This window comes from Canis lupus, chromosome 32 (assembly GCF_048164855.1).
Source record: "Canis lupus baileyi chromosome 32, mCanLup2.hap1, whole genome shotgun sequence".
NCBI lineage: Eukaryota > Metazoa > Chordata > Mammalia > Carnivora > Canidae > Canis > Canis lupus.
Genome location: NC_132869.1, coordinates 30,024,072 through 30,242,396, shown reverse-complemented (window position 1 = coordinate 30,242,396; position 218,325 = coordinate 30,024,072). Strand labels below are relative to the sequence as shown.

The 218,325-nt window shown below is 35.5% G+C and overlaps 2 protein-coding genes across 7 annotated transcripts; one reads left to right on the top strand and one right to left on the bottom strand.

The window, feature by feature from the left end:
* Positions 1 to 27,802: 27,802 nt before the first annotated feature.
* C2CD4A (C2 calcium dependent domain containing 4A) lies at positions 27,803 to 36,945 on the bottom strand. 2 transcript variants are annotated; one of them, XR_012022722.1, is made up of 2 exons: positions 34,808 to 36,940; positions 27,803 to 28,165 (listed from the first exon to the last, which is right to left on the bottom strand). XR_012022722.1 is itself a non-coding variant. In XM_072808966.1 (2 exons), the coding sequence occupies exon 2, from the start codon at positions 36,277 to 36,279 to the stop codon at positions 35,125 to 35,127; it is 1,155 nt and encodes a 384-aa protein (XP_072665067.1). In that variant the 5' UTR covers positions 36,280 to 36,651; positions 36,741 to 36,945; the 3' UTR covers positions 33,556 to 35,124. The 2 variants fall into 2 exon arrangements, 1 of the variants encoding a protein (XP_072665067.1); XM_072808966.1 differs by lacking the exon at positions 27,803 to 28,165 and having other exon boundaries at positions 33,556 to 36,651; positions 36,741 to 36,945.
* A 7,200-nt stretch (positions 36,946 to 44,145) lies between these two features.
* VPS13C (vacuolar protein sorting 13 homolog C) lies at positions 44,146 to 212,973 on the top strand. 5 transcript variants are annotated; one of them, XR_012022719.1, is made up of 85 exons: positions 44,146 to 44,354; positions 55,719 to 55,762; positions 59,152 to 59,194; positions 62,605 to 62,700; positions 64,056 to 64,157; positions 69,441 to 69,503; positions 74,368 to 74,433; positions 74,712 to 74,821; positions 77,236 to 77,295; positions 79,872 to 79,931; positions 80,754 to 80,834; positions 82,402 to 82,459; positions 83,936 to 84,063; positions 86,052 to 86,158; positions 86,710 to 86,881; positions 88,144 to 88,206; positions 93,292 to 93,421; positions 94,169 to 94,263; positions 96,554 to 96,696; positions 97,526 to 97,718; positions 98,414 to 98,528; positions 99,211 to 99,347; positions 100,281 to 100,404; positions 101,587 to 101,704; positions 104,774 to 104,903; positions 105,698 to 105,776; positions 106,745 to 106,884; positions 110,680 to 110,833; positions 112,704 to 112,783; positions 114,215 to 114,274; positions 115,464 to 115,623; positions 116,394 to 116,510; positions 117,405 to 117,508; positions 117,719 to 117,886; positions 118,347 to 118,651; positions 120,541 to 120,688; positions 127,251 to 127,359; positions 130,891 to 131,027; positions 133,218 to 133,374; positions 133,928 to 134,007; positions 134,551 to 134,610; positions 135,233 to 135,398; positions 136,931 to 137,047; positions 138,351 to 138,454; positions 139,489 to 139,656; positions 140,247 to 140,551; positions 141,691 to 141,838; positions 145,445 to 145,595; positions 147,623 to 147,732; positions 150,160 to 150,329; positions 151,630 to 151,877; positions 153,028 to 153,257; positions 154,701 to 154,793; positions 157,058 to 157,423; positions 157,799 to 157,885; positions 159,511 to 159,666; positions 159,838 to 160,102; positions 161,895 to 162,055; positions 163,053 to 163,174; positions 163,667 to 163,961; positions 165,219 to 165,608; positions 167,132 to 167,236; positions 167,941 to 168,105; positions 169,611 to 169,739; positions 170,016 to 170,149; positions 171,997 to 172,123; positions 175,184 to 175,419; positions 181,483 to 181,624; positions 182,681 to 182,821; positions 184,036 to 184,117; positions 184,248 to 184,317; positions 184,923 to 185,034; positions 185,145 to 185,258; positions 187,224 to 187,363; positions 188,986 to 189,067; positions 189,957 to 190,070; positions 190,820 to 190,895; positions 192,751 to 192,914; positions 194,143 to 194,188; positions 196,002 to 196,125; positions 196,682 to 196,796; positions 197,523 to 197,599; positions 199,078 to 199,193; positions 201,901 to 201,989; positions 208,794 to 208,839. XR_012022719.1 is itself a non-coding variant. In XM_072808963.1 (85 exons), exons 1-85 carry the CDS (start codon positions 44,255 to 44,257, stop codon positions 211,007 to 211,009), a joined length of 11,262 nt encoding a protein of 3,753 aa, XP_072665064.1. In that variant the 5' UTR covers positions 44,146 to 44,254; the 3' UTR covers positions 211,010 to 212,973. The 5 variants fall into 5 exon arrangements, 3 of the variants coding, with proteins under 3 accessions (XP_072665064.1, XP_072665065.1, XP_072665066.1); XM_072808963.1 differs by lacking the exons at positions 197,523 to 197,599; positions 199,078 to 199,193 and adding exons at positions 210,518 to 210,598; positions 210,908 to 212,973 and having other exon boundaries at positions 208,794 to 208,917; XR_012022721.1 differs by lacking the exons at positions 199,078 to 199,193; positions 201,901 to 201,989; positions 208,794 to 208,839 and adding an exon at positions 198,364 to 198,461.
* The last annotated feature ends 5,352 nt before the right edge of the window (positions 212,974 to 218,325 follow it).

The following is a 218,325-nucleotide window of genomic DNA, read 5'->3' as shown; positions in this document are numbered from 1 at the left end:
AAAGGAGGGAAGACACCAAAAGGGAACTGAGGAGGATGAATAAAAAACAGAATTTGATTTTCTTAGACAAGAGAGACATTCATCCCATTGATATATTTTTTAAAGATTTTATTTATTCATGAGAGACAGAGAGAGGCAGAGACACAGGCAAAGGGAGAAGCAGGCTCCATGCAGGGAGCCTGACGCGGGACTCAATCCTGGGTCTCCAGGATCAAGCCCTGGGCCAAAGGTGGCGCTAAACCACTGAGCCACCCAGGCTGTCCCCCATTGACATTTTTAAAAAAATATTTTCTCACAAGAGACACACAGAGAGAGGCAGAGACATAGACAGAGGGAGAAGCAGGCTCCCTGTGGGGAGCCTGATGCTGGACTCAATCCCAGGACCCCAGGATCATGTCCTGAACCAAAGGCAGATGCTCAACTGCTGAGCCAACCAGGCATCCCATCCCCTTGACTCTTATGAGTAAATGATGGGCCCAACCAAGGACAAAACAATCCAATCTCTCTATAGCCAAAAAGGTTTATAAACATTAACCAATCAATGACCCATGTATTTATTCAAGTCACTCTTAATGCCTGGAATGTTTGAGTTGGAAGGGCTCTTCTTAAAAGACAAGCTTTGGAAATAGTGGGATTTTATTACTAAAAATAAATTTCATATTCAAGGGAGTCTGATTTGTGATTTTTGGTAATCTTTCTTCTCAAAGCAAGACACTGGGAATCCCCATCTCTACATAGGGATCATGAAAGTGAAAGACACATTTCGATCGTGATATGTGTATCACGATCAGTCTATGTAGGTATGCTTATGGATTTATTTTCCCCACAAGATTTTAGCTCCTTCCAAAGATCTTGCTTATATGACATTTTCCCCCAACAAAGCCTGGCATAGAATGGACACGCAAAACAAGCTAGGCAGGCTGAGGTTTGGAATCTCAGTTCTTTCACTGGCTGACTAGATAGATGTCCTTAAATAAAGTATTTTAACCTTTCTGAAAACTCTCAGCACATGCGTGGTACAGAATATATGCTCTTCCCTCTGAATAAATAAAACTGAGGAAAAAATTGATTTCCCAGCAAATTATTAAAAACAGATATGTCAAGAATCCATGACTTTTGGATCCTGGGCCCAAGAGTCTTATGTCCCAATCTCTCTTTGGTCAAGAGGAAGCCATTTCTGGAACTCCTCTCCCAAATCCAGCTTTCTCATATTTGACAGGAAAGCCGTCACCATAGCAACTCCTAGCCCTGGTAGATAGAATGCTCTACAGAAGGAACCGTGTGGCTGGGCTTGTGCACAGCTGATTAAATATTTGAGCAACTCATTTTATAATGTGATTTCACTAAGTGCCTACCTATTGCACCAAACCCATTGGCAATTAGAGGGCATAGAAATTGCCTCAGAATGCAAAGGCACATCTTTCACTCACTGCTTAAAATAGAAAAATCACTAACGCTCTCCTGGAGGACGTAAATAGAGATTTTGGGACATATGCCATTTTTAATGACTCAGGCAGAGAGACAAGTCCATGTCAATGGGACTCCTCCATGTTTAGCCAAATGTTACATGACAAGTGGTTGTAAAGCATGATTTAGAACTCGTTTCTGGTGGCCAAATCCAAGGAGTGTGCTAAGGTTGGGGTTTATATACACGTTAACCTCCTGGAGAGCAATCACTTCTTTTTGAGCTGTCTATGCTGCCTGGCTTCCTCTGACGTCAATGAACTAGCCAGACTTCCTTCCAAACACATTTAAAAAAGAGAATCTAATGAGTTAGAATTTTCCACTCATGTGCAGCAGAGAAAACAGCAGGATCCATCACATGTAATAAAAAAGATGTTCCACACAACATTTGTTTTAGTTTCATACATGAAATGCATTACGATATAAGGGTACTACTTATTGTGGATCAATTTAAGAAAAAAAAACCCAGAAATCTGCTGGGTTTGAGGACTTCTGTTGTAAAGGTGGTTTTACCAAATGTTTGTCTTCATCTGTTGCCACAAATTTCAGTGAAAATCAAATACAGTCACAGCTTATTTTGGTAATAATACTTGGTATTTGTCATATATCCACTACACCCCTGCTAGTAGGGAAGGTGACTCTTAATTTAATTTCAAGGTAAGGTAAAAAATTCCCCATTTTAGCATTGAGGAGTCCAAGGTTTAGAATTATTTGTTGGTATATCTAACATCATGCCAGTTGCACATATCTTCTGCTAGGCCTGCCTTCTTTTCCTTATGCACAATATTTTAGTGAAAAAAATTAGTGCAGCATTTAATGAAAGAATAAGTAAGGAGCTCTTAAAATCTGTTGATTTGGGTTTGGAAAAGATTTGAACTGTTGGGCTTTGGTTGTTTGGGAATTTGCACCCCCCTCCCCGCCACACACACAAAACAAGGTCTAGATCTACTGGGAGAGGGAGAACACTGAGAAAGACAGAGGTAAAGAATGGATGCATAGCTGCCCACACTTTCTAGAAACTGACTCAGATGATCTAAGGAAGATGAAAATAGGAGGCATCTGCATCAACTCTGAAACCAGAAAAAAAGTGTCCTCTCTATTGCAGACTTGGTGAGACTTCTGTTATATATAATTATCCAGGGCCAATTCACAGCTCTTTGTCATGGAAAGTCCTAGCAGTTTCTCCCTCCCTGGCTCATGCATTCCTCAATTTAGAGGGTGGGTAACCTGCCCTCTCTAGCTCTAATCTCTTCTCTTTCCAGATGCTTTTCAAGACATGCAAAGAGATACTAGGGTGGGTTTGCCTATCCTGGGCTTGCTTGCTCTTAGGAGACTTTCTTGCTCTGTCCCCACTGAGAAGGAGGGTCCTAAGGAGCAGAGCAGGGGATCTAGGAAAGGTAGCTGACTCCTGCAGTTTCTGTATTTCGAGCTCTTACATCAGCTGGCTGCTACCAATGGGAGGTGCTAGTAGACGAAGATTGGCAAGTGGGAGGGAGAAGCTGGAGTATTTTATTTACCTTCCTCTAATTTCGGGGGACATCTCCAGCAACTTTCTATTTTCTCTGTGGCTCCAGGTCCAGTTGGACGGGCCCACCATCATTCCAGTTTCTCCTGTTTGTCCCTGGTCTAGAGGTCATAGCATAGTGGTTGCCTGCTTTGGACTTGGTTGTTTGGGAATGTTCACCCCTTGCCCTACCACACACACAAAGGTCTCAGAGCTGCCTCATGATATTCTCTTGGCTCCTTGCTTTTCCAATGCCTGTGTAATTTGTTCCCTGCATTAAAATCCCATAGTTTTAAATACTCAGGGTTGTTTCTATTTTCCTGGTTGCACGCTGACTGATAGGGTGGGGTGGGTGGGACACTGGCCCAGAGCCATTCTCTGAACCCCAGTTAGGTTCAGCTGGAACTCCTTGCTACTTATTTACCTGAAGACAAATAACTATGGCTGCGTGAGTGGGTAAATAATCAGTCAAGTATCTGACACTCCACTGACATGTGGATTATGTGGCAGATGCTGGCTCTGGATCTTGGGTGACGGATTTCTGTGAGCAGCATCCAGACTGCCCCCCATGTCCAACTCCATGCAGTGGACTTGCATCACTATTGGAGCCAGCACTAGCTAGATCTTGCTAAGGATGGGGAAAGAAGGAAAGAGGGAAGGGAGGGAGGGAGAGAGGGAGGAAGGAAGAAAGGAAGGGAGGGAAGGAGGGAGGGAGGGAGGAAGGAAGGAAGGAAGAAAGGAAGGAAGGAAGGAAGGAGGGAGGGAAGGGAAGGAGGAAGGGCTCCATCACCACCTCCCCTGCCCCATACTTAATCCTCTCCAGTGACTGTGAGCCAAATAAAGGTCTTGCCTGGTTGTGAGAAGGACGAGAACCAGGATATCCTGGGGTTTCCAGCCAAGGTGTATTCTTCCTGGCCTTGACTGTTTGTTTGTTTCTTTTGCTTTTATAACAAATGAAGTATATCCTGAAACAAAATTTATAGATAGTAAAACATACCTACACTTAGACACTTTAACAAAAAGCAGTATAATACAACTATAATATAATGGAGAAATAAAATAAATGTAATAATTTTAAAATTTATTTCATATAAATGGTGAAGTCTGATTTCATAAGACATGAATTGGTTGCATAATATATGAGTTGAACTTTAAGAAAAGGAAGCAGATAAGATGCAAGGGAGAGCAAAAGGGCAGTGGTCCTGGGGAGGACACTGAAGTAGGAACTGGTGTTAGGATACCTAGTAGCAGACCAGAGTTATTTAGCTGTGATAAGAAAAAGCAGGAAGTAGCCTTAATTGAAGTAAGGATAACATGCCAAGACGAATGACATACTGACATAGTGGAGAAAATGAGGAAGTGTGACACAATTTCATTAATGAGCTCAGACTCATAAGTGTAGTAATAATTATTGCCTTTATTATGAGATGGGTCTGAGTGACAGTTTCATGGAAAACACACTTCCTATATTGAAATCCTGCCACGTTGACAGTTTTTTTATTTCATCTCTGGCACATTAAAGACACTCCGGAAAAGCGAATACTTCAGTAGGTGATGGAGAATAAAGAGTGGGCTGGCCAAAGAACAGTCATTCAGGGGTAGAGTTGAGGGTCACTATTAGAATAAGACAAAAAAAAAAGGCAACCCTAAAATAAATGTTTAACATGATTACTAGATTTCTTATCTGTGTTCTAAAAATTGTAAATAAATAATGCTAAGATTATGAATATTAAAATTGTATTAATGAAATGCCACAAGATTCTTGCATTTAATGTATATCCATACTTTAATAATATTTGGATCTAAATCTGCTGAGGAATCTGCTAAAGGGAGTTTCAGATTTCTTTTGTTACATTTTCACATGGAATATGCTATAAGTACAGACTAACAGAGAGGTGTACGGTGCTAAGCAAGCATGTGACGTGATTCTCTGCAATGATGAACAACTTCTGGAATAGTTCCAAACGAAACAAAGTACAAACTTCCCCTGATTTGCATAGAATTTCATTCTTCGAAAATCAGTATGTATATATATTAAAAACAAAGCCCAAACTGGTTCATGTTATATGTAAGAGAGGTAGGTTCCAGGTTCATGTAATTATCAAAAGGGTTTTCTACTATGTGGATACCTGCTGGAGCATTCAAAAGTCATGCCAGACTTGGGAAAAGTCTTCATGGTATGGGACTGTCCTGCCCATTGCAGGTCATTTAGCATCCCAGTCTAGCCACCAAATGCAGATAGTGTTCTTATAATCACTGTGCTGACCAAAAGCTCCTCTTAAAATTATAAAAATGCCCCCTGAGATGTGATATCACTCCCTCTTTGGGAACCACTGTGTTAAGTCATGAGATGATCCGATATACCTGTTCCCCAGCTGCTCCATCCAAAGCTCACCTTCACTCTACTGCTTCCTGCCAGGGGGACCCCAGGGACAGAGCTGATGGCTATTGGCCAGTGCCTGGCTGATGTGACTTTCCTGGGTCATGACCAAGCTGCTGTGGTCCTGCACCACATTAACAGGAGACTCCCCGACCCCTTCCCTCTAGGAGCAAGCAGCAGAGAGTCCACTGACTGGAATGTGACCTAAGAAGAGGGAAGACACGGGCAACATCCTTTTTGAACTTGGCCCCAGCAACTTCTTGCAACATACATCCATAAAGGGAAGAGAAACAAAAGCAAAAATGAATTATTGGGACTTCATCAAGATAAAAAGCTTCTGCACAGCAAAAGAAAAAGTCAACAAAACTCAAAGACAACCTACAGGATGGGAGAAGATATTTGCAAATGACCTATCAGATAAAGGGCTAGTTTCCAAGATCTGTAAAGAACTTATTAAACTCAACAGCAAAGAAACAAACAATCCCATCATGAAATGGGCAAAAGACATGAACAGAAATTTCACAGAGGAAGACATAGACATGGCCAACAAGCTCATGAGAAAATGTTCCGCATCACTGGCCATCAGGGAAATACAAATCAAAACCACAATGAGATCCCACCTCACACCAGTGAGAATGGGGCAAATTAACAAGACAGGAAACAAATGTTGGAGAGGATGTGGAGAAAGGGGAACCCTCTTGCACTGTTGGTGGGAATGTGAACTGGTGCAGCCACTCTGTAAACTGTGTGGAGGTTCCTCAAAGAGTTTTTTTAAAAAAATAGACCTGCCCTACGACCCAGCAATTGCACTGTTGGGGATTTACCCCAAAGATACAGATGCAGTGAAATGCCGGGACACCTGCACCCCGATGTTTCTAGCAGCAATGTCCACAACAGCCAAACTGTGGAAGGAGCCGCGGTGTCCATCGAAAGATGAGTGGATAAAGAAGATGTGGTTTATGTATATGATGGAACATTCCTCAGCCATTGGAAACGACAAATACCCACCATTTGCTTCGACGTGGATGGAACTGGGGGGTATTATGCTGAGTGAAATAAGTCAATCGGAAAAGGACAAACATTATGTGGTCTAATTCATTTGGGGAATATAAAAATTAGTGAAAGGGAATAAAGGGAAAGGAGAGAAAATGAGTGAAAATATCAGTGAAGGTGACAAAACATGAGAGGCTCCTAACTCTAGGAAATGAACAACAGGTGGTGGAAGGGGAGGTGAGTGGGGGGGTTGGGGTGGCTGGGTGACGGGCACTGAGGGGGGCACTTGGGTGGGATGAGCACTGGGTGTTATGCTATATGTTGGCAAATTGAGCTCCAATAAAAAAATGTTTAAAAAAATAAGGAGAGGGAGGAGCAGCGTGTCCCATGCACCTTACTGGGGTGAGACAATATATTGGCTCCTAGACTTTTGACCACCAGTGTAAAAACTGCTTAGTCAGTAGGATTCCTCTCACCGCCCCTCCCCTTTTCCGGGGATTTCAAGACCCCTTTAAAGTTGAATGTCCGTCCTTCAATTCCCCCACCCAGGCACTGCCCAGGCTGTTGGTAGTCCATATGCTGGTCATGATGGTGCCTTCCTATGGATTCCTGAGAGGCACCCATTTTAGACACTTCTGTAGTAAAATGCTTTAATACACAGATTTTGTCATAATAAATCTATAGATCTGCATACAATATGAATGTTCTCCTTCCTCCATTCAATCTACCCAACCCTTTTCTTCTGTACGGTTCAGGCCACTGCTACCTCCTAGCTTTGCTCACACTACTGTTTTTAATCATTCTGATTCTGAATTAAATTAGCAAGTACCTATTGATCACCTACTGTGTGTAAGGCTCTGTGCTCAACACTGAAAGGGAAAGATAAAAGGCATCAAGACATAGCTCCCTGAGAAACTTATCATTTGAGTTTGTGAAAAGATAGTGTGCTGTACCTTGCTCTGGCTGCTGCTTTTGCTCAGCAACTTCATGCTAGATAATTTGATTCACATTACTGCAGATGGTTTTACAACAGAGATTCTCCTACCAAAGTCAGAGCCAGTGTTTGAGACAGGACGATTTGGGAAAAAATTCAGGCAACTTAGACATTTTTAAAGTAGGGGCTTCCAGGATTTCCTTCTGCATAAACACAGCTACTTTGGAATCTGAGTCTTGTTAGAAAAGTGTAAACTCTTGCCTTTTAAGAGACTCATTTTTAAGGGCTCCTGGGAGGCTCAGTCGGTTAAGCATCTGCCTTCTGCTTGAGTCATGGTCCCGGGGTCTTGGGATTAAGCCCCACATTGTCTCCCTCTTCCTATGCTGGTCCCTGTGCTCATGCTCTCTGGTATGTGCTCTCTCTTTCTCTCTCTGTCAAATAAATAAATAAAATCGTTAATAAAAAAAAAAGAGAGAGACTTAATTTTATCTTGAGGCGAATTGGAAGATACATCACTTTTTAGAGTGTCCACTGAGAATTTTCTTATAGTGATTTCCTGGTGAGGTCCTTTGGTTTTTTTTAGCTGATAATGCACATAGGATGTGCCTTTCTCAGGGAAAACTACAAATTTGTAATAAGAAAAAAATTGATGGTTTTAAATTAGTCTTTTGACATAAAGCAAAAATGCAACGATCATATTTTCCTTTAGGAGCTCTTCAGCACCTTCAACATGATTTAAGTGCACTAATAAAGTTGTCCCCATTATAGAAAGACAAGGAAACCATGCACAAGTCCTTAGGAACAGTGGCATGAGATGCTTCATTGTGCTAGTCAGGTCCTTGGTTGCAAGCAACTGAAACCGACTCTAGTCCTTTAAGCAGGAAAAGAATTTATTAACTGAATATTTTTATGGGGATTTTTATGGGCTTAGGAATGCTAGAGAACCAGACTTGGAAAATGGGGTGCTGGGGAGTGGAGGAGAGGATCTATATAGTCAGGACAAGAGCCGAGGGCCCATCTGCCATTTGGTCAGTCCCATAAAGAGTCTGATGCTGCCACTGGCCCCCACTGTCACAGAGAGCAGGTGCTGTGGCCACCCTTGGCCCTGCTTCTTTGAGTGCCTATCTGGAGGCATCTGATTGGTCATACCCAGGTTATGGGCTCCTGCTCTAGTTACAAAGGAGGCTGGGAAAATGAGTCTGGCCTTTTCAGCTTCTGTGGCGATAGTTGGGCTCTGTATCCTACCAAACCACAAACTCAAGGGAATTCTGAAACATAGGAAGACGGTTCAGATGTTAGGCCATAAAGTCAGACAAACATTCCTATCTCTCATGGAATGACTAAAGAGAATAATGGGGACATGAATGTATTTTATCTTATTCAACTGATTATATTCATCACTTTTTAAATCATTATACCTTCTTTTCTAAAATTAAAAAAAAAGAAAAAATCCAAAGTGGTACTTTGGCTATGTTAATCCAAGAGCTTATGTTTGGAAATAAATGACTTTTTCCTTGCTTAAGAAGCCAAAAGCCTGGGGATATAAATTGGTGTAGCCACTATGGAAAATAGGAGGAGGGTTTTTAAAAAAATTAATAACAGAACTAATTATAAGATCTAGTAATTCCACTTCTTGGTATATATGTGAAGGAAACTAAAACATTACATTGAAGCGATACCTGCACTCACAGCATTATTTACAATAGCCAAGACATGGGAACAACCTCTGTGTCCACTGATGGATTGATGGAGAATGAAAATGTGAGATATCTATATGATGGAATATTATTCACCCATAAAAGAAAGGAAATCCTGGCATTTGTGACAACAGAAATGAAATTTGAGGGCATCATGCTAAGTGAACCAAGTCAGACAGAGAAAGACAAATAATGTATGGCCTCATTTATATGTGGAATATGGAAAGAAAAATAAACTCATAGAAACAGAATAGATTGGTGGATTGTTAGAGGAGAGGGAGAGGCAGTGGGCAGTGGGGGAGTGAACTTAGAGTTATGAGATAAATAAGTCAGTAAGTCCTTGGGATGTAAGATGACTATAGTTAATAATACATACAACTGTGTTGTCTGTTTGAAAGTTGCTAAGAGACTAGATCTTAGAAATTTTATTTCACAAGAAATAAAAAATTTGTATCATATGTGGTGATGGATGTTAACTAAACTTATTGTGTTAATCATTTTGCAATACATACATAAATCATTATTTTTGTACACCTAAAATTAATGCAGTCTTAGAGTTCTATATCTTAATTCAAAAAGCTAAGACAGTACTCGAGGTACTGGATTTCCTATCACCATCCTATGTTTTTGATCATTTCATTCCCTGGTCAAGAACCTAAAGTGATTCTCCATTGTTCACCAACAGTGAGTCCCCACCCTCATTTCTTTGCAGTGAGCACTCAGTTCCTAGTAAACGGTCCCCACATGAATGGAAACTTGTTGAGCAATCTGTCAGTGACTCTTGCCCCATTAAATTAGTTTTCAGATGCTAAAGAGCTGACTCCTTCGTGGTGTGGAACTCTCTGGCAGCTTTGGTCTGTGTATCACCCATAGAAAATTGGCTACAGAAGTGCCTGCAAGCTAATGCAGACAATGTGTAGACTTCAATCTGTGGGCCAAGGAAGGTCAGTGTGATATGAATGTTTCAATTATATAAATCGTAGCCATCAAATTGGTTATTGCACATTAAAATGAGTACATAATTAATTATATTAGTTCTGAAACAAAACTGTACTTGAATGGATAACAACTTTAGCTAGATTTTCTTTCATATCTGGCCACAGTCTTATGATCCTGTTGTACACATTTTGATTTGGCTTTGTTCTTTCATGAAAACAGAGGGAGAAAACAGCTAAGTAGGCACATCTATTCTCTACTATAATGGCCTAGGGTTAATGAATTATCCAGTTAGTTGTACAAGAACCTAAAATCCTTCCTTCCTTCTTTTTTTTTTTTTTTTTTTTTTTTAAGATTTTACTTATTTATGAGAGAGAGAGACAGAGACACAAGCAGAGGGAGAAGCAGGCTCCATGCAGGGAGCCTGACGTGGGACTCGATCCCGGGTCTCCAGGATCAGGCCCTGGGCCAAAGGCGGCGCTAAACCGCTGAGCCACCTGGGCTGCCCAAATCCTTCCTTCCTAATTCCTAATTGGCCTAACAGTTTAAGGCCAAATTATATAGCACTAACTAACAAGTTGATATGGATGTGGATCACTGAGTTACCCTGTGTAATTCAGATTTCTTCTATTTCTGCCAAAAGCTGCTCCTTAAGTTATCAGAATATAGTCCACTTGGGTTATTATAATGCTCAAAGAGATCATGCATCCATTTCATGTATAAGTCCAGAGCATCTGTGAAAGAGCTTTGAACTTGGTCAGCCTTTCAGGTAGAGGCCTCAGAATCTTTAGTCATAATCAGCAAAGATAAAGAAAGCAAAGATAAAGAACTGTCACAGTAAAACCTTTTTTTAGTCAAGAGAACGTGCAGGTCTTTGTTAGAATCATATAATGTTATAAATGTACAGGCCAAATGGGCATTTATTTCTCAATCATTTCCTCCAACAGAAAATTTCCCTTCTCTGTTTAAAGCCTCTTTACTGTAAAATATAACATCAAAGAGAAATGAGCAAGGGAACAAAAAGGTACAGATCAAGGGTTAGTCACAAAGCAAGTACTTGTGAACCTACCACCCAGGTAGAGAAATGAAATATGCTTACATGAAAACCTGTACACAAATATTTATTGAAATTCTTTTTGTAATCACCAAAAATTGGAAGTAACAAAAATGTCCTTCATTGGGTGAATGAATTAGCAAACTGTGGTATAGCCATACAATGGAATACTATTCAGTAATAAAACAGAACTATTACTACATGCAGTAGCTTGGATGAATCTCAAAGGCATTATGAGAAGTAAAAGAATTGAGTCACAAAAGGTTATTATCTGCTGTATAATTCAATCTATACAATAATCTTGAAAAGACAAAACTGCAGTGATGGAGAAAAGACCAATGATTGCCAGGGGTAAAGGGGTTGCAGATGAGGTAACTAACCGTAAAAGGCTAGCATGAAGGTGTTTTTTAGGTGATAGAACCCCCAAATCCTGGCTTTGGTGATGGTTACACGAATTTACACATATGTTAAAATTAGCAGAACTGTACAACAAAAGAAAAATAGTCATTTTAACTGTAAGATTATTTCAAATATTAAAAGAAAAGAAATGGAACAGAGTAAGCACCCTAGAGCCCTTCTGGTTTCCCCTCCCAGGATTACCCTTCCTTCCTCTGAAGAGATAAGATTATATTATATATTTTTTAAAAGATTTATTTATTTATTTTAGAGAGAGAGAGCACAAGAGGGAGAAAGTTCAGAGGGAGAGAGAGAGAATTTCAAGCCAACACCCTGCTTAATGGAAAGCCCAACACAGGGCTGGATCCCAAGACCCAAGATCACAGCTTGAGCTGAAACCAAGAGGAAGACTCTCAACTGCTTGAGCCACCCAGGTGTCCCAAGATTATATATAGATTTTTAAGATTTTATTTATTTGAGAGAGAGAGAGAGCATGGGCCGGGGCGGGGGGGGGGGGGGAGGAGCAGACTCCTGCTGAGTACAGAGCCTGATATAGTGGGACTTGATTCTAGGATCCTGAGGTCATGACCTGAGCCAAAGGCAGATGCTTAACCAACTGAGCCATGCAGGAGGCTCCCAATATTATATTTTAAATAATTGCTTTGGCTTATCAATATGCTTAAATCCATTCTGCTGCCAAGTGTCTAGCAGTGTTTTAAGTCAAGGGGCTACTCAGCAAATCATAGGAGTTCAGGGCTACAAGTGTTGGCTTGTTAGCATTTCCTACTCCAACATATTTCATTCAAATTGAAAATAACATAATACAACTTCAAGAAATACCTAGGGAATCAATAAATAAAGACTTAACAAAAGGTGTAAGAGATTTTCAAATCACTTGCAAATCATTCTCAGTTCCACTGTCACTTTACCCAAAATCATCAAAAAGAGAAATTGAAATTATCTGCAATGTGGGCAAGTTGTTTTTTTTTTTAAGCATGTTCTTTACAAATTTTATTTTTGACAACTTGCATTACTGTATCTATAGCAGAGTGTTTTCTCTCTTCCCAAATAAAAACTACTTAAGGAGCTCTGCAGGACAAGAAAATTCAAGTTATCGTAACTGAATACAAACCTAGGCAGCTGGGGGGAAAAAAAGGAAGTTATCAAATTAACCATGATCTGATTAATATGTCAAAATTGTTTTTTTTAAGATTTTATTTATTTATTCATGAGAGACACAGAGACACAGGCAAAGGGGGAAGCAGGCTCCCTGGGGGGAACTGGGTGGGGGACTCGATCCCAGGACCCGAGGATCACCCCCGAGCTGCAGGCAGATGCTCAACCGTGAGCCATCCAGGCGTCCCCAAAATTTTTTTATTGAGAGAATATCTTCTTTGCTTTTTGTTGCTTTGGTTTTAAGCTTCTAAGTTGATACACATGGTAATTTTTCTTCCATTATAAAGAATGCTATTTGGTTATTAATAAAGTTATGTACCCCGTGTGACACAGTAAACTTATTTTTATTTACTAAGGGCAGGTGTTGGAGGACTAACATCTGTGGTTTTTGTTGAGCATCCCTATGCTCCCTCTCTCCTGGGACAGCACCTGCTTGCAAGGAGGAGCTGCCCCTCCACTGCATTAAGAATCTTGGCCTGGGGCACCTGGGTGGTGGCTCAGTGGTTGAGCATCTACCTTCAGCTCAGGGCGAGATCCCCAGGTTCTGGGATCAAGTCCTCTGCTGGGCTTCCCCATGGGAAGCCTGCTTCTTCTGCCTGTGTCTCTGTCTGTCTTTCATGAATAAATAAAATCTTAAAAAAAAAACCAACTTGGCACTGCCTCAGTGGTGTTACCTTCCTGGCGCTGATTGGCTCAGGGAGGGTCACATGACTAATCCCCGGCCCATCAGAAGCTTCCCCAGGGATTGTGTTGCCCTTCTTTCTTCTGGCATCACTAGGCTAGTTTGACACATGGCTACAAATGTTGGGAGCCACTGCCTCCATACACTTTTCTCTCCACTCCACGGAAGAAGCCTAATCACAGTAGGAGAGGGAGAGATGGAGGGAGAAACCAAACGATAGACTGGTTGCTGGGACCAGGCATTGTTGAAGGCCCAACGTCCTGGCGCTGCCTGACAATTCACTGTGCATGCTCCTTGCCAGCGTCAGGTGCCAGTTATACATGCCTTGTACTCAGTTGTAAACAATAGGACTAATAAACAGTCATGACAATCACTCACTGAGCTTGTATGATGTGTTAAGCTGCACCAAGTTCTTTGCACACACACACACCCCTCCAGTGTCATGTTTTATTTTCACAACCACTCTAGACTCTTTTTTATAGGTTCAATGATTACCCCTACTTACCAGTTGAGGAAGCAGGCACAGAGAGGTTAAGAAATGTGTCCAAGGTCAGAAAGCTAGTAAGAAGTGGAGGTGGGATTTAAGCTGAGGAAGTCAAACCTCAGAGCCTCAGTCAAGTTTCTAGGCTTCTGATGTGAAAGAGGTGCAGACGCAGGAATTCATGCCTTCTCTTTGAAGCCTTCCTGCATTATACAGGCTACACTGAACTCCCTAGGTCCCAGCTTTATTTTTGCTTATAGCCACATCACCAAGTGGTTTACATGAGAGGAGGTACAGAGTTGTGGTTAAGAGTCTGGGTTCCTATTCTAGTTTGGCCTCTTACGAGCAGTGTGACCCCAGCCTCAGTTTACTCATTATAAAATGGGAATAAAAACAGTACTTAGCGGGGTGCCCGGGTGGCTTAGTCGGTTATGTGTCTTCAGCTGGGGTCATGATCTCAGGGTCCTCCAATCAATTCCCATGTTGGGCTCCCTGCTCAGCAGGGAGTCTGCTTCTCTCTCCCCCTCTTTCCTGCTGGTACTCTGTCTCTCCCTCTCTCTCTCTCTCAAATAAATAAATACAATCTTAAAAAACAACAACAACAGCCCAATACTTGGCTCCTGATGTTGTTTCAAGTACTAAACGTGTTGATTTATGGAAGGCATTTAGAGCAGGATCTGACCTGTGAAAAATTGCTATGTGTTAGCTGTTATCAACCCACTGTTCTCCAAATGTTTTTGGTGTCCACATTGCCTCCCCAGGTAGAGTTTGAGCTCCATGAATCTGGGTCCCTTGGTTCTTCTGGCATCCTCTAGAGATGCAGGTGTGGTAGGGCTCGCGCAGTAGGCATTTATGGGTTGAGCACTTGTCGGTGAAACATGCCGTGTTTTGACTCTGTGTCCCCTCCTATAAGCATTATTAAAGATGCACAAGGCATAAATGCTCATTTGGAATTTTGCTTTTTATGCCTTATATTCATATTATCTGTGTCAGTGGAGGCCTTCAATGAAATGTGGCTGCCCTACACAAATCAGAATGTAGACCTGTGAGTTAGGCACACTTTCTGGGAAATTTCCCACTCATGGCTCAGCATCAGGAAACCTGATGTTTCCCAGCAACTGTCCCAACAGGAGGCCACCTGGAGAGGAGTGAGCGAGGGAGGAGACTAGAAAGGAAATGTGAGCTCTGAGAAAACAGTCATCTCTTTCAAAATATCACCAGCTGAATGAGGCACGTCACATCTAGCTGACATTTCCATTTTATTGAAGAGATGTAAACAAATGATTTGGTAAGGGTTGCAGTCTTTATTGAATCAGTGTTAATTGCCCTCAGGGCTTTACTTAGTGAAATCACAAAGATCACCAGGCTTAAGCTACTGGAATCATCTTGGGGGAAGAAGAGCTTCATCCTTTGTCAGCTGGAGCTATCCATTAGTAGGTAATTTTCTTCTGTGTGAGGTTGTGCATGAGCTCACAGGCCGATTCCAAATTTTTAAGAGAAAGAAAGAGCAGAGTGTTGCAGGTGGGCAGAACTGGGTTCAGAACCTCGATTTGCCATCCCTAGCTATGTGACATTCCAGAGTCTTCCATGTAAAAAGGAACTAAATCACACCTGCTCTGCTGGAGTGTGGTGAGAATTTGAGATGATAAATGGAAACACCTCAATTGTGCCTTGCAAGTACTGGGTGCTCAAAAGTAATGTTCATGAAAGAGATGATGGCAACCGCTGGGTTGAAATGTTACCAGGTTTCCATATAACAACTATTACCTAACCAAGCGGATTTGAGCCAGGACATATTCAATTTAAGAATTAAAATGCATATTGAGACATGGAGCTTACCCCTCACAACACAGGTAACATTCGAATGGGTATTCAGCTGACTTCATTAGTGATAACGTTTTCTGTTCGTGTTTGTATTTTAACTGGTATCTTTGAATATAGGGCCTTTTCATGTAAAAGAAAGGCTTAAAACAGGGATAAAATATGTGGCAATACCTCTTTCCCATGTGCCCATGACAGACATTACTTACCAATTACAGTTCTTGTTGCTGAACCTAGATGTGGCTTCTCTATTCTCAACACCGCTCCAGACAGCCTTTACTAATTGAGCACATTTGGTATTTCAGATCAATCCTGGCTTATTATTATTTAGTGTCCTGGCTTACCTTTGAATAATTCCAGAAATAACAGAAACCTATAATTTTGCCATGTAGGCCTTCTGTGCCCTTTATTTTTTTTCTTCTGTGCCCTTTAGATCATATCATAAGAAGCTGCCAATAAAATCTAACTAAAATGAACAAAAACATCCATTTGCCTGCAACTCTTTGAAATTTTGCAGCTTATAATATTATTTTTATGTGGAGCTATCAACATGAACCTAAACCAACACAACCTATTTCCTTTGAGAATTTGCTATATGTAAGCCACAGAGTTATCACAAATACGATGAAGCCGAAAGCACAGAGGCAGTCTATGGAGGGGTCTGAGACTTGAGATGCCAAGTGGTTGCTGGTTCCTTTCTGTCATGCCAAGGAGGAGGGATGGAACATGCCTACCAGGGACCACTCTATGTTTGAGGCCCTCACAGGAGTTCTTCCCTTAGTGAGGGCCAAGAGGCTGCGGTTGGAACCGGAATTGCTGGTGTGGAGGTTGGCTTGGATCAGACTCTGGTAATGACTAGCAAGCCTAAATATTTCTCATGTCCAAAATTTAAATGTTTGGGCTGGAAAAAAAATTAGGTTCAGCAGGTCACACCAACCCCGAGGCAGCTCCCTAAATGCCAGAGCACTAGATGTCCTGGAGATGGGGACCAGTAGGGAGCCAGGAGGGAGACTTGCAGGTCAAAATGCCCATGGATTGGGATCCCTGGGTGGCGCAGCGGTTTGGCGCCTGCCTTTGGCCCAGGGCGCGATCCTGGAGACCCGGGATCGGATTCCACGTCGGGCTCCCGGTGCCTGGAGCCTGCTTCTCCCTCTGCCTGTGTCTCTGCCTCTCTCTCTCTCTCTCTCTCTCTCTCTCTCTGTGACTATCATAAATAAATAAAAATTAAAAAAAAAATGCCCATGGATTTGCAAACTGTGCTCTCAGAAGACCAAAGGATTCCAGGAGGCACTCTGGGAGCAGCTAGGGGAGTGAGTAGAAGGCTGAGGGATGGGGCTTTGAAACTATGTCCAGACCCTAGACATATTTCTCATCCCTCTGCTGCTGCTGCCCTAGCCTGAGCCGCCTCATTTCTGGTGTGATTGAGGCAATAGCCCCCTACTCTCTTCACTTTCATCCTCCTCACCATCTAGTCTATTCTCAAGGCAGCAGCCAGAGAGAGCCTGGTAAAACAGAAGTTACATCAGGCTACTCCTTGGCTCAAAATCCTGCAGTGGCTCCCCATTTCCCCCAGCATGAAAGACACATTCCTGCGACCAGAATCAGACTGTGGCTTGCACAACCCAGCCCCATTATCTCTGCAGTCTCCTCTCCCACTCCTCTCCTCCTTGTTCACACACGCCTGCTGCCCTGGTGTCTTTGCATGTCTGACATGCAAGTGTGTCTCCACATAGGGCCTTTGCTCAGGGGGCTCCCTGCCTGAGATGCTCTTCTCCCAGACATCTACTTGGCAGTTTCCTCCTTTTTGAAATCTTTGCTGAAACCTCAGTTTCTCCATGAGGCTTTTCCCTAATTTCCTTCTCTCTTAGTTTTCCCCACAACAATCCCCATCCTCTGGCTTACTTTACTTCTTTCAGTTATATGTATCACCTTCTAACATATAATTTGCTGATTACTATGTATCTTATTTATTGTCTGCCTCTCCTTGCTAGAAAATTAAATTGTATTAATTTTATTAATAAAGGCAGAGATATTTGTCTGTTTTGTTCACTAATGTTTGCCAGGCAGTTAGAACACTGCCTGGCTCATAATAGGATTTCAAAAATAGGATTTCAGGGCACCTAGGTGGCTCAGTTGAAAAGTGTCCAACTCTTGATTTCAGCACAGGTCATGATCTCAGGGTCATGAGATCAAGTCCCATGTTGGGCTCTGCCCTGGGCATAGAGCCAGCTTAAAATTCTCTCTCTCTCTCTCTCTCCCTCTCCCTCTGCCTCTCCTCCCACCTCTCTCTAAATAAATAAAATTTCAAAAATAAAATCTCAATTAGTGTATAAATTAATGAGTGAGAGAGCAAGCGAATAAATAAATGAGTTCTTTGATCCATCACCTCTTCATCAACCGTAGCAATTTCATCTTTAAAATTTGCTTTGATGTTAGGCTTCTGCATAAGATTCCATTTGAAGAAAAGATTCAGCAGCTAAAAAGTCCATTTAGAAACCACCAGTCTGGGGGCAGCTGGGTGGCTCAGTAGTTAAGCGTCTGCCTTTGGCTCAGGTCCTGATCCTGGGGTCTTGGGATCGAGTCCCACATCAGGCAGGTAGGGAGCCTGCTTCTCCCTCTGCCTGTGTCTCTCATGAATAAACAAATAAAATCTTTAAAAAAAAGAAAAAGAAAGAAAGAAAGAAATCACCACTCTGATCCAATACTCCCTTTCTAAAGATGGAAAGAGGAGACTGGCCCTATAGGAATCACACACCTGGTTAGAGCAGAACCAGAGGATGACCAGCCTCTCCTGATTTATAATCTCAGCCTCTTTGGTCTAGTTCACTCATCATTCCCATCTAAATGTCCTCCCTGCTCCTTCTTTAAAATCCTTACATGTGCTTTTAAATGAGAGCATTTCCCGGGGCACCTGGATGTCACCATTGGTTGAGCACCAATTCTTGGTTTGGGCTCAGGTCTGGTGTCAGGGTCATGAGATCCAGCACCAAGTTGGGCTAAACTCAGCCTGTGTCTGCATGAGTTTCTCTCCACCTCTCCTCTTCCCCTCCCCATCCCCTCACTTGCTTTCTCTCTCATATCAATCAATCAATCAATCAATCAATTAATCAAAAAAGAATAAAGAAGCAGCATTTCCCAATTAGTCTAGTCAAGTTTGGCCACTAAGAAATAGTAGCAGGAACCTTGCTCTGAACAGTCCCCCTTCCTTTTTCAAGCTCTGATTACTGCAAGTGACAGGTTTGTAAGCATGTGATAAGCTGGCTTTTCTATTTCAGCTCAACCACCCCAGGTGTGATTAGGCTTATTGATGCTGTTATTGCTAGTAATTAGCTTTTAGATATATTTTTGCTTTGGGCAACGCCCAGTTCCTAGAAATTTCGTAAGCATTTCTCACACAAACAAAGGTGAATGAAATAATCACCATCTGTCCTGTATTTTCCTCCACAGAAGGTGTTTTCCCCTGTCTTTTTTCCTTTATGGTATCTTAGCAGGGCAATAGTTGACCAATCATCTACCCAGAGCCATAGATACATTTTATGAACTTTGTCTTGTTTCCAACTTTATTATTTATTTTTATTTTTGAGAGAGAGAGAGAGAGAAAGCAAGTGAGCTGAGGGGTGGGCAGAGGGAGAGGCAGGGAGAGTCTTAAGAAGGTTCTGCAACCAGCACAGAGCCCAGCTCAGGGCTCCATCTCAGGACCCTGAGCTGAAATCAAGAGTCAGATGCTTAACCAACTGAGCCAACCAGGTGCCTCTTGTTTCCAACTTTGAAGAAAAAAAAAAGAAGCAAATTCCCAAAAATATTAGTTAGGGGAATATGCTAATACTAAAATATGCTAGGAACACAGCATTGTAATGGTGGTCATTCTAGGACAAGTGGTCAAGGCCTCTAGCAGTGGCTGTTCCCTCTGCCTGGGATGCTTTGCCCGCCAGGCCCGGCTGGATTGGCCTGAGCTGCCTCAGCATCTTCACCATCACCTATGACAGACTTTCCCAATCTATTACATCTCTGTTGTATCATCTTCATGTTAGTTCCCTTCCTGTACCTGGTTTATCTATTGCTTTAAACTCGTTTACTGTCCATCTCCAGCCCCATCTAGAATGTAGATCCCATGGAAGCTGGGATCTCATCTGTGTTGTTCCTCGCTGCATCCCAGGGCCTGGAAAGGGGCTTGTCATGAGTTAAGTACATACTTCCACATAGCCAATAGTTCAGAAGCTTTACCTCATCTAGAGTTACTCTGGCCTGCTTCCCCATTCCTTTTTTGTTTTCATAGTCCTTCCCACCCTGCGTAAGCAATTCCCTGTATTGGTACCTTTTTGTGAAGTACCCAGAGACATTTCTGCTTTCATGACTGGGCTTGTCAGTGGGTGATATGACCACCAGTCAATATCTAAAGTGAAAAAAACAAAGCTGATTTTATTGCATCCTCTAGTAAAGGAAGACATATAATGTCAGGCAGGCACATTCTGGTTAAGCAGACAAATCTACTAATATCATGTAGGGGTTTGAGGAAGCATGGAGTTCAGGAATAGGAGGACTTTCAGAGGCAAAACTCTTGTTGACATAGTCTGTAGGTTTCGTTACTTGGCTGGGACTGTTGCTGATTGGCTAACCCAGAGTCATGTTTATCAAAATGAGTCTATCTCTGACTGGCTGACCTTTAGAAGTGAGGGTGGACACTAATTAGTTAGCTTGCAGAAGCCTGTTCAATGAGGCAAGCTGTTGATCAATTAAACGGGTTTGAAACCAGTTTTGGTGCTTTCTTGTTACCAGGCCACAGAACAATCAATCCTTTCTCAAGTTTGTGGAAATATTTTAATTTAAAAATTTTCTATACGATTATTTTTTAATTCCAGTATAATTAACATACGGTGTTATATTGTTTCAGGTGTATAAGACAATGATTTAGGAATTCTATATGTTATTCAGTGCTCATCATGATAAGTATACTCTTAATCCCTTTCACCTATCTCACCCATTGCGCCCACCTCCCCTCTGGCAACCACCAGCTTGTTCTCTAAGAGTCTATTTTCTTGTTTTTCTCTTCTGTATTTTGTCTTAAATTCCACATATGAGTGAAATCATATGGTATTTGTATTTCTCTGGCTGACTTATTCCACTTAGCATTATACACGCTAGAGCCATCCATGTTGCAAACGGCAAGATTCCATTCTTTTTTGTGGCTGAGTAATAGTCTCTTTATATGCATATACCACATATATATACTACATCTTCTTTATCCATTCATTATCAGTGGACACTTGAGTTGCTTCCACACCTTGGCTATTGCAAATAATGCTGCAATAAACATTAGGGCGCATATATCTTTTTGAATTAGTGTTTTCATATTCTTTGGGTAAATACCCAGTAGTGGAATTACTGGATCATAGGGTAATTCTATTTTTAATTTCTTGAGGAACCTCTCTGCTGTTTGCCACAATGGATGCACCAATTTGCATTCTCACCAACAGTGCATGAAGGCTCATTTTTTCCCACATCCTTACCAACACTTGTTGTTTCTTGTGTTTTTGATTTTAGCCATTATGACAGATGTAAGATGATATTTCATTGTGGTTTTGATTTATATCTCCATAATGATGAGTGATGTTGGGCATCTTCTCATGTGTTTTTTGGCCATCTGGATGTCTTCTTTGAAGAAATGTCTGTTCATGTCTTCTACTCATTTTTTAATTGGATTACTTGTTTTTTTGGTGTTGAGTTGCATAAGTTCTTTTTATGTTTTGGATATTAACTCCTTATCATATATATATATATATATATATATATATATATATATATATATATATATCATGTGCAGCTATCTTCTCCGATTCTGTAAATCGCCTTTCCATCTTGTTGATGGGTTCTTTCACAGTGCAAAGCCTTTTTATTTTGGCATGGTACCAATAGTTTTTTTTGCTTTTATTTCCCTTGTCCAAGGACACATATCTAGAAAAATATTGCCATGACCAATGTCAGGGAAATTACTGCCTGTGCTGACTTCTAGGATTTTTTTTAAATTTTTATTTATTTATGATAGTCACACACACACACACACACACACACACACACAGAGAGAGAGAGAGAGAGAGAGGCAGAGACAGAGGCAGAGGGAGAAGCAGGCTCCATGCACCGGGAGCCCGACGCGGGACTCGATTCCGGGACTCCAGGATCGCGCCCTGGGCCAAAGGCAGGCGCTAAACCGCTGCGCCACCCAGGGATCCCCTGACTTCTAGGATTTTATGGTTTCCTGTCTTACATTTAGGTCTTTAATTATAGAAATATTTTTATTCTCTGTTTCTCTCTTTTGGTCCTCATTTAGCCAAAGCTACAAAAAATCATCAAGGTATGTCCAGATCTTTGCCACCATCACTGATTTTCCTAAAAGGTGTGGTTTCATTTGTAGACTTTCTGGTTTTCAGGTTACACATTGATCTGTTTTCTTTATAAAATGACTTATTGAATGAGCTGTCAATACAATGGCTTCTCAGTAGCATTTAAGACTCTAGAAAATAAAACACTGAATAACTGTAAGACAAATGAGTATAATTAGAATTATGATATAAAATGGAATGAGAAGACAATACAGAACCACGACCAGGATTTTCTAGGCCCAAGTAGGAAAGCAAGCCCAACTATCTCTGTGTCTATTTCAGATACTCATGTGTAATTACTTCTTTTAGGTCTGACATAGATTGCTGTATTCACCCATAGCATAATCCAGGTACAACATGAAGTGCTAGCAGTGGTGTGGGGCTACCACTCAGTTGGGGGAAAAAATTCAAGTGCAAAATTTTTTTTTTCTGGAAACAAACACTTCTGGAATTATAGAAACATAATCACGAGACTCCCCTTTATTGACTATAGAATATAGTGTTGCGGGCAGCCCGGGTGGCTCAGCGGTTAAGCGCTGCCTTCAGCCCAGGGCATGATCCTGGAGACCCAGGATCGAGTCCCACGTCAGGCTCCCTGCATGGAGCCTGCTTGTGTCTCTGCCTCTCTGTCTCTCCCTGTGTGTCTCTTGAGTAAATAAATTAAAAAATCTTAAAAAAAAAAGAATGTAGTGTTGCTAGGTTACGAATATTACACCAGTGGATGCTAATATAAGAAGGAGAAAATAATAGTATTTCATAATTAGCTAATCACTTAGAAAAACAGGGGATCATTGTTATTGAAACTGACTTATCTGGCAACAGATTTTAAAAGACAAGGTACATGATGAGATGAGCATTGAGTGTTATACTGTATGTTGGCAAATTGAATTTAAATTAAATAAAAATAAATAAATAAAAGATGAGTGGAGTTTGAGTACAGGATGCCCAGTGAGCACAAGTGTTGGTCTAATAGTTCCCTGGAATACTGCCAAACCAGTCTTCAATCCTGGTGAAAACTCCAAAAGTGTTAAGGGATCATAAGAGCTCCCACTCAGTATGTTAAAAAAAAAAGTTTAATTTGTTGCTTACTATAGTAAGGAGCTACATTGATCAGCACAGTCTCTCTGAATAGAGAAGTCTGCTATTATTATACAGGGGTTTTGGGAAGCATGGAATTTAGGGTTTGGGGGATCTTCAGAGGGAAAATGTGTTGACCTTATCTGTAGATGCTTGGTTACTTATCTGAAATTGTTTTTGGCTGGCTGTCATACAAAGGCATGGTTATGGAAGTGGGTCCATCCCCAACTGGCCTGCCTTTGGAAGTGAGGGTTGACACTGATCGGTTGGCTTGCCAAAGCATGTTCACTGGAGCAAGTTACTGACCGATTAAACAGGTTTAAAACCAGTTTGGTGCCTTCTCATTTCCATGGTTATGTAACAATCAGTCTTTTCTGAAATTAATGGGAACTTTCTTTTTATGTTCAACCCTAACTGATAAACCTCCCTTAGTTTAGGTCTGGACTCTTGGTCTACTTCCCACTATACCCTTTATAAACTTTGTGATATTTCTTGAAATAGTTACTTTATTCAGCTTTAGACTCCTCATTTGTAAGACATGGCTGATGATACCTACCTTTAGGATTATTGTGAAAATAAATGTTATGATGATCATGAAAGTTGTAAATTACAAAACATCCTGAAAATATAAAACACTTGAAATCCTTTCCAATTGTGATGACATATGCCAAAGTGGTGTTTAAATTCTAAAGCACTTTATAATCATAAAATACTTAGATAATCCTTTTTAGTATTTAAATTATTATCAGGGGCACATGGGTGGCTCAGTCAGTTAAGCATCTGACTCTTGATTTCGGGTCAGGTCATGATCTCAGGGTTATGAGATTGAGCTCTACATTGGGCTCGACGCTGGGCATGGAGCCTGTTTAGGATTCTCTCCCTTCTTCTCCCTCTGCTCTTAACTTCTGCACATGCATGCATGCATGTGCACAGACATGTGCACTCTCTCTCTCTCAAAAAAGTAAAATATGAAAAAAATAATTATTATCACTCTCTGTTCTTCAAGACCCAGCTCAAGTGTCCTTTTTTTTTTTTTTTTTTTTTTCAAGAATATAGTTTTGACTATCCAAGTCTCCACTGATCTTCCTCTTCTCTGGATTTTCACATTTATCATCTATACCATACAAATTGTACCATCTTGATTCATGCACTATAATTTCCGATTATAGATCTTTTTTTTGTTTTTGTTTTTGTTTTTGTTTTTTCGATTATAGGTCTTAATACTCCAAACAGATTTTAAGTTACTGAAGGCAAGAATCTTGTCTTCATTAACATTGAAGGATATCATGTGTTGTCTTAGAATTCTTCTCACCATACCACTCAGGGCAACCTCTCTAAGTTCAGGATCATATGCCTGAGATAATGCTTACTTGCTAGTCTGGATCTACCCCAACCCTCTCACTTTTCCAAATGGTGAAATGAAGGCCCAGAGAAGGAGTGCGCATAGAATACAGAGCCAGAATGAGAACTTGTGTCCTCTAGTACTTGTCATCATTCTTTCTTCAGTATCACTACAATGCTGCATTGTTAATATCCTCAGCGGTGCCTGATACAGTTGCTGGGTGCTCAGCAAACACCTATAACCACCTTTCCCATGGCTGAGTTTACTCAGGTATTTGGAAAGCAGGGCATTTCTACAATTACTGTTGACACTATAATTTAATACTATTAAGTCTTCCTGGGGTGGCAGCTTAATTCATGATTGTGAATCATCTGACATTTCAGTTCAGATTTGTAGTTTTCATACTCTTTTCCTTCTATAAGAAGTTCCACAAAGGATAGCCCAAATCTCTTAAAGCACATACCCCCCTTCACCACTTGCCAAAGTCTACACCAGTAATACAAATGGAAATTAGTAATTGCACAAAACCTTCCTGGTTAAACATGGCAATGGAAAAATACATCAATCATTAATAGTGAAAATTAGATTTAAAAAGCATAAGTCTAAAAATATATTTGCATGAAATTAATTTACTCTCATTCAATTATTTAAGACTGAGTTTGATACTTCTGAGCTAATTGTTCTTTCCGGTTCTATCTCCAGGTACTTAAATGGGCACTTAGCAAAACACTAATTAAAGGCAGTCGGTTCTTATTAAGTCCAATGTACAAATGGCATTTTTGCTTTTTGGAGCCTGCTATTGTAAATTAGACTCTGACATGGAAGAGAAGAATGGATACGAAGGGGGTCTTAGCTCAGGAAAAGCTCAAATCAGCAAACCCTTTCAGAGAGACTCCCAAATTTCCAATAATAATAGTTGCATTTACCATAGAAGCAAGCTATCCTCATGGCTTTTCATCTGCTATTGTTATCTCTGGGAACACTGTGCCTTCTACAGACAGGTTTAGCTCTATAGTTGCAACTCTATTTAATTTAGGATTTTTTTCTCTCTCCCAAGAGTACTTTCTTTCCCTCAGTAAAAGAAAATATAACTAACAAGAAAGGGCAATTTATCAATATGCATTAGCAGCCATAACAATGTTCATATCTTTGATCTTGAAATCTCTTCACTTAGAATTTATTCTAAGAAAAAAATCAAATGAAGAAAAATAATGGGGTGCCTGGGTGGCTTAGTTGGTTGAACATCTGCCTTCAGGTTAGGATCCCAGGGTCCTGGGTGCCTCATGTCAGGCTCCTTACTCAGCAGGGAGTCTGCTTCTCCCTCTCCCTCTACCCCTCCCCCTGTCTGTGCTCTCTCTCACTTACTCTCTCTCAAATAAACAAAATCTTTTAAAAAGAATATAATAAGTTGGGAAAAGTGCAAAATGTTTAACAATAGTGAAATAGTTATATTGCTTATCTCATATCAACTTCAAGGGTTATAATACCAAAGACTAACAGCAACATAAACAACTCTCAATTATGATCATAAATTAAGAAGAGAAAAAAATTGATATGTTTATATAGAGACTGTTCTTGGAACCATATAATTCTAGGTATACTTATGAACAAAGAATGGAAAGTAGCAGACAAAGGCAAAAATAGTTTAGATCAGAGTGGCAGAAGAATTGTGTTTTGATGGTGATAATTTTTCAAAATGTTTTTAAATAATACACACAAAACTCATAGTTCATCAGTGTAATTAGTCTCATGGCATTTGAAAACAGAAAGCACTCTAGTTTGGGAGTCAGAAAATGCTACTAACTGGCAATATGACCCAGGAAAATCTTTTCACTCCTTGATCTTCCTTTTATCATCTATACAATTAGGACACTGAACAACCTTTTTCTAAGTTGACTTGTATTTTAAAATTCTATTATCTTTCATGGACTTATTTTCTTCTTTATTTAATGTTCAAAAGTGTTTTAAATGTTTAAGAATGGAGGGATGCCTGGCTTGCTTGGGGGAGCATGCTACTCTTGATCTCAAGGTTGTAAGTTAGAGGCCCATGTTGGGTATAGAAATTACTTAAAAATAAAATCTAAATAATGCATACTTACCTACTTACATACATACATGTTTCAGGATGGTAAGCACTTGCCAAATTTCAGGGCCTTAATGTAGTGAAGAAACTTAAGCCTCAATCTCAAGCTTAGAGAGATGGGTTACATAAAATAAAAAGTAATCTGTCTTGGCTCAAAAGTAGTCATTTTTCTTAAGTCAAAAGCTTGGATTTACTCACTTTTCAGAACAGCTCATACTTTCAACTTGCTGATGATTACATAGTTAATCATGCAGTAAAATGTCTTTAAAAGATGGATAAATAGATTTATCCAAGTGCAATGTGATATTATGAGTGAATAAACCATGACTGCTGCTCTTTTCTAATTGTTTCAAGGCACAGTGATATCCATATTTTACTTTCATGTGCTAAGGTGCCAGCAAGTCAAAATTCTCAGGAGGTGGCAATATGATCACCAAAGCTTCCCCCCAGGGACTGTTGGGGACCTAAGAAGCAGTTTCCAGAACTCATTTTACTTCTCTTGACCTCAAACATAGTTCCTTTTCCAAGGCTTCTTTTCTCCTTAGACCCCAATTCAGCTTCTCTTGGGTAAGGCCTCACAGAAATTTTGTGGTCATATGCACATAGCTCTAGATCACTGGTCTTCCCCTTTACCAGCTGTATAGCCATACATCTTCTCTGAGTATCAGGATCTAGTTATCATGTCCTTCTTCACACATCTGGGGCACAAAAGATCTAATACTTGCTGTGTCTCTAGTACATTGTCTGGTGTGATGAGTGTTAAATAAATGTCAGAACCCTTCTTATTTCTCAGTTTCCTCCAGTAAGATTTCTTGTCTATTGCACTATTGTTTGTCTACAGCACTTTATTTTTTATTTTATTTTTTTAGCATTTTTAAAAAATTCATTTATTCAGAGAGAGAGAGAGAGACTGAGAGGCGGAGACACAGGCAGAGGGAGAAGCAGGCCCCATGCAGGGAGCCCGACGTGGGACTCGATCCTGGGTCTCCAGGATCAGACCCCGGGCTGCAGGTGGCGCTAAACCACTGTGCCACCGGGGATGCCCAGTCTATAGCACTTTAATTTGGCACTTTGAATTGTTTCTCAAATGACTCATATGGGTATAATTTATCTATTCAATTTCTTAGATGGAAGAGTCTCAGTTACAGGACAAGCATTTATGGAACATGATAGAAGTTTGAGGAAAGTCCAGTAACATCATCCACTATGAAGAAACCAAAAATAGAACTAATATATATTAGGTGGTTCTACATACCAGGTGTTGCGCTGTGGACTTTGAATTGAAATTACTTAAAAATAAAAGTACTTAATAAATAAAATTTATTTTATTTTAAAATAAAATTTATTTTTATTTTTTTATTAAAAAAATTTAAAAAGTACTTAATAAAATAAAAGTACTTAAAAATAAAATAAATTAGCTCCTTTAATTCTTAAAAAAAGAATCCCATGAGGCAGATAATTTTATTGCCTCTCTACTAATGAAAACATGACATTTAAAAAAGCTGATGGTGTGACCAAGACATACACAGATAAGGATCAACAGTTGAGATCTGGAACCCACATCTTTCCAATTTTGAATATAAATTCTTCTTTAAAAATGAATTTACTATCAACAACTGGTACTTGTAGAGTTGCTACAGAGTGCCCAGCACCCATCACCCAACTGTAGATGGTGTAGATGGTGCTTCTGAGGGACCGTTGGAAATTGGCTCCACAGCAGTGTTCTTGCTCTGATGTCACTAGAAAGCTCATATTTCTGCTCTTCCAGCTGTAGGGTGATACAGAAAGGAGAGGAGAGATTGTCAATTCCTCAGCAAAGGTGATCTCTATTAACCTGCCTACAATGAAAGCAAGAGTGTCTCTAAACCCTATTATTATTCAGACTTTCCTTCCTTCCTTCCTTCCTTCCTTCCTTCCTTCCTTCCTTCCTTCCTTTCTTTCTTTCTCTTTCTTTCTTTCTTTCTTTCTTTCTTTCTTTCTTTCTTTCTTTCTTTCTTTCTTTCTTCTTTCTCTCTCTCTTTTTTCTTTCTTTTTAAAATTTATTTATTTTAGAAAGATAGAGAGAAAGAATTGGTGAGGGGGCTGGGCTGGGGGTGCAGAGGGAAAGAGAATCATAGTGGACTTCCCACTGAGCCTGAAGCCTGACACCTGCAGCCTCCTTCTCACCACCCTGAGATCAGGACCCTGAGATCACAACCTGAGCTGAAATCATGAGTCAGATAAACCAACTGTGCCACCCAGGCACCCCTATTCAGACTCTTCTTTAATAATATAATTGTTATTTCCTTTCTTTCACAGTTGACTGTGATCTATGATAGCTCTCTGTGTTGGGGCTTTATTTATTTGAGAGAGAGCATGCGTGCACACAAGCAGAGGGAGGAGCAAAGGGAGAGGGAGAAACAGACTCCCCACTCAGCAGAGAGCCCATGGATCCCAGGGCCCCACCTGATATCATGACCTGAGCCAAAGGCACCCACTTAATCAACTGAGCCACCCAGGTGCCCCTATCTGTACTGGTTTTAAATGACTAAATTCATAGCTTTGGGGGGAAAACTCAATAATTGTCACTGAAGTTTAAAGCTTTTGTTTTTTTTGTTTTGTTTTGTTTTGTTTTTTGTTTTGTTTTTAGTTTAAAGCTTTTGAATCACCACTGAATATTTAAACATTCTGCTGTTCTAGGATTTTAAATGGATCCCAACATTATATGGACATTTTACCCCAAGGTAATAATGATTACATTCCTTTACAGAATTGTTGAATTACTGTATTGGACACCTGAAACTAATATAACACCATATGTTAACTATATTGAAATTAAAATTAAAAAAATAATTTTAGAATAAAATTAAACACTTTCCTCACCAAAAAAAAAAAAATGATTACATTCCTTTGAACTTCTGTCTTTTTTTTTTTTTTTTTTGAACTTCTGTCTTAAATATGGCCTTGGCCTAATTGTTATTGCTACTTTTTAATTATTAAAACAAAACTGTACTCAAAATGTTGTCAAAAACCAACCTCTGTACCTAGAAACCAAAATATATAAGGTGAAGACAGAGCTTGGTTATAAAGAAGGAGGACAGTTTATTACTTAGCCAGTTGAGGAAGCTGCTGTGGGCTAATGCCTCCAAGGTTGCAAGCCTGCCCCAGGGCATTTATAGAAAAACACAGGATCTGGGGCGTTTCCATAGGAATCTGGTACATGTAGCCAGCCCAATTCATCATGTCTTCAATTCATCGTGATTAGTACTGGCCTGGCCAGCTGAGTCTTGTTACTAAATATATATTGAGGTCAGTGAGATATTAATATCGATACCAAGTTCCTGGAACAAAGGATTCTAGAAGAAAACAAGTGAAAAGGAGAAGGCTTCAAGAATGGGGAAGAGACAAATTTGTTCAGTTTAAAGTCAAGACTTGCCGAAGCTCTAGTGTGTCCCTCTTAATTTCCATCTGTCTTTATGTTCGTGTTGTGGTTTCAAAAATTCTCCGGGGACCAAGGTACATGGTTGTAACAACATACAGGTAACAAAAAATAGAAACTTTGAATATATGCTTCCTTCAAAACATCCTTATATGTGCAAGTGTTGGCAAGGATGCAGAGCAAAAAGAATTCTCATATGTTGTTGGTTGGAAAGTAAGATAATGACTGGGAAAAAAGTTGTCAGTTTCTTAAAAAGCTAAATCTACACCTATCACATGATGATTTATTCATTCCACTCTAGTTATTTACCTAAGAGAAATGAATGCATACACCTACACAAAGTGTCATACATGTAAATTCATAAGAGTAAAAAACCAGAAACAATCTAAGTGTCTATCAAGAGGTGAATGGATACAAATCTAGCTTCCTGAATGGGATTAGCTTCTTTTCGTTAGCTTAGTTAGAATGGGTTCCAATATGTAAAGAGCTTGGAAGTTGTCACTCATTCTTACAAGAAAAAAGCTGAACTGAAAATTATTGGCTTAATGTGAAAGCCATAAAGTACAAACATGAAAAATCATGTTGTTAAGTGCTTCCTAAATGCCCCCAGAAGACCTAATCTGACCAGAGTTTGTCATCCTCTCCAATTAATGCAAGTGCCATTATAATGCCATAACAAAATTCTTAGCTAATGGGATCTTGCCATGCTAATATGCAAAATAGCGGGTCGCCTGTGTGGCTCAGTCAGTTAAGTGTCTTCAGCTCAGGTCATGATCCCCGGGTCCTGGGATAGAGCCCTGCTTTGTGCTCCCTGCTCAACAGAAAGCCTGCTTCTCCCTCGCCTGCTCCCCCTGCTTGTGCTGTCAAATAAATAAATAAATTTCTTAAAAAAAAATAAGTAAATTCCTTAAAAAGAAACAAACAAATAAATAAGTGAAAGCATACATTTCAAAATAGTAAAAATTGTGGTTGTAAACTCCATGGGCTGCTTCAGGTTTATTCCTTTGGTTAAACTCATAAGCCTGGAGGCAAAAGAGCTTTATATACTAGAGCTGAACCACACAGGACATACTTTCCACTGGTGATAAGATATTAGCAGAACTTCTAGGAAAGCACTTGTCAGGTCACTTTGGGAGGCCACAGCAGCAAACTGGATTGAACTACAATAATCATATATATGTGAACCTAGAGGAAAGGCTCAGGGCTCAGTATCAGGTCTTCACACAGGCCTTTCTTAACTACCCAATATGAGGTGCCTTTTTTTTTTTTTTTTTATCATAGTCGTGCTTTTGTTCATGATCACATTTTACTTTCTGAAGTGCTACTGAAATTATTTATTTTCTGTCTCCTTCCCCAACTTTGAAAACTAAATTCCATAAAAGAGCAAGGACATTTTTGTATCTGATTCACAGGTATAAATCTAGATTTTTGCAAAGTATTCGCCCCATGATAGTTATTCTAAATGAATCTTTTAATTTTTATTTTTTAAATATTTTATTCATGTATTTGAGAGAGAGAACATGAGCAGGGATGGGACAGGGTGAGGGAAAAAAGGAGGGGAGCAGAGGGAGAGGCAAAAGGAGAGGGGGGCAGAGGGAAAGGGAGAAGCAGGCTCCCCACTGATCAGGGAGCCCAATCTGGGGCTCAACCACAGAACCCCAGGATCATGACCTGAGCTGAAGGCAGATGCTTAACGGACTGAACCAACCAGGTGCTCCTCTAAATAAGCTTTTTGAAGCCTTTTATCTACTTTTATCCACTTGTTATATTTATTGCTCCCTCCGTCTAGTTCATTAACTTTCATGACTTCACAAATTTTTCTTCTCCTTCTTTGTGAGAATATTTAAGTTCTACACTCTGTAAATATTGTTATATAATACAGTGTTATCCCCTATTATCATCATGTTACACATTAGATCCTTAAACCTTATCCATCATATAGCTTAAAGTTTGTACCCTTTTACCATATATTATACCATATATTGTTGCTCTAATGTCATAGATTTCACATGGTACCCACTTTTTGCTCTTTTAAATATATTTACCAAAGATTGTATTCTGACCTAAGTCCTGGGAATGGATATGGGAGAAAGTTTTGTGAATTGTTAAAGTGTGTGTAAAAGAAAATTAGATGCAAAGAAATAATCTCCTAAACATGTTCGAGCCATATTAAAGCTAGTATTTTGGTATAGATTATATTACCTTTGTAAAATCAAGTAACCAAGCTATTGATTTGATGGATTTAAAGCTTTTTAAACCGGCACGTTGTGCTCTGTTGCGTGGGATTTGTCTTTGAACGTGTTCATATATTTAAACCACAAAGAGGCAAGGTTGTACTATGTCATATGTGCAAAGATGCGCATACTTGAACCTAGTTGAGAAATATGAGAACTCTAAAAACCGTTTTCTGTGACCAACATGCCAATGACATATACTCCCAGCTTCATAATTACTGGGAAGTTTTTCTTTTCATTTTTAATCTGAAAATTTTGGCATCTTCTACATTCAGATAGCTGGATTTCGTTATTTGGCCATGTGAATCTTCGCTAATAATCTGATATTAGTACACATCTTCAGGGTCATTGGGTTCTGACATTAGGTTGGTCTTTAGTATTTAATTGAGATGGTCTAATGGCAAGGAGTAAAAATACTGACAAAACTTATCAGGGATCCACTAGAGGGCAGTAAAGTGCAAACCAAATGTAAATTTCCCCAAGGAAAGGGTTGGTGCTTTCCTGAAAAAAATCTGTACTGCAAGCAAGATTTCTTAAATGCAAAACATTCAAATTAGTTTAATAATGAAAAAGAATTTACATACACATGTTTCACTTTCTTGGAAGTAGAGCTCCAAAGATTCATTAGGTTGAAGAGCAAAATGAGAATAGAATTGGTCCTCGTTACACCTCTTACACTAATTGTGGGATTTGGGGCAATCTACAGTTTGTCTTTCTGGTTCTCTTCTATGATACATGGGTTTGCACAAGATAATCCTTAAAGTTTTTTTTGCCTCTAAAATCCCAAAGTTTAATGATTATATTTGAGTCATAAAAGACTTGCTGATTAGGCTCTTACATTGTTTGATCAACCATAACTTGATATTAGTGGAGATTGTTTGGAAATATCCATCATTATTTCATGGAAAATTTAGGTCCCTGAAATACGTTGGTTACCTTAATAAAATGATACCTCTGCCCCTAAACTATTACTTGTATATAATCTAGTGACAATAGTGATTGCAATGTTTCCTGGAATAGGTTTTGCTATTTAAACCATCAGTGTAGTCATTTTTATTAAAAAAAAAAAAAAAGTGGGGCCCCTCTGTGGCTCAGTTTGTGAACTTCTGCCTTTGGCTCAGGTCAACATCCCAGGGTTCTGAGATTGAGTCCCGTGTTATGCTCCTTGCTCAGTGAGGAGTCTACTTCTCCCTATGGCCCTCTCTCTGCTCATGCTCTCTCTCTCAAATAGATAAAAGCTTTTTAAAAAGTTAAAATTTAAATTTAAAAAATTTACAAAGCAGCGAAATAAAATCCCAACATGGAGCAGCCCTGCCGGCTCAGCAGTTTAGTGCCGCCTTCAGCCCGGGGTGTGATCCTGGAGACCTGGGATCGAGTCCCACATCAGGCTTCCTGCATGGAGCCTGCTTCTCCCTCTGCCTTTGTCTCTGCCTCTCTCTCTCTCTCTGTGTCTCTCGTGAATAAATAAATAAAATCTTAAAAATAAAATAAAATCCCAGCATGATATATTGTATGTAGCCAAGTTGTTTTCACTTTCCATTTATTTTCCTTTTAAAGTACTAGATATGTGAACTCAGTTACTCTACCAAAATTCTGACATCTTGAAGCAAGTTATACATTTTTTAAAAAGTTGTTGGTTTGAAGGCCAGGGATGTGGTGACTTAGGGTAAGTAGACTGAAGTGCGCATGAAAGGTCTGAACTACTGTTGTGTCATCATTCACTGGAGTAACCACATGGGGCTTCTGGTTGGGGCTGATTTGGACAGAGCCAAGGGAGTTCACAGTTATTCTTCACATTTGTTCAGTGATGGTCATTGTGGATATCTATCTACCACAGTAACCCATTTTCAGTTTATGCCTGGGTTGTGACTAACACGGAAACCCTGTTTTAAACAGCATTTTTTCATGAGCACCAGTTGATGAAACTCAACAGTTTAGTGCAGAGAGTTTCTGAACCCAGACTGCAAATGTAGTCATATTTAATACCACACCACATATTCACATATTTTCAACCCTCATTTAAGGACACATTTTCCTCCTGTATGCGTAGCAAAGGAAGAAATAAGCTTGTTTGGCAGTGAGTGTGAGCAAGGGAGGACAATCATCCCTTAAAACAATACATTTATTGTTAATATCAGAAGCCAGAGGTAGAACAGTATTATAGGTACATTCTAGACTACCTGCCCTGGCACATTAGCTCAGCTGGGGGCAATTAGGCTAGCACTCTTTTTTTCTATGACTCTGAGGCTAGTTAGCATCTTCTCAGATGGAATCTTAGACATTTGCATGAGAATATAAATTACTCATTTCAACCGATTTGCTTTTCTGCTAGGGTCTGAGGATGTGAAGAGACTCCTAACTCAGAATCCATAGTTTCAGATATAAGTTGCAGTCCCACAACAGTAATGAGACGAACCCTCCAGATGCTTGGTATTACTTCTAGAAGGTAGTGAGTAAAATACTGATTGACTACGTACAAATCCTGACTCAGCTCTGTATTCAGTGTCTCAATATCCTCATCTGCAAAATGGGGACAACCGTGCCTGCCTTTTAGGTTTCTTTAAAAAAAAAAAATCAAACAAGTTAATATTTGTAAAACTATTATTATTTTAGCTTAGACTATTAGGATGGCTTCAATTTTTTCCAGTGCTTCCCGCAGGATGTGGCTAAAAGCATCAATCGGGTTGGCAGTTTCTATTAATAATTTACTGCTGGTCTTGAAAAAGTCACTTCAGCCCTGTTAGCTTCATTTTTTCACCTGAGGTCTTAAATGATGCTTCCAAAGTAATACACGCTCTAAGTTGGTCTCCGCGGATGTCGTGGAATAAACACACTTCAATGGAGGAGGTTGGGGCAAATAGGTCACCAGGCCCGTCTCGTTTTAACCCCTCGTGGGAACCATCGTCCGTCCGTACTAGGACCCCGGCTGCAGAACACCGTGTCCCTTGCTGGAACGAATGTGGGAGGTACCCACGCAGGATATTCCGTCCTTTATTGTGATAATGACCCCAGCGACCTATGTGCCATGTTGGACTGAACAAAGGCCTGAGTCGAAGAGGCGATAAATGGCAGTTATTAGGCGCGCAGCGGCGGTCGGAGGCCGGGCCCCGCGGGGAGCAGCAGGGCGCCCAGCAGCAGCTCGCCCTGGCCCCGCAGGCGGCCCCGCTCCTCGGCCTGGACGCGCACGGCCAGGCGGCGCAGCTGCTCCTCCGACAGCCCGTCCAGCCACACGTCCTGCTCCGAGGCGGCCGCGCGGCTCGGCCGGACCACGGCGCTGCGCCGCGGGCGCGTCTGGCCCGGCGGCCGCAGCACGAAGCTCACGCGGCAGCCGACGGCGCGGGGCTCGGCGGCCCCCGCGGCCCCCCCGGCCCCCCCGGCCCCCGCGGCCCGGCCCTCGGCGCCGAGCAGCCGCACGCGGAGCCGCCCGCTGGCCCGACTGTACTCGGCGGCCAGGCGCAGGGCGCCCCCGGCGCGGCCCAGGGCCACGGTGCCCTCGGCCTCCAGGCGCTCGGGCCGCGGGTCGGGGCCAGGCGGCGGCGGCGGGGAGGGCGGCGGGGACGGGGACGGGGACGGGGAGGCGGAGGCGGAGGGGGCCCCGGCCCGGGAGGGCGGCTCGTCCCGGTCCCCGCCGCACGCGGAGCGGGCGCGGGCCAGGCCGCGGCTCCCCCGGGCTCGCAGCGCGCGGCTCAGCAGCCCTTCGGGGGCGCGCAGGAGGCGGCGGGCGCGGGCCGGCGGGGCGGGCGCGCGCGGCGCCGGGCGGGGGCGGGGGCGGGGGCGGGCGGGGAGCGCGGGGGCGGCGGCGGCGGCCGGGGCTGCGCCCGGGGGCGGGGGCGGGGGCGGGGGCGGGGCGGCGCCGGGGCCGCCGAGGAAGAGCGACTCCTTGCGGCGCGTGTGCGGACTCTCGAGCAGCGCGCAGAAGCCGTAGGCGGTGCGGCCGCGGGGCAGGTGCGGCAGCGAGAGCGCGGCCTGCGAGCGCGGGTCCCAGTCCGTGTGTCCGGCCGCAGCGTCTAGCGCGGCCGCGTGGCTCCAGGAAACCCGGAGTGCGGCCACGCCGGTGCAGGGCGCGAGGCGCGGGGGGATGCAGAACTCGGGGATGCGGTCGGGGGTGAGCACGTTTTCCCAGGCGGCGGGCGTGAGCGTCGGGAGCCGGTGGGCCCGGCCCTGGGGAGCCCCGTTCCTGCCCCTCCGCAGGCGCTCGGGGCCCAAGCGGAGCCTGTCCAGGCACCACATGAGGCGGGCGCGGGGCCCAGGTGACCCCCGCGGTGCTGGCCGGCTCGCACTGCACGCGGCGCACCAGCCGTCCGTGTCTTGCCTTCTGTTAGGGCTCCTGCCCCCCGCCTCGCCCGGGACGCTGCGGGCCAGCCCCCGCGCTGCTGTTGCAAGCCGTATTGCAAGTTTCAGGCGCTGCCAGTCGTCCTCGGTCGTCTCCAGGAGTCATGTACCCTTCGGGGCTTGTTGATTTAATCTCGGTCCTCCTTCGCTGGCCGAAGGCGGAGATTCTCAAAACGTTGCCTTCTAACCTCGGTCGTGCCGTCCTCAGTGCCAAGAGGCGCTTTGTCTGTGCAATCGTTTCCCGAATCCTTGGGTTACTGCGCTCTAGTCCTTGGCGAGAATTACAGTAAGGATCCCCGCTAGGACTCACGGCTGCCCCCAGGGCAGTTAGACAAGGATGGGAGTCCCTCTTGGCGTACCTGGGGTCCGGTGTCAGGTGGGTGCCTGCACGGTCCGCCCGGGGCACCGAGCCAGAGGCGCGCCGCCCGCAGCAAGTTCAAAGCGCGCGCGGCAGGAGTCAGCAGCGCTGCCCCAGGACTCCGGGCCTGCGCCTTTATACCTGCGGCCCCACCGCGGGCCACGGGGCGGGCGCGACGGGCGCCGCTGGGTAACCTGACGCCGGGCCTTCCGCTCTGCCACGTGGCTGGGTCGACTGCGCAAATCCAAGACGTCCAGTACTTTCTCTCTCCTGCGGCAGGTGGGTCTGTTATTCTCAGAAACCCTAAACAAGGTTCTATGTCACGTGCAAAAGGGTTAAATCTTGACTCTATCGAGTGTCTTACCTGCTTTCTCGTTTTCAGTCCTGATTTTAAATGTGTTCTCTTGGTTGATTTTAAGTCACCCCACTTAAGCCATGTATGCTGATTTTTTAAAAAGGTTTTATTTATTTATTCATGATAGACACACAGAGAGGCAGAGGGAGAGGCAGGCCCCATGCAGGGAGCCTGATGTGGGACTCGATCCGGGGACTCCAGGATCATGCCTGGACCGAAGGCAGGCGCCAAACCGCTGAGCCACCTAGGGATCCCCCCATGTGCTGATTTTTGATTGGGAAAATACGTTCCTGCATACAACTGTGCTGTTGAAACCATCCTTTGAAGCCACCCCCGGCCACCTCTGGTCTTTCTAGGCTGTACCCACCTGGGAGACCCCTTTTCTTCCTTTTGAAAACTGACCTATTCTGTAAGAGAATTGCTTTCAGCTAGCTCAGATTAAGAGAGATTTGAGGCATTTTGTTCAGCATTTGGGTGTATACTGTTTCTTTTTAAGATACTGCCTTGTAGGGGGATCCCTGGGTGGCTCAGCGGTTTAGCGCCTGCCTTTGGCCGGGGGCGTGATCCTGGGGTCCTGGGATCAAGTCCCACATCAGGCTTTCTGCTTCTCCCTCTGCCTGTGTTTCTGCCTCTCTCTCTCTCTGTCTCTCTCTCTCTCTCTCTCATTAATAAATAAATAAAATCTTAAAAAAAAAGATACTGCCTTGTAAGTTAATTGCTTTTCCAAATAATGTTCAGTGATTATATAAAATAATGTTCAGTGAAATCAAATTCATCCAAAGGTGGTTTTAGGATTGGACATATGCATTTTGTTTTCAGGATATACATACACAAACATTGTGCTCCATGATTTATATATAGTCTCTAGAATTGTCCCATAAATCTGCAAATTATGATTATTCCTAGTAACTTACCGAGTTCACATAGTGATGGAAAATGGAGGAAATAATACACATTAGCAATAAATGAGTTATTTTGGGAACTAAATGAATCTAATAATGTAAAATACTTAGCATTGTGCCTGGAACTTGGTTAGTGCTAAATACATAGAAGTAATGATTATTATTAATAATAATAAAAATAAAAGAGGCAATCGTGAGTGCTGTGGTTAAGAAAACTGGGCCTGGGCATGCGGCATGCCTAAGTGGCTCAATCACTTAAGCGTCTCCCTTCCACTCAGGTCTTGATCTCAGGGTCCTGGGATTGGGCCCCACGTTGCGCTCCCTGCTTAGTGGGGTATCTGCTTCTCCCTAGCTCTCTGTCTCTCCTCCCACTCCTGTTTGCTCTCTCCCTCTCTTCACTCAAATAAATGAAATCTTAGAAAAAAAAAAAAAAAAGGAAACTGGGTCTGAAATCAGACCTGGTTTTGATTGTAGAATGGCTTCTTATTATGTCACTTGAGCAAGTTATTTAACCTTTCTAAGCCACAGTATCAAATGTACAATAGTAGGTGGGACCTTTGACAGGTAATGAAATTAATGATAGTATAAAAGAGATCCTGGAGAGCTCCCTCACTACTTCTGATAATAATATGTACTTACAGGGTTGTCATAAAAATATAATAAGATAATCCATATTAAGAGTCTAGCATACAGCGTAAGATACACAATGTCTGATATGATGTGTTGTTATTATAGAAGAGAACAAATTCTCATTTATTCATTCATTCAAAGCAGTTATTTACTGAATGCTCCAGGGTTTCAGCCACCATGTTAGACAAGTGGACCCAGGATGTATAAGATCACATCAGCTATATACATCCATCAAAGGAGCAATGATGGGGATGAAATATTTTATTTTGTTTAGCTGAGGCAGGAATGAGAACTATCGAACAGAATTTATATATGTAGTCTTGGTAGGGAGGTAGGGTTGACATTCCCTACGTTTCCCATGCCCTTAACTAGATATATCATTTTCATGCCTGGCCAAAACTCTTGGGGCTGTGCTAAATCTATGGGAGAATAATTGCTGAATCATATACTTGTGGGTCATGTTCATGTGTTTTGACTCACTTTTTGTTAGGAGACAAGAGGCTGTTAGCGCTCCAAGTGACAGCTCAGAGGGCCCTTGATTAAAATGTTGAGGCTCACAATTTGAGAAGCAAAGCTATATTGTGGTAAGAGAAGGGGAAAAAGTGCCAGAGCATGAGAAATGATTTATGGGTGAAGAAATACAGACTTTGGAGTAAATTTGTCCCAGGTTGAATCTGTTTGTGCAACTTTTTAGCTATGGAACTGTAGGGAAGTTAATTAAGCTCTTTGAGTCTGTGTTATAAAACGGGGGTAATAATACCTACCACCCAAAACTGTTGTGTTAAAAATACATGAAACGCCTGGTACACAGCAAGTGCTGGTGGACTGCTAGCTGTTATTATTATACAGGTTTACGTAGGGATTAGGTGATTCACACAAGGAGTCCTTTAAAAACATTTTTCTTTGTGGTCAAATAAGACAGATTTGCTTTGTTTTTATTAACAATTCATCTTCTTCAGTAACACTTTAGCAGCATTTCCTGTATAAGGTTTCTTGAAAACAGCAGGCCTGTCTTTGCATGGCTAGTTTCCTGTAACCACATTAAGCCTTATGTTTTACTTACCTCAGAAGCATGAGCCATGGAATACTTGGGAGGACAGTGTAACAGGGTCAAGCCCTGTGCCTGGAACACACAGATCTACTCAGAAGAAGGCTGTGGCCCTTCATGGGAACATCCATTAATGGAACTATAAAATAATTTGGTGAAGTAAGTATGAATAAATTACATACCATCCAGGCCAGAGGTGTTAGGAGGAAACTGAACAATGTAAAGTGGACTTAAAAAAAAATAAATTGGAGGTTGGGTGTTGCAGAAAGCAAGAAAAAGAGAGTTGACAACCGAATAAAAAATACCAGTGTTCTGGCTCATTCTTCTTTCTCATTTAAGGAGGTAGAGTATGGAGATGGAAAAAACACAGATCAGGGAGTCAGGACATTGGGTTTTAGCTCTGACAGTCACTAACTTGTGGAATATTAGCAAGTCCCTTAATTCTCTTTCATACTCGTCTCCACCTGTCAGATGAGGAGGTTGACTTAGCCAGATTTGTTTTCCTCTGACTCTCAAATTCTGCAATCTGCTCCAGTGCTTCCTGCCAGCCAATCTTCCTAACTTTTCTGACAGTCCACAGTGTTAGGCTTATTCTCTAGCTTTCTCCTTCATTTCCTTCCTTTCCCCCAAATGCCTTTTGCTTCTCTCAACAAAAGGTAAGGAAATAGCATGTGCGTATGAGGTAGTACAAAGTTAGAATTTCTTATATTTCAATTTTTAAACAAGAATTGATTTTTTTGAGAGGGAGAGAGTGTATGCATGTAATTTGGGGGAGAGGGACCATGGGAGAGGGAGAAAGAGAACCTTAAGCAGACTCTGCAACAACACAGAGCCCAATATGGGGCTCCATCTCAGGACCCTGAGATCAAGACCTGAGCTGAAATCAAGAGTTAGACGCTTAATTGACTGAGCCACCCTCCCCCCCCCCAAGAGTTGTTAACTTTTAACAAGTATTCCTAATTTTGACTTTCATTTTTAAAATGGAAATTATATTTTGCTCACCTGTTTTTATTGCTCAATCCCACATTGTGATTTACTTTTGTGATTGTCTTTGTTGTCTGCCCGATTGTTGAGCCAGATTGTATATAAGAAATGTAATTGCTACAATGTTCACTTTCTTTAAACCTTCATATCCTCATTCCTTTGGGTATACTGCTCTACATCAGAATGCTAATGGTGTTCCTTTACATTAGTTTGTTTTGGATTAGGACTGTAAATATCTGATTTCTTCAAGAAGTATGTAGGATTTGGAGCATTACAGTATGCACATTAGCAAACCCTCAAAACATACTTAAACTGGAAAATATTAAAATTTATAGGCTTTTTATATTATATGGTAATAGCATTATTTATACTGCCAATTTTGAGCTGAATTTTCCACTCCAAAATTTTCTGTTCTTTCATTAACTTTCCAAAGTAAGATATTTGAGAATTACTACTAGCCTACCACTGATTTAATTATAATTATTGAAAGAGAAAAGGGTAGCAATGTTCAGGAAGCTAAAGGAAATTAATACCTGCTGCATAATTCTGGGTTAATTGCTTAATATTCCTGACTTATTTTCCTGTAAAAAATGGTGCTAATACTACCTGCATTACTTATCTCACAGATTTCTTTTGTAGGATTACATGAAAATGTATATACCTTGGCTCATAAATTATGACTGAATATTAATAAAATGGAATAATCCATATAAAAGCACACACATTATTCTTTCAACAGTGTAAAGTACCATAGAAGTGCAAGGAGTTATTATTATACGAGGATTAGTATTGACCACTTCGCCCAGCGGATTGTGCCTTCTGTTTCATTTGTTTGATCATGTTATCCTGCCTATGGCAGCTTCCATATTATCTTGCACTGTTATTCATATATCCTTGCATTATTTGCTTAACTGTTTTATGGTGCATGCTTATCCCAACCAGAACATAATATTTTGTTTTATTTTCCCCTCAGTGCATCATTGGTGTGAGTGTACAATGGGAGAGGGATTGCTGGAGGAGGATGGGCAGACTAGAAACACCTTGGGGACAGATTGAGGAGGGTGTTCTGAACACTGGAATGTTAGTGGGTGTTTTTGAGCAGTTGCTTTAGAAACTAGCTTCTGTGGCAATGTGCAGATGGATGGAGAAGGGAAAAGCTGGAGGCCATTTAGAAGGTGATTGTATGCTCCAGGTGAGATAGAAGAATTAGGAAAAGTGGCAAAAACACAATAGACAGGTTTGGCTTTTAATTGGTTGCAGATGGTGAAGTGCAAACAAAGTGCCTCCGAGGTATTTTGTCAGGGTGACTGAGCAAGGAAAAACAAATGGTTAAGGATTTATTTTCTGTGTGTGGCAGTAGAGGGTGGAGGTTGATCTTGATAGTACTGATTTGTATTCTTTCTTTTACATCCATTTTACATAACACCCATTGCAGACTTTTTGATATTTTTTTCTTCTCCAGTGGATGTTGAACTTGTGATTTTTCTTTTTGATCCTTAGTCCATTCAGCCTATTGTAATAAAATACTACAGACTGTGTGGTTTAAAAACAATGCAAATTCATTTCTCACAATTCTGAAGACTGGAAGTCCAATATCAAGGTGCCAGGCAATTCAGAATCTGGTGTGGATCCACTTCCTGGCTCATAAGATTACTGTTTTCTTGTGTTCTGACATGGAAAAAGTAATGAGGGAGCTGTCTGAGTCCTTTTTGGGTTTTTTTGGGGGGGGGTGTCATTTTTATTTTATTTTATTTTATTTTTTTTAAATTTTTATTTATTTATGATAGTCACAGAGAGAGAGAGAGAGAGAGAGAGAGAGAGAGGCAGAGACACAGGCAGAGGGAGAAGCAGGCTCCATGCACCGGGAGCCCGACGTGGGATTCGATCCCGGGTCTCCAGGATCACGCCCTGGGCCAAAGGCAGGCTCCAAACCGCTGCGCCACCCAGGGATCCCGGGTGTCATTTTTTTTTTTTTAATTTTTATTTATTTATGATAGTGAGAGAGAGAGAGAGAGAGAGGCAGAGACACAGGCAGAGGGAGAAGCAGGCTCCATGCAGGGAGCCCGACGTGGGATTCGATCCGGGGTCTCCAGGATCGCGCCCTGGGCCAAAGGCAGGCGCCAAACCACTGCGCCACCCAGGGATCCCCCGGGTGTCATTTTTAAAAGGGTACTAAATCCACTCATGAGGACTTTGCTTAATTACCTAATGACTTAAGTACCACCTTAAGGCCCCACCTCCTAATACCGTTACCATTAGGGATTAGGATTTCAATGCTTGAATTTTGGGGAGACACAAATATTTGGTCGATAGCAGTTGTTTAGGAGCACTTCATAGTTTTTCAGACATGATATGTAGCAAAGCCATTAATAAATACTTGTGATTACAAATAATTTTGGCATTTAGGTTTCTGTCCACCATACCCCAACAGCTTTTTGAAATATTAGAAAAAAGTCCAGTTCTCTGAAGAGAATTGGTCAGTGGGTGGTTAGATCTTATGAAGGTAGAGAGGCCTTGCATCATAAAAACCCCCACTCTCAAGGTCTTGCCGCACTGGGAACAGTTCAACTATAATATGGAAGAAAGTGATCTCTAAATAACAGCGAACCCAGACTTAAAGGAAGTACTTGGTTGGTTCTTCATTTTCTCAAGGAGGTAACGGAGAAGTGGTTCCCGAGTAAAAGTGAATCAAGCTCAGGGAAAGGGCAGGAACAAAATGCATATTCAGTTGCCATCTTAATCTTTCATTTCTTTGATGCCATTCTGTTCCCTCTTTTACTTTTAAATAAAGTTTTCAAGAAGCAAAAAGAAACGGAGATGTGTGGCGTTAACTGCAGCAGGACAAGGGCACAGCGGCTCCTTCCCCCCGCCTGACCCAGGGGTGAAAGAGGCTGGTTGCGTAGGAGGCGCTGAGGATGGACTTGGGCCTGGGAGGCGCGGGTCCGCTCGGGGCCAGGCGGGGCACCGGGGGATCTGCTTCTGCCCAGGACGGTGGGCTCGCGGGGACTGGAGGCGACGGTAGGCGCACGGAGCGGCCGCAGAGATGTCGCTGCGCTCAGTAACGCCTGCCCTTCCTTTTCTTTTATGAATTTTTATTTATTTTTTAAATTTATTCATTCATGATAGGCAGAGACGGAGGCAGAGGGAGAAGCAGGCTCCATGCAGGGAGCCCGACGTGGGACTCGATCCTGGGTCTCCAGGATCACGCCCCGGGCCAAAGGGCTGAGCCACCCAGGGATCCCCGCCCTTCCTTTTCCTTAACATCCCGGTCCTCTGGTGCCTCGGGCTGCGAGGGCAGGCGCAAAGCCGGCCTCCGCGTTGCTCCTCCGCCCGCCCTCGCGTGGCCGGGGCCGCAGCTGCAGAGAGGAGCCGAGCTTCCCGCACCGCGCGCGCATCCTGGGGTCCCCGGCGGCGGGGGCGGCGGCGCCTGCGCGTGCGCGTGCGCGGCCGCGCGCCTGCGCAGAGCCTGGGTCACGCGCGCGGCGTGGGGGCGTGGCGGCGCCCTCGGGGCTGTCCTTCGCGGCGCGCCTCGCCGCCCTCAGCTGCGCCGGGCGGTTCCGGCTCCTCCCTCTGCCGGTCGGTTCCTCAGTCCCACCATGGTGCTGGAGTCGGTGGTCGCGGACCTGCTGAACCGCTTCCTGGGGGACTATGTGGAGAACCTGAACAAGTCCCAGCTGAAGCTGGGGATCTGGGGCGGTAAGCGAGAGGGCGCGGCGGGCGGCCTGTCCGTGCAGGCTGCGGGGGCCCCGCCGCGGCCCCTCCCGCGCGGCTCCAGCCCGGGCCCAGCTCCCTCTGCCGCCCGAGACTCCGCCTCCGGGGAGGGCGCTCGGCGGGGCCCCCTCCCCAGGCGGCAGGTGCGCGGGTGCCGGGAGGCCCGGGGTGCCCGCCCGGCGGGGGGAGACGCGGCCGGGGTCGCGCTCGCGCTGCGGGAGCTCCCACCTTCCGGCCCCGGGGGCGGACCCCGCGCCCCGCCGGGACCCCCCCCCCCCCCCCGGCCTCACCTGGCCCCGGGGGCTCCGCGGCCTGCGGAGAGAGGTTCCTCCTCCCGCACCGCGTGCAGCCGGCATGGCTGTGCGCTCACACACTCTGATAAGTGGCGCCAAGGAAAGGAAGAAAAAGGAAATCGCCTTTCCCAGTCCCCTTCTCTGGGCATTTTATGGCGAGCAGGAACTGCTTTCCTTCTCTATAGAGCGGCAGAATTTGAGAAGGGACCGATTGGCCCTGGAAGATCGTTACTGAAGGCCTGTTTAGCATGGCTTCTTACACTACTTTTAGCATCCGAGAAAACGATTTTCTTCCCTTAACGTTTCCCTGGCTCCAGTAGACTTTTTTTTTCAGTTCTGTTTCGGATGACAGATAATTCAAGCCACGACGGGCATCATCCTCAGCTCGGTGCATGCCCCAAACGCACACTGCCCCCCACACCGAGTATGTACAAGGAGGCAGGAAGTAGTATGCTTGCACGCTCTTCAGGAGGATTATTTGTGCTGATGATGCATATTAAGCTTCGGGGATCTTGAGGATACTTGTTTCATTCTGTAAAGGACTTTTGGGAATTTTGTCAGCTTTGGAAGGAAACCCAAAGAACTGCTCAAGCGCGTGGAGCTGCTTTTACTTTAGTCTAAAAGTTAAAGACCTGCACTGCCTGATAGGGTAGCCAGCAGCCACTGCGTCTATTAGGCACTCGGAATGCAGTTAGTTCACATTGAGGTTTGCTCTAAGTGTCCAAGAAGGTGTTGTTTTGAAAATACTCAGTAGGAGAAAGTGTAGTATCTCAATCTTTTATGTTGATTATGTGTTGAAATAATATTTGGGCACATTGGGTTAAACACAACATATCATTAGAAGTTCATTCCCCCGTTTCTTTTTTCCTTTTTTTTTTTAAAACCTGGCCCCTGAAATTTATAACTACAGACGTGAACCATGTATTTATATTGAGCGATGTTGTCCTAGAACCATGAGCACTGCCCTAGATTGTGGATGAGCCTTCTTTGAAGAGGTGGCTAGTCATTTGATTGGTTCTGTGTGGTTTGGCCAACACTGCATTCTTTGTTTACATGCCCTCCCTCACGGCTAATACAATGCAAAAAAAGAGAAGTTAAGATGAGACTTTTAAGGAGTCAAACATGCGCTGCCTTCTGCAGCAATCAACCCTAGCAATCAACTAGGCTAGCATTGATGAAACGTGGGCTCTAGGTTGTTGTGTTGGACAAGCCACTAACCTTCCTTGGCCTTCGTTTTTTTCATCTTAATTTAAACTTTAAAAGAAAAAAAAATCATACCAGATAATGGAATATTCCTACGTGGTCACTACTCAAAATCACCTAAAGTTAAAGTAAGGTTAAGTTCAAACACTGTATCCTATTTACATCAGATGGATTTTTTTTAAAAAAGAAAGTTTATGGATATATTCAAAGGTTTCTTCTCTACCAATTCGTACTTTCCTTTTTCTTTAAAATTGGAAGTTGTAATAGGTAACATCTGAGGTTCCTTCCAGTGCCAATACTTTCATGTTAGTTGTACATGTTTTTATTTATTTTTATTTTTATTTATTTTTTATTTTATTTATTTATTTTTTTTGTACATGTTTTTAGTATGAAATTGTGAAGTATGCTGCCTGGGGATTTTGAACTTTTACACATCTGAAATTAAAAATGCCACAGTATTATGTCATTTAAAATTCGTCCCTTTTTTAGGTGGTATGTAGGAAAAGAAACTTTCTTCTTCTTTTTTTTTTTTTTTTTTGTATTGTTTTAGAATGAGGTATGCTGTTGGTGGCAAACATCGGTTTTAATATAGGGCTGAGAAAATAAACTCCTTTCAGGAACTAACTGTATCTACTGCAGGTCCACATAGGGATTCCCTCCGCTTTATCAGCCCACATCTCTGCTTCTATAAAGTTTTGCCACCCTTTGTTTTGGTGGTAAACAAGTGGGTGTATTAATGAAATAGCTGATAATTTAGGACATCCATTACATTGGCAAGTTTTATAAAGAACTGGAAATTTTATATAATCTTATTTGAAAACTTTTAATAAATAAGGGTTATGTGTAGTAGAGTTTGGCTGTTTCCATTTTTTTCTTGTTAAATTTTTAAGTTGTGATAAAAGAATTCAACCTCTATAAACATTTCACAGGGCTGATGTTACTATTCTTTAGAAACAAATGGAAAACTAAATTGATACTTAAAAAAAAAAGATTTTATTTGTTTATTTGACAGAGTGAGCACAAGCAGAGGGAACAGCAGGCAGAGGGAGAGGGAGAAGCAGGCTCCCTGTGGAGCATGGAGCCCAATGTGAGACTCAATCCCAGGACCCTGGAATCATGACCTGAGTGGAAGGGAGACACTTACCTGACTGAACCACCCAGGCACCCCCTAAATTGATACTACTTACCTGGAATGTTTGACTAGGCTAAAGCAATGATTTTCGACTGGAAATGACTTTGCCCCAAAGGAATATTTGGCAATGTCTGAGACATTTTTGGTTGTCACATTGAGTAACAGGGGTATGCTGCTGGGATCTAGTGGGTAGACCCTAGGCATACTGCTACATCCTGCAATGCACAGGACAGCTCCCTACAACAAGGAATTAGCCAGCCGAAAATGTTTGTTGAGAAACTCAGGTTGAAGGAGAATATTGAGTTTGTCTTTTGCATTTTTAAGAGACCTTCTGGGTGCTGAACAAGTTGTAATAAGAAGTGGAAAAGGACTTAGATGTATATTCCTCATGAAATTTGTAACTTAAGAGAGAAACATATCTTAAGTGATTGAAAGGTATGTTGGTAGAAATGCAAAATCTTTGGATGATATCAGGAAGTAGTTTTAAAAGTAAACAACTTGAAAAGGATTGTGGTGTATGTATATTCATACATATATAGACATTTACAGTGAAATTCATAATAAAAAGTTGTAGAGTAAGAAGGAAAGGGAAATTTTATTTGAAAGTCTTGAATCAGGAAGAGTACTAAGAATATTACCTTTAAATTGGAGAAGCAAAAAAAAAAAAAGCTATCTTTTGTTTTGTTTTTATTCTTTTAAAGATTTTTTTTAATGCCAAACAGTTCATGTTTGTTTTTACAGTGATTTAAGCAGAATGATCTTTTAAAAAATCTTGCTTGTTGTAGGAAAATGAAGCCCTGATTATTTACTAACTGTGGGATCCATAGGCAAAATATTTTAATTCTTTAAACCTCAGTTTCCTTATCTGTAAAATGGGGAAATAGCACTGTGTTTGTGACACAGTCCGAAAATCCTCTGTAATTATAATTGTTAAATTGTTAACACTGATAGTAATAGTGATGATAAACAAACATAGCTGAGTTAATGGAAAACAGGCTGCTTTGTTTTATTTTCATGAGTATATTTCTTCTAGGCTTCAAACTTTGTAATTTTCATGTTCTGAAATGTTACAGTTTGGTTTAGAGCAAACACAACACATCTAAACATTTCTTATTTTCCAAACGTTTTAAAAGGAAAAAAACTCATTTGCATTTGAATTTGCACTTAAAATACTTACATTTACACTTATATACTTAGATGCCAGCTAGTTTGTAAGTAAGGCTTTCAGACCCAGAAGAGTGTGTGGTGGGCATGTTGCTTGCCTATGCAGGTAGGAAGGTTTTTGTTCTCCACAACCTGATACCTAAAGATAAATTGCACAGCCTTTAGCTATTTGAGCTGTGTCCAGGATATAATTGTTTTAAGAGTAACATGTATTGAAAAGGTATGTTGAAACACCCTATCTTTTGCAACTTGGCTTAAGTAAGTATTGTGGCAATCTAGAACCTTTGTGGATTTGATTTTTCAAAGTGATTAACTGTGGAAAGTCAGCAGGAAAATCCTTCAATCCGAATTCTCTCTTTGATTAAACAGAATATACCTAGAGGCTGTGATGTGTTGGTTGCAAGGAGTGGCTACAGTGATCAGGAGTAGAAGCCAAGTGGAGTGCCTGCAGAGTTTGTATTTTTGCAAACCAGGCTGAACCTATGCTGATTACTGTACTGTTCTTCACCTCAGGCCTGATGCTATTCTGTCAGCTGCCAGATACTTTTGGGCAGAGCAGCATAAGGAAGGAAGGATCTAATTCCATCTCTGATGGTGCCCAAATTGTGGGGCTTTTGGCAAGTCATTGACCAGTGACCACTAGTTTCTTATCTGTAGGTGAGAGGGTTGACAAGGTCATCTCTTCAGGCTTTTAATCTTTGTGATTGAACAAGGCCAGAGTAGAGTGATCTCCTTCATTGGATACGTCTTTGTGCCACTTGCTTTGCCTACGTAGTGGGAAGTCGTAATCACTGCATCTTTCTTCTTTTTCTTCACTCAGAATGGTGAGCAAAGAGTCACAGACGTGAAATATAACATTAAGATAAATGAAGTTCCAGCCTCATACTGATATATTTGTGAATCTAAATCTAATATTTTACATTATCTTAACAGGTAGCCGTAGAGTATCTTGAGAATACAAGAAAAAGCTGGCCTCTTTGCTTCTTTTTAACCTTAACAAAACAGCAGTATCTAGATATTTCTAAAGTTTTAGAGGGATCTTTTTTTTAGTCTTTTCCTCCTCCTGGCCAACCCTTGGTATAGTGAAGGCCATGCTTGTTAGTAGTTTGTCCTGTAGCATGTAAAATAAATAACAGTTCAATATTGAAATATATATTTAGGCTCGGTTATTATCAAAGCAATGCTTAAAAACTTCAATTGAAAATACCTTACCATATTTTGAAATAGCATCATAAATGAAAAATCCCTTTTCCAGAAATAAAACTGGAAGTTGGTAGTTTGATAACCATTCTGCTAGGAAGCTCTGCTACACTACTCACTATTACAAGATCCCTGAAAGGGAGAAAGTTTGCTGGTAATCTGGCAGTTTTTCATCTTTCTTTGCCAAGACTTCCTGTTTCAACAGGGAAATGGAAAGAGTAAGAGTCGATTGTTTCCTTTCCTTTTTTTCTGCCAAGACAGAGTCTGTGAACTCCTAGTAAGAGGAGTTTGCGGGAGGCACCTACCTGGCTCAGTGGGAGGAGGGAGAGGCGGAGGAGCTTGTGTGCCTCTTGATCTTGGGTTTGTGTAGGGGTTACTTAGATAAATAAAACTTAAAAAAAAAAAAAGTCTGTTAACTAGTTAATTTGGGTTGAATGGAAAGATTCAATTGAAATGAATTGCTACAATAGTTTCTTCAATATTCCTTACTAAACCAATGATTATTGAAAATAATTTGATTTATGTTTTAAAAAACTGCTCAGTCATTACTTTAACTCACTTTATTGGAGAATGAATGTCTGAATATTTTATATAATTTCAAATGAATAATGAGTCTGTGATAGATATGTAAAGGTAACAAATATATAGCATTACCTATTTATTATTTTATAGTATGCAAAGCTAGTTTCATGGAGTAACGCATGGCATCTTTGTTTGTTGGAGTTTTTTGTTTTGTTTTTAAACACAGTTTTGAATTAGTTTGTTTTACATTAAGAACATTGACCAGGATTAGGTTTATCCAGTTTATCTCCAATTATCATTAGGTTCTATTAGCACTGCTACACGTTAATTGTCTGATCTTAGATAAATTGCCTGATCTCTTTAGGCTTCATTTTTTTTTTTGGTTGTTATATGTAAAGTGAGAGGGAATTAGGTTTAAAGATATTTATGGTTCTGAATAACTTAGGAATTTCTGTCTTTTGTTTCTAGAAAAACGTAGATTTTTGAAAAGTCCTAAAATGGTTATTTTGCAATGCTTTCTCCTGCTTCTGTATTTTCCACTGTGGCACTATCCTTTTTTCTGATAATCCTCCTAACATACACCTGGACTCTGTCTTTCTTACTGGTTTTGTCCTTGTTAGTTGTATTGATTTTAGTTTTCCTTTGTGTTTGGATTTTTTTTCACAGTCTTAAAATGCAAAGACCAAAAGTGGATCCAGGCCTCTCCGTGTATGGCATTTTTTCCCCTCAAGGGAGATAGAATTATTTTCAGAATTAAAATTCTTTACCCATTCTTCTCTGCTCTTTGGAAGACAGTGTGATACTCTGAACAAAACACTGGGCATCAGAGAATTTGATCTCTGGTCTACCACTCACTAGGTTGACATAGTAACCTTAGGCCAGTCATTAGCCTCCCTAAGCCTCGGTTTCTTTTGCTTGATGTCTATGTCCTGTCTCCTTCATTAGAAGGCTGTGAGGATCAAGAAAGGTTGTAGCTCAGAGGGTCTAAAATAGAACGATTTTATGTTCTTACTGTAGTCATCCTACCTCAGTAAAATATGCATTCTAAATCAATTATGTCTGTTTATTGAGCACCTACTATGAGGAGACTCAGTAAGAAGTTTATAATCAGATTAGGGATTTATGTAGTTAAGTGCCACTAGAAAGATATAGCTAAACTTCTGTGAAAGTCTAGATAATTTCTAATTGAAGGTATTTAACATCAGTATCACCTTTCTTTATTTATTTTGTAGACTATTATGTTTTAGAAGCCATTCTTAGACTTAAGCTTGTTACATATTATGCCAGTACCATTTCATTTGTATTCACAAATCTGCTAATTTGGTTGTTTTCTGTAATTTGGCAACCATTTCTTTTTCTGTTTTTTTTTAATTTTTATTTAAAGATTTTATTTATTTATTCATGAGAGACACATAGAGAGGGTGGGGGGGGGCAGAGACACAGGCAGAGGGAGAAGCAGGCTCCACGCAGGAAGCCTGACGTGGGACTTGATCCCGGAACTCCAGGATCATGCCCTGGGCTGAAGGCAGGCGCTAAACCGCTGAGCCACCCAGGGATCCCCTCTATTGTATTTTTTGAGATGACTCCAACTCTATTTACGTTGGTGTCCTTTGCTAATTTAATAGATTTTTGTCATCATTTTCATCTTCTGGTTCATTAGTAAAGATTATTAAATTTTGATCCAGAATTTACCCTTTAAACTAGTTCTGAAAATACCCTTTACAATTAATTTGGAAACTGTGTGTGACTCCCTAGCTATATATGCTCGTCAAAATGTTTCTAGTTTATTTTATTTTATTTTATTTTTTAAATTTTATTTTATTTTATTTTTTATTTATGATAGTCACAGAGAGAGAGAGAGAGAGAGAGAGAGGCAGAGACACAGGCAGAGGGAGAAGCAGGCTCCATGCACCGGGAGCCTGACGTGGGATTTGATCCCGGGTCTCCAGGATCGTGCCCTGGGCCAAAGGCAGGCGCTAAACCGCTGCGCCACCCAGGGATCCCTGTTTCTAGTTTATTACTGAGAATCATATAAGGTGAGAATGAGAAGTCTTCTCTTTTGAAACACTGACTTCACTTACTACTTACTCTTATCCTTTAGACCTGTCAGTCCATCATAAAAGGAAATCACTTCATAGAACTTCCTTACTTGTGTATCACCACCGTCTTCTTGGAACTTCTCTATGGGAGTAGAGACACCTGATTGTGGGATTGGCTTTAGTGCCCTCCTTGCTGGAAGAGTTAGGTTTATCTAGTTTATCTCCAATTATCATTCGTTTTTTTTCTTTTTAAAGATTTTAATTATTTATTCATGAGAGACACACACACACAGAGAGAGAGGTAGACACATAGGCAGAGGGAGAAGCAGGCTTCCTGCAAGGGGCCTGATTTGGGACTAGATCCCAGGACCTCGGGATCACAACCTGAGCCAAAGGCAGATGCTCAACCACTGAGCCACCCAGGCGCCCCTCTAATTATCATTCATTCTTTTTCTTGTTTGTTTGTTTTTTAAAGTCTTGACACAAATATTTATCCTTCCTCTAGGTTTTCAGGAACTTTCTATGGCCTCTGTTCTTAGCCTTGTGATCTGGCTGTAGCACTAAAGTTATTTGCTTATATATGGAATTATTATGTTATCTTGAAGTAGAAGCAGGAAATTAAATCTAACTTTTCCCTCAGTATTCATTTAAAAATAAAATGGTTGATATTTAGGAGGGAGTCTGCTTTAGTCTTAGTCTTATAAATTATTTTTTATGTAAACAAAATTTCTAATATTCTGAGGATATAGATAATTAAACTCCTGCAGATATGCCTGCAGAAAAGCATGCAGGTTAGTGGAAGGGTACATGTTAGCACAGTGCCTTACATAGATAAAGCACTCATCTACTGGTCGAATGAATGAATGCACTTTTACCCTGGTGTTAATCTGTAATATGCTGCTATCCCTCCCCTTTTCTTTGTGGTAGGGCTAGTGGCTCCACCTTCAGTGCAGATAATTTATAGAATGTGTCATTCTTATTTCATTGTTATATTTACTGTTAGATAGTATCACATTTTGCAGAGAGGAAGTTTGCATTTGCTTGCTAGACTCTACATAGCAGAAATAAGATACTTTTTAATGTGTCTTGTAAGGTAGATATTAGATGTAGGAGGAATGTATATAAATATATTGAGGTCCTACTGACATTAGAATTTACCTTTGTTTTGTTTTCCATTATCACAGTTTGTATAATTTTAGCAATCATATTTGATTATTAAAAAAGCTAGAAAATACTGAAAAACATTAATTAAAAAATCTTTAATCCTGTTAGCAATAATCAGTTACCTCTTTTGTCTGACTTTCTAAGTATACTTGTTCAACTGTGTTAATCGTATTGGTAGTTTTCAGTATTTCACATTTAAATATCATCTATTTGGAATGCCTGGATGGCTCAGCAGTTGAGCATCTGCCTTTGGCTCCTGGAGTCCCAGGATCAAGTCCCGCATCGGGCTCCCCATTGGAAGCTTGCTTCTTCCCTCTGTCTATGTCTCTGCCTCTCTCTCTGTCTCTCATGAGTAAATAAATAAAATCTAAATAAATAAATACCGTCTATTCATTAAAGATGAAAGACTGATTAAAAATAGCCCACTTTTTATAAACGCATTTATATTTTTACCTACATTGTGTTAGTGTCTTAATAATTGTTAAAAAAATACTTTATATCTAATGTAGATTATTTGTGAGCACCCCTAATGACATTTGACCCACTAGTGAGGATCACTGAGTAGAGCTATCCAAATTCATGAGTAAGTTTGCATGTCTCTTTATGGGCCTTAGATCTTGTTAAACTAGTTTGGATTGCTTCAAATGTGTACTAGCATCTGTGCAGCTCAGTTCTTTTGACTTGAGTAGAGTTTCCAATTGTGATTATTTATAATCCATCATTGATCAAATTAAATCCAGCAATATTTTTCCTTTTTATGTAATTTTTACATGTAATACTTCTTTTTTTCTTAAAGATTTTATTTATTTATTCATGAGAGACATACACACACACACACACACAGAGAAAGAGAGGCAGAGACACGGGCAGAGGGAGAAGCAGGCACCATGCAGGGAGCCCGATGTGGGACTTGATCCCGGGACTCCAGGATCACGCCCTGAGTTGAACGCAGGTGCCAAATTGCTGAGCCACCCAGGGATCTCCTCTTTTTTTTCTTTTTTTTTTTTAAGATTTTATTTATTCATTCAGAAGAGATACAGAGAGAGAGAGAGGCAGAGACACAGGCAGAGGGGAAAAGCAGGCTCCCTGTGGGGAGCCCTATGTGGGATTCTATCCCAGGACCCTGGGATCATGCCCTGAACTGAAGGCAGGCACTCAACCACCGAGCCACCCAGACCTCCCTACGTATAATACTTAAGGATTTTTTTTTTTCCCAATTCCAGAACATGTGTCTTTTTTCCACCACTACTTTATTATTCCTGAATTTGGTCTGTGATGTCATCTTGTCAGTTCTACCTATAAAATAACTTTTTACCCTGACTCTACCTCTTTGACTTTGAAGTTACTATTTCAGGTTTTAATTTCTCTTTAGCGTGTTTTTTTTTTTTTTTTTTTTTTAGAGAGAGAGAGAGAGAGAGTGCTTGTGAGTAGGGACAGGGACAGAGACAGAAGGAGAGGGAGGAAGAATCTTAAGTAGACTCCTGGGTAAGATGGGGCAGCACAGGACGACGGGATGATATGGATTCATCTCATGACCCTGACATCATGATGAGAACAGAAATCAGAAGTCAAATGCTTACTGCACTGAGCCACCCAGATCCCCTTCTTTTTAGTGTATTGTGGAAGCTGCTCCACTGCCTGTACTCTTTCCCGTTTGTCCTATTATAATGCTGATAAGGCTTGTAAGGCTTCTTACCTCCTTCTCCTTTTTTTGCGGCTTTCAGCAGTTTATTTTAGAAAATTAAAATAAATGTATAACAAATGAACTTTATTATAGAAATAACCACTCTGATCATTACTCTGATCTTGGTGTTGTGAGTTTGAGTGTCACATGGGAGGTATAGGGTTTACTTAAAAAAATAAAAGTAACTTTAATTTTAAAATTTTTTAAAAGATTTTTTTTATATATATTTATTCATGAGAGACACAGTAAGAGAGAGGCAGAGACCTGGGCAGAGAGAGAAGCAAGCTCCATGCAGGGAGCCTGATGTGGGACTCGATCCTGGGACTCCTGGATCATGCCCTGAGCTGAGGGCAGGTGCTCAACTGCTGAGCCACCCAGGCGTCCCAAACAGTAACTTTAGAACCATAAACAATAATCATTGGGAAGTTAGCATGTTTGGAGTTTTAAAAGACCAACATTATATTCCTGTAGAAAATGTTCATTAACACCATAATTAAGGAGAGAATCCTGGGTTACAATATAATTGATCTGTTCTAATAGTGATCTCTTTATGTCCTTTATGTGAGGGGGTGCTTTGGCTTAATCATACAAAATGATAGGTACTTTCTTAGGTTCTAGAATTCTTCAGTCTGAAAGTCTCCAAATTCTTTCACATTGTCTATTTGAATGTTAGCCAGTTTAAATATTTTATAATTTCTTTTGTGTTGGGCTAGCCTATAGTATACACACACACACACACACACACACATATCAGTGTATGTATGTATCCATGTGTCATATATATATATATATATCTCAAGTGTTATTAGCTGCTTAAGTTCTTGAAGTTTCCTTTGCTTATTGTCTTTTTATCACTTAGCATAGTATCATAGTGTTTGGTACTGCATTATGAGGTTACATTAATTGATATTTTAACTTCATATTTTTCCTTTTTTTTTTTTTTTTAAGGTAATGTGGCCTTAGATAACCTACAGATAAAAGAAAATGCTCTGGTAAGTTTTCAAGCTATGTTGATTATTCAGTTAATTTGGTAAGCTCCCAGAAATTCTTGGTTACCTGGTACCAGATAATGTGAGTCGTTCAGGGAAGGATTACTTGTTTAATGGTTTGCTATAGGAAAATCTGAGATTAAAAATTTGGATTTTTTTCCCCCTGATGATCAAAATGGTATCTTTTGGGAAATGGAATGTTTTTCCTTGACTTGACTGAATAGCTTTATAGTAGACATTTGTCTTCCTTGAAATAATTTTCTCCAAAATTGTCTTTACATATTTTTTTGGTAAATAAGAATTTGATTTTAGCAATTTGTCAAATGAATAATTATATCTTTGGAAATACATTGACAGTCCAGCTTTATAATATTATGGTACTATTAATAAGTCAGGTAGCTTTTTTGGATTCTGGCTCTCCATCCCTTACTTCCCATCCCCTTCCCTGTTAGGCTTTAGCCTATTAGACTTAATTTGATTCTATGAAGTCACTTAAGAATGAGTTTATTCTTTTTTTTTTTTTTTAGACTTTTTAAAAAAATGTATTTGTTTTAAAGAGAGAGCGCGCACATGCAGGTGAGGGGAGGGGCAGAGGGAGAAGGGAGAAAGTGAATCCCAAGCAGACTCTGCTGAGCATGGAACCTGATGTGGGGCTATCTCAACGCTGACATCATGACCTGAGCCAAAATCAGCAGTCATACTCTTAACCCACTGAGCCACCCAGGTGCCCCAGAATGAGTAATTATTCTTTAATAATTGATCAAATTTCTAACAAACTATAGTATGTTTATAATCCTAGTGTTGACTTCTGGTTGGATTTCTACATATTAAACTGTGTATCTAAGGAGAGTCTTATACTCAAAGTGTTCACATGACTGGTGTCAGGGAAGCCAGTTTTGGATACTAAAGATCCTAGAGATGGAACTTTGTCACGAGAAGTAACAATTAATTTTGTTCTCCTGAAAACAACTTGGCAGGCATGGTGGAAAGGGCATGGACCTTGTAGTCTAGCAGACCTGGGTTTCAGAGCTAGCTCTGCCCTTTCACCAGCTATGAGACTTTTGGCAAGTTTCTCAGTTTCCGTGAGCATTAGTTTAATCATCTTTTTTTTTTTAATTTATTATTTTTAAAGATTTTATTTATTCATGAGACAGAGACAGAGGCAGAGACAAAGGCAGAGGGAGCCTGATACAGAACTCAATACCAGGACCCCAGGATCATGCCCTAAGCCAAAGGCAGATGCTCAACCACTGAGACACCCCCAGTTTAATCATCTTTAAATTGAAGTTAATAATACAAAATGATATAATATCTCTGTTCCTTTGTGGCTTGAATAAGATTAAAAGTAGAGCCTGGCAAGTAGTGGGCACTCAAAATATTTAAATTTTCTTTTCCTTTATATAGGATGCTACAACTTTTTAAACTTTACCCCAAAATTTAGAGCTTAAGACTCTTTTGCTGGAGACTGGAATAAAGGTTATTTTTTTCTTTTTTAGGAAAATATTTTAGAAGGAAAGAAGTGTAAATAGAATTGCAGGGAGAGGATATGTATCTAACATGCTTAAGAGACAAATTGAAATCTCTCTTAGTCTAGTTTGAATTTGGGTTATAATTAAATATAATAAATTATTTTGTAATTAACATTCTCCATTAATTCAAGCTAGCTTCCTAAATTAAATTGGATTGGTGAGAATTTACTTTGAATATGGCTGTTTACGTTTATTTTTTGTGAAAAATTATTTCATGAGAGTCAAAAGTGAGCATGAGACCAAACTTTTAGAAGTGTTTACAGTTATAGTTTACAGTTTGTATCCTGTATAACTTAAAGTATAAGATGAATGCCCTTGAATGCATCCCCCTCTCCCTGCACTTGCCTCTTCTATCTTGGGTGTAGAGCAGTTCTCTTACCATCAGAGAAGAATTTTGCTTTTTGGTTTAGAAGAAGATCAGTATTGCATTCAATTCCTGTTCACCTAGAATGCTTGAGTAATCAGATGATTGGGTAAAATGATTATTTTAGTTAATTGTTACCTAAGGTATTTCAATCATCAGGTTGATAGTATGTACTAAGGTACATCTAACAAAAAGGCTATTCTGATTGGTTTAGTTTTTAAAAATTATAAAGATTTGGGGATCCCTGGGTGGCTCAGCGGTTTGGCGCCTGCCTTCGGCCCAGAGCATGATCCTGGAGACCCAGGATTGAGTCCCACATCCGGCTCCCGGCATGGAGCCTGCTTCTCCCTCTGCCTGTGTCTCTGCCTCTCTCTCTCTCTCTCTCTCTCTATCATGAATAAATAAATAAAATCTTAAAAAAAATTATAAAGATTCAAGTGATCGTTGTGAATATCAGTTATTGTTTAGTACTCTGTGACTATAAAAGTTATTTGTGCTTTCCAATCCAGATAAGTGCAAGTTTATTTTTATTAATGATTGGTACCTGTCAGTAACTTATCTAAAGTAAATGCTAATTTGGTTAGTAATAAGTAGGGAAGCTCTCTTTCCTTTTAGGATTGTTTTATTTATTTACCAAATGTTTTATTTGAGAGAAAATAGTTGTTATTATTTTCAACTAATTTTTGTGAAAGGACTCTTCCTTTTCCTATTCTAGTATTTCAGTTAAGCAGTGTCCATCTATTATTTTAAAAGCTCCTGGCATTTCCATTGGTCTTGGTGTGGTTTATTAAAACAAGTAACCAGTTTACCCAATTACTTTAACTACAAACTCTTTTTTTTTTTAAGATTTTATTATTTATTAGAGAGAGAGTGCAGAAGTGGAGGGTGGGAGGGCAGAGAGAGAAGCCAACTTCCTGCTGAGCAGAGAACCTGACATGGAACTTAGGCCCAGGACCCTGGGATCATGACCTAAGCTGAAGGCAGACGCTTAACTGACTGAGCCACCCAGGCATTCCTAACCATAAACACTTTTTCTGTTGCCTCTATTTATAGTTGTGTTCCTCTTGTGAATCTTTCCTCAGAGTCCAATTTAAGTCACTAGAAATTCTCTTTTTTCAGGATGTCCTTTCTGAGTTACTCAGATACAGAAAATTTATTTCATATTTTTCCTTCGAGATGATTGTATATTTTTTGGGGGGGGGGATTTTATTTATTTGAGAAAGAGAGCGAAAGAGCATGAGGGGGGTGAGGGAAATGGGGGGAGGGGGGTGGCAGGGCAGAGGGAGAGGGAGAAGCACACGCTCTCCTGAGCAGGGAGCCCAACGTGGGGCTTGATCCCAGGACCTTGGGTTCATAACCTGAGCAGAAGGCAGACGCTTAACCAACTGAGCCACCCAGGCACCCCAAGGTGATTGTGTATTTAAATGATGATACGAAGGTGATTTTGTGGGAGCTTAATAATTTAAGATGTCTTTAAAATTTTTTTCTTCCTTTCTAAGAGTGAATTGGATGTTCCTTTTAAAGTCAAAGCTGGCCAAATTGGTAAGTACTCTTCACTTGAGTTATTCTTAGTCCTTTTAGTTTTTTATTTTTCCTGTGTTATTTAATCTAAAACATTTTTTAGCTTGGACAAAAATGTGAGAGGTTTTGGAGTTCTGGGCCTAATATATGCTATTGTAATACATAAATACTTTAAGATTTTGACAAAAGGGTAGAAAATTACCCTCTAAAAAAAAAAGACATTTGAAGGGCAATGATACTTATTAGGCTTTGATTCTACTGCACGAAACATATCTTGATATTCAACATTGATATTTAAGTTTTGTATGCTTTTTCTTTATATGTGAAAGGGATATAATTTGCAAAACTCTAGTAAATACAATTCAAGTATAGCTTATTTCCCTCATATTTTGTTCAACCATCTGGATATATTATGCAGCAACGTAGTATAGAGGATATGTCTTGGTAAGTAGAAAGTCTTTGCAGCTAAACTTTTTTTTTTTAAAGATTTTATTTATTTATTCATGAGAGACACATTGAGAGAGAGAGAGAGAGGCAGAGATGCAGGCAGAGGGAGAAGCAGGCTCCATGGAGGGAGCCTGACGTGGGACTCGATCCCGGGGGTCTCCAGGATCACGCCTTGGGCTGAAGGTGGCACTAAACCACTGAGCCATCGGGGCTGCCCTCAGCTAAACTCTTAACACTGAGATCATCCATAACTAAACATTCATCTTTGTTGAAGAAATTTTTTAGTAGAACAATAACCTGTGAAGTCCTCTCAACTGTTCCATACTTACCTGATTTTTACTTTTTTAAAATGTAATTTATAGCTCTAGACAACTTGCTGTTACTTTAGAATTTTCATTTATGCCACCATCATTCCTTCCACTTCCATCACCCTGCTATTTCACCATGTGGCTTTCCTTCTTCACTTATTTTATATTCAAGAAAGGTATTGTCTCACTATTCTAGCATCTCTTAGCAATTACTTGAATACTTCTGTTTGAGTCTACTTATATTACCTATACATGTTCCTTTTTTTTTTTTTTAAGATTTTATTTATTTGACAGAGAGACTGAGAGAGAGAGAGAGAGCACAAGCAGGGGGAGTAGTAGGCAGAGGGAGAGGGAGAAGAAGCTGGCTCCCTGCTAAGTAGGACATGGGCTCAATCCCAGGACCCTGGGATCATGACCTGAGTTGAAGGCAGATGCTTAACTGACTGAGCCACCCAGGCACCCCCATATGTGTTCCTTTTCATTTAAAATAACACTTTTGTGTTTCTGTCCCTTGAAACAGGAGATACTCCCTTAAATTGAAAGCTTCAGGCCATGCATTATCTTTTTTGTTTGTCTGTTACACAGAGCCTTATGCTGTGTGAAGTGTTGATATTTAGCTATGGTGGTATCTAGTATTGCCACTCTGCATGCTGAATTGAAATACTAGAGTAAAGTTAAAGTCATTCTTTCATTTTTTTTTACCTTTGAGATATTTATGCACACATTGCTATGTGCAAGATTATGTAGGTAGCTGTGGGAGAGGCAAGGATGAATAGATATTTGTCTTTAAGGAAGTTTCAAATTTAGAACATAGTATTGAAATTGCATTTGCAGAGTATTAGATGAGTTATATTTGTTTAAAAACTATTACATTATTTATTATGTTATTAGAACTGGGTTTATATTTTAGAAGAGGTTTGCTAATGTTTCAGAATTTGTTCTTTTTTCTTTTCAATTATTAAAAGAATTAAATGACATTCTTTAGGATTACTCACTGACCGTCTACATATAAGGATGCAAAGCATACTTTTAAAAAAATTTATCTCTTTTTTTGGTTTATGGAGCATTTATATTAGTTATTAAACTTTTATTAGGTTAAAATATTATACCTAACCTGTGAAGTTAGTGTGGCTAAGTTAAGCTCAAGTATGTTTTGGTTTGGGACGCCTGGGTGGCTTAGTGGTTGAGTGTCTGCCTTCTGCTCAGGGCCTGATCCCAGGGTCATAGGATTGAGTCCCATATTGGGGTTCCTGCATGAAGCCTGCTTCTCCCTCTGCCTATGTCTCTGACTCTCTCTCTCTCTCAGTGTTTCTCATGAGTGAACAAATAAAATCTTAAAAAGAAAAAAAAGAAAAGAATGATTTGGTTTTCTAATAGCTAAACTGTAAGTTGGTTATCTTTTTACTTAAAAATAAAAAATTAAAAAATAAATAAAAAATAAAAAATTTCCTGTTCTATAAATGGGAAGCAATGATATAACTCAATTCCAGTGGAATTCAGGCTAATGAAGGATAGGAGGAAAAATGCATTAGGGTAAATGGAGAGAAGAAAAGGTAGAGGGAACAGACAATCCCTTTTCCTTAAGCTATAGGGCTAAAGGGGCATTTTCAACTTTTTCAGTCTCATGCTCACCACAAAGGCAATCAAATCAGCTTTATTTTTTTTTCTAAGATTTTATTTAATTTTAGAGAGAGAGTGTATGGGCACACATGAGCAGGGAGAGGGGCAGAGGCAGAGGGAGAAGGAGAGGGAGAATCTTGAGCAGACTCTGAGCTAAGTAATCATGGGGCCTGACAGAGGGCTCCATTCTGTTACCCTGAGATTATGACCAGGGCAGAAATCAAGAGTTGGATGCTATCCACTGAGCTACCCAGGTGCCCCTCAAATCAACTTTTTAGGAGTTTATGAGTTAACTACATATGTAGCAATATTTGTTATAAATACAAGTGATTTTCACTGTAAAGTTATCAGACTTAGAAATGGACCAGGAGTATACTGGCATTACCTCTAGACTCCCCTGACATGGGAGCTGTTTAGGAAACTCAACAGGTTTATAAACTGAAGAAAAATAAAATTTAGATGGAGAAATAATTTGATATTTTAACCCTGGGAATAGATTCCCAGGTAAAACTGTCTTACCTGCATAAGCCATGCAGGTGCATCAAAATATGCTCCCTTAAGTTGCATTATTTTATTTCCTCTTCAGCTTATTATCCGGTTAAACAGTTCCTTGAACTTTGGGCATCTTTATTTAAAGATGCCAGTGATTCTGGTGGTATAAGTAGTTGAGTCACTCTGACATCCACACTGATGACTTGGGTAGACTTATGTCATTTATTTAACTTCTCTGGGAATGAATTTCTTGTTTTCAAAATTGAAATAATAGCTGTCTCATCCCTTCTTACAGGTTGGGAATATTAAATGAAATGATATCAGAAAGTTTGGAAAGCATAAAGCACAATATACATAGTTACTTCTAATAGTAATTAATATGGAAGAAATCTTTGCAAACTTCAGTATTGGGGTTTTTTTCTTTTTTTTTTTTTTCCCTGAGTTAATATACATACTATATGTGTGAAGGGTTTTGTTTACTTTTTCTCTAGATGGAGAGTGGGAAATGTGTATTTTCTGGAGCAGCCCAAATAAGAATTTAAGTTTGAAATTATATTTCTTTAGATAAATTAACTTTGAAGATTCCTTGGAAGAACCTTTATGGAGAAGCAGTTATTGCAACCTTGGAGGGACTATACCTGCTTGTTGTCCCTGGAGCAAGTATGTTGTATTAGGTTATATCCATTCAGTAACAGCATAGTGAAATTAAATTGTTAACCTTGGTTAAGTATTTTAATATGTTTAATAAAATAGATAATTTAAATAAACTAATCAATACGTATATACATGTATTTTACATATATGCACATATATATTGCCACATTTGTATACAAAATAATTTATGTTGGAAGGAATTATTCCTTTTTTTAACCATTTGTTAAATTCTCTGTGAATAATTATTTTGCAGCTAAGTCTTCATTTTGAGTTGAAATGCATTAAATAATTTACTTTTGAAGAATGAGTGAATTAAGTTTTTAAAAATGTACTGATGTGTTATACAGATTTAAAGAATGGAGATTTTTTTCTCTATTTTTTTGCTTCTGATTTTGAGGAATGTTAAAAAATGTGTGTGAAATAGGTCATTTTTTCATCGTAAATGAATGCATTTTAATTTTTAATGAATGTTGTAAAGCAGTAGTGTTTAAGCAATATGTTTATTTAAGCAATGTATTTTCAGTTATAAGAATAATTTAATGTTAAGAAAAGTTTGGATATTTTAGGGAAAAATTACTTGTTCTCCCAATCATAAAGCAAACACAATTTTTATTTTTATATTTTGCTTTCCGTTCTTTACCATATACATATTTGAGTTGATATATATCACATATAGACAACATGAATCTGATTTTTTTACTTATTGTATATATTTTTGATATGTGATAGTGGTAATTTTGAAAGGCTGTATGATATTTCATTGTGAGATGCCTACTGTTTTGGGCTGTTACATTGAACATTATAAACACCTTATTCTTAGAGATATCATTTTTGTTCTTTTGTGTTATTTCCTTAGAACACAGTATCAGAAATGGGATTTCTAGATAAAAAGGAAATTTTTTTTTTCTGATTGTTGATATATATTCTTGAGTTACTTTCTGAAAGTCTTTAATCTATATTGATACCAGCTAGTATTGGATTACATGTTTTTTATACTTACTCAAAATTTTACCCCTCAGACAAAATAACTGGAAATTTTCTGATAAATTTTCTGCCTGCCTTTTGTTTCTCCCTTTTACCTTTCTACTCACTCTTTCCTGCTTAACCTTTTTTCCTTTTTCCTTTCTCCCTTTAATTCCGTTCTTTCTTCCTTTCTATTTTGATAAAAGCTTTGAAAATAAATAGGAATTATTTATGTTTAAACTTTCTGTAAAACTAATTTAAAGAATGCAACTCTTGAGTTACAAAAAAAATGGCTTACAAGACTTACAGTACAAGTACACAATCATAATGAGGTTGAACTTTTCCTCTTTATTTAATAATTGCATTTCCTAGTGTATGAACTAATTATATATTTTTAGGTATTAAATATGACGCTGAAAAAGAAGAAAAATCTTTGCAAGATATTAAACAGAAAGAGCTATCCCGAATTGAAGAAGCCCTTCAAAAAGCGGCAGAGAAAGGTATGTTTATGTTTTAGATAAATTTATATATATCCGTATTTTAGATAATGCACTGTAGAGAGGATGCTTTCTTTTTTTTTTTTTTTTTTTTTTTTTTGAGAGGATGCTTTCGTAAGACTCCATAAGTTGTCATTCCAAAGAAAGAATATTCTTTTAAGATCATATCTCAAAATACCGATTACAAATATTATAATGACTCACATTTAGGAATCATTGCCATGTGATTGTTTTATCTGCCAGTTTAATTTTCCCACTTTTCTCAACCAGTTGTTTTTATTGTGACTTTTCTGTGAGTTTTTGCAGGCCTGTTTATTTTTGCCAAATGTTAATAGATTATTATACTTCTACATTTTTAGGTATATCCATGGATATATCTATGAGGATAATGAGGTTCAGCGTATCAATATAGTGAAATAATGTTTAGAAGAAATGGTGCTATAATTCTGTTGTTAGCTGTATCTCTTTATTATTATATAGGATATTTTTAAAAACTTGATTCTTCAGATTTCAACATTTTAACATCTTGCCTTAAGTTTTAATTTTTTATTTTTATCTAAAAATAAATCTGATGACTATTTTGATTTGGTTTATGGAGCAAGAATAAGGATAAGGATAAGATAAGATGAAAAAGCAGTCTATAAGGCAAATACGTTTAAGGACTTTTCCAAACCTCAAGTTTTTCTCTTTCAAGTCAAATCACTCTCTGGTTGCTCATTCTCTAACTCACTCTCTGTGTGAGAGTTATTAGCATTTTATATCGTTTTTGTATCATTTGGTTGGCATGTTTATGTATTTCTGTGATGAAAGAGGATGATACCACAAATGCTAATGCATTTCTCTTTGGTCTCTCTTAAAAGATATGGCAAACCTAATTAGAAATGACAGAAATTATATTCAGATATACTAAGATTTTGTTTTCTAGCTTAAGCTACTGATGTTTAATTGAATCAATAAGAAATCTCTCTTAAAAATAGCTTACTCAGGGATGCTGGGGTGGCTCAGTGGTTGAGCATCTGCCTTCGGCACAAGGCATGATCCCAGAGTCCCTGGATCAAGTCCCTCATCGGGCTCCTTGCATGGAGCCTGCTTCTCCTCCTTCTGCCTGTGTCTCTGCCTCTCTCTCTACCTCTCTCTGTTTCTCATGAATAAATAAAGTCTTAAAAAATAGCTTGTTCATTAAAATTCTTTATCAGTGATTCTAATTCTTTTTGCCCTGAGTGGTTTTTCTTTTCCTTTTTTTTTTTTAGATTTATTCATTTATTTGAGAGAGAGAGAGAGAGGGAGGGAGAGAGAGAGAGCACACAGAGGGAGAGGGAGAAGCAGTCTGCCCTAGGAGCAGGGATCCAGATGCAGGGCTTGATCCTAGGACCCTGGGATCATGACCTGAGCCAAAGGCCGACTTCTGACTGACTGAGTTAGTTACCCAGGCACCTGCCTGCCAATTGCTTGCTTGCTTTCTTTTCTTTTCTTTTCTTTTCTTTTCTTTTCTTTTCTTTTCTTTTCTTTTCTTTTTTCTTTTCTTTCTTTTCTTTCTTTCTTCTTTCTTTTCTTTCTTTCTTCTTTCTTTTCTTTCATTTTCTTTTTTTGCCAATTGCTTTTTCTTATGCAAAGTGATGGATTCTTTTACAAAAAAATATGAAAATACTTAAAATACAGAGAAGGTTGTCCTAATGGAAGAGATTTTGAAAAGCTTAGTATTTTTTCTTTCTCTTTTCATAGTTGAGCACATCTTATTTTCTGAAGCTTGAAAGTCTGTATTTTTATGAAAACAGTATCCTTCATTTCTATTACTTAGTGTGCCAAATAAAACAAGATGAGAATGGTTTTGTTTATTACAATTTAGTGTGATTATTTACTTTTACTCAGTTTTGGTTAATTAGTATGTGTGGAAATAGTACATAAATTGAGGAGAAAGACTTGGAGAGCACTAGAATTTAATTAATTTCTTGATACAGTTCAGATTAAGTATATTTTTTAACACACTGTATTTAATGATACATATTCATCAGTAGGCGTATTGATATATATTTAGATAAATTGATACACATAAGAAAATATCAAAATATATGTATTATATGTAATACAGCATAATTGTACACTCATATAATTTATTATGTATATACAAGATTATGTTATACTTTTCCTTTCAGAAACAAACCCCAAATTCCTTTCTTTTTTATTTTTGGATGGAAATAATTGTGATTATATAAAAAATATTTTCATGTTTCCAGTGGGCTGTAAGAAAAAGCATATGTAGTCTCTCCTTTTGTAGTAGTTGACAGCTTAATTGGTAAATGATAACCTGCTATACATATTGTATTGAGTACCTATGAGATTTTGACTTCTGGGTCTTAATGTTTAGGAAATTTATATGTTTAGGCCTGGCAGAGAGGTTAAGGATAATTTGATATGTTTATAGGAGCAAAAGAGATGATATATTTATAGGGGTAAAAGATGAATTCTTGGTGCCTCGCTGCCTCAATTGGTAGAACATATGACTTTTGATCTTGGGGTTGTGTATTTAAGCCCCATGTTGGGTTTAGAGATTACTTAAAAAATAAAATCTTAAAAAAAAAAAGAGATGGGATAATTGGAATATATGTTAATATTTTTTTAAGTTGCAATAAGTACATTTAATTATCTTGACAGCATATAATTTTTTTCTAGCTTCTATGAATATGGATCACCATAATGTTATTATTCATAGAAATGATAAAAAGACCCTAGTCATTGGATGCTCTGCATTTCACCATTATTAATAGTTCTTACTTAATACCATACTTTATTTTTGAGACTTATAATTTTTTCACTTATTTCTTGGTTTTAAAAGCACAAAAGCACTATGGCATAGATATAGAGACTCCGAGAGATAAGGAGAAAAAGTGATTCAACTCTGAGCAGCAGATAATATAATTGAGAACAAAGTCATCTAGCTAATCTGCTTTTAAAAAGTATTTCTACTTAATTTGTTTCATTTGGTAAAATACAGTGCTGCCCACAATCATGTGGAAAAAAATAAAACGAAAATATCAGTTAGTTCATTCCTAAACAATTTCCTCAACTGTAAAAATAAACTTCTTGATATTTATCTCCTTTTATTTTATTGTGGTGAGTTTTATTTTCCTGAGAAAGCTATTATAAAGTAAAGGGAAAGATGAAATTCTTAGTGAGGCCAAAGATTCCCAAATGCTATATATTTTGTATTTAAAATGTTAATTTTGTCTAAGTAATATATACACACACATTAAAATCAAAGTTTTGCCATAAAGACTTCTGATAAAAAATGTCAGTCCCCTCTTCCACTCTTTTCTACCCTTTAGACCCATTCCTTAAAGGGAACCACAGTTTTAGAAATACTAATGTTCTGTCATTATCTAGTCTATTAATGTAAGGTATTATCTGGGATTTCCTCTTATGATACTTAAGGATTTTACTTCTCTTACCATCTCCTTTCACTCTAAATTTCCCTCCCTGTCCTCTTAATGTGGTTATATCATAATTTTTGGCCAATTAGTAGTCAAAATTTACACTACTGTGAAGTGTAATTGTTCACTGTAGGTCAAATATTGTACTATGATTATGTTTCCTTTCTTACGCTTATTTTTCTGGAATTTGTAAATGCTTTTTTATTTGCTTTCTTTGTAAATTTACCTTTAATTCTTTTCACTTACTTCTTGAAATCTGTTACATGACTATCAGTATTACTTTCTAATTGCCCATACCCACCATTGGTCCCCACCCCAGACCCATTTCCCTTTATAATGATTGTTTTTCAGGCCTGCTGCACAGTTGACCTCCTGAAATTGGTCTTTTGTGTTTAATTCACTGTTTTTCTGGGTCCTTTGCCTTTCATTCTTTGTTAGTTTGTTACTTTGCTAAAATGTATCTAGTAGCTTTTAAGAAAGGATACATTGTATATAATTGTTAAAATCCTTTCAAGTCTGAAAGTCTTTGTTTACTTATAAACTTGTTTTATTTGGCTGGGAATAGAATGCTCGGTTTTAAATGAGAATTCTGAAAATATCATTTACTAAATGATATTACTAGGTTCTTTTGAGAAGTTTGATGCCAGTCTGCTCAACACATTGTTGGAAACATAAAAATCAGAAAATCTGTGAATCTTGCTGTCAATAACCTTACATTTTAGTTGAAAAAATAAGAAATATGCATAGTCATAAATAGGAAAAAGTGTTGAGTCACATCAAAGAGGTATAGGATAAGAGTGGTAGGGGAGTTCAGAATGAACATATTATCTTAAGCCAAAGAGATCAGGGCAGACACTATGAAGATAAATATTTCAGCTATGTCTAAAAGATGAGTTTGCAGAAAAGGAGAGAGGGTCTTCTGGTAGAGGGGACAGTAAAGAGAGGGAAGTATAGAATAGGAGGAATAGGTAAGAATTTGGGAGTTTGATGGAATAGCAGCTAACATTTATTGAGCGTTTACTGTTTGTCATTCTTCAAAATGCTTCATATGTATTAACTCATTTAATAGTCATAATTCTATGATATAATGCTATCATTGTTCCCAATTTACAGTTGAGACAGCTAAGTTAAATAACTTGTCCAAGTCACACAGCTGGAAAATGATAGAGCTATAATTTGAACATACTCTGGCTCTATATAGATCCTGTATTTTTAGTTTTGTGCTATAATGGACTTTCATTTGTGACCAGTGGGAGAATCCGTAGGAAGTTTTCCTTTTTCTTTCTTGAAAAATCCAGGGATTGATGTCATCAAAGCTGTGTTTAGGAAGGTTAAACTTGCTGTTGTGTCTGGGCCGTATGTGAGGAGGGAAATGGAGGATGATGCTATGTCACCATCACTAACAAGAATGGATAGAAAGGATTCAGACAATATATCTAAAGGGAACAGGTCAGACTAAAAGTAACTCTGAAGTTAATATTTCATTCTGCAGATGGGCAATACAGTGGGCAAAAAGGGAACCAAAATAGCAGGCTTTTGCTGTTTGAAAATTTCCAATAATGCAATGAGTTGTTAGCCATAATAGATATTTGTCTGCCTTGCTTAATTTAAATTATTGTTATAATTTTAATTATTAGGAAATTTTGTTATAGTGTTATAATAATAAAGTTTGTATGTTGAAATAATGGAGGTGGTTTCACTGTTTCCTTAGAAATATATTGTTTTGGTGTCACCACATTATACTTGTCTGTTACGTGATTTCTGATTCTTTTAATTAAGTTTAGACATGTTTTACATGTGAAATTAAGGTGTCTCTCAAATGCTTTGCGTTCTGGTTATTGCTGCCATGCGGATGCAGGCGCACATTCAGGGGAATTCATATATGGCTTGGAAAGCTTTGTTTACAAGGACATCAAGCCTGGTGGGTATGCATGGTTCATTATATTTAGTTATTAAAAGATTATATTCTTATCCACTCTTGAGCTTTTAATGGAGTCCATTTGATATACCATTTTTTTAAAGAAAATATGGAAATGTAATTCATGTTTTTCACCTTTGCCATCATTTCCATTTCCCAGCCTTCTGTAGCCATTTGTTCATTCACTAAATATTTAGTGTCTTCTAGGGCAAACACTGTGCTGGATGCTTAGTGTTCATGGGGTGAATCAAACATGACCTACTGCCTCTTGTGAAGCTTACAGTTTGATCTATGGATAACTTTGAAATCCAGACTGACTGCCTTTCTGACTGGTTCTGTAGTGTAGTAGTTTCTCAATTAGGAAATTCCTCTCAATAGCAGTGGCTTTCACACTTGTAAAAAGCAATAATATGGAACCTTTCTTAGTGAGTGAGACTTTATTTAGAGCCTTGATAAGAGGTGTTCCTCTGGGATTCTTGATAGCTTTCCTGATTGGCTTTTTCTCTGTAGGAGCTCTATAAGCACATGGAGACTGTTGTCTTCTACAGCATATTAAACTTTGAGGCTTCACAGAAGGCAAATTAGAAGGCTCACTGCTTGAGGATTTATAATAGGCCTTTTTTATATGATAGGGAATTAAATACTACAAGTACATTAAAATAATAATTCCAGTATTTTATAAAAGTATTTTATATATTTGTATTTTCTGTAACTTTGCTGGGGTTTATGATATTAGTCACACTTAAAATTTGTTTTGATTAATTGGCAAGTGGGGTCTGTACTCAAAATGTAAACAGTAAGCATTATGTTAGAATTACCTCTGTAGCTAGGAGCTTCATTAATATTTAGGTTCATTTGACAAATGGAAGAAGAATTTACGTGGCAAATTTCATAGCACTGAGTGAAATTACCCCAAAAGGTGTTTCTCTTTTAATAAAAACTGTCCCTTTAGCAAGTATAACTATGTTAATTTGTCTTACAGTTATTTTATTTAATTCAGAATATAGTCTAGAAATGCTCATGGCTCACTGTTTAATTTTGTTATAATTGGACCAGATTTCTGCAGTCTGCCAGAGCGGTGTTTTCTGATCCTTCTAGGAGTAATCTGCCTCCAAGATCCAGATGAATTGCAGTGGCCCATTTAAGTCATAACAAAAATCATTGGGCAACATTGGTGGTAAAAATAAACAATTCCCCTCCCCCTTCTGCAAAACCAGAGTGGTCACTATGAAGGAAAACCTAATTGATTCAGAGTTTACTCTGAACACTGCATTAACCTGAATAAAAAACTTGGCCTAGAATATTAGTGATTCTGAAACAAGAATAGTTAATTTGTTGATGATATCTTCATTTGGCTAGGACATAATATATACTCTGATCTTTTAATTTTTTACTTTCTGAGTGCACATTCCTTCCTTATTTCATGTCATTTAAAAAAATTATTCCAGGGCACGTTTCTCAAAACGTTAATACTGTTTTTCATAGTAATACTGAAATAATATATGATTTTTCACTGTGCTAACACTGGTGCTGATGGTGCAAAAGCATCATTGTGTAAAATTGTGGCTGCCTTAGCATGCATGAATTGGCAGTGGCACCAAACTTTATATTTTCTTTTATATTTTACATTTTATTTTTATTTTATTTTATTATTTTATTTTTTTAATTTTAATTTTTTCAACATGTCCAAGCACCAAACTTTAATAGCAGCCATTGTATTCTTCACTACCATGTACTCACAGTAAAAAATAAGATGAAAAAAAAAAAAGAAAAAGAGCACCAATTTTACTTAAGAATATTCTTGATGGAATAGGAAAAATTCAATTTTAATAAACTTAAGCTCTTGAGTATGTGTCTTTAATATTTTGTGTGACAAAGCAGGAAATATGTATCCTTAAGTAGAATAATTGTCTCAAGGACAAATACCAGTGCATTGTTTGAATTGTCAGCTGAACTAGTTGCTTTTTTCCTGGAAAACCATTTTAAATGGAAGAGTGATTGACAGACTATTATTATTCAGATTTGGGTAATTCATACATACCCAACAATACAAAACTACTTCAGCAAAACAACTTCAAGAAAAAACACTGATGATGTTTGTTGCCAATGATAAGATTTTACAACTTTTAAGCAAAAGTTAGAATTTTGGAAAACTTGTGTTTGCCACCTGGAGTTTGGCAGCTTCCCAGTACTTAAAAGACTTTGCTGATATGATTGGTGGCCTTTAAAAAGATATGATACTAACAATTAGGATATGATACTAACAATTGTGATTTTTGATGTTAATGAAATCACTCAACATTGAGGTCTGTATAATTGAATGAAGCAATATTTCCATATTACCAATGCATGATGATCAGGTATGTGCCAAAGGTCCATCTAAAGTGTAAGGTAGACCAATTGATTTTAATTCAGATGAAGAATTTATTGATAGAGTTTCAGATTCCAAAATACAACTAATCTTCAAGAAACTACCACTTGTTGAGTTGGGGTATAATATTCATGATTACATGAAAAGATCATGAGGATGTTCCTCCCTTTTTTATTACATATCTATAGTTAGATCAGATTTTCTTCAAATGCTTCAATCTAAACATTATTTCAACAGAACTAAGGCAGAAGGAGATAGGTGTATCTAGCTCTCTTTTGTCAACCCAGACATTAAAGAGATTTGTAAGAATGTAAAACAATGCTACTCTTTTTACTATAACTTTTTGTTTGGATAATATTATATTCATAAATATGTATTATCAGTGCTATCATGTAATGTTTTTTATTTTTTTACATAATGTTTTTAAAAATATGAATTAATAAATATTTTAAAATTTTCTGTTTTGATTTCCAATATGGTAAATACCCATAATTGTAACCCACACAAATAAAAAACTCTTTAGGGTTCTCAAGTAAGTGTGTTAAAGGTATCAGGAGACCAAAATATTTGAGGACTGATTTAGATACAAAATATCATTTTTTAATATTCATCAGATTAAATAGAAACTTTCACTAAAGAACTGTATAGCAGTCAGATTAGATTCTGAAATTATTTGGAGAGTTTTAAACACAGTACATATAACATTGAGATCAAAGATAGAACAAGGGGCTAAAACAGTTGTGAAGCCAGAAAGATAGTAGAAGGTCTTATAAGAAGAGTAAGTTGTGATAGAATCTAAATCCAGGCAGCTGAGCCTATTTCTGAAAGCTATTCTAGACCAGTGGGATGGTTTTCAGGGATACTTTGGCTTTCTTGTTTCTTTTCAAATGATATTTCTTTGAAAAATCCATCTTTCTCTAAATGTTTAATTTGTGAATGAAAAAGACTCAAGAACCATCATTATGGCAAGAAATATTGGCAATAGCAAAGTCCAGATTCTTTATGTATTTATTAAACTTCTTGGAGCTCAGGGTTTTATTCTTGAAATCCAGTATTTGGTTCTTAGTTTTTAAAATGACAGGACAATATGCTTTAAAATATAAAAGAATAATTTTAAAATTTCAAGCTAAATTTCATATATATCCTATAAATATATACATATATATGTATATAGCATGAATTGGATTTATATATTTTACCATAATGTTCAGATGTGGATTTTTTTTAATTCATTTGAACAGATGCTAGATGATTCTTGTCCTAATGAAGAGTCCTGCCTGGTGACAAGACAGTTGTGCAAACATTTGTCATGGTATAATTACTGCTTAGTAGGAAGTCTTTATAAAGTGAGGAGGTAGCTGGCCCTAATGTTGCTTGAAATAGTTGAAGAAGGCTGCAGACAGGCCTTAGTGGACCTGAGATTTAGGAGCCTCTTAGGATTTTGCCTGGTGAGGAACTTCAGGGAGGGCAACTGAGGTTCAAAGAATGATCTATATATAGAGAGAGAAGCATTAGCCACTAGAAAATTAGGCTTGTTTAGTAAATTAATAGTAGTTTCTGACGTATCCAGTGCAAGTATGAGTAGCGGAGGTAGAACACCACCACAGGGAGTTAGGGGCTAGATCATGAAAGGACCTTTGTGTCTTGCAGACACTTTCTCATTTATCTGCCAGGCTGCAGAGAGCCCTTGAAAGAGTTTTGAGCAGGGGATTGACAGGCTGTGAATGGTATTTTGGAAACGATCAGTCTGGTGGCACTGTAGAAGGATGTTTAGGAGGCAGAGTGGAGACTAGAGGCAGAGGAGACCATACAGAGACCACCTTGGGTGCAGACTGGAGATAATGTCTAGCAGGAAGTGGAATGTAAAGATTTGTAACTTGGTTAAGATGGGTGTTGGTTAATGCCATGAAAGCGAGGCAGTGCCAAATAAAAGATGAAGTTTTAAAGGAATTAATTAGTAAGCCAATTTCAAAGACAGTTCTGTGTACAGTTTTTGCCCTTTTGGTGTTCTTTGTATCTTTAAGTCATTAAAGGATTTTGCTTTTGAGGTATATCATGCCGAGGAAGTCATCTGTCAGCAACCTACCTTCCCATTCATTTCATTTGTGGTCCTCTGTCCCTTCCATATATTTATGAAAACTTTTCCCTGAAAATTTTATATTCTGTCATTATTACATTTCCAATATTTTGATAACACTGAAGTTAAAATTAAACTTTGTATCATGAAAAGTTATAAGTATTATAAAAGGCTTTGTGTATGGATATTTTGCTCAATTCTTATATGATTGTACTTGCCAAGTTATTTGCTAGATATTTGGAGGTCATTCTAGACTAAAGGTTTGTGAATTTCTGTTTGTATTGAAATAGGTCAGTTTAGAATAAAGTGATTTGTACCAAAATTTGCTGTCAGGAAGAATTCTCTTGTTTTCTTTTCTGTCCTCTAGTCTGCTAACTTGAATTTTATCCTTTTCTCACTAAAATGCTTCCAATGAGAAGGACGTAAACGTAAAAAGCACAAAAAACATTTTAAGAAACCTTTTAAAAGTCTTGATCGTTCGAAAGGTAGGTAAACGTAGTTTTTATGCCATGTGTTATTTATACACATCGCCACTTGATTTCTGTCTCCAGAGGTAAAATGAATGTTAGATACCATGTAACTTCAAAAATAAGTTTTAAGTTGGAAGTGCATATTAAAATCTAAAATAAATCTAAAATAAAACAAGGACACCAGAATAGGCTGTCCTTTCTATTGAGTAGTGCTTTAGATATCCTTTGATCATTTGATTATGAAATATGTGAGAATTTCAACTCTTGACATTGTGTTTTTCTACTTTTTATAGATAAACCAAAAGAAGCCAAAAAGGATACATTTTTGGAAAAGTTGGCAACCCAAGTAATTAAAAATGTACAAGTAAAAATCACAGACATTCACATTAAATATGAAGATGATGTAAGTAATTTCAATTTAGTTTAAGTTAGTAGTTAAATGTGTATTTTATAATAAGAGTTATTGATTTGTCTAGATAAGGGTGACCTGTACTGGATTTTAAATCCAAGATTGTTGGTTTTTTGTTTTTTGTTTTTTGTTATTTTTTCTGCTGAATATGTTACTGTATCTTCTTTCCTATGTTACACTTTTTTTTCAGTTAGGCATTTAAGTGTATAAATAAAAAACCACCATATGCTCCTTTCTAAAGGTAGTATGACAGATTTCCCTGTTGTCCTCTATTATTTATTTTGAATTTTAATGCATTAAGATTTACACTATTATAACTTTAAAGATTTATATCAACAAAAAAATTAATTCCAAGTGGTGATGGAAATGGTCAATATATAATGGTAGTTTGTAGAGAGGGGACTAAACCTCAAGTCATTAGTCTACTATGAAGTTGTCCATCCAAAGTCCCATCCTCTTTATATTCTTTCAAATGGGATTGAACATGCATGCACACCTACTCACATACATGTGCAAAAGTGTGTTTAGAAACCAATTTCACTTATAACCAGAGTTTAACATTAGCTGATTAAAAACTGCTGATTAATTTATTTTTTTCTTAAAGATTTTATTTATTTATTCATGGGAGACACAGAGAGAGAGAGGGGGCGGGGGGCAGAGACACAGGCAGAGGGAGAAGCAGGCTCCATGCTGGAGCCTGATGTGGGACTCGATCCTGGGTCTACCAGGATCAGGCCCTGGGCTGAAGGCGGTGCTAAACTGCTGAGCCACATGGGCTGCCCCACTGCTGATTAATTTTAAACTAAATATACATTGATTTGTTTTAAAATTTGAAAAATATATAAAATAACCTTGAATTTTTTCATTTACCTAAGATGATGGAAATATTATTCCATCTCTTCTAAATTTGGGGTTTAATCAAAGCAGTGCTGACATTTTTAGAATTTTCTTTTTCTGATAAGTTACTTATAGAACTTAAATTTAAGTAAGATACATTTGTAGTTTTTCAAGATATACTATTACCATAAATTGATTTTACCTTTTAGTTTTATGTAGCCATTAAACTAAATTTTGTAAATAAACAACTCATCAATGCCCTTTCCTAAACTTAGGAAAATAAATCAACACATCATGGAAGTAAAAATTATTCTTAAAACTAATGATTTATTGATGAATGAGAACTTCAGTTTGAATTTAAATTAAGCTTTTTTACTGAGCAAGTACAATTAGGTACATCATTTCTCTCTTTAATACAAAATATAGAGAGGCACAGGAGTGGGATAGGTATATCAATTATGTTTAAGTTGGCATCAGTGACAAAATATATTAAAATCTAAAAGAAAAAGAATTAAAAGTGCAGAGGGATCTTTCTTGTATCTTTCAATGTGATTATCTTAATTATTGTATATAGGATAATGAAAAATAGAGTTTAGGATGTAGGGAATAGGGAAAGTATAATAATTTATCATAAAGATGCTCATTGGGTGATAGGTGTAGTTTGTGGGTAGTGTCATAGCAAGTGAGGAGTTGGTAAAGTTCCTTCTGAAATAGGTGCAAGTTATTTTGAACTAGTTGTGTGTAGGTATAAAAAGATGAGTGTGAGAATAAAGGAAGATATTAAAAACTGAGCTCACAATGCTATTTGTGCCTTTCAGTTATTTCAGAGCTTGCATTTTCCCTGCATTTTAGAAGATTCTATGTGACTATGGTCTGGAGTCCTTGTTGGTTGATTTAGAACATGATGTTTTTTTCTTCTCTTGAGTTTACCTGGTTTCTATCATAGCTAAAAAACTCTATATGACTTTTGGGCATCCTTATGATGTCTAAGACAATGATATTGTACACATTGTGGTAAAGTGTAAGCAGGGAGTATCAATATAACTTATAAATTGAGGATTAGGAATAGAACAAAAGTTTCATAGGTTAAGAGACTGAGGAAATTAAATGTTAAGAATCTTGGACATTCCTGTCAAAGCATTTTTGAAAAGCTAATGATCTTAGAGACTTAAAGACAGTTCATATTTCTAAGTGTGAAAATCGTTAATATTTGAAAAGTAATTTAATGGCAGTATTATTATCTGTGACATCTTGTGTTGTCTTTGAAGAATATCTTTAATGATACACATAAAGAACCTGTCTCTTCTTTATTTGGGTAAGAATCTAGTTACTGAGAAAAGTGTTCACTTCATTAGGAAAGAGTTCTGTTGGGAAAGTGTCATATTAGTGTCCTGCCTACAAAATGTGGATATTCCTAGCCATGTTATTGCCTTTTCTTTTTTTCTCACAGATCCATTTGGGTTGTGTGACTTACTTGTAAACTAATTTCTCTATGTTGCCCATTTACAGAGTGGAACATGGTTTCCCTCTCACCATCAGTGTATTTTAATGTCACTTTTCTTTTTTGATAGGTTACTGATCCACAGCAGCCTCTTTCATTTGGAGTCACACTGGGAGAACTTAGTCTGTTGGTAATGTTGACCTTATTTATTTACAATTTTTGTGGAACCTGTAAAATATTCCCAAGTCACAGGATGAATTGCCTAAAATCAACTATTGATATAAATAGCTATTTTATTTTTATATGTAATATTTTTAGTTTTTGTAGAAGTTCAGAATTTATAGTGATGCTGTTATTACATTCTCTAATTATTTTGATTTGTCTTTGACCTTAACAAATACCAATATACCATTATCAAGCAGTTTTAAATAATTAAAAACTATATCCTAAACGTGTGGGGAAATAGAAAGGTAAATCATGTTCTCATTCTTTGTATAGGCAGATAGAATTTCCAAATAGCTTATAAATGTGTACATGTATGTGTGTTTGTGTGTGTATTATATTGAGATACAGTTTATTTTGGTCATATATTTTATAATGCAGTTTGGTTTTTCTCCTAAAGATCTTTAAGGATAGATAGTATGTACATTCAGGTTGGACATTTTTCCCTCTTATTTTCTATGGGTAACTAAGTGGTAGGAAAAATGTTTTAAAGTTAAAGATAGGGAACAGTAAATCATGCTGGGTATATGTTTGTCCTATGATAGTTATATGGAGAGGGCCTTGGTAGGGAAAGAAGAGGAAGAAAGCTGAAAGAGACTGGAATTCTAGAGAAAGGGAAAAAGGAAATGGTTTCATAGAGGCCTTCAGAATTATATTTTCATAGGGAAGAAGTAGAGAAATTGAAGACCAAAGCAGAAACATTGAAAAAAAGAAAAAATCTGGAGAAACAAAATCAAGGGAGTCAGAGAAGCTAGGATTTGTTATATTGTTTATCCTCTGTTTCTTTCCAAAACTAATTTTAAGTAGCTTTTAAATTTTTTTAAAGATTTTATCTATTTATTTGACAGAGAGAGAGAGAGAGAGAGCGAGCACAAGGAGGGGGAGTGGCAGGCAGAGGGAGAAGCAGAAGCAGGCTCCCTCCTGAGCAGGTGCCCTGGTGTGGGGCTTGATCCCAGGACCCTGCGATCATGACCTGAGCCGAAGGCAGATGCTTAATCAACTGCCTGCCTTAAGGGGCAGGTGCCCCTTAAGTAGCTTTTGATAAAAAAAGAAATAATAAAATAACAGAGACTAGAGATAATGCTCCAGAAAAACCAGACTGGCAATATTAGGCATAAATGAACATAATATTTTATGTTGAGCTTCTAGCTGACAAAAAATTATAAAATAGTCACGTACCTCTCATTGACTAATAAAAAGGTATACTAACACATAAGAATGATGTGTAGTTTCCTTAGTGTGTATTGTTGTTTGATTCTCTATATCTTTTCTCAGACTCTTCATACTGTGTTCTTTGCCTGTATTACTTTTTTCCCTTTGTCTCCTTGGTGATCCTATTCAGGTTTTAGTTCTTATGTTAGATATTACTCTTTCTCATTCCCTTGTATTTTCCTCTTAGAATTTATCACTCTTTTATGTTCCCCATTATATTTTATTATAGCACCAATATCATATTATTGTACTAGTTAGCATGGTGATCTTCTGTCTAACCCTCATTCATTCACTGACAAAATAGGACCTCTATTTTAGAATTTTGTAATGATTAACTGAGATAGTTAATGTAAAGCATTTGACACATGTGTGGCTCGGCTATTTCCTGCTTCAACTATTACAATGACTGTAATAACAATAACCCTAAACTTACCTCTTTCTTTATCCACACCATTCCTTTTTCCCATTTTACAGTTAGAGTCTCTTAGACCTAAGGTAATCTTTCCACCTCTGATCTGAATCTCATCCTTCCCATGTCCTTGGGAGCCTTTTTCCCTCCCTTTTTCTCTGCCTCCTTTCCTCCCTTCTTTCTTCCTTTCTGTTAGTTTTCTTCTCTTTCCTAAATCTTCAAACCCTCCCCCTTCCGCTTTTCCCTTCTCCCATTCCTTCTGTAAGCATTTAAACACATTCAGGTCTGTCTTTTATAGCAAAATTAAGAAGGCCCTCCTGAACCTTCTCTCACTCCTAGGCCCCATCTACCTTGACTATCTTTGTTTCCCCATCTCCTGCTGACTCCTTTCCCACTGTACTCTGACTCTGCTACTCCTCTGAAATTTTTCTTGACAAGTTCATTAGTAATGACCTGGCTGCTCAATAAATTAATTTTAGTTTATCTCATGGCAGTATTTGGTATTGTTGATCATGCTGGCTTTCTAGAACCATGGTCATGCTGTGATTTCCATATTCTTGTGGTTTTCTTTGCAATAATTATTTACTTGATTTTTAAAAAGGATGTGGACCTTCTTCACTATTTTATAGGCTAGCTCTTTCTTTTCTTTTTTTTTTTTTTTAATTCATGCCCAGTTCCTTCCACACAGACACATAGTGGCTCAGTAGTTATTTTCTGGATGAATAAACTCAGTTAAATTATAACCTCAATTCTATTTTCACTGTTCCTTTGATTTTGTCATATAGATATGTCGGGAAACAGCTTCCAGTAGCCATAATTAGCTAGATGTCTTTTTTAAAAATCTAAGTAATTTTGTTACAGTTTATTAGAGTACTGTATTATGATATATATACTTTGTTTCACTGTTATTTATTTTCTTTTAGACTGCAAATGAACACTGGACTCCATGTATATTAAATGAAGCAGAAAAAATTATATACAAGGTATTAGACTGGATTAAGAATTTCTTGTTATTTTTCTAGGTACAAACACTTATTGTAGTTTTTTGAAACTTTGATGGGGCCCAATGTGTCATTGGAGTGTGAGTTAAAAGTAGAAGCTCCAGTTTTGGCTTTGCCACTTACTATGTGACCTTCTGTAATCACTTACCTTTTCTGAGGTTTAGGTTCTTCACCTAGCAAAAGAAATCAGATAAAATTAATATTTCCTAAATTGTGTTTTATGGAACATTAGGTAATTGGGATATGAGATTTGTAGAAAAAATATTTTCTGGTCAAGATGACTGACTAAAGTATTAAGCTGTACATAGTTAAACAGTGTGTTTCATTTTGTTTTAAACCACAGGACTGGACAGTACTCTAAATATGCTAATAAACATTGAGAATTTTCAAGAGGAGTGTTTATGTTTAGTATATTGCTTTCCCCACCTTACTGTTGTAGAATCCCCTCCCCTCCCCTCTCCTTCTAAGCAGTCATTCATATCCACTGGAGGAATTGTGTCTTTCTTCTTATTCTGCAAAACATGTACAAGTCTGTTAAATAGTAAATTCTCAATTAATATTTGATAACTGAATGAAGGAATTTCCTCAGAAATAGTGATGCTGGAAGAAAAATTTACCAAATGCTAAGATTAGTGGTAAAGTCTGTGAATAACATGCATGTATTTTTCCCATTTTTGCTTTATTTTTTTCCTTTAAAAGTTCAAAATGGCAATTGGATGATCCTAGGGTGATATGAGAATTATCTTTTAATACTGATTCATAATTTTCATGTGTTGCTTGACCTCTTTTATTTTTCTTTTATAGCTTATACGACTTGATAGTCTTAGTGCCTACTGGAATGTAAACTGCAACATGTCTTATCAGGAGTCAAAGGAACAGATCTTGGTAATTTCAGTTTATAACTGGAAGAGCTAACTCCACTCTCTAAATTTTTTTAACTTAAGTGGTCTTTAATGAGGATAGGGTATATAGTCTTTTGTTTAAGTTGTATTTAACTAAATCAGAATTGTGAAACACAGTTTTTGGAATCTACTCTTTTTTATTAAAAAAATTTTTTTTAAGATATTTTATTTATTCATTTAAGAGAGAAAGTGTGAGAACACTAGCACAAGCAGGGGGAAGGGTCAGGGAGAAGGAGAAGCAAGCTCCCTGATGAGCAGGGAGCCCAACATGGGGCTTGATCCCAGGACCCTGAGATCATGACCTGAGCGGAAAGAAGGCAGATGCTTAACTGTCTGGGCTGACCAGGTGCCCCAGAATCCACTTTTTAAAAAAGCATTTTGTTTTTGAAGATCTTTGTGAGATCATTCACTACACAGTGAGATAATAACTTATACTACTAAATTAAAACTGCATTTATGGTTTTTTGCACTCTTATTTTGATGACATTACATTGTGTTTCGTATAAGAATGATTATGTAGAGCATTGTAAGGAATGATGATATCTTTCAGATCTGAAGAATATATGTTTAGCGAATTTTCTTTTAAATTGAAGTATAATTGACCTTAGCAAATGTTTTAAGCATTTGTGATAATGATTTCATCAACAGTGAAAGGTTAACTCAAAACTTCACTGTGCTCAGTTAGTCTCAGTCCTTTTTATTTACTTAGAGGAAAAAGGAAGAAAAGTTGAATTTTCTGAACTTGAATTAATTCCAAGATTCTAGCTCTTATTTCTCAGAAAGATACTGTAATAAATAATTTGCCTTTGTCTAGAGAGTGTTTGAGATCCCAATTCATGGATGTTTTATTGTTTTTTTTAAAGATTTTTTTTAAAATTTATTTAAGAGAGAGACATAGAGAACACAAGTGAGTGGGGGGAGGGACAAAGGAAGGGAGTGAGAGAATCTCAAGAAGACACCCTGCTGAGGGGATCCCTGGGTTGCTCAGTGGTTTGGCGCCTGCCTTTGGCCCAGGGTGTGATCCTGGAGTCCGGGGATCGAGTCCCACGTTGGGCTCCTGGCATGGAGCCTGCTTCTCCTTCCTCCTTCCTGTGTCTCTGCTCCTCTCTCTCTCTCTCTCTCTCTCTCTCTCTCTCTCGGTCTATCATAAATAAATAAATAAATCTTAAAAAAAAAAAAAAAGACACCCTGCTGAGTGTGGAGCCTGACATGGGGCATGATCTCACACCTCTGAGATCATGACCTGAGCCGAAATCAAGGGTTCGGATGCTTAACCGACTGAGCCACCCAGGAACCTCAGTTGTTTTTTCTTTTTTTAAGTCAGAGGGGAACGCAATGCTATAACACTTTTAAATATTTAGAATTTTAAAAAATTATCTACTTCTGTATTTTAGTCTAAAGAAATATAAATAATGCTTAGTGTATTTTTCTTATGGACTACTAATTATAAAGAAGAGAATAAAGATATTGATTTAAGAACCACATTCTTTCCCCCCCATGTGTAGTTGAATATGTATGAATTTTTTTTCATTCTCCAAATTTTTGTTTAGGATCAGCTGAAAAGTGGAATTCTTACAAGTAGCAACATACCTGTAAACCATCAATATAGTAAGTAGTGGTAAAAGTTTATTTCATGTTATAGGAAACATAGGATTAAATACTCTGGCTTACTGTACTTTCTTCTGATAAAGGTACTTTGATAAAGAGAAAGTATTTTATATTTTAGTTTTATCACAGTGTATTTGGATTATAGCAAATTATTTAGGATAGATTATGACACATACAACCCTGGAGAGTAAGAGGAGGGCAGTACGACTGTAGTTCGTTCACTCCTAGCATCTCAACACCCTTGACCTCTGTTTTCTTCTTGTTAGCACCTTTGTTTTAGGAATTAGGTTTTCTTTTATTTAATCTCTTTAATCAAAATCTCTGAGATTTTGGTATTCAGGTCAACCTTGCCATGTCACTATTGCAGTGTTATGACAAACCAACCACTCTAGAGACTTTCCTAAGTGGCTTTTCTAATTCTTGGCAGCCTTGCCTTTACTTATTTTTAAGTAACCCTCTAACAAAGCAGCCTGTTTATTAACGCCATCTGTTTTCTCCTTTTTAGTTTCATTCGAAAGAGACTATTGTTGGATTTTTTTTAATTGAGTATACTCCTTTATGTTTGTCTTCAGCTTTCATGCTCATCATCCATATTCCATGTTACTCTGGTTCATTGTTGTTTTCTTCATATTCTTTTGTAGCTGATTGCTATTATGGAAGAGTTGACACTTTCTCTTTATGTTCATAGATCTGTTTAGTGGTGGTGTTTTCAGATCAAAGTGTTTAGTTTCATTCATGAAAGAACTAGTTCAGAAAAATCTACAACTTCATTTATAAATGGTATCTTCCACTTATAAAAACCTCTAAATAAGTTAAAATTTTATATAATCTTATGCAAATGTAAATACTGTAATATATCATAATTTATGTAATCTTAATATTGTTCACTGTTAAAAATTTATTATATTACTTTGTCATTTTCCTTAATACATCTTTTCATGCTAGTTCTTCAAGAATATTTTCTTATTTGATTCTAAGATGATATAGATAATGATCATTCTGAAAATTATAAAGTGGTAAGCATTTTTTTCTTGGTAGTATGAATTTAATTCATGATTCTGTTCCTAAATTCTACCAATGATTAAGACAAATTTTAAACAAATTAAATTTTGTCTCCTACCTTGTGTTAATATTTTTAGTGAATAATAAAATCATTAAATGTCTTGTAGTAAGGAAGAGAAGTCTAATTTTACCCAGACTGAATAGCCAAGAGTAGATTGTCTATTACTTTTGTACATTTTTACTTAGAAGCATAGGACTCCAGTTTCCTCCTTGGAGATTCCACTTTGACTTGCATTTGGTATTATGCAGATAAGTAGATGCTTAAATATTTTTGGGTAGTGAATTTTTACATTTTTTATATATTTTTAATTATTTTTCTCTACTTTCAGAGTAATAGTGTTCTTATAATTATTTACAGTTGTTCATATATAAGGGTATATAAACATAATCTTGTGTCTTCCCATGTGACTTAAGTTTTCCAGCCAATATCAGCTTCTGCAAAGCTCTACATGAATCCTTATGCAGAAACAGAGCTCAAAACACCCAAACTTGACTGGAACATAGAAGTACAGAATATTGCCATTGAAATGACCAAACCTCAGGTAAGACTCGGGTGGCTATTTCTAGCTTTTATTAGCCTTGAATCTCAACTGCTTTTGTCCTTTGTGATTATTCTTTCTCCAGTGCTCTAGTGATTCTTTTATACATTTATATTTGTATTTTTATATATATATAAATTTTTTTTTTGGGGGGAAAATAATTTCCTTCTTTTTATCTGGTCTTTTCCTTATTGGTGGAAAATCTTACCAAATTATAGCAAATGATGTTTTCCTATGTAATTTCCAATTGTTGATGGAAGATTTTAATGTGTTTTTTCTTCCTCATATTTTAATAGACACCTTTATAGTAAGTACTGTCTACTTAATTTTTAGACCTGCTATGTTGGTGCTTTTTTCCTTTGTCATTTGGTTATATACCCTGGGTTCGAATAACAGACCTGGAGAACTGGAAGTGAAAGAAGGACAAAAGGTTTAGCTAAATGAGCTTTTAGCTCAGTGTCGTCCAGTAAAAATATACAGTAGTTCCCCTTCTTCATAGTTTCTGTGGTTTTGGTTACATGGGTCAACTGTGTTCTAGAAGCAGATGATCTTTCTGATGTATGGTCAGAAGGTCAGTAGTGCCCTGACACTGTGTCACAGTGCCTACATCATTTACCTCATTTCATCTCACTATTAGGCATTTTATCACAGAAGAAGGGTGAATGCAGTCAATAGGATATTTTGAGAGAGAAACACATACCACATAGCTTTTATTACAGTATATTTTTACGGTAGTTCTATTTTATTATTATTGCTTTTTATTTTTTTATTATTATTTTTTTTATTCATTCATGATAGAGAGAGAGAGAGACAGAGACACGGGCAGAGGGAGGAGCAGGCTCTATGCCGGGAGCCTGACGCGGGACTCAATCCCGGGACTCGATCCCAGGACTCCAGGATCGCGCCCTGGGCCAAAGGCAGGCGCCAAACCGCTGAGCCACCCAGGGATTCCCCTATTTTATTATTATTGTTATTCATCTCTTACTGTGCCTAATTTATAAATTAAACTTTATTCTAAGTGTATATGTATAGGAAAAACATAACAAATGTAGGTTCAGTACTATCCATGGTTTCAGGCATCTGTTGGGGGGGTCTTAGAACATATTTCCTCAGGATAAGGGGAGGATTACTGTAATGCAGGTTGTCTATGTAATTTAAAATTTTCTAGTAGTTGCATTAGAAAAGTAAAAAGAAAGGTAAAATTAATAACATTTTATGTAAGCCAGTGTATCCAAAATATTATCATTTCAGCATGTAATCAATATAAAAAATTATATCCTTTCCTTTTTTCTAAGTCTTTAAAACCTTGGGTATATTTTAAACTTAAAATACATTTAAGTTCAGACTACCTATATTTTAAGTGGTGAATAGCCTCATGGTAACCAGTAGGTAGAAATCATTAAGAAAAACTGAAAGGAGAAAACTAGATTTGCCGCTTTCTTTATCTTATCTACAGTCATGTTGTGTGTGTGTTTCCCTCCATTTGAGCTCTTTACCAGGTATATGCAGAGTTGTATTAGTGGTAAGATGGGCAATTATATTGGTTTATCTTCCTTTAGTTATGTAATGATTTTCTGGAGAGACTTGCAATTCAGCTTATAGAAAGTCAATGCTGAAATGATGGTCCAGAGGCAAATATGTAGTTTTAGGAACAACCATGTTCCAGTCACTAGTTACAGATAGTGTATTTTATTATTTCTAGGATGTGCATTTATTTCATTGTGTAACATATTTGAAAATAGGATGTATAATATTATTGATGGTATGATACTTTGTTAGCACTGTTTTTTTTCTTTTTGTAGTGGAACTTAAAAATTATATTACAACTTATAATTGGCGGTGTTTTAAATTTGAGAAAATATGATACTAATAGGTAACCATGATATTCATTGTTCCAGGAAGTTGGAGTCTTACTAGACTGAAAATATAATAAAATTTGGTGTTATCCATATGTGCAATTAATAAATATAACTGTATTTTTGTTTTAATAGTACTTAAGTATGATTGACTTTTTGGAGTCAGTGGATTATATGGTTAGAAATGCCCCTTACAGGAAATATAAGCCCTATTTACCACTTCATACCAATGGTCGACAATGGTAAGTTAGAATTTTTTTTTTTTTAAATGAGAAATATATAAGTAGAAACTTCCAGATTTAAGAGACCTTTAAAGCCATGTAATGAAGCCACTTTTTTTTTTTAAATCTTTGTAGACATGAAAGGGATATCTTTTGTATTATGTCGTTGTTACTTTTTTCATAAACACATTCTCTTATACTCTTGCTTTTAGATTATTCCCAAATTCTCAACTTAGCATTAAGACTTTAATCCTTTTTTGGTTTTAGTGCCCTTGAGTCACCACATGTAATGAATGTTATAACCATATTGGGATAGTATTAATTTTGTATGTCATTTTGTGTCTTATTGATTTTGCTTTGACATACCCTCTTACTGGAGTAATTTGCTCATTTTATAATCAATTTAAATCAGAGAATTTTACTGAGGAATTGAAATGCTAATTAATGGGATCTTATAAGGAGAACAGTTAATAAGAACAAAAAATGTAACTGTGGATTTAAAAAATCTAAGCCATTTTCTTGCTTTTTCTTAAACCTTTGTATTCAAATGTACATTAAAATTTGATTTGCAGGTGGAAATATGCAATTGATTCTGTTCTTGAAGTTCATATAAGAAGGTATACGCAGATGTGGTCTTGGAGTAACATAAAAAAACACAGGCAGTTGCTCAAGAGTTATAAAAGTGCCTATAAGATCAAGTTAACCCAACCTAAAGTCCCAGAAGAAATACAGAAACAAATTCAGGTATATCTCACATATATTGATGAAAGCTAGTCTTTGTTAAATTATCCTTTAGAGGGATCCCCGGGTGGCGCAGCGGTTTGGCGCCTGCCTTTGGCCCAGGGTGCGATCCTGGAGACCCGGGATTGAATCCCACATCAGGCTCCCGGTGCATGGAGCCTGCAAAAAAAAAAAAAAAAAAAAATTTTCCTTTAGATTTTCCTAAATTTAATTTGAATTAAAATATTATTTTAGAAAGAATAAAACTGACCTCTTTTTGAGATAATTTTATGGGAAAATGTAGAGTATTTTTTCTTCAGTTCTTTCTTCTTTAAACAAATCTTTTCCTCCTATCCTAATATCAGATTAAGTACTAGAATACTAGAAAGTATTTGGAGAAATGTACTTGGTTTTTATATAATATTTAGAAAATCAGTATCAGAGCTATTCAAATATATGTTTATTAGCTACATGTATGTTATTAGTTTTGTTAGTGTTTTTTTTTAAAGAGCTCAAAGTATTATATAAAAAACAGCTCTTATTGCTCAAAATAGGAACCCCTTTTGAAATAAGGAAAAATACCATGCTGAATATATAATATGCCTAATATCATGTGGTCTTGATTATATAACCATTTCTGCCACAAATTCATAATGTAAAGAATTAATTGAATTCCTATTATTCTGAAATATGTGAGAGACACTGATACTATATATTGGAAAAAGCATCAAGTTTCTCAGCATCTTAGGTCTGGTGTTCTCCTGTATAAAATGGAAACAGTATTTGTTTTGCAGAGTTGTGAGAACATAGATTATCTCTTACACAGATTACCCAATACCTGTTAGATTCTTACATACTTTTATATAAATTCCCCAAATTAGCTTCTACTTTAACTTAGTTGTTGATTTGTAGAATTTTGCATTCTTAAATTTTGTGTTTTATAATGGTGCCTTTAGTACAATGGTTATAAAATATTATGGAAAAGAGTGAGTCAGTATGAACCATAAGGATTAACAGGTCCCCCTCCTACAAATTCTTGTTTCTATAATGGTCTCATTAAAATTCTTATTTTTATATTTTTTGAGGATTTGCTTTCTTGGATAACTTATTTCCCTTATTGCAAAAACTAAAAGTACAAAAGCCAAATGTACATTCAGATTTATACTTATCCTTTCATTAGATCACAGTTGGTTTGTTCATGGACTGGATAAGCCTAGAAATCCTAGAATAAAATTTTTTAATCTAATGTCATTTTTCTTGTTTACAAGTGTCTCTTTGTTTTATAGGATTTGGAGAAGACTCTAGATGTTTTTAATATAATTTTAGCAAGGCAACAAGCACAAGTTGAGGTAATCATTTTATGAGCTTTTTTTATTTTATGTTTTAAACATGTTCATACTATTCCTTTAAACTTGAGATCAAGAAATCTTAAGTTTCATGGCAGTTGTTCAAGTAAGAATAAAGGTTGAGTTTCCGTTCCTCATTTGATCTTGGGAGAAAAAAATAGGAACAGTGGAAAAAATCCACTAACATGGAAGGAAAAAATTTTGTAATCTTACAACAAAATATTTGAACCCCGCCTAAAAAGAAAGTAAATCAAAGTTATCTGTAATTCTAGCAATGTAGAATACTGCTGTTAACATTTTGATATACAGTCTTCCAGGTTTTCCCCCATGCATATGTATCTACTTACATATGCTTTTTATCCCCCATCCTTTCACTTTATCTTTGCTTTGTTTCCTTTTCCCTCCCTTTCTTCTTCTTTCCTTTCCTCTCTTCTCATCTCTCTTCTATTCTTTTTTCCTGTAATTGGAATCAGCCTGTTTATATTTCATAATATATGGTGATTGATCCCACTTGGCATATCCTACCTTGTCCCTATTGTTCCATGTCAATCCTTTTATTCTGTAGCATGACTTTGTTGGTAAATCAATTGCAAGTGCAGTGCAACTCACAATACAAAAAGTTAGGAAATATAGATATACAAAGAAAAAATAGAAACATCTATCTCACACTAAAGATACATTCTGTTAATATGTTTTTTTGTATATTCCTTTAGTCTTTTTTTTATTTATAGATCTCCATACACATACTTATGTTTTTAAGTGGGATTAAAGCATGCACGGGTTCATTCATTTACTTAGTAAGTACTCATTGAGTGCCTATTTTACTAGAATCATGGTGAAGACTGTGGACTCTGGAGTCAGCTTTGCCTACTTGTGTGATCTTGGACTGGCTACTTAACCTCTCTGTGCTTCAGTTTCCTCATCTGTTAAATAAGAGTAATTCATAGTACCTACATCAGAGGGTTACTATGAGGAGCAGTGATGATCCATGTACAAAGCACTTAGACTATTGAGTACCTGGCACATAATAATTATTGAATAAGTGATTTTTTCCTTCATCATCATCATCATCTGCATCATTCTGCATACAGAAGTGAACAAAAATCCCTTATTTACATTCCAGTAGAAAGGATAATAAAAACATAAATAAAAATAGAGTAGAAAGATAACCCCATTCTCTGACTCTGTTTCTCTTGTATTTCCCTCATCCCCTCTGGTTTTCGTGGACTCCATTTTCTCATTCCTTGGCCAGACTGTGGAATTTCTCTCAGGGGTTCAGCTGCTTATGCCTATGCAAAGCTCCATGACTGAGGACCTGCTTCGGTACACTCATGTGAAGTAGTTTTCTATGGCTGCGTAATAAACATAGGGGCTTAAAGCAATACACGTTTATTGTCTCAGAGTTTCTGTGGGTTAGGAGTCCAGGTTTGGTTTACCTGAGTTCTCTGCTTAAGGTCTCAAAAATATTGCCATCAAGCTGTTGGCTGGGACTGTGGTTTCATCTGGGGGGTGTCAGTGATGAAGGATCTGCTTTTGTTGGCAGATTTTAGCTCCTTGTGCCTGTGGGATGGAAAACTTCAGTTTCTTGCTGGCTGTTGACCAGAGGCTGTGCTTAGTTCTTAAATTTCATTTCATTTCCTTGCCAGAAGGGCCTCCTGACATAGCCCATAACACGGCAGCTTGCTTTTTCAAAGAGAAAGAGACACTCCAGTAAGACAGCTGGTACAGTTTCATGCACATAATCACATACATCTTATCACCTTTGCCATGTTCTGTTGGTTAGAAACAGGCCACGAAAAAGGATTTATTATTGGATGCTATGGACAAAGGGATGGATATAGATGAAGAAAAGGCAGTTAAATTCATCCAAGACTGAAATTTTTTTATTGTATAGGAAAATCCACAGAGTCACAGAATTTAAAATATAGGCAGGAATTATCGACATAATTATAATATTAAAACCAAGGATTAGACACTGGTATATTGTGTGTGTATAGTTCTAGGTCAGCTCTGATTTTTAAATGTATTTTTAAGTGATAATTGTCAACATATAGGAAAGTTTCTTTTCCAGTACTTTTTGTTGTTTTATTTTCTTCATGGTCATTAACACTGAAATATTTTTGTGTGCTTTCTAATTAATTCACTTCTGTCTTTTCTCTTCATTAAATTTTTCTAGATTTTTGAATTTATTTTGAAATTCCTCAAAATCTGTGCCATCCTCATCACAGCTTTACAAAAATATCAGTGCTAATAGTGGCTTTATCCTTTTTTTAAATTTTTTTTCTAAGTTTTTTTTTTTTTTTTTCTTTAGGGATTTAAATAGAGATCTGGGAGGGGGAAAGTTGAATGTTGGGTTGGTCATTACATTATCTTAATGTCTCTTATTAACATATTTTTAAAAATTCCTTAATGATTAAAAGTTTATTAGTTTATAAATTTACAAACTTTATAAATTTAGTTTAAAATATTTTTAAAACATTTTAAAATTCTTTTTTCTTTTTTTTTTTTTAAAGATTTATTTATTTATTCATGAGAGATAGAGAAAGAGGAGGGAGAGGCAGAGACATAGGCACAAGCAGAAGCAGGCTCCCTGCTGGGAGCCGCTTGGGGGACTTGATCCCAAACCCTAGGATCATGCCCTGAGCCAAAGGCAGACTCAACTGCTGAGCCACCCAGGCATCCCAAAATTTTTATTTTTCAAGTAGACTCCATACTCAGTGTGGAGCACAGCATGGGGCTTAAACTCACAACTCTGAGATCAAGGCCTGAGCTGATAATCAAGATTGGATGCTTAACTGACTGACCCAGCCAGGTGCCCCAACATTTTTTGTTTTAAGTAATCTCTATGCCCAGTGTGGGGCTTAAACTCATGACTCCAAGATCAAGAATTGCACATTCTATAGACTGAGCCAGCCAGGTGCCCCGATTTGGTTAAAAGGACTTTAATAAAATATCAAATACTGTACAGCTGTTCCTGTATTTAGATTTACAGGGAACTGCTCATAAATCCACCTTTTTATTAAGTCCAATATGTAAGACAAGTTTAACTTGCAGGCTCTGGTTGCATTTTCCTTAAAACCATTGCTGATAGACTCTTTAAAGCTTAAAAACCCAGATGATATACATTTGAGTGCCTTTTCTGAATTAGCCATTTCATCTACTCCCTGCTTGATGATTTCTCCTGTTGTTGAGAAAATCTTGTCTAGTTATCTCACTGGTTCTGAATCCTGCTGCACATTAGAATCCCTAGGGAATTTTTTAAATGATACCTGGAGTCCACTTCCTGGTATGTGGTGGAGCTTGGGCATTGTTGTTTTTTGCTTTTGTTAAAGCTTCCTAATGATTCTTAAGTGCATCAAGGATTGAATACCAGTGAGCTATGATATCCACAGTAGCTGCTTTGTCATTCACTTTTAATTTGTAAATTCTAACAGGTCCTGAATATATGCACTTATCTCTGGCTTGTGACAAAAATGTCACATTTTCCCATGCTTATTCTTTACATTCTCAGGCACTACTCTTGTCTTCTCCTGAATTATCAATGGTGTAGTGCTCTTTCATCACTACTTTTTTTTAAATTCTTTTTTATAGGTTGCATGATTTCTTTATCCTAAGGTTTCATACCTGCTGATGAATTATGTAATCGGTATCTAGCTGCATAAGAAACTTTATTTCTTATTTTGTTTAGTTTGAATGTCTCTTCTCATTAGCTTTTCAACCCTTTTTTAACTTCTCTTGTTATAAACACAATGGGGTTAGTTCCATTCAAAAAATATCTCAATGCAAAAGACACAGTAAGTACTTGGATTAACAATGTTGTGCCTAAATCTGACATGAATTCAGGATATTGGTGGCTGAGAATTGATTTGCTTTCGCTGAATCTTTGTGTTCCTGAGAATTTTAAAGTAGAAAGTTTGGTAACAGGAATGAAAATGGTAGCTAACATTTTCTTGATGTAATTTGCTGAGTACCATCAATTCTGAGGAAAGTACTATTATCTTCAATTTATATTAGTAAATTAAGACAGAGAGAGGTTAAATAAATTCTCTAAGTTCTAGTTATCATGAAAAATATAAAAAAGCACACTAATCTTCTATTCCAAGAGAATAAAGAAGTTAAATATTTTTTCATATAGAACATAAAGTAAACAGATACATATTTTTTATTTACTACATTTCTGACTAGTGAAATTGGATTGGTAAGCTTGCCAAAAGGTAGTTATGGCTGAGGTATAAGTGCTAAAAAACTTTTATAGTTTTGTGCACAGATGTGGACCTATTTCTTTATATCTTTAATGTTTAAATGTTAAAGAGAACTTCTTTAACTTATTTAAACTTCTCTTTACTAATTCAACTCTTTTTTTCAACTTCTCTTTTGGAGTGTTTCACCTTTTGTTACACAGGGAGGCATGCAATATGTTACCTATTACTCTCAATTTAAAATATAAATTTTAAGTGGGAAAATTATTAACGTTTACTTATTCAGGGAATGAGAAGATAGATTACTTATCCCCTTTATTTATCCTTATGTTTTCTGCTTTTTAGTGATTTCATCTCTTTTTTTACTGTTTCAAGGAGTTACAGAAAATCAAGCTAGGATTTATTGAGAAGAGGATGAAATGAGATTCAGTGATTATTTTTATTTATATTCGACCCTTCTCCCATGTCTGTAGTTGGCAGGCCAGCAATGTATATGAATTCTGAAACATTGTTTTAAACTAATATTTCTGAGTGTGGAAGTATCTTCTTTTTAGAGAACTTTTCATTTTGCAAATCTGCAGTCTTAGTGGTTTATTAACTTAAACATTTGTAAGACACATTGCTCAAAAAAATTCCCTTGAAACCTTAACTGTATTTCTGACAAAATGCATCCTCATCAAAATTTGATCAGTAGGTGTGGAAAGTAAATGAAATTAATAGTGGAACTATATTGACCAAATTATGTTGAATACCATTTCAGAAGGCTTTCTTGACTGTTTTTTAACCTAACATAGTGTTGAAAAAATTAACCATTGTTCTTACCTGGCTATACCTGGAAATGAAGAGGGCAGTTCCTCTTTAATTAAGTTTAAAAATTTTTACTTTTTAGGTGATTCGATCTGGGCAAAAATTAAGGAAAAAGTCTACTGACACAGGCGAGAAACGTGGAGGCTGGTTTAGTGGGTTTTGGGGTAAGAAGGAGTCTAAGAAAAAAGATGAAGAATCTTTGATTCCTGAAAGTAAGTTCCAACTCAGATAATTTGTTGTACACTGTTAAGAAAAAAATATATATGTTTTATTTTAGCCAGTTAGTGGAGTTTTATGATGTTTATTATTAGTAAACATACAACCAAATATGTCAGGCTGGAACATTTCTGAGTTTAACTAAATTAAAACTTTGATTTTTTTTTTAAAGATTTTATTTATTTGAGAAAGAGAGAGAGAGAGAGAGAGAGAGCGCACAAGCAGGGGGAGGGGCAAATGGAGAGGGAGAAGCAGACTCCCCTCTGAGCAGGGAGCCTGACACAGGGCTCCACCCTAGGACCCTGAGATCATGGCCTGAGCTGAAGGCAGATGCTTAACTGACTGAGCCACTCAGGTGCCTCAAAACTTTGATATTTTTGAGGAAGTTATTTCTGTGAAACTTTATAAGGTGAAATTCAGAAGTGTTAACTGACATTTCTTATTGTTAACTTTTTGCATGGATATTAGAAGTTTCACTTAATTTTTAACATATTTAGGGAATTCTAAAATCCTTATATGAGACCAGAATTTCTTTCATGGTGTCTCTTTGCCTTTTCTTGACATAAGCAAGCAAATACATGTTGGCTGTTTTGACTAGGCAAAGTAGTATATTAGAGGAAATTATCTGGCTGATGTTGCTTTAGCATTGATTTTAGGGCACTTGTTACTTTGGTTTGATATTTTTTATTGCATCTGTAATACTGAAGCAATTGATTTCTTAAAATACTGTCCTTTCTTTGTAGCTATTGATGACATTATGACTGCAGAGGAGAAAGATAAGCTCTTCACTGCTATTGGCTATAGTGAGAGCACCCACAACTTAGCCTTACCGAAGCAGGTGATTATTTTAGGTGCTTAAAGAGACATTTTGTTTCATGTTACTGTATTATCTTGAATTGGGCTAAACGAGTTACTGATCTCTTATAAAAATTGTATTTGTTTCTTTTCACAAGAATGTATGAGAAGAATTGGAGTAAATTCTTATTTATTTATTTATTTATTTATTTATTTATTTATTTATTTATTTATTTATTTATAAAGATTTATTTATTTATTCATGAGAGACAGAGAGAGAGGCAGAGACACAAGCAGAGGGAGAAGCAGGCTCCCTGTGGGGAGCCTGATGTGGGACTTGATCCCAGGACTCCAGGATCACGACCTGAGCCAAAGGCAGACGCTCAACCACTGAGCTACCCAGGCGCCCTGTAAATTCTTTTTTAAATGTTTGATAGGATTTACCAGTGATTTTATCTGGTCCTGAGGTTTTCTTTGGTGGGAGGTTTCTGATTACTGACTCAGACTCCTTACTCATTATTGGTCTTTTGAGTTTCTGTTTCTTCATGAATCATGATGCAGTCTTGGTAGATTACACATTTCTAGAAATTTATCCTTTTTTTCTAGGTTGTCTCATTTGTTGGTATATAGTTGTTCTTAGTAGTCTCCTGTGATCCTTTGTGTATCTGTGATATCTGCCTTATTATTATCTCCTCTTTTATTTATAATTTTACTCATATGTGTTGTCTCTCTTTTTTTCTTGCTTAGTCTAGCTAATGGTTTGTCAGTTTTATTTGTTCTCAAAGAACCAACTTGGTTTTGTAATCTTTTCTATTTTTTAATCTGTTTCATTTATTTCTTCTCTAATTTTTATTATTTCCTTTCTTCTAACTTTGGGTTTAGTTCTTCATTTTCTAGTTCCTTGAGGTGTAAAGTTAGGTTGTTTATTTGAGATCTTTCTTTTTTCTTGTTATATGAATTGATCACTATAAACTTCCTTTCTAGAAAGAAGATGCTTCTGCTGCATCCCATAAGTTTTGTTGTGTTATATTTCTGTTTTTGTTTGTCTTATGCTTCTTTTTTTTAATTTTCCTTTTGATCCAGTGGTTGTTCAAGAGTGTGTTGTTTAATTTCCACATATTGGTGAATTTTGTAGCTTTTTTCTTATTGAGATCTTATTCCATGTTTGAGAAAGATACTTGGTATAACTTATATCTTCTTAAATTTGGGGGACTTGTTTCATTGCCTATTGTATGATTTCTCCTGGGAAATGTTCCTGTGGGCTTGAAAAGAATGTTTATTCTGCTGCTGTTTTGAGTAAGTTTGTTTGGTCTCTTTGGGTTATAGTGTTTTAAATCCATTGTTTATTGATTCTCTGTCAGGATGATCTATCTGTGGTTGAGAGTGAGTTATTGAAGTCCCCAACTGTTGATATATTGACATTTATTTCTTTTTTTATTTCTTTTTTTTTAGTTCAAATTTCTTTTTTAAGGATTTGTTTTATGTATTTAGGTACTGCGTTATTGGGTGCATAAGTATTTACAACTCTTACATTTTCTAGATTGACTGATCTCTTTATCATTATGTAATGACCTTTTTATCTCTTTTGACAACATTTAACTTAAAATTTATTTTCTTCTGATATAAATATAGCTCTCCTTTTTTGGGGGAGTTACTATTTGCTTGAAATATCTTTTTCCATTCTTTCACTTTTAGTCTATATGGGTCCTTAAGGCTAAAGTGAGTTGTCTTTTTGTAAGCAGCCTAATCATTGGGTATATTTTTTAAATCCATTCTGCTGTTCTTTATCTTTTTATTGGAAAATTTAATCTATTCACTTTTAAAGTAAGTATTGAGGTAAGGACTTGCTGTTGCCATTTTGTTAATTGTTTTCTGTTTTGTGGATCTTTTGTTCCTTGCTTCCTGTCTTAATGTCTTCCTTTGTGGTTTGATGAGAATCATCTCCCTGGTTCTCTGTCCTGCTTTGTTTTGACCTATCAATTTTTCTCAATAGTTTTTTAACCATCTAAAGACATCAAGCAGATGCTCTTTATATCTTGTCCAGTTTTTGAGCCAGAGGATTGTTCTGAATTAGTTTGCTTTAGTGAAAGTTGGTGAATTGAGTCTTTATGTGACAAAATATTTTATCTAGTTTCATTTCTACTATCTTTAAAATTAGGAGAAATGAATTTTGGATCTCTTGTAATTGTGTTATTTGGACAATTTTGTATTTAAGTTTCTGATCTTTTTTGAACATTGTATTTGGATCACTTTATAATACAGCAAATTTAAATAAACTATTAAAGTAATAATTACTTAAACTATAATAATTTTCATTCATTTCGTTTGTCTAGTATGTTGCCCATATAATGACACTGAAGCTAGTAAGCACCTCTGTTACAATAAGAGAAAACCAAAATATTCCAGAAATACTGAAAATTCAGATAATTGGCTTGGGCACTCAAGTATCTCAGCGACCAGGAGCACAAGCACTTAAGTAAGTTTTAAAAAGCTTATAATTTCAATTTTTATTTCTAGTTATGACTTAGCCAAAAAATAGTGTATTTAGCATTAAATGACTGATTAATAATAGTTCTTTAGTTTCTTTTCCTTTTGTGTGTCAGATGGTCTTTTTACTTTTACATTTGTTTTGTTATGAAGCTATATGTGGAGTTCATCATTTATTCTACCCTCTGTTCTTTCCCTCACAAATACTTAATATTGCTACATTTATCAGTTTGATACTATGAAAGCTAGCATAGGAATAATAAATTTGTTTCTAATAAGTTTACCCTGTAGGTGTTAAGAGTGAATAACCAAAAAGTTAATAATGTAATAACTATGTAACATATTAGAGAGCTCATAGCTGAGAAGATGCTGTAAAGTGAAATCCTTGAGGTTAATGCTACACAAGTTCAGTTGCAGAGGAGAACTTGGGCTAGAAGAATTGGGACTTAAGGTAGCTGAGTAGAAAGGACTAGGAGAAAACAGGATAAGGTTGTTTTCAGGTGACATGAGAGATGAATTCCTTAAGTGAAGTGTAGCTTGTATTCATGTAACAGTGATCAGAACTTCTGTAATCTTTGGAAGTTGGCCAGAGTGAGTTTCTCATGTGGATGAGGAGTTAAGAGCCAAAACCAAAACAAAACTCCAGATTGTAGGGTAATTAAATGTCAGGCTGAGAAGTTTAGACTTTACCTCTGGGTAATAGGTATAGTACTGGCTCTCAAAGTAGTTTTTTTTTTTTTTAAAGGAGAATCTGTATTTTAATCCATTATATTACTCAGCATTTTATTTATATTATTTTTTTATTCACCGGATTGTAGGGTGGAAGCAAAATTAGAACATTGGTATATAACAGGTCTGAAACAGGAGGGTATTGTACCATCACTTGTGGCTTCCATTGGTGATACTACCTCATCCTTGCTTAAAATCGAGTTTGAAACCAATCCAGAGAATAGCACTGCTGACCAGACTCTGATTGTTCAGTCTCAGCCTGTGGAGGTCATCTATGATGCTGTAAGTGCAAGGAAAAAGTCCATCTTTATTAAACCCATCGTACACTTCTGACGTATGATTTTCTTCTTTTTCCTCTTTCATACTTTTATTAAATATTGTTCACATGAAAAAAAAACATTAACATTTAGATGTTATTGAAAATGGTAGCTCAGGTTCTGTATCTATGGTTCCATCTTTTATTGTGATGCTCTTAATTCAGTCTAGCCATCAGGATCACTAATCGTTGTATTCCCTTGTAAGTTGGCCCTACTGTGTTGTTGAGATCCATGATTTTTCCAATTTTCCAGTTTAGGAGTTTCACAGTCAGGGTGAGAGGCATTTTATAAAGACTCTAGAGTAATTGTATTCTCTGATTTTTAAAAAATTTAAATTGTAAAATATATTTAACTTACCATCTCGGCATTTAAGTGTATAGTTTAGTAGTAATGTCCATTGCTATATCAACATGACACCTTAGAATGTACTTAAAGTAACCTTAGTGATCTGCACACATTTTTTGCCTCTCTAGTAAGCTTACTTGGGCTATTTTTTTTTTTTTTTTTTTTAAACCAGAGAGAGATATAGTAGGGTAGAGTATCTTTGGAGGTATCTCCTAAGTTTAGAGCCACCGTTGTTTAGAATTAAACTGAAGTTTTAAAATTTATAATATGGAAAGTACTATGTATGGCTTGCTTATATTTTAAATTATTTTACAGAAAACTATCAATGCAGTTGTTGAATTCTTTCAATCAAATAAAGGATTAGATCTTGAGCAAATAACATCAGCTACATTAATGAAGCTGGAAGAAATTAAAGAGAGAACAGCTACAGGTAAAGAATTTATCTGCATGAACAGCAATGAAATTAAAAATTTTGTTGTCTATTTTAATGTAAATAGTGTATTTAAAATAGTGTATGTTGCTCTTTTTTTAATGACATTACATTTAATTAAAATATTTAAATTATTAAATTAAATTACATTGAAATTACATTAAACACATACAAATTGTGTTTTGTGTACATGGGTTACCTGAAGTCAAATATACCTGTCAGACTGAATGAAAAAGGGAATAATACTAGGCACAGATGATTCTGTCTGCCATTACCTTTAAGAACCTGTGCCCCAGAGTGAGCTCGAGATGAAGAGCATCCCTCCATCTCAGTTCTTAAGAAATGGTTCATCATATTGTGTGTGAATCTGATTCTAAAGATACCTGCTTTTGTACAACATGGTCTCCGAACTCAAGCCAGCTTACTTTATATGGTTGCTTAAATAAAGAAATGATGGATTATCTTCTTCTGGATAAAATACTATGTTGGATTTACTGTACAGTATAATGATATGATTGCTTCCCAATGACCATATGCAGTTTCATCTTAGATGCTTAATTTTGAAACTCTAGCTTGTGGGAACTGATGATCCTCCATAATACAAGTGATATTGTATTCTCATTGTTAATAATATAATTACATATATCAATTTGACCATCTAATCTTTTGTTCTTTCTCTTAGGACTTACACATATTATTGAAACTCGAAAAGTCCTTGATTTAAGGATAAATCTGAAACCTTCTTATCTAATACTTCCACAGACAGGTTTCCACCATGAAAAGTCAGATCTTCTCATTTTAGATTTTGGTACATTTCAGGTAGGTGTATACCCATTTCTTCTGCCCGTTTTGCTCAGGTTGGAAGTTAGTTATCTGACACTTTGCTATTTTTTCCCCCAGAGTTTACTTAGACTTAGACTTATTTCTTCTTAGTATTTTGCCAAGCCTAGCTTAGATTTTATATAAATCTTATGGCTATTAAAAAGAACCATGGAAATCCGTAAAATTTTCTGTAATGGTAGATGATTTGATATTGAGGACTGGATTACTGCTGTATTTTTTTAATTGGAGAGAAGTTTTCAAGTACTCCTAAATGTCCAGAGTTTAATTACACAGTGTTATTTGTTAATTTACATATTCTGACAATAGGAAATTATACACATATTAATATATGTTTGTTATACCACTGCCAGCAATTAAATAGTAGAACTCTAAGGTTTTGGGTGTCAAACCCATTAGAAATCCAAGCTTCTGAGAAAAAGTGAAGATTTCAAAAAATAAAGTCCCAAATTCATCCTTGCTTCCTTTGGGAAGAGGGAAAAGGAAGTAGAAATTGGAGCTGAATTCTAATAGCCTGTTTATTCTGGTGATGCAATGGGAAGAAGAAAGAACAAAACCTGCGATTTCAGGGTGAAGGGATTAGAATAGGTAGTAGGGGTGCTGAGCCTGAGTGGAAGTAACTGCTGAGAGCCAGGAAGAGTTGCATGTCTAGACAGGTTATTTGAGGTAGACAGCTGTCTAACCGATCTTCTAATTAGTACAACTATGCTGAGCACCTATTACCCAAGCATATTAAAGAGATATACTGAAATATTATACTCTTAATAAAATATTTGCAAATAATTGTCAGAAAATTAAGCAGAATATGAACTCATTAAGGGCAGTGTTTTCATTTCAGTTTTTAAGAAAACACAACAAAAGTATCAATATATTTTTCCGTTTAGAAAATTGGAGTTTTTTTGTCCATTTTAGCTTAACAGTAAAGATCAAGGTTTGCAGAAGACTAATAATTCATCTTTGGAAGAATTAATGGATAAAGCCTATGACAAGTTTGATGTTGAAATAAAAAGTGTGCAATTACTCTTTGCAAGAGCAGGTAAACTGTTGCTCAATTTTTAGAATCTTGAAATTACGTTGAGTAGCTAAGGTAAATATGTGTGTATATATGCATGTATATCAACCCTGACAATATTTTGAACACATATCTATTGGTCACTTAAAACCAAATTGGAGCCCAATAGTGCAAATCATTGCCACGGTTAGTAATGAGATAAAAATTTCCCCGTTTATCTTTAGATACTTAGCGCTGTTTGAATCTAGGTCTAGTCATTGCCTCTTTTGTTGAGATATGACTATGAAACTGTCTAGAACACAAAAATAGAAGCTGCCCTCAACTTACATTTTTCTCAGTGCTTTTGGGATGTCTCAGTGTTGTCTTCCCTTGTTGCTTCATTTTAAAATATTTTGAGTATATTAGGCTAGTTATTATTTCAGTAGTGTTATGGTCTTCTGCTTTTGTAGATAACTGGCAAGTATGAGTCTTAAAACCCTAAAGGCAGTAAATTATTTTCCAAAAGCTTTGGTGTTTTCTACTGCTTAAGTAAAGCCTAGACATAATCTAGGATGAAGATAAAAGATGTCAAATGGAGTTAGAGTGGACATGTGAAAGAATAAACACTGAAATTCCTTGGCATTAAGAATCCTCAATTTTAGTGCCTGGGTGAATTTTAATTTTTTTCTTTGACGGGAATTGTGTAATTTATTACAGAAAATTATTTTAGTATTCCTACAGGAGTAATAATCAATTCTATGAGAATTATTTAGTAATTAAGTGGGGAAAAATACCCACTTATTATAAACTGTTACTACTACCTAGAAAGCTTTATTTATTTATTTATTTATTTATTTATTTATTTATTTATGATTTTTATTTATTTATTCATGAGAGACAGAGGCAGAGACACAGGCAGAGGCACAGGCAGAGGGAGAAGCAGGCTCCATGCAGGGAGCCTGACATGGGACTTGATCCCGGGTCTCCAGGATCAGGCCCTGGGCTGAGGTGGCGCTAAACTGCTGAGCCACCCGAGCTGCCCAAAAACATTTTAAAATAAGCAGTTACATTATTAACTGTCAATCTTATTTTTAAAAATATAGATCATTTAACTTCTATATTGAAAGAACTAAGCATTAGTATTTATGAATATGTTTGCTCTTTTTTATAAAGTTATAGTAATTTTCCAAGGTAATTAGTTGTTTAATTTAAAATTTTTTTTTTAAGAGGAAAACTGGAAAAGATGTCGATTTCAGCATCCATCAACTATGCATATATTGCAACCCATGGATATTCATGTTGAGTTGGCCAAGGCAATGGTAGAAAAAGACATTAGAATGGCCAGGTAATGTATGAGTTTCTCTTATATTATAAAATTAACAAGTTGAAATTATCTATATTCCTGGATTTTAAGAAAGCAAAACTAGATTTGTGAAGGACAGAAAAAATGATTATCTTATAGCAAAAACACATTTTTAAGAAATTGTTTATTTAAATTATGGTGTATCACCTCTCTTAGAAGTATTTTGACTTTCAGATTGTGTAAAAGTTAGTTATCTGTGTTTTTTAAAATTTTTTTTATCTGTGTTTTTGAATGGATCAAATCCATGATTCAATATCAATAAAATAAAATCTTCAAAAATTAGCAGTGTGAATGGAGCTAGAGAGTATTATGCTAAGCAGAATAAGTCAGAGAAGGACAAATACCATATTATTTTATTCATATGTAGAATTTAAGAAACCAAACATTTGAACATAGAGGAAGAAAAAGGCAAAGCAGAAAAGACTTTTAACTATAGAGAACTGAGATCCTGGAGTGGAGGTGGGTGGGATGTGGGTTAAATGGGTGATGATATTAATAAGGAGGGCACTTGTGATGAGCCCTGAATGTTGTAAGTGATGAATCACTAAATTCTACTCCTGAAACTAATATTACTACACTGTATGTCAACTAGAATTTAAATAAAAACTTGAAACTAAAAAAAAAAAAAAAAATAGAGGCTCTTTTGATTATGAAACCATGTAAAATCTTGAGAATAATTCAAGGGAATGAAAAGTAGAAGCTGAATTTTGAATTTAAGGAGATAATTATGAAACATTTGTGTTGCCTTAGTAGCCTTATTGAAATATTATTGACATTCAGTAAGCTACATCTGTTTAAGCATATAATTTGATAAGTTTTGACATATATATAACCTATGAAACCATCACTACAGTCAAGATAATGAACACATCCATCATCCCTCTTTTTTTTTTTTACAGTTGACCCTTCAGCAATGCAAGGCTTAGAGACACTAGCCCCCATTCTATTCTATTCCCACATCTGCTCACTTGAAAATCCATATATTTTTAATTTCTCCTAAACTTAACTACTAAAAGCCTACCTTCTGGAAGCCTTACAATAATACAAACAGTTGACTAACACATATTTTGTATATAGTTATATATATACTATGTTGTTATATAGTCTGTTTTTACACTAAAGCTAGGGAAAAGGAAATGTTATTAAGAAAATCATTAGGGAGAAAAAATAGTTACAGTACTGCATGGTATTTATTGAAAAAACCACATATAAGTAGACCTATGAAGTTCAAACTCCTATTGTTCAAGGGTCATCATCTTTATAAGGGATATTTGTGCTTTTATTATTTTCGTATCAGAGTATCAGGATAATGTTGGTCTCATGGAGTGATTTTTTTGGAGGAAGTAGTGTAGAATTATTTCTTCTTTATATGTTTGATAGAATTTATTAGTGAAGCCTTCTAGACTTGAGTTTTGTTTTTGAGGGGAGAATTTTTAACTGCAAATTCAATATATTTCATAAAGGGCTATTCAGATTTTTTTCTTTTTTTTCAGATTTTTTTATTAATGTTTGGTAGTTTGTCTTTACAGAAGAAATCTGTCCATCTTAGTTTTATTGTCGTAAGATTGTTTATATATTATTGTATTGCCTTTTTAACACATAGAGAATTTGTAGTGATGCTATATCCCTCTCCTTGCTGATGTTAGTAGTTTGTGCCTTTTCTCTTTTTTTTTTTTTTGTGATTGGCTTATCAGTTTTGTTGATCATCTTCTGAAAGAATTAGCTTTTGGTTTCAATTATTTTCTCTATTGTCCTTCTGTTTTTTATTTCATTAATTTCCACTTATGTTTATTATTTCTTTTTTTCCCCTTCTGCTTCTCTTTGGTTCCTTTTGCTTTACTTTCTTAGTTCTTTAAGGTAGAAGTTGAAAACACTCATTTAAGACCTTTCTTCTTTTCTACTGTAGGCATTTAAGGTTGTAAATTCCTCTTCAAGTACCCCTTTACTGTTCCTTGCACATATTGAAATTCTTAAGTCAGTAAGCGAGGGTATTACTAGGTCTTCCCTCATTTGTTTTGTCTTTCATCTGTCTTTTCTTGACTGATGTCCAATGTCTTTTAAACCGTTGTTTCATGTGTTTTGTTCAACTTTGTAGTTATTTTAGGTGGGAGGGTTCATTAGTCCCTCTATTTGAGATGCTTTTAGTTTTATGTAATGTTTCACAAATAATGAAGAAGCATTTTACATATTTATGGTGCTTTCAACTTACAGAGTACTTTTGTAGAAAGTTCAATATTTTGAGACAGGAACAACCAACTGACCTCTTTGGAACATTAACGGTTTGTGCATTATACAGAAAATCATTCTTTATGTAATGGTTAGGCATCTCTCAACCTGAGCTGTTGACAGCTTAGTTGGGAAGTCAAAGATAAATAATAACTGAAAAGAACTTCATGAGCAGCAAACAGCTGCCACAAAGCTGTTGAGACAGATAAACCTAGGCAGGTATGCTGAGTAGGGAAGCACAGTAGAAGCAGGTGCCGAAGAGTAAGCAACTATTGAAAGCACAGTAGTGATTCAGCAGTGAATGAAACAGATTTCCTCAGGGTGCTTATATTTTAATCAGGAGAAGTAAAATAAGTAAAGTGTGTATATATATATATATATATATATATATATATACACACACACACACACACACACACATATATATATATGATATGTCAGGCACTGTCAAGTATGAGGAAAGGAATTAAGGCAAGGGGATAGGGAGTGATGGAGTGAGTAGACACTAGTAGATACGTGTAATGCAAAATCTTTGATGTCAGGAAATAAAGAATGTATAGTGGTTTTATAAATTAGTCATTGTGTTTGAAAATAGGTTCATAAAATTAGTTAATTTTAAAAGGTTTGGCTTTAAGAGGGATACATTAAATTTATCTGGAAATTTGGCTTATATAGAACCACTCTGACAATGTTGACTATTAGTATTAGTTAGATTTAAACATTTCCAGAGTCACTTTGACTCCACAGTGTAGTCTCTAATCTATCTCCCTTCCATAATAGAAAGAAGCTGGACCTTAAAACCTTACTGTTGAATTGTATTTTTAGATTGAAACTATCTGGAGGACTCCCTTTGGTGCATGTGAGAATTTCTGACCAGAAGATGAAAGATGTGCTATGTTTGATTAACAGTATACCCTTGCCACAGAAATCCCCTGCACAGTCTCCAGAGAGACAGGTAAATGGATATAATAAAAATGTTAAATCTTTTCATTTGTGGATACGGTGAATTTTTTTCATCTTTCTTTGAGCTAATTTATTTTTGAATATTTTTTAGGGCCAGTTTCATTTATATGATACACTTCTGAAGTTTAATGTTGTTGATTTTATACAAAAGTGTATATGCATTGAATAAATAAAGTTTGAAGCCCCTTTTCGTTACTGTTTAGAGTGGTGGCAGGAAGTTAGCTTTAGAGAGCAAAGGAAACAAAAAATACATAAATGAAAGGAAAACATATTTCACAAATATATGAAATGTGTTTAAATAAAGTTAGATACAGAAATCTTTAAAATCTTTCAAAATAAAATAATTTATATGTAGTTTTCTTACACATTAGACTTAGAAGTTGTAGATAGCTTTAATTAGAATTGATCTTTACAACACAAAATAAGTGTTGAATTTCCACTTGGAAATGAAATTTGAGAGAGCCCACTAATGCTGATACCATTTTCTAGGAACCTGTAATACAGACACACAGTATTGTCCTAGATAGCAACTAAATGACACACTATGATTAATATACTTATCTACTAGAGTAGTACCTAGTCTGCTCTTATAAATAGAGGTAGTAGTCTTAATAGTTAGTGAACACTAGCCAACTATTAGTTGATGGCATAATGTGCTTCGTTGGAAGGTTGTGTATTGTGTGTCTTTTCATCTCTCTTCTGTTACTTTTTCAGTATTTTTCTCATTATGTACATTTGATCCTGCTAAATCAGTGTGTTAAGAAAACTTTTTTTATTCTTTGCTAGGTATCCTCAATTCCTGTTATTTCAGATAGGACAAAAGACCTACTTGGTACTTCACTGTTGCTAGATGGAGTAGAATCAGGTAAGGATTGTAAATGTTCTTTATTAAAGCAAGTCTGTATACATTTGAATATAGAGTTAAAATTTTCAGAAAACAAAGGGATTTTGAAAGTGCTAAAGCAATTCACTGGTTTTAGTTCTCTTTTTTTTCTTTAAGATTTTATTTATTCATGAAAGACAGAGAGAGAGAGAGAGAGAAAGAGAGGCAGAGACACAAGCAGAGGGAGAAGCAGGCTCCATGCTGGGAGCCTGATGTGGGACTCCATCCTGGGTCTCCAGAATCACGCCCTGGGCTGAAGGCGGCTCTAAACTGCTGAGCCACCTGGGCTGCCCTGGTTTTAGTTCTAGTTGTGCTACTAACCAACAGTGTCATTTTGAGTCACTTTTTTTTTTTTTTTTGGTTTTATTTAAATTCAAGTTAGTTAACATATAGTATATTACTAATTTCAGGGTAGAATATAGTGATCCATCAGACAGTTATGGTACTAGCACAAAAGCAGACACATAGATCAATGGAACACAATAGAGAACCCAGAAATGGAGTCATTTTAAAATAAGCTACTTTTTCTTTTTTGCCCCAATTTCTACCTGATTTTTTTTTTCCAAGTCTAGCTTAACTGATCTGGTTTAATTTTGAAGTAGATTATAAGCTTCATGAGGACAAGGATCATGTCTGCGCTGTTCACTGTGGTATCCATAATGGCTGGTACAGACTGATAGGTGATGGGTGGTGCCCAACAGTTATTTATATTGGATATTGAATGAGTGAACTGAAGTGAAAAGCAGACTGTTGAAAAAAAAATAGGGTGGTTTGGCCTTTAGATGGGATCATCACATGCCAAGTTGAGTCACTTGTTGGGACTTTGAAGTAACTGTATTCTCATTCTGAATATGAAGATTATATCTAATAAATGAATTTTACTTTTGAGAGATTTGAGTGTTTTATGCAGTTTTCAGTGGACATTCTCTCAAGATGAATGTGTTCTTTAGAGTCTGATGATGAATATTTTGATGCTGAAGATGGAGATACGCAGACTGGCAAAAGTATGAGAGGTTCAGAACTAAAAAAAGTTGCAGAGGCCCCAAATGAGGAGCTCATTAATCTTTTACTAAAGTTTGAAATTAAAGAGGTATGTATTTTTGTTTTGTCCCTAAATAAATAGTTTTCGTCACTATCCTTGTAAACGATCTCATGCTAGATCTCAACATTAAGTATATTAAAAATGATACTCTGTCTTCCCTAGTTCCTAACACACACACACACGGTTCCAAGAAATGAAATGTTTTGTAAAGCTGGTGTGAGAGTGATCTATACCATATCTAATCTATTCTGTAAAAGCCCAAGATACTTCTGTGGGGTTTTGTTTTTTATAGAATACTATACATTATTTTATTTTGTTTTTTTACTTTTAAGCTAAATAATATTGCTCATTGTGATGTTTATAATTCAGAAAAGTATAAACAGCCTAAATTTTCAGCATGTTTTTATATCTATTAAAAGTTATGTAATAAAAGAAAATAGCAACAATGAAAGACATTTACAAAGTATCATTATTCTGGAGAAAAAAGATTATAATATCAAGGACATTATGATTCTATTTAGAAATTACACATGGATTTTTTTTCTTTGATAATACATAATGGACAGTGTTCATCTCTGTGCAGTGGAATTATATTTCTTATTTATGCCTGTTTGCCTTTCCATATACTCTAAATTTTTAATAATAAATATGCTTTGCTTTCATAATAAAACACAAAGGTATAAGATGTTTCTTATTGATTGCTTTATATCCCAGTGTGAGATAATGTCCTAAAATGTAATGTCAGAAATACCAGATTCTTTTTTAAAGATTTTATTTATTTATTCATGAGAGAGACACACACAGAGAGGCAGAGACATAGGCGGAGGGAGAAGCGGGCTCCATGCAGGGAGCCCGATGTGGGACTTGATTCCAGGACCCCAGGATCACGCCCTGAGCCGAAGGCAGGTGCTCAACCTCTGAGCCTCCTAGGTGTCCCAGAAATACCGGATTTTAATTGTGTATATAAATCCCTCTAAGTATTATTGGTATTTGCTTAAAAGAAATATATGTTATTTATCTTTAGCCTTCTTTGACTTCTCTCTTTCTCTCATATGCACATCTGAATATCAGAAAATCCCTTGATTCTTACTTCAGAATACATTCAAATGAGTGCTCTTCTCTTCTACTGCACTGTCCACGTCACCGTCTTGTCTAGGGTAGTGTAGTATCCTCATAATTGTCTGCTTCTGTAAGGTATTCTCATCTCAACATGGTAACCAGAATGATCCTTTTTTTTTTTCTTTTTAAGAGAGAGCCTATAAGTAGGGGTGAGAGAAAGTTGGGAAGGGGCAGAGGGAGTGGGAGAGAGAGAACGAAGCCTGACATAGGGCTTGATCTCATGACCATGAGGTCATGACCTTGAAACAAAATCAAGAGTTGAACACTTAACTGATTGAGCCACCAGGGTGCCCTCAGAATAATCCTTTTAAAGTGAAAGTCAGATCGTGTCATTTCTCTGCTCACAACTGTCCTCTGGCCTCCATCTTGATTATAGAGTAGATGGCTGAGTCCTTCCCATGGCCTGTCAGGCCTTACATGGCATGCAGCTCACCCCATGTGACTTCTTTAAGATTCATCTTCAGTTCTCTTCTGCCTTGCTCACTCTGCTCCAGTCATGTATAATTCATCCCTTCAATAAATATTCATCAAGTGTCATCATGGAATGCATTGTTTTGAATATTGCAGTTATAGCAGTGAGCACAAAGTTCTTGCATTGAGGAGCTTACACTTGCCTTTTGTTCTTCCTTGTATATACCAAAGCACATTCTTTGTGTTTGCTGGGTTTGTTTTGTTTTGTTTTGTTTGTTTTTGCCTGAACACTTTTTTTCTGCATGACTTGATACTTCTGTTAGATATTTGCTCAAGTACCATCTTATTGGAAAGGCCTGACCACCCAATACAAGATAACAATCTTCACTTTACCCACTTTTCCTAGAATATATGCTCCATTAAGAAAAGGACCTTGTCTGTCCTTGACAGTTTGGTGTTCCTATTGACTGTCATGGTCTTATACATGGTAGATGATGCCCAATAAATATTTTTTTGAATATTGCATGAATAAACTAAAGTGATAAATAATGATAAACAATCAGAATCATCTAAGAAAAATATAGTACTATTTTTCCCAACTTCTTTGCCCTTTTGAAGTTTTAAATGTTGCTATAGTGAAATATATTAAATTTTTATTTATATCTTAGTGTACGTTTAGAAAATTCTCCTCCACTACAAAAATACCCACAATTTGGGATCCCTGGGTGGCTCAGTAGTTTAATGTCTGCCTTCAGCCCAGGGCGTAATCCTGGAGTCCCAGGATCGATTTCCACGTCGGGCTCCCTGCATGGAGCCTGCTTCTCCCTCTGCCTATGTCTCTTCCTCTCTCTCTCTGTGTCTCTCATGAATAAATAAATAAAATCTTTAAAAAAAATACCCACAATTTAATATTTTATGATTTCATTCCTTTCACTTAAATCATTGATTTTCTGAAAAATAACTTTTGTATAACAACTCTGCACTGAATATCTTATTATACCGTCTTATTTCTATTTTTCAGATAACATGCCTAGTTTGTCTTAAGAATCTATCACTGCCAATAATGTCATTTTTGCTTTTTTTTTCAGTATTTACATTGTTCAGGCTATTATTGCTGTCTAACAGGTTATCTCAGTACATGATAGCTCAAAACAACTGTTTTATTTTGCTCGGAGTATTATGGGTTAGGAATTGTGGAAGGGCCCAGCTTAGCAATTTTTTAAAAAATATTTTTATTTATTTATTATTTGAGAGAGAGAGAGAGAGAGAGTACACAAGGGGTGTGGGAGCAGGGGAGAGGGAGAAGCTTATTCCCTGCTGAGCAGGGAAGCCTGACATGGGGCTTGATCACAGGACCCTGATATAATGACTTGAGCTGAAAACAGATGCATAACTGACTGAGCCACCCAGGCGCCCCTCAGCTTAGTAATTTTTGTGTATAGTCTTGCATGTGGTGGCAGTCAGATTTACTAGAGCTACAGTAACCTGAAGTCTCAGAGGGTCTCAGAAGTATCTCCCTCATGAGGCTAGCACTTATACTGGCCATTGGGTGGGAGCTTAGTTTGGACTATTTGAAATACCTACTCCTGGCCTCCTGAACATGACAGTCTCTGGGTAGTTGAACTCTTTACATGACAGCTAGCTTCCCCTCAGTGTGCATTCCTAGGAAGTTTAATGGACCTTTTTTTATCATTGGAAGTTATAGTGTTGCTTTCTCTGCAGTCTATTGATTGAAGTAGTCACAAGCCTGTTGAAATTTAAAGATTGTAAGACAAAGGTCTCCATTTCTTGATGAAGTATCAAAGAACTTCCATGTTTTAAAAATTGCCACATAAATGTTTTGTTGATTGACTGAATATCCTGGCTTTCATATCCAGAATAAATTTAAGTGGTACTGTAATAGTGGATAGCCTGTCTTACTTTTTACTTTAATGGGAATGCTTTTTTAAAAATCAACAAACATGATTTACATGTGATGATAGGTTTAAACAAGATAGGTTTAAACATTAAAACATGATAGGTTTAAGGGAAAATATATTGAGTAAGGATCCATACTTTTCTATTTCTACTAAATTAAAAAAAGTAAAATGATAATTGATGTAAAATTATATGATTTTTATATAGATGTAGTTGTATTCTGAATAATAGAATATAAGGTTGTAATTTCCAGTGATAGTAAATAACTTTATGGGAGTAAGGAAGTATGAGAAAGTTTTGTCATTATCATGATGATATATGTATAAAGAAAAATTTTGTTTTTAAGCATGGTTGAAAAATTTATCAAGGTTTTATTGTCTCTCCTGATTCTTTTAGGTGGTTTTGGAATTTACCAAACAACAGAAAGAAGAAGATACAATTCTAGTGTTTAATGTTACTCATTTAGGAACAGAGGCTACAGTGAGAACATTTGATATAACTGTGGTATCTTATTTAAAGAAAATCAGCTTAGATTATCATGAAATTCAAGGTAATAGTCATAAAAATAGAAACAGTGGTTAATAAATATCCTATCACTGAGTATCTGAAACCTGTGTATATAATAATATGTATAATAATAGCTAGCACTGTTCTAAGAATTTTATAAATAACTTATTTAACCCTTATGATAATGTTATTATCTCCAATTTACATATGAAGAAACTAAGGTATAAATTGATTATATAATTTAACTAAGGTCACACTGCCGGTTAGTGGCTAAACCATAATTAAAACCCTGGAATTCTGGCCTTGGGTTTGTATTCTTAACTACTATGATCTACTGTCTCAGTCCATATAAGTCTCCTTAATATAGACAATGTTGTTCCTATTTTACAAAGAAAGATTAAATAAGGAGAGATTAAGTGGTTTATTCAAGACAGTGGCATCTTATGAATGCTAAAATGTAGAATTTATCTCTGATTTTATAATATTAAAGTCCTTGTTCAAGACTATTGAATTGTATTTATATATCAGAAGCAGTACCAGGTTATAAAAATTAGAATGGGGGATAAAATTCATTATTTTAGAAGCTCTTATACTTTATTTATTTCTGTGTGCATCTTATATGCTCATTGGGTATTTGAGGAATGATGGGATGGGCGAATCTATAGTAATTACGTAATATTTGCCTAATATTTTAGTCAAATCTAAAGTCCTATTTTTGCTATTTTTTTAACAGTAGAAACTAAAACACATCTCGGTTTAGAAGAAAAATGTTTGTCTCATTCATTTGGGGAATATAAATAATAGTGAAAGGGAAAATAAGGGAAGGGAGAAGAAATGGGTGGGAAATATCAGAAAGGGAGACAGAACGTAAAGACTGCTAACTCTGGGAAACGAACTAGGGGTGGTAGAAGGGGAGGAGGGCGGGGGGTGGGAGTGAATGGGTGACGGGCACTGGGTGTTATTCTGTATGTTAGTAAATTGAACACCAATAAAAAAAAAAAATAGAAGAAAAATGTTTTATATGTTAGTTTCTGTAAGCACTGTGTTTGGATGGAGTTTACATTACTGTCTTGAAGGAAAAATGTAAAAAAAATTGCTAGCTGTTTTTCCCTTTAGGGAAGGTTATGACCTTGAAGGTAAAGTGAAAATTCTGAGATTTCTCAGGAGCAGGAGTTATAGAATTGCAAATAATAAAAGATGGATAAAATGGTACGTAGATCACTTCTCCATCTGCAGCTTTTTGAGGCAGTTCCTTGCTAAGACATAGAGGACATATAGTAGTATACTTACAGTTTTTAAATTAAAAGAAATTTTGCAACTCCTCACCCTTAGAAAAATACAATTTTCTAATAAGCATGTTCTCTTAGCCTAAACAAAGGAAAATTATTTAAATTTCTTTAATATGAATTAAATATTTGTTCTTAGAATTTTATAGCTCAGTAAGATATTACATATTTTTGTAGTTCAGTTTTGTTACATAGTTGAGAAAGCTGAGGTTGAATATTTCCTAGTAAGGATAGAGATGAACTAGAATTCATTTTTCTTAATTCTTAAATTTAATTCTTAATTCTTAACTTAAACTTAATTCTTAATCTTTCTACTGCCATACAAATGCACATATGTCCTTAAAAATATCTAGAGAGGTGTTTATTAGTTTTGAACACAGATATAAAATCAAAAGAAAATAAATATGCATGTTTTTAAGTAAGTTGAATGCTAAACCTAAGGTCAGTATTTAGATTGGTTTATTTATTCACCATTGGTGACCTTAGTATTAAATAACCACGAAATATGTGTGGATAGTTTTCTAAAGTTTAATTAACAACATTTTTTAGAAATAAAAAGACATAGAAAATTCCAGTCTTAAAAAAGAGCAGTTTATTTGAGACACTTTTTCTTTTTCTTTAATCTAGGATCCAGAAAGAAGCCCCTTCACTTGATTAGCTCTTCTGATAAACCTGGGTTAGATCTCTTAAAAGTAGAATATGTTAAGGTAAGGGCCATAAAATATTTACATATTTATCATATACTCTTAACTGTCCTTTGGAAGAAAAAAAGAGGGAAGAAAAAAAGATGACAGCAGATTACTAAATGCTCTAGATGTTTGTCATAGGTTTTAATCATAGGGATATCCACTGTTTCTCCTTCCATTTCTGTGTTACACTTTCTCTTTCACTTAAGTACAAGACAAGGACCATTAAAAAGCCACCAACTCTTTGTCTCCAAAGATGGAACCTTGAGATGAAGTAGGATGCACTCTTACCTTTTGGAGCATATTCACCTGCGTACATTCATTGTACATGTTGGTGACATTTGGCTAAATATCCTTCATCAAAAGAGATAAAGTCAAATTTGATTGGGTTCAGAAGAGAACTGCCAGGATTGGGAAGGGACTCAAAAAGATCACATGAGAAACGCTGAAGGAAGTAATGATATTTAGCTTCATTCAAGATTAGTTGATTTGTTTAATCATTCAACTATTTATTGAATATCTTTTTAGGTTTTGTTAGGCACTTGGGATACAGGGATGAATAACATTCCCTATATTCAAGGAAATTATGGACTTGTGGGAAGATAAGTAGATAATAATTAAAATATAATTTGATTCTCTCACAAAGAAAAGCATAAAGTTTTATTGCAGTAAAGAGGCAGAGTGGGGCACCTGGGTAGCTCAGTCCATTAGGTGTCCATTAGCCTTCAGCTTGGGCCACAATCTCTGGGTCCTGGGATAGAGCTCCAAGTCAGGCTCCTGGCTTGGTGGGGAGTCTACTCCTCTTTCTCCCTCTGCCCTTCCCCCCAACTCATGCTCGCTTTCTCTCTCTCTCCCTCTCTCTCTCTCTCTCTCAAATAAATAAGTAGAATCTTAAAAAAAAAAAAAGGGCAGCAGAGAAACTGGCCTATTCAGGAGGCTTCTCACAAGAGGTAAAACTGAATTTACTGTGGATATTCCCAAGAGACAGAACTTGAACCAATAGATACTTATGTTGGGAGATAGGTTTTTGACTTAGTATGAAGACCTAATTAAATCAATATTCTCTAAAGATCAAATTTGTAAATAAATGAAGATTCTTTACTGGAGAGAGCCTAACATAGACTTTCTAAAGATATAAAGGGATTCAAGGATTAGGTGATGGATGGGCTAGATGACCTTTAAGCCTTCTAGCCTTCAGAGTTTATAATTCTGGTCTCTAGCTAGTGTCCTAGAAGTAAATGCTGCCATAGTCTTACATATTTGAAGAGGAGAACAAATTTGCACAATTGTAATAAATAATTTGAATGTAACTTCAAAACAATGACAATAAAATTAATTATATAATATACATAAAATAACAGTTCTGAATATAAAAAATAAAGATCATAAATAAGTGATTTGTTTACTTTGGTTTTAAATCCTTCTTTAGAACTCTTGTTCCCTTTTTTTTAGGCTGATAAGAATGGACCTAGTTTTCAAACTACTTTTGAAAAAACTGAACAAACACTTAAGGTAAGAAATTTTGTTAAAAGAATATATCTTATTTGAAAATAACTTACTGTGCAAAGGTCCAGTATTCTTTTAGAAATAATGACTGGGTAATTTGATGAAATAACCAATAAAAGTTATAAATTAATCTCATAGATACCTACCATGCTCTATATTTATCATTGAGTATTAATAGAGCTGGTGTTTTAACTTTCTGTGGCACATCTTGATTATTTCTTATAAAGGGAATGCTATACATGATGGGACTTTGATTTACAAAGAAACAAGAGGATTTTAATCAAACTACACCCTGCTGTTTAAGGGAGGACCAAGAAAGTACATGAAATACAAGGAGAGATATTGAGTACTTCTGGAGCCACACTAACATAGTCACATAGATGGAGAGGGGATAAAAAGTAGTTGTGGATTACATTAAAAAGAAAATCAGAGATAGGAATTTTAGGTTACACTTTTGAGAGCTGGGAAAGTCTGTTGAATATTGTGAGCCTTTTTATAACTTTTTTATATCCACTTAGTGCTTTGAGGCAATAAAAGCAAAATTCTTTTATATAAGCAAAGTTTTTTTTTTTAAATTTTCATTTGCTATTAGAAAACCACATATTCCTGAAAGCAATTTTTGTTGTTGTCTAGCTTTCTGGAGTCCTAGTTTTAAAAAATTAACTTTTTTTCTAAAATATATATTATCTATTTAAATGATAGGACCTTTATTGTGGTTTTAGAAGATCATTTAGTAACTGAGAACTCACTTATAATTTTACTCCTTATATTTAAATTTCATGAATATCACATTTGAAATCATTTCTTGACCTAGTATCAACACATGGTGATTTTGGAGCTTCATGATCTAACTTACATGTTATGTAATCGTAATAAAGAGTCCATTGAAGATCTAAAAACATGATGAATATTGAGATGGCCATGACAAGCATATTATAGGCTCCATGATAATTATGCTGCGAAATGGAGTAATTAGGTTACTTTAATATTTGTAGGAACTCTCAGTGTGTTTAAGTGTGATTTACTCTCCATATATATATTAAGGGGTCTGGGCTATGAAACTTGATCTTCTCTCTCTTTCTTCCAAGCTATAGAAGCTATGATGTAAGCCTAGCTAGAAGTCGTTCAGGTCCATCATGGAAATTATAGGTGTAGTTGGCCTGGAAAACTAATTTTCTTTATAAAAAATTTCTAGGTGGCTTTTTCATCTTTAAATCTGTTACTGCAAACACAAGCTCTCCTGTCTTCTATTAATTATCTGACAACCATAATCCCATCTGATGACCAAAGAAGTGATACCAAAGAAGTGCAAATTTCAGATGAAAAGCAACAAAAAAACTTAGCTCTGCAGAAAGGTATGGAAAACATTTTGTTTCTTGTTAACAAGCATGTTAGAATTCTAGAGGTAAATGGAGAATCTTAAAGACCATTTAGTTCAGTCTTTTGAGTGCCATTTTCTCCACTTCTGTCCTTTTCTTCAAACAAAATAATATTTGGTAACTGCCATATAAAGCAGAGGTAACTAATACTGTTGCTTTAAAAAAAAAATCCTGTTTTTGTTCTTTGAGAATGGGAGGAATGCTTTAGGTGGATAATAGGGAAGAAAACTTATATTTACATTGAGTTCTTCCTCCCCTACAATGGCTCCTGAACTCCATGGAGGGTTATCTTCCCTTCTATCATACAAATAAGGAAGTAAGGCCCAGAGACATGAGAGTAGCAGTGCAGAAATAGTATTTAGTTGGCCAAGAGCCTAGATATTGGGTCAGAAACAATTCAAAAAAAAAAAAAAAAAAAAAAAAAAGAAACAATTCAGTTTGAATCCTGCCTCTGTGACTTAAATTATGTGACCATAGGCAGTTATTTAACTTCTTTGAATTTCAGTGTTCTTAATGTTATTTATTTTATGTTTTTTTGTTTTTAAATTATAAATGTAACATCTCAATATGAAAAATGCAAACTGTACAGAATATATAAAACAAAAAAATATTTGAAATCTTTAAGAACTTGAGAATTTTATAATTTTTTAAGACAGGACTGTGGATCACTTAATCTAAGGAAGAAACCTTAATAGAGTTTGAATTACTAGAATCCCATGTAATAGAATGCTTTGTTTTATTTTTAGCGATTGTATCCTCTAAAGATAGGGACATTATTGACTTCAGGCTGTTTGCCAAATTGAATGCTTTCTGTGTCACTGTTTGTGATGAGAAGAACAATATTGCTGAAATCAAGATTCAAGGTAAAAGTTTTCATGCTATTAAAAATTGTTTAAAAGATAGCTTTTTAAAAAATGTTAAAGAATATATAAATGTAGGGCTCTGAGCTGTGAAAACTGTTTTTTTTTGGGGGGGGGTAATTTTTTTAATGACATTATTGAACTGCATGTTTTCTTTGCTCTTTGGGATGTAGATGCTGTTCAGAATCTGACCTTCAAATTGAAACACACATGTTAGTGTTTTGAATCTTTCTGAGAGTCTTCTCAGAGGTGAAAAGAGATACTAATGTCCATGTAGGGATGCTATTGATGGGCTGGGATAAATGTCAATCCAGAATTGAGGTTAAGATCTGTGAATATGCTTTATCTTGGCACAAATGCAAAACAACTTTATAATGAAGAAAAAATCTATGAGCCCATTATGTTCTTTTATGCAAAATCTGCTAAAATGAATCTGACTCTGTCTTTACCAGCTCATTGTGATATGATAAACATAAAGAATATGTTTAATGAAATTCTTGAATAAGTTAAAGAGAAAAAAATTACAGGTTTTTTTTTTTGTTGTTCTTTTCAAGCTGGCAGTGTATCTATAGTGAATTTGATTCATGAAATTTAGAGCTTCTGTGTAAATAAGATATAAAAGATTTCCTAAAATCCCAAGAAAATCAATTTGTATTAGGTGTAATTTTTTCAAAAGGTTGAAAATTTAGGTAATTGACTTATAATGAATTTGTAGGTTTTATTGTTTATAACACTAAAATTATGCAATATTGCCACTTATTTATCAGTTGGGAGTTCAAATGTAGCTAAATTTTAAAAAATATCACCCCCAAATAAAATTACACAATGAAAAGAAACCTCTTAAGATCTTATTATGATAGGTCTTTAGAAATTATAATAATGTAATTTTTTTTTCAGGTCTTGATTCTTCTCTTTCTCTTCAGTCAAAAAAGCAGTCACTATTTGCCAGACTGGAAAATATTATTGTTACAGATGTGGATCCTAAGACAGTCCATAAAAAAGTAGGTGTCATAAATAGATAGCTAATTATTTTTTGATAATTGAATATGAAATTCTGTTTTTAAATGTATTTTAAGAAATCTTAATGAAATATATTTTGATGCACAAATGTTTCTAGAATGATTGTAAATATGAGCCTTTTAAATGGGAAAGGGGACTTTATTTTGTCATTATTCTCTTGGACAGAGTACATTCAAATCTCTGCTTTTCAGGCTGTATCAATAATGGGAAATGAAGTTTTTCATTTTAACTTGGATTTGTATCCAGATGCTACTGAGGGAGAGTACTATACTGACATGTCCAAAGTGGATGGTGTTGTATCACTGAATGTTGGCTGTATTCAGATTGTCTATCTTCATAAATTCCTCATGTCACTTCTGGTAAAAAATCTCTATTTGTATATTGATTTTTCAACTTAGAAATAAGTCTGGTAGTTATGATTGCAGATCTCATAAACTTTGGATTTTAGTATGTGCATTGTTTTGATTATAGATATATTACTGTAGAGATCAAAACCTCTTTTTAATAGTTGAAATCTGAGTCATTTAATGATTTTTGTCTAGAACTGGAAATAGTTTTGCCAGGACAAAGCCAAATATTCAAGTGAAAAAACATACTGAAATTATTTTTTTAACTGTCTTCAGCTAAATTACTTTAGCCCTTATCAAGTAGCTCATAAATATAGATGGATGATTGGTGATTCCTTTCTAATTCTAGATAAATAAGACTCAATTGAAAGTTATGTACAGGAAAAAAATTATGCATAGATGAAGAAAAAGATTGCATTATTAATGATGTGCTTGTTATCTCTTTTTCTCCTTTTATACTTTGTGTCCACAGAACTTCCTGAGCAATTTCCAAACAGCCAAAGAGGCTCTAAGTGCTGCTACTGCTCAGGCTGCAGAAAAGGCTGCCAGAAGTGTGAAAGATCTTGCCCAGAGGAGTTTTCGTGTTTCTATCAATATTGATCTGAAAGCACCAGTTATAGTCATCCCACAGTCTTCCATTTCCGCTAATGCAGTAGTGGTCGATCTTGGGCTAATTAGAGTTCAAAATCAGTTTAGTCTTGTGTCTGGGGAAGACTGTTTAAACCCTCCAATAATTGATAGAATGGATGTACAGCTAACAAAGCTCAAGCTCTCTAGGTATACTTTCTTTCAATAATTATGGATTTAAGTATGATTTAATAATTTCCATGAAATTTTATGTCCATTGAAATTCATACCCACAGTGTTTCTGCTGTACAGAATACTTTATTTTTTAATCAGCTTTTTATTATGAAAAATTTCAAACTTACAGAAAAATTCCAAAAATATTACCACGGATACACTTAAGAGTCCTTCACCTAGGCTTACCAGTTATTTACATTTGCTTTAACTTTTAAGTATATGCATATTATTATCATTTAAAGCATCTTTTTAATTTAATTTTTCCAGTTGAGATGAAATTGACATATTATCTTAGTTTCAGTTGTATAACATGATTTGATATTTGTGTATACTGTGAAATAATCCCCACCATAAGTCTAGTTAACATTTGTCACCATACATAGTTACAGTTCTTTTTCTTGTGATAACTTTTAAGATCTACCCTCTTAGCAACTTTTTTTTTAAAGATTTTATTTATGTATTCATGAGAGACACTGAGAGAGAGAGGCAGAGACATAGGCAGAGGGAGAAACAGGCACCCCACAAGGAGCCCAATGCGGGACTCAATCTCAGATCCCAGGATTACGTCCTGAGCTGAAGGCAGAAGCTCAACCACTGAGCAACCCAGGTGTCCCTCTCTTAGCGACTTTTAAATATACAATACTATATTATTAACTAGTCACCTTGCTATACATTATATCCCCAGAACTTATTTTTTTAATTGAAAGTTAAAATATTTTTTGCTGAACCTTTTGAGTATAGACATCTTAACCCTTTGCTCTAAAAGCTTTAGTGTGTGTCTCCTAAGAACAAGAACCTGCATCCTCTTATATAACCATAATGTAATTTTTAAATTCTGAAAATTCAACACTGATTTAGCAGTAATATCTAATGTATAGTCAATATTCATATTTTACCACTTATTCCAATAGTATCCATTATAGTCATTTTCCCCTTGATCCAGGATCACATATGGCATTTAATTGTGTCCTGTACTACTGAGGGAGTTTTCTGTATTGGTAGTTACTTGCTCTGGAATAGTTCTTCAGCCTTTCTTGGTCTTTCATGATGATGATGGTTCTGAAGAGTACAGTCTAGTTGTTTCATGGAATGTCTCTCAGTTTGGTTTTGTCTGAGTGATTCCTCATTATTTAATTGAGCTTAAATATTTTTGGCAGAATACTATGTAAGTAATGATGTATCTGAGTTCCCACCTGATGAACATGAAAGTCTATACATAATCAATTTTAAAATAATTTTCTACCCCATCCAAGGACAATTAATTATCCTAAATAAAAAAGGAAAAATATAAGGCAAGTCCAGCAAATATTCCCAGAGAAGAGCTTTATCAAATTCTTTTTTTTTTTTTTTAAAGATTTTATTTATTCATAAGAGACACACACACACAGAGAGGCAGAAACATAGGCAGAGGCAGAAGCAGGCTCCTTGCAGGGAGCCCGATATGGGACTTGATCCTGGAATCTCTGGATCAGGCCCTGAGCAGAAGGCAGACAGATAGATGCTCAACCACTGAGCCACCCAGGCATCCCTTATCAGACTCTTTAGAAAATGCTAACTGTTCATCTTGCCATTTTTTTAAAAGCATATCAATGCATGTATTAATCCTTGAACAGCTATATTTGATGATTTCCCCCATATACAATATGAATTTCTTTAAAAAATTTTATCCATGTGTGACCTGCTATTTGAATAAGGTTTTCTTGCTGGCTAATTGTACATCATGTATTTTAATCTGTCCCTAAAGTGAATTATTGATTGAGATTAGAAAATACTTAAATAGCACTATTTCAAATCAGTGTTTAGAGCAGCAGCTTTTGATTTTGTGTCTTTTTAATGATAGGTTGCATTTTCTTGTTATTCATTAGGACAGTGATCCAGCCGGGTACCTCCCATCTTGATATTCAGCTCTTGCACCCAATTAACTTGGAATTTTCTGTAAATCGGAATCTAGCTGCATCTTGGTATCACAGAGTGCCTGTTGTAGAAATTAAAGGACATCTTGAGTCAATGAATGTAAGTATATGAGTGAAAAAAACTCGTTCCTGAAATTTTAGGTTCTGAAGACTTTCTTAGCATAAACCTGTATGATATGTCGAATTTTTTACTGATTGGTGTACAAAAAATTTCAGTGAGATGTTATCCAAAAGAATGTTTATTATTTAGTGGAATTTAATCTTCAGTTAAGTGTCGTTTAACATTTATGTATATATGTATAATTGACCTATAACATATATTAGTTTTGGGTATATAACATAGTGATTTAACATTTATATACATTACAAAATAGTCACCACAATAAGTCTGTTATCATCTGTCACTTTACAAAATTAATATATTAGTGACTGTATTTTCCATACTGTATATTACATCCTCATGACTAATTTATAAGTGGAAGTTTGCACTTACTAATCCCTTTCACCCATTTCATATCCCTAATCCCCCTTCCCCTCTGGGAACCACCAATCTTTTTATCTATGAGCCTGATTTTTGTTTTGTTTTTTAGATTCTACATATAAATAAAATCATGCTGATTTCTGTATTTGTCTTTCCCTGACTTACATCGTTAGGCATAAGTGTTATTGTTTTCTTTGGGAAGATAAGCAGTAGTGGAATTGCTCTATCACATGGTAGCTCTAGTTTTTATTTTTTAGGAACCTCCATACTATTTTCCATAATGGCTATACCAGTTTATATTCCTATCCATAGGACCTGGGGTTCCCATTGCTTCATTTCCTTGCCAGTACTAGTTGTTTCTTGTCTTTTGGGTAATAGCTATTCTGAGAAGTGTGAAGTGATATCTAATTGTGGTTTTAATTTGCATTTCCCTGATGATTAGTGATGTTGAACTTCTTTTCATGTGCTTGTTTGTCAATTCTGTGTCTCTTGGAAGAATGTCTATTCAGCTCTTCTGCCTATTTCTTAACCAGATTTTTTTTTTATTACTGAGTTGTATGAGTTCTTTATATATTTTATATATTTTGGATATTTAACTGCTTATTAGATACATGATTTGCAGATATCTTTTCCCTTTTCATGAAGGGAAAATGAATTACAAATGAAAGGTTGCCTTTTCATTTTACTGATAGATTTTGTATTTTTGGTGCAGAAGCCTTTTAGTTGATGTAGTTCCAATTGGTTACTTTTCCTTTTGTTGCCTTGCCTTTAGAGTTAGATCTAAGGAAAGTCTTTAAGACTGTTGTTAAGGAGCTTAACAACTATACTTTTTGTTTTGTTTTGTTTTGTTTGTTTTTTAGGTCTCACATTCAAGACTTTCATCCATTTGAGTTAGTTTTTTTATATAATATAAGAAAGTGGTCCAGTTTTATTCATTTACATGTAGCAGTCCATTTTTCCTGTCATCATTTATTAAAATAGACTGTCCCTTCCCTACAATATATACTCTTGCTTCCATTTTATAAAGTAGTTGGCTGCATTTACGTAGGTTTATTTCTGGACTCTAAATTGTTCCACTGATCTATGTGTCTGTTTTTATACCCAGTATCATACTGTTTTGACTGCATTAACTATGTAGTATAGTTTGAAATAAAGGAGAATGATACCTTTGCTTTTTTCTTTATTAAGATTGTTTTGGCTGTTCAGGATCTTTTGTATTTCCATGCAAGTTTTAGAATTATTTGTTTTAGTTCTGTGAAAGATACCATTGGAATTTTGATAGGGATTGCATTGAATCTTTAGATTGCTTTGGGTAGTATGGACATTGTTAATTATTCTAATCCATGAGCATGGAGTTTCTCTCCATTTATTTGCGTCTCCTTCAATTTCTTTTATCAGTGGATGAGTATTTTATTTTATTTTTTGGTGTGATTGTGAATGGGATTGTTTTCTTGATTTGGTTTTCTGACAGTTTGTTATTAGGGTAAGGAAACACAATAGATTTTTTTGGTATATAAATTTTGTATCCTGTAGCTTTACTGATTCATATATTAGTTCTAAGAGTTTCTTGGTGGAGTCTTTAGGGTTTTCTATATATAGTATCATGCGATCTTCAGAGAATGACAGTGTTACTTCTTTTTCAATTTGGATGCCTTTTATTTCTTTTTCTCACTTAATTACTATGACTAGGACTTCCAATATTATGTTGAATAGAAGTGGTAAGAGTGAGCATCCTTGTCTTGTTTCTGATTGAGAGAAAAAGCTTTTTTAGCCTTTTACCCTTGAGTATGATGTTACCTATGGGGTTTTCACATATATCCTTTATTATGTTGAAGTACATTCCCTGAATACCTGGTTTGTTGACTTTTTATCATAAATGGATGTTGAATTTTGTCAAATGCTTTTTCTGCCTCTATTGAGATGATTATGTGATTTCTATCCTTCATGATTGATTGAACCATCCTTGCATCTTTGGAATAAATCCCACATGATCATGGTGTATGATCTTCATAATCTATTGTTGAATTTGGTTTGCTAATATTTTTTTAAGGATTTTGCATCTATGTTCAAAATACAGTATATAGATGTGTCTTGTTTATTTTATCCACTTAGCCGCTCTGTGTTTTAATTGGAGAATTTAGTCCATTACATTTAAAGAAATTGTTGATAGGTATATACTTTATTGCTATTTCGTTAATTGTTTTCTGGTTGTTTTTGTAGTTCCTCTCTGTTCCTTTCTTCTTTTCCTATTCTATGCCCTTGTGGTTTGCTGACTTTCTTTGATATTATATATAGATTCCTTTCTCTTGTGTATTTACCTGATGTTTTTGCTTTGTGCTTACTGTGAGGCTTACATAATTTATCCTGTGCATATGGGAGACTATTTTAAATTGATAACTACTTAAATTTGAACATATCTTAAATTTGAACACATCCAAAACTACTCCTTATTCCCTACCCCCCGACAGTTTGTTCTTTTTTTTTTTTTTTTTAAAGATTTATTTATTTATTTATGATAGACATAGAGAGAGAGGCAGAGACACAGGCAGAGGGAGAAGCAGGCTCCATGTTGAGAGCCCAATGTAGGACTTGATCCCGGGACTCCAGGACCGCGCCCTGGGCCAAAGGCTGGTGCTAAACCACTGAGCCACCCAGGGATCCCCCAGAGTTTTTTTTTTTTTTTTTTTTTTTTTTTTTTTTTTTCAGAGTTTGTTTTTGCTGTCACTTTTTACATCTTTTATTTTTACTACTTTTGTTTTTTAACATTTTTAGTAGTTTTACAAGTGATTAATCTACTATTTTTACTATATATTTACCCTTTCCAGTGATATTTTTACTTTTGTGTTTTTCTTGATTAATTAGTGCCGTTTCTTTTCATCTTAAGGAAGTCTTTTTGACATTCTTGTAAGGCTCGTTTAGTGGTTATAAACTCCTTTAGCTTTTGCTTGTCTGAGAAACACTTTCTCCTTCTATTTGAATGATAAACTTGCTGGGTAGAGTAATCTTGGTTGGAATTTTTTTTTTTTAGTGCTGTGAATATGTCATCCTACTTCTCTGACTTGTAAAGTTTCTGCTAAGAAATTTTCCAAAAGCCTTATGGAGTTTCCCTTAAACCTAACAGGTGTTTTTGTCTTACTGCTTTTAAGATTCTCTCTTTATCTTTAGTTTTTGACATTTTAATTATAATGTGTCTTGGTATAGTGCTTCTTAGATTCTTTTTTTTTTTTTTTTTTTTTTCTTTTTGGTACTTTCTGGGCTTCATGGACTTGAATGTCTGTTTCAATCCCTAGGTTAGAGAAGTTTACAGGCTTTATTTCTTCCCCTCTTTTCTCCTCTGAGACCTCTATAATGTTAATGTTCTTCTGTTTGTTGTTGTCCCAGAGATCCCTTAACATAGCTTCATTTAAAAAATTTTTTAAGAATGTTGTTGCTTTGTCTTAGTGAGTTTTGTTGCTTTATCCTCTTGTTCACTGATCTGTTCTCCTTCATCGACTCTGCTATTGAATCCCTCTAATGTATTTTTCAGTTCAGTTTTTTGTATCTTAGTTCTCTGACTCCTGTTTGGTACTTTCTTATATTTTATAACTCCCTGTGGAAGTTCTCACTGTGTTTACCCATTCTTCTCCTGAGTTCAGTAAATAGCTTTATGATCATAACTTTAATTCTTTATAGGGTGGATTTCTTATCTCTAGGTCATTAGGTGTTTTTCTGAGGTTTTGTCTTATTCTCTTATTTGAAAATACTTATTTGCTCATTTTGCTTGACTTTCTGTTTTTGTTTCTAATTATTAAGTGAAACAGCTGCTTTTTTCTGTCTTGAATGGCCTTGGTTAGGGGATGATCCTTCTCATTCAGCATTGCCATAGCTTGTTTTCTCTTGAACTTTTGTGGTTGCCTAAACCACCTGATTTATTATTGGTATGGACCCATTGTTTAGGGTCTGTCAAGATCTGTGAGTGAATCCCAGAGGAGGAAAGTTATTTAGCACCTAGTTTCAGGCTGATTAGAAGCCAGACTCTCAGGCAACAGCTTTTAAAATATTCAAATATATACAGTCCTTTGGGACTGCATTCAATATCTTTGCTGGGCTCCAGATGAGGAGATGTGAAGGTCTCCATTGAACAACAATTGAAAAAATCGGTTTATAAGTTGGTGTATAAAGGAGTGCATGAACTCCTTTCTAGGAAGTCTTGTCTAGCTGTAATGAGGCTAAGGGGATGTGCAAGGCTAGTGTCTCCCTGTCATACCCTGGAAACACCTCCTTAGTCTCTAGGTGTGTGGAAAACCTGAAGTCTGTCCCTTAGGCTGATGCTCAAGGTTGAGTGAATAGGTCTTTTTCACAGACTGAGGGTATGTTTCAGTATGCTGTCTTTGCACTAAGAACTGTCTTTTTTATTGTTATGGTCCTGTGGAGCTCTGGAACACCAACCCTCTTGACTAGCAGGACCAGGAGATTGAAGGGTATTGACTTTGTGGATTGCACATGCCTCCTGCCTTTAGGAAGACACCTGTTGAGTGTAGGGGGCAGAGCACGCTCACTGGCTTCAGGAAGGCTCTGGGAAAATGTCTTAACTGCCTGTGTCCATGGGCTTCAGTGCCTTGTGTGCAGTGTACTAACTTTAGGCTGGGAGTGGAAAAATGCCAGGAGCACTCCCCATCTCTTTAGCCACGGGTGTATTGCAACTGCTTGCATTTGCAAAATTTAGCTAGGAAGTGGGAGAATTCCTCTGGGCCAGCCAGGTTGCTAGGGAGCACTGCAATTGCCAGTGTACTCCAGGCTCAGCAACTGTCGTGACTGCTCCCCCACTCATCCCAGCAAGGCTCTGGGAGGGTGCTGTGTCTGAGCTCTCTTGTCTATGCTAGCAGGCTATATGGTGAGTGCAACAGTGGTATCTGCTAGCATGTCAGTCTCCCAGGTTTATTTCAGATGTCTTCTCCTTCTACCAGTGCCCCCAGATCAGCAAGTGAATTTCCCTCACATATAGTCTAGGTGCTTTTCAAACTGCTGTTTTTCCCCTGGATCTTGGGGCAAGCCCTTTAAGAGGGGAATGTTTGTCTTAGCACTTTGGGACCCCTGGAGTTCAGCCCTATTGCTCTTCCAAGCCAGACATTCTAGGGGCTCCTCGCTGTGGTACAAATCCCAGGGCACGGGTACCCCATGAGGACCACCAACTCCTCACTTCTCCCTGAGAAGAACCTGTCTGGTGAGATCCTTCTCTTTTGTGTGACGAAGAGAGAAGGATCTCTGGGGGTAAGCTTTTTTGGGAGACCATGTCTGTCTCTTCCTCTCCAACTCATCTCATTGTGGTCCTTTTATCTTTTGTTTTGAAGAGCAGTTTATCAGGATTCATGTCTTTCTCAGGGAAAAATGACCCATATGTAGTAGTATATTTAGTGTGTACATTGGAGGCAAATTCAGCATCTTCTTATGCCACCGTCTTGGACCCCTCTCCATTATTTAACTTTTTTTTTTAAAGGTTTTATTTATTTGACAGAAAGAGAGCATGTGAGAGCACAAGCAGGGTTAGCAGCAGAGGGAGAGGGAGAAGTAGGCTTCCCACTGAGCAGGGAGCCCGAGATGTAGGACTCAGGACCCCGGGATCATGACCCGAGCCCAACGCAGATGCTCAACTGACTGAGCCACCCAAGCACTTCCATACTTAACTTTTAAATTTGCTATATGTACGCAATAGCAGAGATCTATGTGTAAGTTATATATTAGCATATTATATCTCATTCTATATGTTATATACCCATACTTTTAGGGATATCTAAGTACCTCTATAGCATTGAGGGAAAAGCTTATTTTTTATATTGAAGATAGCCTTTTTATTTCATTGGTGGTATTATTTTTAAAAATGTAGAATTTTTGTTTTTTTCTGAGTTTGTCACTTTTTTTAGATCTGATTTCTTTGATTATTATCTTTCACTATGATTTATAAAGTAGATGAAACTAATACTGACTTATAAATCACATTTTTTCTCCAAACATTTTATTATCTTAGAAAAATTTAAAAATGAAATAAGTAGTGAAATAATTAAGTGTGTAGTGAATATATAATTTTTCAGTCATTGTGTTAAGGTTATTCTTTCTTTTATGTCTTATAAATAGAAATTTATTTTCTCTATTAAAATTTACATTTTAAAATGAAGAATCTTTGTCTTTTAATGATATTTTACAGGTTAATCTGAATCAAGAAGATCTTAATCTTTTATTTAGAATACTAGCAGAAAATCTCGGTGAGGCTCCTGAAGACGTAAATAAAATGAAACCAGGAGTACAAAAGACAGGTGAGAGACTGACAGTAGGTGGCATAATACACATATCCACTTATTTTATAATTTAGTAGGGGCGACAGACTATAAAATTAACAAATATATATTTATAAATTGTGATTTGTGTTCCCATGAAATCAAAGAAGATGTTATTTGTTGAATAAATATCAAATAAAACTGTAGTAAGGGCTGATGGACTCTTAGTTATGTCAACAGTCAGTTACAGGTTCAGAACTTTTTCTAAGTTGCATAAGTTAGGAGAACCATAAAGAAGCTTTTTAAATCTGGTGGATTCTTGAAATAATTATTGAATTTGCATGTATACAAATGAAAGTATTCAAAGTTGGCAGTAAGCTATGGTAACATACTTAATCTGATTTCTAAATTAGGTTTTGTAGTAAAATATCCTTAAGAGTTGAAACATTTGATAAATTACGCCTTAGCAAAGAAAATACTGAAAAATTGTCCTGCCATAAAAATTCAGAGAATTTAAATTATTAGTTGCAATGGCTTTTTAATTTAAAGGCAAAGTAACTACCAGACTTAATTTTATAAACTGTTTTCTATATATATATTATATGCACAGACATATATAATCATATTTTCAAAAAAATGGTACTATCCTATAAATGTGTGTGTGTGTGTATTTCTGCACTTTGCTTTTTTCATTTAAATAACAGTTTATTTTGGTGTTCATTCTCTATAAATATACTATGTACAGATCTGTCTATTCTTTCTAATGGCTACCTGATATTAAATTGTCTTGAAGTATTATAATTTATTTAGCAAGTCTGTGTTCATTGACATTCCAGATGGTTTTAAAAGTCTTTTACCACATTGCCTGAATATCCTTGTCCATACAGTTTTATAAGTGCATGATATCTGTGGGGGAATACTAGAGCTATTTGATTGAAGGGTATTATTAACTTAATATATGTTAAGTTAATGAATTTAATTAATTTAATTGAACATTTTTGGCACATCTTACCAATTGCTTCCCTTAGAATGTGTACTATTTTTGCACTCCCACCAGTTCATCTTTCTGTATTAAAATTTTTGCTAAATAAATGCTAAGTGAAAAATGGTATCTTACTGTATTTTTATTATTTAAAAAACCTTTTTTAAAAACTCTTATTACGAAGCACAAATAGTAAAAAACACAAATCTTAAGTGTACAATTCAGTGAATTTTTATGTATAGCTATACCATGTAGCTGTTAATCACCATGGTTAATATATAAAACATTTTCAGCTTGTCCCAGAAGGCCTCTTCTTCTTTTTTTTTTTTTTTTCAGAAGGCCTTTTCTGTGCCCCTTCCTAATCAGTACCAAACACCCACCCTACCCTTCAATCCACCAGAATTAATGGTCTTCCTAATTTTTAATACCACGGGTAGATCAGTTTTGCCCATTCTTGAATTTTACAAAAATGGAGTCATACAGAATTTATTCTTTGGTTTTCCTTTTTTTTTTTCAGTCATTATTTCGTTTGTGCAATTCCTCCATGTTGTTTATGTGTAGCAGTAGTTCTTTTAATCCTGCTCATATTCATCATGTGAATGCATTAATATTATTTTATCAATTCTACCTTTGATAGAAAGCATTTGGACTGTTTCCATTTTTTGACTGTCTTGAATAAAGTTGCTATGAATATGAACATGTCTTTTGTTACACATATATACTGTCTTCTTTTGGTTGTATAGGTAGGCCTTACATGTTAGGCTCATACACCAAACGATTTTCTGAATGATTATACCAATTGTACCAATTTACCAGCAATGTATGAGAGTTGTTTCACATTTTCTCTCTTTTTAAAATAAGGTTTTATTTATTTATTCATAAGAGACATAGAGAGAGTCAGAGACAGGCAGAGGGAGAAGTAGGTTCTTTGTCATCTAGCCCGTTGTGGGACTCGATCCCAGGACCTGGGACCATGCCCCGAACCAAAGGCAGAAATTCAACCTCTAAGCTACCCGGGCATCCCATTGTTTCATGTTATCACTAGTCCTTGGTATTGTCAATATTTTTAAATTTAGCTATCCTTTCTGATACACAGTGGGATTTCTATGGTTCTTATTTTTTCCCTGATTATTAATGAAACTGAAACCTTTTCATATGACCATTTGGATCATACTCATTACTGACCATTTGGATATCTTTTTTTATGACATGACTACTCAAGTCTATTGACTATTATTTTCATTGAGTTTTCTTTCTTAGTGATATATTGGAGTTCTTCATTCATTCTGTATATGAGCCCTTCTTGGTTTAGTGTGTTACATGTATATGTGCTGATATTGGCATAGAAATATCCTATCCCTATCTGTGATTTGCTTTTCATTCTTTTAATGGCTCTTTTATCAATAGAATTAGTTAATTGTAATGAATTTCAATTTATCATTTTTGAAAGTGATTAATGCTTTTTATTTCTTATTTAATAACTCCTTACCTATTTCAGGAATTATTTTGTAAAAGCAAAATATTTGCTAGAGTTATTTCCCCTGGATCACGCTTTGGAACAGTACTGGAATAAGGTGATAGCTAAGAAACCTCACCCTATGTATTTCTTTATCAGAGTTAATAATTGACAACAGTGGTTTTCCATATGGTTTTCTGGTATGGTTTATGGTATAATATTCTTGTGTTAGTGATCATAGATAACATTCACTGCAATAGTATTGATAACTAATGTAATGAAATTGAGGGTTAGTTGGCAGTACAGGCTGTCATGGGACTGATGAGTTTGGACTCTATTATTTGCTATCTCTGTGATGTTGGGCAACATCCTGACTGTCTGAACCTCAATTTGCTCATCTGAAATGAAGATAGTAAAGTTTCTATCTTGAAGGGTTGATATAAGGATGAAATGAGACAATCCATATATAGCATAGTGACTAGCACAGAAGTAAGCACTGGGCATATGATAACTATTATTAGTTTTGTGTATTACAATTTACAAAGCAATTTTATTGCATTTCAGGGTATGTGAATTTCAGCACAGTATCAGTTTCATACAGCTTTACTTTTGCTTTTTTGTATGGCATGAGAGGTTGTAAGCATCCCTCCCATTTTATTTCTTTTCTAGCCTTAACTCTTGTTATCCTCCTCATGATTTAATCATAGCAAACTCTGTTCTGTTTCCAAAACCTATCATGATGTGCTATGATTTTCCAAAATATCTTATTCTTGGATGTCTTCTCTGTATGAGGAGGTCCTTAAGCTCTACCTGAATGATAACTCTCTTATTAAACCTTTCTTGACCTCCCCATAACCATTTTATGTTCTGTATTTTCTACAGTTTTCTATAGTCTATTAACATTTGTCCATTTAATGTGACCAGGTGTAGTCTGCATCTTCTCTTTGTATTTTAAATGTTTATATCTCTTCTGTTAAACCATAAGCTTTCTAAGGGCTGGAGCTACGTGTTACTAATTTGTGGATTTTCAGAGTTTACACAGGTCCAGAATACTCATACATGTCCTCAATGAGTATTTGTGGAAAAAAAATGTGTGGATGGAAATGAAAGAATTTCTTTTTAACATCTTTAGGTGAAATTAAAGGACCGCTTGAAATTTCTACAGCAAAACAAGATGTACATGCTTCCCATGGTACTTCAACAGCTGGAGTGGAAGAAATGAGATCTGTAGACATTATTAATGTGCTGCTGAATTTTGAAATCAAAGAGGTATATAATTGTCATCTATTTCTATAAAGTGAATAAATAATAGATATTTGAAATCACCTCTCCTAAAACTTGTGGATTATTGATATGTATGAAAAAAAATCTCAATGTAGGCTATTTATAATTTGTATGTAGCAATACAATTTGTAGTAAATTTGAGAGTTTATGAAAGATGAGTTATATTTGGGGTATATACTATTTCATAGAGAACATGGTAACTTGTCCTGTAACATGCTTTTCAGATGATTTTAGGGATGTAGCTTGCTTTGGATTTCATATTAGAAAGTTAGGAAAGGGAAGTAGTGACAGAAATCCTTTGTAAATTTTAGAAACCCTTATTAGAATAAAACATGTAAAAATATGTCTATATTTTTAAAATGTTATATTATCATATATAATATACATGCAAATATATATGATATATTTGGCACAGATCTCTTTTCCGTTAAGAAATATGTTCTAGGGATCCCTGGGTGGCGCAGCGGTTTGGCGCCTGCCTTTGGCCCAGGGCGTGATCCTGGAGACCCGGGATCGAATCCCACGTCGGGCTCCCGGTGCATGGAGCCTGCTTCTCCCTCTGCCTGTGTCTCTGCCTCTCTCTCTCTGTGTGACTATCATGAATAAATAAATAAAATCTTTAAAAAAAAAAAAAAAAGAAATATGTTCTATTACCACTATCTGCTTTCCGTCTGCAGAGTCTTGAGGAAAGAGTAAGTGGATTTTCCTTGTCTGTATTTGCACATTCAAATATCCATTGCATGTGCTAAGTGCTGAGGATAGAGTTAAAAGGCAGAAACTCTGAACAAGAAAACAATTAAAATTTTTGTAAGTGCTCCCATTACAAAAGTGTCTGAGGACATTGTGGCTATAATAGTAAGCAGGGGGCATCTAAGCAGGATGAGAGTGTCAGGGAACATTTTTTGGAGGAAGTGACATTTGAGATGAGCTTTTAAGGAATATAAGTAGAGTCTGAGAAAAGGAGATCAGGAAAGGAGCTGGGTGAGTAGATGAGAAAATGTAGTAGACCCAGGGACTTGCAAGAACTTTCTTGCAAAATCCCTTCATCATTATATATATATATATATACATATATATATATATATATTTTAAAAAAACATATATATATATATTTTAAAGATTTCATTTATTTATTCATGAGAGACACAGTGAGAGAGAGAGGGAAAGAGGCAGGCAGAGACACAGGCAGAGGGAGAAGCAGGCTCCATGCAGGAAGCCCCATGCGGGACTCCATCCCAGGTCCCCAGGATCAGGCCCTGGACTTAAGGTGGCGCTAAACTGCTGAGCCACCCTGGCTGCCCTCCCTTCATCATTATAGTAGAGATCATGTTCTTCCTCTAAGTTAAAAATAATAAACTTTAAAACAAGTGAGTTCTACTTTTCTTATCTGAAATATATGCTTTTCAACTAATTTCTTTCACCTTAACACTTTAATGTTTTTGTGGTTAATATTAGAGTTATTGCAGATAAGCTTTAATAATTGAAACAATGATAGATGAATCATTCTATTTGCAAATGAGCTTCATTAACAAGTATGCATAGAAAACCCATAAGCTGTTTTTAATGTCATTTATAATAAATACTATTATAGTTCCATTCCCTGAAGACATGGAAAGCAGGGGAGGCAAATTTGCATTCCCCCAAGCCAGTATGTGACACTATCTTAAGACATTTTTGGTTGTCACCATCTGAGGAGAGGGAACTGCTGACAACCAGTGTGAGAGACCACTGTTACCACTAAACATCTTAAAATGCACAGATCTACTCCCTCACTACAAAAAATTATCCAGTCCAAAATGTCAATGGTATCAAGCTTGAGAAAGCTTGCCTTAGGATTAGTATAAAAATTGACCATTTATCAAATAGATTTCCAGATGAAAGGCCATCCATCAGACTAGAACTTCTGAGAATTAGGCAGAACTACTTTCTTTGTTTTTTTAAATCTTACCTTAAGGATCACTAGAATACACTGGCAGTGTTTCAGAAGTCCCAACAAGTAAGTGTACTTTCCAAAGTAAATAACACTAGGCAATTTTCTAGGCACAAATAGTAGTACACATCTTTATATTATGTGAATTTTTTTTATTATATCAGTCTGAATGGCTATGAAATTGTTGACTTACCTTCATGATATATTAGTGGAATTGTATGTGATAATACTGGGGCCTTTTCTAGGTTGTGATTACTTTGATGAAAAAAGCAGAAAAGAAAGGAAGGCCTTTACATGAACTGAATGTCCTGCAGCTTGGAATGGAAGCTAAAGTTAAACCCTATGACCTGACTGCTAAAGCTTATTTAAAAAAAATTAGTATGCGATGCTTTGAGTTCAGTGGTAAGTGTGAAGTATAGTCTGTGTAAATTATTCATGTTAGAGACATGGTCTATACCTTTTTGTCAGTAGTAAGTACATTTATTAATGTTACCATAATTATTTAGTTAATTAAATTTCTTATGTTGATAAAAAGGAATTTGATATTTAAAAATTTATTTTCTATATAGTTACCATAAAGTAAGAATATATCTGAATACACTTTTTATTGTGTATCAAGCCAACTTTTAAAATTGTTATGGATGTTTAAAGTTATAGGAACTCTAGGGGCTAACTTTAAAGCAAACATCTTGAGAATAATCCTTAGTTTATTTTATAGCTTTTTTCTTCAATATATTCTTTCTGATTTGTTCAAATGAATAATACCAGTAGTGTAAATATTAACAAAAGTTATAATTGACTGGTACTGGGTTTTTTTCAAAAATTTTTATGGAGTTTTTTTTTTTCAAAGCCACTTTTATTGAGGTATGATATATAAGCCTTAAAATTCTGTTTAAAAATACATTTGAAATGTCTGAAAGACTTACTGGAGTGGCCCTGTGTTTTTTATTTTTAGACTCTGTAGGAGAGCCGCTTCACATTATTAACTCTTCTAATGTAACTGAGGAGCCGCTGCTAAAAATGTCACTGACAAAGGTACCTGGTTTCCTTCTAGGATTCTTTAATATTTGAATATATGAAGTTGTGTAATTCTCCCATATTTCATATTTCAATTTTCCTCCCTATAATTTTTCATTCTAAAGCTCATTGATTACAGTGAATTAGCAAGCATCCAACAATAATCTTTTGAACTAACCCTTATATTGAATAAGTGAGTATGTACAAAGTTTTGTGGTAATCTGAAGCAAATTTATCATAATCTATATATGCTGGCATTTTCCCTTACCTTTAGCATTTATTCCTACATAGGATAAAGAATTTTAGTTTTTGCTTCTATAGAGTGTGAGAAATGCTTCAGGATTTTTGGCACATGCCTCTTTGCCATTAAGAAATATGTTTTTAGTGTTTTCATATCATCCTTGAAAAGTAGAGCATGTGTATGTACATATATATGTGTGTGTGTATATATGTAGGTACATGTGTATATATCTATATAAGTATATATTTGTATATATATTTTTTCAATGTCTGAGTTCTTAGTATTTTCAACCCCATGGTTTAATCTTCCACTATTTCTAGGCAGACAGTGATGGACCAGAATTTACAACCATTCATGACAATACCAAACAGAGACTGAAGGTAAGTATTTTCTAATTCACCATAAGGCAGTATCATAGTGGAGTTAATGAGTAGAGATAAGTATTTTCTAATTCACTATAAGGCACTGTTAATGATTACATCTAGCTTTGTAGCCATCTTTCCATGCACCCTCACCAACAATTAATATACTTTTAAAGGGAATTTTATACATGATTATTTGGCCTAGTATTGATGGTAGCATTAAACATTTGAATTACATATTGGCTTTAGGGTTAGAATAAAATTAAGGACAAGGCTAAAAGTATGGCTCAGTACAGATATAGTTTACGATATATTTGAGTTTATATAGTCTGTCCTGAATGCATCTGAAATGTTATTGATCTAAGGCCCTATATTACTTACTGTATCTTTCCTTAAAACCCACCAGTTAAGGTCTGAATAACAGTTGAGCATGAGTGGGGGCAGACTGTCAGTTTATTGTCTGATTGACATTAACCAGTGATTAATAGTGAGTTCTTTCTTAAAAAAAAAAAAAAAAACCTTAATTGATATTTTCGTAAATGAACTGTTCTTCAACATATACAAATAAGTATATGTCACCATGTAACATAAAAATGTCACCATATCTGAAATCTGCCTCTCTAATTGTTTATTATCTTAGGTTTCATTTTCATCCTTAGACTTAGTACTTCATTTGGAAGCTTTACTATCCTTCATGGATTTCTTATCATCTGCTGTTCCATCTTCTGAACCTTCCTCTTTGGAAAAGGAATCATCTGAGCTGAAACCACTTGTGGGGGAGTCCAGAAATATCGTTGTCAAAGCTGGTATTAACTTTTGAGTCATGGTCTAATACTTTCTGTCTGAATTTTTAATAATCATATGATAACTTATATTTTCAAGCTAAGACAAATATTTAGCATCTTAATATTATAGCTGCTCTGACAGATTTAATTTCAAAACTAAGCAAATTTTACCTCTGCGGTAGGGACAGGATAATTTTGTGAGAGATTTAAAAGAAATTTTAATATTAATCATCTATTTGTATTTTATTTCACTGTCTATCCTTTACATAAAATAAAGTTGTACGTAGGTACTTTGTATTGATGTCTCTGCAGCCTTCACTTCAGTGCAAGTGAGAACAGAAGAAATTAAAATATGAATACAGTCATGCATAGTACAAAGGCCCATTTCTGTCAGTCACATAAGTGTTTTGTAGGGCACAAAAGGAAGAAGAATATCATGGAAGAGACAGACTCATTTTAGTTTCTAACCAAAATTGAGTTTAAATCACATAAAGTTATGGGCATATGTTCCTTAAGCATATGGCTTGTGCTATGAGTTAGATATGATGTTATCCTGAGTGAACATGCACCTGTTTTCAAGCCATATATCATCTAAATTATTTTTCTTTCATATGACGTGATTTGAATATCTAAAACTAGTAATTTAATTTTTAGACCCTTACGTGTTTTGAGTGACATCTGTATTACTGACATCTTTAAAGCATAAAGCTTTAGTAATATTAAATCTGATGTAAGGATGAGAATTTTTTAACAAGGTGTCAGAGCAATACTTTTGCTATAAACTAAAGAGTTTTATTGTTGTGTACTTGTTATATTAATATCTGTGGAAATACTTCTTTATATAACATACATATATACATACATGTGCACATACAATTGGATAAATTAAAGAGCAATGTTTAAGTTCACAATAAACTACAAAAGTTATTAATCCAGAGAAACAGTCTTCCAATTGTGCTCTCTAGTTGATTTTAATGGTTTGATTATAGTTTTTATGGTTTGATTTATATCTTAGGGGAAAAAAATCGCTGTTATCACCTTAGTGATTAAGGACTGATGTCCTGTGCTTTTTTACAGTATTATAGGAAAAGGAATGTTTCCCTCATCAAGACATATCTCTAGAAAAATATATCCTGAATTTATCAATCAAGACCTGGACCAAAGTTAGATTAATGGAATCCATTTGATTGTGATTCTTATAGACAATACACATACTTTTTTTTGTATTTTTTAATCTTTAGCTCTTTATACTTATGCCTCATAGACCTAAACCTTTTTTCCCAGAAGAAAAATTATAGGAAAGTTTCCATCTAGCAAATTGTAATTTCAAGGTTCTATTAAAGGTTGCTTTTATTCTTAAGTTGGAGGGGAATAGACTCGTTTCTGATTGGCATTTTAAAATTGAGTAAAATCCATATTAATTTTATGTTATCTTAACGGAAGTCTTTTTGATTCTTCATAGTTCAAAATGTACTTTTTGTGAATTTTACATTATTTAGTCTGTTATACCATCTTTGCACTTTGCTAATCTCAAGGTTTCTGTTATTTTTCAGTATCTAGCAGTACTTCTCAAGATGATGTGTTTGATTTAAAGGTCATAGCTGAATTAAATGCATTTAATGTCTTTGTCTGTGATCAGAAGTGTAACATTGCAGATATTAGAATACGTGGTAAGTAATGATTTCCTTGGCATAGGTATTTCTGTTTCTTTACATAGACCTCAAGGAAGAGTGAGCTTGTGTATGTTAGGTTTCATATGAGTCATCATTTTGTTTACTTATATTGAAGACTTGCAGAAACTTTTCAAAGATGTACTTTGAAATGTTGGACATGGATTTGTTAGGATTCACAGCTGACATGAAACATTTCTTACATATTTTTCAAATTTTAGAATAAATCTAAGGCTTCATTGCTTATGTTCCTTTTATATTTTCAGAATAATATAACCTTAATTTAAACTGATAAATTAATATCACAACTCCTCACTAAATAAAGAAAATGTTACTATCTTTATTTCCCTTGTCTTTTGTACATATAGAATCAAAATAGAAGTACCTAAAGGAAATTTTGTAAGCATTACCTACCCATCATCAGCTTGATGAAAGAATAGGTTCATATTATACCATGGGTTCTTGAACCAGACTGCCAAGATTCAAGTTTTGGCTCTAACACTTATTAGCTGACCTTGAGAAAATTAATTAACTTTTCTGTATCTTAGTTCCCCTTCTGTAAAATGGAGATAATTATAATAATTATTATGGGATTGTTGTGATAGTTATAATAATTATTTTTAGGATTATATACACATTTACATATACTTAGAAAAAGAGATTGGTACATAGTAAGCACTTGAAAAAAAGGTTAAAAAGTAAGTACTATTAACAGTTATTACTAAGTATCTCATGGATGGCATAGTAATAGGTTGAACTTATTACTGGGTCTTAGCTATAGGCATTCTCTTTTACTAAGGAGTGGTTTTAAAAATCATTATGCTTTTAGAAATTATGGGAATAACTAAAATTTTTTGGAGGGAAAGATTATATTTTAGATACACTTTATTGTAGAATGAATATTTATTCATCAAATTATATTCATTTATGCTTAGTTATCAGAGCATTAGTTTTCATAATAAGTGCTTGTTAAGAAATACTGTGTGTCTTCCTCTGTGACTACTTGTGATCTTGCTAGTGCACAGGATATTTGTTTGAAAACCTGTGATTAATTCTCTTTGAAATTTGGTTTTGTTTGTCTTTAAAATTTCCACAACTTTTATGTATGAAATACCTGTAGCACTTAAAGATATTGTAACCTTTATTCGGCATCTCATACATAGAAGTTGATACCTTTAGTATGTGTAAGAGTAATTTTATTCATTCTTTATCTTGGTAGTGTATTTTTTTAACTTGATAAAATACCACTAAATTGGGTCACTTGGGTTGGATGAAAAGTTTGTAAATGTTATGTTTCCCATAGGAATGGATGCCTCTATTTCTGTGAAGCCAAAGCAGACTGACATGTTTGCCAGACTTAAGGATATAGTAATTACGAATGTTGATTTGCTGTCCATTCACAAAAAGGTACTTAAAAAAACAGGTTTCAGGAAGATGAGGCTGTTCGAGATGGCAGGGTAGGAAGGTCTTGAACTCACCTCCCCCCACAGCCATAATAATTCTACAGAGACAAGTGGCATAATTGTCTCTGAAAAAGTCTTGAAAACTAGATGAATAGCACCTTCACAACAAAAGATAAAAGGGCCATATTGAGATGGGTGGGAGAGGCAGAGATTCAAGTATTTCATTCATTTTGAATTAAATTTGTTATATGGCATAAAGACAGTGGTCCAAGTTTATGCTTTTATATACAGCTGTCCTGTTTTGTTGATAATTATACTCTTTGGCATGTAGCTGTCCAACACATTTATTGAAAATATTGTCTTTCCTCGTTGTGTAGTCTTGCCTCCTTTGTTGAAAATTAATTGATCATGTGTACATGGGTTTATTTTGGGGCCTTCTAGTCTGTTCCATTGATCTATGTGTCTCTTTTAATGCCAATACCATACTGTTTTGATTACCATAGCTTTGTAGAATCTAAGACTGGAAGCCGTAGTACTCCTAGAAGAAAACATACATGGCAAGGTCCACATTGGTTTTAGCTAAGAATGTACAGATTAATAGAAACCAAAAAAATAACATCAGAAAATGTTTCAAATGAAAAATAATTTCCATATTGAAATTTTGTTTTGATTTTTGGTTGAGATGCCTTTATTCATTTGTTCGTTGTATATTCATTAATAGTAATGTGTCAGGCAGTTTGTTAGGGATTGGATATGAATATGGCTATTATGTGCTTTCACATTGTGTATAGGCTGTATGATTTGTAAGTTATATCTGACCAATTAAGTGACTGATATTTCCATTAATTAAAACTTTTTTTGTAGAAATAGGAAAAAGTTTTGTGAGCAAAGTGTTTTTAACAATTTATTGAAGGTTGAATTTAAATAGTGCTTCTTCATATGTTAAGGATTTTTAATTAGGAAACTTATTTATATTTCAGCTCTTTTGATATAGTATAGCTCTTTTGATGTAATAACCAGTTAATTTAATAATTTTAGGCTGTCTCTATTTTGGGAGATGAAGTCTTTAGGTTCCAAATGACTCTTTATCCAGATGCTACAGAAGGAAAGGCCTATGCTGATATGTCTAAAGTGGATGGGAAACTTAGCCTAAAAGTGGGTTGTATCCAAATTGTTTATGTTCATAAATTCTTCATGTCTCTTTTGGTAAGTTTATTTTTAAATGTATTTATTTCTCATTGAGACCTAAATATCTTTGCCTATACATTTGAACTTAGTCAAAATATTTACTAATAGGGCTGTGTGCTAAACACCTAGATGCTGAACAGAATATTATAGTGAAGGAAATCCTTTACATGATGGATAACCAGATGATTTTTTGTTATCTTTGTTACCATTCTTTCACATTTCCATTGTTACATAATTTAAAAGTACTTTTTTTGTGTTTTAATTTAGGTATTTTCAGTGTTGTTTTATCAAATACCCTTAAAGATATTTAGCTAAAAGAATATTTTTATGAAGGACTAATATTGGATTTTATGGGTTTTAATTATAATTGATCAACAAAGCCATATAGTTATTTTCTTCTAATTATTTCCATGTAAATGCTATGGGCTGAAGAGTTTTTATCTGTTTATGCCTCTTAGCAGGGCTGTTATTCAAGGGTTATAAGTTATGGATTTCTACCTAAACAATCAGAGGTGATGGTTGTTAGTATCTCAGAGTGTGTCTGTCTAGACTTACACTCTCCATATATACAATCATAAATAAATCTAAATATCAGTCTCTTTCAACAGAACTTCCTCAACAATTTCCAAACTGCCAAAGAAGCTTTGAGTTCAGCCACAGTCCAGGCTGCAGAAAGAGCTGCTTCCAGCATGAAAGACTTGGCTCAAAAGAGTTTCCGCCTTTTGATGGATATTAACTTGAAAGCACCAGTTATTATCATTCCTCAGTCTTCAGTATCGCCAAATGCTATTGTAGCAGATCTGGGTTTAATCAGAGTTGAAAACAAATTTAGCTTGGTTCCTATGGAACATTATTCTCTTCCTCCAGTCATTGACAAGATGAACATTCAGCTAACTCAGTTGAAGTTGTCCAGGTACAAATATACAATTCATTTGTATACTACTGCTAGAAACAGAATTCTCATAAAATCTTTGGTAGGGATAAAATACTCTCATGATTTGTGGTTCTCATCCTTGCTTTTTATAATTATAAAACCATGACCATTGGTTTTTGGTCAGTGATAAAACTAGCGTGCCTCATAGAATCTCTGTTTTGTCTTACCACATTTATTATATAGTTTTCTTCATTCTATAGACATTAAGGGGGGCACATGATATAATGAGCATTCGGTATTATATAAGAGTGATAAGAGTGATGAATCACTGACCTCTGCCTCTGAAAACTGATAATATATGTTAATTAATTGAATTTAAGTTAAAAAATTAAAATTAAAAAAAATAAAATTTACTCAGTATACTTAATTTAGACTTATTTTTATTCTTCACTTTGCCTATAGCTATTTTCTGTCAATGGGAGAAAACTTCTTAAAATGTAATAAAAGTTAAGATTTTTTTTCTCCTTTCTAAACCTTGCCACTTTTGGGAATTCTCAGTGTGGTATGTAAAGGATTACTGAATCCAAATGAGAAAGTGTTGAGTCTGTTGAAAGACTTTTTTTTTTTTTTTTTTTTTTTAAGATTTTATTTATTGGGCAGCCCGGGTGGCTCAGCGGTTTAGCGCTGCCTTCAGCCCAGAGCGTGATCCTGGGTACCGGGATTGAGTCCCGCGACGGGCTTCCTGCATGGAGCCTGTTTCTCCCTCTGCCTGTGTCTCTGCCTCTCTCTCTCTCTCTCTCTCTCTCTCTCTGTGTGTGTGTGTGTCTCTCATGAATAAACAAATAAAATCTTTTTTTAAAAAAGTTAAAAAAAGAAACAAATGTTAACATTTGTTTGCATGACGCTAGTTGCTAATATTCAACAGTCTTTGTGAAAGTAGTAAATAGTGTAATAGTCATACTTTCTGTCTTTGAAATCAGAATTATGTAGGTTTTATATCAGAAAGGTCTTGATTTATTCTGATTTGGATTGATTTGTGAAAAGAAACATATTTTAAAGAATTCTGATAGCAGCCTTCAATATCTAGGTAAACTATGGAAACTGTTAGACAATATGATAGTCTTCATTCTAAAACATAAATGTCAAAAATATAAAATAAATTCTTGTTTATCTTTCAGAACTCTTTTGCAGAATGGCTTGGCACAACCTGACATTGAAATTTTAAAACCAGTCAACTTACTTTTGTCCATACAGCGAAATTTAGCAGCAGCATGGTATGTGCAAATTCCAGGGATGGAGATAAAAGGAAAACTAAAACCTATGTTGGTAAGTATATGTGTACAGTATATGAAAATTGCTGGGTAGGCTTTTATTATTCATCACAATGCCATTCTAGCATACATCACAAGTGATGAAGCAGGGGTGCCTGGGTGGTGCAGTTAGTTGGTTGGTGTCAGACTGCTGCTTTTGGCTTGGGTCATGATCTCAGGGTTGTGAAAGTGAGCCCTGCGTTGGGCACTGCATTTAGCACAGGTGCAGAGTCTGCATGAGTTTCTCCGTCTGTCCCTCCTGCTTGTGCTCTCTCAAAGAAATAAATCTTAAAAAAAAAAAAAAAGTAGTGAAGCATTAAAAGGGAATACTTTGTTAACTGAAAATGAGGTCATCCTAATTCTCACACTTTATTTCACGTTAGTCACGTATCTGGTAAATCCAGCAAGAAATCTGAGATAAAAACTCATTGGAATCTACTGAAAATATTATTAATAATTTTGGAAAGTTCTATTAAAGTTTAAGGCAGTAGAATAGCAAGATAACATAAAGTACTATTTAGATGCCACACTCAGAGCACTTTAGGAGTATTTTTTTTTAATTCTTAATTTATTTATTTGAGAGAGAGCACAAGTGGGGAGAGGGAAAGGAGCAAGCAGACTCTATGATGAGCATGGAGCCTGACGTGGGGCTAAATCCTACCGCCCTGAGATCATGACCTAAGCTGAAATCAAGAGTCAGTCACTTCACTGACTGAGCCACCCAGGTGTCCCTCCCTGCTTAGGAGTATTTTTAATGTAAAGAAGCACTCTTTTAATTAGAAAGTAGACATTTTAAATAGGTGAGTATGTAACTTGGTAAGCATATAAATATGGAAATACTTATAGTGTAGTTAGCAGGTCATATGTTGGCTTACAGGGAGAAATGATAATGGCCAAAGACAGTTATGTAAGTATAGGAATCCTATGGTCTTTGTGTGCCTGTATGTAAAACCATTGAAGCCAAATACTAGGGGATAGGGGAAGAGAGAGAGTGACTGAACAGAGCATGTGAAAAACAAATAAAAATTTAGTAGTTTTTAATACCTGTGATTAGTTTAGAGTAAGTTCTGGATAAAACAGAAAGGGTCAGAGGAGCCGAGTTCTATTAAAGAAGTTAAAATTGAAGTTTATCGTAGGGATGAAAGGTCCTGTGTGTAGTTATGCGTAGATATGGTACATGGGAAGAGTGTCTAGGGTATTCATAAAGACTTCTCTCTTTCAGAGTATGTGACTCTTCCTTTAACTTCTCCCTTACTATTGAAAGATTAAATCTCAGGGCTAATATTTGACCTTTTCCCTTTGCTTTCAAAGATTGTGTGGTTATAGGTTTGCTGAAAGCAAAAGTAAAGCCTATATGTTTATCAGTAAGAGAATATGGACCAAACAATGGTATATTCATGCAGTAGACATTATAAACCAGATAAAGTGAGTGAGCTAGAACTTAAAATGGATATATCCTAAACATAAAAATGGAAAAAAATTGTGTTGTAAAATAATAGTATAATTCTATGTTATTTCAAGTTTTATAATGAGCAAGACAATGGACAGTGCTATCTATTATTTATAGGGAATGCAGTAGTGGTAAGTATAAGAAAGCATTCATGGGAAGAATAATTCAGGATAGTGTCTTTCTCTGAAAAGGAACATAGAGGGGATGGGGTCTCACAGAAGTAAACATGGGGCTTCAACCATATCTATAATGGGGAAACAAGACCTAAAGGAAATATAGCAACTTGTAAGATTTGACAAAGCTAAATGATAGGCATATTGGGGAGGATTATTGTATCCTCTCTGCTTTTCCTTTATGCTGGAAGTATTTCAAAAGAAACTAGAAAAAAATAGTAAGAGCTCTGTCAGTTTTACATCAAAGCATGATCATCACTTTAACTAAAAGGACCCTTGTTAAATCAAGAATGCAGCCATAGTGTGTATAGTTTCCACTGCTAATGTGTCAGCAATCCAGGCCTCTCAGAACACTCCTTCTTGGGTATTGAGTCTGTGTACTTTTCCTAGGTCTAGAGTGTAGCTAAAATGGATATATGGTAAGTGATACCTGTAAGTTGTTTTGGGTAGATCATCTTGACAGTTCTTAAAAATCTGTGGTGCCATCTCTTAAATTGTCCTTCAGACTTACTGAAGGGTCAGTCTAAATATGTAATACAGCTGCTCTTTTCACCACAGCAAACCAGAAGAGGTGATGAAGTTAGCCGCTTTTCAGGCAGTTGTTATTTCTTGGTATCACACATGAGAATGAAGATACAAGGAAGTTCTAGGGAGTTAAAGTGACATCTGTTTTCCTAGGATTGGGGCTTGTAGCAAACAAGAAATCCTTGGTCATTACTTCAGGCTAAAATATCTCCCCATTTTCATTTAGGCTGGGAATCAGAAAATTTTCCTGTCAATAGGGGCCTAATTTGGGGAACAAAGGGTTCTGTGGTGTTCAAAGGAGAAGGTGCTGTGAATGCATGCATGCCTGTATCAATTTGTGTTTAAGTACTTGAAACAGGTCTTTTGGACCACTGTATGTGTAGGAAAAATGTACAAAAGATAGAAAGATTAAAAGGTTTAATGGATCTTAGAGCCAGTGGCAGCTACGTTTGTTCTAGCTGCTTCATGTTGTATAGCGACCTATGAGGAAGATGATATTATTTCTGTTTTATTATTTTTTTAAGATTTTGTTTTAGAGCATGTGCACACTGGCAGGTGGAGGAGTAGAGGGGGAGGAAGAGGGACAAGCTGACTCTGCGCCCAGTGTGAAGCTTGCTGGATCCCAGCACCCTGAGATCACAACCTGAGCTGAAATAAAGAGGTTGGATACTCAATAGACTGAGCTACCCAGGCACCCCATATTTCTGTTTTAAAGATTGAGAAACCTGGCTTAAGGAGGCTAAGAAACTTGGCAAATATCATAGTCTTAAAGTTGTAGGGTTGATACAGAGCTGCCTGATTCAAAAGCTCTTGCTTTTCCTCCCTCCCTTCCTTTCTTTTTCTCTTTCTCTTCTTTCCTTTTTTCTTGTCACATATCCCCTTTTATAAAAGTAGGAAATGAATAGGATATTCCTTTCCTGCTCTGTGGTTTGGTTTGAAAAAATTCTTTGTAGACACTTTGGTTATTTTCCAAGTGACATTATTCTTGATGAGTTGAACAAATGTCTTAGGCATGTCCAGATGTATTTGTATGGGGGAATAAGAACTACATTGCAGGAGAGCTTCTTGGCGGAAGGTAGAAATTGAACAGCACTCTTCTTGTATTGAGTTTGGATGGAAGTGAAGTTGAAGAGGGAGCAGGTACTGAGCCAGAAGAGAGAGAGGCCGAGTGGAGATGAGGAGATAGGAAAGGGGAGAGAAGCACAGGTTCAGGAACATACAAGAAAGATAGGAACAGACATGAAGAGTGACAGATGCAGGGGCTTGGGTGTGGGTGCAGCAGTGTTTTTCCACATGCAGAGTGTCTCATACTATACAAGATGAAATACTTATCTCCTATATTTACTGCCCCAATTCCTTTTTTTGCTGTTGTTGTTCAGATGGACATTGAATATGAGGAACTGTAAATTAAAACATGGATGTGATATTCTGTGTTTTTATTCCTTTATATTAACAACTTACTGTTGCTTTCTAGATTGCTCTCAGTGAAGATGACTTAACAGTTTTAATGAAAATTCTGCTAGAAAATCTTGGAGAAGCTTCTTCACAGCCAAGCCCTACACAGACTATCCAGGAGGCTATAAGAATAAGGAAAGATGTTCTGGGTGGGCCCGACAACCTCAAAGGTATAAATTAATGAAGATTTTTGCTTTGATCATGGAGAAAAATTAGTGTTAATGCCGTATGTATGTTTAGTGTCTTTTTAGTTGTCTAGCATAATGTGGTATGAACTGATTCAGTATTGTAGTATTTACTGTAGAAAATTGGCTTGGTACAGGGCCTGGGGCTGCCTTGGAACTCCCAAAAAAGGAGGTATGCTCATTGTCTTCTGTAAGAGGAGAAACCACCTATTGTCTATAGGATACATGTTGGCCCTTTACTTAAAAAAGCTGAATTTGCTGAATTCAAAAGCCACTGAGGTGGTGGACCTTGAGATTATAGCAAATTAGGCACACAGTATAGTAAGGTTCCAAAATAATTGAGAGAAAAGGATCTCGGTATCCTACACTGATGACTGGCCCACAACAAAGGAAGGTTGTTTTGTATAAAAACAGCTTCATTTATTTGGTTTTATTAGAGTGATATAGTCATATATGTAAGGGAATTTTCCACATTATTAGAATGGGATCTTTTAAAATTATTTTAAATTCATTTTTAAAAGATAATTTTTATAAAATGAAAGTGTCCTTCGTGCTCAAAACAGTTATTTAAAACATAATTTTAATCTGTTTTAATCATTTAAAGTCATTGATGGAACATCATATGTTTTATTAAACTTATAAATAGGTTATGTTTCCATGGCTGAAAAGAGATGAAGTATCCCTTGCCCTTCTAATAAATGGTCCCATACTGCTGTGCTTTTATAATGTTCAGATCATCAGCTGTTACTTCAGAAAGTAATAGATAAAAAACTCCCAGTTAATAATACCATTAATATTGCTTCTTCTGTGGTTGGACCCAGTGTGTTTTGAAATCACAAAATAAATGACTAGAGCAGTGTGCAGAAAAGGTTTTTGTTTCAGGTGGATAGTAATGAGTACTCCCTGGGCTTAGTGAGGCCAGCATCTTCTCCCCATTTTGGGTTTATGCTACAGTATGGATAAATGCTAGATAAGCAGGCTGTTGGTATGGTTAGACAGGAACTGTGTACAGATGAATAAAGATAGCAGGCAGGCTTTATGTGATTAATGATCTCATTATGTTCAGCTGTGGTCAATTTGTTTATCTGGTTCTGGCTATATTGTTAATGTGGTCCTTGGGAAAACTTGTGAATTCAGATGAAAGCTGCAAAAGAATGAAGATTAGAATGTGAATTACTTTCAGGAAGAGTGAAGGAAAAAAACTAGTGTTTTCCAAATCGGAGAAGCATTTATCTGGTTAAAATTATGCAGTGTTTTCTCTTCTAGCATCTTGTAAGAGCGCTTCCCTATAAATGATCAAAGAATAGAATCAGTCTCTAATAGAGATGATAAAATCACTTTGTAAGAATGATTGAAAGCAGTATCTATTCTTACTCTTATTGGCTAAAAAGTTTTTGCCTAAAGATAAGGGAATGGACAAAATTACTTCTTGAAATCTCTTACCTTGGAATTTCAAAAGCTCCCTGTCCCATGTTATATTTGAGCTCTGTTTGACTCAGCTGTTGAATTATATTCTGTTCTTGTCAACGTACTGAGTTGGGTGATACAGGTAATTAAAAATAGAATTACACGATGCTAGCAGAGAATCTGTTACTGACTAATTGTCTGTTATAGGTCAAAGTATTTTATTTTTCTGTGCCTCCAATTTCATAATAAGACCCCTTCTTTTTGTTCCTTTTTAAAAAATGTAGGTGGCCTGCCTCTGTCATTTTGTCCTGTACTAAACATATACAGAATAAATCATTGCCATTTTATTTTTTATTTTTTATTTTTAAATTAAAAAAATTTTTATTGGAGTTCAATTTGCCAACATACAGCATATCATCCAGTGCTCATCCCATCCCGTCAAGTGAATCATTGCCATTTTAATTAATTGTCTCATAATATGGTTTAAAGAATCCTAGAAATATGATACACATTTAGAATAATAAATCATTAGCTTTTAAAATAAGTTTAAAATAATGTACCTACTTAAAGCTTTTTAATTTTCATACTTATGTTTGAACCATCAGAACAAGATTTGACAGACTCAAAGCTTTCTGTGGACCAAAATGTCACTCTCCAATTTGACTTTCACTTTGAATCTCTTTCCATTGTCCTTTATAACAATGATATCAACCAGGTATGTAGTCCATGTCTTTATTAGAGATAAATCTAAAAATGCTAACAAAGTGAGGACAATGCAAGACCAATGTATATTCTCTAGGCCAAATGGAATTTAATAAACATATTAATTTTTTTTACTTCTTTCCAAGTAACATCAGCACTGAACCACTTAGATCCGTCTCCAGTAGAGGAATTTATGTATACATATATAACTATTTAAGGAGAATAATTTAGTAGTGGCTTTGAAATGTTAGAGGATCCTTTCAAAGTTCATGATTATCCAGTATATGTAAGCATTAATTGTATTTCTATTGAATAAATTTTATATATAATAGATATGTATGAAGGATACACATTAGTAGATTGAAGAATGAAGATCTAGTGCCATGATTTGAAGTAATTAATGAATCAGTAGTATTTTAGAAAGCTATTTTTTGTTATGTAGATAGTATCTTCAATAAATATTTTTACTATATCAGTTATGTTATATTACTCATAAGTACATCATGTGATAATATCCATAATCTGCAGTGATTATATATATCTGTTGTTAATGTTTATTTATGTTATATTTTATTTTGTTTTCTAAAAGTTATACAATATTCATATATTATTACTGTTGAGCCTTGAGCTAGTATCTGCCATTTATGCAATAAAGTACTTTCGTTTCTAATGTTTATTGTTAATGAAAAGAACAGAAAATGACCTTACGGAAAATGAACAGTTAAATGTATTCTTCATTTCACTTAAGGAGCCATCATTCTATTGGTTCCCCAGCCTTAGAATGTTGGTACTTTTTTTACTTTCTTCTCTGTTCACCTTTATTCGTTAGACACTGAGTATTATCATTTTTTTCTTTCTTTCCTGTCACTTCTCACTGCTACTTTATTTGAAACTTCTTAGCTCACCCTACTGCAATGGCTTCCTTGTTTGTTGCTTTTTCCTTTCATCCATACTGGACATTGGCACAATTTCAGTTTCCTACATGAATCTCATGTAGCCATTTACAACTTCCCATTTTACTAAAAAACATTCAGTATTATGTAATCTGAATTTTACCTTATTAAAAAAATTAAGTGGCTCCAAGTTGTTTACATCAATAACTATATATTGTGATGGGTAGATATATGTCACAGATCATGTCTATTAATAGTTACAGATCAAAAGTTTGTGAATTATTTATATTTTAAAAACTTACATTCCAAATTTGCCAATAATAATGTCAATAAGGCCTGACTCATATGCATCCAATGTACTGTCTTGAGTGACAGATGGAAAGTTATAACCAAGTGTGTCAGGAATGAATGGCACGTCACTAGTACTCCTTATATCCATGTCATCATCCTTAGTGAGTAATTATAATTGAGGTTCTTTACTTCCCTGAAGAGATTTTTGTTGGTTGGTAGGTTGGTTTTTTGCTTTGAGGGGGAGTTGTTTTTTTAAGGTCCAAGCATATGTACAGAATTTGGAGGTATATGTTACGATTAAATAATTTTTTTTCCTGTAAATGAAAGTTTAAATCTTTAGTTTGGAATTTGAGATCTCCATTAGGCCCATATATTTCTTTCCAGCCCTCATTCCCTACCATTCTTTTTTTTTTTTTTTAGTTTAAATTCTAGTTAGTTAATTGGTTTCAGGAGTAGATTTTAGTGATTTATCACTTACATACCTACCATTTTTTAATTGGAATATTCAAACCTGAAGAGCTTGTACCTTGTGCCCTCAGAGCATCTTTGAACTATTTACTCATGTTTTTTCCCCCATTTAGAATGTCTTTTACCTGCTCTTAGCCAGTCTGATCTCTTTCAGTTTCTGAGGCTCAATTCAGTTCTCACCTTCTTCATGAATTTTTCCTAGCCTGCTGTGATCTCTTAGACCCTTTGAGCTTTTGCTGTTTGTATTCTTTACCTAATCATTAATACTCTTTGTGGAATATGGGAGGATTAAATATGAATAAATAAATGCCTATATGTCAGTCTTTGATCAGTTGCAACTTATAGCATCTCCTTGTAATGTTTCTTGTAATATATTTCTACTTTCTATATTTGTTAGGGTACAAGCTCACCGAGATCATCTACTGTATCTTGTTCTTTCTCATAAACCCCATAGTTCCTATCACAGTGTTTTTTACAGAAGAGCTTATTAAATATTTATTAATTAGACTGATTAACAAAAATATTTCCTGATTATTTTTGTGTTAAGCTATGAGATAAATTTGTATATATTAACCATTGTTGAATATCAGTGCACACATTATTTTTTTGTATGTACATATACACTCACAAACACACATACTGCTCTGTTTTATTCTTGTGTTTTAACACCTATACCTTTAAATTTTGTTTTACTGATTTGCTTTTGTCTCTGAGTTAAGAAATGTGTTCAAAATTAATTACATACTATTTAAAGATAATTGATTCTTTTGCTTGAAAATATGCCACAGGAATCCAAACTTTCATTTCACAATGACAGTTTCCGGCTTGGTGAACTCAGGCTACATCTTATGGCCTCCGTGGGGAAGATGTTTAAGGATGGCTCAATGAATGTCAGCCTTAAACTGAAAACATGCACACTTGATGATCTCAGAGAAGGCATTGAGAGAGCAACATCAAGGTTTGTCATCTCTGAACCTGCTGTACATTATTTAAAGTTGACGTTGTACCTTGCATTGCTGCCAGGCATTGATTGCTAGGCTTGGTATTATCAAAAGATGTCTTTGGTCATGCTTCGATTTGAAGTGCCTCAGTAAATAGTGCTAATATCAGATTCAATTGCTTTGAAGTTTGAATTAAAGGGAAACTTAATAATAAAATGGACTACTGTCTTAAAAGCAGGAACCAAGAGAATGTAAGAATTTTAATAATGAAATCCACATGGGGTGGTTTGTTGGTAATATGTTTTTCTAAATTGTCCCCAGTAGGCAGGATCTTTTTTTTTTTTTTTTTAATGTCTAAATATCTAAATGTCTAAAACCTTCAGGTTTTAGATCTTTGTCTTACTTATTTTTTCTATATATTTTAAAACAATGTTCTGAAATTTCTGTCAAAGTTTTACTAGAAATGGAACCCCTAGCATTTTCGCCTTATCAATCCAGTTTTAAACAGTAACTTATATCAGCCTTCAATAAAGTGGGAAATAATGTAACTTTAATAGTCAATTATATTTTTATTACTCTCTCAAATAATGAGACATAATATTTTTGTCCTTGACATTCTTTGGAGGAAAACTATGCTGCTCCCTAAATCTAAGACTCCATTGAATACATACTGGATACTTCTGAGCCCTTTGTTTTTCTTGGAGATGAATAAATGAGGAAAGAGTGCTGTCATGCAACCAGCTTTTCTAGTTTGCAAATTTCATGTTTGGGGTGGCTATCCACTATTGTATAGGCAAGGATGGTAAAGGCCGTTTTCTGTTTGGTAACCTGCTCTTCCTATCACATGTGAGGACATAAGGGAACTATCATTGCAGACACTTGATAAACATTGACTGATTTGAATTGGATTGAATACTTTTGGACTCATTATATAGGATGATCTTTGGAAATAAATTCATTCAAGAAGGTTTTATTTCATAAAATAATTTAAAGAGATTGTCCTTTAAATTTTGTGGGACCACATTAATGTCTTTTGTGAATTGCCAAAATTCCTTTCAGTAGTCATTCATTTATTTTTCTGATATTGCATTATAATTATATTCTGCAATTGCTTAATAACATGAATCTTGCTGTGGAGATTAGAGGACAATGTCTTAGTTGCTCATTAGCTAATTAGACTCTGGTTAACACTGACCTGTTTTCTGTTCAGATTACAAACTCAAAGGTGAATGAAAGATTATTTTAAGATGTTTAGGAAATTTTTCATCTTTTAAATTATTTTGCAAGAATAAAATAATGAATGTACATATTTTTTAGAATGATTGATAAAAAGAACGACCAAGATGACAACAGTTCTATGATTGATATAAGTTACAAACAAAGCAAAACTGGAAGTCACATTGATGCTATTCTTGACAAGTTATATGTATGTGCCAGTGTGGAGTTTCTGATGACTGTGGCTGATTTCTTTATCAAAGCTGTGTCTCAGAATCCAGAAAATATGGCAAAAGAAGCACAGATTCCACTACGACAGACGGCCACAGCAAAAGTCAAGATGGAGAAAGGTTAGCAGCAAAATGTATCTGTCATAGATGACAACTTGTCATATATATATTAACAAAGATTACAGACAAAAAGATGAATGGACAATTTAAGAAAGAAAATTGCTCTTTCTAATTTAAATATATTCTGTGGAAAAACTTCAGTAAGCATAAATTTTTTAGAGAGATAGAGTAGAAATATATATTGGATTAGGGGCTAAGAAACCTCTGCTCTGGTTCTAACTCTGCCATTAACATTTGTTTACTTATCCAAAAATTGGGGGAGTTAATCTGGGTCTTTGGCTAGCAGTCTGTTTTATAGAAGGGCAATCATTTATTCAAAGAAAATATATGAAAGAATTATAGCACATTGAAGAACAGTTGAACAGATAGAGCCAGAGAGTGGGGATATGGAGCACCCAGCCTGATGCCCCTGGACATCACTGTAAACAGCTTTAAACTCACCGGAGTATTTGCACGTGTCTGGTATTGATGTACACTGAAGTTATTTCCCTGCTCAATAAATTGTTTATTCCAGCATTACTAAGTAGACCAGTGATTTTCTGTGTTAAATTATAATAGTTTAAGATCAGACATTTATCTTTCTAATGTATAACTGAGCAAGATTGGAAAATGCCATTTACTGGCAAGATCAGAATTTAATTTTTCCATTTACCATACCTACATAGTAATCACATATGATATCTCTATATTCACATATATATTTAATGTATTTATAGTATAGATTGTAGTACACTGACTATGCATTTTATGGTAAAATCAAGGCCAACTTTGATATCAGAGTCTCTTATCCTCTTCCTTATATTCCCCTCTCTTGTTTTTCCCTCCTTGTCTTTGCAACATAGTCTAATACATGCTCATGTATATTATGTACACACTTGAATTCTGACAAAAACGACTTCAAAACAAGATTATTCTTGCTAGGTCAAAATGGAAATGTTCTTCTTATGACAGAAATCAGATTGCATTATCCCACAGAATCAGCATTTGTTAATAATCATTTATCATTAGTATAACTATTAATATTGTTAGTTCTTCAATATCCATTATAACAAGATAATAGAAACAACTTAGTGACTTAAAGATAATATATACTCAAGGGACAGGATATATTTTACTACAACTTTTTTGGTTCCTATTTTTGGTTTTTCAGACGACTCTGTAAGACCAAATATGACTTTAAAGGCCAAGATCACAGATCCCGAAGTGGTATTTGTTGCCAATCTGACAAAAGCTGATGCTCCTGCTCTGACAGCCTCATTCCAGTGTAACCTCTCTCTGTCAACATCCAAACTTGAACAGATGATGGAAGCTTCTGTGAGAGATCTTAAAGTCCTGGCTTGCCCTTTTCTCAGAGAAAAAAGAGGAAAAAACATCACCACAGTAAGAATTATCTTATTATAAGCTTGGAGTGAAGAATGACAGAAATGGTGGATTCATAGAATCCTGGAATATGAGGGCTCTATAAGACTTCAGAGATTATTTGCTGTAAATGTGAGGTTTTACAGATAAGGATGTTGAGTTAAATGATTCAGCCATGGCTGTTGGTGACGGAACTAAGAACTATCTTTATACTTGTTTTCTTTTCATTGTGCCATCTTTTGTTGAGCGGTTTTTGAATTTTAGTACAAATCAACATTCCTTTTCATCTGTTTTTTCATTTGTTTACCACAGTATATCCAGTGAATGAATGAACAAATGCATGAACAATTATTAAAATCTTTAAGCTTAGAATGAAAAGAATTTCATTTGGAGTCATGTGACCAAAAGAGATTGTGTTTTGCTGTATCAAAAGTTAACTTCAATTATTTGTTCACATTATTGTTGAAAAATATGATTTTAGTTAATTGGCTTAATTGCCATAAGAATAATTTTTAAATGTTAAATTGGAAATATAACATTAAAGAGGATCATTATATGACCCTTTTGCAGTGTTACTTTAAATTAAAATTTGTAGTGGCCTACATAAAGAAATGCAGTGCTAGGCTTAGTCTGTACTTTATCATGGAGCATTCTTTAGCAGGATCATCTTCTTTTGGCATATCACAGAGAGCTTATATTAATCACTCTGTTAAAAGTTCATCCCAATTTGTTTGAAATGACAGTTATGCAACACTTAATTCCCTCATTCAATTCAGATGCAAGGTTAGTTTATTTCTTTAATGATAAATGTATATAAATGTAAGCTTCAAAGTTTTAGTACATCATTGGGTTTGAAGATTTGAAATTTATTCTTGTAAGGACCTTATATAATACTTAGGACTGACCTCTATTGATCATATGGAAACTTTCTATTTACCTACCTTACCATAGTCTTTTTTAAATGTGTTAACAGAACTCTTTATGTAAATTAACAGTTTCAAGTGATTTAGTGGTCATAAAAATTACAATGAAATAACAATTTCATTTCCTCAGGTACTTCTTTGTGAATGTAAGACTTTAATATAGTCTTTACTTCATCTTTACAGATATTTTAAATGCATTTTTTTTTTTTTACAGAGGGCATCATTTAAAATATATTTCAGTGAAAGGAAATATTTTAAGCTTCTATTAGTAAATGTACATTATTACTTATGAATTTGATCTAGAGGAATTAATAAGAACTGCTTAAAGTACTTTTACAATGTTCACAGATTTGTCATAGTTCAGAAGGGCCCTCACAAGAAATTCTCAACTAGTTTAATTTGCCTTTTGCTTTTAGTAGTAGACTGTAAAGATCTCCAGTTAAGTAAGACATGTTCTTGTGTGTATTTTATATATACATATATATATGTATATATATATATACATATATAGGAAATGTGAATTTCATTTATTTGTTTCTAGGTCTTACAGCCATGTTCTTTATTTATGGAAAAATGTATGTGGGCCTCAGGAAAACAAAATATAAGTATTATGGTTGAAGAATTTATAATTAAGGTTAGTGCCTCTCATATTATTTGAGTAAAAATTCTTATTTTTCTAACAATATCTTTTACTAGCTGTTGTAACTATAGCATTATGCTAGTCATTCACATAGTTAAACAGTGAATACCACTAACATTAAAATACTTTTTTCTTGAAAGCAAATGTTTTTTTCTATCTTTTTATAAAAGAGTACTTTTAAATATCTACAAATGATCAGGATAGTTTTTATCTCTTATATTATTGGCATGTGTGTATGTTAGAGAGGAGATTGGGTTTGGGGGACAACAGATGAGGTGGAAAGAGAAGGCAAGGAGGGATGGAAAAATGAAGTTATTATCGTTTGTAGTAAGTTATTTTTAGGCTTTTGAGGTATGATTTGAATTTAATAATTGTGTAATTAAATGTTTTATTTGTCTTATGAAATATTTACAATGACAGATGTATGCTAGAAATAAATTATTAGGATTTGCTTTTTTTTAAATCTCTTACATTTGAAATATTGAAGAAACAATCTCTTCTCCAATGGCATTTGTATTGTTTAAGTATGACCTCATGATAGCTTATAAGTGGAAGATATAGAATACTTTCCAAAATCTATTTCTTTCTCTGTCCAAAGGACCCAAAATTTGAGATGGTTAATACCAATTCTGATAGTAGCTATAAAATAGCCAATAGTGATTAAACCAAGGCTCAAACTAATGTCATTTGAGTTACCATACAAATAACAATATAGATTTCTCTCAATGTTTTAAAATACTAGGTAGTTTTAGATTTTATTTTGTTAACAAATTTATTTCTTTAAAAGCTTAAAGTAGTAAATGGGGGAAGAAGTTCTTAAATTTGCATGCACTTAACCTAAGACAATAGGTTAAAGTGCTGGGGGAATTGTCTTTTCTTTGTATATCAGCTTACTTGTTTATTAAGCAAACATTTTTTGAGTTCTTACTATGTATGAAAAATGTCCTGTACAAGGTATTGGGAATATAGTCCCTACCTTCAAAAAATTTAATGACATATGTGAGAGAAAGAAGTAAATCAGTGAGTCCAGCTTTCAGAGCTAGAGGCGTGCACAAGGTGCTACAGGGAGCACAGGCAAGGGGCCTCTAATTCAGACCAGGACATCCGAACAAGCTGCCTTAGGGTGGGGCTGCTTGAACTAAGTTTTCAAAGTCTGATGAAGGTTAGATGGACAGGAAGGGTAAGGGTTATTAAGACAGAACCTGCAGTATGCACAAAAGCAGGGGTATGAAAAACCCTTTTAAGACTTAGAGGGGTAATCCCACATGGCTGGAGAGAAAAGTGTGGTGGAGTTGTAAGATTGAGAGCACTAATTATAGGTGACATTGCTAAGGCAAGGACAAAAAATGGACTTGATTGACAGGTAAGTTTGGGAAGAAGTACATATCAGATCCTTCATTTGGTGATGGAATCCTATCTTTTTAGCATATTAAATGAGTAAAGGATGTGAGAACTGAACAGTATAGGAATCCACTTAACTTATTTAACTCCTATTGCTTAGACTTTAGGTTTCCTTTGTTAGCTAATTGATTAGGCATTAGTCACAAAGGCCTTTGTGTCCTAAGCTGAACAGAAGTTTGAACTTTATCCTTAAAGTTATGGGAGATTGAAGATTTATGGCATAGGAATGGCATTCCCAGGTTTGGGTTTTAGAAAAATAGTGCTGGTGGAAGTGTGGAGGATGGGTTCTGAGGATGCGGACTGGACAAGAAGGCATTGTCAGCGTAGAGCTAAGGCACAGTGATAGGAATAAGGAGGTGAGCAAAGATACTATACAAAGATAAAAGAGGTAGAATTTGCAGATCTTGGGCTAAGTGTAAGGAGATTCCTGGTGATCCTTAGGCTTTTTGTTTTAGTAAGACAAATGAAAACCATGTATGTATACCTTGATGAGGATCATGTATGTTAGTTTAGTTAATACAGCTATTTGAAAAACGAAAAAATCAGTTATACTTCTACATTTTTCTGTTTACGTAGCACTTTTTTATTCTGAATTGATCAATTTAACTTTAGTTTTTAACAACTGACCGATAATGTTAATTACTTAATTCCAGATTAGCCTGAGCAGAAATCATCATTATGAGAGAGGTTAGTTGACTTGACATATAATTTTGTGTATTCCCTTTTGTTTTCCTTAGGTTTGAATGTAATATATTTAATATTTACTTATATTTAATTCATTTTTTAACTTTTGTGTTATGTATTCTTCTTATGTGGGAAACAATTTATTCTTAAAAGTTTTCTGCTTTCTTTTAAAGATTTCACCAATAATTCTGAATACTGTGATGACAATCATGGCTGCTATGTCTCCAAAGACAAAAGAAGATGAATCCAAGGATACATCTAAGGAAACAGAAAATCTTTGGGGTGTCAAACCTATTAGTGATTATAACTCTTGGTTTCTTGGTGTTGACATGGCAACCGAAGTAACAGAAAATTTCAAAGACATTCAGCATCAATCAGTAGAGGAAAATTGTGCTGTTGCTGTAGAGTCAGTTCAAGTTACCTTAGAATGTGGCCTTGGACATCGAACTGTACCTTTATTGCTGGCAGAGTCTAAGTTTTCTGGAAATATTAAAAATTGGACTTCCCTAATGGCTGCTACTGCTGACATGACATTAGAGGTATGATACCACCATTTAGTACTTCCAGAGCCAACTCCTCAAAAGTACAATTGCAGAACTAGGATGTGAACTTTTGTTTGTGCATCATCAAAGCAAGTGTAATATCTATTAATAGATAATACATTCTAACATTAACTTGTTAATACATAGTATTATTTCATTGGCTATTATTTTTTTGTTAAATAATTTGTTTATGGCAGTAAAGTAAGAGTAAAGGAAAATGCACCCTCCTTATTAATAGATATTCTTTGTGTCTTCAGATGTGTTAAAATGACAATTGACATGTAACATTAATTACATAATACTTTTTCCTACTGGTTATAGAAATATGTGGTTAAAGTTGAAAGACTGTTAATATAATTCTGTGCCTTTCAGGTTCACTATTACAATGAGACTCATGCTGTTTGGGAGCCACTGATTGAGCGAGTGGAGGGGAAGAGACCATGGAATTTAAGGCTTAATGTAAGGAAACCATGAAATATCTTTATATTGAATGGTACTGAGGACATTCATTTATATTTTTCAGTACAATGATTCTCAAGATGTGGTCTAGGATTCTAGAGGCCCTTTCAGGGGATCCATGGCATCAGAACTATTTTCATAATAATACTCAGACATTATATATTGTTTTTATTTTCATTCTCTCATGAGCATACAATGGAATTTTCCAGAGACTATGTGATATTACAACAGAATGAATACTGAAGCAAAAATGAGAATCTACCTCTCTTAAGGCAGGCACTAGAGAGATTTGTAAATGCCCCTCTTTTTACTATAAAGATAACTTTAATAGTTATCTTTCATTAAATATTATTTAACATATAATTATTATTTAAAATGAATATTTAAAATTTTCCTCAGTTTTAGTTTCTAATAGAGTTCACAATGATAGATATAATGCATATAAATGAAGCTCTTTTGAGATCTTCATTGGTTTTGGTTTTAAGAGATCAAAAATTTTGAGAAAACTTGAATTCTAGTTCATGATTTTTTTGTGTGTTATCTCCTTATGGTATTTCTTGAGAGCACTTCAGAATCTTATATACCAAAGCACAATTTCTAAACTAAAAGGAACATGAATTATATACCCTTAACAAATTATCACAATACCATTCTCTGGAGTAGCCTGATTGAGTGTGAGGCACTGAACTTGACTCAGCAGATGCTTATTTTAAAAATGAGAAGTCATTTAACCTGTTTCCCAATTTCTTCTCCGTAAAGTTGAAAAATATTTCTGACCTACCTGTCTCTGGCACGGACAGGCTAACAATTTTTTATAAGGCTTTGGCTCTATTAGAACAAAAACTGTGATGGAACCTGATAACTGGTTGAAAGCTTATTGTAGTATTTATAGATGTTAATGGTAAAAAGTAGAAGGACCTCCAGTCAGTTTAGAGTTCAGGGTCATCTTTTTTTTTTTTTTTTTTTTTTTTTAATTCATGAGAGACAGGCGGAGAAGCAGGCTCCCTGCAGGGAGCCCGATGTGGGACTCAATCCCAGGGTCCCGGCATCATGACCTGAGCCAAAGGCAGATGCTCAACCACTGAGGCACCCAGGCACCCCGAGTTCAGGGTCATTTTAGATCACTCATCAACACTTAAGGACTGATTTAGTCAGGTGACACTGGGCAAATATTGTTAGCTGACTTTGAGTGCTTTCATGGCACAGTCTTTGTTTTTAAAGATATCATTTATTTATTCATGAGAGACACAGAGAGAGAGAGAGAGAGAGAGAGAGGCAGATACAGAGGCAGAGGGAGAAGCAGGCTCCATGCAGGGAGACCAGTGTGGGACTCGATCCCAGGACTGAGGGATCAGGACCCGAGCCAAAGGCAGATGCTCAACCGCTGAGCCACCTAGGCATCCCTCATGGCACAGTTCTAAACATTAGCCCACACACTGACTACGCAAAGAAGGACTGCTGATCTGTGGTAAATCTAGGCGAAGAACTAATTATTTTTGAAAATGAGACTATTAAGGAGTCTTCATATAAAATGACCAATTTAGGAGATTTTAACTCTTTGAGAGTTTTTAAATTTTATTATTAATTGACTAATAACTTAAATGTGTTGTTATTTATTCTCATAGATAAAGAAGAATCCAGTCCAGGATAAAAGTTTAATGCCAGGAGATGATTTTATTTTTCTTCCTGAGCCACAAACTGCAGTTCATATTTCTTCAGGAGATACAATGAATATAACAATATCCAAAAGTTGCCTTAATGTCTTCAACAATTTAGCCAAGGTATGTTTGGTTTTTGCTTTGAATATTTCAAATGGGATTTAAAATTGAAACATGTATGAATTATTTACATTTGTCATCAAAATTAATTTCTTAAAAATGTATAGTCATAGTTTAATTTTGGAAAACATGAATTTTGTGAAAATTTTACTGTGATATTATGTTCCTTTTCAGGGTTTTTCAGAGGGCACTGCTTCTACTTTTGACTACTCTTTAAAAGATAGAGCTCCTTTTACAGTAAAAAATGCTATAGGTGTTCCTGTCAAGGTGCAGCCCAATCATAGTCTTAGAGTAATAGGCTCCCCTGGGAAAAGTGGTGTTTATGATGTTGATGTTGGTCAAAATTTGGAATTGGAATATGCTAGCATGGAACCTTCACGACAAGGAAAATTATCTGTATTGAGCCGTCAAGAAAGCTCCTTCTTCGCTCTAACCTTTGGTATGCTATATTTATTTTATTTTATGGGCATATTTGGAATTATAGGTGTGGTGCTTATTTTTCATAAAATTTGAAGATACTGTTGCAGATATTATGGGAGACAGCATTTCTAAAGGCTTGAAACAAATAATTTTTTTATAAATTTATTTTTTATTGGTGTTCAATTTGCCAACATATAGAATAACACCCAGTGCTCATCCCATCAAGTGCCCTCCTTGAAACAAATAATTGTAATTGATCAAACTCTTGTCTTCTTCTTCTAAACCTGAAAAAATTAAATTTCATTAAGAATTACCTGGTGTGGGCAGCCTGCGTGGCTCAGCGGTTACTAGTGCCTCCTTTGGCCTAGGGTGTGGTCCTGGAGACCCGGGATCGAGTCCCATGCTGGGCTCCCTGCATGGAGCCTGCTTTCTCCCTCTGCCTGTGTCTGTGCCACCCCCCTCCCTCTCTCTGTGTGTCTCCCATGAATAAATAAAATCTTTAAAAAAAATAGAATTACCTGGTGTGCCTAGGTGGTTCATTTGCTTAAGTGTCTGCCTTTGGTTGAGGTCATGATCTCCAGGGTCCTGGGATCGAGCCCTGGGTTCGTCTGCCTACTCAGTGGGGACTCTGCTTCTCTCCCTCCCTGTTCCCCTCCCTACTGCTTGTGCTAGCTCTAACTCTCTCACTTGTTCTCTCTCTCAAATAAATAAAAATATTTTAAAAAAAATTTAAAGAATGACCTTAGATCATGATCTCGGGATTGTGGAATCGAGCCCTGTGTCCAGCTCTGCACTCAGGGAAGAGTCTGCTTGAGGTTATCTCTCTCCTTCTGACCCTGCCACCCCATTAACATGCATGTGCTATCTAAAATAAATGTCTTAAAAAAAAAAGATTTGCCTTAGAAAGTTAGATTATTTCTGTGCCCTTAAATAATACAATATGTAGTAGGCTTCAAAAAGAACATGTTCAAAGAGGAGAGGAAAATCAACTATATTCAGAAGTCTTAAAATATTGACACTAATATCACTATTACAACAAAAAGGTATCATTGCTATATAGTTGAAAACAAGGAGCCAGTTGGATTTTGTTTTAATACATTTTTTAAGTTTTTATTTCAATTCCAATAAGTTAACATACAGTGTAGTATTAGTTTCAAGTGTACAATATAGTGACTCATCACTTCCATACAACGATACTCATCACAAGTGTACTCCTTAATCCTCATCACCTGTTTCACCCATTCCCCACCCCTCCCCACCCCCCGCCCCGGTAATTATCAGTTTGTTCTCTAGCTTGAAGAACCTGTTTCATGGTTTGTTTGGTCTTTTAAAAAGATTTATTTATTTATTTATTTTGAGAGATAGAGAGTATGTATGTAAGAGCAAGGGGAAGGAGGGGCAGAGGGAGAGAGAATCCCAAGCAGACTTGCTGCTGAGTGTGGAGCCTGAAGGAGGGCTTGATCCTAGGATCCCAAGATCATAACCTGAGCTGAAATCAAGAGTTGGATGCTTAAGCAGCTGAGCCACCCAAGTGCCCCTGTTTCTTGGTTTTAGTACAACTTAAAACCTCAAGAGAAATTGTTTTGGGTCAAAAAATTTTATAACTTGATTCTTTTCTTTTCTTAACTTTTAGTTTCTTCAGTTTCCTTTCTTTGTTAGTTCCTGTGTCTTAGAAAAGCATTTTGTGTAGTCATCAGTTTTGGTCATGAAGAGGAATAGTCTTGTCATTATTTTAAGGTGTTGATAAGTACTTTGTCTCAGAGAAATATAGGTAAATATTTGGAATGTTTCTCACTCATGCTCTGCCTTAGTACCTCATGGATATACGGAAGTTGCAAAAGTCCCTGTTGCCAGATCTGGAAGGCGATTGTATAATGTACGGAATCCCAATGCCAGTCATTCTGACTCAGTCTTGGTACAAATTGATGCAACTGAAGGGAATAAAGTAATTACCCTTCGCTCTCCTCTGCAGGTAATGCATTAAAGTGAATTGTGTCCCTTCACATTAAGAAGTATTCAGTCATTTAGCTGAATATATGAAAATAGCAAAACATTAGGTCAATACTGATTATTCAGAAATAAATTGTAGATTGAACTGGCTGCTATTTGCATTCCAACTTGCTTTTGTAATACTCTTCATTTTATTTTTTTTTTTTTTTTTTTTTTTTAATACTCTTCATTTTAAATGTCTGATTAAACAGTCTTGCTACTTGAAAGCCCATTTTTGTTATGGTCTAGGTTTAAAACTAATGAAGCTTTTTGTCTATTTCTTTAAAGACTTAGAATTGGGAGTATTAATAATTATAGCTGGTTGTCAAATAGGATAACATTCTATTCTCTTTGTTTATCACTTGGGACTGTGTTTTTCTAGTATGTGTAAGAAAATATTGGAATGATTTCCCCAGAACAAAATTTTAGTATCTTAATCTTTTCTACCTTTAAGTCTTTATCCATTTTTCCTCTGTGCATTATTACAGGTTTCATTATATGGTCATCAAAAGAACGTTTCTTCCTAGTTATAGCATCAGATCAAAAATTAAAAGATTATTAGCCATTGTTATCTCTCAGCGACTAGCTCAAGCTTATATCACATTGTAATGAAGAAAAGAGAGTTTATTACTTTCCCTCATGTTTCTTTTTCTATCCTTTTCTATTTTTATATGGTGCATTGAAAAAAGGTTGTAATGGGGGAAATACTATGAATGAACTCTTCAAAACTAGTATGTTTTATATATTGACAGTGAACATCAGCATAAAGCATGTGAATATCTTAGAAATTTTCAACTGTCACTTAAACATCTAGTCTCTCACATATAGCATTTAAATATCCTAAATTCTAATTATCCATAAAAATATCTTCTAATACTGGGTTTGAAACTTTTTAGATCTAAAATAACTGTGCAGTGTTCATTTTTCTTTCAAGTACCTGTATCTTTTTAAACAACTTGTATATCTTCTTTATCTAACAGATTAAAAACCATTTCTCTATTGCATTCATCGTCTATAAATCTGTTAGAAACGTTAAGCTATTGGAGCCCATTGGAGTAGCCAGACCTGAAGAGGAGTTCCATGTTCCTTTAGATTCGTATAGGTACATACTTCTTTGAACATACCAAATTTTAAAAGGTTCATAATACATATTTTTAATTCTGTGAATTGGGATCTATATTCTAGAAAAAGTAGCCTTATTTTTCATTATCTAAAGATGTGTAAAAGCCAATTTTAGGACATATATAGAGAAATACATTTATTTAATTATTGAATTTACCAGATGAAAATTTCTTGTTGTATATTCAGTGTTTTAGAATTTTGAAATATATCTTTATTAGATTGCTTTTATATTTGAAATGACTATTTTTTCTGACTTGTCACTGTTTACAGATTTTTTTTTCTTGGAAAGTTCTTCCATGGGTTAGCTATGTAACTTTGGGCAAGTTTCTTAACCTTTCATATCCTTGTTTTCCTCATCTGTAAAAATTGGAATAATAGTACTTACCTTACGGTGTTACCAAAAAGATTTCATGAGATTCTTTTTCTTGATAAAAACTTTTTTTCCCTACTCTGTTTTCTTTTTTTTCTCTAGATGTCAGTTGTTTATTCAGCCAGCTGGTATCTTAGAAAATCACTACAAAGTATCCACCACTTATATTTCTTGGAAAGAAGAACTTCACAGGAGCAGGGAAGTCAGATGCATGCTTCAGTGTCCATCAGTAGAAGTCAACTTCTTACCTCTCATTGTCAATACTGTTGCTCTGCCTGATGAATTAAGCTATATATGTACCCATGAGGAAGACTGGGATCCAGCTTACATTATTCATCTTTATCCTACCCTCACTTTGCGGAACCTTCTCCCATATTCTCTAAGATACTTACTTGAGGTATGTCTCCTGTATTTTGTTTGACCTTTATTATTGCAGAATGAATTCAGGTTTTTTTTTTACTGTGTTTTTAGGTGAGGTCAGTATTTTCCATAGCATACTCATAATGCTTTAATAATATTAATAACAGCAAAAACTGATACAGCATTTAGTATATGGTAATCACTGTGCCATGTGATTTACATGTATTAACACATTTAATCCTTGCAATAACCTTTTGAAGTAGGTACTATGATTAGGCCCATTTTACAGATGAAGAAACTGAGTCACAGAGGGGTTAAGTAATAGGTCCAAGAACCCACAGCTAGTAAGTTGAAGAGCTGGGATTTGAACCATGCAATTTGGCTCCTTTGCTCCCTACCACTGAACTCTGCTGTATCTGCTATGAGTTAAGAGCCATAAAAATTTCTGTTAATTAAGTAAAATTCCAGTAGCTAATAGATAGAAAAAAGCCAGTGGGTAAATACTTCATCTTATATTCTTTTAAAGTTTATTTTAAAGTTTTTATTTTAAAGTTAATAGTATGATTATTTGATCCAGGTTTCTGTTGAACTTAAGATAGTTTGAGAAATAATGAGTTTTTAATAATGATGTATAATAAATATTTTTAGATTTTCATGCCACAACATTTTAAAATACAAAAGTCTGGGAAGTGTTGGAACCTAAATTATTTCTTTTCTTTATCTGACAATGAGCTACCCTTGAGGTCTAAAGACTAAAATGAATTAAATGAACTAACTAGTACTTATGTAAGAGAAACTTTCAAAAAGAAAGCCTGATTTATTATTTGGCTATTACTCATTTTGGAAATAATTCTGCCTTACTTAGGTAGCTTGTCAGAATAGTTTGATATCACTTTCCTTCTCCTATTTATATGGGAACCACTAGGCATAGTGTGTGAATAGCAGATAAAGCAGAAGCCCAGGCAATTAAGTGGCTCATTTAATGATGCAGACAACAGCCAGCATTCCTGCATCCATCCTTTGATTCTTGGCATAGATCTTTTTTTTCAAAACTTTTGGCTATTGGCCTACTTATGGCCAAAAGACAATTTTTTGCCTTTGGCTATGATACAGTGTTTTCTTTCTAGTTCTTAGTGGTTATTGGACACTCAGAATATGTAAACATGGTACTTCATTGAAGAAATGTCAGTTAATCTGATAAGTTATTTATTAGCCTTTGTATAAAATATGGATATTGCTATTGCAGAGGTTTTAATAAAATCACTAAGCAAATTTCATTTTTGTTTGTCTTTAGGGAACAGCAGAAACTCATGAGCTAGCGGAAGGCAGTGCTGCTGACGTTCTACATTCAAAAATCAGTGGAGAAGTAATGGAATTAGTTCTGATGAAATATCAGGGCAGAAACTGGAGTGGACATTTCCGTATATGTGATACACTTCCCGAATTCTTTCTTGTGTGTTTTTCCTCTGACTCTGCAGAAGTGATGACAATTGACTTGTCAATACATGTCAGACGAATTGGCAGCCGGATGGTGCTATCTGTCTTTAGTCCCTATTGGCTAATCAACAAGACATCTCGGGTTCTCCAGTATCGTTCAGAAGACATTCACATGAAACATCCAGCTGATTTCAGGGATATTATTTTATTCTCTTTCAAGAAGAAGAACATTTTTAGTAAAAATAAGGTGTGTTTTGGTTAATTTAACAATTAAAAATAGATAAATTCCTAACCTGGAAACTCATGAGTCATTAGCCTTCCCTGAATCACCAGTTGCTAAGTGCCACTGGTATGAAGTAGGTCCAAGGAGACTTTTCAGGAATACATGTTCAAGTGGCATGTTAGGACCAGCAGGTTTCCCAAAGCTGAATTGCCCTTTTCTCTATGGCCTTTAGAATTACTTCTTTCTTTTAGTAGTGTCAGGTAGAAAGCCAGATTTACCAGTAACGAAATAGCATTTCCAAAGGTGGAAGAGTTGGATTTGGCTTATGTTAACTGAGCTCACCTAGGTATGTAGCTACTAAGCCAGGCCTCTGAGAAAGAACCTAGGGTCTAAGCCTGATCTTTTGTGCTCTGGTCCCTTCTTTCCTTTGTAGCTTCCTATCTTGGAATTGCTTATCATATACACCCCAAGTACTTGCTGCTAGACCTTTGTCTGTGCTGCATCCTCTGCTAAGAATGCCTTTTCCCCTATGCTTTCCCTGACTGCCAGATCTTTTCTGGTTATCTCTGCTGTTCTGCCTTAGACTATCATTGTGCTCAGACCTGACATGTGAAGGATTTCTAACTGTCTGAAGTGGAGCTAGATGTTACATCCATGTCCTCTTAGAGCAGGGGTTCTCAAATTTTAGTATGCATTAGAATCACCTTTAGAGCTTTTAAAACACATTTCTGGGTTGTTCCCCTTTCATATGATTTACTAGGTCTGGATAGGGTCTGAACATTGCATTTCTAACAGATTCTCAGGTGATGCTATTGGTGCTGGTCCAGGGACCCCATTTTGAGAATCACTGTCCTAAAGTGTCGATTAATCTATAGCATTGTAATTACTTGTTTATGTGTCTTACCTCTGGTTGTCCACAGGTTTTTTATAATCTAGTTGGGTAGATGGAGGAACACAATTAGATCTCTTCTATAAAACTTTGTCTAAATCTCATAGCCAGAAGTAAACGTTTTACCTTCTCACCTTGATAGCATTTTGTACCACTCATATAACTCTTAATAACATTGAGCCCCATGTCATAATTATTAGTATGTGTTTCTCATCTCCCTATTTAGTTGAAGACTGGAACTGTGTCCTATTACCTTCTATTGTGTTGATCATGATTCCCTTTATTTAACATTTGCTGAATAATGTTAAAGGCATAAATTCTCTATGTTTTAAAACTTTAAGAATTTGTTAGCTCAGTATCTTAAGTGTAATACTGAAAATATTTTACATAATTTTTTTTTTAAGCAATGGAGGGTCTCATTGGTATACATTTTTAAATTCGCTAAACTCATTTCATAGGCGAATAGGAAGATCAGAGCTCTGCTTTTATTGGCCTCTGGAACATCTATGGCTGTATGACCCATTGGCAGTATGACTTTATGTTTTTCGGTGTCCCATGATACTAAATCAATTTCTGTAGTCTAACAACTTTCCCTCAAATAAAATACAACATAGTCTTTAAGGTTTCTTACGTAATGATGATGTGTTCTCTGGTATAGGTACAATTAAAAATTTCAACTAGTGCCTGGTCCAGTAGTTTTTCATTGGATACAGTGGGAAGTTATGGGTGTGTGAAGTGTCCTGCCAACAATATGGAATACCTGGTAAGAGTCTGCTTCCTTATTTACTTCTTACTTTATTCATGTTTTCTTTGGTTCATTAAACAGCTAAATTCTAAGGGGCACAGAAATTTGAAATCGGAGTATTACTTAAAGGACTGTTACCTCTATAAATTTCTGTGGTCCTAGTATCAGGACAAAACCTGAATTTGATATCAAAGTTTAAAGCAGCAAGTTGAATGCATTGAAGTAAGCAACTTGGTGACTATTCGGAATATATTAGAATCCTCATTCCATATTACTCCCTGCCAAATGACTGAAAATTTGAGTAATCTGATACCATTTGACCTGTTTTATTGCTACTTTGAAATTCTCTTCTTAGTTCATTAATAGAGAGATGATAAAGCAGCAAAGCTTGAGCCTCTCCACTAAATATAAAACAATTTATATCTGGAATGTTAAAAAACAAAAAATATAAATAAACTAAATATGTTATTACAAGTCATCATTAGATTACCCCTTGATATTTCTTGAATTGATTTCAGATGGAGCCAAATAAAGGAACCAAAAATTTTTGAGTGAGAAGATAATCAGTAGTTGAATATGGCTTATATTAGTTACTTCATTTAACAAGTGTTATTTTAAAATACTTTAAGAAATCTATGTGTGAATGGAGTATGTGTTTGTAGATTTCAGAGAAGCTATATAAAGTACTGGGAAATTATAAATTTGTTTGTTACTTTATACAGGTTGGTGTTAGCATCAAAATGAGCAGTTTTAATCTTACACGAATAGTTACTCTGACCCCCTTTTGTACCATTGCAAACAAGTCATCATTAGAACTAGAAGTTGGTGAAATTGCATCTGATGGCTCAATGCCAACTCATAAGTGGAACTATATTGCTTCTTCAGAGGTAAAATATTCTTTACTATAACTGGCTGCTAAAATGTACAAATAAATATAGACATACAAATAAGAATTGCATATACTTCTTTGTTATATTCATTTTGCTATGATATTTGTGTATTAAAATATGATAGCCAACTTTGACTTTTGACTATAAACTCATGTTTAAAAAGAAGAAAATTACTGGTAATACTTATCACCAGTAGAGGGCTAACACCTAGTCTCTAGTTCTTCCTATATGTGTAGAACATATGGATGTGTACTGTGAAAACATAAAGATAATGTACTATGAATTTTCTCAATAGTGAGGAAAATGTCTCTGCATTCAAGAAGCATATAATCTTGTTGGAGGGCTTAAGATTCATATAAATTAACACATGGAAAAAAGATAGTATATGAAAAATTATAGGTGGTTTTAGAATTTCTGAGTAGATTATCTGGAAGTTTCCTTAAAAATTACCTAAAATTCAATTCCCTCACTTTACTGAGAAGGAAATTGAATCTCATACTTTTCTAAAATCAGTACAGTCATTGGAAGTCTCAGTCACTGTGGCCAAGATTAAAGGGAATGTTTCATAGAAGAGATGGGATTTGAACTAAATGTTGCAGGCTCAATAAGATTTTACAAGTGGTAAGGGAGTAAGGAAAAGAATGAAGAGGACAGGTGCATAGATGAGCATTACTGCTTGAATTTCCGGAGTTTTCATCCAAAACAGCTGATCTTAAGGAAAGAATCATTCTTCTGTATATCTAAAAAACAAAATTATAAATATATTTAAAAATATTTAGCAAGAAGCTTAAGAGGGAGGATTGCAGTTATACAGATTTAGAGTTCTGAGAAGCATGAGTTTTCCAAGGCACTTAGAATGATGTCTGTAGACTTGGCAACAAATAAATGCTCATTATCATTGATGTGGGTTTGTTAAGAGTAGCATTTTTATTCAGAAATAGAACTTACTTAGTATTGTATAACAGAAGGACATTTTGTATTATATCAGGAACTAAAAATCTCAGTTTTACGGATAAGGCTCAAAGAGGTTTATGCTTTAATTAAGATCAAACAGGAAGATAACATTAGGACTTCCAGCAAGGTCTGTGGTGTCCTCTTCTCTGCCTTCAATTATCTTTCTAGTTTAAGATAATATGTGAAATAATTCATAGTGCTTTAAGGAGTTAAAATAGGATATGCACAAAAGCAAATGTTTTAAGATTATAGGTTTTAAATATTCAAGATATTTGAGGGACTCTTAATTAGTAAGCTCTTTAGTTTCTCATAATTATTCTTCCATAAGTGCATACAGACTAATACATACATATGTGTTCTTCTGATGGAATTTCTTTGGTTTCGTAAGAGGGTATTATATTGTTAATAATTTTAACATGCTATATGGAAGAAATATTTTAAACTTATTAATAGTTGTATCATGATCCAGTTTAGAATTGAAAACTTAATTAGCCATTGTCTTCTACCACAGTATATTTTAAGACTGATATTAACTTTTATATTTCTAGTGCCTTCCCTTTTGGCCTGAAAACTTGTCAGGCAAACTTTGTGTGAGAGTGGTGGGCTGTGAAGGATCCTCCAGACCATTTTTTTATAATCGACAAGATAATGGCACTTTATTGAGCTTAGAAGAGCTGGTATGTTTTCATGTTTTAAAATAAAATGTCTTTAATTTTTAAAATTTGCTTTAAAATATTTTATTAAAACATGCTATGAAATCTGGTAATTCTTTGAAGGTGCTAATATATATATTTGTAAGGTGCTATACATATGTTTGTAAGACATCAGAACCAGTATGCTTCTCAGTAAGAACTTAAGAAAACAGATTTTTCATGTCTACATAACTAATTGAAATTCGAAATGTCACTGCAAGTTAAACCAATACCTCAAACACAATTTTTTTTTTATGATAGAATGGGGGCATCTTGGTGGATGTAAACATTGCTGAACATTCAACTGTCATAACCTTTTCTGATTATCATGAGGGATCTGCACCTGCCCTAGTAATAAACCACACATCACAGGATGTCGTCACATATAAACAGAGGTATGAAAAAAAAGGTTCATGGAAAATCTCATTTGCTTTTTACTGGTCCATAGTCTTTTCTAGGAAACATTGAGATGGTAGATGTGTTTCACATTCCACATGTTTTCTGATTTTAGAAGGGTAACGTGAAACACATGCTGTTTATTGTAATACCCTTGCCAGGTTTTGAGACAGTTCTCTAGAGTCCAATACATTAATATTCCTCTGGCAAAACTTATAAATATTCATACAAAGAGGGATAAATAAAACTATTTATATTCTCATATCAGTTCAGATTAAGTTTATTAGCTAAATAACTCTCGACACAAAACTAAGAGAAAAATCTTTGGACTTTTGGAGTTTTTAAAATTTCAGAATTGCATATAAAGGAATTGTAAACCTGTTTAAGTATTATTATTCTTTAGTAACTGGTAATAGTCAGTGAACCTCTCCCTATAAATCTCTATCAAGTTGTTGTTTTTTTTTTCCTCCCAGTAACGATGGTAGAAGATTAAATGAGAGGACAATGAATAGGTAGCAATGTTGAACAGAAGTATGGAATGAGGGCAGCCCAGGTGGCTCAGCGGTTTAACGCCGCCTTCAGCCCAGGGTGTGATCCTGGAGACCCGGGATGGAGTCCCACGTTGGGCTCCCTGCATGGAGCTTGCTTCTCCCTCTGCCCATGTCTCTGCCTCTCTCTCTGTCTCTGTGCATCTTTCATGAATAAATAAATAAAATCTTAAAAAAAATTTGAAAAAAAAAGTATGGAATGATGGGAATTTTGTTGTTCTTGCTTGTGCTGTCATTTGGCTTAGATGATGCCATTATTTAATGACATCACAGATGGTCTTAAACCCTTAAGATATATATTATATATTTTCCAAGAATAATTCTAAATCTGCAAGGCATTATTTCATATACGTATAAAATCTTTATATATAAGGTTATTTTTACGTGTAGAATTATTTTATATAAAATAATGCCTTGCAGATTTACCTATTCTTTACTCTCCTGACTTGAATCCACTGAGAGATTTATTTATTTATTTTTTTAAAAGATTTTATTTATTTATTCATGAGAGACATAGAGGGGTGGGGCGCAGAGAGAGAAGCAGGCTCTATGCAGGGAGCCCGACATGGAACTCGATCCCGGGACTCCAGGATCAGGCCCTGGGCCAAAGGCCCAAAGGCGGGCGGCACTAAACCGCTGAGCCACCCGGGCTGCCCCCAGTGAGAGATTTATGGGATTGAAACCTAATTGGATTCCTTTTGTTGTTATTCTCTAGAAAGTTTTTTGTAATATGGACTAACACTTCTTAAACTTTAAGGATAAATTTAAAGATCTCCCAGAAATCTTGTTAAAATGCAGATTCTGATTTAGTAGGTTTTAGATGAGGCCCAGGATTTTGCACTTTCCGCAAGCTCCAGATAATGTTTCTGCTTCTCCATAGATCACACTTTGAGTAGCAACAGAATGGACATAAATATTTTTTTTCCTAAAGACCCATGTTTCTTATCTATTGCATTTGATTAAAAAACTTAAATTTAAGCACTGAGTGAAATTCTGCTGCTGCTAAAGAATTTGTAGCTTTTCCTGCAGGTGAGCTCTGATGTACCAGTTTGTTTACCTTAACGAATTCCATTGCCTGCATCAATTTGGAGTATACCCCAACTTCAGAGAGGCATTCCTTCAAGCTTCAAAACTGTTAGTTTATTGACTATTTTAGAGTACTTACTTTTAGGCAGAGCTCTGTTTATTAACAAGGAGTTTTATAAGATTTTTATACCAGTCCCCTCCTTTGTAAGCCACAGGTCTGAGTTTCTCAAGGCCTAGATATTTTAATCTTCCCTCTGGCTGTTGTGTTTCAGTGGGTCACAGGAAGAAGTACACTTGGTGCCAGGAGAAGCTCGACTCTTTGCTTGGGCAGATCCTACTGGTACCAAAAAACTTACATGGACGTATGCAGCAAATACTGGAGAACACAGTCTGTTAAAGGTATCATTTGATGGGAATGAGTGCTGTATGTGTTGCCTGGTGGCTAAGGAAGCAGACAAGCAGCTTCATACAGTCATCTTTGTCCTTACTGAACTAAAAATGAATTGAAAGCTGGTTTTGGAGTTTAGATTGCAAGTAGTTCATACCAGTATTTTAGATTAGTCAAGATAACTTATTTACGATTTGAAAAAGGGGCCTGCTTTATCTTGCCCAAATAAAGACCAATAAAGTATCTTTTTATATACCTTTTATTTTTTAAAGAAAAGCATTTTAAAACTAAGAGAAAACAACTTTATTTTGAACATATGCATACCACTGTTGGCTTTGAGGTTTTTAGGCATATTTTCCCAATGAAGACCTTGTGTTTTAATTAGAGGAATCTGGCAGTATACAAATGATCCCATGTAAGAAATTTAGTGAAATATTTATTGAAACTATTAAGGTAGCTAATTTGATCAAATATGTTATTCTTAGACTCTTAAACTTTGGGAAGGTCGCTAAGAATTCGCTACCAGGCTTTCTCTAGTGTAGGAATTGCTCTTGTGTTAGTGATATAGATCATCTAGTTTCTGTAGAAATATATTCTATTATGAAAAGTTCATACAGTGTCCTCTTCCACTGTCTGATAATGTCAGTTTTTTAAAAAGCTTTCTTGACTTTTGCTTTAAAATGGTAATTGGCCAACAGTGGCTGAATTATCCTTTCCTATATTCCCTCTGAAATACCCATAAAAGAGAGAAAGACTTATCCACTTCTGAAAAATTAGACTGATAGTTCCTCTGTTACAAGATTCTTGGAATAATTTTCACCATGACAATCTGATGGATCTCTACTCGCTTGCTTGTGCTTTACTTTTTACAAGACAAACTCAAGGTTTGCAAATGGTACAGAGGCTTAAATTCCCTGATCCTCTTAGCTCCCTGGCTCAGAGACATGGGAGTTCTAGCAGAGGTCTCTGACTATGCTGGTATTATTTCCCCTCTCCTCCATTTAACCTTTAAATAGAATATGATGATATGACAAAAGACATGACAACCATAAACTTTCATGCCAAGAAAAACATGGTATCAAAATATAAAACTTAAAATGCTAGAAGTTAACTGAAACATAGGAATCAGAGGATATTTTATTTTTAACAGATCAAACATGAAAAATGCGATTAGAGAGTACTTCAGTAATAACTAAGACTGAAACCAAGACATATCAAATTTTGTACCTTATAGAGAACTCACCTTCTTAATAGATATCTCTGAAATATTTGCAAAATTTGGTTGCATACTAGAATTTGAAAAATTGAATAGGCTACTTTGACATATATATTAAAAGCAATAGATTTTTTTAAAGCAGTTTGTTGATGAGGATGGAGAAAAAGGAACCCTCAGGTACTGTTGGAAATATAAATTGGTGCAGCCACTGTGGCGAATAGTATAAAGGTTCCTCAGAAAAACTAAAAACAGAAGTACCACAGTATCTAGTAATTCCACTTCTGGGTATTTACACAAAGAAAACAAGAACACTAAGTTGAAATGGTATATGCACCCCCATGTTTGTTGCAGCATTATTTATAGTAGCCAAGGTATGCAAACAATCTGTGTAATCAATAGATGAATGGACAAAAAACATGTGGTTTATTATGTATATATGTAAAATGGAGTATTACTCAGTCTTAAAAAAATTAGTTCTTGCCATTTGTGACAACATGGATGGACCTTGAGGGTATTATGCTAAGTGAAATAAGTCAGTGAAAGACAAATACCCTATGATTTCACTTAAACATTGGAATCTAAAAAACAAACAAACAGATCCATTAATACAGAGAACAGACTTGTGGTTGCCAGAGGTTGAGGTGGGAGGGTTGGTGAAATGGGTACAGGGTAGTGGGAGGTACAGGCTTCCAGTTACACAATGAGTCACAGGGCTGACAGGTACAGCACAGGGAATATAATCAGTGGTATAGTAATAATGTTGAATGGGGACAAATGGTAGCTACACTTGTGGTGAGCATAGGATAGTATATAGAGTTGTTGAATCATTATGTTGTATACCTGAAACTGATGAAACATCGTGTGTCAACTATACTTCAATAAAAAAGCAATAGATGTCAAACAACAACAACAAAACTCAGCTATTCATCTCCTCTGTATAAATCCTTTATTTGCTTTTTTTTTTTCCAGGAAAGCATGAGATGAAAGGCACATACTTTTCATCTGCTTGTACTGCTTGTTGAAATGAACTGTTGTATTAACATGAAATGTTAAGCCCAGAATGAGGAGGAATCATTATTTCAGTCTCTGAAACCATTGACCAAATCAAGTCTTATATTTTTAAGCGCTATATGAGACCTTTAACCAAGTAGATTTTGCAAAACAGTACACACTAAGTACAAACCATAGTTTTTTTTTTTTAATTTTTATTTATTTATGATAGTCACACACAGAGAGAGAGAGAGAGAGAGGCAGAGACATACGCAGAGGGAGAAGCAGGCTCCATGCACCAGGAGCCTGACGTGGGATTCGATCCTGGGTCTCCAGGATCGTGCCCTGGGCCAAAGGCAGGCGCCAAACCGCTGAGCCACCCAGGGATCCCCAAACCATAGTTTTATTGTTTAATAGTGTGATATATGTAAATATACATTTGCAGTGTTATAAGTTATTAAAACATAAAAATAAACTGGGTTAGTTTTACCTAAACTAGGTTACTTTTATTCTAATAAACTTAGGAATCTCTCCCTCTTGGAGACAAGTAAGTGTCTTAGGGCCCTGGAACCTTGAAGGATACTCTTCTTCCTGCCGAGTGCCCTTTGAACTGTCAAACCTAGGACACACAAAAAATTAAGCACTCTTAATGTTTGTTGTTGTTTGAAAAAAAAAATTGGGGAGTTATGTCTTAAAATAGGTTATTTTAATTTGATTTTAATTAATTTATGTCATTTTGAAGATTAGTTTTCCAATTTATAGCCATGGTTTTTAACTTTTCTAGATGTTCAGTTACTGTAGTTTAACTTTATGTAATAAAAACTTACTGCTCATGGGTTTAATACAAAGTCTCTCTTTTCCCCAGGATGAATGTGGCCAGTTTCCCTATGATGCAAACACCCAGATACACTGGGTATCATTCCTAGATGGGCGCCAGAGAGTGTTGCTTTTCACTGATGATGTTGCCTTGGTTTCCAAAGCACTGCAGGCAGAAGAAATGGAGCAGGCTGATCATGAAATAACCTTTTCTCTCCACAGTCTTGGGCTTTCCCTGGTTAACAATGAAAACAAGCAGGAAGTTTCATATATTGGGATAACCAGGTATGGCAGAAGGAAGATAAGGCATCAGAAATCTTTAAAAAGCATTGAGTTCATATCCAGTTTAGTGAGAATAATTAGCTGTTCTGAATTTTGATGTACTGTATATTCTTTCAGCATAATTTATGAAGTTTTTTTCACTGGAGTTGAAAAGCCCCTAAGATAGGAAGATGACTAAAGTAATGTCTTCGCACTTACTGTACTTATCATCAGTTGGTGGGGGAAGAAAGGTTTGCTTCTTTCTTTGTTTTTTGGTATGTTTTTTTTTTTTTTTTTGATGAATTATGATAGCAGAAGTGCTACAAAGAAGTATATATACCTGCAATGGAAGTACAGAGATAGAAGCAACTAGGTAGTTTTCTGCAGTACAGGCTGAAGAAACTGGCATGGATTAGGGGAAGCTGACAACAGTGGGTCAAATTGGAGAAAACATTCATAAAAGAGGCAGTATAACATGAGTACATAGTCTTTAATGGGCGATTTTTTAGAATGTTTTAATAGTGATGATACCAGGTATTTTTCTCTGATTCTGCTTGTATCTGTATGAGAAAACATTTGAATTTACTTATTATGACTTTTTAAATGTCACTAACTTTGGTTAAAAGACTCATTCTTTTCTTGGAGGCTGATGGGTGGAATTTTGTGTATAACCATCATAGTATTATTCACTATCAATAATGTTTAGTGAGGTAAACAATAAAGTCAATAAAAGCATCATGTATATAGCACACTTTACACAACACCCAACAGATTAAGAGTTCTATAAAGGGTATACATACAATAATATAACATTAATATATTTGTATATATATATGAATAATATATTCTCTTGGTTATACATTTCAGTATTTTATAATATTTTTAACCTAAATAGGAAAATCATTTTTAAGTCCTAGAAATTCCATTTCTTCACTCTATTGTTCTTCAGTGTAACTTATTTTTACTTTAATATTATGTTTGGTATTATATTTTGTCAGATTGGTCTTTATAAGGACTTTTAAAAATTCATCTAAAAGACCTTGTTTATCTTCTGACACAGTACACATTTAATACCCATTCAGTGGGGTTGTGTACTAAGGAAAAATATATGTTAGATAATTTTTTAAAATAACCTTTTATTTTTTTGAGCACTTTTAGGTTTACAGAGAAATTGGCTATAAAGTACAGAGTTCCCAAATGCCCTGCAGCTTTCCTCTATTATTAACATCTTGAAATAGTATGGTATCTTTTTTTACTATTGATGAGCTAATGTTAATACATTATTATTATCTAAAGTCAAGTGTTGATGTATTTTAAGTTAGAGTTTGCTCTTAGTTTGTAAATTCTGTATTCTGTGGGTTTTGACAAATGAATAACGTATACCTGTTATTACAGTGTCCTATATTGTAAAAATCACCTGGGTGTCACTTGTTCATCCCTTTCTCCCTAACCCTGAACCTCTGGAAAAACCACTGATCTTTTTACTATATAAAAGTTTTGCCTTTTCCAGAATGTCCTATCACTGGAATCATTGAGTATGTAACCTTTTCAGATAAGCTTCTTTCTTTCACTTAGCAATAATTTTTAAGTCTCCTCATGTCTTTTTGTGGTTTGATAACTCATTTTTTAAAATCACTGAATAATATCCCATGTCTGGATGTACCACAGTTTATTTACTATTGACTATTGAAAGACATCTTGGTTGCTTTTAAGTTTTAGCATTTATGAATAAAGCTGTTATAAACATTTATAAGCAGGTTTTTGTATAGACATACTTTTTTTTGTTTTTGTTTTTAAGAATTTTATTTATTTATTCATGATGGACACAGAGAGAGCGGCAGAGACATAGGCAGAGGGACTTGGTCCCATGACCCCAGGACCATGCCCTGAGCTGAAGGCAGATGCTCAACCACTGAGCCATCCAGGCATCCCTAGACATAAGTTTTTAATTCATTTGATTAAATATCAAGGAGTGTGATTGCTGGATTTTATGGTAGGATTATGTTTAGTTTTGTAAGCAATCACCTAATTGTCTTTCAAAGCGGCTGTACCATTTTCCATTTCCACCAGGAATAAATGAATGAACAGTCATTGCTCCATGTCCTTGCCAGCATTTGGTGTTGTCAGTGTCCTAGATTTTGGCCATTCTAACAGGGATGTAGTGATATGTCATTATTGTTTTAATTTGCAATTCCCTAATTACATGTGCTGTTGAGCATCTTTTCTATCTTTTCTATCTTTTTTTTTTTTTAAAGATTGTATTTATTCATGAGAGACAGACAGAGAGAGAGAGAGAGAGAGAGAAACAGACACAGGCAGAGGGAGAAGCAGGCTCCATGAGGGAGCCTGACGTGGGACTCGATCCCCGGTGTCCAGGATCAGGCCCTGGGCTGAAGGCGGTGCTAAACCGCTGAGCCACCCGGGCTGCCCATGAGCATCTTTTCAAATGCTTATTTGCTATCAGAATATCTTCCTCATTAGAGTCAAGTCTTTTCCCTTTTAAAATTTTTTCATTTTCTCATTAAAAGTTCTTTATATATTTGGGGTACCAGTATTTTCTCAGATACGTGTTTTGCAAATATTTTCTCCCAGTCTCTATCTTTACATTCTTTTCATTCTTTTAACGGTGTCTTTCACACCAATGAGGTTTTTAATTTAATTTAATTTTTTTATATATATATTTTAAAGATTTTATTTATTTATTCATGATAGACATAGAGAGAGAGAGGCAGAGACACAGGCAGAGGGAGAAGCAGGCTCCATGCAGGGAGCCTGATGTGGGACTCGATCCTGGAACTGCAGGATCGCACCCTGGGCCAAAGGCAGGCACCAAACCGCTGAGCCACCCAGGAATCCCGGGTTTTTAATTTTAATAAGCGCCCGCATTGATTCTTTCTTTCATGAGTTATGGTTTAGGTGTTATATTTTAAAAGTTACAAAAATGCAAAGTTACTTACGTTTTCTCCTGTGTTACCCTCTGGATTTTTTTGGTTTAAATTTGATATTTAGGTCTCTGATAATACATCTTGAGTTAGTTTTTGTGAAATGTGTAAGCTCTGTGTCTAGGTGGATTTTTTTTTCCACGTTTGGTTCTGTCACCATTTGTTGAAAAGATTGTCCTTTTTCCATTGAATTTCCTTTGCTCCTTTCAAAAATCAGTTGACTATATTGGACCTCTTGGTCTTATTCTCTTGGTGTGTTTGTCATTTCTTTCAGTTATACCATTGTGTCTTGATTTCTGTAGTTTTGTGGTAATCTTAAAGTCATGTAGTGTCAGTCCTCCAACTTTTTTCCTCTTCAACATTATGTTGACTATTTTGAATCTTTCACCTTTCCATATAAACTTTAGAATTAGTTTGTCAGTTAGCTCAGATATTGGTTGGAATTGCATCTAAGCTATAGATGAACTTGGAAAGAACTGATATCTTGACATTATTGAGTCTTCATATTTGTGTACACAGATCCTTGTATTCAGATCTTTGATCTCTTTCATCACACTGTTGTAGTTTTCCTTATATAGTTTTTGCACAAATTTGTTAGATTTTGTTTATACCTAAGTTATTTTATTTCTCTGGTGCTAATATAAATATTATCGTGTTTTTAATTTCAAATTTCAATTGTTCATTGCTGATACATAAGAAAACAATTGATTTTTGTATATTTGTATCTTGAAACATTAGTTGTAGGAATTTTTTTGGTTGATTCTTTGGGATTTTCTACATACACAGTCATGTCATCTGAGAACAGACAGCTTTATTTCTTCTTTCCTAATCTGTGTACCTTTTATTTTCTTGACTTATTGCATTATTTAGTATTTCCCAAAGTTAAATAGGAATGGTGAGAGAAGACATTCTTGCTTTGTTCTTGATCTTAGTAAGAAAGCATCTAGTTCCTCACCATTAAGTATGATGTTAACTGTAGGTTTTTTTGTAGATGTTATTTTTCAGGTTCAGGAAGTTCTCTCTCCCTAATTTGTTGAAGAGTTTTTTTTATCATGAATTGATGTTGGATTGGTTGATGGATAGATTGATTTGTGAGGGGGGGAGAGGGTCATAGGAAGAAGGAGAGAGCAAATATTAAGCAGGCTCCACACTGGGTGCTTGATCTCACAACCCTGAGATCACAACCTGAGCCAAAATCAAGAGTTGAACACTTAACTGACTGAACCACCCAGGTGGCCCAAGATTTATATAATTTATAGTGGATATTTTATTCATTATTTTCATTGACCGACTACATAATACAATGAGGGCATTGTTAACAGTATCATTGATTAATACCAACAAACTGTTAAATTAAAATATTATGGAGTTTTCTTTTATCATTATGCAAATAGTATTCTCTAATCAGGGATCAGCAAAGGATGGCCTAGAATCAAATGTAGCTGATGCCCTGTTTTTTCAAGACCTGGTCTAAGAATTTTTTACATTTTTGAATGGTTGGGAAAAATTGAAAGAAAACATTTTATAACACATGAAAATTATATGAAATTCTAAGTTTGTTGCCCATAAGTAAGGTTTTACTAGAATACAGCCTCGCTTATTCTTTTATATGTCTATGGCTGCTTTTGCACTGCTGCTTATTAGCACACAACAAAGGGCAAATAGAGTATATTATTGCCACACATATAGCTATCCTGCAACTTTTATTTGTTTTTTATTACTAATGCATTCTCATCATGTCAAAAGAAGTAGAGAAAAGTGGATTTTTAGTGTCTCTCTTACAGATCACTGTTATTGAATGATATGGCAAAGCATATTTTATTATATAATGACCCTATACCTGTGCTAAAAGAATACAGTATATATTGACATTTCCAAACTAAGAACACATAACAGTATGCCCACCCAACAGGAAAAAAGTGGCCAGAAAAATCAGAAAATTTAATCAAAATATCTCATACAAATAAATTTCTTCACACAAATAAAATAACCAAAAATGAGGCTGCAACCAAAGTTAGTTTCTGAATAACTCATTTGTTAGCCAGGTAAGAAATGGCTTTTACCAATGGTAAATTAATTAAATCACCTGAATGTAGCAGCTGAAGAAATGTGTCCAGAGTAAATAAACTTAGGGCCCTTAGCCTTTTTTGTGAGAATAGTTACTTGAATTGAGGACATTCAGAGCAACATCAATAGTCAATTAAAAATAAGGCAAATAATTTTGAATGGTTTTCCTTGGTTCTTGATGAGTCATCAGATGTTACCAGTGTTACCCAATTATTGTATATTTGAGAAGCGAGTGCTGAGTTAGAGGTGACTGAAGAATTAACCTCTATGAATACTGACTTTGAGCCCTAATTAAGTGAAATGTCACCCCTGAGAATGAAGAGTAAAACAAAATTTTTGTAGTATGTATAGTGACAGATGTTAACTAGATTTATTGTGGTCATTTCACAGTATTTACAAATATTAAATCACTATTTTATATACCTAAAATTAATGTTCTATGTCCATTATACCTCAATAAAAAGTAGAAATATTTTTTCATTAGATTTATATTTTTAAAATTTTGCTGAATTGTTTTTATATTTTGAATTTCATCAATTACAAAAATTTGTCCAATTTTTTTCTCTCTTATTATTTAAGCACTTATTATAATCTTAATTTTGTCTCAGCCACAAAGTCTAAACTATTTACTATATGGGGGCACATGGGTGGCTCAGATGGTTAAACATCTACCTTTGGATCAGGTCATGATCTCTGGGTTCTGGGATGGAGCCCCTGTTGGGCTCCTAGCTGAGTGGGGAGTTTGCCTCTCCCTCTCTCTCTGCTTCTCACACTGCTTGTACTCTATCTCTCTCTCGAATAAATAAAATCTTTAAAAAAATTTACTATATGGCTCCTTACAAAAAAAGTTTGTGAGTTCCTTGATTGATTGATGTCAATGTGTGATAGAAGAACATTTTCCCCTGCTCTTTTTTCTTATGTACTTTATAGCACCAGTATATTTTGCTGTTTTAAAAAAAATCTCTTGCATAAGTATAATTTTCATAGGAGATTTATAGTTGAGATAATTTGAAGTTGAATGACAATTCCAGCAAGCCTAATATATATTCCTAATTTAACTTTCTCTGAATTGTTTTAGTTCTGGTGTTGTTTGGGAGATGAAACCAAAACAGAAATGGAAGCCTTTTAGTCAAAAGCAGATAATATTGCTGGAACAGGCCTATAAAAAATATCAAGTATCAAGAGACCATGGATGGATTAAACTAGATAATAATTTTGAGGTATACCAAAATTGTTTTGGTTTTTATATATGTATTCTGTTGGTAGAAAATAAGGAAAATTTACTGTCCATGTTAAAAAAAAAGGTGTATTCAGAAACTATTTATTAGTTAATAAACTCTTATTTATTAATAGTATTGACATGACTGATATTCATTAGTACATTTTAAATTAAAATGTTATTAAGTCATATACTATGAAACATGATTTAAGTATGTTTCTCTTTTGCATTTTTGTCATTTCTTCTGTTTATGAGACAGTTTCATGGAACTTGTTTTCAGCAGGATTATGCAGAAATTAATATTGCTTATTGAAACTTTTTTTCTGTTTTGAATGATACCAAAATATATTGGCAAATAAAGTCTGTGAAAACTTATGTTTTTCAGTAGTAAAAACCCTATAAAAAATTCACTCAATTAAATTCATTAAATGCGAACAATTGTTGGACATGGGTAGATGTTACAAATACAGGTGTACTCTCTGCAGGCCCTTACAGTATTACAGCTGAAGGTTTGCTTGCTCTAGGAAGACCCCAGAAGCTTGACTGCAGTTTCTCATTTGCTCTGCTTCAGTCACACAGTTTTAGTTACTCTTTCTCTTTGATATCTAATGGTTGGTTTTGCATTGATCATCAGATATGTCCCCCACCCCATCCTTATCCCTATAAATGTTGGCCATGCTTAAATGAAAACAAACTGTCAGACATAAATAAGCTATTAACTATTCATTGTTTAACTTTGTTAAAACAAAATTTAAGAGTTACCTAGAATTACTCATTACTCTTGAGGTTTTTAAAAAATAAAAAGCATGACTTATATAATTGAAAAGTTTATATAATTGAAAAGTTCCTCAGTTGTTTTCTTGTTTTCCTCATAACTGTGGTGGAAAAGTGTTTCTGCTTCAAAGATCTCAACTGTAGATCACCTTAAGGCAGATCTTTTTTGGTGAGACATAGAGATTAAAATGTTTTCCCCTTCCAATTTGTGAGTAAATGGATATTTTAAATGGGCTACACTGATAATATCAAGTCATCATAAATACATGTGCTTTTTCCCCAGGTCAATTTTGATAAAGTTCCCATGGAAATGCGCCTCCCTGTTCATTGCCCGATAAAGCGAGATTTTTTATCCGGGATTCAGATTGAATTTAAGCAGTCTCCTCACCAGAGAAGTTTAAGAGCCAGACTGTACTGGCTTCAGGTAACATTGTCATTTTCAGTTCAATAAGTATATCTAATCACTTTGGGGATCCTGGGGATGCATTTTTTCTACAAGACTCTAGCATAGGGCAGCCCAGGTGGCTCAGCAGTTTAGCACCACCTTCAGCCCAGGGCCTGATCCTGGAGACCCGGGATCGAGTCCCACATCGGGCTCCCTGCATGGAGCCTGCTTTTCCCTCTGCCTGTGTCTCTGCCTCTCTCTCTCTCTGTCTCTCATGAATAAATAAATAAAATCTAAAAAAAAAAAAAAAAAAAAAACCTCTAGCATACCTTATAAATCGTATTTTTTTGTTGTTTGTATGTTCATTCCCCTTCTCCCACGTATCCTGTGGATTCTCTAAGCATCATCCAAGTCCAAAGACTTTGTGACTGTTGAGACTATTTAATTTGACCATTTAGCCTTCAAGAACATTTTCCTGCACTGAAATTGTTATTTCTAAATATTCCTTTGAATTTGTCATGGGATCCAAAAATAAGATTTTCTTTTTTATTTTATTTCATTTTTGTTTTTTTAAAGATCTTTATTTATTTATTTGACAGAGAGTGCAAGCAGGGGAAGTGGCAGGCAGAGGGAGAGGGAGAGGGAGATCAGGCTTCCTGTGGAACAGGGAGCCCAATGCAGGGGCTCCATCCCAGGACTGTAGGATCATAACCTGAGCCAAAAACAGACACTCAACTGACTAACCACCAAGGTGCCCCCAAAATAAGATTTTCTTATCATTCTATACATGAATGAGCTGGGCTTAAATTGGAGAATGTTTTTGTCTCTTTGCTTGATTGCTCCCTTCTTGCTTCCTTCTTTTTAACTACTAAATATTATTTAGGACATGTTTATCCTTTTTCTTCTTTCTAATTTCATGTCCAATCTCCACTTACATTTTATAAATTATAAGCTGTCAAAAATCTCACATGATCCATAGGCACAAATATTTTGATTAATAGTGTATATGTTGCACAGTATTAATGCATTTATGAGGATATTAAATATTCCTTTATGTAAAAGCTTACCCTTGCTGAGATATGTATGAATTTTTTATCTAACGTGAAACTTCTCATAGTACCACATATACAATGCAGATATTTAATTATGATGAAATTAGCAGCCTCTTCTATAATATTCTCTATAAAACTAAAAGTTCTTTCTTTCTTTTTTTTCTTTCTTTCTTTCATTCTTTCATTCTTTCTTTTTTTAAGGTTGATAATCAGTTACCAGGTACAATGTTTCCTGTTGTATTTCATCCTGTGGCTCCTCCAAAATCTATTGCTTTGGATTCAGGTAAAAAAAAAAAAGAAAGAAAAAAAAAAGATTGAGATATTCCAATTTAAAAATTAAATAGACATTATGTTAATCTAGTATAAAGCTTGATATTTTTCTCTTGGTTTTTGTTGTTTTCTTTCTTTTTTAGAGCCCAAACCTTTCATTGATGTGAGTGTCATCACAAGATTTAATGAATACAGCAAAGTACTACAGTTCAAGTAAGTAAAAATTCCCCTATTAATCTAAAGGAATTTAAAATGAGAATCTATTTTGAAAATAAATTTCACTCTTGTGAGGCTGACTTTCATCTAAAACTTACATTCTGCCTGAATGTACGAATCCACTTTTGATCAAGTAATTTTCTGTGTTGAAACTTAATTTAATAATAGCCCCTCTATATTTTAAAGTGTAAAATTCCTTAACCACTTTTCCTGTTTGTAATTCCAATTAGAATATAAAATAGCCAGTGAAATATAAATGATGTATTTGTGAAATGTGCTCTTGAAAGTGATTACTATGTACCTTAAAAATGGAATAATATATGCTATATCATCTAATTGCATTTGTCTCTCCTATAACATAACAAATATGGGATTTGAGACTTTAAATGCTAAGTTTCAAGATAACAGTACTACCTTTAGTGAAACCTTATCTCTAGTGGAAAAAAACAACTCAGTTAAGGATGCTTGATCTTGTTAATAACATAATACTTTTTAAGAGTGAGATCTTATTGTGACTTGTGGCCAAAATCAAAGTTTTAACATTGAAAATTGCAAAGTTTGATAGAAATCCTTTTCCATCTTTAACAACTTTTTTTCCTTAGGTACTTTATGGTCCTCATTCAGGAAATGGCCTTGAAAGTTGATCAGGGGTTTCTAGGAGCTATTATCACACTGTTTACCCCAGCAACTGACCCTGAAGCTGAAAGAAAACGGGTAACAATTTTTATTTCTTGGGAAAATGATAAACTAAAAAAAATTAAATGAGCCATTCTTTAACTAGAGAAAAAAATTAAAATAGAAATTCTTGATTTCATTTTTTTCAGACAAAGTTAATCCAACACGATATTGATGCTCTAAACACAGAATTAATGGAGACTTCAATGACTGATATGTCAGTTCTTAGTTTCTTTGAACACTTCCATATTTCTCCTGTTAAGGTTTGTTGTAATATTGTTTTGAAAACAGCGTAGAATTTCTGTAAGATTTTTAAGGGCTTTGTGTACAAATGTGTGTTATTAATTTGTTGTATCAAATATTTAGTGGGAATTTTGTTTGATTAATTGAAATAATTAAGACAATTCTCTGTAACATATGTACAACCATAATTCCCACAGAGAAACCATCAGAGCATGTTCTCTAGTCTTGAATTAATAACCCCTTTATTCAAGGAAGGAGCTGACAAAAGCATTTCTTAATTAAGCGAAGAAGTGCTCACCAACATTTAATGTTTTGGTTGCACTTTGTAACTACTATCACTGTCTAAACAGAAAGCTATAATGGGTGCCCTAACCAGAATGTGAAAACGCTGAAGTAGGTATTATACTGTTGATGTGGTGTTTTTCACCCTTCCAAAATTTGATTGTAACTAAGGGAGTGGAAAATTGGATACCTTTCACTTGCCTGATTTTGTACTTTATGAACCCATTTCCTTTTCTCCTTTTGTTGTTCTTTTTAGGTTTTATAGGAAGAGGTGACTGCTTTAGTAAATTCACAAATGCTATCAACCATAACGCTCTAAACTTGTGTAATGGGCCAGATTTACAATTAAGTAACTCTAAAATATTGATGATCCTTTACATTCTCAAAAACTGTTTACAGCACATTATTTTCAATTGCATACACCAATCCTTTCAGCTAAGTAAATTAATTAATAAAATGGAATTGAATTATTATTTTAAATTGATGTACTAGTTTGGTACTATTAGACATTTATTGTGTTAGGTTTAAAATTGGTAATCATTTTATGTGGTAGATTATACACAATTTCTTTTTCATTATTAAGTGAAAATCAGTTATGAGATTGAACAATATTTTCAACAAATATTTACTGAATGCCTACTATGAAAGTTGCTCCAGAAGGTATGAAATGACTTTATGGAACATAAAATCTGAGGGGAATGTTAAAAATGGTTAATTTATCAATTCATGATTTATCGATTTATAATTCATGATTCACACATTGGAAGTTACGCCATGAAGTTGAATCATTAAGATCATGAGCCATTATTGTTTCCTTATTCCATGGTGACTTTGCCTTAGGGAAAGGCTGGACCTCTGTCCACCTAAGCTTACATTTCCTGGATCTGGACACTGATTCTGCAGATGGACAGAAGTCCACATTAAAAAAAACAAAATAAAACCCAACAACCAGGCTTTCCTAGTTTTACCCCAAGTCTCTTCTGTTGAGCTCTACATTGGTTAGGTAAAATGCAGAATAAGAAAGGAAGAGTCATCTGCTTTATTTGCACAGATAGAACTATCTTCTGCCTGTGTCTTTTGCCACTATTGCACTATTGATGATATAGCACAAGGTAGAAGAAACTAAATGGGAATGTGAAAATCTCATGTCTAAGTATGAGTTGAAGGAGTCTGTGGAAGCTGAAAACCTTATTACTCTTTTAAAATTTATTTAGCAACTTGCTAATTGTTGCCATAACTGTCATGTTGTTGCTACCAATTATTATTGTATAATTATAATATAATTGTTATTGTTAATTATTTCCATGAATTATTTACCTTAATTGGATGAAAATACATGATTATTTATTATTTTAACCAGTAGACATGTTTTGTGTGCCAGTTGACGTGGTTTTCTTTTTCAAATGATTATACTATTTTTGTAAAGTGTTTTGAGCCATTCCATATAAACACAATGGTATTTATACACTTTAGATAAAATTTTAGCTCTTTGGAACATACTAATTTGTATTTTATCAAAAAGCAAATATGAGAATCAGATATTAGTGAGTTACCCTGTGTAGTGTGTAGAATAACAATAACAGCTTTCTTTAGGACTCTGGAAGATATGACATCTATTTGTGTCTGTAAGATTTTGTTCCTATGTATATTAATTTTTGTTTTTGTTTTTAACTTTTATTTATTGAACATTCTTTTTCTTTTAGTTGCACTTGAGTCTGTCGTTGGGTACTGGAAGTGAAGAGTCAGACAAAGAAAAACAGGAAATGATTGCAATTCATTCTGTCAATCTGCTATTGAAAAGCATAGGTGCTACGCTGACTGATGTGGATGACCTAATATTCAAGTAAGATTTATGTTTAAGAAGATGGGGAGGATTTTGTACCAAGTTTGTTTCTAGATATTAATTCTTCCCATTTGGGCTAGAATGTTAGCTTAGGAAATGATCATTCTCACTGTACTTAAAGTTTAGCCTCTTTCTTAATCATGCTTTTTACATACGCTTGTTTTACTCATGAAGAGTTTTATTTTTTCTTCAATTTTTCATATGTTGATAAAACGTGAATGTAGAATAAAAGGAAATATTTTAGTAGTAGCTTATAAATTGACGGTGTTTTAAAACACATATTTAGAGATAAGTAGCCGTATGGTGAGATTTCAGTATGGGAGACTATAGAAAGTAACTCTTTGCAACATTTATATGTGTGCTAGACACATGTAAATTCAATGAATGTTTATTGAATTGAATATCCAGCAATGATATTGGAACAATATCTTGCCTTGGAGAAAGAAAAACCCATTTGTATCATTTCTACCTGCTCATATACTATCAACTTTCATCAGAATGCAAGGGTAAATATAAAATACAAATGAAAAAGACTAAGGAAATTATCCAGGTTAATTGTTGTCAAATCTCTGAGTAGAGGAAATATTCTCAGCTTAAGAGCAATGGGAAAATCTGCAGTGGAAAATAAAAGGTAGATTTGACTACATAAAAATTAAACACTTTTATAACAAAATCAGTGGAAACAATTAGAAAATGAACTGGGAAAATATAATGGCAAGTATAACAGAAGATTAATAGTCCTAATATTAAACTTCGATAAAGCAAACCTAAAGATTCCAGTGCCATAATTGCCAACAGACAGTAAGAGATAATTTGCAAAAGGGAAGATACAGTGGCTGATAGATATTTGAAATACTCTGCTTTAGCATTTATCATATATTATATGAAAATTAAAGAAAATTATCAAAGGTTTCAAAATATGAATAATCCTAAAACTAGAGACAGTTGGTTCTAACAAATGAGAGCTTTTTTTTTAAAAAAAAAAAAAACTATTTGTATGAATGGAAAGAGATATGTTTTTGTGGTTTTCACTCAGTAATTCTTTTATTGAGAATTCAGTAAGAAAAAAAAATCTTGAAATGCAACCAAAGAGTTATATACAAAATTTACATATGGCAGTGTTAATTATTATTGTCAAGATTTGGAAATGTCTGACAGTAGTAGAATTGTTATGACACTTCCACATGACAGAATGCTATGCATCCATTAAAAATGGCTACATAGAGTTTTGAATAACCTAGAGGAATACATATTCACAATATTGAATGTAAAAATGCATGCAAAATGTCTTAAATATTTTTGAATTGGATAGAAAAGAAAGAATTCAAAGTGGGAAATGACAAGAAAAAAATGCCTAAAAAATCCACTGTATAAAGAGATTATGGTTGAGTTTTTCAGCCTTTTTACTCTTTATGTATTTATGAGAGACTTGTATGAGAGTGCACTGTTTTTACAGTAATTTTGTTACCATAATATTAAGATCTCAAACATAAATTGTACCTGGCATATGTACAAATCGAACTGTGAAAGAATTAGCAGTGACTAATTTATCATTGAAATTTTAAGTCTCTTTCTTTCAGAATGTAATCATCATGCCTTTGACTCTTTCTTTATCCTCCCAGACTTGCTTATTACGAAATTCGGTATCAGTTTTACAAGAGAGATCAGCTTATGTGGAGTGTTGTTAGACATTACACTGAACAGGTAACTGCCTATCATAGTAGTTCACAAGGAATATACTTCATAAAATATCAAACAAAACATCTGTATGTGACGGCACACTGTGCAATATTGTTTATCTAATTTACCTCAATTTGCAGTCTCATTACTTTGTAGTTTTCTTAACTTTTTCCCTTTGCAATTATACATTTACCACTTTGGAAAAGAATACTAATGTAGGAGGCATCACACTTATTTTGTTAATGTCTACAGTTTCTAAGCATAATCTGGTAGAGTCAGGAGAAGAATTCTAGGCCAAGCTCTTTGCCATGCCTCAGTTACTCTATGATTTGAATTGTATGCAGAGGCATAGTAGTTGTTTTAGGGTACCATTGCTGTACCATGGAACTCCAGGGTGACATTCTTCTTTCCTTCCTCTGCTGGAAGGTCTTTTCTCCTACAGTGTACATAGACATTATGGTTATTACGTGTTCAAATAAGGATATGTTTTCATTTGTGTTTTGTTTTGGTTATTAATTATTTCCCCATCTAGTTTCATAGTAATAGTGATAGTAACTATTAGAATAACCAAAATAAATAATTATTATTGAGTTAGATATTCATTTAATATGTGTTCTCAGCCATGCAAGGTCCATGTAATCCACCTCTCATTTTTTATATGAGGAGACTAAGGCCTGTAGACCTGTCCAAGGTTACATAGCTGCTAACTGGCAGACTGCCTTGAACCTATACTAGTTTAATGACTGGCACATAGTGAAATCAATTAATGGATGTAGTCATGGTTGTTCTGTATAGATTTCCTTTAACAACCTAATGTAGCCAATATTCTCCTTTCTTCCCAAAGCATCATGTTACTATTTCTTACAGCTACAGCAGGAGTAAAGGACTTAATATATTTTTTTTTCCTCTTTAGTTCTTGAAACAGATGTATGTCCTGGTATTGGGCTTAGATGTGCTTGGAAACCCATTTGGATTAATTAGAGGTCTGTCTGAAGGAGTTGAAGCTTTATTCTATGAACCTTTCCAGGTATTGACCTTTTATTTAAGTATAGGTACAGAAAATGATATTCTGTTTTTTTAATGACTGATAATTTATATTTTAATTGTATCTGAGAATTGAATAATGTTCAAATAACAGAAATACATTAATATCATATTTTATTTAAAATTGCTTGAGATGACATTGAAAGATTGTTGTAGAAGTAATCGAGCATGTCTAGTGTCTGAGTGATAAAACATGCCCAAGTTTTCCAGGATTTCATGTAGTTGTAAGGAGGAATGATAGGTTGATTAACACCATTTTAAGGCTATTTCACTGCTGTGGGAAGGACTCCTGGAATATGAAAGATGATGTTTTGTATTTAGACTTTCCTGTAACCTGTTCACTTACACTTAAGGGATTCAGGAGCTCAAAGTAGGGAGAGTTTTAGCAGGACAAAACAGAACACTTGGGAGAACAAGACTCTGTGGGCTCTCATGCTTGTTACCAGGGCAGCTGGCTTCAGCAGTCTGATGGGACTTGATACTGGGAGTCCAACTTCAGATTATGACTAAAGCCATAATTTATTCCTATCCAGTTTTTATCATCTCACAAGAGTTTCCTGAGAGCATATAGATCTGCTGTCCGTATTTGAGTTACAGTGTGAAAACTGTTAAAGCACAGTGTTTGTGGATCTTCACAGATTCTGTATCTTCCTGGAAACCCTAAAGTACTAGATTAAAAGTTTTAAATTTATTTTAAATAGTAACCTTTTTTTTTTTTTTTTTTTTGACCAGGGTGCTGTTCAAGGCCCTGAAGAATTTGCTGAGGGGTTAGTGATTGGAGTAAGAAGTCTCTTTGGACATACTGTAGGTATGTATCACATATTTATGTGTATAAATATATGTACTTTTTACTACAATTATCTAAAATGCAGGGTTTACCAAAAATAGGGGCACCGGAATGCCTGGGTGGCTCAACAGTTGAGCGTTTAGTTCAGAGCATGATCCTGGAGTTCCGGGATCAAGTCCCACATTGAGCTCCCCACAGGGAGCCTGCTTACATCTCTGCCTACATCTCTGCCTCTCTCTCTGGGTCTCTCATGAATGAATAAATAAAATCTTTTTTTTTTTTTTTATAAGAAGACTTCTCTCCCTCTGCCTATGTCTCTGCCTCTCTCTCTTCTGTGTGACTATCATAAATAAATAAAAATTAAAAAAAAAAGGGGGATCCCTGGGTGGTGCAGCGGTTTAGCGCCTGCCTTTGGCCCAGGGCGCGATCCTGGAGACCCAGGATCGAATCCCACATCAGGTTCCCGGTGCATGGAACCTGCTTCTCCCTCTGCCTATGTCTCTGCCTCTCTCTCTCTCTCTCTGTGTGTGTGACTATCATAAATAAATAAAAATTTAAAAAAAAGAAGACTTCATTCTTTTTTTTAAGATTTTATTTATTTAATCATGAAAGACCCAGAGAGAGAGAGAGAGAGAGAGGCACAGGCAGAGGGAGAAGCAGGCTCTATGCAGGGAGTCTGACCTGGGACTCGATCCCGGGTCTCCAGGATCACGCCCTGGCGCTAAACTGCTGAGCCACCGGGGCTGCCCATAAAATTAAAAAAAAAAAAAAAAAAAAAAATAGGGACACCTGGGTGGCTCAATGGTTGAGTGTCTGCCTTTGGCTTGGGTCATGATCCCAGAGTCCTAGAATCGAGTTCTGGATCAGGCTTCTCACAGAGAACCTGCATCTGTCTCTGTGTCCTTTCTCTGTGTCTCTTACAAATAAACAAACAAAATCTTTAAATAGTGATCAGTTTTCTAATAATCCGTTTTATAACATATGTACCTGCCCTTGTTCTTTTTTTTTTTATAAGCATAATGTGGATTCTAGTTTTCTTTTTTTTTTAATTTAAATTCAATTTGCCATCGTATAGTATAACACCCAGTGCTCATCTCATTATATGCCCATCAAGGAGGGCATATACTGGGTTTACCCAGTAACCCCATCTCTCCACCCACCTCTCCTTCTGCAACCCTTTGTTTATTTCCCAGAGTTAGAGGTCTCTCATGATTTGTCTTCCTCTCTGATTTTCCCCCACTCAGTTTTCCCCCTTCCATTATGGTCCATTTCACTATTTCTTATATTCCACATATGAGTGAAGCCGTAAGATAATTGTCTTTCTCCAGTTGACATATTTCACTCAGCATAATACCCTCTGGTTCCATCCATGTTGATGTAAATCCTACCCTTGTTCTTAAATGAAAAATAATATAGACTCCTAGATTTGTTTATATTTCTTTGTAGTGTTGAATCAGTGTGATTTTTTAAAATACAATATTTTTTAGAACAATTTTAGGTTTACAGAAAAATTTTGGAGAATCAATGTACTTTAGTTTTATTCCTCTTCTTGGTAAATGGAAAATGTAAAATACATTTCTGTATGTTTGTATATGAGACAGAATCTGAAGCACCTGTTTAAAGCAAGGGGTGCTGTGTACTGTGGTAATGCTCTTTATTTATTTTTTTAAGATTTTATTTATTTATTCATGAGAGACACAGAGAGAGGCAGAGACATAGGCAGAGGGAGAAGCAGGCTCCACACAGGTAGCCTAATGGGGAACTCAATCCCAGGACCCCAGGATCACGCCCTGAGCCAAAGGCAGCTGCTTAACTGCCGAGCCACACTGGGTTTTTAAAGAAATAATGTGATTTATTTCTCTGGGTCTTCTAATAGGTGGTGCAGCAGGAGTTGTATCCCGCATCACCGGTTCTGTTGGAAAAGGTTTGGCAGCAATTACAATGGACAAGGAATATCAGCAAAAAAGAAGAGAAGAGATGGGTCGACAACCTAAAGATTTTGGAGATAGCCTGGCCAGAGGAGGAAAGGGCTTCCTACGTGTAAGTCTCTTATACTGGATATTCAAGAAACCCTGAACTTTGATGAACACTTTAGAATATGTACTTTAGCTGGTTTCTTTGAAACTTGGAATATTACTTATGAGTAAAGGTCTGTCAGGAGCAGGAGTGATAAGTTGTGGGCTTTTCTGTTCCCTTGTATGCTCTCCTTCCCCGATATCACTGTCACATCTATCCCCCAATCCCAGACTTAGTTTGGCACTTGGGCTGGAGTGAGAACTCTGTAATGATGGCTGGTTAGCATTCTTCTGGAAGGCAGAGAGGCAAAGCAGAGAGAAATACGGTAAATCATGGTAACTAGAGGGAGGAGGAGTTGTTCAGATCATTATCAGTTGACCATTTCTGTAGAGGGGAAGGTATACTAACTAAGCATTCATAAACCAGGAACTGCCTTCCATTGTTTTTCAGCACTTTAAAAATTACACAAGTAATATATGAATATTCTCTTACAAGTAATTATAAGAATTTGTAAGTTCTGCTTTTAATAAATAATGGAAATATTTTAGATAAAGCTATAAAGTACTATTTGATCACCCTCACCTCTTCCCAGAAATTTCTCATCTTCTCAACAGTATATATACTTCAGTTCTCTTTCTGTGCATTTGTATAATATATAGGTGGTCTTATTTACTACCATTATTTGACAAGTATTAAGAATGTATAAATGTATTACTATTTTAATTTTGGAAACAATTTCAGGAACTATAATTTCTGTGTTTGTACCAGTGACGTATAATGTTGTATAAAAGTGCTTTACTTATCAGGCTATTTGGGATTCTTCACGGGACCCTTTATTTTCAGTTTTCCACACTTACACTAAATTACAAATTTATTTCACTAAAATTTATCATTGGATCTTAGGGATTATTTGGCTCAACTCATTCATTTTACTGGTATGGAAACTGAGACTTAAAGAGGTTGAATCAGTGGTTACATAGCTAATTGGTGCCAGATCCAGATGTAGAATATTTTCACTTGCTTTCCTATTCTTTCTATCATAAAATTTTACTTCTATAAGATTCTTTTATTTAAAATTTTCTATTGTATAATATTTAAAAAATCATAGTGCTCACTTAAGTATATGTTGTTCACATTATCAAGTAAGTCCTCATTCTTTAAAAAAATTATTTCTAGTATGTATGTAGAGACCTCTAGTGGTTGGCATAAGATTAAGCACCTTCCATTCAGGTTTATGATTGATATTTTTCAGGGAGTTGTTGGTGGAGTAACTGGGATAATAACAAAACCTGTGGAAGGTAGGTTGAGAATGTTTCATTTGTGTACAAAGTCTAAAAAGTTGATATGTAATAAACATAATGTTATTGCTACTAGTTATTTGATTGAGAGAATTTCTAATTTTATGTTCATAGTCTTAAATTGTTTTTTAATGAATGTACTTTCCTCAGAAAGTAGAGTCTATGAAGTAATAGACTCTGATTCAGATTTTGAATGTAATTTTCAGCAGGACGATAGTTAAACTAGGTTCCTTTAGGTCCTGAATAGCAACTGATTCGTTTTTTTAACCCTCTTTAAAAAGTGCTTTAATCAAAACCCCAGTTGGCTTTTTTACAGAAATTGATAAGCTGATTCCAAAGTGTATATGGGAAATCAAATGACTCCAAATAGACTACAACAATCTTGAAAAAGAACAAAGTTGGAGAATTTACAGTATCCAATTTAAAAACTTATCATAGGGATCCCTGGGTGGCGCAGCGGTTTGGCGCCTGCCTTTGGCCCAGGGCGCGATTCTGGAGACCCGGGATCGAATCCCACATCGGGCTCCCGGTGCATGGAGCCTGCTTCTCCCTCTGCCTATGTCTCTGCCTCTCTCTCTCTCTCTCTCTGTGACTATCACAAATAAATAAAAAAAAAATTAAAAACTTATCATAAAGCTATAGTACCTAAGATAATGTGTTACTGGCATATGTATGGACATATAAATCAGTGGAATAGACTTGAGATTCCAGAAATAAACCCTTACAATTGTGGTCAGTTGTTGTCAACAAGGGTGCCAAGATAATTCCATGAAAAATAACCTTTTCAACAAATGGTGCTGGTATACTTGGATATAAACATACACTTTATGTGTCTGACAACAACTCCACTTCTAGGTATATACCCAAGGGAATCAAAACCATATGTTCACTCAAAAACTTATATATAAATTTTCACAGAACGTAATAGCCAGAATGTGTTAGCAGCCTAAATGACTTCCAGTTAATGCACAATTAAGCAAAATGTGGTATACCTTTACAATGGGATAGTATCCAGCTGTAAAAAGAAATCAAGTACTGATACAAGTACAGGATGGATGCACCTTGAAAACATATTGCTAGGTGAAAAAAGCTGGTCACAGAGACCACATATTGTTTGATTCCAGTTGTAGGAAATGTTCAGAATAGGCTAATCCATAGAGATAGAAAGTAGACTAGTGGTTGCCTTGGTCTGGAGGGCAGGGAGGAAGGAGTTAAATTGCACAGGATCAGGTGAAGATGGGTTGAAGGAAGTAGAGAATGATCCCAATGGTCATGGGGTTTCTTTTTGAGATGATACACATTTTCTAAAAATGATTGTGGTGATGGTTGCACAATGCTAATAATGTACCAAAAACATTTAATTTGTATACTTCAGTGGGTGAATTATATGATATGTGAACTATAAGATTCAGTAAAGTTCTTATATTTTTAAAAAAGTACACTGCTTGGAAAATCTCCTGATGGTAGACATAAAGAGAAAAATTTCTGGTCATTTTTTTAAGAATCGAAGGTTGTAAAACATGAGCATAACTCAGGATGACCTGGAGGACATGTTAAAACATTGATTGCTAGGACCTATTTCCTGGGGTTTCTGATTCAGTAGGTCTAGGGTGTGGCCTAATAATTTATGTTTTTAACACATTTTGAAGACCACTGGTTTTTATGGGTTAGGATTAGATTTAACTTCTTTAGAAAGCCAAAATTTAGAAGCGTCCTGAGTAAAACAGTTCAGTATTTGACTCAGGCTTTTGTTGAGTTCAAACTTGCTTATTATAAAATATCTTTATACACTCATTATCCTGGTTCTATAAAGGTGCCAAAAAGGAAGGAGCTGCTGGATTCTTTAAAGGAATTGGAAAGGGGCTTGTGGGTGCTGTGGCTCGTCCAACTGGTGGAATCATAGATATGGCTAGCAGCACCTTTCAAGGAATTCAGAGGTAATTAAGTATGCGTACTGTGTGCAAGGTATGTGTCTGTGTGCTTATGGTTGCTAGGAATATATAAACGAGTTAAACACTGCCTGTTCTTCAGGATGTGGAGGTCTAAGTGAAAACTATGATGGATCACAAGGTGGGGTGCCACCAGAAAGGAGTAAGAAGAGACAGCTTTTACGGTTCACTTTCTCTTTTGTTCAACAAATGTTGATTGGTACCTACTACATGCCAGGCCCTGTGCTAGCTGCCTATACAGAGTGGACAATCTAGTCCCTGCCTTTGTTATTTTGTTATTTTCTTTTCTCCAAGGAAAGGTGGGGAAACTTGGAGTCTGACAGACTTGGTTTTATTTTTTTTTTTTTTATTTTTTTTTTTTTTTCAGACTTGGTTTTAAAAAAGACTTGCCACATTATAATGGGCACATTATTTAAAATTACTGTTTTTATCAAGTGCTGATATCATATGAAATGTACAGAATTTAATATACATATGTATTTCTATTTATAATTTTGAAAGATTCTCATATATTTTCTTATATTTATTCTGCTGCCCTATACAGGGCCGCAGAATCAACCGAGGAAGTGTCCAGGCTCCGTCCCCCTCGTTTCATCCATGAAGATGGCATCATTCGCCCATATGAAAGACAGGAATCCGAGGGCTATGATTTATATGAGGTATAAAATCTCTTCTTCGTGGTCATGGGTAAAATTTAATATTAAATATTTCTAGGACAAGGATTTCATGGGTCGTTCTTAAAGTTCCTGATTCATGAACTTCATTAAGGATTACACAGGGAGCATGGTTTGTAGAGTAGAATTTATTATCTATTTTTTTATTTTTGCATAGTGTGTTAAATCGGAATGACTGGTAGTTTTTTTCTACACAAGAACAAAGAATTTTTGTGCAGAGAGGATGTTAAAAGATGTCATAGGCTTTTTACTACTTGTGTGGTAGTTCATTTAGTTAACTGTTTACTTTGGTCTCCTACTTTTGTAGCTAATTATAGGAATTCCACTGCTTCTTTTTCTCCAGGCCAAATTAATTTATTTGGATTACTCTGTAAATCTAGATTTATTCAGGTAAACAGAAACTAGAGGAAAGAGAAAAAGATTATGTACAATGACAGTCTTTTTAAATCTTAAAAATATTTTAAGGTGGATTTTTTTGGCTTTTATTTTAGTTTTAACTTCACTACATTTAAATAATACTACATACATATGTAAATTGCTTTTCTCCCTTGACTGGAATCCCCCCTCCCAAAAATTTAATGTTTCCCTGCTTTGACCTCAAAATAATATGATTCTTTATTATTCTTAGCCTTTGGTTTTTATTGTATGTGACTACATTTTATCTTTCTGCATGCTTCTAACTTTATTTTCTTTCTTTTTCTGCCTACACAGCAAGAACCGGAAATACAGGAGTAAATGTTTCCTATACTACTACTTGATTTCATCCTTAAAAATCAAAACAAACTGTGGTATTAATTGACTGTCTTTGATTTATTTAGATTGAGTGTTCATTTCAATGAAGTTTTCTTTACAACTCTCACCTCTCAGCTTTTTATTGTAGTAGCTTGACTACAAACAAAGATGATGGTATTCTTAGTAATACTGCACAGGAATAAGAGATTAGTAAAAAAAATTAGAGGGTGTAGGAAATAAACTCTCCTCTTTTTTAATTGGTGAAAGACTTTGTGTCCAGAAGCAATTTTACTATCATTTTGAAAATTTTATCTTTTCTTATGGTATTCATGTACTTTCAGGTAAAGTTGAAAAATAAGGACAATTGTCAGGTCCAGTCTATTTTGTATTCTTTACATTTGTGAGTCCTGATGATGGAATTACATAACTCTGTTTCACACATCATCCGAGATTGAATCAAATTATAGGGGTGTTAACTGGGGCATATGTTTTAATAATTGAAATAGAAGTAGCTGTTGGTCTGTCCTTAGACCTCAATAAGAGTTGAGACATGAATTTTGAGAACATGTTCCCTTAATCTCTGTTTTTTTTTTAACCTCTCAGTACTTTCACTGGACAAATGGCAATCATATTATATATATATTACATACATCCTCAGCCATTAGTATTTTTGCTTTTCAGAACTTGAATCTTTTTTTTTCTTTTAAAGATTTTATTTATTTATTCATGAGAGACAGAGAGAGAGAAGGCAGAGACTTAAGCAGCCATTAGCATTTTTGCCTTTCAAAACTTGAATCTCTTTTTTTTTTTTCTTTTAAAGATTTTATTTATTTATTCATGAGAGACACAGAGAGAGAGGGGCAGAGACTGTATGGAGTCTGATGTGTGGGACTTGATTCCAGGATCATGCCCTGAGCTGAAGGCAGCCGCTTAACCACTGAGCCACCCAAGCATCCCCAGAACTTGCATCTCTTTGTTGGTTGTGCTTATTTCACATGTTTTAATTAACATAAATAGGAGTAGAACATGTAATTCGGCAAATTATTTATGTGTCCATTGAATTTATATATAACTTTATTTTTATAGATATCTTTATTTTTAAAAACCAATCCTTTTTGCTTTTAAGTTCTTAAGGAGGATTTATCTTAATGAGAACAAAAATTATTCTAAAGTGTCATTTTGAAATTGGTACCCTAATAGTTCTGAAAATCAATTGTGTTTTGATTTCTCTTCTTTTATAAGTGATAGAAATGTTTGAAATGTTTGATTTGATTTAGCAGCATCTTATCTGGCAACTTTCATTCTTCTCCCCAAAATTGAAACCAAAGTGTAAACTTATATTTAATGTACCGTCCATTTGTAGAGAGTGAAACGGCTGACATATAACTGTTCAGTTGGATTATGTATTGTTTAAACTGCAGTTACTGAAAGAATAAATTGAATGCTTCTTATTTAAAACAAGCACTTAAAGAAGAAAGAATGACACCTAAAGATCAGCCTAAAACCATAGCTGACAAACTTTTCTTGTGCCTAGATAATTGAGGGTTGGCATAAATGTCACCGCATGTACAGTTTCTCTGAGAACCAAGCACAGTAACTAATTCAAGATGCTGTCTTAAATCATCACTAATAATTAGCCTTCCTTCTTAGGTAAAAATAACAATTTTTAATTTTCCTGGATATATTGCAATTTTAATGAGACTTGACTTTTGGGAAATTGTATAACTTGTTTAAATTTTTTTCTTATGGTTTACTTTTTGTTTGTTTAGCTCTTTATGTTATTAATCTTGTGATTTCCCTTTTTATAACTGTATGTCTATAAGCACAAAATTCAAGTAACTTTTTATTATTTTAGCTGAGTATCTTGTCTGATTTATTAGTTTTTGTTATGATATCAGACAACCTTTTAAACTTTATATTATTATAGTTACTGGAAAAAATAGAATGATTGTACATTAATGAGAGGACTTGATAATTTTTTTCCATGAGTAACAAGGGTAGGCATAGATAGTTAAATTCAGGCTATTTCATTCCTTGCCTCTCTTGCTGTAATCACTTTGGTATGAAGTATTTATTATCTAAACTGTGCTGGATATACAAAAGAAGTAAGACTTCAGTCCTTAAGGGACCAAGTATATCAAAACATGTAGTATTAACACTAGAGTGTAAAAATCTGTCCTCCCAGCCCTTACTGTAATATGGGTACATTCTAAATTATTTGGGCATCTTTTCACTTACCCTATTTTCCTTTTCTCTTGAGTATTGCTCTGTATTCTTGACTCAGCTTGGAAAGTTACTAAATCATATACTATGTTTTCATAGGATATACTTTCCTGCTTATCCTTTATTCTCCTAAGATAATTACTGTTTACACATGCATATATATTATATGTACACACATATATATGATACATATATGAAATATATAAAAATAGTTTTTATTTAATATTCTCTTGGTTCACATGCTTATGACTATATAATATTTAAAATGTTTGTTGCTTTTTAATTTTAATTATATTTTTCCATGTTCATAGAAATACTTCATTCTCAATTCTTGCATTACCATCTCTTGAAGTAAACTTAACAATGTGTATTTGACCATTCCAAGTTGTTGGCCTTAAAAATACTTGTTATTTTACTAATAGTAATAATTCTGTGATAAACATCATTATACATATTGATTTTTCATATATTATTTCCTTAGAATTTACTTGAAAATATTGAATGCTTTTGCTAAATATTGTAAATTCCTCAAGTTGCATTTTGGGAAGGGAGTAAATATTTTATCAACTATAATCTGGTCTTCTGCTGCCATCAGTGACTCAATATCTTAATCTGATCTCAGAGTGTAGTGGATTTTAGTCATGCTGAAAACAGTTTCTATCATGTAGTAAATATGATGATAAATTATACTTTAAAAGCTTTCAGTGGTTCAGAATACAATAGCCTGATAACTAATGAAAATGCATACACAATGGAAAGTGGGTAGTATTTCTTTTACATTGCATCTCACATCTAAATATTTTAGCATTTAAATTTCAAAGCTAAAAATAAATATACTGAATTGTTCTATTCATTTCCCATTTTCTCTTAATTAAAGAACTTAAGGTATAAATGTTAAAAGATTTTAGCTAATCCACAAAGGCAAGATGTGAAACAAGTGACTTAAATACCACTTGTCTCTGAGACTCATTCTAAGATGAGATCCCACTTCTGGGATTCATCTTCTTTGTTCTTGGCTTTTCATAACTGTCCAGGAATGACTGAACCAAGAATTTTTGGAAAATGTGTATGTAAGCATTGAAATAACAAATGTGTTTTCTCTGCTTGTGATTATTATCGATTGTTATCCTTTTAATAATATTGATGTATTCTTGGTTATAAATGTTATAGTCTTATTTATTAGTTATATTTATGTTCTGTAGTTTCATATACATTATATCATCTGATCCTTAATCATGCATTATAGATAATGTCAATAATATTCGATTAGCATTAATTATAAAAATAACTATTTTACTCATTTTTTAATGTGTGCTAATTCAAATCACAATAGTTTGGAGATAGTTGAAATGAAAATAAATGTATTTTAATGTGCTAATATTTATACTTGAATTATTTATGCTTGTTTATTGTCTTTAGCAATAAATTGTGCCAGCTATTTGAAATCTTAGAAATTTTTCATGTTTGTTAATATTGACATTATATTTTCTTTTCTTTCAAGAATATAATTTGTTACATACATGTACTTTTCATGCATGTTTAATCTATAAGACCAAATACTCAAAAGCATTAGGATCAGCTATCTTGAAATTTTATTATGTGTATATCTATCTATATAAATCAGTGGTTCTTAACCTTTGAGAAGGATCACAGACCTACTAAAAAAGTGATGAAAAATATGAACCATCTTCTGAGAAAAGTTGCAGAACCACATTTTCAAAATTTTATGTGCTATTTTAGGTGCAGTTCATAGACCTCCCAGAGTCTTTCCATGGACCCAAGGTTAAGAACCCCTATAACGTTAATGTCACACTTCATATTAGCATATGTTCGTATTCCATTAATGAAAATGCGTGATTACCTCTGGTAGATATTTTTAAACCTATGTGTTGTCACAGAATGAGATGTATTTTATAAGATCATTTAGTAAGCATTTAATACAGATTTGTCTCTTAAGGCACACTCAGAGTTATGCTGTGAATATTTTTCTAGCTTCATATGCCAATATTGTGCCTTTGTTTCTAATATTTTTTTCCCTAACTAGCACTGTTACTATAATTAACTAATATACAGTATTGGAAATACTATTTGGATGCATGTACTATGCAAATTTTGAGTCTTGTTTTCTTTTCAGAATCATATCAGAAAGTTAGAAGGAGAGACGTATCGATACCACTGTGCTATTTCTGGAAGCAAGAAGGCAATCCTTATGATTACAAATAGGTATTAACTTTAAGTGACATTTTTTTTCAAATGCAAACTATATAGATGACAAGAATTTCGAAAACTAAAATGGCAGAGGACTTGGAGAACTATACTAAAATTATAAAATGCTCACTGTCATTTAGTCACAAAAATACAATCTAGATGAGTCCTTTGAAATCATCTGTTCTAACCCTCTCGTTTTGGAGATGCTGAAACTGAGACTCAGCATAGTTAAGGAGGTTATCCCAGTTAAACAACTACTGAGATATGGGGTCTAGAATAGACTTTGTAGGTGTAGTAGTCATACTATTACATGTGAATTGTAAATCCAGCTATGGAGACTGGGTTCATGAATTACTTTTTCTTACTATAAGGTTTTATTTTAGATGATTAGCATACCTTTTTTAAGGATGGTATTACATCTGTGTGTTTTTTCGAATTTTTTTCTAAGTATTTTGGGAATGGTAGATAATTTTTCCAAATAGAAAAACTTGGACTAAACCACTAAGTTTATTTTCCTGAAATTTTTCCTATATCACTTGTTCCAAAATGACTATTAAATGTTAACAATTTTCAGAACCTTCTAAGTTATATACTTTAATAGGATTAAGGCAGAGTATTTACAATAGGCAAAAATCTGCATTAGATTCCTTACTCTACTGCATTGAAATATATTTGGCTGGAAGAAGAGAAAGGAAAACTAAAATGATAGGATTCAGACTTAAACCACAAACTTTTTCAAGGAGTTAACCAGTCACATGATTTGCCCATTAAGTAAAAATATGCGCAAAACAATCTAAAAAGTGTTTTTTACTGATTGGACTATAATCATTTATTTTTTATGCCCATAATTTTGTATTTTGTGCACTAGATTAGACTCAAAACAGTGTTTATTTATACTATATGTTGTACTTAGCTACAATGGCAATGTGTTAATTCATTTTAAAATTGTATACCTTTTATGTAATTCAAAACTAGGTAATAGAAATCGGGTTTTTTGGGTGGGTTGTTTCTGGTAATACTTAATACTTTAGAACTTATTTGATTTAAGTACTTTGTGGGAATATTACTGTACATGTTATATATCTGGTTTTTCTTCAAGTAAAATGAAAAATCATAGTAACTTTAAATCTAGTCACTTATAGAGGTTTTTTGGGAGGTAATTAGTAAGATATTTCTGACCAGTACAATTATTTAGTCTCCTTGTAGCTTTAGAAGACTCTAATAGGAAATGCTTTGACTGAGGTAATTATCATTATGCTGATCTGTTTTACCTTTAATGATTACATAAAAATAGCATTTCTTCTAAAGTTGGTGTTTAAAAAATAACTCTTTTATTGCTAGAATTATGCTTATTCATTGTAGATAGTACAGATCAAGAGTCCACAGAATTTCTTTAAAGGATCAGATTGTAAATATTTAGGCTTCAAGGGCCATAGTATGTTTCCCAACTATTCATTTCTGCCCTTGTGGTGGGAAAACATGGACAGTATGTAAATGAATGGGGGGTGGGTATCTGTTTTCCAGTACGATTTTATTTACTAATACAGGTCATAGGCTGAATTTGGCTCACAGATTGTAGTTAGCCCACCCCTGATAAAGACAATAATTTAAAAGATGAAAACAAAGTAACCACACATTGTAGTTTGTTTAGAACGGAGCTGATTTGCACCTTTTGTCCCAATTAGCAACTAACCCTTTCATTTTTTTTTTTAAGATTTTATTTATTTATTCATGATAGACATAGAGAGAGAGGGAGAGGCAGAGACACAGGCAGAAGGAGAAGCAGGCTCCATGCCCGGAGCCCGACGCGGGACTCGATCCCGGGACTCCAGGATCGCACCCTGGGCCAAAGACAGGCGCCAAAATGCTGAGCCACCCAGGGATCCCCTCCCTTTCATTTTTAAAAATGTTTTGGTTTGAATCATAAATTATGATAACCCCTAAAAACAGCCTTTACCAGCAATCCCACCATCCAGCTACGTATGTATTTTGTAAAAACTATGTATTTCTACAGCCAGCTGCAGTACATTCAAGTATGAATTTTGTACTATGTACAAAAATACGTAGGTATATTTAACTAACCTAGGTTTTTCACCAATGTATTATTATCATCTTCCCAGACCATTAGATAGATATTCATAGATAACATACTTTTTAATGACTGTAATATTGTATTTATGGATATAGTATGACTTATTTAAATGCTATTTATTCCTATTTGATATTCAGTTTTTCCCTCCCAGTACTGTATTATTATAAACATATCTTTGCAACTCAGTCTTTTTTCTATAATTATTTCCTTAGGATGAATTCTTATCAGTGGGATTGCTGATTTGAAAACCGTGAAGATTTTTGAGACTCTTTTATATATTGCTAACTTGTTTTATCAGAACAAGTGTATTGATTTTTTTTACATGCAACCAACAGTTTTGTTTTTTTTATTTATTTATTTTTTCAGCCAACAGTTTAACAGAATGCTCTTTATCCTGTGAGTTTTGCTAAGACTAGTGTTATTATTTAAACTTTTTTGTTCTTGCTAACTTAATGGGCAGAAAATAGTTCTTTGTTTTAATTAGCATTTATTTGATTGCTAATGAGTATGAACATTTTAATACATTCATCATGTATGTTTATTTTCTATTCCATGAGTTGCTTTTTCATATCCTTTGTTCATTTTTTATTATGTCATTCTTTTTCTTACTGAATTTAAATAATATTTTATAAATTAATATTAGCTCTTTTTACCTAATACATTATCAATATTTTAATGACTTTTTTGAGTTTTCCAATATATAGGGCTCTTAATTTTTCCATATTGGAGTTTATCTAAAATTTAGTCTGAATTGTTTCTCTTATCAGTTTTTAGAAAAAAAATACAAGTTTTCATGACCTAAATTTATCAGGCTGTATCTTCACTAGTTGGTCCTAACTCCTGCTTAGTATTTTAGTAATCTTCATTAGGAAATTGTTCTCTGAATAGGCATTTTTTTTAACCTTCTGTGTTAGTTTGTATGGGCTACCATAACAAAAATACCATAGATAGGTGGCTTAAGCAACAAGCATTAATTTCACAGTTCTGAAGCCTGGGAAGTCTAAGGTCAAGGGGCCAGCAGATTCTGTGTCTGTGAGGGCTCACTTCCTGATTCGTAGATGGCCATCTTGCTGTGTCCTAACATGGCAAAAGTGGTAAGGGAGTTTCCTCAGGCCTCTTTTATAAGGGCACTGATGAGATGATCTCATCTCATGAGGGCTCTACCCTCATGACCTACTCACCCCCAAAGGTGCCACCTCTAAATACCATCACATTGGGTTTGGGATTCAATGTATGATTTGGGAGAGGACATACATATTTTGACCATTGCACTATCAGTGTCTGACAGAAATAGGGACACAGTTAAAAGTTATATCTTCTGTCCCCTCCTCATCTAAAGGAGGGTCTGGCACATTATTAGTGACATCACAGTATACCAGATGCTAAGATAAAGTGATATACAGAGACTCTGGAAAGGAAAAATGTCTTGGTTCAGTAAGGTGGGAACCTAGGTATCATGGGGAGTGTGTTAGGGCAGATGTGCTTGAGCTGTCTTACAGAGTATGGAGTTTTCATACCTAAATAGCAGGCAGTCAGAGGGATTAAACAGTACGGCATTTTGAACAGTATGATCATTTGAAATGGCTGGACAGCAGGATGTTGGTGGGAAAGCATTGGGAGATGAAATAGTCATAGGTATCTGCTCATGACATCTGAAGGGTATAGATTTTATCATTAATGTGATGGAAGATTACTAATTTTTTTAAAAGTATAGATATTTTATTGTTCATTATTGCAGCTTTTCACATAGAGGTATATGCACATAGCTCACACGTAAGTCTCTCTTTTTTTCACTCCCACTGAAGGTTTGTGCACGAGAACTAATATGATGATGTTTGCAGTTTAGAAAGATCTCTGGCAGCAGTTTAGATGTCGAAATGGATGAGCCTCACAGTGGAGTCAGGGAGACCAGTTAGAGACCAGTTAGTTTTCTATTGTTGCATAGAAAATTACCATAAAATTAGCAGCTTAAAATAACACAGATTTACTATCTCACAATTTCTCTAGGACAGGAGTTGGCTATGGCATGGCTGGGCTCTCTGCTCAGGGTTTCACAGGCTTAAATCAAAATATAAACTTCCTTTTTAGAAGGCTCTGGGACAGAATCCACTTCCAAGCTCACTTAATGTTGTTGGCAGAATTCAGTTCCTTGCAGTTGTAGGACTAATATCCCAGTTTCCTGGATCTCTGTGAGCGGGGTATCTGCTAACAGCATCTGGAACCTATCCTCATTTTTGCCATGTGGCTTTCTGCTTCTTCAGTTCAGCAACCAGCACTCTGGATTCTCAGCCTCTAACCCAGATTTAAAGGGGCCTTGTGTTTATGTCATGCCCATGCAGATAAACTTTTTCTTAAAATCACCTTTGCCTTATAATAAAACCTAATCATGGGGGAGAAATCCATCATATTCATAGTCATGGGGATTGTACAGGTCTATATACTAGAGGACAGGGAATCTTCGGGACCATAGTAGAATTCTGTCTACCACATAGACTGTGGCAGTGGTTCTGATAGGAAGCAGTGAGGCCTAAACTAAAAGAACAAAGACAGCCTTGAAAAGACTAGGGCTTGGCGTTGATTGAGTTTAGAAGAGAAAGGAATATAAGAGGACTTTTTGGTTTGGGGCTTAAATACCAAGAGTATTGGTATTATCATTTATAGTAATTTAAGGAAAAAGATTGTTTTTGTTTCTGTTTTTAAACTTAGTGAATTTCATGTCACTTTGAGATATCATGGTAGAGATGCCTTAATAGTCCAGGGGACAGATAGAGATGTAGATTATAAATGTAGGTGTAGATAATTGGAGTTTAGATAAGGATTGGAGTTGAGATCTTGGAGATTTTCCAGTGTGTGTGTCAAATAGAAGACCAAGATTTGAGCTCTGGTAAACATGGAATGGGAAGAAGAGAATGAAAAGGATTTAGAGTGCTACGAGAACAATATTATTATTGGCATGGTGAAGAGAAAAGAGAATGTGAAGACAATGGGAATGGTGAATTTGCATTTGACACAGTGATTTGTAATTGTTATCTGGAACTCTTAGCTCTTGTGATTCTCTTCTGGAACAGGAAGTGAAGGGATAGAATCCACTTCTTGGAGACTGTTTAGAATATGGAGTGGTGTTGAAGGATGTCACAATGATGAGAGAGCACTTCTGGCCCTTTGAAGCCTTGAACTAGGGATGATGAACTTCCTACAGTACACAACAGTCCCAAGTCAGCCCCAAATTCCAGTAGTTCCTCTGCTGAGAAATAGTGCTGGAGGTTTAGTTCAATCCTCACCCTACATCAGTCACCAGGTTCATTCAGCTCTACCTCCTAAGCATCTAGAATCCACCTTGCTCTCCTCCTTTTTCATAGCTACTGTCCTAACTGAGGTTCTGTTCCCTGATTGGACTATTCTGTTAGTGTTCTACTTTGATTATCCCTTCTCTCCTCCCTTGGCCACTAGAGCTGTGACTCTAAAATGGAAACTTGATCATGAAATTTCCCATTACCTTACAGATTTAAAGTCAAGATGTACTAAAATTGAAAAAAAAAAAAAAAAAAAACCAACAACAAAACAAAACAAAAAAACCCCAACAACAACAACAACAAAAACCCTTCAAGATCTGGCACTAAGCTAATTTTCTCACCTTTGTGTATATGTAATATTCCAGCTATAGACCTCTACATTCCTCAAATAAACCCTCCCCTTTTGTACCCTCCATTATGTTAGTGCTCTGCTCCCTTTGTCTGGACTATCTTTTCCCTTTCCCACATAGAGAACTCCTTTCTTTCAAGAATCAGCTCTTATACCACATACTTTACCCACATAATCAGTCCCTCTTTCTTGTGCTCCGGAATAATTTTCTGCACACTGTCCTTCTGCACTCATCTTATTTTGCTGTCAGAATATTTACATGTTTATTTCCCTTCTAACCTATAAGTGCCTCTCAAGCAGAAATACTATCTTCTTGGTTTCTCTAGCACCCTGGATATTTGTAGAATTAACAATTCCTTTACTTTCCTAGTTATGCTTTCTGTAATCAGAATCAAGTATGGTTATATCAGTAATTAATCTGAATCACACACTGGAAAATCAGTGTGGATGTCCTTTAAGGATTCCGTGATTTTTCTTTTCTTTTTCTTTCCCTTCTGCCTCCTTCTCCTCCTCCCCACTCCCATCTCCTCCTCCTTGCTATTAAGTAAAATGGGATACTCACTCTGATACAGTACATTAGTGTTAAAGTGTTCAAACCTGATATTTATTAGTAGGCCTAAAGTGAATCTTTGCTGACATTTGAGGTTTGTGACATTTCCTGCACATTCTTTCTTGACTGGAAGGCATAGATGATTGACAGTAAAGAGCAATTAATAATTTTCCAAGTAAAACATTTTCAGGGGCTTCTGCCTTTATTGCTTCCCAGATGAGAGTACAGCCTGTTCCTTATGTGTTTCAAAGATGATTTAAGTTTTTCGGTCAGTTAAAAAAAAATGACACTTTTCTGAATTTTGCAAGATTGGCAGAAGGGGAACTTTTGAAAGTCTGCTGTGTTAGTTGGTAGGTGCCATATTTTCTCTTTGACAGTTACCTAGGCTTTTTTTTTTAAATGTAAAGCATATTTGTTTAGTGCCAAGTTATATTATTTACTGAATACTGCCTGTGCCATCCAGCAAAGTGAAATATTAGAATAATGAACTATCTTTATGACTACCTGCATGCTTTTGTTTCCTTTTGAAAAACAGGCGAGTGTTGTGTATAAATGAAGTTGAAATCCTAGGCCATATGTCCATAGACTGGCAATGTCCATTTGAAGATTTTGTATTTCCTCCCAGTGTCCATGGAAACATGCTAAAAATTCCAGTCAAGGTAAAAAAACATGAATTACATGTTTAGAGCCAAGACTTTGTTAATTGAGTGGAAACCAGTGCTTTCTGGCTGTCTTTTACAGCTAACTACACAAAGTGTTTGAAGGATCATTGTGATGATGATTATATTATTGTTATTATAATATGGTGAAATGTAAGGAAAGATGTATAGTCAATTTATTTCTGTGCTGTATTCTTTTGACAGTCTTTGATTATGTCAAGTGTCCAGTAGAAGAATTAAGATGTGGATGCTTCCTTTTTGTAGAGTAAAGCATTAGTAAATAAGAATTATTATTTTTTTTACTTCATATGAATAATTATTCTGCTGTAATCTTAGATGCTTTTTGGAAGATTCCCTTTTTAAGGCTTTTAGGAGATAATTACAAGTATATCTGAAACACTCCTGTTTTAACACATTTGGCACTTACAAAATTTAAGTGCATTAAATGTACATACATTAAATGTATTTACTTAAATGTAAATACAATTTAAGTATATGATAATACTTTCATGTCTTCCCTTCTCATCATTTTCTTTTTTTTTTTTTTTTTTTTATTTATTTATGATAGCCACACAGAGAGAGAGAGAGAGAGGCAGAGACACAGGCAGAGGGAGAAGCGGGCTCCATGCACTGGGAGCCCGACGTGGGATTCGATCCCGGGTCTCCAGGATCGCGCCCTGGGCCAAAGGCAGGCGCCAAACCACTGCGCCACCCAGGGATCCCTCTCATCATTTTCTAAGGAAGAACTTTTAATTACATAGCAAGTGATTAACAGAAATGATACCCCAACCCTTTGCATAGTTCTCAGGCTTCACTTTACTTTGAAATGTATCATTTTTCTTATATATATTATAAATTTATTTTCACCCCTTTAAAAAAAAACTACAAATTGTCATTTTGAGGGTGGTTATTCTTGGAATGTGTATTTTCTCCTAAACAAGAATGATACCTGTTATTGGAACTATCTGAAAAACATTTATCATAAAACTTAATAGAGATGCAGGTACTATTATCCTTTAATTTATGTTTTCTTTTCATACAAATTTACAAATAAAAGAACTGTAGAACAATACCATTTTGCATTTCAACCTTACCTCATTGTAGAGCGTTGAAATTGAAAGTACCCCTTGGTATATGAAACATAGTTTTCAAACCAGGGAAAACTGTGTCACTCTGCATATATATTACTGTCTCCTCAGTTATCACTTTTCTTTCACATCAGTGGTGAGAATTGACTCAATGTGTTTTACATTATATAAGAATTTTATCTACCAGCCAAGGAAATGAAGGAAGGGTTTTTTGATTTGTCAGATGTGGTGAGTTATCAAGTGGTGTTTCTGTAGGCTATTTATCATAGCCTGTAGAAAGCCATTATTTTACCCAGATAGATGTGTACTCATCCAATTTCATAAATTCTAACAACTCACATATGGAACCACTATCCTTGTACTGAAATGATTTAGTTCTTATCATACCTGAATATGGATATTTGGTTAGTCTGTTGGTTATAAAATAGAATTGACATTTAAGCATCCAATTAAGGGTTTGATTTTTTTTCTTCCCCAGAATAATTTTTCTGTCATTGTTTCTTTTGAAACAGGAGCAGGGACTATTCCACAAAAAAGACAGTGCTGGTTATGGCTACCGGAGCATTTACCTGCAGGACGCCGCCACAGCAGAGGTAAACATTGACTTTACAGAATGCCTCCTTTGTTGTTAGCTGGAAGAATTTTTTTAATCTGTTATACTGATTATTTCTCCCAGAAGATTTTCCAATTTTAACTCTGGATGGATATATTAGCTTAAAATAATATATTGTGGGCTCACTAGGGCATAAGGGTCTTATTTCACATTACACCTATGGACTAGTGTACTCTTGTTCTTTGCTGTTGGACCTGTATGGAAAGCTACAACTCTTGCTTTTCTGCCTTTACCCATAGATGAGCCTGTACTTGTCTTTACCATTCATAGTAAATATTTTATTTTACAGAAAGCATATAATGCCATTGATGATGCACAATCAATGAGACAACAGCAAAAATTGAAGAAGCAGTCATCACTGAAACTTCTCAGGCCCCAAATACCATTTTAATCACACTATTAAAGCAGCCCCAGAGGGCTGCTACCGGGAGAAAAACCAACTGTCGGTCTTGTCTATAAATCACTCTTCTTTATCTTGCTAAAGAGAATTTTTTTTTTTTTTTTTTTTTTGCTAAAGAGAATTTTTAAAGCAATCCTTCAGTTCTTGAATTCTTTTCTAGGGTAACTGGTATTGGATTTTCCATTTTTTTCCCCTTTAGTTTTGACTCTAATTTTGTAACCATGTCTATGTCAGCAATTCACTTCTACGCTGCCCCCTATATGGGTCAGGCCCTCAAAGAAATAACACTTTAAACTCAGAGTGGAATTTCCATTAATATTAAAGTTGTGAAGCAAAGGGCAATGGGCTTGTTTTTAATTAAAGTTCTTACTGAAGAACGAGAAAAAAGCTTAGAATGACTGGTGTTCTTTAGGAGATTTTGGACAAACCTTTGTACACATGTTGGCTATTTTATTTAAGGGTACTTTGTTCAGTAATTGAACTGAGTTCATATTTTTGGTAAATCAGATAATTGAAGAAAAGCCACTAAAGGGAGAGATGACATGTTTTCTGTTTTCTCTTCATGAAAACATTATTTTTCTCCTAATAAAAACATTTTTTACTTTGGTGCTTATTTTTCTTCCTTGCATTAGAATATAAAAACATATGGAAAATCAAATCTCAAACTATCTGTGGTCTGTGGTCTGTAATGTAGCCATCATAAAACTTTTGAAATTATTTACATGCTCTTTTGAGATGAACTTAAGTGGCACAATTATAACACTGATACATGAAAATAGTGTACTTTATGTTTTTCGAGACTCAGAAATATGAAAAGCTTGATATTTTTATATTTCTAGAAATTATTTTTTTATAAGTTGAAAGAGTTTTATGGGCATCATAAACTAATGCTTAATCCTATTGCATACCTTGAAATGTATTTTAAATACTTACTAGGAAGTATGAAAAATGTCTAGTTATTTTATATAAAAATAAAATAAGGCACATATGACAACACTGTGGAAAATACCTGGTAAGTGTAGCCTTTGAGGGAGCAAGCTTATGAGAATCAGTTCAGTACAGTATTTTATTTTTGTCCTTTCCACATCTCACTTATGCTGATCAGAGATATACTGCCTATAAAAGTTTCTTTTAAAATGATGAGAAGTATTTAATATCCTTGAATGAATCTTTATATTTGCTCATGGTTTTTAATGTAACATTTATTTCAAATCACCGAATTGAAGAAATGAAGATGTGGACATACTTGATTTGCTCTGTTTTTGTTGATATGTGGTCAAGTTTCTACAAACTTTATATCTGTTTTGTAAGAAAGCCGTAAAACTTTTAAAATGTTTCCTAGTTATTATCTACTATAGACTCCAAAAAGAGGATATAACAACTGATACCCTAATATCAGTTAGGGTACCAGTTATCTGGTACTTGATCTCTGATACAGTATGGTGGACCTTGCCTTTTCAACATCATTTCTTTTTCTGTGAAGGAACGTGTCATATATAAAACTTCTAGCCTTAAACAGAATTTCTGTATCAGTAGTTAATTGCAGTATATTAAAAGAAGCATCATAAACAGAATTTCATAGCAAATGCACTAGTGTTTTGTATCTTTAAATTTGACTTAATCAGGAATTTGAGATATCTGATTATATATTTCATAGGAATCACAGCTATTGACAATGTCCTAAATATTTAAGAAACCGTATTATACTGATGGCATGTACAAAACATTGATTTAAAATTTTTTATAGATATATTTAAATTCATCTCAGTTGAGGTAAAAATAAACTTTCAAATGTTTGTAACATTTTAATTTGATTTAATCCTCTGGGATAGAAATAATTCATTGGTAAAGTATAATGTATTTTGTGTTTTTAAAAATGCTTTGAGAGTTAATTGCTTGCATATGAACTACTGAGAGAAATAAAATATTTGGTGCATTGTTTACAAGTGTGAAAACTTTGTAGGTGTGTGTTAAATATTCATATAACACTTACCTTTACTTTCTGTGTCTTTCCCCTTTCCTCTTCCAGTCCTATCCTAGTGGAAAGTTAATAGTTACAGAGCATTTAAAAAAAATGGTCCTAAGTGGAAGCCTTTTCTGGAGGGTACTGAGCCCCTTGACCACATCTCTGGCACAGGTCTTCAGTGCAGGGGGAATACAGAGAACATATTTGTCAAGGGCCCTGCTCCCACACTTCGAAATCTTTGGCTGCTTTTGCACTGGGGTTATGCCTTCTGTTGTTTCTATTAGTCATTGATGGCATATGGCAAGGATACGAGTGCAGGCCCATTCCTGGGAGACAGGAATTCCTCCGATAGCTAACTGGCTTGAAGACTCTTCAGTGGCCTTGCAGAACCTTTCTTAGACTGCATGATAGTCTGGGAGGCTCCTTTCTGTTTCTCTCTCTTCCCCTCCCTCTACTCCCTTTACTGGGAGATCAGACTACAAATCTGAAAACTCTCCCAGTCCTGGATTATGCAATAAAGAAGAACAGGTGCGTGGTGTGGACTGTAGCAAAGCAGAGGCATCAAAATAAGAAAGAACAAAACATTGGAAGGTGCAGAGACCAAAGTATCATATGAAAAATCTGATCTAGGATGGATTTACTTACATGTGTTTCATATTTTGAATGATGTTTGAGGGAAGACACTGTACGCTTTCCTCTAAGTCTATTGATCTGGTGTTGCCTCTGTCTGTATTTTTAAGTGTCCCACATGCATTTCTTAAGGCACAGCCAGGACTAAAAATTAATGCTCTGGACTTAATATAATCGGTGTCCAACGAAAGATGAATGGATAAAGAAGATGTGGTTTATGTATACAATGGAATATTACTCAGCTATTAGAAATGACAAATACCCACCATTTGCTTCAACGTGGATGGAACTGGAGGGTATTATGCTGAGTGAAGTAAGTCAGTCGGAGAAGGACAAACATTATATGTTCTCATTCATTTGGGGAATATAAATAATAGTGAAAGGGAAAATAAGGGAAGGGAGAAGAAATGTGTGGGAAATATCAGAAAGGGAGACAGAACGTAAAGACTGCTAACTCTGGGAAACGAACTAGGGGTGGTAGAAGGGGAGGAGGGCGGGGGGTGGGAGTGAATGGGTGACGGGCACTGGGTGTTATTCTGTATGTTAGTAAATTGAACACCAATAAAAAAAAAAGAAAAAGAAAAAGAAAAGAGCTCTACAAATGTCTATGTTATTAAAATATGGAGCTGCAATTACTACCAGAGCTACAAGAACCATCTTTCTACCAGGGAGAAAACAATCCTCAAGAGACAAGTCCTTTTGGTTGAAAATTACTGCCAGAATGCCCACTACTACTGATGGAAGCGAGTTTATTGCACGTATGCGTTGGTTCTGAAAAGAAATGGAAACTCACTGGAGCAGAGGGGGATCACATTTCTCTTGGTAATTGTGACCATAGTGGAAAAATTTAGGCTTCTTTTGAATTCATGCTTGAAAGTATCTTGAGTTATAAGGCTATTTCATTCAAATATTCAACATAGTGGATCTCTTAGAACTGAAAAAGCCTTTAGAAAGGACTTTTGAGTTTTTTGTTTTTGTTTTTGTTTTTACACCTGACAGACCCAGGATCCCTTACCAAAATTCAAAAAGCTCTGAAAACTAAGAAGTTTTTCATAAATTTGAAGTAAACACATTTGATCAAAAACTCAACTGAAGTGACATAAAGCTAATTTTGGTATTATTTATACCAATAATTTGGTATTATTTGGTCTAAGATTTCCTAGACTCCGCATTTGGTTTAAATGAGTTGTGCTGCAGCAAAATTAATATATTCAGTTATGAGGTACTGCTCTGGACTTCATTGGAGGTGTAGAAGCTGTGGTATATGAAGCATAATGCCTTTCTAAAATTTAAAAAGCTCTATCTTCTGAATTCTATCTGGTTGAAGGGTTTCAGATAAGAGATTGTAAATCTGTATACCCCCAAAATTACCAATTTTTAAAGTTGCTTCTCAAGTTTTAGATAAAAACTAAAATACAGGAGGAGAAACTGAATTTTCTTCTACTTCAGATCATGTCAATGTTCCATTTTACAATTATGCTGGAAAATTGTTCTGATAAATGTTCAAAGTAATTGATGTTGACATACAGGAGGCTGAAATGTTACCATAGGAGGATGATGCATCACAAAGGTTTGCAAAAACTCTGGAGAAAAAAATACAAATTAGAACCAAGTCATGATTTTTGTCTGCTTTGTATATTAATTAAGTAAATATCTGGTGGATGAAAAGTTTTTAAAATTGACCTCTAGTGGGAAAATAATTCAAAAGTAATGAAATAAGCTCACATGATCCTCTACGTTGATAGTATCCACTAGGATAATAGTGAACACAAAGAGGATTCAGTTCTTCAGTATTTTTTTTAACTTGAAGAAGAACCAAGTAGCTTCCCCAGAGATTGACTATAATGCTTAAAATTTCTCAGGTATAGTTAAAATTCCATGATAAATAATTTTCATCAAAAGTAGGTTTCAGATCTTGGTCTTTGGGTTTGTTTTTGTAGGAAACATTTACATTTACCTTGGGGTGCCTGGGTGGCTCAGTCGATTAAGCATCTGCCTTCAGCTCAGGTCACTATCCCCGGGCCCTGGGATTGGGCCCCATGTTAGGGTCCCTGGCTCATCAGGGAGTCTGCTTCTCCTTCTGCCTCTTCCCCCACCCCTGCTTGTGCTTGCTGTCTCTCTCAAATAAAATCTTTAATTTAAAAAAGACATTTACTGCAGCCCGGGTGGCTTAGCAGTTTAGCGCCACCTTCGGCCCAGGGCCTGATCCTGGGGATCTGGGATCGAGTCCCACGTCGAGCTCCCTGCATGGAGCCTGCTTCTCCCTCTGCCTGTGTCTCTCTGACTCTCCCTCTGTCTCTCATGAATAAATAAATTAAAAATCTTTTTAAAAAATAAAGACATTTACCTTATAATACCTTTTCTTTCCCCTCAAACCATTTTCCTCCTTTGTCATCATTTAAGCTTTATATATCTTCTTTTCTTTCCTTTTTTATACATTACTTTATTTCTCTTTATGATGTATCTCTATTGTTAAATTCTCTTCATTAAGTAGATTTTATATTGGCTTTTGGCATACTGTAGCCCAGGAGCCAAAAAAAAAAAAAAAAATGTTCTTGTAAGTAAAGTTTTATTGGAATGCAACAATATTCATTCATTAGTCTTGGTTATGGCAGTTCCCACTCTACAGTGGTAGAGTTGGGATAGTTGTGACAGAAGCAATATGGCTGGCAAAACCTAAAATAGTTACTTTCTGAACAAGTCCATCAATCTTGATATTATACTATATAATGAATCTTACAAATGGAATAGAAACAAGACACTAAATGATTTTCCCAAGATCCTGTGATGAGATAGGAGCTAAAATTAGGATCCAACACCAACCAACCTCCCTCTTATCTCCACCTCTTTCTAGAAAAAAGGATATTTGTGTCAACTTTGAATGAACGTGGCCAATGTTAGCTTCTTGGATCCCTTTTAGAACCTCACACTCTTGTCTCAAATTTATCTATGTATTTTCTCATCTGTGTTTTAGGCTTAACAGTGACAAGCATTTCCCGTAGTAACACTTGAAATCTAAACTGGCCCTTTGTCTAAATTTATTTTTTCCTAGGGAATTCTTATGCATGGTCTTACATTATTTGTGGCAGTTTACTAGCAAACATAGCTTTTGAGCTGTAAAAATTAGGAAAAAAACAGAAAACTTGCCTCTTTTCTAATGTCCAGTCAGAACAACGAATCAAACATAGGGTGTTCTGCAATATTCAAACCATTGGAGAGTTCTACTGATTCAGAGGCAGGAAAAAAAATGCCCAAGATGCATACTTTATCACAACTAGGTAGGGGCTTATCAAGGAAGAAATGATATTTTTAAGCACAGAATATCATATGATAAGGCAATGATGTAACAAATGAGCAGGTGTTTGAAGGTTGCAATTTGAATGGAAACTACAACATGTTAGCTTCATCAGATGATTCTGCTGCAAATTGGTTAAGCAAGCACTTATTGATGGTATAAATTAAGCCACACTTAGCCACACACTAAAGATCCTTAACTTACTGTAACACTTCTGATCAAATCTTCCCTATTTCATTCAATTCAGGTTAATGCACATTTTCAAAAATAGTTTAAGAAAAAGGGTGTGTGTGGCATGAATAGAGGATTAAGAGAATTCTTATTTAAAAAAATAATAAAGATTTCCTAGACTCCGCAGTCATTTGAATATCAGTAACTATGTTATGTCAATAGCAGATATTTTTTTTCTTTAAGCTAAGAGAGTCATGCTTCCGAGAGATTCTGAAATAGTTGTAAGGTCTTTGTGACATTTTAATACATGTGGAATTATCAACCACAAACACATTGCAGGAAACAGTTGCTTGCCCATGTTAAAGATTCCTATGGTTAAAGTTTAGAGATCTAGAAAATGCTTCATTTGAGTTGACCCCAAATGAATAGAGTGGAAATCTTGCATGACTATTATTACAATCCAGATGGTGAATGGATACTATTGAAAACACTGTTTTGTAAGAGCCATAAAGACTGATTACCCATGACTTAGACTGGCGAATAAGAATATATTGTCCATTCTACCTAAAATTAATGACTCAATCAATGTTGAATTATAATGCAGCTCCTTTGGAAGCACCAATAATGCTTATTTTATGTCAGATTGATTAATTTTAATATCACTCATCTTTGGGGAGAGAAAAAAATTCATTCAGAGGCCTTTGTTTTAGTTGTACCTAAATTCATAGAATTGTAATAGTCCCTGGTTGGAAAGTCCTTATATTCAGCATGAATCTGTTTTCCTGTGGCTTCTATCGGTTGAACTCAGTGCCAAATACTTGGGGCCATCAGAGTAAGAATGGTTCTTTTTCTATATATGAAAGCCTGTAAAGGGGAGCACCGCATAATGGAATTCAGGGTTGGTCTCACGTCCTACCATTCATTCAGCAAAGCATGTAAGTTTTCAAGTTCTTATCTTTTTCTGTCTACCATCCCTGATTAGACACAACTTCAAGTCATCAACAGTTTACCCATGCCCTTCTCAGATATGGCACACTGAGTTGAACGAGTATTGTAGGAACTAACTAAGGTGGAGTGGAAACTTGAACAAGTCCATATTTTCTTCTCCTTTCCAAAGAGAAGAATCCCAACCTATTCACTACTTAAAATAAAACTACTCCATTGTTGTAATACTTTTCTCCATTATTATACTTCATTCAACTTACAGCTTTTACTTACACAAGGAAATTGTTGAGTTATCCCTTT

Excerpts from the sequence above, each read along its gene's own strand:
- C2CD4A (XM_072808966.1), bottom strand. The coding sequence starts at position 36,279 with ATGTGGTGCCTGGACAGGCTCCGCTTGGGCCCCGAGCGCCTGCGGAGG.
- VPS13C (XM_072808963.1), top strand. The coding sequence starts at position 44,255 with ATGGTGCTGGAGTCGGTGGTCGCGGACCTGCTGAACCGCTTCCTGGGG. Across the intron at positions 151,878-153,027 it reads AAAAGTCAAGATGGAGAAAG|ACGACTCTGTAAGACCAAAT; the intron begins GTTAGCAGCAAA and ends TTGGTTTTTCAG. Across the intron at positions 172,124-175,183 it reads GAGAACACAGTCTGTTAAAG|GATGAATGTGGCCAGTTTCC; the intron begins GTATCATTTGAT and ends TCTTTTCCCCAG.